This window comes from Aedes albopictus, chromosome 3, assembly GCF_035046485.1.
Source record: "Aedes albopictus strain Foshan chromosome 3, AalbF5, whole genome shotgun sequence".
Lineage (NCBI taxonomy): Eukaryota > Metazoa > Arthropoda > Insecta > Diptera > Culicidae > Aedes > Aedes albopictus.
In genome coordinates this window covers 252,054,691-252,297,199 of record NC_085138.1, presented here as the reverse complement: position 1 = coordinate 252,297,199, position 242,509 = coordinate 252,054,691, and the positions used below count along the sequence as shown (strand labels likewise).

At 40.5% G+C, this 242,509-nt stretch overlaps 12 protein-coding genes across 16 annotated transcripts; 5 read left to right on the top strand and 7 right to left on the bottom strand.

The window, feature by feature from the left end:
- Positions 1-5,571: 5,571 nt before the first annotated feature.
- Positions 5,572-36,195, bottom strand: LOC115260377 (mitochondrial 2-oxoglutarate/malate carrier protein). The gene is made up of 5 exons (XM_029861340.2): positions 35,783-36,195; positions 12,144-12,380; positions 10,795-10,988; positions 10,518-10,728; positions 5,572-6,096 (listed from the first exon to the last, which is right to left on the bottom strand). Exons 1-5 carry the CDS (start codon positions 35,836-35,838, stop codon positions 5,865-5,867), a joined length of 930 nt encoding a protein of 309 aa, XP_029717200.2. The 5' UTR covers positions 35,839-36,195; the 3' UTR covers positions 5,572-5,864.
- Positions 36,196-42,498: 6,303 nt separating this feature from the next.
- LOC109424388 (H/ACA ribonucleoprotein complex non-core subunit NAF1) lies at positions 42,499-44,878 on the top strand. The gene is made up of 3 exons (XM_062857007.1): positions 42,499-43,129; positions 43,268-43,665; positions 43,940-44,878. The coding sequence occupies exons 1-3, from the start codon at positions 42,623-42,625 to the stop codon at positions 44,763-44,765; spliced, it is 1,731 nt and encodes a 576-aa protein (XP_062712991.1). The 5' UTR covers positions 42,499-42,622; the 3' UTR covers positions 44,766-44,878.
- A 39,767-nt stretch (positions 44,879-84,645) lies between these two features.
- LOC134291861 (inositol-3-phosphate synthase) lies at positions 84,646-117,622 on the top strand. 2 transcript variants are annotated; one of them, XM_062860199.1, is made up of 7 exons: positions 84,646-84,793; positions 84,825-85,044; positions 115,136-115,834; positions 115,902-116,144; positions 116,211-116,319; positions 116,774-117,132; positions 117,196-117,622. In XM_062860199.1, exons 2-7 carry the CDS (start codon positions 84,928-84,930, stop codon positions 117,340-117,342), a joined length of 1,674 nt encoding a protein of 557 aa, XP_062716183.1. In that variant the 5' UTR covers positions 84,646-84,793; positions 84,825-84,927; the 3' UTR covers positions 117,343-117,622. The 2 variants fall into 2 exon arrangements, with proteins under 2 accessions (XP_062716183.1, XP_062716182.1); XM_062860198.1 differs by having other exon boundaries at positions 84,661-85,044.
- Positions 117,623-123,286: 5,664 nt separating this feature from the next.
- On the bottom strand, positions 123,287-167,425 carry LOC134291863 (cathepsin L). The gene is made up of 6 exons (XM_062860204.1): positions 167,262-167,425; positions 166,992-167,144; positions 137,096-137,301; positions 124,390-124,511; positions 123,841-124,277; positions 123,287-123,769 (listed from the first exon to the last, which is right to left on the bottom strand). The coding sequence occupies exons 2-6, from the start codon at positions 167,082-167,084 to the stop codon at positions 123,608-123,610; spliced, it is 1,020 nt and encodes a 339-aa protein (XP_062716188.1). The 5' UTR covers positions 167,085-167,144; positions 167,262-167,425; the 3' UTR covers positions 123,287-123,607.
- On the bottom strand, positions 152,611-156,937 carry LOC109397009 (uncharacterized protein K02A2.6-like). Of its 3 annotated transcripts, none has more exons than XM_062860196.1 (2): positions 156,216-156,937; positions 152,611-156,136 (listed from the first exon to the last, which is right to left on the bottom strand). In XM_062860196.1, exon 2 carries the CDS (start codon positions 155,590-155,592, stop codon positions 152,836-152,838), a length of 2,757 nt encoding a protein of 918 aa, XP_062716180.1. In that variant the 5' UTR covers positions 155,593-156,136; positions 156,216-156,937; the 3' UTR covers positions 152,611-152,835. The 3 variants fall into 2 exon arrangements, with proteins under 3 accessions (XP_062716181.1, XP_062716180.1, XP_029708262.2); XM_062860197.1 differs by having other exon boundaries at positions 156,198-156,937.
- Positions 167,426-168,286: 861 nt separating the features above from the next.
- LOC134291864 (trafficking protein particle complex subunit 5) lies at positions 168,287-179,157 on the top strand. The gene is made up of 4 exons (XM_062860205.1): positions 168,287-168,592; positions 168,657-168,783; positions 172,791-172,973; positions 179,035-179,157. The coding sequence occupies exons 1-4, from the start codon at positions 168,423-168,425 to the stop codon at positions 179,131-179,133; spliced, it is 579 nt and encodes a 192-aa protein (XP_062716189.1). The 5' UTR covers positions 168,287-168,422; the 3' UTR covers positions 179,134-179,157.
- LOC134291865 (uncharacterized) lies at positions 179,119-179,775 on the bottom strand. Its single transcript, XM_062860206.1, has 2 exons — positions 179,571-179,775; positions 179,119-179,454 (listed from the first exon to the last, which is right to left on the bottom strand). The coding sequence occupies exons 1-2, from the start codon at positions 179,688-179,690 to the stop codon at positions 179,242-179,244; spliced, it is 333 nt and encodes a 110-aa protein (XP_062716190.1). The 5' UTR covers positions 179,691-179,775; the 3' UTR covers positions 179,119-179,241.
- Positions 179,776-179,830: 55 nt separating this feature from the next.
- Positions 179,831-181,609, top strand: LOC134291862 (serine/threonine-protein phosphatase 2A regulatory subunit B'' subunit gamma-like). 2 transcript variants are annotated; one of them, XM_062860201.1, is made up of 2 exons: positions 179,831-179,980; positions 180,042-181,609. In XM_062860201.1, the coding sequence occupies exons 1-2, from the start codon at positions 179,929-179,931 to the stop codon at positions 181,382-181,384; spliced, it is 1,395 nt and encodes a 464-aa protein (XP_062716185.1). In that variant the 5' UTR covers positions 179,831-179,928; the 3' UTR covers positions 181,385-181,609. The 2 variants fall into 2 exon arrangements, with proteins under 2 accessions (XP_062716185.1, XP_062716184.1); XM_062860200.1 differs by having other exon boundaries at positions 179,914-179,980; positions 180,036-181,609.
- A 10,397-nt stretch (positions 181,610-192,006) lies between these two features.
- On the bottom strand, positions 192,007-193,945 carry LOC134291859 (gastrula zinc finger protein XlCGF57.1-like). The gene is made up of 2 exons (XM_062860194.1): positions 193,635-193,945; positions 192,007-193,560 (listed from the first exon to the last, which is right to left on the bottom strand). The coding sequence occupies exons 1-2, from the start codon at positions 193,761-193,763 to the stop codon at positions 192,088-192,090; spliced, it is 1,602 nt and encodes a 533-aa protein (XP_062716178.1). The 5' UTR covers positions 193,764-193,945; the 3' UTR covers positions 192,007-192,087.
- Positions 193,946-196,553: 2,608 nt separating this feature from the next.
- LOC134291858 (uncharacterized protein K02A2.6-like) lies at positions 196,554-199,566 on the bottom strand. Its single transcript, XM_062860193.1, has 2 exons — positions 199,120-199,566; positions 196,554-199,036 (listed from the first exon to the last, which is right to left on the bottom strand). Exon 2 carries the CDS (start codon positions 198,015-198,017, stop codon positions 196,899-196,901), a length of 1,119 nt encoding a protein of 372 aa, XP_062716177.1. The 5' UTR covers positions 198,018-199,036; positions 199,120-199,566; the 3' UTR covers positions 196,554-196,898.
- Positions 199,567-213,045: 13,479 nt separating this feature from the next.
- Positions 213,046-220,789, top strand: LOC134291853 (protein angel homolog 2). The gene is made up of 5 exons (XM_062860182.1): positions 213,046-213,182; positions 213,239-213,296; positions 213,434-214,046; positions 219,786-220,220; positions 220,288-220,789. The coding sequence occupies exons 3-5, from the start codon at positions 213,438-213,440 to the stop codon at positions 220,672-220,674; spliced, it is 1,431 nt and encodes a 476-aa protein (XP_062716166.1). The 5' UTR covers positions 213,046-213,182; positions 213,239-213,296; positions 213,434-213,437; the 3' UTR covers positions 220,675-220,789.
- A 1,304-nt stretch (positions 220,790-222,093) lies between these two features.
- On the bottom strand, positions 222,094-225,356 carry LOC134291851 (actin-related protein 5). The gene is made up of 2 exons (XM_062860181.1): positions 223,900-225,356; positions 222,094-222,758 (listed from the first exon to the last, which is right to left on the bottom strand). Exons 1-2 carry the CDS (start codon positions 225,254-225,256, stop codon positions 222,127-222,129), a joined length of 1,989 nt encoding a protein of 662 aa, XP_062716165.1. The 5' UTR covers positions 225,257-225,356; the 3' UTR covers positions 222,094-222,126.
- Between the last annotated feature and the right edge of the window lie 17,153 nt (positions 225,357-242,509).

Below are 242,509 nucleotides of genomic sequence, written 5' to 3'. Positions count from 1 at the left end.
TTGTCGCCGGTTTCCCGGCTTTCTGGCCGTTGTCGACTAGGGAGCCCGCCCGCGCTCTTTTGTCCCGTCTACATGACCGTTTCACTTCCTTCTCGAAAGCCGAACAGCGCTGGCGGCCTACGGCTTTGGCTCATCGTGTTTTTCCTTCGCTCCTCTATCTTCCTCCAGGTATCATCTGTGATCCGGGTGCGTAGCTCACCCAAATTGTTCTCGGCGGTGGCGATGAAGACGTTCTTGATGGCGCTCCATTGATCTTCTATGCTTCCACATCCCGGAATATCCGCAAAACGGTTCTCTAGATCCTCGACGAAGGACATTTACAACGCAGCGTCTTCCAGTCGGCGTGTGTTGAACTGGCGCCTGATTTTCTCCTGTCGATGGATCCTAGCCATGCGCAGCCGGATCTCGCCGATTGGGAGATGATGGTCGGACACTGCATCAGCGCTACGCTTGTTCCGCACATCAAGAAGCCTCCGCCTGCAATTTTCGGCTGATGCGGATGTGGTTGATTTGATATTTCGTGACGCCATCTCGGGAAAGAGTGATCCCCCAATCACCATGCCATTGTTGCCACAAAACTCTGCAAACCGCTCTCCGCTTTCGCTCATTTCTCCGAGACCATGGTGGCCCATGACGTGCTCATAGTCCGAGTTGTCGGAACCAACCTTCGCGTTGAAGTCGCCCATGAGGATCTTGATATCACCTTTCGGAATCTTGCCCACGACAGCATTCAGTCGACTGTAAAAGTTCTCTTTGTCTTGCAATTTAGCAGTATCGGTCGACGCGTAACATTGGATCATGGTAAGGTTGTGAATCTGGCTACAATTATCCTCTCATTACACTAGTTTACAAAATAAAACGAAAGTCGTGAACTTCTGTCAACGACCAAAGTTTTTGAAGTACAATTTAGCACTGATTTCGAAACCGTGCTTCAAAAAATTTTAAGTAGAGCGGTTTTTGAGTTTTAGCTCAATATCAAGTATTACAACTACCCTGGGCTTGGATTATATCTTCCAGGAAGCTTTGATTTCAGGCATGTGGTCGATGGCCTTTGCAGTAATGATTAGAATAACTGAATGTATAATCAATGGCAAACAATTCTGTAAGAATCAGATCTCCAAGTCATCTGATATAGTTATACTGATCATGACGCTGCATAGTATATCGAACATTTGTCGAAGTCATTTATGTGCCGGGAAAATATAATTCCAAGTTGGAGAGAATATTACAAACTGAGGGAGGGTAATAGGCCCAGTCAGACCCCTGAATGGGCAATGTGGGTTAGTTTATGGGAATGCCATTGAAGGTTTGTTATATTCTCCGAGGCTTTCGAAATCCAACAGGGCGCGTCCCCGGGTTGCGGATAGGGGGAAAAGGGAGATTTTTCACATTTGTACTGTAATCAGCCAATGTGGTATTATCTCCTATGGTGTTGTAGTGCAAATGAATGATCTCATTCTATGGGAATTCGAACCTTGTAATGTATTGTTTATCAACTTCAATTTTCTAAGCTTGATAAGGTTTTGAAGACAAACATGAGATGAGAGAATTGCCTAATAGGAAAGTCACATCAGCAAAGCTTTTACATATGCAAATGCTATCCATGGGGTCATGTCTAGCATTTAATATGTATGGCAATGACTGATTCTTACCTAGCAGGGGTACTACAAGACCACGCGGACAATTCGATTAAAGGCTTAATTGGGGATAATATATTTTCCAGAACTGAAGGGACATTTTTTCCGGGGTGACTGGTGAGTCGGAGAGGGTAGAAGTTTCCGTTTGTTATAATTGACAAAATAAACAATCGGGCGCTTCTTCTTTCTATGACTTGCTTGGTATTTTGTGGATTATTGTTTTTTTGGTTTTGAAAGGTATGCGATTCACTATTGAGCCTTAAAATTATTTTGCATCTGAATAGCATTGATATCGTCAAGTCTGCACCAACACCCTATTCCCACACCAAAATACCCTTTTCCTATCCCATGGCGTTTATGTGGTCAGCAAAGACTATTCAGCCATTACCCCTCCTTATCATCGGCTTTGGACTGACTTGCGCTCTCATTGCCCCACCAAATGCTGCAAAATGAAAATGAAATATCAAGTATTACAACTTCTAAAAATATGAAATTCGAATAGGGGAACTTACGTATTCTCGGCAGTTTTGTTCTCTTCGTCATGAGGGGTTTTTTTGAAATCGATTGATTTCGGATTTGACCTCAAATCCTTCCCAACCAAGCTGAGTTATATGCCAAAATTTCAGGCAATTTGGCCCACAAAAACCCCCCATGACGAAGAGAACAAACCTGCCGATAATACCCTTTGTCACCCTATCTTGCGTTTTGTCCAACCAATTACAAATCTTTTTCCATAAATAAAAGCTGAATACAATACCATTCGATCATCTGAATGCAGGTTTTGCGTCAGATTGATGAAATTCAAGATATTGGCGAGTTTTAGGGACGATCTCCTTAAATTTAAGCCAAATTTCCAAAAATATATGAAGAAATGTATTTTTTTCAATAAGAAAAAAAACTATAAAATTCTTTCTCAACGTTTATTTGACATATCATATGTAGGGGAGTTACAGTGAAAAATTCAGCTCAATCGGAGCATTGATTACGGAGAATGAGATGTGTGAAGTGAGTGACGTTGTTTAAAAATAGAACAAAAATCGATTTCAAATCATCAACGTTGTAGGGAAAGGCGAAAAAATTTCCGCTCTACTGTAATTTGTTTCCTTCGCGTTTTCGAACTCAGGGCATGATTCTACACCAAAAATGATCATCAGCTTACCGAGTTCAAAAATGCTGTAAACTACCCAGGTAACCAATAAGCAGTTAAAATGGCAATAATTCGGCACTATATGCGCCTTTACGGCAGGTCATTAAATGCTAATTTGCCCCATATGCGCCATAAGTGCTACTTAAATGCAGGTTTTGGCCCAACATACGGCTGATTTAATGCTTAAATTTCCTACCCCCCAGATTGTCAAAAATAAAAACAAAAAATTTCCCCTGCCCATTTTACGGCCTCTCTTTCTCTTCTATTTTTACAGGACAAGCGAATGATAATGGCATCTACAGCTGGGGCACGTAAATTAAAAAGTGGAAATGTGTTGTGGGTTTAGTATCACTCCTCCCACTTAGCAGTTTTATGGCACTAATGTAGCAGTTATGCTGCTTGTTAACCAAAACATACCGTGCATCTGAAATGCTACATAACTGCTGTCAGATTTTAAGTAGCATTTCAATTGCTAATATAGGGCAGTTTAGCCATCGAACTGCTATCATACGGCAGTAAGCAGGTCAAATGCAGATATAAAACAGAAATACGGCTTATTCAAATGCTTATTGGTTACCTGGGTTTTTTGATTGATTACACAAGTTTACAAAATAAAACGAAAGTCGTGAACTTCTGTCAACGACCAAAATTTTTGAAGCACAATTTAGTGCTGATTTCGAAACCGACCTTCAAAAAATTTTAAGTAGAACAGTTTTTGAGGTTTAGCTCAATATCGAGTTTTGAAACTTTTCAAAATATGTAATTTACTAAAATTGAAATACCTTGCGTTTTGTTCAACCAATTTTATATCTTTTTCCATAAATTAAAAGCTGAATACAATACCATTCGATCATATGAATACAGGTTTCGCGTCAGATTGATGAAATTCAAAATATTGACGAGATCGTCATCTTCTTAAATTTTAGCAAAATTCCTTATTTTTTTTTTGAAGAAATGTATTTTTTTTTCAATAAGAAAACACCAACTTAAAAATTCTTTCTCGACGTTTATTTGACATATCATATGTAGGCGAGTTACAGTAAAAATTTTAGCTCAATCGGAGCATTGATTACGGAGAATGAGATGTTTGAAGTGAGCGAAAAATAGAACAAAAGACGATTTCAAAGCATCAACCTTGTATGGAAAGTCGAAAAAAAAATCCGCTCTACTGTAATTTTTTTCTTTCGCGTTTTCGAACTCAGGGCATGATTCTACACCAAAAATGATCATCAGCTTGCCGAGTTCAAAAATGCTGTAAACTAGTGTTATCAATAGTTGCATTATTGAAACAGTTGGGTTTAGCTAACGAGATTACAATATTTTTTTAAAAACTATTGCCTCATATTCATCTAATTCTGTTTGTCACGAATTCGTCGAAGTAGAGAGTTAAGCATCCTATTCAACATCATATAAGACTTCGTGTTAGCTGGGTACTCAGCCGCTGGATACCAGAACAGACGCTATTTGAGCCGCACCTCCTTGGCGATCAGACGCTCGGGACGTACCCCCTCAATCTAGCTGAAGTCAGAAGTACAACACTGCCCAGTGTCCATTATGCCAAAACGACCTTTTGGCGAACCCAAAGATATGTATTGTCGAAGAAAAAGAGTAGAAGGAAACCGAATATAGTCCTATAAATATGCAGGTCGTCAACAAATCAGTTTATTTGAGTGATTATCAATACATACATACTTATAAGATACCCATCCAAAATAATTAATTCGTTACAATACTGGCCGAGAAAACTACTACAACTAGAGAAATTGCATCATATTCCATTCCCCTTCATCGTGCGGACTACCCAATGTCGCATTGCATACATTCTAACGTCTAGAACGCCGCGGTCAAGTGCAAGTGCGCTGTCTATCATGCAGCTGCGTCCCTTTGCCGTTTCTTTCTTAATCCATCAGCGCCGGGCGGGAGACGCACGCTAAGTTTATAAATAGGGTTTGTTGTCTGCAGAGTCTCGGCCGCGGCTTTTGCATCACTGCACTGAACGCAACGGTCATCGATTCCGTTGGGGATTTTGTTTGCATTTCTCGAGTACCGTAAAACGAGGTATGATTGAATAGGGTGTTAATTGTTGTTCTTCAGTGACTTCAGGCCAAACATTTCAATAGGTCCTATCTGCATTTGAGAGGCTCTCTTTGTTTACTTTCTCTTTCAATTATTGCAATATAATGGTACACTTTTCAACTATTTTTGCAGTACAAATCACAAGACGATTGTTTTTACCATCGTTCAAATCAGGGAGGCAATCAAAATACAAATAAATAGCTGAGATATTAACGAAAGAGAGAGAAACCAAAGAGAGCCTCTCTGCTGCAGATTGGACCTTTAGACATGTTTGGCCTGACTTGGTGTATTGTAGAATTAGCAGTTGTTAAAATATACATTAATAAAAACAAACCAAAAATGACTTGAAGTTATCTACCATATTTTATTGATCATTAATTAATAGTATACACGTAGTCGTTATAATCGTAAATCAAACAAAATTAGAACAATTAAATAAAAACTTAAAGTTACCTCGTTTTACGGTATTTCGATTTGGTATTGTCTACTTGTTTTTTTTTCACTGATGACGCGATTGTGTTGACTGGAGAAATGGTACCAACCTAGGCGCGCCATATGGCGAAAATTTGGCCCTATGCCAGGCACTATAGATACTTGGTGGGGAGATTAATTTTCCAAGAGAAGGGTAGAAGGATTGGATTTCGGCAGTTTATTTTAGCCCGAGTATCTGGAATTTCAGAGTGCGAAAAAAGCAAATAAAACATGTTCGAGTTTAGTTACAACATAAAATTTAATAAAGAAATAACAATCTAAGAGAAGATTTTTCTAATAAGAACATAAAAAATGTAAAGACGCTCAGAGCTAAACGCAATAGTAATGAATGCAAAGTAAAGAACAAATGGGCTGTTGAATGTGTAATGCTAGTTAGACAGTTGCAACTGTTTTGTGTGTTCTCGTTCGGCTTCTTGTGTGTGTGTGTGAAGTTCCTCCCCATGTTTTGTGTCTTCTTGTCTTGTGTGGGTGATGATGGAACATTGCGCATTGGTTCCCGTATCTCCTTTCGCTCACAGTCCGGATTTCGATCCTTTGCCACCCATGAAGTGCTGATTGTAGAGCCCATTAAGCTGCTCCAGGAGAATGAATGTCAGGACGGTGTGTGGACCCAGACGAGCATAATAGGCGGTGAAGCCCTTCCACAGGGCGAAGACTCCCTCGTGCCGCACAACTTTCACTATCACATCGATTGTGTTCTTGTATGGTGGGATCTCGCCGGCTGCAACCTTCATGTTTTGAATTCTGAAATAAATATAACATAATTAGTAGATATAACACAACATTCGTTGCGTATTCCGTGTATTTAAAAAGTCAGGCTCTCCAATCCTCTGAATTTGTTTAAGTTGGAACATCATAGAATACAAATATGGCTACCAAAATGGCCGATTTGAACCTCTACTCACAATTTCAAAAGCGCTAAACTCGATTAGGGTACGGCCAGAGAGGACGCGTCACTCGACGCGACGCGGATTTCCCATACGATTTGTCAGCTCCTTATTATTGATTGTTATTCCTTTGCGTGCAAATTTCCGCGCCGCGCCGCGTGACGCGTCCATTCTGGCTGGCACCTTATTGGTAAACAAATGCGCGTCATTAGGATTACCTGTCTCTTTTTCAAGTGAGCAAAAACAGGATAAACAAATGTGGTGTGGTTCGATACTTCGTTAGTCGAATTTATGCCTCTAAAGTTTGAATGCAAAATTTAAATAACCCAACTAACAAAAACTCCTTCTCGGGACTGTGGAACAGTGGAGGGCCCAGTAGTATATACAACCTCTTAGAGACTAGTAGCAATGATGCTCTAATAAACATTCCTTCGCTTCCCCGGTTGACTGTAAGGACGTGGCCGGTGCCGTTATTGACCCATTACAGTTTTAGTTTTCGTAACGTGTATATTGTGGATAATGTTGCTTCACAAAGCCCATCTATTGGTTGTCTTTGCAGATAAACCAGTTTTTGACGTAGGACTACGTCTCTGTTTTTTTTTTTCATATTGTCGCGCTTATCTTTTATTAGAGTCCGGCGGCGGTCGAACGCTCGCAAGGCATACAGTCGCAGTGACACTCGCAAGGCAAAACAAAAGGAAATATGTTCCCGCCCAAAACAAAACAAAATTTGTGATAAACGGCAAGAGTGGCTCAGTGAGATGAGTGTGCTTGCTGTCAAATCCCATTTAATGGAATGGAATTCTATTGAAATCTGGTGACGCTGTTATGGTTAGTAACTATCGCGCTTTGTTAGAAGCCGAAGCCAGATAATCACCATATTCTGATTTTTTCGAGAGGCATAATATATGCAGTTACAAATCACTACCAGTGCTGAAAAATTCATTTCGTCATATCAAAATTCAACTACCTACAGCTCATTTTGGAAGCTGAACCTGAGAATATGGTATATGGAAAACTTGTGCGGCTAGACCAGTTCTGCAAGAAAGTCACGGAAAACCGCTATTTTTCAAATATTTAAGGTAAATGTCACGGACTACTTTCGAAAAATATGATATTCACGGTGAATATCATTTGGCATTTTTCAAAGGTAGTCCGTGACATTTACCTTAAATATTCGAAAAATAGCGGTTTTCCGTGACTTTCTTGCAGAACTGGTCTAGCCGCACAAGTTTTCCGTATACCATATTCTCAGGTTTATGTCGAATTCGTTTTTGAACCTGGGTTGGAACTGGATTGGCGGAAAATGTGTAAACAAACAAACGTCAAACAAACTCAAACAAACTTTAGTACAAGCGAAACCGAAGTCGGGTTGGGGTTGAAACTGTGATCTCATCCAGTTCCAACCCAGGTTGGAACTGAATCAAAAACGAATTCGACATTAGTTTCTAAAATTAACTGTAGGTGGTTGAATTTAGATATGACGAAATTAATTTTTCAGCACTGTCACTAACTTCCGCTCCGACTAGTAGCTACATGATCAATTTAATCAATTTGATGAATTAAAGGGCAAAAAGAAGCTCTGTTTTCTTTAAATCTTGAGAAGCAGATATGACGTTTCTTCTGTTTCCTTAGAGGCATTTGAGTATTTCAAGCATGTTTGAAATAAAGTAGTCTTTTGTAGTTGTATTGGATATTTTCTAAGATTATATCGTGAAATTACTCTATAGGTTATTTCAAAAAGGCGCATGCGTCAACATACATATGTAAATGCATTGGCGTAGCTGAGATTTTTGTCGTGTTTCCTTCATAGAGCGAAAAAGCTTACTGGAAGCATTGAACGTGTCTGTGTTTTTCAACTCCTCCGGGGATTCCTTCAGGAACTGCTACAAGGATTCCTCTACGCACTCTTTTAAGGATTCCTTCAAGATTTCCTCAAAAATTTCAGCGATTTCTTCAATACTTCCAGAAATTTCTTCAGGATTTATTTCCAGGATTCCACTGAGGGATTCAGGGATTCGTCCAAAAATGCCTACAGAGATTCGTCAAGGAAATCCTCTAAAAATTCCGCTAGAGATTCCTTTAGGTATTCCTCCAGAGATTCCTTAAATTCCTCTAGAGATACCTCAAGGATTTTTTTTAGAGAATCCACCAGGGGTTTATCCAGGAATTCTTTCAGGGATTCCTCCAGAGATTCTTCCCAAAAGTTCTACAGTGATCCTTTAAGAAAATGCTCCAGGGATTTCTCCAAGGATTCCTTCAGGGATTCCTCATGTGATTTATGCAGAGATTCCTCCAGAAGTTTCTCTGGAGATTCCTCAAGTATTCCTCTTGAAATTCCTCTAGAGATTCCACCAGGGATTCTACCTGAAAATTCTCCAGTGATTCTTCAAAAAAATCCTCCAAGGGATTTCTCTACTAATACCTGGAGGAATTTCTCTAGAGATTCCTCCAGGAATTCTTACAGTCATGTCTCTAGGAATTTCTCCGGGGTTCCAGGCATTCCTTCAGGAGTTCGTCCAGGGGTTTCTACACTGAACGGCGGCTTGCGGTGAAAATTACTATTCTGAGGGTCAATTTAAATGCACAACGCCACTAAATTTGTGCAGACTGAGTTTCTTTTTAATTCAACAGAATTATGTTTTCAATTTTACCATGGACTCGATTTTCAATTAAAAAAAGTTTTTGTTGGCAACCGGATTCGAACCAAGAACCTTGACATCACCAGGCTCGCACGCTACCACTCAGCTATCGAACCGGTTGATGTGAGAAGAAACAAAACGCACACAAGAAGCGTTGGTGGGTCGATGATCATGTTTTGCCATGGTAAATTTAAAAACTTTTCTATGCTTGTCATTACTGCAAGGCTCTTTTCAGTGTATAGGAATTCCTCTAGAGATTCATTCAGGCATTCCTCCTGGATTTCATTTCCAGGAATACCTGAATACCTTTAACCTCCCGGCAGTCGCGCGGTTGGAAGCCACCGCTAGCACCACACTATTGCTGAGTACAAAAAGCGAGTTTTCTGCGTGTTGTAAAAAAACAACAGCGCGGTCGCTCGAGGTTTAAGAAATCCACCAGGAACTACCCTAGGAATTGATCCAGGCATTCCTTCAGAAATTTTTACGGCAATTTCTCCAGAACATCCTTCTCTCGGAGTTTATACAGACATTATTTCAAGAATTCCTCCAGCGATTTCTGCATGAATTCATCCTGAGATTCTTCTAGGAATTTCTTCAAGGACTTTTTCAGGAATCTCCCAGGAAATTCTCCCGAGATTCCTTCCGAAATTCCCTCAGGAATTGCTCTCGGAATTCATCCGAGAATTATTCCAGGCATTCCGCCAGGATTTCATCCAGGCATTTCGCCAGGGACTCTTCCAAGAATGCCACCAAGAATACCTCCAGGAATTACCCCAAGAATTTCTCCAGGAATTCCTTCGAAAATTCCTACAGCAATCCCTTCAGAAATTCTTAAAAGAATTTCCTCATTAATTACTCCGGGAATTCTTCCTGGATTTTCCCCAGGAATTTTTCTTCAAGGATTGATTCTTCCAGAGATTCCTCCAGGAATTATTTCACGGATTCCTCCCGAAATTCCACCAGAAATTCACCACGAATTTCTTCAGATTTTCTCCAGTAATTCATCCAGATATTCCTCCAAGAGTTCCTCCTGGAATTCCTCCAGAAATTCCTCTGGGAATTCCTCCAGAAATTCCTCTGGGAATTCCTCCAGAAATTCCTCTGGGAATTCCTCTGGTAATTTCTTTAGGAATTGCTTCACAAATTTCTCCAGTGACTCCTCCCAGAATTCTTCTAGAGATTCCTCCACAATTTCATTCAGGGATTCCTCTAGGAATTAAGTGTAGGCCATCCTACTCTTGAGGTTCCTCCAGGGATTTTTCCAATAATTTCCCAAGGATTCTTCCGAGAATTTCTACAGAAATTTCTCAAGAGTTTCCTTCAGAAATTTCTCCAGTGATTCTTCACAGAACACCTCTAGAGAATCCTCTAGGGATTGCTTCGAGATTTCTCCCAGGGTTTGTCCCAGGAATTCATCCAGGAATTTCTGCAAAAAGTCCTCCGGGAATTCCTCCAGGGTGTCCTCAAGGTATTGCTCCAGGAATTCCTCCAGATTTTTTTTAGGAATTCCTGCACGGATTCATCTCTAAAAAATTATTCAGGAAATACTCCAAGCATTCATCCAGAAATTTCTCAAGAGATGCCTCCAGAAATCCGTGAGACTAAATTATCGATAAACTTTGGTTGTACTACATACCTCGTTTTGGCAATGTCTACTGGCAGGGAGGCAGCCGTCGTGATCAGTCCCGAGAACATGCTAGCGGTGAAGTGCAGACCGATGCCTTCCGTAAAGTATCCGCTGTTGACGAGGTAGCTCTTGGCCTGTGAGTAGGAGGCCAGCTGTGCCGCATTAACGACCATAGCGCGGCCCATGGTGGGAATGCATCCACGCCACAAGGCAAACATTCCTAAAAATAGGGAAAAAAAAATACATACCTTTATTTTCTGAAAATCATGTTAGATCTACCAAATACCTTCTTCTCTGGCGATGCGAAGGAAAGCGTTGAAGAAGTTCGTGTAATTTCTACGTTCCGCCACCGGTAATCGTCCATCGGCGGTCATTCGGATCAGAATAAGCTCGCATGGGTTACCGACGAAGGATCCAACGGCACCGGCCGTCATGCCCATAGCCATCGATTCCAACAGGTTGGGTGCTTTGTTCATTTTTCTGTATTGTAGGAAATACATAAATAGTTATTTCAAGAATATTTATTTATTTATTACTATACAATATATACTACAGGGATATGCCAAGGATGATCCAGAGGGCTTCAGAAGCGTTCTAGGGGGTTTTCTAGAAAAGTTCCCAGATAATTCAGGGGGTCCCAGGAGCGTTCCAAGTATCTTCCAGGTCGCTCCAGGGGTTTCAGGGGTGTTCCATGGGATTTCAGGGAGTTTCAAAGGTGTGCCAGAAGTGTTGCAGGGCGTTTCAGGAGACTTAATGGGCGTTTCATGGAATTCCAGGAAGTTCCAGAGGCGTTCTATGGGGTCTTAGGGGGCTTAATGGGCGTTCCATGAGGTTTCAGATTCAGATTCAAGAAGTTTCTACGGCGTTCCATGGGAATTTAGGGGGTCACAGGGGCGTTTCAGAGGTTTTTATGGGCGTCCCATGGGGTTTCTGGGGATTTCGTGGTGTTTCATGGGTGTTCCAGGAGTGTTCTGGGGGTTTCAAGAGTGTTCCAGAAGATATATGCCTTATATCACCTGAAACCATGTAACGCCTAAATGACTTGAAACCCTCTGGAAATCTCCTGAAAAATCCCCTCCGAAACTCTCCTGAAAGCTCCTAAACAACCTTGGACCGCCTTGAACTCCTCTAAAACATCCTTGAAACAACCCCCTTAGAAGCCTCAAATCCCAGTGAACCTCACCGAAATCCTTCTGAAACTCCAATGAAACTTGAAAATGAAAATATGATATTTTTATACTACCGTGGAATTCTGGATGGAAAAACAACTGTAAACGAAATGTTTAGTGCTAACCGTTCCACAATTGGCGAATTACCCTAATTACCTATTTTAACTGAACTCGTAAAAACTAAAAATTCTATGTTCTGATCCTTATGCGGTATAGGATCCTCTAATGTCAACGGTCTGTGAAAAACCCGTGACCCGCCCATAGACACGATGTATCCCCATTTTTGCGCGTAATAAACATCAGCTGAAGTCCAAGTGATTATCCCACGACATCCAGCTTCCGCGCGAAATACGACGGTGGTCAATGTCAAAAAATATGCGTTTCCTGCCTAAAAATAAACCACCCCCATGATCGCCGTAACCCGTCGTCATCTATATCTATATCTAGGTGGTATATTTTTACTTACTGCTTGTATGCGTCATTCAGTGACGTATAGACGCCCAGCCGCGTGGTGGTGTAGGTCGCTTGACGCATGATTGCGGCGCTCAGGCCTTTGTACAGCGCCAGCGGACCCTCCCGCTTGATGATCTTGCCGATGGCATCGAATGTGTTGTTGTACTCTTTGACCGCGCCTCCGATGCCGGAGATCTGCATGCGGGTTTTGACCAGATCTAGCGGCTGCACCACGCATGTCGCTCCAATTCTGAAACAAAAATGTAAGACAAACATTGTGCATATTAGTACAAATAAACTGCGATGCCCCGCTAAATGAGTCGCTAATTAGGTATATGGGGGTGTGACGACAGGGCGATGAAGATGAGCGCGCGCACAGTGTTCGCTGGCGGTCAGATGTCTGTTTGCACGTCATCGGCATCCATGTGTGTTGCGTAAAAACACAACTGCTGTGAATTTTGCTTCCAACGAAGATACTCGACGTAATTTGATGCTTGTAGCGAAGTCTTAGGTGCTCGATTTTCAAAAAACAATTGGAGCATTAGCATTTTTAGCATTAGCGAGTCGCACAAATTCGTAGGTAGTACAATCTAGAATTGCTATCAGAGTTGCCTCTTTCCCGTTCGTTACCAAGGCACAATGATTTGGGACTAATCTCTGACTCTAAGGCAAGATCGAGGCAATCCTCCATCAGTCGAGAGCTGTCCTGCCCACGTCCTTACGACTGCTGAGGGTTGGGAAAGAATGATTAGATTGACATGATGTAGACAACTCTACGATCTCTCAGGGCTAGGTGTCACAGAAATATAGGACTGGATTTTTCAAAAATCAATTGAAGATCGGGTAACTAACCCCGGTGGGAACTTTGGTCGTAGGCTGACAGGTTTGCTTCTGCAAAGCAGAGTGTCTATTTTCCAGAAGGGGCGGCTCACAACAGCGTCTAATTCCCATGTTAGGGGCGGCTGATCAACGTCCGAGTGCCGGGGAAGAACTCTAAACTCAACTGTGTACTGTCGGAAAACCAGCAACAGAATAATACGAACCGAGACCAATGGCAACGACTCCAGCGAACAAAAACGAACTGCGATTGGAAACTCTGTACGTGAAACAGCTGATCTCTCAACTTCATTGGGAGCACCCGTATACTCGCCGATCTACTGAAGGATCGCGGGTTCGGCATCGTAGCGCTGCAGGAGGTGTGTTGGACAGGATCCATGGTGAGAACGTTTATAGGTAATCATTCCATTTACCAGAGTTGCGCAACACACGTGAGCTGGGAACAGCTTTTATAGTGATGGGCGACATGCAGAGGCGCGTGATCGGTTGGTGGCCGATCGACAAAAGAATGTGCAGGTTGAGGATCAAGGGCCGATTCTTCAACTTCAACATAATAAACGTACTGATACGATTCTCTTTGATCCAGGTCTTTTTCCTGCTCGGCCCCAGACGGGAACCTGCCAAAGCCCCAAGCGGCTGGTCTTTAGCCGACGGCTGCTTCCGGGGTGGGCACTCAAGGCCTCTTGTGGTGACCTGGATCTCAGGGTCGTTAAATTGGTGGTAGACTACTTCCCACCTTTATGGCACCAGGCGGAAAACAATTTGCAGATGGCGGAAAAGGGATTACGTGGTTAAATAAAAAAGTATCTAATTCAGAAAAATTCAATATTTAATTTTAATTCAGGTTTTAATTTAGTCTCAAAAAACAGCAAGGAGAAAATATAGGAAATAGGTTTAAATAACGAACCAATTCTGCTCGGGTAGGTCCGGCAACGCACGTGGATGGTCGTCGTGCTTCGCGCCGTTCCTCGAAGCTCGATCTTGGACGGATGATCGTCTTCGGTGCTCGCTAGCCGTCGCTGTCGTCGGCGTCGTCGGTGGCGTCGGTGGTCACTGAGGTTCACGGGTAATTCACGCTAGCGTACGTCGACCCAGTCCCACGCGGCACTTCTTCCACACTAGGCACTTGGTTGTGGTCCAGGGCACTTTTCACTCCCCGGCGGTAACGTTGTGCGGTAATACACTTGCACGGAAACTTCGAGGCCGTTAAATTTCGTGGTACAGCTCACTGGCACACCGACGTAGATTTCGTCACTGTTAAAAATATACTTATGTGGTCTACTACGGACTGTTAATACTTTAGAATTTCGTTACCGAATAAGAGAGCGATCCATCCATGCATCGGGTTTTTATTCCAGTCGATGTCCTGGTCCCGGGATCCATGATGGGATGACGTGGCATTCATACTGAGTATGGTTGGTATTAATTGAATGGTCGTTTGGTGTCAGGGGGTATTGGATCGTGTGGATTTTGATTTTTAAATTCAAATTTTTATAGGGTTGTAAAGGGCATCTGACACCAAGGAAAAGGAGTAGGAAAGATGATAGGGATAGACTAAAATTAATTCACATAATTTTTCAATTCATTTTCTTAAGTTCTATTTTTTTTTATTCAATATTATTTTAGACTTTAATTATATAAACACGAATTCATTTCCATTTACTATCTACAAAATATTTACATATTGGAACCTAGTTGACAGGTTACAATTACCCCGGGGTCTGGGTAAAAAAATTAATCAAATTAATTTTTTTTTTCCAATTTCTGTGACACAATAGTCTGTATCCTTTCTGCTCTGCGAAGTCCAGTTTGATTCGATGAAATAATTGCTTCCTCGAGGGAATCTTTTCCAGCGAATCACTTGGATTGGGAAGAGTGAGCCTGGGATTTCAAATATAGTTAATCTTACCAGCAAAAAGGGTCTAAATCATTTAAGTTTGTAACTCGCTATGTGATCACTGGTGGTTGATGGTTTAGTGCAATTTGCAAAATCATGTTTCGTCAGAATAAGTCGCATTATGTCCTTCTCACATTTTGTCCTCCTCACGTATACTAAGGCAAAGTAGAATTTAATTTATTATTCTAACAAGCGTTCAAACGCCAACTGTTGTCGACCAAACAATAATTTGAAAATTTATCTATTTTAGAAAAGATGAAAGCACTACAATTTCAACATCTTTGTCTCAACCGTTTTGGTTTAATTTAATAATATTTCCTATTTAGTGACACGTTGATTTTTCAACATAGATCCTTTTTATTTATTATGCTAGGGCGCCCTATTTCTAAAGTTGTTTCTTCAAACACCTAGACGGCTCTAATCGCGAGAGTGGCTGGGTTCGATTCATTGAAACATTTATTGCTAAATGTTCTCTACAAAGCATATTCATTCGAATAGCAGCGAGAGGACCTCTTGAAAAGTTATTCTAGACTTATGAAATACCTATGAAATTTGCCACCGAGGCTGCGCCGGTTTGTCGACCGACGTCGCCGCGGAGCCGAGTATTGACTGTCAAATCGCGATGTGAGATTTGTCAAAATTTATTATTCTAAAGTGTGAGGACGACGCTATCATTACGAAGGCACAAATATGCTAAAAATAGCTAAATTTCGAGGTCGAGGTTCATCAGGTCAAGGCCAAGGACAGCTAGTCATTCCCATTCATCAGTTGGACCATGGGAAGACTGCGTCGGCGTTAATTCAAAGGGGTAGGTAAACGACATTGTTTATTTTGGTTGGAGTTGTGTCTGGTGTTTGTTTTCTTTTATTATTTTTAGGTTTCTACGAGAACCACGAAGGATTCTACTAGGAGGAGTTTGCTGATAATATGAATCACGATGAATGAATCGAAATAAATGAATATATGAACGAAAGTGTTGATATTACTTTCATCCTGGTTTCAAGTGCGCGGCCGGCCACACACCTAGGGGTTTTCCTGACAGATCCTCCAGATCGTAGGAGGAATTACCGATCTTCGACTTTACCTTGCATGGGAGAAACTGAGCAGCATATTTGGCGTTATAGTGATCTGCCGCACTAGAAGGCTTCATATTTCTGCGATATACGAGCTGACCAGGCGTGAAGGCTTTAGCGAACCGACGGTGGCGCAGATTATAGTGATTTTGGGAGGCTTCGTGAACTTTGGATAGATTTTTCTGTACGATTTCGTAAATTTTCTCGAACTTTTGCTTACGACGTTCTACCAGTTCAGCTTTGGACATGGCCTCGCCATGGCGGTATAACTTGTGGTCTGACCCCTTTTCTGAGAGTTCCTGGCCGTGGGTTATGTAGTAGGGCGTAAAACCGGTGGACGAATGGATGGTGGTGTTAAGAATGACCTCGATTTCTGGGATTTTGAGGTCCCACGATCGTTGATCGTCTTTCGCGTATGTGCGTATTGCCGCGTTTATGGTACGGTTGACGCGTTCGACCGGGTTCGCCTGCGAGTGATACCTGGAATTCAGCCAATGTGTAACTCCATATTGATCGAGTAGGTTCTTAAACTCGTTCGAAGTAAAAGTACTTCCATTGTCGGAAATGACTACTTCGGGAACGGAGTTCCTGTAAAACCACTGATCTCTAAGGATTTTACACATTGCTGAGCTGTCCAGTTTCCTCACAGGGTGTATCATGACCCACTTCGAGAATAGATCGGCGATAACCAATATATGCTGGTTGCCTTTTCGACTTCGTGGGAGTGGTCCCACGAAATCCAACGAAATGATTTGCCACGGTCGAGTGGCCACGCGCATATTTCCCATTTCTGGAACTACCGGTACAGAAGGAGCTTTCACCTCTTTGCACGTTTGGCATGATTGAATATACTTGCGAATTTCAGGTCCCATCTTTGGCCAATAAAAACGCTTGCGAATACGGGCCAACGTTTTATCGTACCCTAAGTGGAAGCAGTCGTCGTGATTCTCCTTCAAAATCTCGGGAATTTCGTCAGACTGGGGTACACGTTTCCACTCGAAACGACTGTCGAAAGGTTCATCTCTCGCAGTCACGAACTTAAACAGTTTTCCATTCTCCACCTTGAAATCTACATATTCGTCAGGCCTGTCCATCACTTTTTGCATGAGGGACGAGTGCCACGTTGCGGTAGAAGGGCCTTGGACCATAGCAATACTACGTGATAAAGCGTCAGGAATCACGTTGTCCCGACCTTTCCGGTGCACCACAGTCATGTCGTACTGTTGTAGGTCCAAGCTCCATCTACTACAACGCGATCCTACCTTCCACTTCGTGTGTAAAATGTGGGTCAAGGCAGAGGAATCTGTAATTAGAGTAAAATGATAACCCTCTATGTAGCCCCTGAAAGCGTCAATGGCCAAAAGGGCGGCAAGGGCTTCTTTTTCGGCCGCGTGGTAATTTTTCTGAGGGGTGGTTAGTTTGTGGCTGAAGTATGAAATTACTCTCTCCCCATCTTGATGTTGCTGAGTCAGGATGCCAGCCACAGCCACATCGCTGGCATCAGTTTGGATTGTGAACTCCTTGTTGAAGTCTGGACTTCCTAAGATGGGTGCAGAAATAAGAAGCTCTTTGATCTCACAGAAAGACTTTTCTGCTTCCTCCGTCCAACGAATAACTTTCGTTTTCGTCTTGAGGAGATCTGTAAGACCAGCAGTGATGCCACTGAAATCGGGGATGAACCGACGATAATAGTTGGCCATCCCCAAGAACCTCCTAAGTTTCGTTACCGTCGTCGGCCTCTCGTACTCAACGATTGGCCGAATCTTTTCGGGGTTGGTCCGGAGGCCATCCGTGTTCAAAAGATAACCCAAGAAAGGGATCTCGGGTACTCCAAACTTGGATTTCTCGAGATTGATACTCAAATTAGCCTCAAGCAGTCTACGCGCAATCTCTCGAAGCAGCTGTACGTGTTGCTCGAATGTCTCCGTGACCACGACGATATCGTCGAGGTACACGAAGACATAAGGTTCCAATACACCATGGCCAAGTACTTTGTCCATTAGTCGGGCCAAAGTGGCCGGACTATTTACGAGGCCGAATGGCATACGGGTGTATTGGAACAACCCCTTGCCTTGCACACAGAACGCAGTATATTTTCTGGACAAAGGGTCCAGAGGAATCTGAAGAAATGCTTCCGAAAGATCGATGGTGGACAAATACCTAGCCTTCGGAAGCTGTCCGAGTATTCTGCAAGGGTGCGGCAAGGGGTATGCATCACGTACAGTGCGCTCGTTGATCTTGCGCGCATCCAGGCACAATCGGACCTTGTTGGGCTTTATGACAGGGACGCAATTGAGAGACCAATCTGAATTACTAGGTTCGATGATCCCGGTATCCAGTAGCCGTTGTAATTCTCCTGCGACCAAACCTTGGGTTTTAGGGGACATTACATAAGGGAATTGTCTCACCGGTGCTTTATGCTTCCATTCTTCTTGAATCTCAATTTTATGTACAGCGAGGGGAGTGACCGTTAAGTTTCCTGGGCGGGCAGGTAGGAAAAGTTGCTTGATTTGATCAAGAATTTGTCGCTCCTCGTCAGAGATGGAAGGGGCCGACAACGGTTGATTACTGGAAGATTCCATGTGTGAGGGTTCGATTATAGCGCATTGCTGGATGGTCGGTTGGATGTGGAATTTTCTCCAAAAATCCATTCCGCATATGCAGTCAATGGCTAATTTCGGAACGACTAATGTAGGAATTACTTTCACCACACCGTTAAATGAAAATGGTAGATATATTTGGCCCAAAACATTCAACTGCTCTCCGCTTGCCGTTCGCAACACAATCGAGCCATGAATGGGTGATAGTTTTCGTGGTTTTATTTTAGAATAAATTGTGTCACTTATCAGAGTCAAATTGCTCCCACTGTCCAATAAAGCCTTAAATTTTACACCATGTAAGCTGACTGTCGTATATGGTCGATTATCATTGGGATACGGGTATGAGACGAGACACGTGGTGGGTTTGGGAGTATAAGTGTCAATGCTAGCCGGTTCAAAGAAGGTAGAAAGGGTTTGCTTCATACCGTACGCGATTAGTGGTGCAGCGAGCCGCGGTTTTCTCTCGCTGACATCTCGTTTTTTATACAGTACGGACAGTTGTTGGTTGGGTATCCTCTAAAGCCACAATTTTCACAGAGAACACCTCGGGGAAGCCTACACGCGTTAAAACGATGACCATACGCGCCGCAATTAAAGCAATGGTTGGGTGGTGGCGGGCAATGAGAATCGATTAGAGCTGTAAGAGTAGGGAGTCGATTCGGTTGATTTTTGAACGAATTCGGTTGATGCTGCGCGCGCGACGTGTTGGGTGCGGAGGGGGCAGTTTCAGTTTGAGTAATAGGGGTTTTGTTTCGATTTCTATTGTTCGATTGAGACGGTTGGGTTTGGATATTTGGTGTTTCTGCTTTCTTAGCTTTAGGTTTGGGTTCGCTCACAGTGACAGCATTGGTCTGTTTTTCTGTCCCGAAAACTTTATTGTACGCTGAGAAATTCAACGCGTCTACTTTTTGTCCTGCAGCCACGAGTGTAGCTAAATCGTTGATAGGCAGAAATGTAAGCTGCTTTTTATAGTCGATGCGAATATTTTGCAACAATATTTGCATCTTCTCATAATCGGGAATTTGATTACTCATGGTGCGGAAGAGTCGCTCCATTTCGTAATAAAATTCATTAAATGATTCGTTACGCTGTTGCCGTCGCTGGTATATTTTCATTTTAATTAAAGGATCTAAGTCCGGATGCATGAAAGTGCGCTTAAGCTCCATTACTAGATGTTGCCAGTTTAGTAGTCGCCCTGTAGTGCGCATGGTCATATACCATTTCAGTGCATGGCCGGTAAAAAGATGGACGGCTGATTCAAAAAGCTCAGCCTCTGACACGTGTTCTGCCAAAGACAATGCTTGAACTACCTCCAGAAATTCGTTCAATTTCAGACCCTGATCTTCGCCATCATATTTTGTCAGTGTCCATCGAGAAACTGGCAAAGTTCGATGTGATGATTGGCCGGATAAAGAAGTTCTAGCTGGGTTTAATGCTGGAACAGGATTTACGGTCCAGGCCGTGGGGTTTGGTACAGCGTTATTGTTACCCACTGGCGGAATGCTTTGTGGAATTGGGTGAAACCAGCTTTGCGATGGCGGCGGTAAATTGTGGAAATAATTTGGGACGCTACTGTTGGGTTGAATTTGATTAAAGGTACTAATCTGAGAAGTGTATGCAGGATATGGGTTTGCTAAATTTGGGACGTCACTGTGAGGAACGGTATACGGTTTCGCGCTCGCGGTGTGATCTGTCACGATTCGATTTCCCCCCGCCCCCAGATGTGGTGCAAAAGTTGGATGATTATTCTGCATACTATCGCCAACGGTCACTGTCTGCTTCGAAAATTCCCTTTGTTCATCACGCAAAGCCAACTCATCTTCGAGCCGTCGAATGCGTGCTTGAAGTGATAGAATTAAATTTCGATCATATGCACCGTCGGTTGGAGCATTGTTCAAAAAATCACCTAGCTCGCTTTGCACATCATCGAGCTGAGGTTGTGCGGGTTTGATCGCAAACAGATCTCCCAGCGGTAAAGCCGTTTCATTCTCTTCCTCAACTGGTGCAGTAGACTGGGTGTAAAACCAATCTCGCAATAGGGTGACACACCTTACCAGTAAATCACGCAAACGTTGTGCAAGTTCAACAGTTGGATCACAATTTTTCACCATCTGGAATATTCTATGACTAAGATGTAGGAGCCTAGCTTTGCACTTGTCCTTTGAACTGATTACCCCTCGCCTCAAAATCTCACAAATTTGCTGATATTTATGGTCACACAACCCAATATCTTCAACCTTTTCTGCATCTAACGTAACATCTAAAACTTTCTGCTGTTCTTTCTCTGCCTTCAAGTTCAATCTAAGGCTTCTTCGCCTTTGGGAAAACGATGGATCATCGCGAATGACAATCAACCGTATTTCAATTTCAAAAAGTAGCTCATCTTCTAACAAATGATCCACGCGCATATGGTGGTACCACCCTAACATCATCTCAACGGCTTGATCGAAGGTGATTTTCGATTGCGCCATCGTACAGAGGAATCCACGCGGTCACCAAATTTATTATTCTAATTGAAACAAAGCGTTGAGAAAACGACGAAGAATTTGAAAAGTTGCCTAGGTTTGATCTATTGTATTAATTAACAAAGGATTCTAATTTGTCTTACACGTGGTTGACAAAACCAGTACGAGAATGTCTTATCATCACCCGAAAAGAAATTACTTTACACTATTGTTAACCATCAAATTCACCAGTAAATCACACTTCACTTGTCACTTCTTAATTTAAACAACTTAGAACCTAAAGAAAGGGAAATATATACAAGATAAAGAAAAATTCAGAAATTTGGTTGGAAAAACTAATTCAATTGAGATTTTTACAAAAATTCAATTCCTCCCGGAGCACATTTAAAAAAATCTAATTCAAAGTAGATTTTTTTTTCTATTTTTATCGTTGGGCGCCAATTGATACGATTCTCTTTGATCCAGGTCTTTTTCCTGCTCGGCCCCAGACGGGAACCTGCCAAAGCCCCAAGCGGCTGGTCTTTAGCCGACGGCTGCTTCCGGGGTGGGCACTCAAGGCCTCTTGTGGTGACCTGGATCTCAGGGTCGTTAAATTGGTGGTAGACTACTTCCCACCTTTATGGCACCAGGCGGAAAACAATTTGCAGATGGCGGAAAAGGGATTACGTGGTTAAATAAAAAAGTATCTAATTCAGAAAAATTCAATATTTAATTTTAATTCAGGTTTTAATTTAGTCTCAAAAAACAGCAAGGAGAAAATATAGGAAATAGGTTTAAATAACGAACCAATTCTGCTCGGGTAGGTCCGGCAACGCACGTGGATGGTCGTCGTGCTTCGCGCCGTTCCTCGAAGCTCGATCTTGGACGGATGATCGTCTTCGGTGCTCGCTAGCCGTCGCTGTCGTCGGCGTCGTCGGTGGCGTCGGTGGTCACTGAGGTTCACGGGTAATTCACGCTAGCGTACGTCGACCCAGTCCCACGCGGCACTTCTTCCACACTAGGCACTTGGTTGTGGTCCAGGGCACTTTTCACTCCCCGGCGGTAACGTTGTGCGGTAATACACTTGCACGGAAACTTCGAGGCCGTTAAATTTCGTGGTACAGCTCACTGGCACACCGACGTAGATTTCGTCACTGTTAAAAATATACTTATGTGGTCTACTACGGACTGTTAATACTTTAGAATTTCGTTACCGAATAAGAGAGCGATCCATCCATGCATCGGGTTTTTATTCCAGTCGATGTCCTGGTCCCGGGATCCATGATGGGATGACGTGGCATTCATACTGAGTATGGTTGGTATTAATTGAATGGTCGTTTGGTGTCAGGGGGTATTGGATCGTGTGGATTTTGATTTTTAAATTCAAATTTTTATAGGGTTGTAAAGGGCATCTGACACCAAGGAAAAGGAGTAGGAAAGATGATAGGGATAGACTAAAATTAATTCACATAATTTTTCAATTCATTTTCTTAAGTTCTATTTTTTTTTATTCAATATTATTTTAGACTTTAATTATATAAACACGAATTCATTTCCATTTACTATCTACAAAATATTTACATATTGGAACCTAGTTGACAGGTTACAGTACGTACACGTATGTGCACGTGCACAGTTCTCACTCCGGAAGCACTGATGATGACAAAGGCGCATTTTACGCGTAGCTACAACGCGAGTACGACCGCTGTCCAAGCCACGACGTCAAGATCATCATAGGAGACCTAAACGCTCGGGTAGGCCAGGAGGAGGAATTCAGACCGACGATTGGAAAGTTCAGCGCCCACCAGCTGACGAACGCAAACGGCCTATGACTCATTGATTTCGCCGCCTACAAAAACATGGCCATACGTAGCATCTGTTTACAACACAGCCTCTCTTATCGTTACACCTGGAGATCACCACAGCAGACGGAATAGCAAATCGAACACGTTCTGATTGACGGACCGAACTTCTACGACATTGGAATCAAGACAGACATTCAATCGAAAATTGCCATTCTCTTGGTCCACAAGTGTCGCAGCTGTTTCGCATCTAGTGCGCTATGTTGCTGACAACAACGGGAAGGATGCGCACTACTTTTGACATGATTCAAAAACGTCGCGAGTAGGGTCGCGTCGCAACTTGATTGTGCGACATCCGGTTTGGTGGCGGCCCGACAATATCGACGTTAGGACCTATCGTGGCTCTAACATCGACTCCGATCACTATCCAGTGAAGGTCAAACTGCACCCAAAACTCAACTGTGTACTGTCGGAAAATCAGCAACAGAATAATACGAACCGAGACCAATGGCAACGACTCCAGCGAACAAAAACGAACTGCGATTGGAAACTCTGTACGTGCAACAGCTGATCTCTCAACTTCATTGGGAGCACCCGTATACTCGCCGATCTACTGAAGGATCGCGGGTTCGGCATCGTAGCGCTGCAGGAGGTGTGTTGGACAGGATCCATGGTGAGAACGTTTATAGGTAATCATTCCATTTACCAGAGTTGCGCAACACACGTGAGCTGGGAACAGCTTTTATAGTGATGAGCGACATGCAGAGGCGCGTGATCGGTTGGTGGCCGATCGACAAAAGAATTTGCAGGTTGAGGATCAAGGGCCGATTCTTCAACTTCAACATAATAAACGTACGTACACGTATGTGCACGTGCACAGTTCTCACTCCGGAAGCACTGATGATGACAAAGGCGCATTTTACGCGTAGCTACAACGCGAGTACGACCGCTGTCCAAGCCACGACGTCAAGATCATCATAGGAGACCTAAACGCTCGGGTAGGCCAGGAGGAGGAATTCAGACCGACGATTGGAAAGTTCAGCGCCCACCAGCTGACGAACGCAAACGGCCTATGACTCATTGATTTCGCCGCCTACAAAAACATGGCCATACGTAGCATCTGTTTACAACACAGCCTCTCTTATCGTTACACCTGGAGATCACCACAGCAGACGGAATAGCAAATCGAACACGTTCTGATTGACGGACCGAACTTCTACGACATTGGAATCAAGACAGACATTCAATCGAAAATTGCCATTCTCTTGGTCCACAAGTGTCGCAGCTGTTTCGCATCTAGTGCGCTATGTTGCTGACAACAACGGGAAGGATGCGCACTACTTTTGACATGATTCAAAAACGTCGCGAGTAGGGTCGCGTCGCAACTTGATTGTGCGACATCCGGTTTGGTGGCGGCCCGACAATATCGACGTTAGGACCTATCGTGGCTCTAACATCGACTCCGATCACTATCCAGTGAAGGTCAAACTGCACCCAAAACTTTCCGTCATCAACAATGTACGATACCGGCGACCGCCACGGCACAACCTAGAGCGGCTGAAGCAACCGGATGTCGCCTCAGCATACACGCAGAATCTCGAGGCAGTGTTGCCTGGCGATCGCGAGCTCTATGTGGCCCCTCTAGAGGACTGCTGGAGAATAGTAAAAGCAGCCATCAACGCAACGACGCAGCCGAGAGCATCATCGGATACGTGGAAAGGAGTCGACGAAACGAATGGTTCGACGAGGAGTGCAGCGCGATTTTGGAGAATAACGCAGCACGGGCGGCAAGGAACCCAACAGAATGTGGAACGTTACAAACAGAAGTGGAAACATCCGACTCGCCTCATTCGAGGGAAAAAAGCGCCGCTTGGAAGAAGCAGAGTGTGAGGAAACGGAACTGCTGTGCCATTCCCATGACACACGGAAGTTCTACGAGAAGCTTAACGCATCCCGCAACGGTTTCGTGTCCCGAGCCGAAATATGCAGGAACAAGGACGGCCTCTTGACGGACGGACGCGCGGTGAACAAAAGGTGGAAGCAGCACTTCGACGAGCATCTGAATGGAATGGAGAACGGGAGACCACGACAGCGAAGGGAACGACTACGCCAATGCAGCAGAGGACGGAAATGAGTCAGCTCCCACGCCGAGGAAAGTTGAGGTTGCCATTCACCAGCTCAAAACCAACAAAGCAGCTGGTAAGAATGGTATCGCAGCCGAACTCACAACATGGGCCCAGAAAAGTTGGCCACCTGTTTGCATCGGTTGAATGTCAGGATCTCGTAAACCGAACAGCTACCGGAGAAGTCGAAGGAATCTACCCATTCACAAGAAAGGCGACCATTTGGAATGTGAGAACTTCACAGCGATCACTATTTTGAATGCTGCCTACAAAGTGCTATCCCAGATCATCTTCTGTCGTCTGTCTCCTAAAACGAATGAGTTCGTGGGAAGTTATCAAGCCAGCTTCATCGACGGCCGGTCGACAACGGAATAGATCTTCACCGTACGACAAATCCTCCAAAAATGCCGTGAATACCAGGTTCCAAAGCATCACCTGTTCATCGACTTCAAAGCGGCATACGACAGTATCGACCGTACAGAGCTATGGAGAATCATAGACGAAAACGGCTTCCCAGGAAGCTTAGTAGACTGATAAAAGCGATTATGGACGGTGTAAAAAAACGGCGTGTCTGTTTTGCGAATGAAAAAAAGATGAAAGAAAAGGCGTCTTGCGACTGTGGATAGGACTTTCTACGGCCGTAATCAGTTGAAGTTACGTAGATTGTAGAAGATAAAATTCGTGATGTTGTTCTATGTAGACGAGACCACGTAGATGCAACAGAGCAAATTGTAGCACACTAAATTTCTTAGTATCTCAGCATCATCCTTAATCTACAATTAGAAGACAAGAAAACTATATGAGGCACTGTCTTTAAACTACATGCTCATTATTGCTGATTTCAGACCCAGCTTCCCTTTTCGTAATCTTTTGCCCATACAAAAGTATGAAAATTTGTATGGACCGTAGGCTTTAGCCTGACCCCTTTCCCCTTCCATCTTAGAGTATGCGTAGTTCATGGACGGGCTTTGATAAAAAAAATAATTTGATTATCTTACTCCGTAACATAAAATTCGAGCTTGAGCTTGATTGACGTTACTGCACCTGCACAATGTCGTACTGTTCTTGGGACATGGTAGCAAAGTAAAGTGATAGTTTGTGTAAAGATTACTGTGAAGATGTTGCGGAACAGTTTGCTTGGTTGCATAACTTGTAGGCGTTATTACATGATAAATTGACACTGTTCTGTAAAAGTTGGAAGGAGAGAAACGGCTTTTTCCAATCCGGTTCTTATTCTAGTGCTGGCGCTGAACATACAAATATACATGAGATGTATATGTAGAGAAGAAAGAGAAAGTAGTTAGAAAGATACAAAGAAGGAAGAAAGGGATGAGCCAAGGATTGAACCCAGGATCTTTTGCATATGAGTCAGAAGCGATAGCCACTAAAACAGCAAGCCGGTCTCCGTAACGTCTGGGAGCAACGAGTTGTAAAAAGATTTTTTTAAGCAACAAGTACCCCAACGAAGCTTACCAAATTAGTCAGGAAAATTAGTGGCATTGTGATTCTTAATTCTACCATTTCGGTCACATTATGACCTATAATGCAACTCTTTGGTCAACAATCTTGAGTTTGTTTAGGGCAAGAACTCAAAAACTGTGAAGGATAGCTATCGAAATTTTGTAGGACAGAAACACACGTGGATGTTTTCAATCTACTACCTAGCAGGGCATTGAATGATCATATCCAAGAGAATATTTTTGTCATTGAAAGAACATGTGTATTAGGGTGGCCCACACTTGTGAAAAACACAAATTTCGAAAAATGTCTAGTCTTACCTCCTGAATCAGTTGTTTTGAACTCTAAGAAGCTACATTCAAAAGTTGAGCAAAATTGATCAAGCCTTAGGCTTGAAGCTCAACAAACTTGAAGTTTGTATGGGACAACGTGGCCAAATGTATGCAGAAATCTTAAGTTTTCGATTTTCGCCGCTAGGTGGAATTCTTGTAGATGACTATACTGCCCCTATTCGCATAAAAGTCCCATGTTTGCTGGGTTTCCTATTCACATGGGATTGTTGTGCGAGTGGAGGCAGTATATGCCAAACAAACTTTATCGAAGACCGCAAAGAGATCCAACGCCTATGGTAATAATGTAATAGTGAGGCGAAACTTTATTGTTGTTTTTCCGGTACATGTAAAGGAATAATATCAAAACATAATGAATTCTTGATACTCCGCCTAATGTGTATGCAACTCATTACAGAACTCTATTTATACAGCATTCGTCTTATATATTCAAATATGCTGTTAAAATCTGCGTTTTGCAACTAGTTGCAAAAATAACTAGTAACGGCCTTTTATACCCAGATCGGGTTCTGATGCGCGAAACAGAATACGTATTGAAACGAGTCTATTTGAGAATACAATTTACACTCTGAGAGCACATGATAGCAAAATCACTAACCATAACGACGGACGGCACCAATTTTATCGGCTGTCACTAATTGAAGAACTCTTGCGGTTTTCGAGTTATTGAATTCGCACTCAGTGGAAACCCATTAACAATGTGTCTGCCCGAGTGGCAATCAATTGGGTCAATTTAACACCTTATTAGAGTTAAAGGAGCGAACGATATTTTTGTTTGCCTTCACTTCGAAGATGTTGTTATCATCTGTGCAAACAGTATCATATGAAAGATTGCATAATGGTGGTTCTTCAACTAGTTCATCAAATGAGGTTTGGTTTGGAATCAGTTTGAATAGTTACAATTGGATATATTAACCCGGGAGCGGTCGCGTCGTGTACTGAGTACACGCACCATGAAAAATGCACGCTTTTGGTACATAGCGTGAGCGTGGCGTCGTTGCAGGTAGTCAAAGACGCGACTGCTCGAGGGTTAACGGTCGTCATGTTATACTGGGATGGGTGAACGTTGTATGAGAATATTAAAATTTTATCGCATCAACCCAATACACCTCGTTAATCCACCTATTCTAGAATTCAGAAGGATGTGCAGTTCACACGAATCATGTAACTACATATGTTAATAATAATTTGCATATTTGTTTGGCTTATGGAAAACCGATCAGCAAATGGTCAGCCGCAGCCATATAATTTGATAGGATTCGTATCGCTGAACTTGCTGAACTTCAACCCACTAAGACAAACAATAACGGTGGCTGATAAGAACAGCTTATTTCCATTCCATAAAGGTATTCAAGCCACACGCCGCCACCGCTGCCCAAAATAGCGAATCTAATCAACCGAAGCCTCCGGTGTTTGATTACCATTTGCAGCAGATTCACTGTGAAACAAGACATAGGTACACTGAAACGATTTTCCGTATACATATTATGTGTGAAACTACATAGATTTTTGCAATTTGTCTTCATCTATACAAAATATGTAGGGCAAACATAACAAGTATAAGTATCTCCACATATAACATCTATATACAGAATTACATACACTTTATGTAGCTCTTTCATTAAAGTTTATGTGTGCATTTTATAACGTTCATGTTTGGTGCTACATAATAATTATGTATCGAAAATGTATGAAAATCATAATAAAAACAAATAATTCAACCACGTGTTTTTATTTTGTTTCATTGTTTTATTTAGTATTCTTCTAATGAAATGTAATGAAATTGGATATTCTTAAACATTCTGTTCTATTCATGCAAGGGCTGCGAAAACTGCTGTCGGTGCTCCTCCTCCTGCCGGTGCGAGCTTGCTCGAAGTTTCTCTCTTTTGTTCCCCGAGGAAGGTATGAGAAGATACCGTTTTCTTCCGGCGCTATTTCCTTCTGAGTGAAACTTCTCCCGCTGAACATTCCTTCGCCTTCCGTGCATTTATGAAATAATAGCTGAAACGATACATACTTATTATTGTACATAAAATAGATCATGAAACTATAATAATTACCTCCAATAAACGAATATAAGTTCACCGCAAAACTCGACGAAGTTCAATGCTCATGTCTCGACACAAGATGGCCGTTGCAAGCTTGCTGATTGACTGAGTCTCCCAAACTTCATAATTATGTGTGAGATTATATAATTTTTAACTATAACAACCCATCTTTAAATTTTATGTTTGCACACACATAAATGAAAAAGGTTGCGTATATACGTTTAATAGGGCACTTCATGAAAACGAAATAGGGTGATATAATGTGTATGTTAGCACATATAGAAATAACGATGGCAATGTCTTATAAATTGTATAACCTGAACCTGTATAAACTTTAACTTTGCAATTTTGTCAGTGTATACATAATCTCGACCGGCTGATGCTCGTTACTATCATGTCGACGGCATTTATCAACATCAACCGAACCGTTCATAGTACATTCGAAGGCGCATACCGAAACCTAAACCGTATCATTGATACAAAAGACAGTGAATTGCAGTGGGCTGTTTTATCAGTTGGTTGTCCCTGGTCCGTTTTCAAAATGCCATCACGATGAAGAAGGCACCCATTGATGGGGCAATTGATTTCATATTGATACTGTGATTTGTCCAATTGGTGCAATTGTCCAGTAACAGGAATCTGAGTTTATTGCACTAACAAATCTGATTTAAACAATCTGAAGCTGACAAAACAAAATGCTTAACATGTTATTCTAACCCAAGAAATCATTGGTTCGATATTCCGCCTCATTGGGCTTACAGGGTTAACCTTCCCAAATCCATCCGTTATCTAATCGTTCTTTGGGTATAGAATCTACCGCGCTCCGGAGCTACCTTCGTCTTCATCGAATATTTTGGATAACTATGCCAAAACTGCAAAATGTTCAGTTGACAACCCAGAGCCACCAACACAGCTCTGGTCCTCACAAGTTCCTACCACATACTGTCACGGACAAATCGATGGTAAAGACCGCCAGCTAAGAGTTGTGTGCGGTAGTGCAGCTTGGACACTGTTGTTGTTCTAGCATCAGCTATATTGAAGAGGTACGTCCCGAGCGTCTGTTCACCAAGGAGGTGCGGCTCAAACAGCGTCTGTTCTGGCATCCAGTGGCTGAGTAAGAAATGCGGCATCACGCCCAGCTAAATTCAAGATGGTAGCCGCATCAGCGTGGTCGTCCCAGTGTTGGTTGGGACACTAAATAAACCTGACACGATGGCCCTCCAACGAGACAGAAGTGGTTGGCGTACTCCCAATAAGCCACCCGTCCTTAGCCAAATAGATGGCACAAATGTCCGAAATGGAGGATAACGTGCCTCTGGAGCCGGCCTTCTGATACCTCGGTTTACATATGCCGAGATTTGCACAGCCGTGTAGTCCTAGATCTAAATGTTTTCATGAGATCTCAGTTAATAAATGCCAAGAATCAGTATAACGTGCCTCGTTGCCAAGCAAGCCACCAGTTTGCTAGCTGAATCTTGGTTAAAATTCAGAAACCGAGATTCGCACAACCGATCTCGGTGAATGAAACTAAGTGTGTAGGGGGTTTTGGCATAGATTTCTTCAGAAATTCAGTAAAAATCTTGGAAAAACGTCTTTCAAAAACCACTAAATTAATCATACAGGAGTCAAAGCAGAACTTCATCGAGGTTCTCGTTAGGAATCGACCAAAAACTTATCACCAAAAAATTTAACTTCACTATGAGTCTGCTCAGGATCTGACGAACATGTCTAGCTTTGAAAAATTCAACAAATTCATTAACAATAATGACCAGGTGCATCACGTAGTTTTTTTTTCTTCCCAAAAGTGCATCACGATCCGAAACGCCTGAAACCCCCTGTCTTAAAGAGTACGAGGAGGAGTCTGTGGCAGTGTTGGTAAAATCACACTCAAAGCACACTCACGAACCGCTCCTGCGTGAGCAAACTCGCGCGCGATTCTGAATCGTTTTCTCACGCGCGAGATTTTCATGTAAAATCTCGCTCTCACGAGTCAAGCGCCGAAATCTCGTTCGCCTGTAAAACGAATCCAAGTCAATTTGAACGACATCCAATGTTGTTGTACGATAGGTTTGCTTTTGTTCTATCATACAATCCTAAAAATATCGATGTAAATAATAAGAATACCAAGAAATAAAGCAATGAGTGAAATCGCGAGTCAACTCATGCATGATTTTTTCGGCGGTGAGTTTGGCGAGTCAAGAATCGCGCGTGAAACAACTCAAGCATGAGATTTGAGAATTTGAGTTTTTACCAACACTGGTCTGTGGGTGAATTCCACGAGGAACACCTGAGATAGCAGGAGCCTAGTAGAATTCCTGGAACAATCATATGAGAAATTCCTGGGTGAATTTGTGTTATTACTTCTGAGGAAATTACAGTTAAGATTCTTGGAGAAATTCCGGAAAAAATGTCACAGTTGAGCAATTTTTGTTACCGACAATAACGGCAACAATGGGAATCCAAGTATGATCTTAAATGGTTGTTTTGTTTTTGTATTTATATTTGTTAGTTGTTTTGCTTAAAGTAAGAATAATAATAATAAAACTCGCTATAAAGATTAATGTTAGTAAAAAAAAAATAAAATAATGAAAAGTTGTTAGTATAGTTAAAAAAAAGGCTATTTGGGAACCCCTGCTCCAATAGAAAATTACTATTCAAATTAGTTAAGAATTTCTAATGTATGCCCCCCGATGGAGTACTAGATGGGGTTAGAAAGGGGAACAATATTTATATGTATAAACACGAAATCCGGGATGGAAAGACATGCCAGAGGAGGATCATCGGAGGGGGGGGGGGGGGGGTGATAGAGGAGAAGGAGGAGATCTTTGGAGGAGCAAAATGGGAAGGAGGAATCTCGGGGGAGTCGATTTCTGGACAGAAGCCGGACTGGACATTGAAGAGAGGTGCTAGAGTAAGTGGTGCGATGGTGATCTTTATGAAGAACCGCGTGAAGAAGTTTGTGATTTTTCGGAGTGACAAGTGCTCCAGAGTTCGAGTCATATTGGACCATATTCGCGGATTAGTCATTTCATCCGCGAAGTAGAGGTGGATTTAGCACCCGACCGATAGTTATCCAGCGTTACGCTGAAGATAAATTGTATGACGCGGATCACCACCAAGTATTGGATCACCCTACTCTGGTACGAGAACCTTATCCTGGGATCACGGCGCACATCTCGTGATTCACCACGGACCATCCAGCCGCCCAGCGGCGCGACGTCATCAGCCACCAGACATGCTTTCGACCGTCGGTCCCGAACCCGTCCCTTCACCCGAAGCGCCGTCGTCTCGGCGCTCGCTCCCGCTAGCATCGTTTTGACGCCGACCACGTGCTCCGGCAGGTATGTCACCGTCTCCTCTCCCTCTACCTTACCACAATGGGCCCCAACGAAGAAGATAGAAAAATATGTTTGTATTTACTAACCCACACACCCTAGATACCAATATATTAGTAGATTAAATCAACTCGGTTCCTTTTGTTACCAAAAGCGAGAGATTCATTTCCCTACCAGTCTGCTTGGCCTTTCCCTTGTTCGCTAAAATTCGTGTTGGCAGGTAAGTGTAGGGTTGCTCAAGTTTCCCCCTGGTCAATGCCGACCCTGAGGTACTTTGAAGGTGAGCTGGCCTGGGCGTACGGACGCCGATGCCACAGGACGCGTGGAGCGTCCCATCGGTAGTTACATTTTCAAAGAATTATTTTTCTGTAATAGTCTGGCGGAGCTCCTTGAGGAGCATACAAGAATTGCTGATGAAGCCCCTGGAAGAATCTATGGAAGAGATATTGGAGAAATTCTTGGATAAATCTCTGGAAGTGTTGCTGGTAATATACCTAAAAGAATTCCTACAGTAATCACTGAAGGACTTCCAGGAGGGATACTTGAAACACTTTGTACAAGAACCCTTGTTGGAATTGCTTAGTTTTTTTTTTCAAGTAATCACCGGAGGAATTCCTGGAACAATATCTGGAAGTGTTTACTGAAGATATCTTTGGAGACATTTGTGAAGGAATCCCTCGATGAATCGTTGGATGAATGTTGAAAGAAATTCCTGTAAGAATCCCTGGAGGAATTTCTGAAGCAATTACTGACTTAATTGTAGAAGTATTTCCTGAAGTAATCAGTGGGATAATCATTTTTTTAGAAATTAACCGTGGGGTGCCCTAATTTCGCGCGGGTCCAAATTTCGCTCATTGATAATATTCAGAGATAATTATCTTAAAACTAATTGTGCAATTGTCCAAATTTCACTTTAGCCATACTATCTATAGTGTTATTTGGACAATTCAACAAATAGTTCTATGATTATGATCTCTTAATATTGTGCATCCCAGCTTAATCACTCAGATGCTGATGATCTCAACCAGCCGTCGTTTATCGCGAAAAGATTGCGCCCCGTTTGATTTGTTTACGGCGGCTGATTATCCATGACAGCTTCCACTCGGCGGCTGCAAAAACAGTTTAGCCAAGGTGCACACCGTGTGTAAATCATACGTGCGCGGTCTGGCGCGATCTGATGCTGCGCGTTTCGAACGCAACTTGTTGAGAATCTAAGATAAGCGCGACAATATTATCAGTGAGCGAAATTTGGACCCGCGCGAAATTAGGGCACCCCATGGTAACAACTGTAGTTGGAGAAATTCTCAGATGGAGCCCTGTAATAATTTATTTGAGTATATTTACAGGGATCCCTGACCAGGGATGGGAAATGCCATAAAAACGTCATTTCGTTATTTGCTAATTCCACTGTACTTAGTCGGAAATGTTAATTGACTACATCATTGATTATTCATAACTAATCAGTGTTATGACCTGGTGATGCATACAAGCAGAAATTTATACCGGAAGTGGTGTAAATAGAAAAATGTCATGACATTTTTTTCATGAGAAATCCTTGTAGCAATATGTAGAAGAATCCCTGTTTAAATTGCTTAGTGAATATATGGAGAAATTCTTGGTGGATTAGCTGGAGCAAGTTTTGGAGAAGTTTAAGGGCCTATTTCTTCACCCCGGCTTAAGCGTTAAACCAGGTTTAACTACATATGGGTAAGCCTGGCTTACCGATTAAGCCGAAGTAAAGTAATCAGCCCTAAGGAACACTTTTGAGAGAATTCCTAGTGTAATTTGTAGCTAGTCTCTTTCTGATGGATCTCCAGGAGGAATATCAAGCGGAATGTCTGAAACGGTCGAGGGAGAAACCTCACAAGTAATGCCAGAAGGAACCTGTTGAGGGATTTTTGGAGGAATTTCTAAGAAAGTTCCGGAAGAATCTGTAGGCTTAGCGGCTCTGAATCACAGAAACGACACAAACGTGGACGACAGCGAATGTGAACGGCTAAAAAAACGAGAAGAATGCAGCATGGGCGAGAATGTTGCAACACAGTACGAGGGCGAATCAGGCGCGGAACAGGCAGAACTAAGTCTTCCAGAGCTTTTCGGAGGACAAACGCCAGCACTCCAGCAGGAAGAACGGGATCGCGAAGCGTTGGAAAGATGTACCTACCGCGCTAATGACACACGGAAGTTCTGCGAGAAGCTGAACCGCTGGCGCAGAAGCTTTGTGCACCTAGTCGACATATGCCGAGACTCCTATCACGAGAATCTTCTCACGAGCGAGCGTGAGGTGGTGGAGAGGTGGCGAATTACGATGAGCATTTTTAGGCAACGTTGCAAGCAGCCAAAGTGGCGTGGTAATATAACTAGGAGTAAGTGCGGATAATGAAAGACACCACCAAGAGATGTTGGGCGATTGAAAAACAACAAAGCCTCTGGAGCAGATCAACTACCAGGCGAGCTTCTAAAATACGGTGAAGAAGCATTGGTGAGAGCACTACACTAGATCAATACCAAAATTTGGAAGGAGGAAGTAATTACCGGAGGAATGAATGGAAGGTATCGTGTATCCCATCTACAAAAAGTGCGACAAGTTGGATTGCGGGAACTATCGCGCTGAGCGCTGCCTACAGGATCCTCTCTCTAATTTTATGCCGCCGTCTATCACCGATTGCAAGAGAGTTCGTGGAGCAATCAGGCTGGATTCATGGGTAAACGCGCTACAACAGATCAGATGGTCGCCATCCGCCAGGTGTAGCAGAAATGCCGCGAATATAATGTGCCCACACATCACTTGTTCATCGATTTCAAATTGGCGTATGATACAATCGATCGAGAACAGCTATGGCAGATTATGCACGAATAGGTACGGCTTCCTGGATAAATTAATATGATTGATCAAGGCGACGATCGAGTGATGTGCTTAGTTCGAGTATCAGGGACACTCTTGAGTCCCTTCGAATCTCGCAGAGGGTTATGGCAGAGTGATGGTCTTTCGTGCTTACTGTTTAACATTGCAACATTAAGTCGATGAAGAAAATGAATAATTAAAATATCATTCAATATACACAGCAAAGCACTAAGTTTAAAAAAATAGGTCACCACAGTATTTTACACAATTTCTTCGGTTTTGCTTGCAACAATGATTAAGAAGCACAAATTCTTCTACGCAAGATACAGAATTTACGAGCGGCATACAAATCGTGCCCTTGACTCTCATTGCAATCCTATACTGTTGGAGATTGTTCAACCACCAGTATCGTGACACATGACGTGAGCTTGCTCACCACTTCTGTTCGGCTTGTCTCAGTCAGTGAATGATTTGCGTGAAGTGGAAGCCTGGTGAAAAACATTGAAGAATTATTGCGTTTTTGTGGGTCAGTTATGAACTGACCTTGGTATTCAGGAAAACGCTGAAAGGTCAAAAAATACCAAAGCATTTCAATTTCTTCAGAACGCAGCAAGGGTAGGGTGCCCTCTCCACCTCTTTTTTACGCAGATACCGGACTAGGATGACGAATGATTTCGTCTCTTATCCGTTTTCGTTTGTACGCTTTCATGTGCGTTAAGTTTCACCTATCAACGCACAGTGCCGGAGCCGTAAAAATAACCCCCACCCCCTCGAACGGTTAGATAACACATTCACGCCTGATTCAGGGCGGCCAGTAATTTACGGTACCAATTAACTCACCCGGAAAGACCTCCAAACAAATACTGGATGTAGACTGGCTTCTTTCTGTCGCCCATTATTACTGCGGCTGTTGGCTGTTTCCGATAACGTACAGATTCGATGAGGTAATTAGAAGGGGTTCAACGGAAATCGAATCTCAGAAGACTGTCGATTAATTCCTACGTTCAGCACTTCACTTCAAAACGCACAGATACCCAACAAGGACGGACACTACCGGAAAATGATTGTCGAGGAGGGCGCGGGCCAAAATGCAATGAGAAATTAAATCACTGTGGTGGGATTAATGCAATTTCACGAGAATGATCATTTCATCCGACAGGAAGCTGAACGAGCACTGAACTGACTGACTGACTGAGCCGCAAGAGCTGTGGTGGCGCCGATTCGCGATCACGAACGAACGGCAACGAGTGATGATGATTCGTTTGTATATTTCTACGACACGACGAACCGCAACCAACACTCTCAGCTGTTGTTTTTTTTTGTGCGACGATGGGCGAAGGTCAAGAACAACCAGAAAGAAGAATCGGAATTTGACGTTTCTGATGTCAGTGCGCGATCACGACCAGGGTTGAAGTCAAAGTTTAGTACAATGCATATACACTGAACCAAAACATCCTCAAATAATCGACTGCACTCAGAATTAAAAGTACAGTAGACGTTCGCTCGGTGCAAACGCTTTAACTGCAATGCTTTTTAACTGCAAGTCCGCTAAGCACGCAGAAAAAAGAGGCTTGTTTAAAACAATAAAACGCATGGTTGATTTTCAAACTGAGCAATCGGCTTCTTTAACGTTGTTGAGATAATTCGATATTCTGAATCTGCATGTCAAACTGAGCTGAAATCCAAATTTTCATGAATTTTGGAGTCCGGGAACCTATTTAAAAATCAATTTGAAGTTTGTATGGGAGCGATTTGTCGAATCACCCCTCGTCGCACTTTGTACTGGGTGGAGCTGTCAAACAGTTGCCCAACTGTCAAAAGGTGATTTCAAAAAATCTCTTTGAAATTGATTTTAGGTACCAAAACAAAGTTCTAAAAATCTGAAAAAAAAACATAGTGACTCAGAAAAAGGTGCTCTTTCGTATAAAATCAAAAAATCATTACATTTTTCATAATTTAAAAACCCAATTAGGGTATCGCGCCACTTGGGCGGTGGCTTCTATATTCGTCTATTTTCCACTATACTTCAGTCAATTTTCAATCAATTGGCTTCTTTAACGGTGTTGAGATAATTCCATATTCTGAATCTGCATGCCAAACTGAGCCGAAATCCAAATTTTCATGAATTTTGGTCCACGGGAACCTATTTAAAAATTGATTTGAAGTTTGTATGGGAGTGATTTGATGAATCACCCCTCGTCGGATTTTGTACTGGGCGGAGCTGTCAAACAGTTGCCCAGCTGTCAAAAGGTGATTTGAAAAAATCTCTTTGGAATTGATTTTAGGTATCAAAAAAAAGTTCTAAAAATCTGAAAAAAAAATCATAGAGGCTCAGAAAAAGGTGCTCTTTCATTTAAAAATATAAAATCATTGATTTTTTCTTAGTTTAAAACCCCAATTGACTTGAAATGTTGTACACGGGTAGATACTATACTTATCTCACTACATTTCAAAAATTGTGTCAATTGGTTCAAATTTGACTGAGTTATAGCAGAAAACAGATGAAAATAGAAGCCACCGCCCAAGTGGCGCGATTCCCTACTTATTCCAAAGTTATATTTCTTTGTTCTAGCTTAGAGTTTATCGATCAAAACAATCAATTCCCATCATTTCATATAATGATGAAAACTTCATTTGTTTCAACAAAATAGGCACCATAAACATGGCCCGGACGCACTCACACATCTTTAAAATTCTTACCCCAACATCGCCACAACGAAGAAAGTGTAGCAAATCCGAGAGCAAATCCATCACTCCAACTTCCAAGTGCAGTTTTGGCCGTGATGGATAACGCGCAGGTACTCAAGACAGCATCCACAAAAAGTTGGTCGATTTCGCTTTTTTACCTTTTTTTATTCGTTCTCGCTTCCATCCGCTTGCCGAGTGTCTAAAAATAGATTTCCGAACTGCCGCAGGAGCTGCCGTCACCAACACAATCACATTCCGGTTTTGTTAGTACCAAAAGTGCAGTCGTTTAAAACAATCTGTCATTTTATGTTGAAACTACCAAATCTCATGCCGTTTTTCTTTTTGAACCTGGGTTGGAACTGGATTGGCGGAAAATGTGTAAACAAACAAACGTCAAACAAACTCAAACAAACTTTAGTACAAGTGAAACCGAAGTCAGGTTGGGGTTGAAACCGTGATCTCATCCAGTTCCAACCCAGGTTGGAACTGGATCAAAAAGAAAAACGGCATCAGTTTGTTCTAACAAACTGTCAAAAATTTCGTCAAATGAAAATATTTGTATTATCATAAAAAGGGAACAGTTCAGATTAAACTAGAAATCAGTTTGTCGCTATAGCAAACTGAAAAATCGGTTGATTTGAACTAGAATTTAATTGTGTTTACAATTATTTTTTCTGCGTGAGTGCAACAAGGTGTCAGGCCATTCGGCCGAAGGTCATTAGGCCGAAGGCCATTCGGCCGAAAGTCATTAGGCCGAATGGTCATTAGGCCGAATGATCATTAGGTCGAATGGTCATTGGGTCTTCTTCTTGCCGTTACATCCCCACTGAGACAAAGCCTGCTTCTCAGCTTACACTTCCACAGTTATTAACTGAGAGCTTCCTCTGCAAATGATCATTTTGCATGTGTGTATCGTGTGACAGGCACGAAGATACTTTATTGATACTAAATCTACTGATATTTTACCCATGAATTTTTCCTTCTTTTAAATATAGGCTGTTCTTTCTAGTATCATTGCTAAAATAGTTTTTGGCGCTGAAACTGCTGATATTTAATTCATAAATTTTTCCTTCTTTAAAACATAGGCTATTCTTTCTCATTTCATTGTTAAACTACCCAGGTAACCACTAAGCACTGTTCTGAGCATTACAACGGCCATTAAACAGCTTTTCAGTGCTAAGTAGCTCTATATAAGCATTCCTAATGCTTATAGGCACTATAACCAGTAAGAACTAAATTAAGCCCTGTAAGCCTATATAAAGCCTACAAGCTGTAAAGAAGTTTGTCAGTGCTGTCACAGGGCTTCGAGCACATGACGTTTATATCAATCAAAATAGATTTCGACCAAAACAGACTCGAGTCGGTCATGATCAATACATTTTAAACATCCATGTCGGACGGGATTGACGAAACGGGATTATTTTTGGCATGTTTATCGGAATAGTGTTGTTAAATAGATAATGGAATTTGGTTATCTTGATTATTCCATTTTTTTCAATCAAGACAAACTCCAGCTCGTTTCCCTCTTCTTGTGAAACGTTTCCCGACCATTCATATAAACATTGCTTCTCCTGCATCAATTCCTGCGTTCGTTACCACCAACCTTACCACTGAATCATCCTCATCCCATATCATTTTCAACCCTCGAAATGCCCAAACTATTTTGTTTTTCATGGTTTAAATACTAGTTTGATCACACCATTCCCATGGTGCATTGGTGGAGCAGATGAGAAAGGCAACGGACTTGGACTTGATCAGGAACTCGGAGGACAACAACTAGAATCTGGATGAAGTAGCAAAAAAGCAACTTCAATGGAAGCGAAGGAAGTTAGAAAAGAACAGGAGATAAACAATTTTTTTTTCTTTTTTCTTTTTCTCACTTTTGACAACTTTCGCTCCAGAGACTTGGTACGATATTTTAAAGTTGGCCGTATATCAGCCGAATAATTCGCCAAAAGTGGCTTTTGAGCAGCTCTATAAGAGGATATAGAACCAATTAGCTCTGTTAGCCAGGTTCTACATTCGACTATAGAGCCGACTTAATGCCATTTTTACGGCTTAATGGTTACTTGGGTAGTTTTTGGCAAAAAATGTTGGAAAAGGTAAAAACAACGGCTAACTCAGGGGGAATGGCACTTCCTCTTGCTAACTGGAAAAATCCGCATTTATCCGTTGCTAACCATCAGGGTTCCTGATTTCCACTTTTTATCTTCTTCCACCCCGCATAGCAAATTACAGTTTGTATTGAACTCCAAACAGTACGTCACCTCTACATGTTAATGTTACTGTATCACGATCACGTGCTGTTCTGTTGAAAACTATGATCGGATGCTTCGAGATCATAAAGAATGGTCTAATCAACCCATATCAAGATGTAACAGTACACCATATTGTGCAGAAATTGTGTAATATTATAACGACGAAAATTCCTGAGATATGGTGGCAATATGGAATGGCCATATCTCAAATGGTTTGTGATTATGTTTGCACAATTCACTTACACATGTGTATTGCACTGTATGCCACTTAAATTCAACAGTTAGCCAAATAGTTGCAAACATTGGTATTTGTAACGACAGAACTTGGCAGTCTGCACTGTTATGTAGAAAAATAAAACAAAATCTCTCGTGCGGCCATCACCTGTTGAGAGAAAAACAAATCGAAATTTCGTTACAATAAACAGTTTGAAGCACCTGGAGCGATCTAGATTAAACAGAGGTAAGTTTTGCGTGTTAATTCTATTTTGTTTTTGGTGGTATAACTATTCACATGATTTATTTTTGGCAGAATTCGCATCCTATTTCGCCTGACTGCAGAAGGATCCGTCCTGCTATAGGCAAAAATGTTATGAAAAATCCGTCTCCATCGGAGGAATATCTACCAAGAGTTTTGATCACCGTAGTTGCTACCGGATATCCGAAAAAAGTAATGGTTCTTGTGAATTAAATCGAAATAAAATGTTTATTGAATAAAAAATAAATCTTTGGTCAACGCACAACCGACTTTTTTATTTTAATGGTTTAAATACAGCATAACCATATACCATACGTTTAAAATACTATTGACGACAATAAATCAATAATAACACATATATTGTTCGTTTTTCTTCCAGCTTCATTGTTGAACTGTTCTCTAACCCTTTGCTATACAGTGAATTGTTTGAAAAACTGAATCATAAACTAACCATATCCTTCACTGTTTTGCGAAAAATTTGTTCGAGAAAACGAGCGATTTTTTATGGTAACCTATCTTAACCGCCTATTCCACATACTGTAATTTGGCGGATTACCATTTGCCAAACTGGCAAATCTGTACATGGTATGGTTATCTTACTGTTATCTCTGACAGTTTGAGAAATGGTTAAGTGACAATTGCTAATAGTCCCCTACAGTATGGAAAACGTTGCATTAACAGTTAGTGATTATGCGGGACATTCGAAGACAGTCAGCAGCGAAAAGTTGTCGCTTTAGTTCGTGTGTATGCTTGTCAGCGACGACAGCAATCTCCGGCGAACGGTGGGAAGCCACACTTGGAAATTACTCATTCGTCCACATTCGCATCGCAAGCGAATACGATTCGTGAGTGATTGATATTGATTGATATTGTGCATACGATTTTTTGATGTTTTCGAATTATTTTCTTTGCTAATCTAGCATTTCAGCAACAATACAGTAAAAATGTATGCATTACATGCAGAAATTCTCTTATACTTATGATAATAGTCGCTTCGATCGCTCGCCAGCATTCTTCACCATTCGCCTGCGATCCAAACTGCGACGAATGGCAACGAATATTCATGTCAAGCAGCTGGCTCATCGCTTCCCACTGGTGATGGGGTTGGGGGTCATTCAAAAATGACGTCCATAGTTTAGGGGGAGGGGGGGTCTTAGAAAGTGTGACACTCCATGTATAAGGTATACGAAAAAGCGTGACAGAGGGGGGAGGGGGGGTCTAAAATTCCCGAAAAATGATGGACGTCACATTTGAATCGCCCCTTGCGTGTTTGATCACGACGATCCGTTTGCTGCATCTTTCTCGATTCGCTTCAGCAAAGAGGAGTGAATAAGAATGGAGTGAGGCGAATATACCGATCCTTGCTAATCATCGTTAACCGCGTCTAACTGCTGCTCAATTAGCAGCGGTTAGCGACGGTTAGGAACGGATAAATGCTATTTTCCGGTTAGAAAATGATATGTCATTCCCCTTGGGCTAACTTTAAATTCGTCCTCATGACCATTCGGCCTAATGACCATTCGGCCTAATGGCCTTCGGCTTAATGACCTTCGGCCTAATGACCCAGCATCGTGCAACAATTTTGCAGTTATCGCACTGCTATCCGAATGTCAAGGGAAGATCCAAATATTACGTCCGTCATTTTTTGGGATTTCTAGACCCCCTCTCCCCTCTGTCACGCTATTTCCTATACCTAATACACGTACTGCCACACTTTTCTAGAAACCCCCCCCCCCCCCCTCCCCCAAATGTTGGACGTAATTTTTTAACGTTCCCCAACAACTATTTTCGTGAGACTTTTTTTGGACAACTCAATATCATTTTTTGACCCTGTGTACGTATGGATTGGGGACTACGAAGGTGATGATTTTGTTTGCGGTTTTCTGTGAGAAAGTGAAGGAGGGAAGATTTTTTGCTTTTTTTTCACTCATACTCCCATAAGAAACCCCGTAGGAAGAAAGAGTGTTTCCCGGCTCATCAACCTTCGTAGTACCCAATTATGCACCACCCCGTAATAATTTTAGTACAACGTCCGTTTTCAAATCCGGAAAAGAGAGAACTCACTGTATGCGATGACATTTCGCATGCTTGTTTTGCCTTTGTTTTGTGTTTGCTAATTTATTTACCAACAAGTTATCCACAAAGAAAACACGTGCGTACGTAGCGTGTTGTGCGTGCGAATGCTTGAATAGTGTGTTTTATTTAAAGTTTGTGTCTAATACAAGTGTTCTGTGATATTATTCATTGTTCATTGAAACAATGGAAGCACCGGTAGATAAAACAATAGACCTGGCAGATGGGACAGCAGAGGGAATCGCAGCAGACAGCAAAACCCCAGGAGAGCACAAGGTCGAGGAAGTGGCAAAACAAAAGGAATCAACTTCTGATTCATGTTCGCAAACTGAAGAAGATAGTAAAGTCATAAGTTTCGTAGAATCTACAACGGAAACTGATACTACAGTGCCCAAAGAAAGCGAAAAAACGGGCACCGATTTAACGCAAAGTAAAATCGCAGCAGTGACCATACCTTCTAGCGCAGATATGCGGATTGTAGTCAACGAAAATGCCGAACACATTGTTCTCAAAGACGGACCAACAGATGCGGCAGTGGTCCCGATGGAATCCACGGAAGTGGACATGGCATCCAATACAGTGGTAGTACCATCCGTTTTAGACCAGCAGATCGCATCCGATGGAAATGGCGAATCTCTTACTCAAACTGTTATCAAAGATGAGCCAACGGATGCGGAAATGGAATCAGCTGAGGTAGGTAACTGAAACCACCAAACGGTGGTCAAATGATGCACTTGTTCCCGTTTTAAAAAGATTGCGATTATACCTAGGTGTTAAAATAGCAATATTTCTTACATGTCTACTGTTACAACTAACTACATACATTTACAGGACTTCACCAGGAAAACTTCCGATTTCCCCACGGTGCCTCGGATCACCATAAAGCAGGAGGTGCCAATTTCCATGCACGAACAGGTGGCCGCCGAACGGGCATTGGAATCCAAGGCTGTGCTACAGATTAACAGCAGTTCGTTGTCCCTGCTGTGCCAGTACATCAGTTCCGATTCGGATTCGAACATTACGGATTCCGATGAAGAAGAAACAAGAAATGGAACCAACACAATCGTCGCCGCCTCCAGCAGCAGCAACAGCAACAACAAGCGGAAGGTATCATCTTCCAGTTCGTCGGAAGACGATGTGGAGATTATTCCCAATACCAAAGAGTATCGCATACAAGAGGGACCAATAGTCGTGAGTGACGCAGAGACGACGGCAACCGGAATGGATGAGTAAGTAATAAACATATATACGTGTGTAGATGCCCTTTTTTAATATTACTCTAACAAAGCAGACAAACCTACATAGACACCTTGATAACTAAAGCATAAGAGTTAGAGTAAAGTTTAATGTATCTTAATGTGATGTTGAGCAATAAGTTACATAAGACCATTTTCTCGATGGTTCGACACCACCACACACAACTCTATCTGTTTCAAAGACTATCACATGTGTAGTACAATGCATGTGCACAATGGACTTTTTCCAAATTATTTTTATTTGCAGATCATCGGAAGACGAGCTGTCGGCTGAGGAGGAAGAAGTTCCACCGCAAACCCGACCGCCGATCAAAAGCAAAGGAGAAATGCTCGTCAATGAACTGCCACCAATTGAGGATCTGCAAATCTCGGTCCCGGAGGCCGAATGTAAACCGATCGGTCACGTTGAGTCCATCGTGGCCCAGATCGTCTTGGTTCAGTCCTACGCCGGAGTGGAACTGCTGGACCTGGAAACCGTCCTGTTCCTGGACAAAGGCAAGCGAGCGCTGGGAAAGATTTTCGACGTTATTGGTCAGGTTACTGCTCCGATGTACTGTGTCCTGTTCAACACTCGTAACGATGTCGTGCGGAAAGGAATATCTGTCGGAATGCCGGTTTACTGTGCTCCCCAAACCGAGCATACCTCGTTTATCATATTGTCCGACCTGATGAAGCACAAGGGATCGGATGCCAGCTGGCTGGATGATAACGAGGCTCCGGATCACGCCCTGGACTATTCCGACGATGAGCAGGAGCGAAATGCACGTGGACGGCGACGACGAGGCAGTTGCTCCTCGAGCGGACGGGTTTCCCCAGATGCAATGCAATATCAGCCGTACCATCTTCCATCGATGCACCACCAGCCCAGACGAGGAGGTCGTGGCAGGGGTCACAGAGGAGGTGGGCCCTATCGTAGCCGGGGTCATAGCTGGCATACCAATCTTCCGTATCACCAACACCCGGCGGAAATACAACCGCCGCTACGGGTGCTGAATCCGTTTGCGTTCGTAGCGGGAGTTCCTCCGCCACCTCCGCCTCCGCCGCCGGCACCACCAGGAGGAAGTGGTAATTGATTAGCTTTTATCGATTCGAGGCAACGCAGAACGAATCAGCATGTGGGGGTAAGTTTTTATTTTTAGATTTTTTTAATGGATTTTATTGAACTTAATAAACGAAATGTTTATGAATTGATTGAACAGAACATGTTTTCATTATAGGTAGTATGTAATCCACATTTTCATTTAATTTCGACTCTATGATATTAAACCCGAAATCCATTATCCTGAGTGACCCTTTTTGGCACTTTTACCAAGAAAAATTGTTCGCTCATTTTTATTTGTGTATGTAGATATGCTAGTGCCCTACGTTGGGAGCTATGTTACAAAATTAAAAGGGAGCATCCATTAAGTACGTCACGCTAAAATTGGGAATTTCAGACCCCCATCCCCCCTTCGTATAGACGTGTGCGCCGAACATTGGGCGTGAACTCGGCGTGCATCGGCGTGGGACTTCTTAAACAATTATCAACAAAGTTAACTATTTTCTAATGATTGGATTACAACAAGTGGACATCTATTTATGTGCTGCTGCAGAAATTTTCTGATTTTGATGATGGTAGGCTTTCTGAGAAGAGATACGGCGATCGGCGTGCGGTTTTCACGCCGCCGCCGCCGCCGCCGATTGCGCCGCCGACACGCCGATGCTTCCTGGATCGGCTTCAAACAACATAATCATAAACTTTTTGCACCAGTGCGTAGGTATAACACCCCTTTACCAATCCCCGTTTAAAAAATATAGCATATTTGATTCACACGCCGATTCACGCTGATTTCTGACCGGCGCGGCGTGGCGCGGCGGCGCACACGTCTACCTTCGTACAGGTTTTTCCTATACCGTATACATTGCTTGTCACACTTTCACAAACTCCCCCTCCCCCCTAGGACCGTGACGTACTTAATGGATGGCCCAAAGATTTTTTTTCCGCATATCACAATACATAAAATCTTACAAATGTACAAATTAACACGCAAAACTTAAATGTGCTCTGTTTATTAGGTTAACCGTTTAACCTAATTTACAGCTCTACTGTCCACTTGAGCACAACGTGAGCGATTACAATTGAAAGCTACAATTACACTTTTTACAGAGCCTAAATGTATAGTATTTTAATTCTATTGTATAAAGTTCTATTCAAACTGGTTGCCTATATGTGCTGTTTTTACGTTCTCCTCTGTACGTGGTAGAAGGATGAGCTAGATGATGTTGATGTGTGGCCCTTGATCCTTTTCAGCTTTATTGAGGGTCCATTATTAGTTGCCGTTCGCCGATATCCAATTATCCGAGTCCGTTAGAGCTATTAACTCAGAAAAGGATCAATGCCAGCAACTCTCGGGGGGAAAAGCAGCTGACGAAAAATTGCAAGTGCCGTAGCTGGGTTCAAATCCATGACCATCCACTTATGAAGTGAACGTGGTCATGACCACGAACGTGCCCTGTTATCCTCAAGGATAACATCTTCCGATCACAGGATGGCAATTTTCCATAGGTTGGTTATGATCCTTCAGTCGATCCTGAAGCTACAACCAAAAGTGATAATATCTTGAATTAAGCTTCACGTGTTTGAAAATTTGCAATTATCATTGTATATATGATACCGTCAGTGTACCAATCAGTAGCCACTCATGACCCAATAGCCTCTTACTGTTGCAAAAATCAAGTTTTCACGCATAAATACACCTCCTTTTCCCAATCAGCCTAGATAGCTGTGTAGTGTCGGTAGCGGTTGTCTCAATTGGCTAAGAATAACACTACGGATCGCCTGATCCAGTGGTAAGAGTCCACTAAACAGGTGACCCCTAATTCATGGTGTTATGCGGCTTTATGCTTACCGTGCCAAGGAATGAATGGTTAGGGGGGTCTAATAAAAACCTAACCACAAACGGAGCCTGTGGAGAATTAGGGCGTCCTCCACAGTATTACGCCCTTACTGCGCTAACCGGAGCAATAGTGCAGCGGACCTTGCGTTTCTCCGAGATAATCAGCTGCCCTTCTTAAGTCTCAAATTTGAGGCTAAATAAGGGCGGGATTATTCAAATGTTGTAAATTAGCTTACATTACTACCTATATGGGTTCGCTTAATGCGTTTTCGTCATTGGCGTTTTTCAACTGACACCGATTTGGTTTGTCGTTGATGTTTCCTTTTTGTGCTGTGATTGTGAAGTGTGTTATCCTGTCTAGTTTGGGTAGTGGCTACGGCTAGGAAACCTCAGATCAATTTTCAGCGTAAAAAGCGTGCGTGGCCCAAGTGGCTCTACTTCAAAAAGCTCATTTTCGTAGGGTAACTTCTGTATAGGTTACCTTGTGAACCCAGTTTTGCTTCTTTCATTATAAATGAAGTGTCGTGCCACGAGCAAGCTATATCTTAGAATAACGTTAACCGTATTTTTTTAACCTTTCCTCACAGACAAACAGACATACTACTCAAATCGGAATCATCGCACGATTTAACGGTCATTTTGAAAATATAGTGTGGTTCGGACTGTGCTCGCATGTGTCATGGTGGCGCTGCTGTGCCTCAATTTTGCAGAGAAATGAACGCGACGCCGATCAATGTTTACATAAAATGACTCAATCATGAACCTTCATTCATGTTTTATGAATGGATGACGCCTCGGGGGAGTCGTCACCTGCAAAATTGTTACATCGAGCCGAGGGAAACAACACCTGCAAATGAGTGCTTCGGATTGAGCATTATAGAGGGTGCTAGTGAGATGCCAAACGATGTTTTTGAAGCAATTTTCTTCTAAGTAGTATGTCTGTTTGTCTGTGCTTTCCTTATGGATACCTTCAAGAAAGCTCTTGTATTCAGCATATTTTCGCTGATATTATGGCAGCATTGCTGTGATGATTACATCATCTGAATTAGCTCGAACATTAATTTGAGATGCTTCAGTTTGATGGATTACTTAGGTAGTCTAGTTCATGGATATCTTGATATAGAATTGCACCTAACCAATCTCTGCACGAGCAGAATTTGTCATGAGTTGACTGATTGGCATGTGTTAGATGAGGAGTTTCCACTTTTGAGTGTTCCTTCGCAAAATTTGCGTATTCAGACGTCCCTGCTCAACGAACTAGGGAACCTGTACTAATTGGTTGCGACTACGTTTTGTGGACAACTCGCTTCCATTGCTACTCCAAGAGAGTTTCATTGTGGTTTTGTACCTACAACGCCCTCCATTGTGGTATACCATAACTATTGCTTTGAAAGAAGCTTGTCCTCTGCGGTCTGTGCGGACTGCAAGAGGTATTCCTGAATGGAACTCTAATCTGTTCAAGTTCAATATATCTTCGGATAAATCATTCTTTTGTGTAGTTACAAATCTCTAGTTTCCGCTTGAGAATTATAGCTATATAATCGACTTAGTGGGCCCTAAAAAGCTCTGCCTAATTCAAATCTCCAGGAGGAAATGGGGTTTTGTCCTATTTTTCTCCAGAGGGATTTGAGTATTTCAAACATGTGTTGAACTCTTGTAGTTTTCTATGGGGTATTTTCATGGCGTGAAATTACTCCACAGTTTTATCCCGAAAGGGTGCGTGCGTTGTGTAAAGATGCAGTGAGTTTCAGATTTATCTGGTTACCTCGTTCTTTCTGAAATGCTTGAGACGCATTGTCGATTGTCACATCTGTGATGTTCGTCTGGCTGACATGCCTATTCATGTGAACTCACATGCCTCCCAATTTGGGATGTCCACAGTGACTCTTATACACAAAGCTGTATATGTTTTCAAGAAAGTACTCGCTTAAACGCAGGTATTGCTTGGATGATTTCTTGAACATTGAGGATGCTTTCGATGCCGTGCCTTTCAATGTCACATTGAAAGTCGCGTGACGTCACAAGCTACCTCCAATGAGCTATAGGCTCTCTTTACGCTTATGCGTTTTACAGTGTCCTTTTCAGGGCACTGATTAAACCCGTTGTGGTATGGGCTATGAGCTCTCGTTGCGCTTATGCGTTCATTCCCTTTTCTAGGGTACCCCTTCCTATTTCATCACCTTTCCCTTTCCTAATCCCATTCCATCCTTGATTCCATCCCTTGTCCCATTCTCCCTCAGGTAAATGATGAAATAGGCTTATATGTATGGCGACGGCACAAATGTCCCAAATGGAGGATAACGTGCCTCTGGAGCCGGCCTTCTGATACCTGATAATATCTTGAATTAAGCTTCACGTGTTTGAAAATTTGTAATTATCATTGTATATATGATACCGTCAGTGTACCAGTCAGTAGCCACTCATGACCCAATAGCCGCTTACTGTTGCAAAAATCAAGTTTTCACGCATAAATACACTCTTTTCGTCGCTGATATTCTTGGACAATATAAATCATATGAGAGCAAAGCCATTTTATGCAAAATGTACCGAATAACATAAATTTTAAAAACAAAACAGTAGAATTTTTTGAGCGGCTATTGGCCCCAAAAAAGCTGTAGGAAATTTTATGTGTTCCAATAACTGCTCACGCAGAAAAATACGTTAAAATCATAAAATCTGTCGATTTTAGTACACATTGTATTTAATCACTATTAAACACTCCCACTGAACAGGAAAAACAATGTAAAAACATAGAGTTGCAAAAATAATTCACTTTCCCGCAAAAATCTATTTAAAAGATGGCATACATTTATCCGTGAGCGGAATTAGGACTAGTTTGGTCTTACACAAATTGTAATAAAATCATACTTTTATGAAAAGTCCTACATAAGTATTGTTTTCTATCTAATTGTACTTATATTAAACTAACATAAAATGCAAAAACATTACAAATTGGCCCCAACTAACATTTTCAGCGCTATAAGCTTCAGTCATTTGCTTTCTGTTGTGTAACCATCGAGTAAAAGCAGTCAACGCTGAATAAAAAGAAAGCTTGTCAAATATAAATCATAAGCTAATACACGACTGCAAAACAAGCACCATACAGCTACCAAACTCGGTTTTCAGAAATCCATTGCTTGTCCCTGGAGCTGCCTTTACTCCGCTCTATTCCAACTCCGGGTGATTTCCCGGAAGATGTGAAAACTTGAACACATCGAATAGGAGTCCCCACTAACAAAACAGTTGCTACTATACAGTACAATTGGGTTTTTAAATTAAGAATAATGTAGTGATTTTTTCAATTTTATACGAAAGAGCACCTTTTTCTAAGCCAGTGTGATTTTTTTCAGATTTTTAGAACTTCATTTTGATACCTAAATTCAATTACAAAGAGATTTTTTGAAATCACCTTTTGACAGCTGGGCAACTGCTTGACAGCTCCGCCCAGTACAAAATGCGACGAGGGGTGATTCGACAAATCGCTCCCATACAAACTTTGAATCGATTTTTAAATTGGTTCCCGGGCACCAAAATTCATGAAAATTTGGATTTCGGCTCAGTTTGGCATGTAGATTCGGAATATGGAATTATCTCAACACCACTAAAGAAGCCAATTCGTTATACTGACAAATCCCCAAACCAGCAGCGCTTTAAAGGCCGTTATGCGATTTCATTACGGCTAGAAGCTGTAATAAAGAAACTGTTGGTTTACCAACACGGCTTGTCGGATGTAAACATTATTGTCAAAACAAACTTTAAGCGGGATATATGTATAGCTACTACACAAATTCTTTCCAGCTATCCATCTCTGTGCTGTGAAATTATTTGGGTTGCTTTTATTGCACTTTAATTCAATGCCGGAAGATTTGCTGGAAAATGTGGAAATCGAGTAAAAGAGTCCCAGCCACTACAACAGCTGCTTTTATACAGTACGTTACATATGTAATGTTGCCAAAACACAAAACAGCAGCGCTTCGTAGCCGTTTAAAAAACACTCTTTCAGCCAGAAGCTGTGAAGAAGAATCTGTTGGCGCAACCACACAGCTTGTTCAATGAAAACATTATTGCGTTTGACGTTTCACAAGCTTTTGCAGCAAGATGAAGTTGGGTAAGGTTTCTTGTGGCACAATTATGAAGCCTTGTCTGGAGAGGTCTGGAGTAAAACAAAACGGGCTATTTTCTTTGTTATTTATATATAGCAGTGTGGCAGCGAGGATGCCGAGACCAGTGGATACGGAGATCTGAAGTTCGATTCCAAGTAGCAGCAAGTACCTTAATTATTCAATTTTTAAAATAATAATTCCAGTTCCACATGTATTGCGTCACGGTATCCATAACCTAATTATATTTAATCGTTTAATTTGGGGATGCCGTAAAACTATTATTTAACAACTGCGAAAAGGCTGAAAAAGCGCCTTCTCAAGATGTTATTCAGTTAGTGGTTACATACACTCAGCGAAAAAAACTAGCGAATTTAATCGAAATACCTTATGAAAATTTGCTATAACTAATTCTTATGGATGACATAAGAAAACTTTATAAAAATTGCTCGTGCTTGCTATGACAAATTTCATAAGATAGACTTATGAAAAGAACAAAAAAATCCTAAAATGATGCAGACTGGATTCGATCCATGAACGTGGGGATCGCCGTGCCCGTGTTTTATCCACACGGCTACCGACGCTTGGGAATACCATGTTGCTAAACATGAATAAAAGCCAAGCTGTGAGACGATTTTACGTCATAGAGTGACCTTATGAAATTCATCCGAATCATTATGGATTATTTGAAGGCCGTTTCATAAGTTGGGCATTATGGAAGACTTAAGGTTATTTGGCTGAGTGTAGAAGCCGAGAAAAGAGCTATGACTAGGTGGCATATAAGCTGATCGCACAGCATGTACCAGCTTATTAAGTTCGCCAGATTCATTGGTATAGGGCTTGCATAGAAGCTTCCGTCCATATGTACAACACAGTAACTCAGCATCAAGCCGTATTGAGGACGCTTTGTTGACGTTTACATTCACAATAAATGTTAGTTGGGTTACCAGTCATTTCGACACTGATTTTTCATTTGGGCCTAACTGACATTTTCGAGTTCTCTTCATCGATCCTCTCTTTGTCTTATCACATAATGTGTATTGAGTTTTTCAAAGATTTTTTGGTTGGAATGCGAAGAAGACGACTACATGTTGCTATAGAAACAAAAAGAATCTAGATTGAGTTTAAATAAGGGCGAAAGTAACATGAGAGAGTTCTCTTCATCGACTCTCTCTTCTTCAAATTAAAGTGACAAGATGCAAGTATGGTCGAACTTTTTAGTCATAAATTGCTAGTTTGCGATGCAATCTTGCGTCTAACTGCAAAAAAGTTCGATTGATTTTGCATCTTGTCACTTTAATTTGCAGAAGAGAGAGTCGATGAAGAGAACTCTCTCATGTTACTTTGACCCTTATTTAAACTCAATCTAGGAATAACGATTTTGTTTATTTTGATCAAGTTATTAGCGAAAGAGAGAGAGCCGACGAAGAGAAATCGATCAAGTCAGTTAGGCCCTTATGAAAAATCATTGACGATTTAACAGATGATGTTTTTCTGCAAAACTGGCCTTAGATGAGCGGAATCTGGTACCCTGATGGTAGAATATATCTCCAGCAAGCTTTAGTACAAGCAGATGGAGGTGGTCCTTGCGATAAACAAACGTCAGAGTGTTTTGAGTTATCAAATAATATCAAACAATCAAATAATTTTCACAACATGTGGGGTATCGCGCTACTTGGGCGGTGGCTTCTATATTCGTCTGTTTTCCACTATAACTCAGTCAATTTTGAACCAATTGACTTGAAATGTTGTACACGGGTAGATACTATATCTATTTCACTGCATTCCAAAAATTGTGTCAATTGGTTCAAATTTGACTGAGTTATAGTGGAAAACAGACGAAAATAGAAGCCACCGCCCAAGTAGCGCGATTCCCTGCATTTCTTTGCATTACTCAACCAAAACTCATAAAAATAGTTCACTGCTGTACGTCTGCAAGCAGAATTATTGTTGTATTGAAGATTAATAGCATTCATTCTAGCTTACATATAGCTTCTGTCGTTTAGGGAAAATTTTACCTATTATATTAACCATGAAAAATAAATTCGCTCCATATCACCCTAAAATTGATAAAAATTCATGTCAAAATAAATTTCACATGTCAAAAATATCATAACAGCATAAACCAAGAAGCAAAACGCGTGAAAATTTGACGAATTAATTGCATAGTAGATCTTTTTTTCTGTCATACCCATTTTTAAAGCAACTTTCCCAATCTCATCAGAAATCATTTTATTCTCAAAAACCAAACATTTTTCAACACCGATTACCAAAACAATGTAAAATGTATGTAGTGCATCCATTGAAAGGTATATTTTATCATTTTTGCATGTATTTTTTCACTAGAAACTGTAATCACTATATGGTGGATCTTTTTTTTGTGCTGGTCACTGTAAGTAAGCTCGGGATGTTTTTATTTACCCAAACATTGGGAGTAGTAGCTTACAGAGCTGCTAGTTTCATTCAAGCAAATTATTGCCATAAGCCTTATTACCAGAACACAAATTTGGAAGACGATACTTTACTAGAACTTACCTCCCAAGCAATGAGCCTGGTACAAAAAAAAGGTGAAAAGCTACAATTAAAAAAAATAAAAAAAAGAGACAACCAGCTTAGGGCTGAAAGTCTCAAAAATAAAAGAAAACAATACATTTAAAAAATGAATCGATTCACAGTAAACAGTGACACAGTGACCATCAGTAAAATTAGTGAAAATTTCATTCACATATCAAACAGTATATATATCAATAAAGATGTCAATTAAGGAGCAAAATAAACGTCAAAAATAATAACCCTTAAAGCTACAGAATAATTTTTGGAAATCTTAATGTAAACATCACGGACGAATATAGGAAACAGCAAATATTCACTCATAGTTTGTCACAGACATCGATTCTATCTACACGTTGGCTACGAGTATGCTACGTTTTGAAAGTTAACACATTTAGGCGAATTCTATGTCTTTCAGAGTAAGCGACCCATTTTGAACGAAATTTGGAACCCGTGCACGAAATTTGGCACTTTCAAACGAATCAAAATTAATGCTGAAAATATCTTGTATAATAAAAAATTGCCTAATTTATATTTTTCTTAGGAATAGTGCCATGGTAAAATTACAATCGTTTATAAAATTTCGAGAATTCTTAAGTGCACAAAATATGGGCACCTCACGGTATTTCATATGCAAACAATAAAACAAGATCCATCCACATAGACCTCAAGTACACGGGATCAAATATTCCGAAACAATGAACTAAAAAGAAAACATCTGCTAGGTACTAATAAAAATTCGCTCGAGTGTTTAAGCATAAATGGGCAAACAAAATTTCAAACACTACTCATTTTTAGATAAGTAGGTACCGTCGTTGGGGGTGACAATGGGTCAGAGAGCCGAGATTGGGTCAAAACATTATCTGAAAAAGCTCTTCAAATATTGTGAATATCGAAAATCAAAAATTTTATGGTGGTATCCTTGTAGTTGCCAGCAGTTCCTGTCAAAAAATAGTGTCCTAAAGCAATTAGTTATTTTTTAATAAATCATCGAAAAAAGCTTGAAAATTAGTCAATTTTAAAATGCCAAATCTCAAACTCATATCCATCATATAATAAATTATTGATAAGTAGTATCAACCTTGACCATAATTTTATTGACTATTAACTTACATTTTTAGTCAAAAATATGAAGTAGAAGTTGAGATTTGCATCTTACTAGCAACAGAGCAATGGCGGACGATTCAACCGCCGTCCCATCCGGCCTTAAGGAAAATTGACGGACTCGAAATATTTTTTCATCATTTATGCATGCATTACCGAAGATCACATTATCCAGTCGAAGGACTTTTTCACGCAAAGAAGCAAAAGATTGAACAATGAATGTGGAAGTATACATTTTTGACCCATTCCCACCATTGGCGTAAATAGGGGGTGGCCAGGGGGGCCTAGCCCCTTACAGAATAATCCATTTCGGAAAAAATCACCAGATGCAGGCGATAAGTATCTTTATAGTATAAAAAATCCATATCGACATGGCCTTGCCCCCCTTAGACCTATGACCGAGTGACGCTTATGATTCTCTTCCCACCCCCAACGACGGTATGTGTTCATCTCACCGCAGAACATAATCCATAGGAACCGAGTGACTTCTTGTCATCGACTGGAATCGGGCCGTCAATACTGAACTTACTATATAGATTCTTGCTTTGTTCACTACAGAGTTACTTACCTTACCGGTCAGGCTAAGGCCGGGGTGGCCTCTGCTGTACATAGTAGCCGTCTCAATTCCACTCGGTCCATGGCTGTTTGTCTCCAGTTCCGCACTCTGCGTAGGGTCCGCAGATCGTCCTCCACTTGGTCGACCCACCTAGCTCGCTGCGCTCCACGTCTTCTTGTACCGGTCGGATGACTCTCGAGAACCATTTTAGTCGGGTTGCTATCCGACATCCTGATGACGTGACCCGCCCACCGTAGCCTTAGCCTCCCGATTTTCGCGGTATGGACGATGGTTGGTTCTCCCAGCAGCTGATGCAGCTCGTGGTTCATTCGCCTTCTCCAAGTCCCGTCTTCCATCTGCACTCCGCCGTAGATGGTACGCAACACCTTCCGTTCGAAAACTCCAAGGGCGCGTTGTCCTCTGCACGTAGGGTCCATGTTTCGTGCCCGTAGAGGACGACCGGTCTAATCAGCGTTTTGTAGATGGTTAACTTCGTGTTACGGCGAACTTTATTCGATCGTAGAGTTCTGCGGAGTCCAAAGTAGGCACGATTTCCTGCCACAATGCGCCTCTGAATTTCTCTGCTGGTGTCGTTGTCGTCGGTCACCAGTGATCCCAAGTACACGAATTCTTCAACCGCCTCGATTTCATCACCGTCGATATGAATTCGGGGTGGCGGGCGCGGTGATTCCTCCCTGGTGCCCTTTGCCATCATGTACTTTGTCTTCGACACATTAATGACTAATCCGATTCGCCTGGCTTCACTCTTTAGTCGGATGTACGTTTCCGCCATCGTCTCAAATTTACGAGCAATAATATCAATATCATCGGCGAAACCAAGCAGTTGAACGGACTTCGTGAAAATCGTCCCACTCGTGTTTATCCCCGCTCTTCGTATTACACCCTCCAAAGTGTCGTGACCGCTGCGGCTATTCTTACAGTCACAACACCGACCGCAGAGAGGAAACTCTTTAAAACCTTTCTGTGGTGGACTGCTGTGTACTGCATCGAATGTTTGCTCTAACTGCGCGTAGAACGCTTCTTTCTCGTCATCGGGTCTCCCTTCGTGTGGGCAGTGGACGTTGATGATGCTGTAGTTGAAGAAACGGCCCTTAACTCTCAACATGCACATCCTTGCGTTGATCGGCTGCCACCCGATCACACGTTGTCGCATCTTGCCCAACACTATAAATCCTGTTCCCAGTTCATTGGTGGTGCCACAGCTTTGGTAGAAGGTAGCCACTCGATGCCCGCTTTTCCACACTTTCTGTCCAGTCCAACAAAGTTCCTGCAACGCCACGATGTCGAAGTTGCGGGGATGTAGTTCGTCGTAGATTATCCTGTCACATCCTGCGAAACCTAGTGACTTGCAATTCTATGTTCCAAGTTTCCAATCGTAGTCCTTATTTCGTCGCGTGGGTCTTTGCCGATTGTATCGAGTCGTATTTTCTCCTATGTTATTCGCAATGGGGATTTTTACGGGTGGCTTATTGGGCCTACGCCAACACTCCTGTCTCGCCGGAGGGCCATCGTGCCAGTTCTGTTTAACGTCCCAACCAACACTGGGACGACCACGCTGATGGGGTTACCACCTTGGATCTAGCTGGGCGTGGTGCAGCGTTTCTTACTCAGCTGCTGGATGCCAGAACAGACGCTGTTTGAGCCGCACCTCCTTGGTGAACAGACACTCGGATCGTACCTCCTCAATCTAGCTGAAGTCAGAAGGACAACAGTGCCCAGGCTGCACTACCAGCTAAGCACACAACTCTTAGCTGGCGATCTTTATCATCGCTTGACCCGTGGAAGCATGAGGTAGGAACTTGTGAGGACCAGAGCTCTATTGGACGCTCTCCTTATCGACTCACCGTTTTGCAGCCCTCACTACAGAGTTGGTAACTATGAATTAACTTTTTAGAATTAAGGGTACACCCAGGGCCGGATCTAAGGGGGGCCGGGGGGGGCCCGGGCCCCCACATTTTAGGGGCCTCCACAAAAACCTTTTTTGGTAGCTTACATTAGCTTTATTTTTCATATTGCTTAAGTACTGTTCGAAAATAAGGAAAACCATTTTTGTTCATCTCTCCGAGGGGCCTCCACATCCGCTCGGGCCCCGGGCCCCCACAATCCTTAATCCGGGCCTGGGTATACCACTACTGTAAAGTATAGATAGTAGAGTAAACATAGATCCGCGGATACCGCTGAGAGAAATGTTTCAAGCGTGCAAGTAGTAATTTGCAAGAGTGTTATGACGTCATGCGGTCCATTCATGTTGTTGACATCGTGACGTCATGCTCGTTTGGATACAGATTTTGACAGTTCGTTTGGATACAATGGATTCATCTTAGCGGATCTATGTTTACTCTACTATCTATACTGTAAAGGCTGTTTGATTCCCGGTTAGTCTATGCACTTTTCATGAAGTTAATTTCCTTAACTTCCTTGGGCATAGAGTATCATCGTGCTTGCCACACATGCAAAATGGTCACTGGCTGAGGATGCTCTCAGTTAATAACTGGAAATGCTCATACACTACGCTGAGAAGCAGGCATTGTCCCACTGAGGTCGTTACGCCAAGAAGAAATAGAAAAATAACAAAATCTACTACCAGTGGATGCGTTTATACATACGAAACAAATCAGATTACTGACTTAAAAAACTAAAAAAAAAAATCAAACATGCAATATGTAGCGTGAACCTACCTTGGGCCATCTTAGCATATCTTTTTTACAATGCAAGTCATACACAGCAAAAGCATCATGATTCATATTGAAATCATGCACATATTTATGTGCACAGCTGTGATAGTTTGCAATACCTGTGGCATGTGGTATTGTGAAGAATCATCTGTTACTTATTTGCTGAATTCATGGTCTGCCATGCGCATGCTTTCCCATATTGCAAATTCCTTAAGGATAAACTTCAAAGAATACCAATATGTATGGCTACCACAATGGCCAACTTGGACCCCTACTCACGTTTTCAAGAGCACAAATCTTAAAAATTCGTAAACAAATGTGCTTGATTTGGAAAAGCTGCCTTTTTTTGCAAGTGAGCAAAGCCAAGATAATCAAGTGCGGTTTGGTTCGATGCTTCGTTCGTCAGATTTATGCCACTAAAGTTTGTATGCAAAATTGCAATGGAATTTCTTGAAGTTTCACCTTGAGGCACCGTCTTTAATAAATTGAACAATTATTAAATTGTACCGACTTTTCGAATCCTCTAAGCAGAATACCCTCTTCGAATGAGTGTACACTAAGGTCTTTTTTTACACGGGGGATACGTCCCGTGTAAAAAAAAACCGTGTAAAAAAAAACCGTGTTAATTCGCGAATCCGTGTAAAAAAAAACCGTGTTAATTCGCGAAACCGTGTAAAAAAATACCGTGCTAATTCGGGAATCCGTGTAAAAAAAAACTGAGGGAAATCTGAAAATATTTGAAATGTCCTCACCTTCAGATATCCGAGGTTTGTTTTAGAGAGTAATAAGAAAAGGGGGGGGGGTAGTAGTAAGGGTTGAATCTAGGGGTTAGTGGGGAAGGAGACATGGGCTATGGGGAGCAGAGTGCATACTGTTTCCAAGAAAGATCGTAGAGGATATTTTGGGGTGATAAGGACTGTATAGACGGACGAAACGAAGGATCAAGGAGACTGTCAACACTCTACAGGTCCACGGAGCTAGGTGGTGTAGAGAAAGATGTTCCAGGACACTCAGGAACTTTCGCGAGTAAAGGCTTTGATATCTACGAGCGTAATCGATTGATTGTTGTTACATCGCTGATACTGTTCTACATCCTACAGGTATACGGAGCATTGTTCTGTAAATAAATCATTTTCAAACATGACCTCCAATTTTGATCTCCAAGAACTTCCGCGAGTAAAGGCCAGAAAATCCACAAACATAGCCAATAATTTCTTGCTACATGCGTTGTAACATCCCAAAGGTCCATTGAGCGTTGTACTGAAGAGTATTCATTTCTAAAGACATACTAGGTCTTCCTTGAACTTCCGCGAGTTAAGGCCTTAAGATCTACAAGCGTACTCAATGAATTGTTGTTACATTTCTAATACGTTGTTACATGCTACAAGTCCAAGAACAATTTTTCTGTAAGGAACTAATTGTCAAAGATGTTCTAGGTCCTCCAAGAACTTCCACGAGTAAAGTCCTGAAGATCTACAAGCGTTGTCAATGGTTTGTTGTCACATTACTGATACAGTGTAGCGTCCTACAGGTCCAGGGAGCATAGTTGCGTAGAGAAATAATGTCCACAGATGATCTAGGACCTCCAAGAACTTCCGCGAGTAAAGGCCTTAAGATCTACAAGCGTTATCAATGGTTTGTTGCCACATTACTGATATAGTGTAGCGTCCTACAGGTCCAGGGAGAATAGTTCTGTAGAGAAATAATTTCCACAGATCATCTAGGACCTCCAAGAACTTCCGCGAGTGAAGGCCTTAAGATCTACAAGCGTAATCAATGGATTGTTGTTACATTTTTAATACGTTGTAACATGCTACAAGTCCATGAACCATTTTTCTGTATAGAAATAATTTCCACAGATGTTGTAGGTCCTCCAAGAACTTCCATGAGTAAAGACCTGAATATCTACAAGCGTTATTAATGGTTTGTTGTCACAATACTAATACATTGTAGCGTCCTACAGGTCCAGGGAGCCTAGTTCTGTAGAGAAATAATTTCCAATGATAATCTAGGACCTCCAAGAACTTCCGCGAGTAAAGGCCTTAAGATCTACAAACGTTATCAATGGTGTGTTGCCACATTACTGTTACAGTGTAGCGTCCTACAGGTCCAGGGAGCATAGTTCTGTAGAGAAATAAATTCCAAAGATAATCTAGAAGCTCCAAGAACTTCCGCGAGTAAAGGCCTTAAGATCTACAAGCGTAATCAATGGATTGTTGTTACATTTCTTATACGTTGTAACATGCTACAGGTCCATGAACTATTTTTCTGTATAGAAATAATTTCCACAGATGTTCTAGGTCCTCCAAGAACTTCCATGAGTAAAGACCTAAGATTTATAAGCGCAATCAATACAAGTTCCCAGGAACTTCCGCGAGTTTAGACCTGAAGATCTACAAGCGTTATCAATGGTTTGTTGTCACATTACTGATACAGTATAGCGTCCTAAAGGTCCAGGGAGCATAGTTCTGTTGAGAAATAATTGTCAAACATCTTCTAGGTACTCCAAGAACTTCCATGAGCCGCAAGAGTACTTGGGAGACATAAAGCATTCTTGGAAATCAAGACTCTACAGAACTGTCTTCCATGGACCTGTAGGATGTTGCACCGCATCAGTAATGCAACAGAAGTCCATTGATAATGCTTATTGATCTTAAGGCCTTAACTCGCGAAAGATCTTGGATTAACTAGAAAATCTTTGAAAATAACTTCTCTATAGAACCGTGATCCATAAATCTGTATAACATCATGTAAGTAATGTAAAAGCAATTGATTAATTACGCTAGTAGATTCAGGCCTTTACTTGCGGAAGTTCTGGATGACCTAGAACACGTTAACGGAATCTTGCGCCAAGGACCTGTAGTAGACGTGTGCGCCGAAGCAATTTTCACCGGCGGCGGCGTGTATAGTAATTCGAGGCAGCGGCGGCGCACGCCGTTCGTCCTATACGGCGGCGGCGGCGTAATCGGCGTGACCAAAATTTTAAATTATTTTTTTTAGTGAAGAGCAAATTGTAGTCATTAAAAAAACGTCAATACAGAACAATTTCTTTCTTGTATCTAAATTACAATTTTCATCTATTTTGTGAAACGGTTTAAACGTATGTCAATCAGAGGTTTCAATAAAAACTATCCTCATAAGAACTATGCTATAAATTTCAGAGAGTACCCTTGAGGACGTTTACCAGGAAATTTATAAAGGATTCCTCTAGATAGAAATTCACAACGTCGCACGTCTCGTCTAAGGATATTCTTTAATAAAACTCATTTTAGACCAGTATAGTCATTGTAAAATTCGAAATGTTTGTAGGTGTTCTGTTAGGGTGCTTTTCAGGAATTACTCCAGGGATTCTATCAGGAGTTTCTCCAAAAAATTCTGAATAGGGTTCCTCTAAGGGGCTTCCTAGAAGATCCTTAGATATTCCTCGACAAGTGGGATCGTAAACTTCTCTAGAGATTTTGAGAAACCTTTCTTCAAGGATTCTTTAGAATTCACTTCAGGATTTATTTCTTAACGTTTCTCCAAGAATATCTTCAGAAATTCTTTTCGGAATTATTGCACAGCATTCTCCAAATTTCAGAGACTCCTTGAAAAAAAATAACAATTTTAGAAAATTCTTTGGTGATTCCCTTACGAATACTTCACAAGCTCCTCTATTTAGAAGTATGTCCATGAGTTCTTTCAGGGTTTGTTCCAAATCACCCTTCAAAAAATCATTAGGAGATTTATTTAAGAATTCTTCTAGTATTTTTGTCTGTAATTTCTTTATGGATTTCTGAAGATTTTTTTCAAGGGTTCTTTCAGAAACTTATCAGAGGTGTCCTTTAGAAATGCCTTCAGGGATTTTTAGAAACTTCTTCAGTATTTTTTCCTTGATTTTTCCCAAAAATTTCTCATAAAATTCTACTTAAAAATCCTCTAAATCCATCTCAGGACTTTTTTTCCTACCCCTCTATTGGGGAAATTAAGCCACTTCGTCCAATTAACTGAACTTTTGTGTCGAATCTCAGGAGTTCCTCCAGGTATTCCCCAAGGACTTCTCCAGGAGCTATAAACGATTGTTTCTAAAATAGTTTCAATAAAATTTAATCTCATCAGAAATTTATTCAAATATTTCCTTCAGGTAACCCTCGAAGAGTAACTCCAACATGATTTACGCTATTTCATAAAATAATTCTGTAAAAATCTGTGGAGGAATATCTCAAACCGCTGAGAATTCTTTGAAAATTCTGAAAATGAAAATAACAAAAAATCCATGGAAAAGGTAATCTTTTACTGAAAATTATGGGAAACGCTTAAACTACTGAAGGAGTCTCAAGTAATATTTCAAAAGGAATTCCTTAGAAAGATTTAAATGGAGTTCATGGAAGAATTTCTGAAAAAAACCCTTGGAGGAATTTCAGAATAAATTGTCTTTCTAATTCTTGAAGAAATCCCAGAAAATATTCTTGAACGAAGCCCTTCAAGATTATGTGAAACTATCTTAGGGATTTTTCTGAAATGGTTCTAGAAAGAGTTGCTAAAGAAAATGCTGAAAACTCTCCCTCGGAAACCCATGATTGAACTCCTACAAGGATTTATTAAAAAATATTTAGAAACATTCCAAGAGAAATGTCTTACCAAAATTCATGGAAGATGTTCTGAAAGAATTCCAGGAGGAGTTCATGAACATATTTTTAAAGGGATTCCTAAAAGACTGTCTGAAGAAAAACTTTAACAGTAAAGGAAATTTCCAAAGAAATTACCTATGTAACAACAATTGATTGAATGCGCTAGAAAATGTAACAACAATTGATTGAATACGCTAGTAGATCTTCAGGCCTATACTCGCGGAAGTTCTTGGAGGTCCTAGAATATCTTGGAAAAGTACGTCTCTACAGAACTATGCTCTAAAGACCTGTAGGATGTTGCACCGTATCAGTAATGTAACTACAATCCATCGATTACGCTTGTAGATCTTAAGGGGCTGTCCATTAATTACGTAAGGGTTTATAGGGGGAGGGGGGGTTTGAAAAATCTTACGAGCCATATAAAAAAATTTGGGCTCTCATACAAAAAATCTTACAAGGGGGGTGGGGGTGTCGGAAAATCGTAAAAAATCATTTACGTAATTAATGGACAGCCCCTAAGGCCACTACTCGCGGAAATTCTTGGATGCCCTAAGATATCCTTGAAAATAACTTCTCTTCAGAACTATGCTCCATGGACCTGTAGGATGTTACACCGTATCAGTAATTTTACAAAAATCCATTTATTACGGTTGTAGATCTTGAATTCTTTATTCGCGGAAATTGCTTGGATGACCTAGACCATATTTGGGGAGTTTTTTTTCTACAGAATTATGCTCCATGCTCCATGGATCTGTAGGATAAAACACCGCATCAATAATATAGCAAAAATAATTGATTACGCTCGTAGATTTTCAGGCCTGTATTCTCGGAAGTTCTTGGAGGTCCTAGAATATCTTTGAAAACTACGTCTCTACAGATCTATACTCTAAGGACCTGTAGAATGTTGCACCGTATTAGTAATATGACTACAATCCATCGATTACGCTTGTAGATCTTAAGGTCTTTATTCGCGGAAGTTCTTGGATGCCCTAGAATATCCTTGAAAACAACATCTCTTCAGAACTATGCTGCATAGACATGTAGGATGTTACACCGTATCAGTAATGTAACTGCAATCCATAGATTACGCTTGTAGATCTTAAGGCCACTACTCGCGGAAGTTCTTAGATGCCCTAAGATATCCTTGGAAATAACTTCTCTTCAGAACTATGCTCCATGGACCTGTAGGATGTTACACCGTATCAGTAATTTAACAAAAATCCATTCATTACGGTTGTAGATCTTGAATTCTTTATTCGTGGAAATTCTTGGATGACCTAGAGCATATTTGGGAAGTTTCTTTTCCACAGAACTATGCTCCATGGATCAGTAGGATATTACACCGCACCAATAATATAGCAAAAATAATTGATTACGCTCGTAGATTTTCAGGCCTGAACTTTCGGAAGTTCTTGGAGGTCCTAGAATATCTTTGAAAACTACGTCTCTATAGAACTATGCTCTAAGGACCTGTAAGATGTTGCACCGTATTAGTAATGTGACTACAGTCCAACGATTACGCTTGTAGATCTTAAGGTCTTTATTCGCGGAAGTTCTTGGATGCCCAAGAATATCCTTGAAAACAACATCTCTTCAGAACTGTGCTGCATAGACATGTAGGATGTTACACCGTATCAGTAATGTAACTGCAATCCATAGATTACGCCTGTAGATCTTAAGGCCACTACTCGCGGAAGTTCTTGGATGCCCTAAGATATCCTTGAAAATAACTTCTCTTCAGAACTATACTCCATGGACCTGTAGGATGTTACACCGTATCAGTAATTTAACAAAAACCCATTTTTTTGCGGTTGTAGATCTTGAATTCTTTATTCGTGGAAATTCTTGGATAACCTAGAGCATATTTGGGAAGTTCCTTTTCCACAGAACTATGCTCCATGGATCTGTAGGATATTATACCGCATCAATAATATAGCAAAAATAATTGATTACGCTCGTAGATTTTCAGGCCTGAACTTTCGGAAGTTCTTGGAGGTCCTAGAATATCTTTGAAAACTACGTCTCTACAGAACTATGCTCTAAGGACCTGTAAGATGTTGCACCGTATTAGTAATGTGACTACAGTCCAACGATTACGCTTGTAGATCTTAAGGTATTTATTCGCGGAAGTTCTTGGATGCCCTAGAATGTCCTTGAAAACAACATCTCTTCAGAACTATGCTGCATGGACATGTAGGATGCTACACCGTATCAGTAATGTAACTACAATCCATCGATTATGCTTGTAGATCTTAAGGCCACTACTCGCGGAAGTTCTTAGATGCCCTAAGATATCCTTGGAAATAACTTCTCTTCAGAACTATGCTCCATGGACCTGTAGGATGTTACACCCCATCAATAATATAGCAAAAATAAATTGATAACGCTCGTAGATTTTCAGGCCTGAACTCTCGGAAGTTCTTGGAGGTCCTAGAATATCTTTAAAAACTACGTCTCTACAGAACTAGACTCTAAAGACCTGTATGATGTTGCACCGGATCAGTAATGTAACTAATTACGCTTGTAGATCTGAAGGCCTTTATTCGCGGAAGTTCTTGGATGCCCTAGAATATCCTTGAAAACAATATCTCTTCAGAACTATGCTCCATGGACATGTAGGATGTTGCACCGTATCAGTAATGTGACTACAATCCATCGATTACGCTTGTAGATCTTAAGGTCTGTATTCGCGGAAGTTCTTGGATGCCCTAGAATATCCTTGAAAACAACATCTCTTCAGAACTATGCTGCATGGACCTGTAGGGTGTTACACCGCATCAATAATATAGAAACAATTAATTGATTACGCTCGTAGATTTTCAGGCCTGAACTCTCGGAAGTTCTAGGAGGTCCTAGAATATCTTTGAAAACTACGTCTCTACAGAACTTTGCTCTGAGGACCTTTAGGATGTTGCACCGTTTCAGTAATGTGACTACAACCCATCCATTACGCTTATAGATCTTAAGGCCTTTATTCGCGGAAGTTCTTGGATGCCCTAGAATATCCTTGAATAAAATTACTTCTCTTCAGAACTATGCTCCATGGACCTGTAGGACGCTGAACCATACTCCAAAAATCACCTTTAGGAAACCCCCCCATTTAACCCCTCCTAGCCCCCCATATATTAACCCCCCTCCATCCTTCAAGAAACAGACCCCCCACACATCCCTTTCCTGCAGACCTCTTACATCATCATCCGCCTTCAACTCATACCACTTTTCAACTCCCTTGCAACCCTTTCCCATATATCCAATTTCTTCCTTATAGTAAAAGTTCCCTTCTAGACACTTAGCGCGAGAAAGTTGAAAAAACCGTGTTAATTCGCGAATCCGTGTAAAAAAAAACCGTGTTAATTCGCGAAACCGTGTAAAAAAAGCCGTGTAAAAAAAAACCGTGTAAAAAAAAACCGTGTAAAAAAAGACCTTAGTGTAATCAGTTTTGTACCTTTTAATTCCGCTCCATTTTACTTATCCTTTGACAGATACGCGTATTTCGACTACCACTTATAATCTTCCTCAGTATCAGTTATCCACAGTGGATAACTGACACTGAGGAAGATTACAAGTGGTAGTTGTGAGATGTATCCAGAGCCGTAGCGTGCGGTTGGCCAGGTTGGCCCCCGCCAAGGGCGCCAACCTTGGAGGGGCGCCGAAAAGACATACAGCTAGTGGCAAACAGAATGAATGTTATCAAGATTTCACTTTTCAAAGTATCTAAGATTGATCATGTGTTTTTACGTTCTTCCGATGTTGCCTGGAAATTTATCTACTATTTTATTTTGAGAAACTCAATGTGTTTCTTTCTGATAATTTCTAAACATTCTTTTGAGGCTATTGCTAACTTAGAGAAAACTTTCCGTTTTACGGTAGAACGAAAAGCTACCGCAGCTGTCAAACTACTGATTTTTACTGAGGTATCATCGATCTACCCAAGCCATGCCTTGGATAGCCTTGGATACGACGCCGATGATGATTGTTTGTTGTTGGTTTTCAAACCAGTTCACCTTGCAAGCATACTTTGATTTGGCCTTCAGTTTCAATGATAAGATGATTTTCATGGCTGCGGTAGGACTTTGACAGCTGCGGTAGGACTCGGCGGCTACCGCAGAGTGGAAATTTTTCTAAAAATCCGCAATACTTCAGAGGGCATTCGTCACATTCATTCAAATACATTAGTGTTGACAAAATATTTTGAAATGGAAAAGTTCAATTCATATAATTGTTGAATATAACTTTAAGTTTATTTGGACTCTTGTAAACCTAGCACAAAAAATCATGAATTTGGAATAATTTCAGATTGTTTTTCCAGATATTCCGTTAGAAAATCTGTCATTGCATTCCTTCAGGGATTTCTTCATAAAACCTTCTAGGGTTTGTTTTAAAAAATCCTCCAGAGACTCCTTAAGAAACTTTTTAAGGATTCCTTAAAAAATTCTCCTTTCAAAAAATTTGTAACGTAGATTGTTTGAGGATCCCTGAAAATCATCAAGTAAAAAACACAGAAATAAAAAAAAATCGAGGGAAATTTGTGTCTTAGAAACAGCAAATTCCAACTAAAGAAACCAAAAAAAAAAAAAAATCATCACATTTTTTGCAAATTGACAATGTTCAATTGTCATGGGGCGTCAATCAGGATGCTTGCCAAGGGCGCCATTGTACCACGCTACGGCTCTGGATGTATCGATTAATTTTAATGGATTTGCCTGAAATTTTGACCAGTGCCTTCTTTTTTAATGCCAATCATAATATGGGGGTGGAATTGAAAATCAGAAAACATTTATGAAGAAGTGGACAAAGCTGCTAAGCACATCTATCTATGATATGTTTTCAGGATAAATAGAAAAAAATGCCTTACTGTCACCTAAAATACCACTTATGACCACATCAAATATAATTAGCGAGTTTAATCTATCATTTATTTAATTAATACCTCCTGACTTTATCTCCGAGAAGATCGAAGTGATATGTACTGTGAATAAATATTGGTATGTACAGATATACCCAATCAACCAGTTAAAATTCTGGACGGTGTCAATATAATCCAATCATTCACATGCTGTACACTAAAGTTGCCGGTGACATTAGCATGTCTGTAGGATGAATATTTGATTTTGTCTCTGAAACGTGACGGTGTTCTGTAAATATTGTCCTATATCAGAACCACAGAATGTACATAGAAAGCGATAGCAAAAAATAAACATATGCATTGGAAGATAGAATCTCGGTATCATCGTGCCGGTTTCATTTTTCAAGTGCATTTTTTTCGGAATGATAAATAAAGCACAAAATTTAAACCATGTACTGACAAAGAGACGTCACACTCCTGTTTATTTTCCATCGTTTAATTTTTTAACAGTAAGAAGTCAAATAACACGCTCAAATCCCTAAGAACGCTGCTGGAACTCCCTGAAACCCCTGGAAGAATCATGGAACGCTCTTAAACCCCTAACACCTGAACACCCCTGAAGCCCTTTGAAAACTCTTTAAGGATCGTGAAACGCTCTAGAAACTTCTTGAAAATCCCTGGAACGTAGCTGAAACTTTTGGAACACCACTGACATCCCCAAAAAGGTCACTGAAATCATCTGGTTTCAGGGGCACCTCTTGAAAACCCCTGGAACGCTCTTGAAACTCCATGAAACACTTCTGAAGCATAATTCGTCTGGAACACCCCTGAAACTCCTTTTAAACTCCTGGAACTCCTCTGAAACCCCATGGAACACCCCCAAAACTCCGTAGAAAACCCTCGAAATCCCTTGGAACCCCTGAGATCCTCTGGAACGTCCTTGAAACCCCTCGGAACACCACTAAAACCTCTGAAACGCCAACACTTCTGGAACACTCCTGAAACCCCTTCAACACTTCCGAAAGTGCGGAAAAACACTTTTCGCTATAACTTTTTTGTTTTCCAATGTTTTTCAAAATTTTGACACAAGAAGATCATATCTTTCTAATTTAGGGATTTGCCGGGGATTTTTGGAATGACCACCTGCTTCCGGAGTTATTCCGGAATCAAAATGGGTCATTGGAATTAGCCATATTGGAAAAAAACGTGAATTTTAGATATGAGAACAGTTCAGTTTTCAGACCTACATGAACTAGAATGATAGAAAAGTATCGTTTTCGCTCCTGTTTGACGTTTGCACACTACCGCCATCTACTCAGTGGGTTTGTGTTCTACATCGTAATTAGCATTGGGCGATTATGTTTGCGTGACGATGATTTTTATCGCATTTTGTTCCAAGTGATACGTCTGTTTGTCTGTGATTACACTACCCGTCATAAGTACGGACTCACAAAAAGTATTGTAACAATATTGCATCACCCTGACTCACCTCGATATCTCCAAAACCTGAGGACTTACACAGATGCTGTCTTCAGGAAAGTTATTGAGAAGACCAAAAGCAACAACTTTTCTGATGGCGGCATTTTTGTAGGTGTTCTGGTTTTAGAGATATCGAGGTGAGTCAGGGTGATGCAATATTGTTGCAATACTCACAAAAATCCTTACTTATGACGGGTAGTGTATATGTAGCATATTATAACGATGATTGGTCTCTTAGAAAACATTTTACCATTTTGGAATCGGTATACCGATTTTCCGGAATCCAGTTCCGGGGCAAAGCATTTGAAGTTGGTTCAATTCTGTCATGCGGCCAGTGAATCAAAATTCAACCATCGCGCAACAATAATGACAATGTCGCAACCTGTATTTGTTGCGACAAACAAACCCATGCGACATAAGTTTGTCCCAACTTGAAAATAATAGGATTAACATCGTACACCACGAGTTTAGAGATTTTTAAGCCTTGCATTGCGATTTTCGAACGGTAACTTCGAGTCGGTAAACACTGCAACTCTGGTGAAGCTCTATCATCAAACAGTTTCGACTTTGGGTTAGCAATAATTCAAGACCAACAATTGAAAAGGCCACATCAACATTGCGTAAACAAACACGTTTGTTCTCACCACCAGCTTGATGTTTGCGCTATCTGTTAGTGGTGTTGAGGTGTGTGGGTGGAGTTCAAAAGGCCTCAAGTCGATAGAAACATGTTTGTTCACAAAATGTTGTTGTGGCCTTTTCAATTGTTGGTCTTGAATTGATTATTCACGAGTTGAAAAGTACGCAACAAATTCAGCTTCCGTTTTGTCTGCAACAAAAAATTTCGAGATCATGTCATTATCTGTTACCAGTAGGGATAAAGAGTAATCGTCGTATCTTCTTTGTTGCTTTTTTGTGCCTCTTTTGTCTGGCAATTCTCTTCACTGCATGCGGCATTTTAAACTTCGCTGTTTTCGAAATACACAATTCTGTGCTAGTTTTTCGTTGTCTGAAATACTTTCGGCCATTTTTGACCCGATATACGGATTTCGCGAAAATCGGTTCCAGTGGTTCCAAGATCCATTTTTTAAATGTAATCAAATATCCTCAAGCGACACCTCAAATTTCGTGATTTTTCAAGATACATCACGCTGAGCTGTTTTGCGTTTTCCGAAATATTTTCTCCTGCGATTCATTCAGGGACTCCTCCAAGAATTCCTCTAGGGATACCTCTATCGATGCTTCCAGGGCTTTCTCCAGGTATTCCTTTATGGATTCCTCGAGATATTTCTTCAATTAACCTCTGTTAGGATTTCTTCAGACAGTCCATGCAGTAGAATTTTCTGCAGAGATGCCTCCAGCAATTACAATGAATTTCTGTGAAAATTCATAGTACAGGGGATAGATAAAATGATCGGGACAGGCAAAATTTTCACTTATCAAAAAATGTTCAACTAGCTGTACTTTTTCGAAAAGTGATTCGAATATTCTCAAATTTCCACTGTGAGTTCATCAACTAGTTGTGTACCAGTGGTCCAAATTTGGGAAAGATCGGGCCATTCTCCACGAAATTATAACGATTCTTGAAAAAGGTAAAATTATCCGATAGCCAACTTTGAGCGGCTATATCTTCGGATTTAATGAACCGATTGCAATGGAGTTTTGAACATTCATGACTTATATAATGAACTCTGGAAAATATTTGACTTAACTTGAATTTTTAAACAAGAGAAAAAAGTTATAGCGATTTTATTTTTTTCACGATTTTTCAGCAAATTGGTCTATTTTTAATATATATTCCATTACTTTTACAATTTATTGGCGGCTATGTTGTCACTTTCCCTCAAAACACATTTATATATAAGTCAATTAGAGGGAACTTAAATGAACTATAATTTGCATCTTAAATTTTGAAACGATGTTGAAGTTTTAGATATTTTGGTGTTTTATTAGAAAAATAATCTAGTCGTTATAATTTTCTTCAGTGTTAAGAATTTTAAATAGCGTCAACGGTTTCTCATAGCTTGTTACATAAGTCATAAATGGTCAAAATTTCATTGCATTCGGTTCATTGAATCCGGAGATATAACAGCTCAAAGTTGGCTATCGGATAATTTTACCTTTTCCAAGAATCTTTATAACTTCGTGGAAAATGGCCCGAACTTTCCCAAATTTGGACCACTGATAAACAACTAGTTGATGAACTTATAGTAAAAATTTGAGAATATTTGATAAATTTTGCCTGTCCCGATAATTTTGTCTATCCGCTGTATGATACTTCTCGAAATTCTTCTAGGGATTCCTCCAGAAATTTCTATTGGGATTTCTCCTAGAATTCCTGGTGAGATTGATCAAGACAAGCTTTCTGGGATTCTTCCAGCAGTTCATTCGATGTTTCTCCCAGGAATTCTTTCATAGATTTTGTCCATATAGATTCCTCCAGGAACTCCTATTGGTCTTTTCCCGGGAATTCTAGCTCCTGCTGCGGTTGTTCCAACAATTTCTCCTAGAACTCCTCCAGAAGAAGAAGAACCTTCATAGGGTAAGAACCTTCATACTTTCAGGAGTTCTTCTAGGATTTTTTCTAGAGATTTCTTGCGGGATTTATTCAGGAATCTTTGCTGGGATTATTCATGGCAATATTTCGGACATTCTTCAAGAAGTTCCTCAGGTGATTCCTCTAGGGATTCCTTTGATGGTTTTATCCCGAGATTTCTCCAGTAATTTCTCATGGGATTCTTCCAGGAGTTCCTCGTGACCTTCCTACAGAAATTTCAGCTGGGATTCATCAAACAGTTCTTCCTGCGGTTCTTGCTAGGTCTCCTCAAGAAAGTATAACTGTGATGTTCAAACATGCTAGGGATTCTTCTAAAGTTTTCTCCTGGCTTTTTTGCTGGGATCCTGCCGGTTGCCTGGAAATTCTTGCAGAAATTTCTTCCAGGGATTTCTCCAAGCAATCATCCAGGAATTCCTTCAGAGATTTTATGCAAAGATTCTTGCAGAAATTCCTCATGGAATACCTGCAGAAACTCCTCTTGACCTTGTTCTGAAGATTCCTCAACCAACTTCTCCTGCAGTTCTTCCAAAAATTCCTCTTCTAGAAATTTTTACTATGGTACCTCCAGGAGTTCTTCTAGTGATCAATATAGGAATATATACTTGGCATTTTTGCTGAACTTTTTCAGGAAATCTCCATAAGTTTTTTTTCAGGAATTCCTCCTGCGATTCAGGATCTCTATCGATTCCTCCAGAATACCTCTACCGGTTCTTCCAGGGACTTCTCTCGGTATCCAGGTATTTCTTCTAGGAATTATTCTTTGGATTCCTTTCCTGATGGGGTTTTTCTAGAAAATCCTGCATAGTTTCCTCCAGCAATTGCTCCTAAAAATGTAGAAATTCTGCTGAAATTTAAACAATGATAAATTCCTCCAGATATTTTTCCTAAGATTCCTCCAGGTATTTTTATCAAGGAGATTTTATCCAAGGATTCCCCCATAAATTTTCCTGCAATAGCTCCTCTTGACCTTCCTAAAGGAGTTCCAGCTGGATTCCTCAAGCAATTCCTGCTATGGTTCTTGCAGCAATCACTCATCCAGAAATTCTTACTGTAATACCTCTCGGAATTCTTCTAATAATTTCTACTGGAGTTCCTACAAAAACTCTTGGGATGATTCAAGGCAATCTTTCTACGTTTCTTCCAGAAGTTCCTCCAGGGTTTCCTCGATAAATTCCTCCAGAAACTTTATCCTAGGATTTCTCTGAAAATTTCACATGGGATTCCTCAAGCAGCTCCAGCTGGGATTCCACAAGCGATTCCTAATGTGATTCTTTTTTGTGTCTGTTAGGGTTCCTCCAGAAATTTTCAATGTAATACCTGCAGGGATCCCTCTAGTGATTTCTCTTGAAATTCTTCCTGGGATTCTAACGAGCAGTCTTCCTTGGATACTCCCAGAAATGCCTCTGGTGATCCAGGATTTTTTTTAAATACTTTTCCTGGAATTGCTCCAGAGATCTTAGCAATGGATAACTTTAGGAGTTTATTGTGAAATGCCTCCTGGAACTCCTCTTGGCCTTCTTACAGGAGTTCCAGCTGAAGGAATCCCAATAGGAATCTCTAGAGGAATCCCAAAAAAAAAATCTGGAGATAGCATAGTTTGAATTTCTAGAGAAATCGTAGTAGGTATTTCTAGAAAAATCTCTTGTGAACATCCCATGTCTGGAGAAACTCTAAAAAGTGTTCTTTGAATATATACTAGGAGGAATGCCTAGAGAAATCCCTGGAAGAACCGGTAGAGGTATTCTGGAGAAATCCATGGAAAAGTCCCTGAAAGAATCGCAGGAGAAATTTTTGGAGGAATCCCAGGAAGATTTCCCGAAAGAATTCCAGTAAGAATGCCAGGAGGAATCCCGATGAGAAATATTTCATGGAAGTACACCAGTTAGAATTGCTGGAGGAGTCCCAGCAAGAATAGTTGGATTGCTTGAGCAATACCAGCCAGAATTCTTGGACGTGGGCCAAAACGAGTTCTTAGAGGAATCCCATGAGGAATTTATCGAAAAATCTCAGGCTAAAATCTCTGAGCGAATTCCTGGAAGAGTCGTCGGAGAAACTTCTGGAAGAATCACAAGAAGATTGTCTTGAATAATCTCACAAAGAGAAATCCCTAGAAGCATTCCGGATACCTCCCCTAGGAATTTCTAGAATAATCCTAGGAGGGGTAGCTGGAGGAATCTCTGCAAGAATTTCTACACTGTTGCAAATGCTTTGACATCCATGTGCACAACAGAACATGTGCTCGACGAACAAATTGAGATTTGAATAATGAAAAGAAATCCACGTACTCCGGTGAGACACGAACTCACGAAGAAACCACCCCCCCGTGGATTTCTTTTCATAAGTAAAATCTCAATTTGTTCGCCGAGCACATGTTCTGTTGTGCACATGGATGTCAAAGCATTTTCAGCATTGTAATTTCCGACATGGCTTGGTCAGCCAAAGCAAAATCAAGAAATTGACAAGAATTTCTAGTTTAACTTCATTAGGAATGCCTGGAAAATCCCAATACAAGTTTATTGAAGAAATATCGGGAGGAATACATAAAGGAATGCATGGAGAAATCACCAGAAGAATCGATAGAGGTATTTCTGGAAAAATCCATGGAGAAGTCTTTGAAGAAATACCAGGAGGAAGTATTTCGGATAACACAAAAACAGCTCAGCATGATGTATCTTGAAAAACCATGAAATTTGAGGTGTCACATGATGGTAATACGGTAATACGTTCACATTCGAAAAATGGAACCCGGAATCGTTAGAATCAATTCCCGATAATCAGTTCATCGATTCCAAAATGGCTGGAAGTATTTAATGTAACGCAAAACTAGCAGACGGTAATGTATTTTGAAAACCGCGATTTTTAAAATGCCGCATGACAGTATTGAAAGAATTTCAAAACTTTGCCCCGGAACTGGATTACGGAAAATCGGTAAACCGATTCCAAAATGTATTTTAAGTGACCAATCATCGTGATAATATGCTATAACTTTCAAAATCATGAAGTTTGATATGTCACATGATGGTATTTGTTCAAATTAGAAAAATGGACCCAGGGATCATCGGAACCGATTCCCGTGGAATCCGCCTATCGGGTTCAAAATGGCCAATAGTATTTCCATTACAAACATCTGAAAGAATTCCAGAAAGGTTTGCAGGAATTCCTGACGGAGCTCTTGGTAGAAACCAAAAAAAGAGTCCCTAGATGATTCCTGGAAAGAGTTCTCGAAGATATCCCGGAATCAGTTTCTGAAAGAATTCCTATAGAAGAAGCTCTAAGAGGAATCCCGGAAGAAGTTCCTGAAAAGTAATTCCCCAGAAGAAATTCCTGGAGGAATCCTGGAAGGAATTTCTGAAAGAATCCTAGAATAATCCAAGAAAGATTACCTGGTGAAATTATTGTAGGAATCTCAGAAGGAATCAGAAGTAGCTTCCGAAAAAAAACGGAAGAAGTTCCTGGAGGGAGCTCGGAGAAGCATTTACACTGAATAAAGTTCTTGTCAGGGATCTTTTAGGATTTCTGGAAGGGTTTCAGAAGGAATTCCTGAAGAATTCCCAGAAGATACTCCGGGAAGAATCTCGCATAAAATTCCAGGAATAAATCCTTACGGATTGTTGCAAGGAGTTTTTGAAGAATTCTCGGTAAGAATATCTGATACCTTTTCCGAAAGAACTCCTAGAGAAATTCTGGGTGAAGTTGCTAGAATTTCCAGGAATACCATCTGGAAGCCCAAAAAATCCAGAGACGTCCTAAAATAAACTATTCGGAGAATCCCTGATGAAATTATTGGAAGATTCCAGGGACCTTGAGAAAATGTGGAAGAAATCTCTTGAAGTCCTAAACGTAAACAAGAAGGTGACAAAACGTCAAAAACTTAGAAAAAATTCTTTAGCAATCGCGGCTTGCATTGCCATATAGGCTGTACCAATCGCTTTCTCGCATGCTTTATGAATTTCTTCAAGTTTCAAGTTTCTTTCAGTTCCGAAATTCCTCTAGGTGTTGGTTCCGAGATTTCTCCAGGAATTCTTTTTGGGATTCCTTAGGGATTGTTCCAGGAGTTTCTTCTGCGATTCCTAATGAGATTCCAGGATCTCTTTCAGAGATTTATCCAGAGATTCCTTCCGAAACTTCACCAAGAGTTTCTTATGTAATACTTTCGGGACTTCCAGGATTTCTTCAAGAATTTCTTCCTCCAGGAATTTCGTTCCGGGATTCCTCCAGAAATTCATTCCGAGATTCCTACAAGAATTCTTTCTAAGCTTCATGAAGTAATTTTCCTTGAATTTCTCCAAGAGTTCCGGGATTCCTCCAAGAGCTCCGGCATACCTCTAGAAATCCCTTCTCGTTAAAAAATTAAACTCTTGGAGGAGTCCTAGAAGGAGCAATGTTCAGAAGTTTTTGAAAATATCACGGCAATAAATTTTGCAGGAGAAAATACATCTAGAACGCTTCTATAACAAGATAAAACTGATCTAGATCGATTCAATTATATCTGGACCAGTTGGAATTGTTCTAAAAGATAACTCAAATAAAATCAATATAATTTCCCAGAGACGAGATGCCTCTACGAAGCATCCCCAGAGCACAAGAAGATTTTCCCAATAAAGATAGCATCTTATACAAGCAAAATTACGTAATTATTAAACGGACCCTTAGGCCACATATATTTTTTGGCAATCCTGACGTTCTAGAAATAACATTATTTGATTAGAAAATGAAATTTGAAATAAAAAATTGCGATTCGATAGTACGTACCTGTACGTACGTTTCGATGGTTTCGATAGTACGTACACTAAACGAAGCGGTGGTGTACGTAGGGTCTGGGAACTAGTTTGGGCACTTGCTGCTATGACTCAGTCAATATTTAACCGATTTTCATGATTTTGAGGACACGATAAGATACGCACAGTATCTAGCCTTGTTTTAAAATTCAAGTCAATCGGTTCGAAATTGACTGAGTTATAGCAGCAAGTGCCCACAATAGGTGCTCCTGCCTAAATGGTTCCAGACCCTTGTGCTCATTCTGCGAATGGAGTGACGTGAGAAAAATCGGAGTCGTATATCGAGATCAGGAATACCGTCTCGAATGAAGTGACTCGCCGTGTAAATCAAATGGAGAGTCACCTCATTCGAGTCGAGATTTCTCACCTCGATATACGACTCCGACTTTTCTCACGTCACTCCATTCGCAGAATGAGCACACACTATCGAGGTATGCCTGTAACACAAAAACAGCTCAAAATGATGCATGCAAAAATCACGAAGTTTGAGGTGTCGCATGATGGTATTGAATCATATTCAAAAATTGACCCCGGAACATCCATCAAACTGGTTCCAAGGGACTTAGTGACGAGGATGGACCTCTATATATACTTTTTTATCATTCTAGTTCATTTAGATCTGAACTCTAAACTGTTCTTATATCGAAAGTTATGGGTAATTCCAATGATCCATTTTCGATTCTGGAATAACTCCGGAACCAGGTAGCTATTCCAAAACTCCCTAGCAAATCCCTAAATTAGAAGGATATGCGCTTGTTGTGTCAAAGATTGATTGAAAAAAATTGGAAAACAAAAAAGTTAGTGAAAATACAGGGGATAGACAAAATGATCAGGACAGGCAAAATTTCCACTTTTCAAAAATTTTCAACTAGCTGTAACTTTTCGAAAAGTGCATCAAATATTCACAAATTTTCACTGTAAGTTGATCAGCTTGTTGTGTATCAGTGAACAAAATTTGGAAAAGATCGGGCTATTCTACACGAAGTTACAAAGATTCTAGAACAAGGTATAATTATCCGACAGCCAACTTTGAGCTGTTATATCTCTGGATTCAATGAACCGAATGCAATTAAAATTTGACCATTTATGACTTATATAATGAGCTCTGAAAAACGTTTGACACAACTTCTAATTATTAACAAGAGAAAAGGTTATAGCAATTTTATTTATTTTATGATTTTTTTTAGTAAATTGGTTTATTTTTACCGTCTACCCCCGTTGGTTTGAACGACACCTCATGCAAACCAACGGGGTTCATTTTTAATTTGAACTTCTAGTAACCCTGTGGGCATCGAAAAACACACTGATGGTAACCCTTTTTGCTGTTTTGTTTTGATTCTGCGTTCCGTTTCATCCCGTTTCATGAGCAGAATGACGTTTGACCATTTTAAGTTTGAACGATGTGCAGATAAGCGGGGGTCAAATTAAAAAGTGTTCAGATTAGATGCGGTCAAATCAACGGGGGTAGACGGTAATATGCATCCCAATTCATTTTCTATTAATGGAAGTCTATGGTTACTTTCCTTCAAAACATATTTATATTAAAGACAATTAGAGAGAACTTAAATAAACTATAATTAGCATCTTGAATTTTGAAACGATGTAAAGTTTGGTGTTTTATTAGAAAAATAAACTAATCGTAATAATTTTCTTCCGTATTAAGAATTTTAAGTTGTGTCAAAAGTTTTTTAAAGTTCATTATACAGGGTGTTAGGTTCCTGAGTGCAAACTTTTTAAAGGGTGATAGAGGACCATAAATGGTGAAAAAAATTGTTCTACGCATATGGTCAAATCTCAACCGTTACGTAGTTATTGAACTCCCCATGTTTTTGACTCTTATTGCCTTAACTGGCTATAACTTGAAAATGGTCAAACTTATCGAAGTTTTGTTACCCTAATTCGAAAGATTATTGAATTTTTCATCAAATGGCATCTTTGAACCGATTGGTTTAGTTAAATAACTAAGTTTTCTAGAGCAAATAGCTTGAAAGTTGTGTGTTTTAATTAGTTTTTGTCAATTATCTTTGAAAAATGCGTAATAAATTAAAATTCTTTCTTTGGCAAAGTTGTGGCCCTTGTTCCACTCAACAATTCGTTCTTTGACATCAAACTTCAATCTCTTTTCGTTTTCTTGCAATTTCGATTTTAACATCGCATTTCAGATCATAAATTAGCAACTGTCAAGGAAAGCACTTTTTTGCGCATTTTGCCGCACATTTAAATCAAAATTGCAAGAAAACGATAAGAGCTAGAAGTTTGGTGTCAAAGGACGAATTGTAGATTGTAATAGAGGCCACAACTTTGCCAAAGAAAGAATTTTAATTTATTACGCATGTTTTAAAGATAATTGACAAAAAACAATAAAAATACACTATTTTTAGCTATTTTGCGCAAGAAAACTTAGCTATTTAACTAAACCAATCGATTCAAAGATGCCATTTGATAGAAAATTCAATAATCTTTCGAATAAGGGTAAAAAAACTTCGATAAGTTTAACCATTTTCAAGTTATTGCCAGTTAAGGCAATAAGAGTCAAAAACATGGGGAGTTCAATAACTACGTAACGGTTGAGATTTGACCATATGCGTAGAACAATTTTTTTCACCATTTATGGTCCTCTATCAATCTTTAAAAAGTTTGCACTCAAGAACCTAACACCCTGTATAAGTCATAAATGGTCAAAATTTCATTGCATTCGGTTCATTGAATCCAGAGATATAACAAGTCCAAGTTGGCTATCGGTTAATTATACTTTTTCTAGAATCTTTATAACTTGGTGCAGAATAGCCCGATACACAACTAGTTGATCAACTTACAGTGAGAATTTGAGAATATTTGATGCACGTTTCGAAAAGCTACAGCTAGTTGAACATTTTTTGAAAAGTAAAAATTTTACCTGTCCCGATCATTTTGTCTATCCCCTGTAGTAATTTTTGCACTCTCGCTCCACCACAAAGGCAAGGGCGTAGCCAGCTTTTCGGCCAGGGGGGGCGAGCACCCTTACACTGGAAACCAGTTTGCAGTAACAAGGAGTTCGAATACTACATCATTAAAAAAAAGTGAAGTATGAAATATGGGTGATTAACAGGAATGGTTCAATGGAAGAATCATATAAGATTATAATCCTGAGGAATTCCTCAAGATATTGCTTCAGGAATTTCTTAACAAATGCCATCATGAGTTTGAATTTATCCAGCAGATTCTCCAGAAATTTCTTTAATATTTTTCCAGGTTATATTAATGTAGATATTCCAGCAGAAATTACCTTCGGAAAACTTGCAGTAATTCCGTTGGGAATACCTTCAGAAATTTCTTCAATAATTCCTCTAGAAGTTTTATTACGAATTTCACCATGCATTCTTTTGAGAATTTTTCCAGTAATTCTTTACAAATATCATTCTTAATTCCATCAGAAATCCGTTTGAGAACTTTCAGAAAATACTTTAAGAATTTCTCCGGGAATTCTTTCAAAAATTCCAATCAAACCAAGATTCCTTTCCTTGAGGAATACCCTAAGAAATTTTTGGAGAAATTTCTTCGAAAAATCCTTTAATGAATTCCTTCGGAATTACCGGAAAAAAATCTTTGAAAATTTCTAAAGGAATTCCTTCGGAAATTCCTGGAGGAAAATCTTTGGAAGTTACTAGAGGAATGCATTCGGAAATTTTTAAAGGAATCAATTGAAAAAATAATTTCAGGAATTTATTTCGAAAATCCTTGAGGAATTCCAGCGGAAATTCCTTGACAAATTCTTCAGAAATTTCTTGAGGAATTCCTGCATTTCAAAGCTCCTTGAGAAATTCCGTAAGACATTCCTTCGAGAGTTCTTCTATGATTTCCTTTAGAAGATTCTTCGGAAATTCCTTGTGGAATTTCTTTGAAATAGATTTAGAATATTCCTTGAGGAACTCCTTCGGAGTTTTCGTGAGAAATTCTTCCGAAAATTCCTTGAGGAATAAATTCAAAAATTCTTGGAGGAATTCATCCGGAAATTTCTGTGAGAATTCCTTCCCAAATTCCTGAAGCTCGAGGTTTTCTTAAGGAATTTCTCCAGAGATCCTTAACCGTTATGTGTCCGACAAAATTTTTGCTTTTTTCTACACCGTGTTTTTCAAATGGGCGCTGGGTACCCGGGTACCCTGTCGGCCACATAAGGGTAAATGGTATTTCTGCAGATATTCAGAGATTTCTACAGGGATTTCTCCATATATGCCTTCCAGAATTCCACTAGAGATAATTTCACCTGGAATGATTCGAAGTATTTCTTCGTCGGTGGTATTTCTGCAGGAATGTATTCCAGAAATTCTTTTAGAATATTTTACTTAGAGATTATTAAAAAATACTCCAAGAATTGCTTGAAAAATTTGTACATAAAAACATCCCTTAAGATTCCTCCAGGAACTCCTCAAGGGATTCCTTCTGAAATTCCTCACGGATTTTATTCAAGAATATTTCCAGGTATTCCTCCTGGCATTCCTCTAGAATTTCATTCAGACATTTCTCCAGGGACTCCTGCAAGCGTTCTACCAAGAATTTCTCCAGGAATTACCCCAGGTATTTCCTCAGGAATTCCACCGGGAATTTATTCAAGAATGGATCCAGGAATTTTGTTCCAAAGGACAGGAATCCGCCAAACTGTCCGGAGCTGCGCCCGGTGGAGCAGTACTGGGCAATGATGAAGCGGGAACTTCGGAAGAGCAAGAAGACTATCAAAGGAGAGAAGGAAATGTTAAGAAAACGAAAAAAAACTGAGAAACTGGTACCGGATGACACTGTAAAGACTTTGATGGAGGGCATCAAGCGAAAATGCGTTCAATTTTACACTCAAGATTCCATCGATTAACTTTTCTTTTGATTTTTGAAGTAAATATATGTATGAAACTATCCTAAAATTTTTATTTGATTCTAAACATTACAAGAAAATTGGCATGACATTTTCGGTGTCGCAATAACTTCGTGTTCGCCCTTTATACCAGCAATTCCTTCAGTGATTCCTCTAAGGATTCTTCCGTGAGATTCCTTCAGTAATTCCTCCAAGAATTGCTCCAAGAATTCCTGCTGGAATTCCTCCAGAAATTCCTCTGGGAATTCTTCTAGAAATTTATCTTAGAATTTCATCAGAAATTTCTCTAATGCTCCAGGCATTAGTCCAGAAACTGCTCCAGGGATGCCTCCTTCAGAAATTTCTCCATTACCTTCTCCAGGGATTCCGCCAAGAATTTGTCCAGGAAATTCTCCAGGATTTCCTCCAGAAATCCATCTAGGAATTGCTGAGAACATTTGCTTATGATTTCACAAAAAAAAAGTGTGTCTACGATGCTTCGTTCTTGAGTTATGATTTTTCAAAGTAGGTGGTGTCTGTGGAAAATGTTTGTATTCCATTGGAGTGTTCCGAAAAATTAGGCGAACCAGATTTTTTTTCAATTTAGTTTTTGTTCATATATATTAGACCTGTTCACTTTGAAACTTTTTTTCTCCGATTCTCCGCGACACATTAAATTATCAATCCACATGCAAAAACAAGTCTTCAGTCCAAAATTGAGTCAAATTGATTTAACCGTTATGTGGCCGGCAAACTTTTTGCTTTTTTCTACACCGTGTATTTTAAATGGGTGCTGGGTACCCGGGTACCCTGCCGGCCACATAAGGGTTAAAGGTGTATCAAATCGATTTGGTGTTTTTTTTTACCGTTTTCACAGAAATTTACTCATAAATCCAGAAAATTGCTCCGAAAGGGTGCCGAAAATACCGTTAGGATATAGATAGTACAATACTCTACAACTTTGCCGAAGATACTCCGGTGTTTAAATTGCTTATTTCGAAGCTATTCAATAATTTTAGTTGAGAAATCACGAAAAAACACGATTTTGCTACGATTTTACATATAAAAGTCATGTAATTTTACATTATTTTACCTGACTAAACTAATTAGCTATTTCTCCTTTGTGTAACGAACATTTCGTCCATACATCGTTTTTGTGTAGGAATTCGTTTTAAATGACTAATTATCAAAAGTATGTCACGTTGATACTAAAAATCGCGTAGAGTTGCCAGCACGAATTAAAACAAAGTTACCCATGATTAAGACGTCATGCCATCGTATTCTAATGTCTTTTGATTCAAGTATCAGAAATGGCGCAGATGATAGGGCTCGAGCCTGCGGGTCAGAAGGTCCCAGGTTCAAGCTCAAATACATAATATTTTTTTTTCTTTCTTTGTAGCAGTTAGGATGATGAATCTGCCATGAGCCATGGCCCATGTCTTACACGCAATCTCCCAAATAATGATGATCGGGACCTGCCAATTAAGCCCATTCCAGGACTAGCTAGATATTTAGTTTACTTGTTGACAAGAAATCGACTTATCATACAACTGTGGAGATTACTTGCATCTATCTAGCCACAAGCAACACAACTAGCAATAAATAAGCAATTTAAACACCGTAGTTTCTTCGGCAAAGTTGTAGAGTATTGTTCCAACTATATTTTAACGGTGTTTTCGGTACCTTTTCGGTGCAATTTTCTGTGAAAATGCTCGAAAAAGCACAAAATCTATTTGATACAACTCTAAACTCTTATCAATTTGGCTCATTTTTGGACTGAAGACTTAAATAAAAAGAAAATCGGGTTAAGTACGGTTCCTTTGAATTCCACTAAGAATTTGCATCCTTTGACAGATACGTATTTCGACCTCAACTGTAAGGCCGTCTTCAGTGTCTTGTACTTGACTAGTCGAGTCAAGTCTAGTCGAGTCAAGTACAAGACACTGAAGACGACCTTACAGTTGAGGTCGAAATACGTATCTGTCAAAGGATGCAAATTCTTAGTGGAATTCAAAGGAACCGTACTCAACCCGATTTTCTTTTTATTTACAGATATTCCCCTAATAAGCCCAGCTTAATCATCATCACTGAAGACTTGTTTTTGCATGTGGATTGATAATTTGATGTGACACGGGTAGGTCAAAAAAAGTGAACAGGTCTAATATATATATGATCCCTACCTAAGAAAAAAAAATCATCAGCCTTCAGAACCTTCGTACCAATTTGTACGATAATAAAAAAAAATCCCCTAATGCTCCAGGCATTAGTCCAGGAACTTCTCCAGGAATTCCACATGGAATTTGTCCAGAAGGTTCTCCAGGATTTCCTCCAGAAATACATCTAGGAATTTCTCCTGTGATTTATCGAAGAGTTTCTCCAGGGATTCCTCCAGGAATGCGTCCAGAAATTCCTCCAAGTATTGATCTAAAATTTTTCTAGTAATGTTTACAGAGATTTTTGATGTGGATTCTTCAATTTTTTTTCCTGAAATTCCTCGCATAATTGCTCTTTGGGTTCCTCCTGGAATTCATCTAGAGATTCCTCCAGGTATACTTTCAGAAATTTCTCCAGGGATTCCTGCAAGTATTGCTCCCATAATTCCTGTAATAATTTCTTCCGAAATTACTCTCGGGATTTTTTTGAAATTTTATTCAGCGGTTAGTTCAAAAATATCAGTAATCCGTTCATAATCTTTTTCAGGGATTCACCCTAGGGTTTTTTTTCTAGGATTACTTGAAGATTTATTGAATAATACCAAGGATTTCTAGAGGAACTCGATAATTTTAGAGGGACAAGAAATTCTCCAAAAAGTCATGTGACATCTATTCTCACTAGGAATTCAAAAACTTTTGCTGGAATTCCATTGCAAATTCAACCAGATTTTTTTTTTGTGAAGGCAACTTTCCACGCGGTGAATGTAAATTACATTCACGCTGTGGAGAGTTGCGTTTGCTGCCTTCTGTTGACATTATTATTGACGCTACGCTAGTACATTAATCTACAAAGTTTCAGGTAAAACAAAAATGAAAAAGTGCTCCATACATTAGTTTTTGCTACAATGTTTCTGAAGCGAGTTATTCGCAAGTGAATGTAAATGATTGCAAATGAATGATCCCATCCTTGGTTGTGGCTTTCACAACCAGAGGCGCGCACATCGTTTTTCTATGCGTTTGACGTTTCACACTAGCGCCTTCTGTTGACGATATTGCACAACATAGTGATTCGTGCAACTTTTTCACCAGGTGATGGTAGTGTGAACTGGGCGATGGATTTCCATGAAAATCGTTCAAGGTGTTACGTGTGTTTGTCTGTGGATCTATGTTTGTCACCACGAAAGTGGTTTTCAGTTTTTTTTTCTTATTTCCATATATAAAGTCATGAAAAATTTTCGGGGGGGTGTGGGTTGGTCTGGTGGATTCTGGGGGGGCCTGGCCCCCCTGGCCTCCCCTCTAGCTACGACAATGCAATGCGCAGTTTATGATCGATTGAGGGCGACTTCAAAACATCGGATGAAAATTGACGAAATGTCAGCATTTTGAAAATGAGTTGTCGGGGGTCGGGTACGTGAAGGTTAATTAGTAACGTTCGATCCGTAAGCCATTACCGAGGATCTACCAAATTACCTGGTTATTGACCGCGATGTGTTAATTAAGTTCCAATACAATTAATAGCACTATGGAAATATTATTCAAACAAATATATTATTTATAGGTTTGATATAACTGCAATTGCCAGAACTAAAATAATGCTAATTTTAACACCTCTACGAACGAGTGCGGTCTCGCCTGTTGGATCTCATCTGTTGCTATAGTATATAGTGTTGTAGAGCCTTATGGAAGAATCGGTCTGATCTGAGCAACCATCTACATGTGTGCAACCGAACAGCACCTTCTTCCAGTTTCTGTTCCCTGTATCCGATCCAGTCAGTGTGTTCTTTCATATCATCACCATACGAAGTCGGGACGTTTTATGTGCTTATATAAACTTGATTTACCGGGACCCATATAGCCAAACGGGAAAGCGACGAGTTGAGCTTTGCCGTCCACGTTGGACAGTGCTTTACCAACTCGCGTGCTTGGCAGTCGTGTTCTCCGTTCTTCTTGCAGCTGTGTGGAGCCAACTCTTGGAAGGTGCCAGTGCTCTAGCTCTATAGCTAAATAGGACCTACACCCTCCTCCAGTGCGATCCCGAAGGATAACCGAAGTGCTGCGACATTTGTTAGTGCGGTGGGAATAGTGTGCTCAAATCATCCAATCTAATAACAATGGCTTCCTCGTTGAATGTTGTGTCGCCAAATGTGCACTACAGTGACAAATATATCGAAGTGGATTACCAGTATCAAACGACATCTGTGCTCAGCGATGGACCATCAGGATACACTGTGAGTATTATCTGCTGGATTTGTTCCCAAAAGGGAACGTGAGTGATATCGTTTTCAAGCGGCTTCCGACGTTATCAATGAAGGTTCGAAAACCTTTATCCGCCGCAGTCATGGTCAAGGGCACGGGATGGGCTGGATATTGAAATCGATTGAGGGTTCGTGGGGTAATCTGCACTTTTGTGACAGGACGCGAACGAAAATTAATATATTTTTTTGGGATGAAACAGTTGAAAACTTTGTAAATTTATCGTCTGTGAATTTGTTCTGAAAATAAGTGTGTAGTGTGCAGTGATTTTATAGTGAGATAAGTAACAAACAGTATTGACCTCTGAGCATTTTGTAAATCAATTCAGCCAAAGTATTGCTAGCTTTGATTAAAACTTATTTTTTTCTAGATATTTTTCTCAAAAGTATTGATGATTACTCCAACGTACATTTTTTGACAAACGTTCAAAGTCACAATTGCTTAAAAAGATACGATCTGATGATTATAAGTTCTAGAACTAGAGTTAAAATTCAACAGATACAAAATAATTTTGCCTTCACTATGAAACAAACCTATTCCTTAAACTGGTGCATAGTTCCGCTGTAGATACAGTGAGAAATTAGAGTAAGATGTAGTTTCTGATTTTTTCCGATTTCAGTGATAAACGATCGGTTTTCTTCGATTTACTGCAATTTGGTTTGTAAAATTGAAAATTGGTTTGTAAAACGGAAATGCTACAAAATTCCATCTACCATGAGGTAGATGCCCCTTAAAATAGATACCATATAGGCATCAACAACCATGCGCCTTCATGTGCTTCCTAATCACCTTGAAATCACACGGTTGATAACTAAACCACCAGAAAACCTTACAAACTAGTAAAAATACCGGAAGTTATAGATTTAAATTGAACAATAAAAAATACCTATTTGTTTACCTGTCAAGATTCAAATTTAGGCACTGTTCAACAATAGTAATCCACAGGTCACTTTCAGCGATCATTTGGTTTGTTGTGTAAATTACCCTATGTTCCCCTTTGGGAACTCAGCTAAGTTTCCTCAACTCCCCACAACGCTATCACAGCGCCAGCGTTTGCATGGCCAAAAATAGCATCGGATTATTGATTTTCCGTTTACTGCCCGCTTGCTCACCCACGTAAAGAACACGTGTATCAATATCAATAGATATAATACTTGCAACTGAGTGAATACGGAAAATTCCAAGTAAATGCATCTCATGTGAAAAAAGCTATGTGTATGTATTGTAGGGGATTCGGGAGCAATATGCATACCCGGGAGAAAATCATCCAAAGGATTGGGTGACCATTTACGAAGTATTGCGATGCATTCTTGTGGAGTCTACTAATTTAGCAAGGCTAAGCTTACCTATAGTATATTTTACAAAATGACAACACTGTTGATATTGATATCAACACTCACACAGTACGACGCTGCATCCTGTAAAATTTTCACGCTGTCCCTGTAAAATTTTCATTCGTGAAATGAGCGATCAGCTGATCCGAAACGTCTCGTGAAATGGCTCATTGTTCCTCAGTTTTTTGTTTTCTAAAAATGGTTATTATCGGTCACATAATACAGTTGAAGCTGCACGGACAGAAAGCTATCCTCAATAAAACTGAAGTAATGCTTGTTGAAATTACACATTGAAATTCTTTTAAAATTATGTGAATTCTTATACCGTAATCCGGGGTCAAATTGATCACTTTAAAACAACTTTTGCGGATATCATTAGTGGCAACCCTGATAAAAAATTCCAATAGAATCACCATAAACTACCATTAAATAATGATAAATTTGACTGTTCAACAACAAATTATATTGTGTACTTATTTTCCTGCTGAAAATGCTCTACTGAAACTACAATACGTGAACAATAAAATCTATGGCACTGGAGATTTCAATAATAAAAACACTATAAATTGCTCCAGAAAATTTGGATTTTTTTTATGGTAAAGATACATAACAACCCCCATTTTCTATTGTAAAAGTGATATTTACAATACATGCTATGGTGTAAAGCAATAGAGTCTGTTGTTACTCTATCGTTTTAAACAATTGAATTAATGGAAACTACCATTCATTTCAGCGTATTGTAACAATACATTCTGTTGTATCTCTATGATCTTTTTTATCAGGGAATTCAAAAATTGCCAAAAGAATTTCTGGAAAATCAGTACCCAGTGGATCTCCATGAAACCATGTTGCAGAATTTTGTTCAACAAATTTAAACCTTTAGTTAAATTTCTTCAAAAATCAAAAAAAAAAGTAGATGCCACTTTGGGACGAAATTGATCAGTATACAAATAAGCATCGGTTAAAAAGAAAAAAAATCCTTATCCACTTAATTTTGCTCTTCTATACTCGAATAAACACGTCAAAACTCCTACAATAAGTGAATTTGACACTTAAAATGCAGAATTAAATTTTGAAATTTCAACCTTAAGGACATAGTTGCAAGGGTTTCAAAATGGCAGCGAGTATGGCAGCCACTCACCCCTTACACCTTTCCTCCCCTCACCACAGTCATTGAGTAGCACGGAGGTAGGCGATCAAATTATCCAAATTTTTCTAGCTTACCTTCTAGAAATGCACTCATGTTGTTACTTGATGTTGCCAAGTATAATCCCTGTCCGTCGGGAAGTACTACATTGCACTTTTCACATTATTTTCACTATTTCGTGCCAAAATGTTAGAACTCACTGAACTTTTTATCATCCTTGTCAGAGTCGCCCATTTTTTAAAATCACTTTTTATTGATCTTCCAAACAACGTAGCACTCTGAAAAGTTGATCGATTATTAAAAACTATTCACACTTTCAACTAATCAACCGTTTGTCGCGAAAAACCTACGCGTTTTCCACTTTCGTGGTCGAAAACCCGAATCAATTTAAATCGAGGTTCGTCAGAACGGGAAAGCGTACCGTGAAACTGAGTGGTGTTGTTCAACGTAGGGTAAAATTGATCAAATCACTGTACACGTTTATCGAGAAACAAGGCTGTATTTCTGCAAATCATTGTAACTATTTTAAATATCATACGATCAATGTAATTGCAATGGGAAACGGGACTATCGATTGTTGCTTATGAATTAAAATTGCATCTATTAATATCATCCCATGACACGGTAGTTTTCTACGGTCAGAGAGAAAGAATGCGAGAGTAGAGAGGAGAGAGTTGTCAAAAAACGTAAATAAAACGGCGCACAATGGGATTTACACTGACAATATTGGGTAAAGTATGAATTTGAATAAATTTTAAAATATTTTATAAGAATAAATGTGTCGGTAAGCAGATTAAATAATTCAATGGATGCAAAACAAATCAAAGATATATAACTGCTATTCTAATATGGCTCATTTTATCAGATTTGTTTTTGCTTGTTTGACCAAGTTACACTTGACTGTGCGGCATCTGATTTGTTTGTTTTGCGTGGGTGGTTGAGAAGGTGATTAGAGCGAGATCCAAGCTTATTGTTATGATCTCAAGCAACCTTCACCTTAACGCCTAAAGATACACACTTAATTTGAAATGCCGGGATCTCAGCATTTTCTCAAACTTTCGCCGAGATCCACACAGCCGAGCGCTCGGCAAACAACAACATTACCGAGATCTCAGCAACTTTGACAGTTCGGCAACTGTTTTGCTGAGAATCAGCTAACAGATGCAGTTTTAACTGAGATATCAGTTTTTGAGTTTGCTGAGTAGTCGGCTGTGCGCGGAAAGCCAAGCCCGCGAATATTTTTTAAGTGTGTAGGCAATTTCCTTTGAAATAAGTAATTTCTGTTACAATAAATGACTTCTTCGTCAAAAAAAAAGAACATTTTTTTAACTTATTCATATTAAGAATAGCTTCATAACTTTCCAATCAAGGTTTCACAAAAATGTTAAAATAAAAAAATACGGGAAGTCCTAGTGGCAATCAATTGTTTCGAAGCAATGATTTCAGCTAAGTGAGAAAATTCCAAAAAAAACAAGGCAAAACTAACTTTTTTCTAAAAAATAAAAGTTTAAACTCATCTCTAGACATCTATGAACTAGATGAGGTAAGAAGTTTGAGATCATTGCGACGCTTTGAAGTTCCTGCTGGTATGCAATTACAATGTAGTACCCAAATGATCAATTTCACCCCGCTGATCAATTTGACCCCGGTTTATGGTACATAATTTGAAACAGATTTGCTCATTCAAAAACTATGTGAAATTCTTTTTGATTTATTTTATGTTGACTCTTGTAGACATATTTCTTGTTTATTTCTAAGTCAATAAAACTGACCATTCTCTCGGCACCGAAGAGGTATGTCAAAACTAAAATATTTAACACGAAATCAGAAAATTTATAAGCAGATGTTTTACTGATGAATCTTTCAATCCCCAATGACAGGTTATGTTAAAAACAAATGTAAAAAAAATGTTTTTTTTTTGCGGCAGGTTGGCGGAAATATTTGTTTTCCCATTAAATTTAATTTTCTTCGCTGAAAAAAACACCTCCCGCGTGACATTTCCAATGCCAACACCATGTAGATAATATACACTCCGGGAAAACAACGGATTGTACGGTCATCTATACTCATGCTTATGCTCATGCTCATTTTTGAAACTAAAAGAAAACTCTTTTTGAAACTAGGTAGGTACCTCCAGTGCAATGACATTTGTAAACAAACCCTTGGTTAGAGTCATTTCATATGAAGCTTGTAGTGCCTCTGTTGGTTTCATTTTGGAAATAAAAAAAAAAGTGATCAACTAGGGTATGAGTCCCATAAGTAATCTCACGCTCCCAAGTTCATCCTATTCGAAAACAAGCGATTACGGCACCCAAGGATGGGAACACTCACTTGCAAAGAGTTACACTCACTTGCTATTTTCTCAGCTCAGAAGCGTGCAATCTAAAAACGATGTATGGATGACTTTTGCCTAGTGATTTTGTCTAAAAGTTTGCCGAATAGAGTGGGGGTCGCACACGCATACCGAAGTCGTGAGGGAGCTGCAAAGGCAACTCTCCACGAGGTGAATGTAAATTACACTCACCTCGTGGAGAGTCGCTTTCACAGCTCTGTCACGACTTTGGGATTCGTGTGCGACCCCTACTCTATTCGGCGAAGTTTTAGACAAAACCACAAGGCAAAAGTCGTCTATATACATCGTTTCTTGATTGCACGTTTCTGAGCTGAGAAAAAAGCAAGTGAGTGTTCCCATCCCTGACGGCACTGATTGATTCCGTTCTTTTTGTTTTCATGCGTGCTCACTTCCAACAAAAATACAAAAATGAAAACAAAACAAACAACGCTTCAATCCTGTGTTTCGTAGGATGAAAATGGAAGCCACATGCTTAATAAAGGAACCAATACCCTATGATCCATCATTACTCATGTAAACAAAATCCGTTTATTCTCGGGTTGCAAAGATTAGAAACGAGCCACAAGCAAATTTTTACTTTTTTCAGCGCTGTAGATTTTCAAAACCTTACGACAAACAAACGTCTTCTTATTCTTCATTATGGCTTAACGTTCTCACTGGGATTGGTCCTGCCTCGCTTCAACTTAGTGTTCTTTGCGCACTTCCACAGTTATTAATTGATGGCCTTTCTTTGCTTGCCATTGCACGAATTAGTATATTGTGATGCAAGTACAATGATACACTATGCCCAGGGAGTCGAGCAAATTTTCCCGACCGGAACGGGAATCGAACCCTCCGTCTCCGGATTGGCGATCCATAACCTTAAACACTAGGCTAACTGGAGACCCCCGAAAAACAAACGTCTACAAGAGAAAAAAAGACCCAAAATTACCTTAGTTAATGTCTTCGTAATTTATGAACAGTGCCTCATCTCCGGTCGAGGTGCTCAACGAAAAAGTTTATTATTTACTTTCATGTCAATTTCATTTATAAATTTCATAATGTCCAAAGTTCCCCTTTTTACATTCTTCCTTCTTCCCCGTAAACTTTTTTGGATGAATGCTCCTAAGTTTTAGCATGAATCGTAACACAATGAAGTAGACCAGCTCAGAGTAATTGATTTTTGAACGGATGTTTATGCCTGTTTTAAAATTTATATGTAAATATGATGGGTGCTAGATGTTTAAGATTACCAACGTTCCTTGCCCATTTTCCATTTTCCATCTTGATGCGCATGAATGATAAGTACAATATGCAATGCTTAAGTGACCGTGAAGTTGTTGCAGCAGCATACATTGTATGTAAGAACTGTTTATTTATTTACCTGTATATGCAAAATCTTACCAATAAATATAACCATCACATGCTTTGCCAACATGCATTCAGTCGTTACATAATTATGAATCGATCTACCAACCTATTTCTAAAAGAGGATAAAGTCTTTGATACAGTAAAAAATAGTGAAAGTTTGGCTCTGTTTTGGTATGATTAGATAAATAGTTGCCATACGTTGCCATGACAAAAAATTAAAAAGAAATGTGTTCATTGGATTTGATATACTGAAGCTTCAAACATTTTTTTTTGAACATTTAGAAATTTACAGTGAAAATACAGGGTGCTCATTATGCCCCGCCAACCCCTACTCTAACAGCTTTAAGGCTCAAGCATCCGTCATCATTTTTCGGAAAATAAAAAGCAGTTTTCTCGCTGCAAATCAAAACAAGGATCATGAAAATATATTCACTGCATTATATTCCTCATGTGGAGTACAGTGATTATATTTTCATATCATAAACTTTTCTTTTGAACGAAAAAACTGCTTTCAAATGTTTGATGATGACGATGATTTCAATGACGAAAAGTTCAACGTTAATTCTTTATTACACCAACCAACATAACCTCAACATGACTGACAATTCTGAGGTCATTTTGACAGATTTAACATGAGCATGAAAAGGACGGCAACATGATCGATAAAGTAGAATATATGATCCGTCTTTTTCGTGCATGTGTGTGGTCTGTCAAAATGACCTGAGAATTGTCAAACATTTTCATGGCTAACTTTGTTACTGTAATGAAGAATTAATGATCAAAACGAATAGAGTAAGATGTGGCCAAAGTTCGAGTGTGACAAGAATACTTTTAAACTTTTAAAGTGTATGAGTTTATTTCAAATTGTTTCTTTTGGATGTCAAGGTTGTTCGAAAGCAATTTAAATAAGAGTCTTTTACTCCAAAAAATATGAAAATTATGAATATTTCGAAAAAATATGACAAAAAGTTGTTTTGACCAAAAAAACATTGTAGTTTATGATGGCGCTCCAACACATGTATTAGCATCTGAGAGAGAGGAGACAGCTGGCTTCGATTGCGTGACTTAATGTCAAGGAGGACCTGTCACAAACTGTCACCGCGAACCGAGCTAAAAATCGCACATTGGTGGTGTGGAGTGGCCAAATTTAAAAAAGATCTTATTAGAATTTTGCTCCGTTTGTTGTAATTAAAAAAGATGATATATTAATGATCAGTTTTCCTCGACCAGCGCAACGAATCCATTTATTGCCCATGCTCTGGCGCAACAAACTCAATATGCAAATCATTTTTGATCAAAAATATATTTTCAAACCATTGTGCGGCGCACACAGTTGTAAGAAGAAAACATGTAAACATCGTGGCTGTCAGTGAGCTGTCTCCTCTCTCTCAGATTAGCATTGTAATGAATTTGGATTCGGGTTTCTATTATGGGGCGTTATTATGTTGATGCTTTGGCAAGGCACGTATAACTTTTTGCAAAATAGATTTGAAAATTATATTTTACACATAGTGGGGCAAGAGTTCGATTTATGTAGCAACTCCTGGTACAAACCTTAATCTATATAAATGGGTAAAATGCACATATTACATATCTCCAAATATAACGAAACAATTGGGATCGTGCGATCAAAGTTGCAATAAATAATAAACTTCGGAGTGTGAAATCTGACTTTAGTTTGGGTAAAACTCAGACCAAACTTTGAAGAATATTTTATCCATCCAATAACAATTTCTATTACTTAAGTATTGAAGTAATATGTTACAATTTGGGAAATTGGACCAAATTTATGTATTTTATACAAGATTCGAACTTTTACCCCAGCGGTGGGGCAAGAATTTGAATTTCACACATAATAATAAAAAGTTTTATAGCTAAAAATTGAAAAGATATTTTGAGTAACTTACAAACCTCATCGAGAAGCCCAATGAACTTAAAGCAATTGCAAAATTCCAAAATATTTAAAAGGCAAAAAAGAGAGCTCATCGGGACACCATAGACTAATTTCAAGACCTCGATGTACCAAAGAAAATCATTAAATTTTGTGAGTCTAGTCCGGTACTCAATAATATTCATTATCGTGTATTTTTTTCCGTGTAAATTGCCTTTTGTGTTTTTTTTTTTTTTTTTTTTCTTCTAAACCATAGGGGGATAAATCTGCTCATCAGACACCCTAACAGGAAGGTTAGGGTAGTGTGGGGATGAGGCCGTCTTCTACAATGCCGGTAGAAGCCAGGACTACTCTCTCCTCGACCCACTAAAACACATTCCTATGGTCGCCAAACCCTACGTCTCTCCGGAACCACCAAGAAGGTATTGCTTCAGAGAGGGGCTAGTGCATATCGCACCCTCAAGGTTAGCTGCCGTAGCCTAGCAGCAACGAACATCGATGACTCGCTCTGGAGAGTCCATCACGATAGCATGCTGGCGCTTAGCCAGTTTCCCGAGTGGTCCTCGCCACTCCCTTTGTCCTCGGAAGGCGGGCAGGGTCAACCCCGCTGCCATTTGACCATAGAGGCCATCCTGACAGTCTTGCGTATGCCTCTTGTGCCGCGCATTTCGAAGCACTCCATATCCTCACTGATAAGAATGCTGATGGGCACCATACCAGTAATGACACAGAGAGCGTCGTGTGACACGGTACGGTACGCGCTTGCAACCCTCAGACACATAAGCCTGTAAGTACTTTCCAGCTTCCGTCGGTAGCATTCAGTACTTAGCGCGGTACCCCACGCCGGGCCGCCATACCTAAGTATGGACGTAGCAACACTAGCCAGAAGCTTGCGCTTACTGGCGTACACCGCTGAGCTATTGGACATCATCCGGGACAGTGCCGCAATAGATGTGGAGGCTCTTTTACAGGCATAATCGACGTGGCTACCGAAGGTAAGCTTATCGTCGATCATCACGCCCAAGTGCTTGACAGAGCGCTTCGACAGGATAGTGCACTCTCCTACACTGATCTCCGTCTGCTGCGCCGACTGCATGTTGTTAACAACCGTCACCTCTGTCTTGTGGTGAGCCAGCTCCAGTTTTCTGGACCGCATCCACGCCTCCACAACCTTGATCGAGTGGTCGGTAGTCAACTTCACCTCCTCGATCGTTTCACCGTAGACTTCGAGCGTAATATCGTCGGCAAATCCGACAATCACCACTCCCACTGGGTACTCTAACCTCAACACCTCGTCGTACATGACATTCCATAACACCGGACCCAGGATGGAACCTTGCGGGACTCCTGAGGTTATGTGAAAGCACTTCCGACCCACCTCCGTGTCGTATACTAGTACGCGATTCTGGAAGTAGCTTCCGAGAATCTTGTACAAGTACTCCGGTATCCCCAGACGCAAGAGCGCATCAGCAATATCAGCCCAACTGGCGCTATTAAATGCATTCCTTACATCCAGAGTCACTACCCCGCAAAAGCGAATTCCCCTCCTCTTAGGCTCGAGTGCTTTCTCGGCGGTTTTTGTAACCGACAAGATAGCGTCTACGGTGGACCTCCCCTTCCGGAAGCCATACTGGTTGCTCGAGAGACCATTTACGCCCTCAGTGAACTTCAACATTCTATTGAGGATGATCTTTTCGAGCACCTTCCCCGCCGTGTCAATCAAGCATATTGGTCTATATGCCGACGGGTCTCCGGGTGGTTTCCCCGCCTTTGGCAATAGTACCAGGCTCTGCCTCTTCCAAGCTTCTGGGAAAACTCCCTCGTCCAGGCATTTCTGCATAGCAGACCTGAACATCTCGGGAGCTTCTGCAATAGCTACTTTTAAGGCCAGGTTCGGAACTCCGTCCGGACCTGGGGCCTTACCTACGCTAAGGGACTTAGCTATCCCCGCAAGTTCCACATCGGTGACCATTTCCTCATCGCCAGCCCCAGTCCCCGGCTGTCCTACGAAAGGAGGCCAAGGACTAGGATCATGACGCGGAAAAAGTCCTCCAATGATCCCCTCCAACATCTCTGGAGATTGCTCTGTAGGAGCCATCACACCTCTCGTCTTGGCCATAACGATCCTGTAGGCATCACCCCACGGGTTCGTATTGGCACTCTGACAGAGACCCTCAAAGCAGGCCTTTTTGCTTGCTCTTATCTCGGTCTTGAGCGCGGCTTTTGCAGCGGCGAACACCACCCGCCGTTCGTTTCGCTCTTCCTCTGATCGTGCTCGCTGCATCCGCCGCCTAGCCCGTAGGCAGGCGCGGCGCAGGTCCGCAATCGCGTCGGTCCACCAGTAAGCCGGTGGCCTCCCATTTCTAGGGTGGACTCTCCTAGGCATGGTCGCATCACACGCACGTGAGAGCACCGCTACCAGCTCGTCGCCGTCTAAACCGAGTAAGTTTCGCTCACGGCGGAGCGCTTCCCTAAATACCTCTTCGTCGAAGTATGATGTCTTCCACCTACGAGGGCTTGGCCTTGGCCTAGCCGCCTCTTCTTCTATCCGCTGTCTGCTGTTGTTGTAGTCGATACTGTAGCGAACCGCCAGGTGGTCGCTGTGAGTGTAGCCATCATCTACTCTCCAGTTCGAACTACTTGTTAGGCCAGGACTACAAAAGGTCACGTCAATAATTGACTCCGCTCCGTTTCGACTATAGGTACTCTTGGTACCGACGTTAGCCAAGTCGACATCTAAGATGGCCAGTGTTTCTAGCAGGATCTGACCCCGCTGGCTCGTGAAACGGCTTCCCCATTCCACAGCCCAGGCATTAAAGTCACCCGCTATTACCACCGGCCTTCGCCCTGTTAGCACGGTCGTTAAGCGGTCCAGCATTTGCGTGAACCGCTCGATCGGCCACCGCGGAGGCGCATAACAGCTACAGAAGAAGACCCCGTTTACTTTGGCGACCACGAAGCCCTCATAGGTAGTAGACACCAACTCCTGCACGGGGTATTTACCCGTCGTCCATATCGCCGCCATTTTCCTGGTCCCATCCGAGGCCCAGTTGCCGTTGCCGGCGGGTACTCGGTATGGGTCCGAAATGATGGCGATATCCGTCTCCCACTCAAAAACCGCCTGACAAAGCAGTTGCTGAGCCGCATCACAGTGGTTCAGGTTCAGCTGCGTTACCTGCACTGTGATTTGTTGCTCACTGCGGCTTTCTTAAAGGCCTTTTGTGTAAATTTTGTTAAGCGTGTTACACCGATCTGATAGTAAAGGACTAAACGTAAATTACGTAATTGGGTACCGAGGATTGGGGGGAATTAGCAGAGGAAACATATTTTTGTTTTTATTTATACCAATTTGAGGGTCTCCAGTTAGCCTAGTGGTTAAGGCTATGGATCGCCAATCCGGAGACGGCGGGTTCGATTCTCGTTCCGGTCGGGAAAATTTTCTCGACTCCCTGGGCATAGTGTATCATTGTACTTGCCTCACAATATACAAATTCATGCAATGGCAGGCAAAGAAAGCCCTTCAATTAATAACTGTTGAAGAGCTCAAAGAACACTACGTTGAAGCGAGGCAGGCCAAGTCCCAGTGAGGACGTCGAGCCATAAAGAAGAAGAAGAAGAAGAACCAATTTGAGAGATAGGATGAGAAGCATTAGCATGGGACAGAATAAGACATTTCACTCCTATTCCTTTTTTTGAGTTCCATCTCGGCCCCATATCAGCTGTACAAAATTTCAGCTCGATCGGAGAAACTATATTTTAGCGACAGCCATTTTAAGTTTTAATACGATTTGCTATGAGGAAGGTTGCCCCTTAACCCCTAGAAATAAATCGATGAATGATTTCTATTGGAAATTTTATGAGGAACCAACTCTCCAAAGACCGCAAAGCGATCTGAGGCATGTTGAAAAAGTTATTGACTGAAAATCGAACAGCATGGCGCTAATGAGTATCAGCCTTTTTTGAGCCAAAACCTGCATTTAAATAGCGTTTATGGCGCATATACGGCAAATTAGTATTTAACGCCCTGCTATTAAAGCGCATAAAATGCTAAATGAATGGAATTTTAACTGCTTATTGGTCACCTGGGTATATTTATAATAGAGCACAATCGGTGAAGTACTAGATTTCAATAATAAATTTTGAAAACGACGTATAATCAATGGTGTACTTAGCATTGATTATACGTCGTTTTCAAAATTTGTTACTGATTTGTTGATTTGTAGTTTTATTGGTTGATGGGTTGTCAGACGTTGTTGTTATCGAAATTTCAATGTTTAGTGAAACGTAGACATGTTGCAGTTATCGAAAGTTTACTGTACTATAAATCTAGTACCTCATCGAACACACCCTCATCAATCGCTCAAAGGTGATCAAAGTTCACGTCAAAGCTAACCATTTTGTATGGAAATCTTCCAGTTCTATCGTTATGGACACAAATGCGAAGAGGTATCTAAGAAATTTTCCATTCCATTTCCATGCTACGAAATGCCGAAATAGATTTCATGTCACAGGCACCAGCTACATGTGAACCCGCTCCAGATACCATCATCTGTACCGGCGGGCGAAATTTAGTATTCCGCTCACACGTGTTTCGATTTCTGCCATAATCAATGAATCGTCTTTACCGCAAATTTATGCAAATTATTGAAAACCGGCTCGCTTAACCCATAATTTGGTGGGATCGCCGTCTAAACTGGTTTTTTGAGACATTCCCTCCCTCAAGAGTGACTTGTAAGTTTTTGATATCCCGCGCCATGCGTTGATGTCTGTAGACATCGAGGCGTTCGATAGCTGTACTTTCAAAATCAGGTTTGGGCTTGGCGGTTATCATTCGAGTTACATTTCTCCAGAATCATAAAAATAAACTTCTTCATATGAGGCCGTGCTTCATTTCAGCGCATGCATTTATCAGGAACAACTCCAGTCAATATTTAAATGTAAACCGATAAACGATTGATCGATAACAGGTTTCCTGTCGACTAGAATAGTTATTCCTCATTTACTTCCACATATCGTTGAACTATAGTTATCCATACTAATAATCATCACACTGATAATAGAATAGTTCAATGTCAAGGAATGTGTTCTAGTCTGTCACGAGCTCGAATGTCGTCGCATCGAAGAATACGATGAACCCTCTTCATCACCCACCTTAGTGGATGTAAGGAAAAGTAATTCAAAATGCACCGAAGAAGTTTAAAGGATTTTTTTTATTATATTTGAGGACATTTCAGATTTTTACCTGTTATCATCAAATAAAATATGCCTCAAATCGCATCAACTCGTTCTTTACCATTCTCCCCTACGATTTGAAATTCAAATTAACACCTAGCGTGGCTTGGTGGGTGGTGACGGCATGGTGGAAGAGTATCAACACCAACCGGCTTCTTGGTCGCTAATTCCCGCAAATCGTATGATCCTGTTGTTGGGTCGGATCAGTTACTGTTACGATGCCGCCGACGCCCGGCTAGCCGGCATCGTACATTGGCACCGGGCGTCACAATATCGTACGATGGCAACGCCTTTGGCGGGCTTTCCAAATCTCAGCTATCAGCTGTATACCTATACCTACGCTTTTGTCGTCTCATGAATGATACAAATTTTGTTATCGTATCTGCTTTGTTCAATCAGAACATAATCTAAATCATATCAATAAACGTGAGGCATAAACCTAATGATTTTGTACTTTTTTTCGTTTGTGTACTTCAATCTTTCGTTATCGCTGTAACTTCCTGCTAAATCATGCGTATGAATCATGCATTAAGGTGAAGGCACACGTTACCCTCTTATCACCAAATTCCATTCCTCAGAAACCTACTCTCTAGAACGACATTTTATTTACTTATGTCAGTTCTGAGCGCATGGTGTAGAAGACCGAATTGACACACCTGCATCCTGGGCTATTGCATGGCATCGATTTCTTTGTTGAAGCTGCGCCACCATGAGCCTCTGGGTCTGCCTCTGCTGCGATGTCCTGCTGGTTCCGGTCTAACGCTTTCTTGCAGATTTCGTTGACGCCCCCACTTAGAGTGTAGCCGACCCACCTCCAGTACCGCTCCCAAATGTTTGTCGCTATCGGCTTTTGATGCCATCGACGATGTAGCTCAACGTTAGAGATCCAATTGTGGACGAATTATATACATGTATTGATGAAGACCTGCAGCCGTTGACTATCCTCCACTGATACACACCAGGTTTCATTGACGCAGCACAGATTTCACGTTTGAGTTAAAAATGCGAGATTTGATGCGTCAAGTCATCTGATTGTTTTTCCATACACTTCTTAAACTCGCAATAGCAACCTTCTTGATCTATGCGCTTATGTCGATCTTGGTGCCGCCATCGGCCACCATTTGGCTACCAAGATATTGGAAGCTTTCCACATTTTTCACTGTTTGCCCAGCTACTGCAAAACAGGAAAGGATGGCCGTGTTTTTATCCAACGATTTGGTCTTGTTAGCGTTGGTGATAAGACAAGCGCCGTTGATCTAAGATAGCAACGACATCAGCCAGTTCGAAGGCATTTGGCCATTTAGGTGCTCCATGATAATAGGCTGCCCCAGCAACCCACGATTTGGTTCACGACGATCAATCGCACCTACCAGGATCTCGACGATTACGATAAGGGAAAGTAGCGTTGATAGTGAACATCCTTGCCCCACTCCAGCGGCGAGCTGGATGCAATCGGGTAAGACACCGTTGCGCAGAATATGCCTCATTTTGTGCTTCAATGAGGCCGTTGATTTTCTTATGGACACTTATGGGTACCCTACCTTGCGTCATCGGCGCAGTTGGTCGTGGAGCGTGCGACCGTGCCGAGCTCTCGACGCATACTGAATTAGACACTAGCAAACAGACTGCTTGGTGGCTAGGTATGCGGAGTGCGAGAGTAAGTCTCGGCTTCAAATAAAAATAATACGCTCTCACTTGTAGTTGTTGGGCACAAACGAGGCTGTGTTGTGGATTGACATCTAAGCCGAAAGAGAGATGGTTTTTGAAAAAGTGAATGTTCATGGTGAGGGCTCGGGTTCAGTTTGGCTTTCTATTCCGCAGAATTATCACCTGTTCTGTGGCTTAGTTGGTTAAAGCACCGGTCTAGCGAATACGGGGTCGTGGGTTCGAATCCCACCAGAACGCGATTTTTTTCAAAAAATTCATCCCTCAATTTGTCAATTAGCAACATTCTGTGTCTTCTAACTACAAGTTTTACTCTGCTTAACTACGTCAACCAGACGCGCCAACTTGGTCAAATTTGTTTACAAAACGGCAGATAACTTTTGAAAGAAGAAAAATACATCTCTAATTTTTTGATATGTTATGTATAAATGTCTCAGCTTTCAATTGATGCAATTTGAAAATCGGTGGTTGCCATCATGGTGATAAAAATGTTTTGGTATAAAAATCCAAGATGGCGACCAAAATCAATATGGCCGACCCAACTTTTTATAATTGTAAATAGTAGCTCCATCTTTCCTCTTTTCAACAACAATTTATTTTGAGGTGTTTTTTTTAGAAACTGTTGAGTTATAACTGTTTAAATGAGCCACCATTTGACCAAAATCGAGGGGTCTGAAAAAATGGTTGTGATTCTAACTAACGGGGGGTCCATCAATACAAGTAACCAAATATATTTTCCTTACTTTTTAAGCGAGGACTTTCAGAAAATCACCACCTTAAACATTTTCGAAGACAAGGTGTAACTAGTGGGCCGGTTTCAGCGAGAATTACCCATGGGAAAATCGTAAAATCGTCAAATATTGGGGGGGGGGGCATTCTTGCCACCAGAAACCCCCCCCCCCCCCTAAGTTGGCGCCTATGACGTCAAAACAATTATAAACCGGCCATTAGACGAAAGAGGCCCATCCTAAGATAGTCTTGGAGAACTGATTGTAAGATTCTCTTAAAACCTGTTGTACTTCACAAGTTGTCCTCTAGGCGAATTGGTATCTCCTTGTAGAGCTCTTCGAGTGCACCATAAAACGATAATAAAATTGACTGCTTCTGACAGCTTCAGCTGTTGTTGGAGGAAAAGTAAAATCAGGAAAAACCTTCATGAAAATCAATGATACACCATTATATGGTCGGCGTTAAATCAGAGTGGACTACGCTATTTTTTGGACAGGTAAAGATAAGCGAAGGAATTCGATAATTCTGAACTTATTGACGTTTCTTTAATGCAGATGGGTCATTACATAAAAGCACTACAGTTTTTCAGAAAATAATGCGCAGGATTTTATATCCCAAGTCCTTGCAGGACATTTCCTCAAAATCATTGAAAAACAGATGGTCCGGTCTGACTTAACGCCAACCATATTTGGGATGAGTTTCTAACATGAAATGGGAATAATTCCGTAGTGTAACGAGGTTGTCAACTGCCAAGTGAAATTTACCGTATATATGGTGCAAGATAGTTCCGAAAATTGCAACGCGCTTCGATAATAATGCAATAGGAGAATCTTTAAAATTATTATTTCAAGTCACGATAGCATTATTCATGAGTTTTCTCAACATGGCTTCCGAAGAAATCCACAGAGACGTCATTAATTTTTGCTGGCTTTAATCAACATCACCATAAGATCATCTTAAATTCCTTTCAACTCCAGTAAGAGTTACTAGCGTAACTCAAGAGTACTTAGATTTATAACGTTCTCTATCAAAAAACACCAAAAAACCGTTTAACTTTACCAAGAAGAAGAAGTGTTACTCAATAGTATGTACTCCGATTTATGTTGAAAATCGAAATCTGGTGATGAAGTTTTTTTTTTAAATTTACCAAACTGTTCTCACTCGAGAACAGTTACTCTTGCTCGAGTGATTAAAAATTGAAGATAACTACGAGAGTCTCTTAAAACTGACATTAAGGTCAATAGTTCTTATTGTGTTTGTGGTTTTATGCACTGATTCGCAAGTATTCTTGAAGATAGTTTTAGAACCACATGTTGATGAAGTATAGTTGCGCTCAGAAGAAACATTGATAAGATAAATTAGACTATGCAATGCTGTGATAAAACTATAATAAAAACAAATAAAACCAAAAATAATCAAGATTGTTACTTGGGTTACCTGCCAACTGATCGAACGGCGAGAGGCCAAATTAACCGTTTGGAGGAAACTCGCTTACTTCTGATATTAAAACTTTTAAGCTGAGTTAAACTACATGTATTTTGGGTCTTTAATGGTTACTTTTACAATGTTTCTTGTTTCCGTTGGGGCCCGTTTGTTCTGATGCTGGTGGAAGGAGAGGGGAGGACGTATCTGCAGGAGCATGTGGATGACGTCGCAGAGTGTTGAGTCATGAAGACAGGTGAAGACTTCTTCACTTAGTGATGAAGAGAACGGAGAGGACAGCGCCTCGAGCGCCAGTGGGTTTTATAGCTGGGTTAAGGGTTGACGGTGGAGATGCACGCCGAGCGCAGTAGGTCCACATACATGGCGCTGCTTCCACAATTCTCGTTAACTATTCACGGTAGTTCATGTAATAAAGCACATCCGACTGACGACCCTAGGACTGGCCCGTAATGGCGATTTTTCAGAACCTTGGCTCCCAACTGCGCCGAACTTTGGCGGCAATCGTTCAAAAACTTCTGGCTTCTTCGCTATTCCTGACTCCAATCCCTTACAATCAGAGCTGCCAAATATCAGTCATGTCAGTTGACTACTGATTTTGCACCATCGTCACTATCACTGTAGGCCGATCAATATCAAAACGATAGTGACCGGCAACGACTTGATACTGACCTACACTCCAGAGCACTATCATAGCAACTATCAGGTCTATCAGTGATATCCATCCGCCATCGCAATCAGTTTAGTTGTGATGGGAAAAGAAAAGTGACGGTAACGCGGTGACTCAACAGAGCACACGCTGACTTGGATCGCAGTCAGCCTATCAATATCGGCAGTTTGCCTACCATTGATATTTAGTGACGAGAGCAACACTCTGCTTACAATATCCACTCTACATCCAACAATCCTCATCTCCCGCTCAAAATCCTTGCTCCTCCCTCTCCTCCCATTATTTTTCTTTGATCCTCCCCTTTCTGCCTTCCTCCATTGTAGTTAGGGCTCCCATCAACACAGCATAGAAAATCAGGACATTTCATGTAATTTCTTGAAAATGAGTAAAAATCATCGGATTTGTTAAGAAATTTTGGCCGAAATTAGTCGAAAATCAGAACATGTCCTGCCAAATCAGGACGGATGGTAACCCTAATTGTAGTTCATTAGGTTTAGTGTTATCGTGTTCACATTTTTCCGTTTCCAAAACAATATTAATACCAGGGGTACATTATTTGATTTTGTAGCATTCTTAGTTTAAATTACTTACAGTAGTTTTCTTATATGTCTTGCCATTTTGCTGCCAGAAAGAAAAAACGTAACAGAAATGATCAACACCAGTGTACGCAGAATATGGCACCGTAAGCAAAAAATAGGCAACAAAGAAGGCACGGCAACAACGCTTTGTTATTTCGTTAGCAGATAATGACAAAATCGCTCCTGAGTTTGTTCACAACAAAAGCGGTAGGAATATTTGTCTCGTTCTATTCACATCGTGATTTTCGCATTGTTTTACAATTGAAACTCGACTCTGAGGTTTGCAAGAGTCTTAATTCGTCCAAATGCATATGAATTCGATGATGTGGGTCAACAATTTCAGCGGAAAAGCCGGAATATCGGCACACGCACGGAAAGCGATGTTTGTTTTATTGTTCTCATCGCCTGACATGCGCTTGTTGCGGAGCGTTTTTGTTACCAACATGCACCGCTTAGGACAAAGCGTTTGTTTTTCGGCGTGATCCGTTTTTCGTACCCTGATCAACACCGCTGCTTTCCATGCAAACAGCGAGAGAACATTTCTGTCATGACACATCTGTCCAGCAAAATGGCAAGACATTTCTGTCTAGTGGAGACGTCGGGTACCAAAACCACACCAGTAACATTTCGAGCCTGCGATGCTTCGCGATAAGCTGATTGAAAAGCATCGAAAGCGATGGAAAGACAGGCTTGGCTGGACCGCAACAGCTCAACAGCGAAAAGGAGCAGCCAACAATGCTGATCAGCGTCGAGACTGTTCGTGTGTTGTTCGTACGGGATATTGATTTGATACAGCGTGGAAGGGTGAAAACGTATTCGTTGTCGAAAGCGAATCGCATCATTTCGCAAATGTTTTCACCAGATAAATAGCAAGCTTGAAATAAATTGCTGAATTTCAGCAACATTTTTGATGATTTTCAGCACAACGTTGCTGATCAACTGTCAAAATTGCTGGATGGTTCAGCAAGTTGAAAAACAATTGCTGATACTCAGTAAACTCATATTGCTAAATGCAATCAGCACAAAAAAAAATCAGCAAAGTTTGCTGAATACCAGCAAACAAAATTTGCAGTGTAGTGTTAGTGTTAAGTTTCGTTCAGTCTGTACAGCCGCTGGCTGAAGACGGTGTCAGGATTGATTGCACCAAGAATTCATGTAGAAGTTTCCCAAAAAACATATTTAAGAATTCCTTTCAAGATTCATCCGAATTTTGTTAGTGAAATATGTATCTATATAAATAAAAATGGAATGGTGTTTGTATGTCACGAATAGGCTCGGGAACGGGTCAACAGATCGACATGATTCTTTCACTGTTGCATTCCGCCAGGGCTGCGACGTGTTCGTACGAAAAAATAATTAGAAAAAGTGACCGGGAAGGCAAGAAAAACAGGAAAATCTGAAAATCCATTTTGAGGGGCAGGCAGGACGACGTTTGCCGGGACTGCTAGTTTAGAATAAATTCCGAAGTAATCTTTGTAGAATTTTTGGAGTAATTCTTAAAAAAAAAAACAATCTGCAGGAATGTATGTAGTAATCTCCGTAAGAATTATTGCAAAAAACTCCATTTAATTTCCTGAAGGTGTTTCTGCATGCGGGAGCTCTGCAGCAATTACTAGAGAAACGATTGGAAGATTCTTGGAGGAAGTTTTCAAGAAACTTCTGAAGGAAGACTTCGAAAAACTTATGGAGACATCAATGGATCAATCTATAAATTGGAATTCTATAAATTTAACGAGCTCCTGAAATAGGTACTTCCAGGCATTTTTCTACTGGCCAAACATCCACGGGTTCCCTCAACGAGGTCCTTCAGGAGTTTCACTAAAGATTCCACCAATAATTCCCCTTTAAGTTTTCCCAGAAATTGCTGAAACAATTCCTAAACTGTTCTAGAGATTGCTAGTGCAATGGTCCTCTGAAATGGCTCTGAGGGCCCATATAGCCGATGCGTTAAGCGCACGAGTATTCAGCATGACCACGCTGAGGGTGTTGGGTTCGATTTTCGGTCGATTCAGAAACTTTTCTTACAATAAATTATCCGTTGGAATCCTAGAGTAAATTCTGACCGTAGTAAATCCCTCAATTCTCCGGAGTAATTTGGGAATATGAGACGACGCTCTAGCGTTGGTTCCTAAAGGAAATGCTGTGGAGTTCTTAAAAAATCTGATTGAGTTCTTAGAGAAATTTCTGGGGGAATCCCTGGATGTATTCCTATACAAACTTTGAAAATTCTTGAAGAAATCTGTTGAGGAAATTCTGCAGGAACCTCAGAAAGAATTCCCAAATGGTTCACATAATACATTCCAGCAGGAATATTTAGAGAATTCTAGGAAGAATGTTAAGAGAAATTCTTGACGATATATAGAATGAATTTCTGGAACCTCCGGCTTGTCACAAGAGACCTATTTAAACATTTAACTGTTAGATTTTTCGCACCACGATGGCGTAGTGCATGTTCAGCGGGCCTGTCTGGGCCATGCTGACCCCAACATCTTGCTAGGGTTAATGCTTGATCGCGTATTTAGCGGAAGCAGTCCTTTCAGCGTGTCGTAGGGTGTGCGTCCCCGCTGAGATGGCTTACTAAAACTATCAAGAAAAAGTATATCAACTGGCATATCTTAAAAAATGTTTTAACCCGTATCGGCCTGAGTCAGCGCATATGAACTAAAAATATCGCCGTTCAGCGAATACACAACGGATTTGAATAATTTTTACCTCCTTCTGCTTCTGGACTAACGCTCCAGGTGGAACAGAGCCTGCATCTCACGTAAATAGATTTTCTTAATGAGTTCTTGGGGAAATCCCTGGTGGAATCATGGAACGAATATTATAGAAATACCTGGAATGATAATAGGTCTCCTTCAGAATTTATTGAAGGAATTCCCCTTGCAATAAAAACCACTAGCGTAGGCAGCCTTTTCTTGTGTGTTTACATCTGAGATTCGTACAAAAGTGCTGCTGTGAATCCTCCAGACATTTCTTTAAAATTTCTTGATTCCTTCAGAAATTTCCAGTAGTATTTCAAGCAAAATTCCTAAAGAGAGAAATCTGGAAAAATTATTGGAAATATCTATGGAAATCCTTGGAGAAATCACAGAATGGATTTGTAAATCATAACGTGGACATACTTCTGGAGCAATCTCAGCAAGAATTTCAGCATTTCAGCAGGAATTCCTTAGTCCTTATCCAAAGATTTCTTCATTTTCCCAAGAGTTCCTCTTGACATTTTCGGCGGATTTCTTCAAGAGTTCCTTCAAGAATTCCTCTAGGAAATTTTCTAGGATACCTACCGTGATTTCTGCATTGATCCATTGTGTGTTGTTTTCAAAGTTCTGTGCCTGAATTGGATACAGGAGAAAAAAGACGCGGCTCTCCGGCGGCTCCAAGAGGGTTCCGTGCCGGAAGATGTTGTGTTAATTATATTGTCACGCTCCGTATTACACTGGAGCAGGTTAATGAATTCCAAGAGTTCCTCTTTTTGGTGTTCATTGAGTACAAAAAAGCTTTCGATCGTCTGAGCTACGAAAATCTGTGGGGCGCCCTGAGACGCAAAGGAGTTCGTCAACATCATGGAAGCGCAGTACGAGGCTTTTACATGCAAAGTCCTGCATAACTGAGCTTTGTCGGACCCCATCCGGGTAGTTTGGTACTATCACCGCTACTGTTTCTCATCGTAATTGACAAGATCATGGTGGGGACGATTGACCGTGTACCAAATCGTAGGCTAGTTTGGCACTCCATTGCAATGGAGCATACTAGACCAACGACGCTCTAACATGCAGAATAAGCTCGACGACCAGACCGAACGCTCCTCTACAGTGGGTCTACCATCAATGTCAGCAAGACCAAATCGTTGGCTATCAACACGGATCAAGACGGCTAGGACTGCTTTTCCGAATCTACAAAATATATGGAGATCCAATCAGATCAGTCAACGCATCAAAACTCGAATTTTCAATTCCAACGTGAAATATATGTTGTTGTACGCCAGCGAAACGTGGTGCGTGTCAGCAGAGACCACACAAAAGCTGCAGATTTTTTCATCAACCGATGTCTGTGGTTTATGATTCGGGCCTGGTGGCTTTACAACTGGATTTCGAGTACTGAGCTCCATCGACGATGTAATTGGAAACCGATATCAACACCGCAACGGAGGAAGTCGACCACACACCACGGAAGAACGGAGACGAAATATGCAAGCAAGCGCTGGATTGGAATCCAGCAGGACATCGCGAGACAGACCCAGAGACCCGTGGCAACGAAGCCTCAACAAGGAAATCAAAGAAGGCGAACCTGGGTCGAGGTCAAGGCAGAAGCCAGCAGCAGCCCAGGATGGAGATCTTTTACGTTGGCCCTATGTACCCCCAGAGGTGCTCAGGATACATGAGTGAGTGAGTGATTCCTGTAGAAGTTCCTTCTGTGATTGCTACAGGAATGTTTAAAAGGTACCTCCAAAAATTCACCATGGAGATTACTCAAGAATGCGTGCTGAGTTTCCACCAAGATTACTTCATATGATTCCTACAGCAATTTCTTTCGAAATTATCAACTTATTTCTTCACAAACTCACCCAGGATTTTTTTTTTGCCGAATTCCTCTAGTGATTTTTCTCAGAATTTCTCTTCGTATTCTGGAAATCCTCTTCAAATTTCTTTGAGAATTTCTGTTGAAAGTGGTCCTGAAATGGTACTGTGGTTTTTCCAGGCTTTCGTGGTGGGAATCCTACAAGAAATGTTCCTGCTAGAAATACTTCAGATGGATTCCCAAAAGCAAAAACTGCAGAAATATCATCTAGTAGTGCTTGAGAATTCTCAGCAAGACTACTTGGAGAAATCTTGGTAGAAGTTCATGAATGAATCCGTGCAGGAATTTCTAAGGTTAATCCGAGAGAAATTATTGGAGGAATCATTGGGAAAATCTCTAAAAGGATGAGCGGAGCAATTTGCGGAGCAATCCTAGGAAAAATCAATGGAGAAATTCCAGAAATTTCCAGGAGAACCCATCAGACATTTCTAGAGGAATTCCAAGAGGATTTCTCAAAAGATTTGAGAAGCCTGCTGGGGTGTCTCTGAAAACTCTCCCTGGGATTCCTCAAGGGAATCACTTGTAATTCTTCCAGAAATTTGTGCTATGAATCCTTCAGAGAATTTGTGAAGGATAACTCTAAGAATTTCTTATAGTATTCCAGTCATTACTGCTGAAATTCCTTCAGGAACTCCTACTGATTTTTTTTCGAATTCTTGAGAAATTTCATGCATTTTCAGCATCTCCAATTATAACTGTTGAGAATCTTCCAGGAATTCCTGGATGATTTCCTGCAGGTGGAAAACTCAGAAAAAAAAATCCTGGAGGATTCCAGTCTGAAATTTATAGAAGAATGCCAGCAGCAGTCCAGTAGCAATCCCAGCAAATGTTCCCAAAATAATCTGAAGAGGATTTCTAGTAGGAGTACTTAGTTTCTAAAGAAATCCACACTGGTATCGCTGGAGGAATCCCAGCAAGAATTTTTAGTGAAAATGCCAGAAGAGTTTTTGGAAGTATCCTTGCAAAAATTGCAGGAGCAATCTTGAGAATAAATTATAAAGGAATCATTGGAACTAGAGGCGGAATTTATGAAGGAATTTCGAGAGCAAGTTCTGAAAGTATCTAGGCTGAGTGTACCAGTTATTGCCATAGTGGTTCCCTATTTGGCCATAGTGCCTATTTAAGATAATTCAAAATTTTGCATCATTTCAAGAGTTTTAATGACAAGATACATTTCAATCCTTGCTACTAAAACTTTCATAATAGATCAAAACTTGAAAACTTTCTAAATTTCGACTATGGCCAAATAGGAAACCACTATGGCGATAACTGGTACACTTACCCTATAGGCAGAGCCGGATTTAAGGGGGGGCCAGGGGGGCCAGGGCCCCGGGCCCCCACATTTCAGGGGCCCCCACAAAATTTCACTTCACAAAAAAAATGTGATGCAAGAAAAAACACTAGTGCAAGACACTTCTCTTTTGATTAGATTTTTGTCATTAGAACTTCAAGCAACTGTGATATGTTGTGGTTCGTTTCAGCAAGACTGCAACTATTTGTCCAGCTATTTGTGAAATTATAAATTGTTTCCTTAAAACTTTTTACATTTATTTTTATTTGTGCAATTGCTCAAGATAAATTACCAGAAATCATGTAGAAAATCTTCGACTGAATTCTAGATAAACACCAAATCTCCATTGGCGTAAATATGGGGTAGCCAGGGGGCCTGGTCCCCTCCAGAATCACGAGATTCAGGCAATAAGAATATTTGGAGCAGTTGTGGAGTATAAAAATCTATACCGACATGGCCATGGCCCTCCGCCCTAGACTTATGACGAAGTTACGCTTAAGCAAAACTCTGTAAATTGAAGAGTCAAAAAGTTCCTGCTGAATAAGTTTGTTTTTTTCTTGGTTTTTGAAAACATTTTTAAGAATTTACCACAGAGTTTTTAGAGGAATTGAAAGATTTATTTTCGAAACTTAAAAGTATTTTTGGAATACTAGAGTTTGATTTTACTCAAATCGGAGAACACCAAAACTGTTGCAACATTTCCCGGAGGTTATCTGGCTAGAATATAAGGCAGATTGTTTTGAATAGTTTTAGTCCAAATTTTATGAGTTGCGAGATTTGCTTACTGAAATTAGGATGAATCGTTGGCGAACTTCTGATAACATCAATAGATTCCTTGAGAAATTAAAGAAGAAATTTGTGGAGAAATTGGCTAATCATTTGTCCAGGTTTTCGGCAAAAGATTTTCAAGTTCAATAGTATTTTTTATCCGTAACTATACATTATGAATTTATCATGGATTCCCGGTAAAATTTCTTAAAAATTTTAAACAATCCTTTTGATTTTAAAGTTAAGTTGAAAATGCTTTTGGGAGGTCGCCAGGACTCCAGCAGTAACATTGGAACAAATTTTTGTTAAGTTTTCATACTTTATTGTTATCGACCAGCAACTTCATCAGAGATTGCAGCAGGAATTCCCGAGAAATTCTCTTTGAATTTCACAAAAGCAACACTACCGAATGCGCTACAAATTAAACTAGATTTCTCGAAAATTTCAGCTATAAATTCATCTTGCAGTTTCTATGTGAACTCTAGCATGATTTTTTACTAAATCTGGGATCTAATGCTGTGAGCACACTGGCAAAAAGCATGTTTTACTTTATGTAAATTTATTTCATCATTGTTTTTAACGTGAAAACAAAAGAAATTAAATCGGTTATGAATAAATTTAGTGAATATCAACTTCTTTTGCTCTTTGTTCAAATTGTTTCACAACTACAGTAATACCTTCATTGATACATTTTTATCAGAACTGTTGATGTTTTTTTTAGATTTTTTCTCATGTTATATATGCAAAAACATATTCTCTATATAGAGGGGCCCCCATAACACTGTGGCCCCGGGCCCCCACATTTGTAAATCCGGCCCTGCCTATAGGGAAATCACTAGAAGAACTATTGCAGGATTTTTAGAAAAATACGTGGAGGAATTCATGAAAAAAACTGGGAGAAATCACTTGACAAATCACAGGAAGAATTCCTAAAGGAACTTCAAGTGGACTCCCTGGAAGAATCCTGGATGGTATCAGCAATCCCAGTAGCAATTCCTAGAGAAACACAACAGCCATTCCGGAGACAATCCAAGAGAAATTTATGAAAACATTATCTTGGAATTCTTCAACAAATGTCTGATGGGATTATTTTAAATATTCTTGTTGGGATTGCTTCAACGGCATCTGCAATAGTTCCTTTACATATCCTTACAAGGATTCCTCCAGAGATTTATCTAAGGGGTCCTATGGAAAATTCTCTTGCTATGTCTCCAGAGATTTCATCAAGAACTACTTCAGGACTGTCTTAGAATAGCAACAGATATTACTACTAGGACTTCTCCAGAAATTACTGCTGGGGTTTCTCAAGCATTTTCAGCTGAAAAAACTCCAGGATGATCTGCAGCGAGAGATACCTGCATAATCCCAGCAAAAGTTCCTGATGGTTTCTACCAGAAATTTATGAATAAATCCCAGCAATATTCCTGAAGTAATACCAGTAAGAATGTCTAAAAGAATGTCAAGATGATTTCCAATAGGAATTACTGGGAACATTCTAAGAACATATTTGTAGTAATCCTCGTAGAAATCCTTTAAGGAATCACAGCAGTAAATTTCGAAGGAGTCTCAGCTGTAAATACTAGCGTTGGCATGCTTCTTACTCTCCTAAATAAGCACAAGACAGAGACAGATGGAAGTGGGGGATTAGCCCTCTCTTTCATCCCGCTTTTCTTAGTATTTATCAAAAAGAATTAAAGAAGAAAGAAAAGGCTGCCTACGCTAGTGGTTATTGCAAGGGGAATTCCTTCAATAAATTCTGGAGGAGACCTATTATCATTCCAGGTATTTCTATAATATTCGTTCCATGATTCCACCAGGGTTTTCTCCAAGGACTCATTAAGAAAATCTATTTACGTGAGATGCAGGCTCTGTTCCACCTGGAGCGTTAGTCCAGAAGCAGAAGGAGGTGTACACTCAGAAATAAAAGTATACACGGAATTACTATTATTTATGCATTTTGTATCCGCATCTCTCTCACTCTCTTTCTGTTTTCATGTTATCTGCCGCACGCTATGTCTGAACCAGCAGATTTTAAAAATGGAATGTACATCGAGTTTCTTTCCATAAAACATCAGTATTCAAGCTATATTTTCATTTGCACAAGGTTTCAAAATATTCTATCGGGGAAATTTTGATTTTTCCATCTTTTTGACTGTTTTTCATACAAATTTGCTTGAAATCCTCATTTTCGGTCAATTTCTCTCCCATACAAAATGTATGGAAAAATTTTCACCGATAGAATATTTTGAAACCTTCTGCAAATGAAAACATAGCTTGAATACTGATGTTTTATGGAAAGAAACCCGATGTACATTCAATTTTTATAATCTCCTGGTTCAGACATAGCGTGTGCCGTTTAGCCTGGGTTGAAGCGAAGTGATTTGTCAACCCAGACGAAGGAGCGGATAGCATGAAAACAGAAAGAGAGTGAGAGAGATGCGGATACAAAATGCATAAATAATACAGTTTCTTACCGATTTTGGCAACACCCGTTTTTGTCTACTCCCGATTTTGGCAACACCCGTTTTTGGCAACATTTCCTTCCCGATTTTGGCAACACCCGTTTTTGGCAACAATTTCTTACCGATTTTGGCAACACCCGATTTTGGCAACAATTTTTTACCGATTTTGGCAACAAAAAATTTTGACCTAAAATTTTTACCGAAAAGTCGTTTGTATTTGTAAATGTTTTTATATTTAAGCCTTACTCTTCTTCAAAATATCAAAATTTATTAAATTTTCCAAAATCAACAATTTTACAAATTATGACGTAATTTATGGACGTCACTTACAGGGATCGTTTTATAACTTGTGAATAGTCCATATTTAAAATATAAGCCAAATTGACGTATAAAAGTTAAAAATAATCCACAAAAAAATTTACCGATTTTGGCAACACCCCAATTTGGCAACATAAAATTCACCTCGTGTTGCCAAAATCGGTAAGAAACTGTAGTAATTCCGTGTATACTTTTATTTCTGAGTGTATTTCATAACAAAGAACAACTTTGTGGAACATACGAAAATTACCAAAAATCCCCAGAAAAAGATATAACGAAAAAACTATTTTGAGGGGTCGTTCACAAAAAACGACACATATCTCTTATAATTAAGCAAATAACGTAATAGTTTGTTCGGCAAACTTTCCAACAATTCATTTTTCTACAACTTTGCAGAAGACTCCAACACTCTATCTTCATTTTTGAAAAAAAGTGAATTTATGTCGCACTATTAGGTGGATTAATCACAAAAGTGAAAATCCTAAAATAAAGAGTTCAGTATATAGAACAAATTCTTCTAAGACACTATACCGCTAAAGTCAATACATAGAGCTGCAAAAAATGGGTTATGGTTGTGTACCCCAGTATACACCCAAGTAACCACAAGCATTATATCATTACATTAATTCAGTCGTATTATAGATTAGCTAATGCAAAATAACTTTTATTCTACATCTGTCAAGTAATGAAGCGTTTAATCTACATTATGAATGCATTGAAGCATTATGGATTTTTGACAGATCGATATAGTTCTATAGGGCCGTTGTTTAATGCATCATTGCATTACCATGTTAAAAGCTTTATGGTATTCAATAATGTAAGCACTTATAACTTCATATATGCATTTACTAAAGCGTTGCATCAAGGCAGAACCATTCAAAACAAAAGAAAACCAAACCCAAGCTTTCATGGATTGCTGCGTCGCACTCAGATGATTATGCTCAGAAATTGCTGTATGAAAATTTATGTTATGTATGGTTTTTGGTTTTTTGGTTTCTGATTGGGACATGAAGCAAACCAGGTATTGAGGGATCGAAAATGTTATGGGGTATTGGATTCCACATTAAGCATAGTGCTCCTGATTTTATTATACCTAAAATAAAGGATTGAAGAGCGGTTTGTATTGTTCCTTATTATTGCTTTTTTGTTAGAAGTGAGCACGTATGAAAACATCAAGAATAGAATCAATCGGTTCCGTAATCACTTGTTTTCGAATGGAATAGATTTGGGTGGGTAAGATAACTAATGGCATTCTAGCACAACTTTTTAGAGCTGCTGGAAACACAACTCAACAAGGCACGAGCTGAGTATACCTTACTTTATATTGCACATTTTTCCATGTGTAAATACATGGTAATCGTAGTACACAGCGTTAGCGCGTCCGGGTTTCATCGTGGTCCAGTCTCAGCAGTCTAGGTTCAATTCCCGAAATAGAAAAAAAACTCAACAGAATAAGAGAGCTGGAAGGAAATGGTACAGGAAGATTGTTTTCCTTTTTTTTTCTTTAGTTGCCTTAAATATACTTTCTATATGATTTCATCACATTAGCTATAGTTGATTAACAGCTTATATATGGCACAAGCATTTTATATACTTTAGCAATGTCTACAGTAAAGCATGCTTTATATCAACAATAGTAGCGCCACTTTCGACTATAAACCTACTTTAATGGTGTCTTTACGACGAAACAACTTTATATTGCATACCATATAATACACTATAAAGTGAATTTAATGTTCCATATACAGCTCCATGGTTACTTGGGCAGTATGTGGCAGGTTCCTTCGGATATTATGTCCGGTGGCCACATCCGGTAGTTCCTAAACGGTCAAAAACTGCGTGGAAACAATGTCTGGTTGCAGAGGTATAAGTTTTAGTGAAAATAGAGTGAGTTTAATAGCGAATCATAATGGAAAACACTCTGTGTACCGAAAAACAGCCCTTTTTATACGAATCTGACCCAGTGACCCACCGGAATAACTCCGGCCATAGGGACCATTCCGACGTTCTCTGCCCACTTTTACAAACCAGACATATGTACGAGTGTACTGTCAAAAAAATATTCAAATCCGTTGTGTATTCGCTGAACGGCGATATTTTTAGTTCATATGCGCTGACTCAGGCCGATACGGGTTAAAGATCGTTGACCTAACCTCCTGAGAAATTGAAGAAATTTTCTCGATTATACGATTAATCCGTGATTGAAACTCTTAGATTGAAACTAACTAAGCTCTCGAATTCTTCTATTCATTTCCAGGTACGCCCAGAAACCACAGAACTGAGCATCCGAACGGAACGCCAGGTACCCCGTTTGGGTCTGATGCTCGTTGGGTGGGGCGGAAACAATGGATCCACCATCACAGCTGCTCTGGAAGCGAACAAGCGAGCCTTGGAATGGAGAACCCGCACCGGAGTGCAGAAAGCCAACTGGTTCGGTTCAATCACTCAGGCATCCACCGTCCTGCTGGGAACGGACGCCAACGGACAGGATGTGCACATTCCGATGAACAAGTTGGTACCAATGGTCAACCCGGACGACATCGTCGTTGATGGGTGGGATATCAGCTCGATGAACATTGGTGAGGCCATGATACGGGCCGGCGTATTGGAGGTCGGTTTACAGGATCAGGTGCACAAGAAGTTGTCGCTTATGAAACCAAGGCCGTCGATATACGATCCGGACTTCATAGCAGCCAATCAAGCCGATCGGGCCGACAACACCATCCCCGGAACCCGCTACGAACAGTACCAGCAGATCGTGAAGGATATTCGCGAGTTCAAGCGAACATCTGGCGTCGATAAGGTGGTGGTGCTATGGACGGCCAACACGGAGCGATTTGCCGATGTCAAGAAGGGATTGAACACCACCATGGCCGAGTTGGAGAAGTCACTGAAGGATAATGAATCGGAAATCTCGCCGTCGACCATTTTCGCAATGGCCGCCATAACTGAGGGTGTAAGTTGGATCATTGGATTGGACTGTTCAAATTGCTTTAATCATTGTTCTATTCCTTATTCTACAGTGCATCTACATCAACGGATCACCCCAGAACACGTTTGTACCTGGCGTTGTTGAGCTAGCTGAACATCATGGTGCATTCATCGCTGGCGATGATTTCAAGTCCGGTCAGACCAAATTGAAGTCCGTGCTGGTCGATTTCCTGGTTTCGGCCGGTATCAAGCCTGTTTCGATTGTGAGTTACAACCATCTGGGAAACAACGATGGAAAAAATCTTTCCGCCCCACAACAGTTCCGTTCGAAGGAGGTAGACATTTCAATCCTTACTGGTATCTTGAGCTAAACGTATTAATCGTGTTATTTTTATTTTCAGATATCGAAGAGTAACGTGGTTGACGACATGGTTGCTTCCAACAACATCCTCTACAAGCCTGATGAACACCCAGATCACTGTGTCGTCATCAAGTACGTGCCCTATGTCGGTAAGTACGAACTAAACTTCTAGGAACTTGAAAGTTCCAATCAAGTTCTGAGGGGCATCTTAAGTAGCTTTCAAGCTTATTATGAGACTAACAATAACCCAAGAAAGAACTTCTGTGTGAAGTTTTGATAAAGTTCAGTGCGCGATTCTCAAACAGCTGACAACTCGGAATGTTGTAATCTGTAAGCATATTTTGACGCCGTCTATCAACCATATGGTCATTGAGGAGAGTGGGGTAAGGTCGCAGAACATGTTCTATTCAAATTTATAATTTGTGAATGAACAAAAGACTATGGGAGGGGTAGGAATATCCAGAAAAATGAACACGTGGTTTATGGACAGCCCTTTAAAATCTTAAACCTTCGGAACTTGAATGTTTTGTCATGGGAAGCAGAGCTTTTAATAACTTGTGTTAAGAAAATATCTCAGGTGATTGTCATTCATGTTTCCTCCAGGTGACAGTAAGCGCGCCATGGACGAATACACCAGCCAGATCATGCTCGGAGGACACAACACCTTGATCATCCACAACACCTGCGAAGATTCCCTGCTGGCGTCGCCGTTAATACTGGATCTGGCCATCTTGGGTGAGCTCTGTTCGCGAATTCAGATCAAGAGGAAGGACGAAACCAATGCCGAATACGTTCCCTTCCGGTCGGTCCTATCGCTGCTTAGTTACCTGTGCAAGGCACCGCTCGTCCCCGAAGGAACCCCTGTGGTCAACTCACTGTTCCGACAGCGCACTGCCATCGAGAACATCCTGCGAGCTTGCGTTGGACTGCCTCCGCTGAGCCACATGTCGTTGGAGCATCGGGTAAGTTAGATGAGCGCAAGGTTTCAGCAGTACCAAAAATTAACTATCGTCTTTTCCAAACAGTTTAAAGTTGGAGTCTCCTCCACGGAGCCACCAATGAAGAAAGGTAAAATTTCCAACGAAGCCGTGACCAAGAACGTCGCCAACGGCGTTCACACAAATGGAACCTGTACCAACGGAAACGGTGTTCATGACATTGCCGACTATTAGAACTTACGAGCTCCAACGAACGGCGTATGGGTCAAGTTTAATTTGATCTGAGTGCAGCAATTGTTTCGGACGTAGGTTACTCGTAATTCGGATAGTATATTCCCAACCAAAACAGCAACACATGTATGTAATTCTAAACCCGTCCGTTCCAACACTTGGTGGTGCCCCAAATAATCTCGAATCGTACAATCGTGATGAACATTCATGGAAACGCTTATCTATTCTCTTCAATTGCAAGAAATAGTTGTAGGTTTCGATATTCCGCCAAAGGAACGGAAAACCCCCAAATTGGACTGATAAAAATGAACATTAACGAAGTGTCAAGGTATATAAATTGATAGTTGTTACCTTAATAAATGTTTATAGAAATCATCCCACAACAAGCAGTATAATAGAAAGCGACAACAAAACTTGACGCGTAATTTAGTGAACATTATCATTTCTATACAGGTTTGTAAGTATATGAGGAAATATAAACTGATAAATGTAAACGTAGATTTCTCGTGAATCATAAGATATCACAGATCCAAACATTCAAACGATTAATTGGCATAAAACTTAACATGATATATTGAAAGGCAATCCCAACTAACAGAACTGGCTTTATTAGAGTTTATGTAGCCAAGTCTTGTCCAAGGGTGTTCATGAAATTATTGTACAGAAGAACTTTTTGTTAAGATGATAAATAATTTTCACTGATTCTGTCCGACCGGAATAGATGGAAAATGACTATTCTCATTCATTATACCGGAATATTCTCCCGGAAGTTCTCACATTCCAAATGACCGCCTTTCTTGTGTTGTGAAATGAACAACTTGCTCCTTTGGCTGTTTGGTTTATCAGATCGTGACTATTAAGCTGCCGATTTTTTTTTTGTTTAGAGAGACTTTACCGTGTAGAATTTGGTCCATTACCATCATATGCTTCACTGACGTAGTCGTTCCCTCCGTAGTCATGGTCCTCCATGCCTCCGTTCTGTAACCGTCGGTCGATTCCAAATTATGCTTGTAACTCCACCAGAAGTGTAGTATTTTTCAATTTAGCATTTTCCAATTCCTTTCTCAAATTTCCTGCTTCACATTAATACGCCCTTTATAAAGAAAGAATCAACTAACACTATGATGGGACAGTGGCTGCTCTCAGTGGCTTGGTGGGAGTAAGAGCGTTGTTCCACTCTCGCAATTCACACCGTTTGAGTGGCGGTCTACTGTGTAACAGTTGAGCTGTTCATGGCAAAAGAGTATTGACTTCCAGATGGAGCCAGTAAAAATACAGTGGATGATCAAATTTCATTAAAAGAGCAAATCATGCATACTAAATGTTTCTATGTTTGTATGTATGTTTGATCGAGTCCCATTTCCTAAACTGACGATGATTATAAAAGCGAAACCTGTAATCTCCATGTTATTTCTGATCGTGATCTCTGGATAGAGTAGTAGTGCGCGCGTGATATTGTAAATTGTTCTGTAAGGTTTATTGTAATACCTTCTGTGTGGTGAATTTGTAACAATTTAATGTTGTTTTCTTCGTAGCAAATATCAAAAGCTTAATGAAACAAAAGTGTAAGTAAAATTGTTAGTAATGTGTTAACATGCAAAATTAGTATGGTTTAGTGATCAAAATCATGCAACATAGACCTAAAACTAATGTGTTATTTCTTCTATTAGTATTTAAAACATAAATTAAATTGATTGATTGATTGATCTGTCTTTATTAAAGAGACTTTCAGCCCTTGGCTGGCTTACATCAAACTGAAAACGACAAGAGCACGACAAGTTAAAACGAAAGGTAAAAAGGTAATTCTATTGTTTGTTTGTGTAAGATGTGGCAAATTCTAAGAGGCTTTTGTGTATAATGATGTCGGGTATTAATTGTGTGATTAGGTCCGACGAATGGGCCTTTTTGTTCCCATCTTTAAACTACTCTCCAGATGAATGCCCGGAAGGGGACTTTCCCGGACGAATCCGATTACCAACGATCAGAAATCCCGACTGGGAATAATCGCCGTTATCGTTCGAGGCCTGCTCCCATCGACAGCGGCCATTCTACGACGGCCATTGCTGTTTAGCATTTCGCCGATTCCGTTGGTGTCCCTCATCGGCATCTGTCGACCGCTACCACTATCGATCCACCACGAACTGTCCCCGAGGAATATAAGACCGGTCCACCGGCCCCGGTAAACTAGTTCTGATCAGTGAAACGTTAATTCCGGATCCGGACCCCGGCCATAAACAAACCAAAAAAACTATGTAAATTGTAAATAGTCTCTGCAGTGAAAGCCATTTATTTAGAGCGCAGCCCTGGCTATTATAGTTTCACCATCTTTGCCTTCGTTATCCGCTTTGTCCGGACTCGTCAAGCCTCACTATTCGTGGAATCCGTCAGACCTTGGAATTTATGGTTTCCACGTCACTGGGAATGTTTATTTGACCGTTCATCTACTATTTCGTATTCGTGTTTTGTTTGTGAATTCCATGTCCAGTTTTCTGTTTCAGGATAGCACTTAAATCAGAGTGTAAGTGTGAGAGTTCAAGCCATCCTATAAGCACGACCCTGAGAATCCCCAAATCCCTTAATTCCTGAGCTAGAGAGTTACAGTTCTCCACGTTGTTCAGGTGCTTATCGAAGTGCCGCATCCACCTATCAATCACCTCAAGTTCATCCGTATCCGTCCGGGATCGAAGGGAGCAGCGAATTGCGACAATTTGTAGGTCCTCAGTCACCACAGGTTAATGCGGGTCAGGGGAAGGACGCTCCTGGAACCTAATGGACAGGAAGAAAAAGAAAGAGGAACAGCAGCGCAGGGACACCAAGCTTAGGAAAGATAACAGGGCAAGTGCCAAGCGCGAGAAAAATGACGCCATCGTCATCAAGACGGACGGCCGAGAAAGAACGCGGAAGTCTTGAAGGCATAGTGCGGAGCAATGCCAAGCTCGTGGATCTTGAACGCACGCAGTATTCGACATACTCGTACAGGCAAAATTATCCTTTTGCTAAAACGTGATAAAACCAATAAGGGCACCGCCCACAAATGTTTGGCGGAAGAGATCCTTGCTGATGGTAACGAGGTGAGGGCTCTAATCACGAAAGCGACTCTAACGGTCAAAAACCTGGTTGAGAGTAAATCTATGGTTCAGCTATCTGTGGTGGACACTAACAAATCCGTTAAGATAGGGAAGCTCAAGGTGGGCTGGTCGGTAATGTTCGCTAGGCATACACGAGCCACCAGAGATTTGTTACAAGTGTCTTGAACCGGAACATAAGTCATTGGTCTGTAAAACCCTGACAGGAGCAAGTTTTGTTTGCGATGTTGAAGTGAAGGCAAGACTGCACAATCTCTCCCAAGTGTTTGATTTGTTTCGGGAAATCCACGAAAAGCAAGCACTCGACGAAAGACTCAAGGTGCTCGGCCTGCAAAACACCCTCAGCTGACAAGTCACAGTGAGGTAACTCACTGGCTAATGTTAACGGAACGGAGTCGTTCATCGACTTACTTTTTGCAGTCGTGGCCCAACATGTAGTTCAAAGTGGAGGGTAGATGATGCCTACACTAACAGTGACCACCTGGTGGTTCGATACAGGTCTACAATAACAGTAGGCAGTGCCGCGGAGGAAAGGGCGACTAGGCAAGGCCACGCTAGAAATGGGAGACCACCGGCTTACTGAAGGAATCAAGCGATTGCCGATTTGCGCCGCGTTTGTCTACAATAGGCGGCGGATGCAGCGAGCACGAACTGAGGAAGAGTGAAACGAATAGCTTGGATAAGTGTAAGAAGGGTTCTGTTCACCATAGCTTGAGCTTGAGCTTGAACTTGATTGACCTCCCGTGGATGCTACACCAGTATCGCCAGACCAGCTTCACTCACACAAATAACCAATGAGATATTTGCTGGGGACTAGCAGGCATCTTCAGTGTGTGAGTGTTGGTGATCTTCTATTTTTAGGCGACGAAGTGATGTGTTACCGTTGGGAAACGCTAACTTTGTTTATTACGTTGTTTTTGAGAATAAATTTGTTAATTGTTTAGTATTTGTTAGTAGAATTTAGATAAAATTGTTATTTTGTTATTTGTTATAAGTTAGTAAATTGTTAGAGATAATTAATAAAAATCAGACCAAAATTGGTTAACACACATGCACCCAACACTGAACAGATCTAAGACAACACATACACAAAATGAGACAAAAAGGGGAGAAGTGGACGACATGACACATCCACGTCAGAAAGAGAAAGAAAAAGGGAAATTGGGAAAAGGCAAAGGGGACAGGCTACTGGGTCGAAGATAGCCAATAGCAAAGTCTTTCGATTCTGACCTCTCGAGGAAACTAGTACGTTATCGAAGAAATCCAAACCACCAAAGTCAATTTAACTGTTGATCCGTTGATTAAAATAATGAGAAGTTAAAGTTAGAAACAAAGTTAGTTCGTGAATCGTGAATTATAGAATCAGGTATGGTTCTTCAGACCAAAAAGTGATTCAGCAGTTGGTGAGACGCCCAGTAGCCCTGTGTCTAACCCCACTTTCTTTAGGACCCATTATCATAGGCCTATTCAGCCTGTTAGTGGCCAAGCGAGGCCCGTGAACACCGGTAAGGCATCCCGACCACCACCTAGGAGGCCCGAACAACGTTTTCCGTTCGGCTAGTGGCCTGCCTGGACAGCCTGGAGTCCCGTCCGGCATTGAGGACCCTCCGACGCCCAGAACGATCCGTGATCACCCGCAGCCCTCGGCATTCCCCGCTGAGCCCGTTGGTCATCGTCCACCATCCCACCCAGGTGGCAATATCAAGCGCGAAGGTTGTGTCGCATACTCCGTCATCCCGTTCAAGCCCGTCGGTCCCCCAAACGCCCAGGTCACCCACAGGCAACCCCCCCCCCCCTCCACACACACACAGTAAGTTTGAAAAAAATAATAAAAAATAAAAAGCTAAAAGTGTGTTTTACTTGGGTTCTTGACCAGCGAAACGTGCCGACCCTAAGAGTCTCGCTCGCTAGGCGTGGTCCTTCCGACCCGCCAAGTAACAGATGATTGCAATCACTTGTGTCCACATCAGACCGCATATTCCTATGCGTCTGCACAAGTTCATGCGGATGTCGGAGTATTGGTGGGATATGGTAGGCAGAGAGTTCACACATTGGTGCGTGGATGCCACGCGTAAGGTGATATAGTTGTGTGTTTTGTTATTCTGAAGTTGTGCGGCACAGAGCTTTTTCAACCCGTTTTTTTATATTATAAGTGTAGGCCACTCTAGTGCATAAGTTGCATATGTATAGAAGAGAATATTACGAAGAAAGAAAATAAAATATAGAAAATAGAAGGAAAAGGACGGACTAGTAATTGAACCCAGGACCTTATGCATTACCCGAGCAAAGTCCAACAACAAAATTACAGCTAATCGAAAACATTATTTGTATTCAGCAACAAATTGATATCACATTTTGATATCATTTTATCTTTACTAAATTTGATTTCAAATTTTGCTTTCGGTTTGCTGTCATTTTGAATTAATGTAAATATTTAGTGTTACAATAGTTTTTAAATCCTTTAATAAACTATGTGAACTAATTGTAGGCATATATCATTAGTGCAATTGTATTATTGCATTTAGGATTTGATATCAACCGAAAAACTCTACATTTAACGATTTTTCATTTTTCTTGCGCTGATAACAAAAACAGTTATCTATTTGCTATCATCGATAGCAGGAATGGTTTTCAATTTGCTGTCACAGGAATATTTTTCTGCTCTCATTTTTGATGTTTTAACCGTTAAAACGACCAAAACGACAATAACCTGAGTTATCAAAATTTGCAATATCACAACATCAAAATTAGTTTTCACTTTGCTATCAGACTTTGCTCGGGATACACCACTAAACCCGTATACAGTTCTAATCCTAATGACTAAAAGGAATGTCATCCAGGAATGAGTAGCATCAACAGTGATGTTACAAAACTTCGTACATTTTCTACGCTTAAATTGTGATACACTCACATTCGATCAACAACTTCACATATGCATGTCATCTCACACAGGAGATAGATCAACCTTCTACTACGGAACTAACTATATCATATTCTTACAAACTAACCGCATTTTGTGAACTCGTTCGCACTTCTCAGTAAGATACAGAGAAATAGTTGAATAACCATACAAGTATTCATGATCAGTAACTAAAAGAAAACGAAGATAAAACTTACAAATGCAAGACGATGCGGCTCCATTCTCACTGATTCAGCAGATCACACAAAAACGACATCCGTCCTCACACCAACGGATAACTGGCACAGGTGGCAACACCGCAATGGTTGTCACGGTTACGCGCCATCTTAACGTAGCCCTGGTCGCCCCAGGTGGTTCCCCACGAGTTCTTCACCAGCCAGTAGTCTTCACCGTCCTCGGTTGTTCCGTATCCAACAGCAAGAACCTGTTGGGTGGAAGGCGATTCAATTAGTAGCGACACTTCCGAATGTAAAAATAGTATATAGCAACACTTACACCATGGTCCAGATTTTCCGAGTCACACTGCGGTTCATAGTACACGCCCTCCGAGTAGAACTGGAACGACTGATGCGAAGCGTCGATGGCAATAGACACAGGACCAACGGTAGCGAGAGCCTTCTTCAGCGCTTCCTCGTCTCCCTGGGGAATGTCGACGAAGCCCTTGTCGGTTGCGCCGACGGCCTTCGGGTTGTAGTGGCACGTGTCGTCGATGGCCTCGTACGGGTAGGCCTTCTCCGTGTCGATACCGCCGTTATCCTTGATGTACTGGAAGGCGTAGTCCATCATGCCACCGTTGCAGCCATTGTTGCCGTACTTGCCGGAACAGTCGACCAGATTTTGCTCCGAGAGGGAAACCAGCTTGCCCGTTTTGCGGAAATGTTGCCCCTCGAGGGCACCGGTGGCGGAGAACGACCAGCACGAGCCGCAGTGACCTGTGAATGGTTTAAATTTATCAGGTCACGGTAGACCCAGAGGCTTTGGATCATATTTGTCCAGTTTCGATGAACAAATACAAGAAACTAGTTATCATCAACAAACACTTACCTTGATCCTTAACTGGAGTTACGGCACCCTTCTTTCTCCAATCGACCGTAGTCGGGAAATCTACATTCGCTGGCTCAATGAATGAAATTGGTTCTTCGATTTTAACACCCTTGAGCATTTTCCTGAAAGTGTGGTAAACAATAGTTAGATTTAATTATTATTTTCATGAAAATTTGTGTTTATTAATATTTAAATTTGATCACGGGGCTTTTTGAACCGAGAGTGACATCCCGGCTAACACAAAGTCTTATATGATGCTTCATAGAATGCTAAAATGGAGGCCATATGCGTACATGCGTGTAAAGTGTGCGTATATCGCCTCCACTTTTGCATCCTATATAACATCATATGCGATCGTGTGTTGACTGGGACAATACGAACTGATTAAACGGCAACAACTTTTAGCGCGAAACAACGGACAAGAATTTGAACTTGGATTGTACTAGGGTCTGGGACCATTTGGGCAGGAGCACCTATTTTGGGCACTTGCTGCTGTAGCTCAGTCAGTTTTCAGCCAATTGACTTGAATTTTGGAATAGGGTAAGATACGCACAGTATTTAGCCATGAACAAAATTTCATATCAATTGGTTTGAAACTGACTTAGTTATAGCAGCAAGTGCCCAAAATAGGCGCTCCTACCCAAATGGTCCCAGACCCTAACCCTAGCCCAGTAGGATAAACTGGCACAGCTTGTCAATGAGGCATGTTGTATAAAGCTTGATGTCCTAGGACTGAGCGAAGTCCGTTGGCCGAACTTATGAGGAAACAGATTCTCATCGGGTCAAATTTTGCTATACCGACTAGAAGATCCAGCTGTGAAGAAATCGTTTGTTGGAAAACTTGAAATTCGGGCCGCGGATGCTCCGTAAGGTGTTAGCGTAGACGGCCATCAAGAATGCCTTTAGGTATTGGACAAGCGAGAAAAACCTGGGTGAGAATCCGAAGATGTCGTTTCTGGACAGTTAGTTACCGACCGAACTGACCAGAAAAACGTTGGTTGGTTTAAACCCTTCGAACAACTTCTTCAAGTTTCAGCGTCCGACCAACCATTAACATCTCAGCATGAACCGAGATGACTCCATGTCATCCGCACAAATGTTACATAAACTATTATGTAACTGTAACGTCTGAAACACTGCAACTTTTCCGACAGACTGGATGCAGGGCGTCCTAGTGAAGAATGTCAATAAAAGGGATCTTTCTGTGTTCGACAAGTGGCGTGACATCATGTTACTGTGCGTTTATCTCAAAGTTCGCCGAATGGTTAAGGCTATGGATCGCCAATCCGAAGACGGCAAGTTGGATACCCGTTCCGATCGGCAACATTTGCTCAACTCCCTGGGCCTAGATACAAATACAAATTCATGCAATGGTAGGCAAACAAAGCCCTTCAATTGATAACTGTGGAATGAATATACATATATATATAATTTTTTTTTTTTTTTTTTTTTTTTTTTTTTTTTTTTTTTTTTTTTTTTTTTTTTTTTTTTTTTTTTTTTTTTTTTTTTTTTTTTTTTTTTTTTTTTTTTTTTTTAAGAGTGACCAGATGGAGCTGCAGGACAGCTGATAGCAAAGCCTGGACCCTTTCCCAACTTTCCCCCTACTAGGACTAATACTCACGATGGACTAGACGATGTCGTCAACTTACCTAATTAGCATTAGGTCGTAGTAGTTTTTAAAAATACTGTTTTTAACTTTTCCCATCGCACTAGTGTTTTGATCGAATGGAAGCTCCAAAGATGATTTGATAATTGAACAATATTTCAAAAATCGAAAATCTCCGAGGTCACTGGACAACATTCAGAGATAAAAAGGGTGTCTATGTCTATGTTAACCACGTATATGGCATCCCTATTCCCACCCAATAGGATTGTTTGCAGCCAACATCAATTGTGTTCCCCCATTGACAATGCATTTGGGTTCCCCAAACATCAGTACAAGATGCGGGAATCGAAAACGTGACGTCATCGCACCCTGGTGATGTTAACGCCTTCAGAGTACTATTCTTAAGAAATATACAAAGAGCAAAGAGAAAAAAACATGTGTCGTAGCTAATTTTTAAAGATTTGATATTTCTGAAAATTATTCAAAGACAGCTACCAGAACTAGCGTTTTTAGCCGATATGGGCAACTAGTTTCTCTGACAGCTTCCCCAAACAATAATCAGATAATATCCTCAGTTATTTTATAATACATTCTGAAAATTATTTCAAGCTGATTACCAATAGTGTCAATAACCGATGTTAGTCATTGACAGCACCAGCATCATTTCCAAATAACTCTCATATTAGTGTTAGATAACACTTTTTGAGCTTCCATTCGATATTGTAAAGAAATTTGTCAAACCCTATTTGTCAAAATATAGTCAATAATGTATCAAATTGTGTTTCTAATTTCGCTAGTCGTCTTCTGCATATCTGTGATCATCTCAGTCCAAAGTAATATTATATCCATCGTAACCCTTTACAATGTCAACCGTCCTAAGTCCTAACTAAATTCCTGCTTTTTTTAAACAGTGAAATAATACCGTCTAAGATATAAAAACAAAAAAAGTTCAGTCAACTGATTTTTGTCAAAAATAAAAATGATAATGATTATTTGTCAACTTTTATAAATTCACAAAACCCATAAAAATAAGAAATACAAATACAAACTCCTATAATCAACAGTTTTATCTTTACCTAATCAGTCCATAATTTTCTAATTGTAATGAATCTAATCTGTAAGGCTGTAAGTCAACTTATCCTAGCGTCCCCTGTCCTGTGTACTAAAGAATTCAAGTAACGAATGATGAGTGTAACGCAGAGACCTCCTCTACCTACTCTTGCGTTACGTTAAATTTAACAATTATTGTTAAATTTGAGAAAATTCAAAGAATGCAAATATTAGGTTATTATAATTTGTTTTTGACTTGTGATAAATGCACGACGGATACTCCTTTGGTTCCCATTAGCACTTACGGCGATTCCTTCACTTGCGCTCAACTCGTAAACTAGATATCGACACTGATTTTTCATTTGGGCCTAACTAACATTTTCGAGTTCTCTTCATCGATCCTCTCTTTGTGTTATCACAGAATGTGTATTGAGTTTTTCAAAGATTTTTTGGTTGAAATGCGAAGAAGACGACTACTTGTTGCTATAGAAACAAGAAGAATAATGATTTTGTTTGTTTTGATCAAGTTATTAGCGAAAGAGAGAGTCGACGAAGAGAAATCGATCAAGTCAGTTAGGCCCTTATGAAAAATCATTGTCGATATATCTAGCTCAAAGTCCAAGCGGTGGTGAAGGAACTGGCGCTAAAGTGCTAATGGGTTAAGCCCTCCCATCGCGTCAAGATCGAATATCCAGGGGGAGGGATCTCAAAGTTCTGCGCAATGTTATCCTAAATTGGATATAGGAGGAGATAGCCCTGCTATTCGACGGCAATAAGCAGGATGATCATGTGTCTGTAATATTGTCTCCCTTCGTATCATCCTAGAACAGGTCAACGAATTTCAAAAGTTTTGATAATTTGATATTTGATTTTGATATTTGATAATTCATTGATTACGAAAAAGCTTTCGATCGTCTGAAACTGTTCGGGGTGCCCTGAGGCGCAAGGAAGTTGCGGATAAAATCGTCAGTCCCATCAAATCGAAGTACGAGGATTTTACATGCAGTGCCCTGCATAACTGAGCTTTGCACGACCTCATCCGGGTGGGGGTGGCTTTTCGGGCCCGTATGAAGTTGATCACCAATATTAACCTCTTTTCCTGATCAGCATAGATAGCTGTGAAGTGTCGGTAGCGGTTGGTTCAACTGGCTAAGAATAGCACTACGGACCACTTGTTCCAGTGGTAGGAGTCCAATAATCAGGTGACCCCTAATTCAAGATGTTATGGAGGAATTCCACGGAGTCATGTCAGTCGATCCTGAGCGACCATTTCAAAAATATCTGAAACTTTGCACAGTTTTTCAATTTCATATAAATCGCCATTTTTCGATATTAAACCTTCATATTCACTCACGATTAACTTTTCAAAAGGGAGTATGCGAAAATAGTTCAAAAATATTCTAAAAGCTGTACAGCAAAAACGGATTGTTCGATTGTTATGAATTTTTCAGCAAAGTTAGATAACTAAATGATGATTTCTTAGAAAATATACACTGTAAAAAATTTATTTTTTTTACTTTAAAAAATATGATCTTTGTCACAAAAACTCAAATATCTCAAAACCCTATCTTTTTACCAACGTTAATTTTTTAGGGGAAATGGCCCATTATATCAGCTATCTACCATAAAATTTTGGTGATGGTAAACTGATAAACAAAAAAGTTATGACATTTCAAACATTTCACAATTTTTACATTTAGTAACAAAAAAAAATTTTTTTTCTGTGTAAATTATTTCGAGAATTATATTTTGATGCTGATTTTATTGTAAAGGCTACCGCCTAAATTAAACAAGTTGTTTTCATGATATTTTAGTTTGATTATTCATAACTTCTATAGTATCTATTTGAAACTTAGACGCGATCCAGTGTTGTGATCAAAAATATTGAGAGTGTCATACTTTTTATTGTACGTGACTGGTGAAAAAATCCCTTGATAGTGTTGAAAAGCTGTTGACTATAAGAAAAATGGAATTAAACTTATTTTTAAGACAAAAGCTGTATAATAAAAGTTTTATAAACGCTGTACAGTCATAGCACAATTATGGGTCACCCACAATTATGGGTCAATTGCATTTGAATTACATGGCGAACGGACTGACTAATGATTGTGACAAAGTGATCCATAATTGTGCAATGACTGTACGTCTAGTTTATCTGCAAAAAAAAACTTCTTAGAGAACAGACTTTATGATCGGAAGAATGCGAGTAACTTCAACAACAACAAATGCATGAGAGGTACATACCACAGACAAACAGACGAAACGCCTAGAACAATTTTAGTGAAAATCCATCGCCCAGTTCACACTACCACCACCTGGTGGAAATGTTTCACGAAACACTGCGTTGTGCAATATCGTCGTCAGAAGGCGCTAGTGTGAAACGTCAAACGCAAAGAAAACGATGGGCGCTCTTCTGGTTATGAAAGCCACAACCAAGATTCAAAATGATCGTTAAAGGCGTGGTCAATGAAAATTTCGTCAGTGTTACGTTTGTTTGTCTGTATACATACCATGACAATGCTCACGAAAAAGCAAAAAAAAATACTACCGCTATGGATATTAAAATTTGTATAGTAATTTTTTTCTTCAGCCACCAACACCAAACTAGTCAGTTAAAACTAATTAGTGATTTTGTTTATTATAATCTAACGAACAACATGAACAGTCGCTTTCTCAAAGGTCTTCAACTCAACGCTCTCTTGTAGACCGTTTGATGAAAAAAAAATGTTCAAAAGAGTTACGAAATCTCACCGAAAGCACCAATGATAAACTGAAAGAGACTGGTTATGCCCAAATGTCCACATTGTATACAAATTTACGCATTTGCACGTCCTGCCGTCTAGAATTTGACAAACGAGCCATCTGTATATCATCGGTAAAGCAGGGCGCAGGAAGTTCGAAAACGACAACAACTGAGAAATTGCCAGAAGTGCTAAGTGCAGAGAGTCATGCCACCGTACCATCAGCGACATCTGTTCAAACAATTTAATTACGCCCCTTTTCAAAAATGCTTTGAAATATTCTTCAACATCTATACCCATTTCAATATTTTTGACGTTGCAAAACACGCTTTCAACATTCATCTTGAAGAAGAGGGAAAACACTTGTCCTCAAATGTAACAACAAATTAATGAATAAACGACTAATGCGCGGAGGGCGTGATAAAATCGGAACATTACTGTACATAGTATATTATATGTATATATAATATATAATAAAACAACTTGTTTTACTCACGCAAGGCCATTAACAATAAAATCAGCATTAAACTGCGATTTCCGGTCGAAATGATTTACACCAAAAAAATTTATTACTAAATGTGAAAATTGTGAAATGTTTGAATTGTCATAACTTTTTATTAATTTATCATCACCAAATTTTTATGGTAGATTGCTAATACAATGGACCGTTTTCTCTAAAAAAATACGTTGGTAAAAAGATAGGGTTTTGAGATATTTGAGTTTTTGTGACAAAAATGATATTTTTTAACGTTAAAAAAAGATTTTTTTTCACAGTGTATATTTTCTTAGGAATCACCATTTAGTTATCTAACTTTGCTGAACAATAAAATCAGCATCAAATCGCGATTCCCGGCTGAAATAATTTACGCAGAAAATTTTTTTTTACTAAATGTAAAAATTGTGAAATTTTTGAAATGTTATAACTTTTTTGTTTATTAGTTTACCATCACCAAATTTTTATGGTAGATTGCTAATACAATGGACCGTTTTCCCTAAAAAAAATTAAGTTGGTAAAAAGATAGGGTTTTGAGATATTTGAGTTTTTGTGACAAAAATGATATTTTTCAATGATAAAAAAGATTTTTTTTCACAGTGTATATTTTCTTAGAAATCACCATTTAGTTATCTAACTTTGCTGAAAAATTCATAACAATCGAACAATCCGTTTTTGCTGTGCATATTTTTGAATATCTTGAACCATTTTCACATACACCCTTTTGAAAAGTTAGTCGTGGCTCTAAATAAAAATTTGATATCGAAAAATGGCGATTTAGATGGAACTGAAAAACTGTGCAAAGTTTCAGTTCAATTGAAAATCATGAATTAAAAAATTTCCTTAATTTTGATGCTGTTGCTTGGAATCGCTCTATGCGGCTTTACGCTTACCGTGCCTAGGAATTAATGGTTAGGGGGGTCTTAAGAGTTTAATCCTTCCTAGTTTGGGTAGTGGCTACGGTAAGGATAGCTCAGATCAATCTTTAGTACAAAAGAACAGCAACGTTCAATCTTTGTAGACTTATGCAAAATGGTACAGCCCAAGTGGCGTTAGTCCAAGAACCTCACTTTCGTAAGGGGAATTTCTATCTAGGAAACCTTGTGAATTCGGTGTTTACTACTTTCAGTAAAAATGAAATGGCAAACTCACGTGTCATGCCTCGAGCATGTGTGCTTGTCAACAACGCAATCGTTGCTACACTCATCTCTGAACTAACTACTATAGATGTATGACCTATCACAATCGATGTACAGGGGATGGCCAAAATGTTTGGGATAGGCACCTTTTTTTATCTCACAAAAATGTTCAGCATGCTGTAACTTTTCATAGAGTGCATCAAAACGTTCTACTGGATCGGAGGTTTTCAGGTCGGCTCGCAAGGCCTTCCAAAAAAAGCTCTTCGGTCCGCTAAACGATCCGACTGGAAAAACCTTTGTACAAATGTTTCCATTCTGAGTGAAGCCAGTCGGTCGAACAAAATCCTTGCAAAATCTAAGGATTTTCAAGTGAACGAACTTCGTTTGCCAAATGGTGATTTCACTTCCTCTGATGAGGAAGTTTTGAGTTGTTTATTCAGTACACACTTCCCCGGATGTGTGGATATTACATCTTCGGATGAAACTGAGGTTTTTTCAGGTGGGCACTTAAAAGCTTTGCTCCTATCAAATCTTCTGGGGCAGATGGGATTTATCCTATTTTGCTTCAGAAGGGATTTGATCATTTCAAACTTTTTTGAAACAACTACTTGCTTGCAGTTTTGCTACGGGGTATATTCCCAAATCCTGGCGGGTTATTACTGTAAAGTTTATTCCGAAAGTGGGTCGTGCGTCGTATGAAGAAGCAAAGAGCTTCAGACCTATCAGTTTGACCTCTTTTCTTCTGAAATGCTTAGAACGCATTGTCGATTATCACATCCGCGATGTTCGTCTGGCCAATGTGCCTCTTCATGTGAACCAATGTGCTTACCAATCTGGAAAGTCCACTGTGACTCTTTTACACAAAATTGTTTACGATATCGAGAAGGCATTCGCTCTAAAGCAATCCTGCTTGGGTGTTTCCTTGGATGTCGATGGTGCCTTTGACAACGTGCCTTTCAATGCCATATTGGAAGCCGCACGGGTCATGGTATATTACCAATGATTTCCAAATAGATTCACCAAATGCTCAAAAACCGACATCTCTTCGCGACATTGCGTCAAGCGGCAATTAGCTAATTAAGTGTTTGTGGATGCCCCCAAGAGGGAGTCTTATCACCATTTTTGTGGAATCTTGTAGCAGATACGCTATTAGCGGTTTTCCTACTTATGGTTTTGCCGACGACTACCTTACATTGTCAGTCGGTATGTGCATCAGCACCCTTTTCGACCTGATGCAAAATGCTCTTCAGGTAGTTGAGGGTTGGTGTCGCCAATATGGCCTTTCGGTAAATCCGAGTAAAACATCTATTCTTCGACCTTTACGTCTCTTTGATTCTGAAATCAATGTGACTGAACAGGTAAACTACGTTGGAGTCATTCTTGATTCCAAGATTTCCTGGACACCCCATATTGAGTTCAGAATCAAGTAAGCTTATATGGCCTTCGGGTAATGCCGGCGAACCTTTGGTACAACTTGGGGTCTAAAACCCAAGTATATCAAATGGATTTACACAACTGTTGTTCGTCCAATATTGGCCTATGGATGTCTCGTGTGGTGGCAAAAGGGCGCAGTGAGAACGGTCCAATCAATATTAGGCCATCTCCAAAGGATGTGCTTAATGGCGATGTCTGGAGCGTTCTCCTCAACTCCTACGACAGCGTTGCCCCACTACACATTCATCTCAAACAAGAAGCATTTTCTTGCACTTACCGCCTATGGGTACTCGGTTTACTAGAGAAAACTCCTGTGAACCGTATTTCAACACACACCTCGTAACTGTCCAGTTTTTGCGCAACTGCGTTTCCGAGTACTCGGAAAACACTTATTAGGTGAAACTGACTTCAGAAACCTGAATCTTCGGGACGTTCTGTTGTTCTTGACCCGCTGTGGAGAGCTATAGGCTCTCTTTACGCTTTATGCGTTATCACAGTGCTTTTCTCAGGGCGCTGTTTGAACCCATTGTGGTACGCTTATGCGTTATTACAGTGTCCTTTTCAGGACGCTATGTGATACCTGATACTCTCACCGCTACTATTCCTCATCGTAATCGACGAGACTCTAGCCGAACGTTTCTCTGCAAGACCAAACCTTTGATAACAGAACTGTTATACCCTAACGAAACGTGGTGTAAATCAACAGAGACCACACAGAAACTGCTGATCTTTACAGATGCCTGCGGTTTAAAATTCGAGACTGATGGTTTGGATCTCGCATACTGAGCTTCAACGACAATGAAATCAAAAAGCACCATCAACAGAAATTTGAGAACATAAATGGGGGCGAGTCGGCCATACACTACGAAAGGGCGGAGACGAAATCTTCAAGAAAACGCAGGATTGGAATCCGGCAGGACATCACAGAAGATGCAAACCCAGGAGTTTGGCGACGAATACTCAACAAGGAAATAAATAAAATCAAAAGGCCCTATGCACCCCAGGATAGATAGAGAGAATACACGAGTAAATGAGTAAGATTGGTAATACTAGCATCAGCACTAGGCTCAGTGGTTTGGAATGAACCAAGTTATAGGTTGCCGCGGAATAGGCAGAACTCAAATTTTCCAGAGGAAGAATCACCAGCAGGGCGAACGAAATGACGAAGCGATGGAAGAGTTAAGCACATGAAAGTTCCGCGAGAAGCGCTCGCGCACAGGTTTGGTTGGTGCCACAAACCGACCTGTGCCGAGACAGCCACGAGAATCTTCTCATGAGCGAGCGTGAGTTGCGACGTAGCATGCAAGCACAGAAGGTGAGGCGGTAACGGACCTCCTCCTCTTCTCTCCTCTTCTTGGCGTAACGTCCTCACTGGCACAAAGCCTGCTTCTCAGCTTAGTGTTCTATGAGCACTTCCACAGTGCTCAAGGAAGTCAAGGAAATTTCCTTTACGAAAAGATCCTGGACCGACCGGGAATCGAACCCGTCACCCTCAGCATGGTCATGCTGAATACCCGTGCGTTTACCGCCTCGGCTATATGGGCGGTAACGGACCTGGGAGGATAAAAGACTTTCGGCTCCTGGCCAGTCGGTTGAAAACCTACATAGCCGCTGAACCAGATCAACTACCAAGTGAGCTCCTAGAATACGATAGAGCACACTATTTAGCGCTGCCCACATGGTACTTCTTGGAGCAATATCAGGCTAAATTCAATGGTGTACGTACTACAGCGAACCAGACAGAAATACCGCGAATACAACGTGCCCGCACAGCACCTGTTCATCGATTTTAAATCGGCATACGATACAATCGATCAAGATCAGCTATGGCAGATTATGCACGAATACGGAATCGCGGATAAACTGTGTGAGTGATAGTGATCGTAGTGCTAGTATCAGGGACACTCTCGAGTCCCTTCGGATCTCGCAGAGAGTTACGTTCGTTAGTTAGTATGATCTTTCGTGCTTGCTGTTCTACAACGCCTTAGAGGTGACCGCGGACAACGACACAAACCAGAGAAATTCAGAGACGCATTGCGGCAGGAAATTGAGAGCTTACTTTGGACTCCGCAGAACTCTACGATCGAACAAAGTTCGCCGTCACAAGAAGTAAACTATCTACAAAACGCTGATTAGACCGGTAGTCCACTATGGATACGAAACAAGGAGTTTACGTGCAGAGCATCAACGCGCCCTTAAAGTTTTTCGAACAGAAGGTGTTGCGTACCATCTACGGCGGAGTGCAGATGGAAGGCGGGACTTGGAGAAAGCGAATGAACCACGAGCTGCATCAGCTACTGAGAGGACCAACCATCGTCCATACTGCGAAAATCGAGAGGCTACGTTGGGCGGGTCTCGTCATCAGGATGCCGGATAGCAACCCGATTAAAATGGTTCTCGAGAACAATTCGACCGGCGCAAGAAGACGTGGTGCGCAGCGAGCTAGGTGGGTCGATCAAGTGGAGGATGAGCTGCGGACCCATCGCATAGTGCAGAGCTGGATACGCACAGCCATGGACGAATGAAGACGACTCCTACGTACAGCAGAGGACACTAAGGCCTTACCGATAAGTAAAGTAAGCATTGAACGTGCAAGGGCCGTAGATTCAATGAAGCGAATTGTGGCTCATCAAGTATCCAAGTAAGTAAGATCCAAAGTAAGAAGGGTTGAATAACATTTTGGAAGCAATGTCGAGTAAAAACAGGAAGATTGAAAAGCAGACAAGCCAGAGGGGTCTTCCCTCATAAGCCGAAAAAATGGACGACTGCTCGTTGATAGGAGACGATAATTAGAACTACATAAGCTTGCTGCCCGTACGAGCTATTATTGCTCGTCGAACTTGAGAGAGGTAAAGGAACATCGTCTGTTTGCAGGAAATTACTTGAAACTGCCACCAATGGTTTGGAACTGATTTCAAACAATCAATTCACTGTCTGTAGGATACTTCAACTGAATTCTGTCGTCTCTGTCGTCCACCGCAATTAATAACTAGTTGATCTTAATAACAGTGATGAGTAAGTCGTCAGATGTAAGGAATGCAATTAATGCTTAGGGTGATTAGCTGTTGCTTTCATGCAAACTGTTTGTCTTCTAGATTTTCTGACCTCTGTTTGTATCCCATGTCTTCACTTTTAAAGCTTCCAGGAAAAGGGAACGCTATACGCAAATCATTAACACATTTTTAAAACATAACTGTGAATACCGTATTACCCCGTTAATACGACACCGACTGTTGTCGAATAACCGGGGTAAACTTTTAATTCGGCAAACTGGTCACCCTACACCATCATGCGCATTGAAATTTGGAAACTCTATTTTTGTTTTTGTTTTGATTTCCGGATTTGTTGTGAAACATAATTTCAACAGATACTGCGGTGGTGCGAATGAAAAGCTCATTCTTTCTACGATTGTTGCCATCCTTAGTTCATTCCGATTGGACTCCAGTCGGTTTGGGTGTCGAATAGCACCAAAACAGAACTTCCGGGATTGGCGGCCACAAGAGGAGCCGCTGTGGGTGCGAGTATAAGCGCAATATCAAACTGTTTTGCATTTACAGTGTACATCGCTGTGACATTTGAACACTTTTTAATTCGACACGTGTCGAATAAGCGGGGTACGAATTAAAAAGTGTCGTATTAAAACGTGTCGAACCAACGGGGTAAGACGGTATGTCGTTATGTAAAAAAACAACACAACCATTGCCAGGATTAGCGACTAGTCCCAGTAATGGCCAGTCCAACTAATCAGATTATGCTTCCATAAATGATTCATTGCAGTTCGCTCGTTACAACCAATTACTGGGAAACATGTGTTTGTTAAGAACGGAAGCAAACTGAACTGTAAGCAACAATAAGAAACTTCAATGTCACTGAGAACAGTGTGAGAGTTGTTTCGCAACTTTACTCATAGTAGTGTCGTATGTACTTGTTGTTGTCACTTATCACCTATGCTTCTCGGCCGACCTCCGCCGAACAAAGGGGACAAAGCATCTGGAGTCAGTTCGTCACCATTAACGCGGTAACTGTCTAGGGAACGTCCATAAATTACGTCACGCTTTGAGGGGGGTGGGGGGGTTCAGCAAAGTGTGACGACCCATACAAAAATTTCAGAGGTCCAATACAAAAAGTGTGACATAGGGGGGAGGGGGGGTTGAAAATGGTCGATTTTTGCGTGACGTAATTTATGGACGATCCCCTAACTGTTTCTATGGTTTCTATATTAGGTAGACTTGTATGTACTCACTTGGAATCGGTTCGGTTGAATCCGTTCACCGTCTGGACGAACTCCTCGTGCAGCAGATCGGCGTACTTGTTGACGCGCAGGCGGTACTTCTCCTGGCCGAGATCGAAGCGCTGGTTGTGCTTGGCGATTGTGTGCTTGTTCTGGACGTAGATCTTCAGGCGGATGCGCTCCTCGGTTTCGCTGTCGTATTTCTTGCGATGCTGAAGCTGTGGGAGGGGTGAAAGAGAAAAATAGGGGGTTGTTATTGATAAGCACTTAATACATGGAGGAAGGTCTAAGTTTTTTCTCCGTGTTTGGTAGGAAAAGTGTATCTTTATTCTTAATCAAATTTCTTGTTTTCGGTGTACATTGTGCATTTTTGACACAAATTCTTCTTTTTGGCGTAACATCCCTAGTTGGATAAAGTCGAGGATCGTAGCATACTATGCGCGCGAGCGGCTGCGTTTTCGAAACTGTCTCGTGTCACGTGTTTTCTTTGCTCCGCGTTGTGCGTCTCGAGAGTACTGGAATTTGTATAATTTTATGAGTCTGTTCCTGTACATTGTTATGGTGCCTAAACGTTGACCAAATGTATCCTTTGGACATAGCCCTTCCACTAACAATACCCAAATTCTGCATACCTTTCATAGGTGTCCAACTAATCTGCTTTTCCCATCCCTCAGCTGTCGCAAGGACGTGGCCAGGACAGCTCTCAGTCGTTTTGCGCCAGGATTGCGCCAATCTTGTCATAAGGTCAGTGATTAGCCCAAAACATCTGTGCTTTGGTAACGGACGGGAAGGAGGCAATTCTCTTAACAGCGGTCTGGGACTGTACCAGCTACGAATTACACTAGTTTACAAAATAAAACAAAAGTCGTGAACTTCTGTCAACGACCAAAATTTTTTAAGTACAATTTAGCACTGATTTCGAAACCGTGCTTCAAAAAATTTTAAGTAGAGCAGTTTTTGAGTTTTGACTCAATATCGAGTTTTATAACTTTTAAAAATATGGAATTTACTGAAATTCAAATATCTTGCGTTTTGTTCAACCAATTTCAAATCTTTTTCCATAAATTAAAAGTTGAATACAATACCATTCGATCATCCGAATAGAGGTTTTGCGTCAGATTGATGAAATTTAAGATATTGGAGAGTTTTAGGGACGATCTCCTTAAATTTTAGCCAAATTTCCAAAAATATATGAAGAAATGTATTTTTTTCAATAAGAAAAAAACAATCTAAAAATTCTTTCTCAACGTTTATTTGACATATTATATGTCTGCGAGTTACAGTAAAAAATTCAGCTCAATCGGAGCATTGATTACGAAGAATGAGATGTGTGAAGTGAGCGACGTTGCTTAAAAATAGAACAAAAATCGATTTCAAATCATCAGCCTTGTATGGAAAGTCGAAAAATTTTCCGTCCTACTGTAATTTTTTTCCTTCACGTTTTCGAACTCAGGGCATGATTCTACACCAAAAATGATCATCAGCTTACCGAGTTCAAAAATGCTGTAAACTAGTGTTATAGACACTATAGATTCCATAGACTCGCGAAGGCGAAGACAACTGTAGCCAAACGAACTGTCAGTTCGTGTAGCCAAACGAGCATGACGTCACGATTTCAATAGCGACAATGGATTGCGTGACGTCATATTCGCTCGGTACACTCTAAATTCACGGAAAAACACACTAAAATCGTATTGCTCAACCATGTCTCCGCGAGTCTATGGAATCTATAGTGTCTATACTATGAATTTGTGCGACTTGCTTAAGGACAGACTTGTTAGAATCCCAACATGGCCGCCACAATGACCGACTTTGGGACCTACTCACGATTTCGAGGGCACAAATCTCTTCGTAAACAAAACCAGCGCACCTGAGCTTCTCATTTTAAGCTAATTACAAGTGAGCAAAATCAGAATAATAAAATGCATTGTTGTTTAAAGCTTGCGTCTTGAGATTTGTGCGTCTGAAGTTCTGATGCACTATTGAAGCGGGATTCCAAGACGTTTGTCCTTAATGCTAATAGTAACATCCCTATTGGAATAGTCTGCCTTTTAAGCTTGTTCTTTGAACACTTCCACACTTATTAACTGAGAGCTTTCTCTGTCAATTATCGTGCATATCGTATGACAGGCACAAAGTTACTCTTGATGTTACTCTATGCCCAAGAAAGTCAAGAAAATCTCCTTCACGAAAAGTTTGTGGACCGACCGGGAATCGAACCAATCACTCTCAGCATAAATATAGTCGCATTGTAGCTAACTTTAATTTGGCTTTATTTGGACCCCTTCCCACTTTAATTCGGCTTTAAATATCCATACAGTGTAATGCTTGTTTTATATGCAACGTATTTCTACATGCATTACGGCCGGCTTGAGCAGTGTGGTTATTTAGCATTGGATGAATCGATACTAACGTCAAATATACTATTCAATACAATACAAAATTAGCGATATTTAGCAAGAGTTAACAAATATTAGTCGTGCGTAATCAAAAATTGTTTCGCTTTGTGTAAGGCTCACACTGTTCTCAGTGAATCGAGAGATTCAAACCTCGATACAAACCAGTTTAGCGAAAATCGTGCCAGTATGTAGTCGGCATGTGAATAATAGCCAACCATTATCATCGCTTCAGCTGTCTCGTGTCCACACCACACGAGCATTTTTTTTTTGGGATGTGATGCCACTATTGCGTTTCAATGTATATTTATCAATAAAGGGCAATGAGATTTACAAACGCCCTTTCCTGCTGGCTGTATACATAATACAGGCAGACGCAGACGCGGACCGCTAATGTAAACTACAAACAGGAACATGACGCAACATTAGCTGATAATTTCTTATCACTGGTGATGACCGCAAGAAGCCTTTGGCTCCGTATTTTGCACAATGCACACGTTTGTGTTGATTTTTGGAAAAATGGGTCTCGAAAACCAAATATAAAAGGACAATAAACTGAATTCAAGTATTTTATTGCGCAAATATTTGGAAAACTTGAAATTATAAGAAACAAAATGTCGATTTATTTGCAATTTCAGATAATTTTGTGATGAAATCTGGCTCTAGTGGTATTCGACCCCATTATAGCGAATTTCGGCTGGGTCAGCACATTAATGAAGTACCTCATAGTACAGGTTGACATTCTGCGGGATAGAAAGCCAGTCTCACCCGAGCCCATACCATGAAAACCCCTTTTTCACAAAATTTCAGCTTCGTACAGCATGCAGTTCGTCAGATATCGTCGGTTTCCTGCAATAGGGGCACAACTCAAAATTTGTCATTTTTGAGATTTTGATGGCAAATGTTAAAAAACTATGTAAAATGTCATCTCACAAAGACCCGTTCCAAAATTCGATGTGAAACGCGAGATTTGGGCATTTTCACCAATTTTCCGCAGTAAAGGCACAACTCAAAATCAGTCAACTTTTTCAATAGTCGTTGAAAAATAGTTGTCAAAAATTCATGAAACAGATAGTCCTTCAGCCCCTTTCAATGATACAACAATCAAAATTTGTTTACTTTTGTCAAATGATGAGAGAAATAAGTGAACTTGCAGGAGGTGCTTTATGATTGCCAATTTTCAAACGCTTATTCTGAAAATTCACATTTTTTGAGTTGTGCCCCTATTGCAGGAAACCGACGATATGTATATGTTTGAGAAGCTTCAAAATGCTACTGCAGATAATCGAGTCCTATCCATACGAACAAATCTGGTAGGGTAAAACTTTACTTCGTCATATGCGCTAATTCCCGTCACATCAAACGGAAAATAGCTAATAATTACAGACATTTCGACTTATCTTGACCAACGACTCATTAGAAGGAAGCAAAAAGATGTAGGCTATCGATAACCGACGAAGGTAACCACATTAAAGCAACAGCTAGCCGAATTATTCTTCATCAGCGTTCAATTTTCATTTCACCAGATTCACTTGTTGAACCAACTTCCAATTCACACCCCATAAAAGCTCTGTGGCACGTCTAGGTTCGATTTCGATGCTGCAGAATACAGCAAATCTGTTCATTTAGTCAAATCAATCTCTTGCGTCGGTAAAATGTTTGTTTATAGTTGTCTTCGCTTAAGGAGGATGCAAGCAAATATATGTGTGAATTTTCTGCATACAAAACGTTATATTTCACAACCACGGAGAAATATTTCTTCCTTGCACTGTGATGGCCATAATACTATGTTGGGGCAAAAATATTAAATAATTGAAATACTTCGGTCGATATTTTAAAACTTTCTGCTAAATCGTACTTTGATTGAATACATGATTTGATTTGGATTGCGAATAATTTGACCGACTTTTTGAATACACACCTACGGTCGGTCAAATAATGATTTTTGACCATCCTGACCATACCATAGTGTCACGTAGAAGGTGTGCCAAGAATTGAATTCAGGTTGTGCCCGAAATAGACGTGCACTATACAACACTTGAGGGACAATTATTCAATCTTATTATTTTAAGGAAATTATAGTTCTTTCGCAATGTATTTTTACATGATATGGAAGCTTAAGATGAAGAACTGATCTATTATAAAAACTTTAACCTGTTGTTCAATCGAAGAGTGATAATCAAACAAATTAATCATAAATCCGTTAATATGGCTTACTGTTAAACCATTATTGAACTTATTTATTGAACTTATTGACAATAGCTGAAGTATTCAACATCAAAAGCATTTGTTTGACTTATGTAAACCACAATAATCAGCTTTCGGAAACTGTGGAACATAAGTTTTTTAACGTGTAGAAAAAAGTTCTTCTTTAGCTTATATTAAAGTTAGTAAGAGCAAATCGAACAAACAAAAGTTGCTAACGTTTGTTAAGCTTGTAATTAAATCGTTGTTCACATACGTGCCAAATGTGCCACTTTGGCTTACTTACAATGTAAATACCGTCTTACCCCGTTGGTTCGACACGTTTTAATACGACACTTTTTAATTCGTACCCCGCTTATTCGACACGTGTCGAATTAAAAAGTGTTCAAATGTCACAGCGATGTACACTGTAAATGCAAAACAGTTTGATATTGCGCTTATACTCGCACCCACAGCGGCTCCTCTTGTGGCCGCCAATTCTGGAAGTTCTGTTTTGGTGCTATTCGACACCCAAACCGACTGGAGTCCAATCGGAATGAACTAAGGATGGCAACAATCGTAGAAAGAATGAGCTTTTCATTCGCACCACCGCAGTATCTGTTGAAATTATGTTTCACAACAAATCCGGAAATCAAAACAAAAACAAAAATAGAGTTTCCAAATTTCAATGCGCATGATGGTGTAGGGTGACCAGTTTGCCGAATTAAAAGTTTACCCCGGTTATTCGACAACAGTCGGTGTCGTATTAACGGGGTAATACGGTAGCATCATTTCAGCTTATCATTCAGTATTTGGTATTGTTCAGCTGAGAATGCTATAAACCAGCAATAATTCGATATGCATGCTTATTTGTGACTTGGAATTGTTCCTTGGGTTATTTATAAATTATTAATTGATACCAAATTGGCCAGTAGACATTAGGCGGGGTGCAAGAATAAACTCGATCTTTATTAGTCGGTGCTTAGTAAGACGGGAATTACTGCCCAACTAACATTTATTGTGAATGTAAACGTCAACAAAGCGTCCTCAATACGGCTTGATGTTGAGTTACTATGTTGTACATATGGACGGAAGCTTCTATGCAAGCCCTATACCAATCTCTGAAGCAATACCTTCTTGGTGGTTCCGGAGAGACGTAGGGTTTGGCGACCATAGGAATGGTTTAGTGGGTACGAGGAGAGAGTTGTCCTGGATTTTACTTTTGTTGTAGAAGACGGCCTGTCAGACCTACACTACCCTAACCTTCTGTTAGGGTGTCTGTTGAGCAGATTATCCCCCTATGGTTTAGAAGAAAAAAAAAAGCCCTATACCAATGAATCTGGCGAACTTAATCCACGCTGTGCGAACAACTTCTATGCCACCAAGTCATAGCTCTTTTCTCGGCTCCTATGTAACCACTAACTGAATAACATCTTGAGAAGGCGCTCACTGTTGTTAAATAATAGTTATACGGCATCCCCAAATTAATCGATTAAATATAATTTCGACAATGATTTTTCATTAGGGCCTAACGATTTCTCTTCGTCGACTCTCTCTTTCGCTAATAACTAGGTCAAGAGAAACAAAATCATTATTCTTTTTGTTTCTATAACAACATGTAGTCCTGTTCTTCGCATTTCAACCAAAAAATCTTTGGAAAACTCAATACACATTCAGTGATAACACAAAGAGAGGATCGATGAAGAGAACTCGAAAATGTCAGTTAGGCCAAAATGAAAAATCAGTGTCGATTTGATTATGGATACCGTGACGCAATACATGTGGAACTGGAATTATCGCTTTTAAAATTGACTAATTAAGGTACTGTGCCGCTACCGTATCCACTGGTCTCGATGATGTCCTCGCGGCCACACTGCCCGTTTTATTTTACTCTAGACAAGGCTTTATAATTGTGCCATAAGAAACCTTACCCAACTTCATCTTGCTGCAAAAGCTTGTGAAACGTCAAACGCAAACATGTTAACATTGAACAAGCTGTGTGGTTGCGCCAACAGGTTCTTCGTCACAGCTTCTAGCTGCTGTTTTGTGTATTTGGCAACATTACAAAACGCACTGTATAAAAGTAGCTGTTTTATTGGCTGGGACTCTTATTCGATGTGCACATCTCCCGGAGTTGGATTAAAGTGCAATGAAAGCAACCCAAATAATTTCACAACACAACGATGGATAGCTGTAAAGTATTTTTGTAGCAGCTATATATCCCGCTTAAAGTTTGTTTTGACAATAATAGTCACATCCGACAAGCCGTGTTGATACAGTAATGTTCCGATTTTATCACGCCCTCCACACATCAGTCCTTTATTTTTCATTAATTTGATGTTACATTTGAGAACAAGTGTTTCCCCTCTTCTTGAAGATGAATGTTGAAGGTGTGTTTTGCAACGTTAAAAATAGTGAAAATGCGTATAGATTTTGAAGAATATTTCAAAACATTTTTGAAAAGGGGCGTGATAAAATCGGAACATTACTGTATACCAAAAGTTTCTTTATTACAGCTTCTAGCTGTAATGATATCGCATAACGACCTTCAAAGCGCTGCTGGTTTGTGGATTTGTCAATGTTAAGAATTGTACTGTATAGTAGCAGCTGTTTTGTTGGTGGGGACTCCTATTCGATTTGTTCAAGTTTTCTCATCTTCCAGGAAATCTCCCGGAGTTGGAATAGAGTGCAGTAACGGCAGCCCCAGTGACAAGTGATTGAGTTCTGAAAACCGAGTTTGGTAGCTGTATGGTGCTTGTTTTACAGCCGTGTATTAGCTTAAGGTTTACATTTGACTAGCTTTTCTTTTATACAGCGTTGGCTGCTTCAATTCGGCTGTTACACAACAGAAAGCAAATGACTGAAGCTTATAGCGCTGAAAATGTTAGTTGGGCGGGACCCTACTGTTAGCACAACCTTCGCTAGCACGAAATTTTGCTACTAGTCGTCCATTTTGGCTGCCGTGTTTGGATGCCAAGAACTGTATTTGTCTACCGTCACAGCATTGAGGCATGCTCTCTGTCATTCAATAATGTCAGCTTCCAGTAGCTTATTGTTTTTTTGCGAACCATGCAAAATAAAGTCGTTATGATTTCCTTTTTATTTGTAAACAATTCTCGTCCGTCTGAGCGTGAGTCAACACTCTTCGATGGGAAGTTCAACTTTCACAGCGTCATTTTGCTATCAAGTTTATATTTCGACTTGGGTAGGGCCCTACGTAATAGGTGGTCCAGTCAAATCTTGTTGCACTTTCATTCTTCGCATGCTGTGCTGATACCAGCAAAAACAAGCTGATAGCAAGAGGGGAATTGACCGTCATCGGTTTACCCGCATTTGTACATACGATAATGGTCACTTTTCGAGATGTAATGCAGGTCAGAAGAATAAATAATTATGGCAATATAATTAAGGCCTTTTATCAATTTTTATGGGTGTGGTGGAGGTTATTGATCTGTGGAGTTTACGAACAATATGGTCATTACAGTGGCACAGGTTTTGTCAGAAATGGTCAATACCATGAAATAATGCATTTCAGGATCTTTTTAGAAGGTGCTTTATTGATATTAATCGTATTTATTTCACGTTAATCAGATGATAAATGGTATTTTACGAAAAATGATAGGTTACTGTTAGCATTATGCGAAACCCCTAAAGATTCAACACATACCTAATCAAATTTCCAAAGGGGTATATGCTGTCCTGTGCAGCACAATTGTCCCATGTTAGAAGGGGATTAAGTAGAACATGGGACGATTATGCTGAACACGGCAGTATAGTACTTAACATTAAACATGTAAAGTAATAACATGAATAATAAAATCCTACCCAAGTAACCATGACGCTGGATATAGAGTATTAATTTCGCTTTATAGTGCATTATATGACATGCAGTATAAAGTTGTTTTGTCATATAGGTTCCATTAAAGTAGGTTTAAAGTCGAAAGTGGCGCTACTATTGTTGATTTAAAGCAAGCTTTACTGTGGTGATTGCTAAAGCATATAAAATGCTTGTACCATATAGCTAATGCAATGAAATCGTATGGAATGCATATTTAAGACATCATGTCAACAAAACAAAAAGGTTTTTTTTTCCTTTTTGCATCTATTTTTATCTTCTCATAGCTGTTCCGATACTCTCACTCTGATGTTTTTTATTCTATTTCGGGAATTGAACCTAGACTGCTGCAGCTGGACCACGATGAGACTCGGACGCGCTCGCTGTGTGCTACGATTACCATGTACAGTATGGCCCATAAAAAATGCGAAAGTTTTCTAAGACATTGCTCACGTGCTTCCAATCGATAAACTTTGCATTTTTCTATTGGATAATATAGTCAAGACACTAATTTATCAACGGCATAGGAACATTTACTGATTTGAATCATAAACCTTTGAAAAAAGTGATGTTGAAGATAAGGATCTCAAAAACGTCCTCGCGCCAGAGGTTTTTTTTAAGGTTGTATTTTTTGTCAAATTGCCAGGGCCGGATCTAAGGGGGGGCCGGGAGGGCCCGGGCCCCCAAATTTTAGGGGCCCCCACAAAAACCTTTTTTGGTTGCTAACACTAGTTTTATTTTTCATATTACTCAAATACTGTACTGAAAATAAGGAAAAACATTTTTGGTCATCTCTCCGAGGGGCCTCCACATCCCCTCGGGCCCCGGGCCCCCACAATCCTTAATCCGGGCCTGCAAATTGCTCTCAATCACATTCAATTAAATTTTATTTCAAGAACAGCACTTACTTATTAGCTAGACAAGGTCCTCAGGCGATCGTTGGTGATTAAGACAGGTGAAAAAAATATTATCTTATAAGTTATGTGACATTTACTGAAAACTAGAGTGTGCGACAAATGGACATTTTCAGAAAAACCAATGTATGAAGTATCAAACTCTTTTTAAGTACTACGTATTTGTGTCTATTATAAACGTAGGTTTATGAGCCTTCATTAGCAAAAAATTATTTTGCATTTTTTTCAAACAGGGTGAAGTTATTTATGGATCTATCTTATCTAAGGGTTTTGAAATATGCCACATTTTTTAGTTTTTGGTTCCTAAGCATCTGATATTGTTTTCAAAAAGTTTTTCAAAGGGCCGCGTTTTTAAAAATACATATTTCTGCATGATTTACATATATTTAAAGTTTTTATTTTAATTCGTAAAGCTCCAAAAATTTGAGGAAACATTTATTTTTTTCAGAAATTGATGGCAACTATTAGGTATCCCATATACGTAACCAATGAATATTTTGACACTTATTTGAGATATCCTGTATGACAAACACCTCCTTATTGTAGCCCTATCTAAAAAAAAAACTGAATTGAATTCACAAGAAATATTGCAACACAAATTACCAAAGAAAGAAAAAATGGATTTTCGCATTTTTTTATGGGTCATACTGTATTTTGCACCTGGAAAAATGTACAACATAAAGTAACGTATACTCAGCTCGTGTCTTATTGAGTTGTGTTTTTAGCAGATCTTAAAAGTTGTGCTGGGGTCTGATTGCCATAAGTTATCTTACTCTTCCATATTCATTGGAAAGCAAGTGATTACAGAACCGATTGATTCCACAAACGAAGATAATTTAAAGATATAAATTCGTCTGCTGATTCTGTGTTTTTTTTTTTGTTTTCATACGGGCTCACTTCTACTAAAAATACGATAAATCAAGCATAACTTTTCAATCCGACGTAACTCGAGAATGTAAACAAATCCGGGTTAACTGCTGCATGCATGATTCATAAAGCAAATTGAAGAATCTATATCACTGTTTGATGATTTATTGCTTAATTTGTTTAACTAAGCATATTATTCGAAACGACGTATCTAACTATTTTGATGTTTACAACTTTACTGATAGATACACCGTTTTGATATATGAGAAAGCCAAACGACGTATCTAGCCAAAATCAAAAGTAACAGATACACCAAACTGGCACCATACAAAAGCGACGTATCTGGCATGACGTATCTCTAACCAACCCGGTGTAGGGTATGTGTGCCATCAGTAATCTCACGCTCCCATATTCATCTTATGAGAAAACAAGCGATTACGGCACCGATTGATTCTGTTCTTTTTGTTTTGATGGTTGCTCACTTCTAACAAAAAATACAAAAATAAGAAACAAACCAAACAGCGCATCAATCCTTTGTTTTTCGTAGGATGAAAATGGGAGCCACATGCTTAATAAGGGAACCAATACCCTATGTGTATTATTATCAAAATTCATTGTGAAAATGATATGGAATGAGTAGGTTTTGTTTTTCACCTAGTGCGTGCTATATCCCTGGTGATGTTAAGCACGAAAAAACTTATGAAAAGTCTTTTTATAAAAAAACTATTTTAGTGAAATGGTCGTCAACATTGACCATGAATTTACTCAGATCAGAGAAAAAGTTAGATACATCTATTTGAAAAATTATGCTTGAAATAAGAAACAATACAAACAGCACTTCTAAGGAAAGCAATATCCCATATATATATTTTTTTCCCTCAGCATCTGTTTGTTTTCATGACCCAATCAGAAACCATACATAATATCAATTTTCAAACAGCAACATCTTAGCATGATAATCTATCTGAGTTTTTTTCTGTTTACAACGATGGAAGCTTTAGTAAAAGCATATGTAAAGTAATAAATGCTTGCATTATTGATTGTCATAAAGCTTTTAACATGGTAATGCAATGAAGCATTAAATAACGGCTCTATAGAACTATACCGAGCTGTCAAAATCCCATAATGCTTCAATGCTTTCAAAATGTAGATTAAACGCTTCATTACTTGACAGATGTAGAACAAAAGTTATTTTGCATTAGCTAAACTATAATACGATTGAATTAATGTTATGATATAATGCTTGTGGTTACTTGGGTAATTTTTGACTGAAATTACTCAGCGAATAACTTTTTTCACAAACATCGCATCAATTTGCGATCTTCGACAAACAGACACACTCTACTGTTCTCAGTCAAATTTTGAGCCATTTTGGATGAGCACTTTCAAAGTTAGAACACATTGAACGTCACAATAAAGAAAACATGTTTGATTATTGCGACATTTGTCCACGTATACGATCACAACTTTTTATAGGTCAGATCAAAAAGAATAAAATTACCTCATAATGTTTCCACAGACAAACAGACGTAACACTTCGAACATTTTCCGATTCAAATTATAGTTACGTAAACATGTTCACCCGATGCTAAAAAGACTGAGTTTAGCCAACCACCAACTAGGTGGCGGTAGTGAACAATCGCCAAATTCAAACAAAAACGATACGAGCGCCATGGGTAGGCAGGCAGTTGGCCTATTATATATTTTTTAAATAGACCGTTAAATCGGTGTACGATGGGAATTCAGGCCGAACATTTCTATAGGTCCTAAGCGCAGATGAGAGGCTCTTTTTAAATATCCTCTCTTTCGATTATAGCGTGCTTGTATTTCTAAATTTTGATTTACTTCGTGCATCGGAAGGTAGATTAAACAATCCTTTTGCGATCACAAGTTGTCGAAATGTCCACTGTAACATCGTAATAATTTAAAGAGAATCAGAAGAAAAAGAGCCTCTCTTTTGCAGATTGGACCTTTAGATGTTTGTTGCCAATTATCAGAGTATTACGTCTGTTTGTCATTTCCATGTACATACTTTACCTACAGAAAAAAAAATCATCGAAAACGGTTGAGTATTTCTGGCTCTAGAGCTAAAAGAGTAAAAAGGAATTATTTTTTTTTAATTTTTAATCTTCGTTTGCACAGAATTAAAAAAAATCACATTTTTTCGTCTGCGATATCCTTGCCAATACTTTACCGATTTTTATGAAATTTTCATGACATCATATACATACAGCAACTGTTTAAATAATCGGCTGTTTGGATGCGTTCAATCAAAAGTTATACACTATTTTCAGCAGTGCATTTTTTTCGAGTACAGACCTTATTCGAGTTCAACAGGTTTAAAAAAAACCCCATGACGAAGAGAACAAAACTGACTAAAATACGTATATACTGACAATTAAGTACGTAAGTCTTTTGTCAGAAACGAGTTGCATCCCAGCTGAGCTCAGCGAATTAAACCGGATAGGAAAACCAGTCGTGTGAAATCGGATGATAGCGATTCGGTTAACGTCTCTACACTATAAAACAATACGTTAGCAGATATCAGCTGAGTCAGATTTGTCTTGTATGTCTGGTTGATAGTGAATGTCATGGCGAGGCGACGACGGCATCGAATACACCCCCTGAAAGATATTCGTGCGATCAGGTTGCAGTAGGTGTATGCAAACAATCGCAGAGGTTGCCAAAGAAATTGATTTTACCGTAACCTATTTAGGCCCAGCGATTTATTTAGATATCAGATGCTTCAAACGCCAAGTGATCTATTTAAAGACCAGTAGCTTTAGCGCAAGAAATGAAACATGTTGGCAGACTTTTGTCTTCCGCAAAGTTTTTGAGGAGGTCAGGGACTCTCCGATAGTACGTAATATAGTACATATTTGTCCTATTAAGGCATCGAGTACACGGAGTCAAATATTTGACATGGACTGAACTAAACATTAACCACCTGTTTGACACTAATGACAATTCGATCGAGTCAAACTAGATGTTTGAGCATTAGTTTGTTTATGGTAAAATATTTGACCATGTGTACTAGCGTCTTAAGGGATGGTAGTGATCATGTTTTTATAGGTGTTGTGTCAACACTCCCATATGTTCATTAATCATTACAATAGTACAAAACTAGAGTCCTGTTAAATTTTCAGCCTTTTCTGTAGTGATTTAATGGTTCATACAGTTTCATACCTATGGGAATTACTATGGGGAATTTTCAAAAAAAGGTTCTCAAGGCTGTAGAACATTGATACATGGACGAAGTCATAGGGTCAAAGTCAAATTGAATTTTTCAGATCTCAAGGATGAATGTTGCCGAAGACCGCAACTCGTTTCGAATATTTGAGACGGAAGTTATTAACTAATATTCATCCATGCATACATGCTTGATCAGAAAACCACAGATCGACACGCTTGACACGCAATCATAGTATGCGTGTTACCAATAGAGGTAATAAACTATAGAGGAAGAATGTCGCTGGCGTCGCTGCCGAAACATCTCTTGCTGGCGGAGATAGGCCGGGCTATAAGTGTCAAAGCGAAAAAGTATGCAGTTTGACAGATAGATACCCGACATGTTTGCGAGCGAGAACAAAGGGAACAGCAGCGACATTCGTCCTCTATAGTTTATTAACTCTATTGTGTTACCTTTTTGCACACCTTGCAGGACCAGTGCTGCAAATTTCATTTCGTAATATCCAAATTCAACCACCTACAGCTCATTTTAGAAGCAGAACCTGAGATTATGGTATACGAAATTTTTTTCGGCTAGACCAGTTCTGAAAGAAAGTCACGGAAAAACTGCTATTTTTCGAATATTTAAGGTAAATGTCACGGACTACCTGTGAAAAATGCCAAATGATATTCACCGTGAATATCATTTGGCATTTTCCGAAGGTAGTCCGTGACATTTACCTTAAATATTCGAAAAATAGCAGTTTTTCCGTGACTTTCTTGTAGAACTGGTCTAGCCGCACAAGTTTTTCATATACCATATTCTCAGGTTCAGCTTCTAAAGTGAGCTGTAGGTGATTGAATTTAGATTTGACGAAATGAATTTTTCAGGACTGTGCAGGACATCGTGAATGAAGATGCGCGAGTGATTTTGTTCAATACAATTTTACCCGATTGACGAAATAAGTTCCGGTTTTCGGCAAAATTCATCAATTTTGAAGAATTGAAGAATTCAATATGACTTTGACCATATCTAGATTGAATTTAAATAAGGGCGAAAGTAACATGAGAGAGTTCTCTTCGTCGACTCTCTCTTCTTCAAATTAAAGTGACAAGATGCAAGTATGGTTGCACTTAATGGTCATAAATCGCTAAGTTGCGATGCAATCTAGCGTCTAAGTGTAAAAAAGTTCGATTGAATTTGCATCTTGTCACTTTAATTTGCAGAAGAGAGAGTCGATGAAGAGAACTCTCTCATGTTACTTTCGCCCTTATTTAAACTCAATCTAGATATGACTTCATCCATGTGTGAATGCTCTAAAACGCGGGAAACTTGTTAGAAATTTCTCTATATCAATTTCCATATGAACCTGTTTTGCTTTTGGGCCACCATTAAATTATCACCGAAATAGCTGAAAATTTGTCAGGACTCTAGTTGTGAACCAAGAATTGTAATAAACATATGGGAGCTTTGAATTTTTAATATGTTTGCCAGGTCCGTCGGTCGCGCTCGTATTGTGAAAATAAGCGTGGTTTTGCAATGCACAGAGTACCTAGCATAAACTAAATTTTAAATCTATTCTTGGAATAAGTGCGAAATCTTTTGCAAAGTTCTCGCGCTTAGTATCATACGGGCGTATCTACAATGATCGATTTCTCTTCATCGATTTTCTCTTTGGTTAATAACTTGGCCGGCAAATCATTTTCGGTTGTTTTTGTTGTTTTAGTTGCTAGTCCTAGTCGTCCTTTATCAAAACACACCGAGAGATCATCCGAATATTGGTCGTATATCCCAGAATAATCCAAAGAGAAAATCGATGAAGAGAAATCGATCATTGGAGTTACGCCCGTATGATACTAAACGCGAGAGTTGATTTTGTTATCAACAACACTAGTTGATTTTAGGTTTATCCACCAGGTGGCGCTAGTGAGTCTTAGAAATTATAAAGTGCTGTACCTCGAGAATCAGATCACAGAGAAGAATTTCGTATTCGCAGTTACAGTACATGAAGCTATCCGATAGTGAACTCTCGCGTTTAGTATCATACAGGCGTATCTACAATGATCGATTTCTCTTCATCGATTTTCTCTTCAGATTATCCCGGGAAATACGGCCAATATTCTGATGATCTCTCGGTGTGTTTCGGTGAAGGACGACTAGGACTGTTTAAAAGATCGCAGACTAGTTTTACGAAGTACGTTTATTCAGTCTAACGGTACAAGCTCAACTGAGGAAAATGTTGAAGGAGTGACGCGGTCCTGCACTAGCTATAAATGTATAGGTTAGTTCATCCTACGGCAGTGCACATTGGTGTTAGTAACGCGAATAGAATGTGGTGACCATAGATATAAAGACAGATGAATATCTTTACACGCTTTCCTTTCAAATCAATAGAGCCATTCTCCGTAACGTTGTGGAGTTTTGACCGGACGACCACTACGGCTGGTGCGACATTCAACTTGAGAGTCTTGAACAGAAACATCCTGCAAAGGGGAGGGAGGCTGGGACAACTCAGGGGCAATGATTGTTTCGTGATTAGGAATAGATGCCATAGTTGGAGACAACGCTCTAGAAAAGGTTTCACTAGTTCCGTTAGAATTCGTTGCCGTCAACTGAGGCCGAACAATGGAAGAGGATGGTCGATCGACAGCATCGTGCCGAGGCGCAGGGGGTAGATTGAAAGGATCATTCTGATTTTGTTCATGATTATGAGAATACTCGATGTGATGATCTTCAACTGGCACATCTCGAAGTTCGGAACCACCATTCGTAGTTCGCTTGATGAACCTTCGGTTACGTCTGAAGTGGTTTCCAAATCCATCTCTGATTATATAGGAACGACCGTTAACATCACGAGTAACTGTACCATGCTGCCATTCTTTTGAACATTTCTTGAAAATAACCCTGTCACCAACACTAAGCGGCATCAACGGCTTTGCTGTTTTATCATAGTTTTCCTTCTGTACAGCCCGCTTACGATCAAACTTATCGCGAATAACATCCTCTGATATGCTTTTCCGAACCAAAAGAGACTCATCTACAGGTAAACGCGTTTTTACCTGCCTTCCGAAGAACATTTGACTTGGCGTTAAATGCATTCCGGCAATGGGGGTTGTATTATACTCAAGGAGACGATACTGGAATTGGTCAACTTCACCGAGTTCATAACATCGTTTCAAAATGTTCTTCGCTATTGCAACAGCCTTCTCCGCCAAGCCATTGCTCTGGGGATAGCGCGGACTAGAGAATGTAAACCTCATATTGTTCTTATTTGCATATTGTTCACATTCCATCGAGTTGAATGGGTTGTTGTCACAACGAACTTGAGTAGGATACCCGTACGAATTGAAAAACTTATCGAACAATAAGCAGACGTTGCGCATTGATTTATCTGGGAGTGAATCGGAACAAATGAATCCTGAGTAGGCGTCAATGATTACCAACCAATTCCGACCACCATACTCGTAAATATCCGTTGACACACTCTGAAATGGGTACTCCGGAGAATCGTCCTGTTTAAGTGGCTCCTTTTGATTATTCCGCTGAAATTGTTCGCAAGTCACACACATTTTGACCATCTCCGTGATGTCGTTGGTCATTCCGGGCCAGAAGAACTGCATTCTTGCTCTAGCCAACGTTTTTTCTATTCCAAGATGCGGTCCGTGAAGCCACTTACAAATCAAACTTTGCAATTTTGTCGGAATAACAAGCCGATGGTCCTTGAACAACAAACCATTTTCGTAATGAAGTTCATGGCGATACCTATATAACATCTGACTGAGATCATCTAGCTTGTGGTATGACGGCCAACCCTGTTCAACGTATTGAACGATACGCAAATATCGTTCATCATTTTTGAGTACATTAAGGTAAAGATTCAGATTATCTTCGGACATACATGCTCGTTTGACTAGAGAATGAACTACACCTTCCATTTGAACATCATTTCCTCCAGTTTCGGGCAAAGGAGCTCGCGATAGACAGTCTGCAACCAACATATATTTTCCTGCTGTGTATACAATAGACATCCCTGGGTATCTAAGAAGCTTCAAGAACATCCGCTGCAGGCGTGAGGAGACTTCATCTATGTCCTTGTTGATGAGTACCTCAAGAGGTTTGTGATCGGACTGAACTTCAAAATCACGGCCGTACAAAAAATAGTGAAAACGTGAACAAGCAAAAACCACAGCAAGGAGCTCTTTTTCGATTTGTGCCCATTTTTGCTCACTACGGGACAAGGTGCGTGAGGCAAAAGCTACTGGCCCATGATCTTGAAGTAGAACACAGCCTAATCCATCCTTGGAACTGTCAGTTTGTATCGTACATGGCTTTGTTGGGTCAAAAATAGCTAGAACTGGTGCTTTGGTTATTGACGAGAGAATATCATCCAACTCTTTGTCATGCTCAGAAGTCCACAACCATTCCGCACCATGATGAGTAAGCTTACGAAGATTCGCAGTACGCCGTGACAGATTTGGAATGTACTTCGCTAGATATTTCAACAAACCTAGAAGTCGAGTGACATCAGCAACACATTGCGGTTTAGGCATTTCAGTGATTGCTCGAACGTCTTTGTCCAACGGTTGTACTTTCCCTTCACCGATTATGCTACCCATAAACTGAATTTCAGATGACCGAAACTGAAGCTTGTTGGGATTGAACTTTACATTATACTGACGAGCGCGATCAAGAACTATTGCAAGAATCCTGTCATGGTCCGCCTCATCCACACCTGCGATTGCCAGGTCATCAAAGTAAATTTCAACCCCATCTATGTCACCGAATATTTGCACCATTCTGCGCTGGAACATTTCAGGAGCATTATTCAGCCCGAACGGAACTCGGTTCCAGCGGAAACGACCAAAGGGTGTCATAAAAGTAGTCAAATCAGAGCTTTTCTTGTCGAGTTCCATCTGCCAAAACCCGTTGCTCAGATCAAGAACAGAAAATACACGCTTGCCTGATAAACGACTAAACAGATCTTCCTGGGTCGGAATCAAAAAGTGTTCACGCTTGATGCATCTATTTAATGGCTTAGGGTCAAGGCAGATGCGTAACTTCCCGTTAGGTTTTTCAACTATTTGCATATTACTTACCCAGTCGGTAGGGTAATCAACCGGTGAGATTATCCCTTGCGCCTCCATTTCTTGCAGTTCAGATCTTAAAGGATCATGGAGCGCCTGCGGTATCCGCTTTTTGTAGTGAACAGTTGGAACTGAGCCCTCTTTGAGTACGATACTGCACTTCCCTGGAATCTTGCCCAATCCTTCGAAGACATCGTGAAATTGTTTGATAAACTCGTCTTTGCAGTTTGGAAAGTCGTATATGGTATGCAGACGCGTAACCAACCCAAAGGCAACACAAGAAGACAGCCCTAGCAGTGGCTCAAAACTATCACCAACAACCAGAAAATCAGCAACCCTTTCACATTTATCAGACGCATCAACACAAGAAAGTTTCACCTTCCCGTAAATTCGAATTTTGTTTCCACTGTAGTCAAGTACAGGAGTATTCTCAAAATCATGAACTTTAATATTAAGCTTTCGAACGACGTTGATTGGGATACAATTCACATCCGATCCGGTATCTAATTTGAATTCGACCCGACTTCCGCAAACGAGATAACCTTTCGTCCACCTGTCTACTCGACTGTTATGGGATGATGGTCCACGTACGTTAGCACTTACTCTATAGGGAACAATTTGAGAATCAACACAAAAGTCATTATATCGTGCACTGCCGACCTGACCTGAACATAGAACATTACCTGCGTCACTCCAGTTTACAGAATACGCCGCTTTTCCGGATGTCGATCTCGGTTCCGTCCTCGATGCCTTGGCGTACTGCTCATCCTTTGATGCCCGCTTCCGACAGCACTTCCTGAAGTGACCCACGTCACCACACGCAAAGCATTCTACTCGAATCGCCGGGCAGCTGCGGTGATGATTGCGCACGTAGGGGTGTCCACAATTGAAGCACTTTTTACGACTGATAGCAGCAACTTCCTGAATTCCGTTTTTCGATTTGGTATCGTCTGTCATCTCGATGGCCTTGATTTCCATGCCCGCATCCTTTCTATCGAGCAGCAGTCGATTTTCCGTCGCAGCTTCAAAAATTTTGCACGTCTCCACCACTTTGGAAAGTGGCTCATCTTTTCCGTCGAGAAGTTTGAGTTGCAGTTTTTTGTCGTGCACTCCGATAATAATTTTATCCCGCAGCATGCGGTCTGCGTATGAAGCTTGGCAAGAAGAACACTTGAATTCGCAGAATTGACTTTGGGTGCGCAGCTCCGTTTCAAATTCACCGAAAGGTTGTTTTTCCTTTTGCGTTATCAAATTAAATTTGAACGCCTCCATCGTTACGTTTCTGCGCGGCAAGCAGTATTCGTCGAATGCCTGAATGACTGCTGCAAGTGTGCGTGAAACGTTCTCCTGTGCATCAGCCGTCGCATCGGCAAACCTTTCTTCATCGTTATCCTCTTGCTCGTCGTCTTGTCCGAACATATTCTCGATGTTTCCACTGTTGGGGTAGAGCGTATTGAAAATTTCCACACCTCTCGGTCCAATCAGCCAAAGGAACGTTGCGATTTTATTGGCCTCACTCTCCTTGATTTTATTAGTGGCTCGTAGGAAAATTCCAAACGCTTGCTTCCACGTTGGCCACTCTTTCGCCAGGTTGGACCCGTCGAGCGGCTGGGGCAGCCGCAGATCATATCCAGAAGCCATAATCAATCCTCAGACACCACTTTCTCACTTATTTCACTGCCTGTCCTACAAACTACGCACCGAATAAGTTATTCGGGTCCGTTACGGCCTCGCTATAGTAAAGAGAGGCGTCAAGCAACGCGTTTAGCTCACTTGAGCAGAAACTCTTGGATGCGTCAAAAGACGCGTGCTATGATATAGTGAAGAGTTTTTGCAAGCTACTCTTGCATTCTTTGCCAGCTACAATTTACTGCAAAACATTTGAAAAGAGTTTATTTTTAAATCGTTAGTCCGGAATAAATATTAATTTCATCTTTTGTCACAGCGCTCTTGGATTGGTCAAGGGAGGGTGGGGGAGGGGAGGGGGGGGGGGGGGTTGACAAATAAATGTAAAAATTAAAAACTCCAATTCCGTCGAAATCTGCCGCCACAGTTTATCCGCGATCACTTTGTTTTTATACAGCTTCATTTGTTGGTCCCATAGCGGTTTTCTCGAAAACACGAGCGAAATCAGAGCTTCCACATCAATAGCCATTTTGATGAAAATCAAACACAAGCGGCAAAAGCGTCCACACGCGCGTGAAAGCACTTGACCGAGTGATTGGACGCCTGAAAAGACGCTTTGCAACGCACTCACTATGACAGGTATGTGCGTCTTGTCAAATGTTTTCTAGGTAGGCTCAGCAAAACAGCTCAGACGCGCACACACACTCTCTCGCACACTCCTCTCTTTACTCTTAACTATAGCATCGTCCTTACAGTTCAAAATACGCGCTTTGGTTCACTTTCTGACACCATGTTTAAAAGATCGCAGACTAGTTTTACGAAGTACGTTTATTCAGTCTAACGGTACAAGCTCAACTGAGGAAAATGTTGAAGGAGTGACGCGGTCCTGCACTAGCTATAAATGTATAGGTTAGTTCATCCTACGGCAGTGCACATTGGTGTTAGTAACGCGAATAGAATGTTGTGACCATAGATATAAAGACAGATGAATATCTTTACAAGGACTAGCATCCAAAACAATAAAAACAACCGCACATGATTTGCCGTCTAAGTTATTAACCAAAGAGAAAATCGATGAAGGGAAATCGATCATTGTAGATACGCCCGTATGATACTAAGCGCTAGAACTATTTGATTCTAGATTTACACCCTTATTCTTGTTTTCGATCGAATTCACATTCGAAAGTAAATCGTTTACATTCCCGTTTACGCCAGCAAAATCAAGTGGCCTACTGATTAGATCGTACCAAAAACGTTCGAAAGTGGATACGCCCGTAAACAAGAATGAGGGAGTTAATCGCTAGGTGGCGCTAGTGAGTTTTAGAAATTCCAAACTTCTGTATCTCGACCAGAGTTTAAATTTTCATTTTCAATGAGTGAAATTCAACGTGAATTTTGAAAATTCTCAACTGAGGAATCAAAATAAAATTCATTTTGGTGAATGAATTTTTTCACATATTCATTCATTTTTCTGTCGCTGACAATTTTCACTGAGAAATATAACTGGACCGTAACTCCCGATTATACTTCCAATCACCTCAAAACTTGTGTATAGTGATTGATTAGAATATTATTTGTGTTTTCTATTTGTCCATTAAGCCGGATTGTGCGTCTGTTAACAGAAATTGGACATTTTACGACGTGCGAAAAACTATTCGTGACAGAGAATTGAATGAAAAAAGAAAGGCATTCGGCTGACAATGAATGTGTCTAAACACGAATGAAAAAATGAAAATGTCAATCTTTACTTTTAATCTTCGAATTTTTTACTCTCTGATCTCGACAATCAGGCCACAGAAAAACTTCGTCTGCGGCAAAGTAGATCAGAATATCAAGAGCTATCCGATAATGAGCTAGTTGACTGTAGGTTTATTCGCTAGGTGGCGCTAGTGACCCAACCAACAAATTGATTCACATAACTCTGCTACAACTATGCTAAGTGAACTCTTATCCGTTCAAAACACATTGTATAAGATGCACCAAATACGCTCTATTCGCACAAATTCGGAGGCCATATACTTGAGTTATACAATTTCAGGTGAATTCATTTGGCATGTAATATAACTTCGTTTTAAAACTTTGCTTGGCAATATATATAATTTCATTTTGGCATGATCAACTAAAAAAAAATTTCAGGCCTCAATTTTTCTGCAGCTCATTAATCAGATACCCTACCACTGTGTCAATCACCGACTGTTGTAGGATGTGAAATTTAAGCAATTGTTAATAATTAGAAGGCTGGTCTGATTGGCTACAAGTACCAGTATTGGGTGATAAAATTGTGCACTCAAACCCAGCCAACAAATTGGTTGATGTTACTCTGTAACTCAGTAATATGGATATTTATTCGTTCAAAAAAAAAAAAATGCAAATGCAAAGATTTGCTCTATCCGTAGAAATTCAGGAAGCCATACGTACATATTAACAATGTCATTTTGATATATATTATGCGTTGCGCGAAAATTTTTGAGCGCGAGTGCCCGTATACCTCCGCCAGTACGGTAAATCGTGTTGATGTTTTCGGCGCAGTATTCTTTGGCCCATTCGCGCACTTATTGTAAAAGACACCATAACGATTAAACGTACGAGCGGAGGTCTATTAGCGATGTTGCACCATTTTCGCTCTCTATTTTCTTGCAACGGATAATATAATTCTAGGTGAATTCATTCGGCGTATTATATAATTTCAAATATAACTTGGTTTGAGCCTTTATATGATTTTGTTTTCACAAACAATGAAATAACAACAAGTCTTGTTTGACTCTTGATTAAAAGTGTGAATATTAGATAGCAAAAATAGTGATAAAAAAAACAAGCAAAGTGTTAAGTATATGTTGGTGTTTTCGTAAATTTCTTTAATCATGCTGACATCAAGTAGTGCAGCAGAAGCTGATTGCAAAAATCGTTCACGGAACGTGAGAAAAATCCCCTAGAACAGCGCAGCTGCTGATCCGCGATACGGCTGGACTGGTATTTGCACCGGCTGCCTTGGAGCTGCCAGTAGGATATTCAGGTAGGTGAATGTAATGAACTCGCCTGCATCTGTACTTATGTGGTTTAAACGATGCGCCTAGCGAAATAGTCTCCAAAACACTATATTTTCATCATCTACAGGCTTTCCAATTACATACCCTCGCAGTATAATTTCATTTTTACAAATATGAACCCATATATAATCTTGCATTTGAGATTACAATAGAGTCGCAACAAGTGCATTTGAAGTTGTTGAAGAATGTCAACTTGAAGTCATACGCGCCAACTTGTGACGTAGTTGGGTGGGGGGGGGGGGGGAGGTGCGAGGCCTCTCAAAATCAACCAAATTCGTAAAATTTCGACGCAGTTCATCTAGTATAGGCATATTGACGTGAAAACTAGTGCATTGAGCTAAAAAAAGTTGAATTTTGTCCAATTTTGGCGAGCTTTGCCCCCCCCCCCAACTACGTCACAAGTTGGCGCCTATGCTTGAAGTTGTATAAATGTTAACGCAAAGTTGAAGTTACTAATGTTGCGAAATAAAATCGGATAAAATTGTGGGGTTCTTATAGGATTTCAACTACAGTAGACGTTCGATAACTGCAACATGTTTACGTTTCAGTTAGCGAAAAAAATTCGATAACTGCAACGTCAGATAGGCGTCAACAACCCATCAATTGACGTTAAATGAACGAAAAATTCATTCGATTGTTCATTTGGGCTAACTTGGCGCACCGTTTTGACGGATAGCGGTGCGATAACTGCAAATTTATTGCACTTACCGGACTTGCAGTTAAAAAGCATTACAGTTAAACCGTTTGCACCGACCGAACGTCTACTGTAATTTGATATTGCTCCTTATATAATTCTAACTCAATTTGTTCATTAATATAACTTTAGACTAACCTCCTTATATGACTACTGGTTTGCTGGGCGAGTTTTCAGAAATTGTAAACTACAAGTTTTAGAAATTGTAAGTTGATGCGGATATCAAGAGCTATCCGACAGCCTTTGGTATGCGTGTGCGACCCCTACTATATTCCGAGAACTTTTAGACAAAACCGCAAGGCAAAGTCGTCCATACATCGTTTCTTGATTGCACGCGTCTGAGCTGAGAAAATAACAAGTGAGTGTAACTCTTTGCAAGTGAGTGTTCCCATCCCTGCCTGATGGTTTGTTGTAGCAGGGTAAGCTAAATTTACTGGAGACCTTCGGAAGACAACGCGATGGTTGTTATCCCGTGACAAAGTCTGGCCACCCTACGAACATTTGTCCAGAAACCAGTTCATTTAGCTTCCTTAGGCTTACTTACCTTACCGGTCAGGCTAAGGCCGGGGTGGCCTCTGCTGTACATAGTAGCCGCCTCCATTCCACTCGGTCCATGGCTGTTTGTCTCCAGTTCCGCACTCTGCGTAGGGTCCGCAGATCGTCCTCCACTTGGTCGACCCACCTAGCTCGCTGCGCTCCACGTCTTCTTGTACCGGTCGGATGACTTTCGAGAACCATTTTAGTCGGGTTGCTATCCGACATCCTGATGACGTGACCCGCCCACCGTAGCCTCCCGATTTTCGCGGTATGGACGATGGTTGGTTCTCTTAGCAGCTGATGCAGCTCGTGGTTCATTCGCCTTCTCCAAGTCCCGTCTTCCATCTGCACTTCGCCGTAGATGGTACGCAACACCTTCCGTTCGAAAACTCCAAGGGCGCGTTGGTCCTCTGCACGTAGGGTCCATGTTTCGTGCCCATAGAGGACGACCGGTCTAATCAGCGTTTTGTAGATGGTTAACTTCGTGTTACGGCGAACTTTGTTCGATCGTAGAGTTCTGCGGAGTCCAAAGTAAGCACGATTTCCTGCCACAATGCGCCTCTGAATTTCTCTGCTGGTGTCGTTGTCGTCGGTCACCAGTGAGCCCAAGTACACGAATTCTTCAACCGCCTCGATTTCATCACCGTCGATATGAATTCGGGGTGGCGGGCGCGGTGATTCCTCCCTGGAGCCCTTTGCCATCATGTACTTTGTCTTCGACACATTAATGACTAATCCGAATCGCTTGGCTTCACTCTTTAGTCGGATGTACGTTTCCGCCATCGTCTCAAATTTACGAGCAATAATATCAATATCATCGGCGAAACCAAGCAGCTGAACGGACTTCGTGAAAATCGTCCCACTCGTGTTTATCCCCGCTCTTCTTATTACACCCTCCAAAGCAATGTTGAACAGCAAGCACGAAAGACCATCACCTTGCCGTAACCCTCTGTGAGATTCGAAGGGACTCGAGAGTGTCCCTGATACTCGAACTACGCACATCACTCGATCCATCGTCGCCTTGATCAACCGTATCAGTTTATCCGGGAATCCGTATTCGTGCATAATCTGCCATAGCTGTTCTCGATCGATTGTATCATACGCCGATTTGAAATCGATGAACAAGTGATGTGTGGGCACGTTGTATTCGCGGCATTTCTGCAACATCTGGCGGATGGCGAACATCTGGTCCGTTGTAGCGCGTTCACCCATAAATCCAGCCTGATATTGCCCCACGAACTCTCTTGCAATCGGTGATAGACGGCGGCATAAAATTTGAGAGAGTATCTTGTAGGCAGCGCTCAGTAGTGTGATCGCGCGGTAGTTCCCGCAATCCAACTTGTCGCCCTTTTTGTAGATGGGACACACGATACCTTCCATCCATTCCTCCGGTAATACTTCCTCCTCCCAAATCTTGGTAATGACCCAGTGTAGTGCTCTCACCAGTGCTTCTCCACCGTATTTTAGAAGCTCGCTCGGTAGTTGATCTGCTCCAGCGGCCTTGTTGTTTTTCAACCGGCCAACCTCCTCCTCAATCTCTTGAAGGTCAGGGGCCGGAAGTCTTTCGTCCTGTGCACATACTCCTAGATCTGTTACCACGCCACCTTCGGTACTTGCAACGTCGCCATTGAGGTGCTCATCGTAATGCTGCCGCCACCTCTCGACCACCTCACGCTCGCTCGTGAGAATATTCCCGTGATTATCTCGGCACATGTCGGCTTGTGGCACAAAGCCTCTGCGCGAGCGGTTCAGCTTCTCGTAGAACTTTCGTGTGTCCTTAGCGCGGTACAGCTCTTCCATCGCTTCGCGATCTCGTTCTTCCTGCTGGCGCTTCTTCATCCGGAAGACTGAGTTCTGCCTGTTCCGCGCCTGTTTGTAACGTGCCTCATTCGCTCTCGTACGGTGTTGCAGCATTCTCGCCCATGCTGCATTCTTCTCGTTTTTTAACTGTTCACATTCGCCGTCGTACCAGTCGTTTCTGTGATTCGGAGTCGCGAAGCCTAGTGCTGTAGCCGAGGTACTACCTATGGCGGATCGGATGTCCTTCCAGCCATCTTCAAGTGTAGCTGCGCCAAGCTGCTCTTCCGTTGGTAGGGCCACTGCTAACTGCTGCGCGTAGTCTTGAGCCACTTCTACGTTACGAAGTTGCTCGATGTTGAGCCGTGGCGTTCGACTTCGACGTGTGGTGATAACTGTCGAAAGTTTTGAGCGCATGCATACAGCGACTAAGTAGTGATCCGAATCTATATTCGCACTGCGGTATGTGCGGACGTTGGTTATATCTGAGAAGAATTTACCGTCGATTAGAACGTGGTCGATTTGGTTTTCTGTTTGTTGGTCGGGTGATCTCCAGGTGGCTTTGTGGATATCTTTGCGGGGGAAGAAGGTGCTTCGGACTACCATACCACGGGAGGCTGCAAAGTTTACGCATCGCTGGCCGTTATCATTCGATACGGCGTGCAGGCTGTTTCGCCCGATTACCGGTCTGTACATTTCCTCCCTTCCTACCTGCGCGTTCATGTCGCCGACAACGATTTTCACGTCACGCGGCGAGCAACCATCGTATGTTTGCTCTAACTGCGCGTAGAACGCTTCTTTCTCGTCATCGGGTCTCCCTTCGTGTGGGCAGTGGACGTTAATGATGCTGTAGTTGAAGAAACGGCCCTTAACTCTCAACATGCACATCCTTGCGTTGATCGGCTGCCACCCGATCACACGTTGTCGCATCTTGCCCAACACTATAAATCCTGTTCCCAGTTCATTGGTGGTGCCACAGCTTTGGTAGAAGGTAGCCGCTCGATGCCCGCTTTTCCACACTTTCTGTCCAGTCCAACAAAGTTCCTGCAACGCCACGATGTCGAAGTTGCGGGGATGTAGTTCGTCGTAGATTATCCTGTCACATCCTGCGAAACCTAGTGACTTGCAATTCCATGTTCCAAGTTTCCAATCGTAGTCCTTATTTCGTCGCGTGGGTCTTTGCCGATTGTATCGAGTCGTATTTTCTCCTATGTTATTTGCAATGGGGTTTTTTACGGGTGGCTTATTGGGCCTACGCCAACACTCCTGTCTCGCCGGAGGGCCATCGTGCCAGTTCTGTTTAACGTCCCAACCAACACTGGGACGACCACGCTGATGGGGCTACCACCTTGGATCTAGCTGGGCGTGGTGCAGCGTTTCTTACTCAGCCGCTGGATGCCAGAACAGACGCTGTTTGAGCCGCACCTCCTTGGTGAACAGACACTCGGATCGTACCTCCTCAATCTAGCTGAAGTCAGAAGGACAACAGTGCCCAGGCTGCACTACCAGCTAAGCACACAACTCTTAGCTGGCGGTCTTTGTCATCGCTTGACCCGTGGAAGCATGAGGTAGGAACTTGTGAGGACCAGAGCTATATTGGACGCTCTCCTTATCGACTCACCGTTTTGCAGCTTCCTTAGGCTACCCCTCCCAATATCCCAAGTATCATGTAATTTTAATATATTTAATTATTTAGTTGACCAATTACCTGATTTTACCTGAACAGTTTTCATAAGTTCATAAGTTTTAAATTTCATAAGTGCAGTGTCCACCTTCAAATCAAATCAGTTTTTTCGCACTACCTTTTCCGTGAAGTGAGATTTTGTGGGTGCATCTGAAAAGCGGTGGCCCGGAGCAATGGCCCCTCTGACCCTTCTCATATCCGGCCCTGTCTGTAGATGTAATGTATTCACATTATAATGTACTGACATGACTTGTCGTACATATGTATTAGTAGTTAAGCTTCAGAACTTTTTTGAGAATCTCCAAATGTGTGGTAATTTTAATAAATAGACTATCAACAACTTTTGGTTCATTTTAAATTAAAGAGAGAGTTTAAAAAACGAAAAACGGTGGAGCAAATAATTTAAAAATCATTAATTAAGCAAAACACAGCTAGAACTATTAAACTATCTGAAAAAATAAACAATAAAGAAAATATGTAAGAAATACAACCAATCGTAAATAATATAATTCCGAAACTGAACCCGTAGATTGCGAACCTCTGGCCCGCATCACGATCATAACGCAACGGTTCGTGAGGAAGGTGATTCGCCTGCTGTTTGTCAGCTGTGGGTTTTTGTTATTTTGCTATTTTACACCCGTTCCGTCTGAGGGTCATTTTTATTTTGTTTTCGCCGCCGCCGCGCACGGTTGTGTGTGCTGGGCTGACTGAGGACAAAATCGACAGACTGGACTGGTTTACGAGACGGTAGTGTGTGAATCGATTCATGAAACGCAGAAACCAGGAAAGCAAACATGGCAAAAAAATGCTATAGGTACTATGGCGTTCTACGAGTAACACAAACACAGCCTGTGAAGTGCTGATTCTGATGGGCTGATATTGCGAACCATCGTCGTATATAATTATACAGATTTTGTGAGTCACAATAAACAACAAACTCTACCAACTCGTACATACAATACACATCGAAAGAAAGAGTTTAGCGTGTGTTGATGTTGCTTTCTCAAGCGATAAGGTTCTTTTGTGGGTTCAATTCACACAGAAATCGCGACAGAAAGATGATACGGTGACCCAGAATCTGTCGGTTCTGGTGATTGAAACTGCGTCATTGGACTTGTTGGCTTAGCTTCAAAATTATCATTCGTATTCCTTTCTGACATTTTTTAAAACATTAACACACTTCTTACAAATTTTGTAGAAATTTGTCAACCTTGATTAATTTTACTTATCGTTCGTATTGATCAACACATTCAGATGACTTTTTTTAAGCGACGAGTAGCAAAAAAAATGTTGTTTTCAGTGCGAATCGTACATTTATCCAACGAGGCTTTATTTGTTTATAAAATTAGTTTATATAACTCCTACTTGTAAGTGTAAAATATTTTAATTTCCAAAGGTCTTTCTTTAACTATACATATAGAAATATTTTTATTAATTTACGTAGATATTTTGAAGAAAAATTTACAAGATTCTGACATTCTGCCAGAACTGTTTATAATGCAATTTTTTTTTCAAAATCCCTACGAAGATTTGCTTTAAAAAATCCTCACGATTTGTCACATTTATTGCGATTAAAACTTGTCTACAGTTAGTTAGGCTAGTTACTCTACTAAAAAACCTATAGAAGTCAATTAAAATTTTTACTCAGTTTTGCATACAGAGCCACAATATAATATCGCTAAAACCCCCAATTATATAATTCTAGATAATAGTGAACGAAACTATTGAAAATAAGTTTGAAGACCACTGGTACAACCCGCAATGTTGACTGTTACTTTTCCCTTGTCTTCTTTCCCTTCAGTTTCACTTATGGAACAAGATTTTCGGTCGTATACGTACTGTATTTCCTCGTACTTCCTCTATGCTTATTGGAACATACGCATTACCCAGTCAAATCACGTACAGCTATAGTCAATCGCGCCTAGCCTACTAATGCGTCGTACATGTTTACGCCTGCTTCGATATTTTGGCAAACCCGAAGTCAAGCTGATGCAATCAATAAATCAGGAAATGGACGATATTATGTTGATCAGGTAGATAGGTAGATCAACTTCATTAGAAGAAGCACACTTACCTTGAATGCGTTCCATTCTTCCTTGACCAGTTCGTACAACGAGACGGCATTAGCTGCGGCCACGAAGGCCACCAACAGGATGAGAATCTTCATTTTGTTTCGGATATTCCTTTACCGGGGGGCACTTTACACTTTTTATTGTCCACTTAATTCCTGCGGGATGTAACAAAGAAAAAATAAGAGATCAGAGGGATGATGATGCGGGTACTTGTGTGTGTTGGTTTGATCTGAGTTATGAATAATAATTTCATTTCACATCACGGTACTTACCACTTTAATCAGTCTATGAGTACTTTTGAAACAACACTTAAAAACTGACTAAAACTAATAGGTATGTATGTAACAAAACTTCAACACTTTGTTGTCCAAAATCGGAGCACTGCCCTACCCTACCTCTTACCGAAGTCACTGTTTGGCGTAGAATGAGTTGGATCCGCGAGAGAGTGACGCATTTTAAAGGGTTCCTCTCCTCAGTTTTCCACGACGCGCTACGGACGCCGCGTCGAGAGAGTGACGGCGGCGTCGGCTTCAAAATATTTTCTCTCTTTGTTTATGATTTTTCCGGCACTCTTAGAAATGTTCACACAAAGACTGAATGCAAAGATAAGTTTAGCGTAAGTAAAATTAATATATTTAAAAATATTAAACTAATGAGAAGATAAATTGGAAATAATAACAATTAGCGTACAGGTATTACCGTGTAGCTGCCCAGTTAGAATAGCACTATGACCATCCAACAGGGAATCCCAATCCAAGGTGACATAGGACCCTTGCTGAGAAATAAATGGTTGAGAAGGTTTGAAAGAATAATTGATGCTCGATTTTTAACAGGACCCGTAACGCGCGTAGATCACCCTTTTCCGTGATGCATCAGATAGGGTCTTGTACTATTTAAACAGGTGTACATATTTTGGGCACTTTTTGCTATAACTAAGTCAATTTCAAACCGAATGATTTGAATTTTTGTATTTACAGAGGTAGATACTGTACGTGCCTAACTCTATACAAAATTGCAAATCAATCGGTTTGAAATTGACATAGTTATAGCAGCAAGTGCTCAAAACAGGTACACCTGCCGAAATGGTACAATACCCTATATTTCTACTATAGTTATAACGTTATAACGAACTCTGGCGACATCCGGTTTGTTAAGCATTATCCGTCATATGCTTCAGAAGTGCACTTTTGTGTGAAACAACTCGTGCGTGATTGGGATGGAGATTTGAGCAACTGGCGCTCATTGCGACGTCGACAGCTCAAAGAAAACTTCCCACCACCACCCACTGTGGTGACGCTGCTGTCAAAATCCAGCTGATACAAAGTTTTGTGATGTTGTTGTAAACAATCAGTGCTTTACCGTAAAATCCTAAGAAATTTGAAGCATTATCATTAGTTAATTCATTACCGCTATCAGTGATTGAACCTCGTGCAATGGAGAAAATTAATTTGAATCTTTCGACGCGGACGAAAGTCAGCATCCTCGATAAACCGCTGAGCCGTGGAAAGGGGGAAGTTTCACTGAGCTGCTATGCGCTGCTCTTCTCCGAGGTGGTTCAGTATTCGCAAAGTCGAGTAAACACCATTCCAGATCTGCAGATTAAGTATGTTTTTGCTATATTTTGAAAACTATATTTGGAAGTGAATAAAACTTTTTTTTTGTTTCAGATTACACGATCTTGGGAAAGATGTTGGATGTAGAATAATCGATTTGTATTTTGTTAGGGAGCGTAACTCTAAGCGAGAAACTAAACTAATTAATATGCTGTTATTCATAAAGACGACGCTCTGGAAGGTAAATTTACTAAATTACACGTCATACAAAACAACATTGAAATTTTGACTATAATTATTGAGCTTATTGCAGCACTGCACTCCAAATTGGTATGTTGCAATCGTATTCAATGTTCAACTTCTCTCTGAGCTCATTTCTGTATCATTTGTATGGGAGCTCCTCTTTTGACGGACTTGGTGGTCTACTAGTAGGTGCCGCTTTAGATTCATATGCAAAGATCCTGAATTCCATCCTTGGCTCGTCCCTTTCCTCCTACTTTGTATCTTTCTGTATATTTACTTCCTACCTACATATACAACTCATGTATATTCTCATGTTCATAGCCATCGCTAGAACAGAAACGAGTTGAAAACTCCGTTAACCTGCCTTCCAACTTTCACAGCACCGTGTCAATCTATCATATGCAATCAAGCAAACTGTGCCGCATTATCATCAGAGTATTAAACACAAATCTTTCACCTTACGTCTGGCATCCACGCACCAATGTGTGAACCTCCTGTTTATCACATCCCACCCGCAATCCGACATCCGCATGAATTTGTACAGACGCAGAGGTATAATCGGTCTACTGTGGATACAAACGATTGCAAACATCACTTCCTTCCCCTTCCCCACATTGATGTATAAACCTGGCGTGGCAGACGCCATTGTCGCCTAAAAATAGAAGATCATCAACACTCACACACTGTAGATACCTGCTAGTCCCCGGCAGATATATTTCATTGGTTCCTTGTGTGAGTGTTGCTGTTCAGGCGATACTGGAGTAACATCTACGAGCGGTCAATCAAGCTCAAGCTCATTTGTATGGAAGCCCCTTTTTCCAGAAAGAGGAGGGGTCGCAAATTATCTTAAGAACCTTCCCCGGCCTTAAAAACTGCTACATGCAAATGTTTATAGGATCGTTACCCTAGAACTAACGCATAATAATGTGTGTAAACAGCTCCCTGAAAAGGGCACGCATTAAGCGTAAAGAAAGCCTTTAGCTCTTTACCACAGCGGGTCAAGTACAACAGAACGTCCTGAAGATTCAGGTTTCTGAAGGCAGTTTCACTTAATAAGTGTTTACCGAGTACTCCCAAGAGCCACCCCTAGAGATGGTTGAGTACAATACAATTTTGTTTGTCGACATGACCTCAGTTGGTGCTGAGTGGTCCAAGTTTCAATCTGAAGCTTCACCCAAGTCTTCGATACCGGAACAACTGGCTCAGGGTCAATGAAGTCATGTGCGAGCTAACTTATCAGTCATTTCATTTCCAGCGATGGAAGAATGACCAGTTACCCATACATAGTGAACAATGTTTGCTGAATTCAGCTCCTCGATTTGAGTTCGACATGCGATAACAAACTTCGGCCTAGAGTTGGCTGGAGCATGTGCTTCAATAGCAGCCTGGCTACTTTGGTCATTACTTGTTGCTGAAGTGCTGATTGCACTCCGCACACAAGATCCAAAATCTCGGTCGGAAAATGGAACAGTGTCTACCAAGTGTAGCCTTAGCTCGCGAGAGTAGACACCAGCACCTTCGAGAAGGGAGCCATCAGTGTAAGATTCAATGACGTCTGAAATACTTCTCTCCAGATAATCATGTGTCTTCCACTCCCGGGAAGGGAATTTCGTGGAAAATGCCCTGTATGGAAAATTATAAGCATCACTTGGAGCAAGAACAACTTTGTCCCAATTTACCGATAGTGGGAACATCGACATATGTGTTCACAAAAGCTTCTTCTAGTAAACCGAGTACCCACTTCAAGCGCTGCCGTGGGAGTTGGAGAGAACGATCCAGACATTGTCATTCAGCATATCCTTTGGAGATGGCCTAATTTTGATTTAATGATTTTCATACAAAATAGCGTTATGAAGGGGGGAAGGGGGGTCAAAAAATCTCGATTTTAGCGTTACGTAATAAATGGATGCTGCCAAAGGCCATATTGGCAACACCAACCCTCAGCTACCTGAAGGGGACTGTGCATCTGGTCGAAAAGGGTGCTGGCTGATGCACATATACATACCAGCTAACAATGTAACAATGTTAGGTAGTCGTCAGCAAAATCATAAGTAGGAAAACCGCTATTATTGAGTTGCCTCAATAAAGTATCTGCTACGAGATTCCAAAAAAGCAGTGACAAGACTCCCTCTTGGGGACATCCACAAACACTCAATTTCCTAATCGCTGATTGACGCAATGTCGAGAAGAGATGTCGATTTTTGAGCATTTGGTGAATCTAATTGGGAATCATTGGAGATATACCATGACTTCGTGCGGCTTCCAATATCGTATCCAAAGGCGCGTTGTCAAAGGCACGCTCGATATCTAAGAAAACATCCAAGCAACAAGTTCTGCTGAACGAATGCCTCTTCAATATTGTAAACTACCGTGTGTGAAAGAGTCACAGTGGACTTACAAGATTGGTAGGCATGTTGGTTCGCATGAAGCGGCACGTTGGCCAGATGAGCATCACGGATGTGATGATCTACAATGCGTTCTAATCATTTCAGAAGAAAAGAAGTCAAACTGATAGGCCTGAAACTCTTCGCTTCTTCATTCGACGCACGACCCACTTTTGGAATGAACTTTACAGTAATATCCCGCCAGGGGGAATATACCCTGTAGCAAAACTGTAAACAAGTTGTTTTTTTTTTCAAAACATGTTTGAAATACACAAATTCCTTCTGAAGCAAAATAGGATATATTTTCTATCTGTCCCAGGAGATTACAAAGGAGCAAAGCTATTAAGTGCCCATTCAATCGATTCTAAAGTTATGATACTCCGAGCCGAAGCTTAAGAATCATAACTACAAGAAAAGACATCAGGTTTATCCGAAGATGTAATATCCACACATTCGGGGAAGTGTGTACTGAATAAACATTCCAAAACTTCCTCATTAGAGGAAGTGAAATCACCATTTGGCAAACGAAGTTCGTTCACTTGAAAATCCTTTTGCAAGGATTTTGTTCAATCGACTGGCTTCACTCAGACTTGAAACATTTGTACAAAGGTTTTTCCAGCCGGATCGTTCAGCAGACCGAAGAGCTTTCTGGTAAGCCTTGCGAGCCGTTGGGTGTTGGACGGTTGCCTATATTAAGCAATGAGTATTCCAAAATAGTACAGATCTTGACTATTTAGGAATACTCACAGCCAACAATTAGCGGAAGGCCTTTTGAAGTGCAGTATTCGATAACCTGCTTGAAAGCATCCGTAGGGGATGGTCCATCATACAATAAATAAACCGAACAATAGACGTATTTCCTGTTAATATTGTCGTCGCGGTTGAAACCCCAAGATACCCCACACCCGACAATCGAATTTCCTCAAAATCCATACGTGAAACCGAACGTCGGACGTAGTGCGCTGGACAGCGGACGTGGCCCTCTATCCAGCGCACTGTGCCCGACGTACGTCCGACACACGGTTTAGAAGAAAAATCGAATTTCGCGTGTCGTAAATTCCGATTTTCAACTACACGAACAATAATTACAACGGATACATCAGTTGTGACAACACATAACATCTCTGGTGATTAATTCAGAGATGAGTGTAGCAACCAACGATTGCGTTGTTGACAAGCACACAGGCTCGAGGCATGACACGCGGGTTCGCCATTTCATTCTTAATGAAAGTAGCAAACACCGGGTTCGCAAGGTTTCCTAGACTGAAATTCCCCTCACGAAAGCAATGTTCTTGGACTGAGGGCACTTGGGCAGTACTATTTTGCATAAGTCTGCAAAGATTGATCGTTGCTGTTCTTTTATGCTGAAGATTGATCTGAGCTATCCTAACCGTAGCCACAACTCAAAGTAGGCGGAATCACTGTAATGCGAAACCATACAGGTGAAAACGTTAACTAATTAACATTATCTTCATAATCCCGCCCTTATTTAGCCTCAAGTTTGAGACTATCATATTTGTAAAAAAAATCCTAATTAAACTCGTATACATTACATGTCAAAGAACCCGACCATAAAAGTATTGCTTATTGATTCCAATTGCGTCATTTTCTCTCTTTGCAGACTTTGTTCGGAAAGGATGCGGACAAACTGGAGCATGCAACCGATGACGAGTGCACGTACTATATCATCGAGAAGGAGCCACTGGTTAATAAATTTATCAGCGTTCCGAAAGATAAGGGTTCGCTGAATTGTGCCGTCTTCGTGGCCGGCATCATTCAGGCGGTACTATCAAACTGTGGCTTTGTAAGTAGCGCTGCTTTCCCCACTATTTTATTCGTTTCCTTTTTATTGTGGCATTATTAATGGGTAACCTATGAGTAACGTATACTACAAGATGAAGGGATGAAAGTTGAACGGACAGTGTCAGCTACAACACGTGCAATCCGGTTGTAGCTTGATATGGAAGGTTCCGACGAATTGTTGAATGCGCCATCGTTAAAATATGCCAGACACCATTGCATTGAGTGCGCCATCGTCCAGTGGAATCTACGCTTCAGTAGAATCTAGGCGTTAAAGTTCACGTCACTGACAGTGCGATCAACCGTACGTGAGATTCAGGTTAATTGCAATTTTAACTGGAGTATCATGTGAACTGTTTGGAATACTTTTTTGTATCAGAAATTCTTCCATCACTTTTACTTATGCAAATGCAGAACTTGAGGGTAATTATTGTCGGGCCGCCACCAAACCGGACTTCGCATAATCAAGTCGCGACGCGACCCAACTCGCGACGTTTTTTAGTCATGTCAAAAGTAGTGCGCATCCTTCCCGTTATTGTCAGCAACACAGCGCACTAGTTGCGAAACAGTTGCGACACTTGTGGACCAAGAAAATGGCAATTTTTGATTGAATGTCGGTCTTGATTCCAACCGGATAGACAATACATAGACTAATTTACCAATAATTATTATCTATTAAGTTTGCATGTAGGTAAAATTGCAAGATTCCTGGAATAGTGTTGACAGGTCCTTCCCACGACTTTGAACGACTATTTCTATGTCAAGAAAACGTTTCCAAAAAAAAAGCTTGAACAAAAAAAACTGGCCAAATTTTTCGAAATCAGCGAAATAAAAAACTGAGTTGTAAATCAACAGTATTTTGATTGTTTATCAATAGTTTCACTATTGAAACAAGTAGTTGGGTGTTGGATTTACCAAATAAGATTGCAAATATATTCTAAAAACTATTGTATACAGTGTACGCAGAATATGACACCGCAAGCGAAAAATAGGCAACAAAGAAGGCACGGCAACAACGCTTTGTTTTTTCGTTAACAGATAATGACAAAATCGCTCCCGAGTTTGTTCACAACAAAAACGGTACCTAGTAATATTTGTCTCGTTCTATGCACATCATGATTTTCACATTGTTTTACAACTGAAACTCTACTCTGAGGTTTTCAAGCGTCTTAATTGCTCCAAATGATTATGAATTCGATGATGTGGGTCGAAAATTTCAGCAGAAAATCCGGAATATCGGCACACACTCGGCAAGCGATGTTTGTTTTATTTCTCTCGTCGCCTGACATGCGTTTGTTACGGAGCGCCTTTGTTACCAACATGCACCGCTTAGGACAAAGCGTTTGTTTTTTTTTTGCGTGATCCGTTTTTCGTACCCTGATTGTATATCATATTCATCTAATTGCGTTTGCCGAGAGTTCGTCGAAAATCGATTGTGCTCTAGAGCAACCATGAGAAGTAGAGGGTTAAAAATCATGCTTGCTCGTACCCTGATTTTTAAAATGTCTATTCAAATATAGATATTGTAGGGATTGAGAGGGATACCGAGAAAAGGATAAATAGGGCATATAGCATTAGCAGTGCATCTTTGCTGCTAATTATGAATTCCTCCGAGAGGGTTAGCCATAATAAAAAAAAGCGAATTTCCCCGAGAGGGAAAGCTGACGGTTACCACCAGTGGTAAATTCCCCTGAGAGGGTAAACCATAGTAAAAAATGAATTACTCCGAGAGGGTAGGCTGATGATCATAAAAATAATGATGAGATATGATGAGAGATAAGAGGAGAGGTGAGAGATTATAAAGGAGAGATGATAGATGAGAGATTATAGATGAGAGGTATCTTATCCCATATGAGATGATGATGAAAGATAAGAGATGAGAGATGATGATCAAAGATTAGAGAAGAGAGATAAGAGAAAAAATGAGACACGATGGTGATGAAAGAAGAGAGGTGAAGGATGCGAGATGTGAGATGAGAGATTAGAGATGACAAAAACGAGAGGTAAGAGATGAGAGACGATGATGACGAGAGATGAGAGATGAGATCGGCATTACTGTGCTAAAGGTTAAAAACAGATGTGAAAATGTATTGGAAAATGTAATAAGTGGCAATGACGGTGGTTGGAAATGAGGATGATTACGATGGTGATGATTGATAATGATAGATGAGAGATGAAGGATAAGAGATGAAAAATGAGAGATAAAGGATGGGAGATTAGAGATGAGAGGTGACAGATGAGAAACGAAAGATGAAAAAAATGGTAAATGAGAGTTGATGATGATAAAAGATGCCGATGATGATGAGAGATGAGAAATGAGATATTACAAATGAAAGATGATAAATAAGAGATGAAAGATGAAATATGATAGATGAAAGATGGTAGATGGGAGATGAGAAATGAAAGATGATATTGATGAGAGATGAAAGTTGAGAGATAAGCTAGGAGATAAGAGACAAGAAATGATGCTGATGAGCGATGCTGATGATGAAAGATGAGAGATGGTCATGAGCGATGAGAGGAAGGAGATAAAAGACAAGAAAAAAGAGATGATAGACGATAATAATGAGAGATCAGAGATTGTCATGACTACCACAGTTAAAAAATAAGGTAGTAAGTGACAAAGGAGGTGTTTGAAAATGAGGATGATTGTGATGGTGATGATTTATATCGTCTGTAAATCGAAGGCAATTATAAGTTGCAGTACAATACAGTGAATGAAAGATAAGAGATGATGATCAAATATTAGAGAAAAGAGATAAGAAAAAAATGAGACACGATGATGATAAAAGAAGTGAAATGTAGGATGAGAAATGAAAGATGAGAGATATAAGATGGAAGATAAGAGATGATGATGAAAAGAGACGATGATGATAGTGACGAGAGATGTAAGATTAAAGGTGACAGATGATAGATAAGTCGTGAGAGATGAGAGATATTTGTGATGAGAGATGAGAAATGAAATATGAGGGACGAAATATGAGATGAAAGATGGTAGATGAGAGATGAGAAATGAAAGATGATGTAGATGAGAGATAAGAGATGCGAGATAAGTTAAGAGATGATGCTGATGATGAAAGACGAGAGATGGTGATGAGCGATGAGAGTTAAGAAAGAAGAGATGATAGGCGATGAGATATGAAAGATTGGCATGACTGTGGTAAAGGTAAAAAAAACGTAGTCAATTGACAAAGAAGGTGGTTGAAAATGAGGATGATGGTGATGGTGGTGATTGATAATATGTATTGTTTTTAGAACGAAGGCAATTATAAGTTGTGACAACGAAACAGTAACGCATAATACCGTAACTTTGTGCCATTGCATTGTTTTTTTATTTTATTTTATTTTATTGATGCACAAGGGGGTCATAGGGCCAAGTCTCCAATGCAAGTCCGAGAACTTGCATTGTCCATAATACACCTTTGAATTTGGGAGTAGGCATAGCAACCTCTTTAGCTCTGCGGCTTTTAAGTTTTGCGTGGCCTTAAGGATTGGGAAAGGTGGGAAATTGATGTGATGTATTGAGCTGTAAGAGAATGTGTTGTTAGTTAAATGGTCAACGTAATTTACCTTTGGGTCGCTTGTTTGGGGTAAGCGTTTTGAACATACATACTGGTTTTGCTGGGTTGCTCTTTCCTATTTTCGTTCGATCGTGTTGTTTTTGTGGTAGGTAGTTGTGATTAAATTTTGGTTATGTTCTTGGAATGCTGCTTCGTCCTCATCGCCATCTCCATCGAAATACGATAAGCCTATGTCATTTGCTGCCTGCGGTCTCTAGCAAATCGTCTTCGTAGTCCAACTTCACCATCTCCTGCTACAATCGCTTCGTCGCTTTCTTAAATTCGGCTGTTATTACCAATGTCCTTCCAATTCCAACGAACATCCGTCCATATCTACCTCTTGTCTACCGCTGGATTTCCACGTGAAATAAGGTCTTTCAACTTTTTCCCGGGATTTTGTAGATTAGTGCTTTATGCATGCTTCCTTTCCTGAGACTTCGGAGCACGTCCTAGACATGGCTGAGTACAAACAATGCTCATCTTCAGCGATATTTTTAACCAGCATCTCACCACCGTCGTACTGCATTACTTCCATTTTTCACTGCTATCCCTGCTTACTGCTATCACTCATGATACTCAGATACATGAAAATATAAAAGAAATGTTAGTAGCGCTTTTAGTGATACTTTCACGACGGCCATTCAGAATGGTTCAACGGATGCAGATGCGAAGATCATCCCTGCTGACTAGCAGCGTTCATGAAACTCAGTTGAAGATGAAACTTAAAATATACGAACACGAAGAGCAACAAATAGACGAACGCGAATATTCTAAAAAAAAGAATGATCTTCCATCCGATCTTCAAGTGATCCTCACAAGCAGCATCTTTCGTTCAGGCACTTTTGAATGTCCGTATGCAACTTGTTCTCACATGAAATCTGCCTCGACCAAGTTGGCAGAACGCGCCCATACCCCTTTCTGAACCGAAGGGCAGGGACTTAGTGCCATTGCATTGTTTTTGCATTGAAAAACTCCTCAAAAGTTGCCAACTTACCAGAAAAGTATTATTGGAAATGATTCATGTATTATTTAATTTATGGTCATCGCAAGTGTTATGATACTCTAATAGTATTGAATAATGTCAATTTTTCAATTTCAATCATCGAATCATAGAACTATTATTGCTTTTGTAGTAATCATTCCACGGATGGACGTCTTATAATATGAACGATAGCAGTTATTGTAAATTTCTATGCGGGGGATAAGGACGGAGGCTTCTTGACGGACGGACCTGAGGTGATCGAAAGGTGGAAGCAGCACTTCGATCAGCACCTGAATGGCGTGGAGAATGTAGGCACGAGAGACCACGGCAACGGAGGAAACGACGACGCCAGTGAAGCGGAGGATGGAAATGAACCAATTCCCACGCTGAGGGAAGTTAAGGATGCCATTCATCAGCTCAAAACCAACAAAGAAGCTGGTGAGGATGCTATCGCAGCTGATCTCATCAAGATGGGCCCAGAAAAGTTGGCCACCTGTCTGCACCGGTTAATACATAGTCAGGATCTGAAAAACCGAACAGCTACCGGGGGAGTGGACGGAAGGGGTAATCTGCCCTATTCACGAGAGAGGCGACCATTCAGAATGAGAGAACTTCAGAGCAATCACTATTTTAAATGATGCCTACAAAGTGCTAACCCAGATCATCTTCCGTCGCCCATCACCTAAAACGAATGAGTTATTGGGAAGTTATCAAGCCGCCTTCATCGATGGCCGGTCGACAGCGGACCTAATCTTTACCGTACGGCAAATCCTCCAGAAATGCCATGAATACCAGGTCCTTACGCTTCACCTGTTCATGGACTTCAAAGCGACATACGACAGTATCGACCGCACAGAGCTATGGAGAATCATGGACGAAAACGGCTTTTTTGGGAAGCTGACTAGACTGATTAAAGCAACGATGGACGGTGTGCAAAACTGCGTAAGGGTTCCGAGTGAACTATCCAGTTCATTCGAATCTCGCCGGGGACTGCTACAAGCTGACGGACTGTCATGCCTATACTCCTCAACATCGCTCAGGAAGGTGTGTGAAGTCATTTGGCATAAGGTCACTTGGCATAACGGTCATATTTGGCAAAACGGACACTTGGCATAATAAAGAAGGGTGCATTTCTGTTATCCCAATGTTATGTTTTCCATATACCGTATTGATTTCATTTGATATTTCCGAAGAAAAATTTCAACGGAAAATCCAATAACAGTTATATTGCCAAACTAATGGAAATTTACCATTGGATATGTGATTTATTTTTTCAGTGTAGGAATCACAGCAAACATTCGACCTATTTAAATCGAACGCCAGAGTTTTAACTTAGGTATGCACATTTTTTTCGAAGACAGTTTACTTAAAAATTTGAATTCTTATGATATTCACTTCAAAAGTACTTTATTGTTGGGCCAAGCTGAGAAACAAGCTCATGGCGACGCTTGATAAACGAACTTTGAATTTCCTCAGTTTTGTTTATTTTTTGGTTACTAAATATGTATTCTCATTCGTTACAGACCTGTCAAGTATCGGCTCACTGGCACAAAGGAACCACCTACATGGTCAAATTCGAAGATCACGTTATCAGCCGAGACAAACAGTTGGAGGAAAAATAAACAATTTATTACATTACCATTTAATCGGATTGCGTTTTTTCGTACTTATTCCCTCCGGCAGCCGAAATTCACTCTCTGTCTAACGAAAGAAACATATGTTGTCTCCATTTAGATAAACTTGAACCGACGATCCTTGTAGGCCACCTGTCCGGTGCGGTACTCCTTTTCCCGAGCATCGCGTTCCCTCTTCATCATTATAGCGTAAGCCACGATCGGGATAACGGTGGTCAGCATGCCAATCTTCAGCGTGCGTCCCGTGGGCTTGAAGTGCTCGAAGTGATTGACTCGCATGGCTTGGAAGCGCGCCAACCCGGTATCAAACTATGGCGGTAACAGGATAAAAATCATCAAGTAAGTTTTGTTTTGAAGGGAAGCCTCCTCGACTCGATGACATAACACACCATCGGAGGCATAAAAAGTAGGAACCACAAACTTACCACACCACCGCTTTCGCCGTGCAAATGGGCGTGCGGGTTGGTAATCGTTCGCCAGTACTCGGTGCGAATGGCTGCCCGGCGGGCCGCCTTTTCCTGCTGGATCTGCTCCGGTGTGGCCATCACGGAATAAAACTGTTCCTCCGATTCCGATCGAGTCAGACGTGCGTTGCTTTTTGCTGTGCGGCTGCTGTTCGAGGAATACTTTTTTGACAGTTCTCGCGCGAGTTGCTCAAAATGTTTCTGACATCTTTTTGACATTACGCGACCGAGAGCTGGGGGTACTTTTGTTTTTATTATTATTCGGTCTGGTTCATTAAACAAAGAAAAAACGTAAAAAATTCCGTACAACATAAACAAAATGAGTTTTCGGGACAAACTTCTCAAAAATTTAGAAAAAGTCAATGAAAATGGTAAATTTTAGTACATAAGCGTAGAACAAGTGTAATACCAAATAGTTCCCGTTAGTTTCAGGTGTTCGTCAACAGCATCCATCTAAAACGGATGATGAAATCGAAGACATCTTATTCCAACAACACCAGAAGGCAATCAATTCCAGCGAAAAGTTGAAAAGGATGATAGAGCAGTCCAAAAACTCCGAGTCGTATCGCTTCATTCCGCAGTTTCATTTCGAGCTGCCGAAGAACACCGATGGGCTGGCCCAGAAGCTCCGAGAAGAGGCCAGGACCCTGTTCCTGCAGAAGCGCAGCAAAGAGTTGCTGGACAACAACGAGCTAAAGCTGCTGTGGAGTCTGCTGGAGAAGCACCATTCTCCGCCGCTGATGGGCGAAGAGCAGTACATCAACTACGACAACTACTGCAAAGTGGCCGCGATTGCGGGGGATAAGTTCCGGAAGTATTTGACGGCTTCGACCTTCGCCCGACTGCTGGTGTCCAGTACCTATCCAGGGAAAATCAGCGTGATGTCACTTTTCAATTATGCCATGCGGAAGGTGTGGCTGCAGCAAACAAGGATCGGATTATCGCTGTACGACTACACCGGCCAAGGCTATCTGAACGAGTCGGATTTGGAGTCGTACATTCTGGAGCTGATACCGACCTTCCCGCAGCTGGAAGGGCTGGAGAAATCCTTCCACAGCTTCTACGTTTGCACGACGGTGAGGAAGTTCTTTTTCTTTCTGGATCCACTGCGGACGGGACGAATTCGGATACGGGACATACTGACGTGTAGCTTCCTGGACGATTTGCTGGAACTGCGAGACGAGGAGATTCCCAAGGATGCCCAGGAGATGAACTGGTTCTCTGCACCGTCGGCCCTGAGCGTCTACGGTCACTATCTGAACCTGGACAAGGACCACAACGGAATGCTCAGCAAGAAGGAACTGATCGGCTACGGGTCGGGAACGCTGACTCCCATCTTTCTGGACCGCGTATTCGCCGAGTGTTTGACCTACGACGGCGAGATGGACTACAAGACCTATCTGGACTTTGTGCTTGCACTGGAAAATCGTTCCGAGCCGCAAAGTTTACACTATCTGTTCCGCATCCTGGACGTGGAGCACAAAGGCTACCTCACCGCATTCACCCTCAACTACTTTTTCAAAGGTATCCAAGACGAGATATCTGCCCACCGTGCGGAACCGGTCAACTTTGCCGACGTGAAGGACGAAATTTTCGACATGGTCAAACCGGCGGATCCCAGCCGTATGACCCTGAAGGATCTGATTAACAGCGGCCACGGAGAAACGGTCGTCTCCATACTGATCGAGTTCCACAAATTTTGGGCCTACGAGAACCGGGAAGTGATGGTGACCGACTCACAAACACCGAACACCGATGAAACTCACAACTTATGATATCAGGGGCAACAGCCGACGGCAGCTGTTGCTGCTGCTGTGGACGAAATCGTGACGGCGTTTTGAATTATTCAGTTTCGACTGGAAACTTTTTCACCTAAGCGCTTAGAGAATGCTACATTCCGCGTATTTTAAACTGTATCTTTCTACTATTTGCACTTGACTGAATAAACTACCTATGAGATTTCTTTTCTATTAAAGAAAAACTAAAATTCCATTTTGCAACAGATGGTACTTTTTTTCATAGTGATTACGGCGGTAGCACACTGTGCTTATGTTCTAACACCGCACCCTTTCCCTACGTTTGCTTCTATGAGCCTCTATTTTTGTTTCAACACACAGAAGTACGTAGGCATATCGTTGGCCTGCGTTGAACAAAAATAGTTTTAATAAAAGTTTCCCCTTTTTCTTTTTGTCAATTGTTTTTTTTTTTGTGTGGTCCATGTATTTAGTTAGGTTCTTGTCAATTTGTCAGTTATTCGAAGTAGATCTCTAATATGTAGTCAATAAGTCAATTAAGTCATTCTGATCTGTTCTAATATAGCAGCTTTAATCTTTGCTTTATTGAAGTGCAGTTTTATTGGAAATATGCTGAATATCGTTATTAAAAAGAGACGTCTGGAACTGTGTCCTGCTAGTTGTTCCGTCATGCACATACGTCATGTCTTAATAATGCCTAGGAGATTAACGAAAACACGTGTGTTCGGTCAGATGTCCATTGCGTAGAAAGTCAAGGAAAATAGGTTTCTTTATTGTCAGTTGTTAGGGTATGTGGATCATTCCTTGGCCTAATTTGCAAACTGCCTTGACAATTTTGACCATAACTCATGAATTAGTAGCTCTAGAAATAATATGTTGACCCTATTACGCACTCTAGGCAATGCATGTTTCACCAATTGGAAGTAAACTAACGTAAATATTCAAGAATTTACTTAACTATGTTGAAAAGATTCAATGTGATGGTATGCAACGTTGGTCTATGGTACAAAAATTGGCCTATTAGTGGATACAACGTTGGCCTATTGCTTTCCATGCACTAGAACCACTTATTATCTCATTTTTTCAATATTTCTGCTAAGGTATTATCTCTGTTTGTTCACCAATCATACTTTCAAATTACATTTTCGGAGCCAAATTTTCAAAAAACTATAAATAAATCACTTATACTAAAGTTCTTTCTTTTTTAGTAACGAAAACAATGCAACCCGATAATTGTGTTATATTTTTACAGTCACCGCACACAAAATCTATTTTTCTGTTCGTTCTTTCTGGTTCTTACGCAAGCAATGTTGTTGGCGTCACTTTATCGGTGTTTTTGATGTCACTTTACTGATGGGCCAAGATTTGGGTACATAGTGAAAAAAATGTCCTCAATGTTTGGCCCACATGTAATTTGTAAAATAGTTATTATTCGTTAAAAACAAACATACAAATTCAAACTAGCATCTTTGACCGTCGCATCAAATGTTCAGTTATTTAAAAGGCAATTCGAAATATTCCAGAATCATGCCATTTATGATCATGTGTATAGACTACCCACTAAGCCGAAGAATCATGGCGTCTACAAAAGCTAAACAAAGTGACATTTTCATACAATTTTAATACTCCATAGTGCTAAAATTGAAACGAAATGTTACAGTTGTTTGGCGCAAAGCTTTTCCGATATCCAGTTCGGCATGTTTGTTTGAGTTTTTAATTAACGCTAAGATAGGCCGAACGAGGGGACTATGCCAACGAAGCATCCCGATACCCTATGTAAGCCTCGCTTAAAGCTCTTCCCGTGAGAACCCTGCCATCTGTACACCAACTAATCCGTATCTTCGTACACAGCTAAATACTATCCTGTCAACCGGCGAAAAGCCTATGGATGGGTAAATATTAAAAAAAAAGAATAATAATGCTTTAGCGCGTTGTTTTCTATCGACCACTATTTTAGTCTAGTCCCAACTGCAAGCTTTTTTCCAATCTTATCGTCAATTGTCTCAGATACCCCACGCAATTGATGAGTAGTGAGTTCAATGCAGAGATCCCCCCCCCCCCTCACACTCCCAAATTGTGGTAGGCCCCCGCTAAACCTGCAAACCAGACCCACCCCCAGCCAAAAGCTTTAGCAGATGTGGACAAACCGGTGCTCAACGTGCTCTCCCATCGTGGAAACATCAAATATGTGGACTGTACAACAATAGTAGTTTTAATGAAATGAATACTAAGGCCGACACTCGAAGTGACGAACTTTACATTGCTAGTTGAGTAAATACACGAAAGATGGGTAACAACAAATGTGCACAAACAGATGCATAACAATATGCATGTAAAAAAAGGCCGCAACTATCCATGGTGAATTTAAAATAATGACAACGTAAATATAATGGAACAGACTCACCGAATTTAGCTCCAAAATGCCCTCTAGCCGATGGTATTGTTCACTCTATGCAGCCACGCATTGTACAAAATGAACCTGAAATGACAAGAAGATAGTGGGCCGCCAAACTCCACAAAATGACGGCCCGCAAATTTTAGTATTCTGTTTATAGCATTGTTGAGCATCATAGAGAGCATAATTTATATTCAGTTTTAAATATAGTTTCTTGTTACTATGCTAAGAAATAGAGAGATTCAAAAGTTTTTTTTTCTACCTGCACCAGCGAACTTCTTGAGTGAACAGCATTCAACATCTAAAATTTAGATTCTAAATAGGCTCCTAAAGGCCTATCTAAATTTCTGCATAATTCGATCAAGCATTGATTAAAACGACATGTTTACTCATTTTTTAAGTATTCCTATTAGGTAAAGCCCATAAAATATATTTTCAAAAAATTTAATAATTTTTGCAACACTCCTTGTTTAGCACTCAATTTTGGGTAAATTTTGTTTACCGTGTATGCCAAACAGGAACATTTGTTGTCAAAAGTGAGCCAATGTGGTGTCTTTTGCAACCCGCCGTTTCACTTTTGTTATGTCAAGGTTGACCTCGAATGTCAAACAAGACCTGCACGGAACCGCCAAACTACCCAAAATTGAGTTCTTTTGACGCAACCCCATAGTTCGGCCCAATAAGCCAAATTTGAGTAAATCGATTAAACTCACACTAGGTAAATCGCCTTCACCTCCAGCAAAAACATTTACTTAAGAGTAGGTAAATTCAACCCAAGACCCCCCCTCATTCAACCCAAATTTGAGTAAACCTGCATTTACCCAAAATTGGCTTATTGGGCTCAAGGACCCCCGTTAGGTAGATGCATCTCTGTTTGTTTTTGACAACATCGGTGAGGGAAAGAGGGAAAACAACCTAATTTTGGGTAACTAGTTTATTCGATATACTCAGCTTTGAGTAAAATCGACCCAAAAATTAGGTAGTTTGATTTCTCCGTGTGCTCATCATTATTTTATTTTCGAGTTTATCAACTATTCTGTTACTGTTTAAGTTCGGAAAAATTACCATTGAGATCAGAAAACCATGCTCTTTCGTGTTATGCACCAAAAGCGGGAAAATATTTTTCATTTTAGGACCCTATTGTTCATTCACTAATGCGATTTTCTTATCACCCTGCCCTGTCTTAACTAGAAGATATAAGTAATGCAGAGACATCCCACATGCACTCTTGCATTACATAATAAGGTTGGACCCTGCTGCAATCAATGTCGTTATGCTATCCACTCCTGAGTTTATAGTTGCTATAAAAATAATTTCGAAGAAGTGAAAAAGAATAGTACGATTGTACTTGTTAATAAAATGCTGCTACTATTACTATTACTACTACTCCTACTACTACTACTAACTACTACTATCAAAAGTGCAATGAGTGATCGTTGGCTTCCCAGTCTTGTTAGTAGTTAGAGGATTAGTATAGACTGGTAATAAGCACTGTCGGTCCCCCCAGCACTGCGCGTAATCAACTGTTGTTAGATCATGCGACAGCGATTAAGCGTATGCTGGAGGCATGACAAATCAAGCGTTTAAATTAAAGTCAATAAAGCAATGGTATGATTATTCAGATTCTATTTTAGTTTAATTTTGTAAAGAAATGCTTTAATTCAAAACCTAGTTACTTTCAAATACTATTCCATTTACTATTTCACTAATTTTCGTTACTATATTTAATTTAGTTAATCTATAATTATAAAAGACTAAAATTGAAATTATTTAAACACATTTTCACTATATGACGACGCTTGATAAGCCATCGTCAAACCCATCACTCTTGGACAGGGCATTTTGCAACAGATGGTACTACTATCAAAAGAGACGAACCAGCCAAGGGCTGAAAGTCTCTTAAATAAAGACAAATCAATCAATCAATTACTATCAAAAGCTAGGTATGAACTTCAAGCGAAATATTTAGGTTCGTTCCACGGATTTCCACGGTTCCAATTTCCCACGCATTGAGATAGGCCACAAATGTCTTGCGTTATGCCATTGCCATAACTCCAGGATGCATCATGTGGAAAGGTCGGGTCCTAAGAGTGCCTCCAACGACACAGATAACCGAAAAGAAGCGGTTCTTTGCGTCCTTGGAAGGATTACCCGCTATCCAGCTAAATGAAGCATTGAAAGTCTCGGGTTTTCGTCATCTCAGAGGTCTGCTCGCAAGAGCGTGAAATTGCAGCTACAACGAATGGTTGGAGAGGAAAGAATCTACGAAGAGCAACAAGCAAAACGACGATGGATAGCAGAGCAGCTAGAAGTGGAGCAAGGTTTGGTCAGGCCAGAATTTGCTTTGATAAGTAGTATGATCTTAAGAATGCTCCTTTGAAAACCTTTTGATGCCGTGATGCCGCGAAAAGCAAGCCCCAACGGGAAGCCCAAGATGCCCGATCTTCAACAGAACCACAGCTGACAAGTCACAGTTCACTGTGACGTAGCCCAGCACTCGCTACTGGGTCGCAGATGAGTCCAAAATGACGGCGATATGACGAATACCCAGTCCAGCAGTTGGTGTTACACCCTACGAAAGTTTCGTGGTCGTTAAGAAGCTCTTCTTTGGTAGCAGCTATACGCCTTCGCGATGGCCGATCGAACAATTCACGCATATGTTGGACTGTATGACGACAGAGCCGACAGGACGAACGCCAGTAGTAATAGCGGGTGACTTTAATATGGTCATGTAATATGGACGTTACATGCTGTAATTTTAACCCTTAACAAGTAGTAGAACTGGAGGGTAGTGTAAGGAGATGAAGAAGGACTACAGGTAACGGTTCCAGAGCATCTAAATCGCATCTTCGTCGAAGTTCATCAAGAGTATGGAGTGGATGCAACTGAAGCGGCAGCTGACTTGCTATCATACGGACGATTCCTGACCAGCGAAAGGACCAACCGATTGCAGCACCTACGCGAGAGTGCCAACAAATTTTACTCTCCCGTCCCACATTTTCGGAAATAACGACGCCTTCTTTGGAAGCAGAAATTCATAACGAACCATCAACGGGTAATTCTCAATCTGACTGTATTTTAAATATTTCACAATCCGACACACTTCCAACTACTTCTTCGACAAAAAACAACTCGACCGAAATTTTGATTTATTGTCAAAATTTCAATCGAATGAAAAGTCCAGCCAAAATACAAGAAATCCAAAAAAAATTATTAGGCTCATCCTTCTCAGTAGTCTTGGCAACTGAGACAATCTGGGATGAAAGTGTTCGAAGCGAAGAAATTTTTGGAAGTGCTTTTAATGTATTCCGAAACGACCGAAATTTTCATGAGTCCCAAAGGAAATCAGGAGGAGGAGTTCTCGTGGCTATTTCGGCCAATTTTGATTCAGAAATCATGAACACATATAAATTTAAAGAATTTGAGCATGTCTGGGTGAAATCTCACATAGCAGGTGAAACACATATTTTCGCCTCAGTGTATTTTCCACCAGACCATGCGAACAAAACTACATACGAAAACTTTTTTCAATGTGCTGAACAAATCATGTCTGAACTTCCTCCCGAGATTAAGGTCCACATATACGGGGACTTTAATCAACGTAATGCTGATTTCATTTTGGACTCTGAAAATGAAAGTATTTTACTCCCAGTCGTTGGGGAGAATGAAACCTTGGAATTTATTTTTGACAAAACTGCAAATTTAGGTCTAAACCAAATCAATCACATAAAAAACCGCCAAAATTGCTACCTAGACTTTTTATTAATGAATATCTTTGACGACTTCTGTGTCAGCGAATCATTGTCTCCATTATGGAAAAATGAAGCTTTCCACACAGCAATCGAATATTCTTTGTTCATACATGAGCACAAAATCCCCAACGACTGCGAATATGAGGAAGTGTTTGAATACAAATTAGCGAAGTACGAAAACATAAAATGTAAATTAAGTAGTGTAGATTGGCAAGCTATTCTTAAGAATGAAGGAAATGCCGAATCTGCCGTAGAAGAATTCTACAGAATTTTAAATGAAATTATTGGGCAAGAAACTCCAATAAAAACGAAACGTCGTCATATAAATTCAAAATATCCAATATGGTATAATCAACAAATCAAAAATCTGAAAAATCGCAAACAAAAAGCACACAAAATTTACAAAAAATATGAAACTGATGAAAATTGAGCTAAATATTTGAACATATGCGACCAATTAAATTTTGAAATTAATAATGCATTTGAAGAATATAATACGAGAACTGAACTCGAAATAAAGTCCTGCCCAAAGAACTTCTTTAATTACGTAAAAAGCAAATTAAAATCTGACAATTTTCCATCCGTTATGCATCTTGACGAAAAAGTTGGAGACAACCCGGAAAAGAATTGCAATCTATTTGCGGATTTTTTCCAGGAAATCTATACAACTTTTTCTGAAGAAGATCGTGACCGCGATTACTTTGCTTTCTACCCAGATTTTATTAGGAATGTTGGTGTGAATCAAATTCAACTAAATGAAATTTTTGAAGCACTTTTAAACTTGGACGCCTCTAAAGGACATGGTCCTGACAAAATTCCTCCAATATTTCTGAAAAATTTAGCTAAGGAGCTCACTGCTCCTTTATTTTGGCTTTTTAAAATATCACTCGATACTGCAAACTTTCCAAAAGTATGGAAAACCTCTTTTTAGTGCCTATTTTTAAATCTGGTCGTAAATCAGACGTACGTAATTATCGCGGCATAGCCATTATCTCTTGCATTCCAAAACTATTTGAGGCAATTGTCAACAAAAAGTTATTTCTACAAATCAAAAACAGAATAACTAACATGCAGCACGGCTTTTTTAAAGGCCGATCAACTTCAACAAATTTGCTTGAATTTGTTGACTATGTACTGAATGCAATGGATAATGGAAATCACGTGGAAGCTCTTTATACAGACTTTAGTAAGGCATTTGATCGCATCGACATACCAATGCTGCTTTTCAAATTGCAGAAAATTGGAATTGAACCAGGTCACCTGAAATGGCTTGAATCATACCTGATCATTTTTTGGTTGCTTGTTATCGACTAACTTAATAAAGACTTGGTTATAACACTAGATGTTTTACAATTCGTTTATAATACAGTTATATAACATCTTTTTGGATTATTATTTTTCAAGATGTTTTCTGTGTTACTTGGGGAGTGACCGCCAACAAATAATTAAATTTGATGGATACAAATCAAAACCAATTCAAGTGACTTCCAGTGTACCACAAGGTTCTCATTTGGGACCTCTTCTTTTTATCATTTATGTAAACGATATTTCCTTCATTCTCAAGAAATTAAAAGTGTTAATTTATGCCGACGACATGAAGCTCTTTTTGGAAATAAGAAATGATGAAGACATCAATGTATTCCGCAATGAAATAGACATATTCTACACATGGTGCAACAAAAGCCTATTAGAACTGAATGTTAAAAAATGCAATCTAATATCATTTAGCAGAAAAAGAACAACACCGAACGTCTCTATCGCATTAGGAAATAAGAATGTGGAAAAATGTGAAAGGGTTAGGGACTTAAGAGTAATCTTAAACTCTAAACTTACATTCGTTGACCACTACAACACAATCATTCACAGGGCTAATAATATGCTAGGGTTCATTAAGCGCTTCTGCTATAACTTTCATGACCCATATACAATTAAAACACTTTATATTCCCTATGTTAGATCTATTTTAGAATACTGCAGCACTGTATGGTCTCCTTTTTCAACCACGCACGAAGAAAGATTAGAATCAGTGCAAAAACAATTTCTACTGTTTGCTCTTCGTAAATTAGGCTGGACATCATTTCCACTTCCGTCTTACAAAGCACGCTGCATGCTTATTGACATACAAACTCTGCAAGAGCGGCGTGAAATCGCAATGATTTCATTCGTAAACGATATCGTTTCGCATCGTATAGACTCGCCAGAAATCTTATCAAAACTAAATTTTTATATACCCTCTCGGCAATTAAGAAATCGGAATATTTTCGCAAGTAACCACCACCGAACAAACTACGCCAAATTTGGGCCTATAAATCGCATGATGGTTGCTTATAATAAACATTGCGAAACGATTGACTTTACCATGTCCAGGCAAAATTTAAAAACATATTTTCGTACCATTAGAAATAGGAACACTTAAAAAAAAAATACAAAACACTACATAATTTAATTCATTTTTTTTTATATATTTTTCAATGTGTTTCATAATTATAATATTAGGAAATAAGAAAAAAATATGTATATGTATAATGTACTAGTCTACGTCGGTTGACGAAATGAAATAAATAAATAAATAATAATACATGATACCAGCATGATGAAGGCTGGCGGTGAAGTTCATTTGAAGATAAAATGTCAATCAATGGTTTAATTTTGTTACGCACAGACCTTGGCACAGACGCTTGCTGGAAGGCGTCGTAAGTTATAAAAGTAGCATTTGCTTCTGTAATGTATTCACTTTAGTTTTTAAGACCTCTTCACTATTTCTTAGAACTACTTTTAAAAGAGGTTTCTTTCTTGGGGTTTTAGACGTAAGTTGAAACGAACGCATACGTGTTGCTGTTACCAGATCACAGAATGTTCTGCTGCTGGGTTTATTTTAGAATCCTTTCTAACATACAATTAATCGATCGGCCATTTGCCCGTATAATGAAAAGGAAACGCGTTACGCTACAGCTTCATCAGATAACGACATCAGGTAGATGATGCCTACGCGGTTCGCTACTACAGTATCCTATAATAAACAGCAGGCAGCGAGTGGAGGCAGGGGCGACTAGTCCATGTCCTTGTGGGCGGAAGACGACATATTAATTCAACGACGAGGTAGTTAAGCAGATGCCCTCAGCCGTGAGTGGCAACCTTGCTATTTTGTGAAAACATAGGCGAGTAGCCTTGAGTCGTTGCGTTGTCAACAGCGAGCGAAAAGTCTCTTTCCATCGCAGCATCTGTGCAACCGCCCATACGAATAGCACACGATTGAGTTCGACACCGATCAGCGATATAGGGTATGTGTGCCATCAGTAATCTCAAGCTCCCATTTTCACCCTATTCGAAAACAAGCGATTACGGCACCAATTGACTCCGTTCTTTTTGTTTTCATGGGTGCTCACTTCTAACAAAAAATATAAAAATAAGAAACAAAACAAACAGCGCTTCAATCCTTTGTTTTTCGTGGGATGAAAATAGGAGCCACATGCTTAATAAGGGAAACAATACCCTAGGTAATTATCTTTTGCCGCTGAGCGGACGCCTTGCCGTCAAGCCGTGCTTTTCATCGCAAAATATTCTCATCACGAGACATACCTAGTTGGCTTGGTATGCGTGCACGTTTGTGTCGGTATATTCGAATACTTTATCTGTGTTCACCGCAAGCGTTCGGGCCGAACTGTGTCTATCCAATCCATTCGGTATGGCCGAGCCGAACAAAGTCTCACACAGTCATTTGCGCTCTTCATTATGTTTTTCTTTCCACATCTTTGCTCCTGCTCATCGTTGATCAGAGCACGGCATAATCGAGCGTGAATAAAATACAAATGATGAGCTTTGATGAGCAAGTAATCGGTGAAAAATAGCAACATTGGTGAGTGGAGCTTATTCGACCTAAGTGGTGACCAATTCGTAGCGATATTCTGGTACTGATAACGGCCTGTCCATAAACTACGTAGACTCTTAGGGGGGGACGGGGGGGTTTGGTCAAAGTCTACGCTCCATACAAATTTCGAAAATTTTGTATGAAAAAAAGTCTACGAGGGGGGAGGGGGGGTTCTGAGATGGCCAAAAATAAGTCTACGTAGTTTATGGACAGCGCCTAAGTTGTGAAATGGCTGACGGGTGGCATTTGCGGCTACCTACTAAAATCACGAGGTGTAATGGCTCTCACCAAGCACTGCAACAGCCTTCAGAGATGCTGGAGATAATCATCGAGGGGCTCTTCCCGCGACCAGACCCGAGACTAGCCTTCTTTTGTAGGACCGCTAAGGATAGAGGCGGGTGACAAGGGGAGGGTCACCACCGATGAGGAAGTTGTGTGGATCTTTTAGAGTAAGTGGACGACGATACGTGACGAATACGGCAACATTGTACATGAAGAGCGCAACCTTAATAAGGTTATAGACGGTGCTCTTGTTTTACATAAAGAACAAGGTTGGATAATGCCTATCAACAAAATCTATTGAGCTCATTAAAGGATTTCTTTCGAAATGATCCTCGCTAAATTGTGGTTTGGATTCAACTACCTTTAATGGCTAATCCTAACCTCTTTGGTTGTATTTAGCATAAAAAGGACTTACCCCAAACTGGAACTAATTCTCCATCTCGCCGGCATGTTCCGTTGCCGTGTGCTGTTCCAGCCGCGTACTATGCCTGAACTGGCTGTCACAATCCCGACCGTAGTACGGGCGCCTCCGGTGGGTTTTCATGTGCGCCATCAGGTTGCTCTTCACGTGAAACCGATGCCGACAAATCGGGCACTGGTGCTCTTTGCGGCCGGTGTGAATCAGCTCGTGATCCTTGAGGTGCGTCGCCTGGGCGAACGACTTTCGGCATACTGCGCAAACGTGGCGCTTCTGATGCTGGTGCTTTACCCGGATGTGGATGTTGAGACTGGATTTCTGCGCAAAGTAAAGGTTGCATTCGGCGCAGTGGTGCGGTCGGATTCCGGCGTGAGAGTTGGTGTGTGTTTCCAGGTGCTTCATACGGCGGAAGCTTTTACCACACTCGGTGCACAGGAATTTTCGGGAATGGTTTTCCGGGGGAGGTTTAAGGTTCTGGTGGACGGCTTGGATGTGACGGAACATTCCCTGTTTGGAAACGAACCTTAGCGGGCATAGATGGCAGCGAAATGCTTTCACTTGGTCCTTTGGGACGCCATGCTCTTGCGACATGTGGTAGATGAAGCCAGCCAGCGAAGTGGTTTCCATTTCACATGCTTCGCATTGCATCCGGTAGGAATTGGAATCGCTAGGAGACTTGTGAATTTTGAGATGATTGTACAATTGAGTTCCCTTTTCGAATTTTCCCGGGCACTTGGGACAACACAATCCTCCCTCTGGAGGTTTGTGTGAGTTGAGGTGCCTTTTCAGATTGCTAGTGTGGCTAAAACTTCTTGAGCAGATGGGACAATCCGATTTTTTGTTGCTGTGATACTGGACATGTCTCTGAAGTAAACGTGCATTCCGAAAAGTTTTGCCACAAATAGGACAATCCTGTGCTTCCTCCTCTTCGGCCTTAACCTGGCTACTATCTATCTCATCCGATTCCTCTTCAGAGGTTTCACTGCTCTCCGAAAACAGTGGAAGGGTTTCTACTTCAGGGCACTCATCTTTGAACGATGTGTTCGATCCTTCATCCTCTCCGCTCTTCCCAACTGGTTCCACGAGTGGAAAACTGAAACCTCCCTTCTCCAGGTTCTCACACTTCTCAATTACCAGCTCATCCAGAGAATCTTCAATGTCCCCCGCCAATTCCCCGCTGCCGTCCTGTAGCTGCTCAATGTGCTCATTGATCTCGTTGTCCCACGTCAGTATGTCATCGCTCAACGGGTTGCTTCCACTGCTTTCATCCGCCACGGTCGCGTCCCCCTGCTCCTCATCCTTGACCACCGTGCAGTAATTCAACTCAGTTAGGATTTCCTGCTCCGATTGCCGCAACCTGTTCAGCTGTTCCCTCAATTGACCATTGGAGCGCAGGAACAGGCGACGAGTTTCGTAGGCTGCCACCAGTTTCGCGAGACACGACTCGCAAACCACTTCCGGAAGTCCGTCCGATTGTTGAATCTGAGATGTAATGCAAAGTAACCAAAAATTAAGAAAAAAATTCCAAAGAAAATTCAAGTTCCTCTGTAACTTACGGCCAATCCGGTGCAGGCGTGTATCACTTTCGGCAGGTAGTAGTCGTTGTAAATTTCGAAAATCGATGAGAAAGTACCCGCACTGGCTAAGCAACATCGACAAACGGTTCCCAAGCTAATTAGCTCCATTTTTGAGTCTAATTTTCAATATAAAAATTTGATTCTCTATTTTCACTGTTTTTGGAAAATCAAAAATCGCGGCGGAAAACTCGGAAAACTCGCGGAAAAACGAAAACTGATCGAGTGTGTAAACAATAAGCTATTTTACGAGATGTTCTACCGGTGGGCCGCTCAATGTTATTGTTTACATTTTATGTTTTTGTTTTCGCAAAAAGTAGCATAACATGTGGTGAGCGCCAATCAGATTTTTGCTGGGAGAGATGTTTCGGTTTCTAATGCGGCATGTATCAATCCCCCGAGCTGTATGATGTCACTAGCAGATGAAAAAAACATTCCCACGGTCTACGGATATTAATTATAGTGGGCGGATTGACGCATTTTTGCAGATAAATGAACTCCGTTTATTGGATGGGCCCGTATCACATGTTATGCTAACGAAAATGTAAATAAATGGGCCCACCGGTTGGACTTCAAAGCTGGTAAACATTAAAAAAACAGCTGATTTGAAACGTCTCATAAAATGCCTTTCACGAGGGGTCTAGCAATGGTAAAATTTAATTACAAAATGAGCGGTGCGTTAAGTACATGACTATCAGTGCTGTCACTCGAATTGGGCTCTAGGGGTATCCGGATTATTCCATTGGATTCTCCACCAAAAAAAAAAAAACGAAATCTATGGTCCGCTGCACGAATTTATTCTGGCCTGCTTACTCTCACACGAAATTTGACGTTTGAGAGGTGCCGACACCGCTCAAACGTCAAATTTCGTGTGAGAGTAAGCAGGCCAGAATAAATTCGTGCAGTGGACCAGAGGGCACTGCACTGTTTTGATTTTGTATGGGACTTTGACGTTTCGTGGCCTTGTTGTTTACAAAATTTCTGTAAGAGTGAAAGAGAAGGAGAGAATTTCATGCAGTGCCCTATTGCAGACTTCAGTGCCCCACACAATGCATACGTTTGCGTGTGCGTGACAGTAGTTTGACACATTTCCCATGGTAAAACTGTCAAAAAAACGCAAACCTCGACGGAACGGACGCTATGTGTTCCAGGCTTTCATCTCAAATTGGACTATCACACTGTTTTTGGCACGCCTAAAAAGTGTGATAAAAGCAACGATAACGATATACAACTAGCATTTTTTTTGGTGACCACGGCATCATTTGTGACCGGCATATGGGGCTTTTCGTTTGTTGGCCTAGTTTATAGACGACCCCCTAGTTTAACAGAAGTCAACGTCAAAGTGACAGTCGTTTTTTTTTGTATTGTTTTGGACGGCGAGAGTGATTTCAAAAATATTAATCAATTTAATCAGATCTTATTGATTATTAGATGATGAGAATTAAAATTATTATTATTAATTGATATAGTGGTTTCGCAGCCCGGCGTCACGAACACTAATGCAAATCTACTGGTTGAAAATATGCCCATTTGATTTTGCCGGGAACAGCTGATTTTTGTTTACTATTTTCCACCAGTAACTCAAGTAGTGTTCGTGTATTGCAACGTGTACGTACACGCAACACCACTAAAAGCAGAAACCACTATAATCGAGAATGTGAAGGAATCGACAAATCGGATGCCGCTATCGACGGTGCTGACGAAGATGTATTCAAACGGGTCCCAGTGGAGCCGATAAGGACAACCGTTCGTGAATGATAATTCTGCTCCAGAGGATTTACATGGAGAACTACGTGGACATGGAATTCAACGGCAAGATACGATCGAGATGTGTGTGCTGTGCCAAAACGGATGCAACATCGGATGTCCTCCAAGTGAGATTCCGACGACTACCTAACCGTCATCGATAATCTACACCGGGAGAAGCACACCTAGTCCAACATGAAGTCTCCCGGCAGCTGACGACAAAGCAAAACGGCGACCGATTAGTTTACGGAACGACGACAGGGCCAGGTCTTTGGAAAGATATGGGGATTTTTGGGACTAATTTGTTGAAATCCAAAAGACTCAGATGCTTAACTGCAGTGCGACGACGAAACGGGTAGATGGGACATTGTGAGCACATTTACTCTGAAAATTTTTAAAACGTATAAATATATACAATTAAAAAATGAATTGGTGTTGTACTTCACAATTTGATTCGAAAACCAATGAAAAATATGTGCAAAATTTTCACTGTTGTATTCGTCCAGGGTTCCACAATATTTTTTTGTGTTTGAGAAAATTGCACTGTGCTTCGTGGCCATGCGGCGTTAGTCAATTTGGTTCATTGTGAGTGATGGTTTGATTTCCGCTCCAGTCGGGTTTCGTCAAACGAGAAATCTATGCACTGGTCCATTGGGTATTTCGTGTTATCCTGTATACCTAGTGTTGGTTCAGTCTGTACAAACCCTGGTTGAATGAGTCTTTTCTTACTAAAATTGAAAAAAATCCTCAAATTGCATTTCACAAGGTATTTGTCTACTGCAATTCAGTAACAAATTTTGAAAACGACGTATGATCAATGGTGTAGCATTGATTATACGTCGTTTTCAAAATTTGTTACTGAATTCAAAAAAGCTAGAAGTAATTCTAAATTTATAGAACCTGGTAGATGGCATCGACTTTAAAAGTCGACTATACTTGCTTCACCTTGCAGTAAGAGAGGACTTGGTGAACCTACAAAGCAATAGTAAATTTCTGGAATAACTCCAGAAGTTCTTGGATAATACCGAATAACTCCAGATGTTCTTGGAGGATGGGACCGACTTCAAAAGCCAACACCGCTTGCTTCACCCTTCAGAGGTGTACAATTTGCGTGTTTCGGATAGGGACAGAGAACGCGTTGGTCTTCGTTGCCGGTCTAAAAAGAACTAGTTTATTCTCGAGTCATGCTCGCGCACGGGTTATGGTTGGCCAGTGTTGCCAGATAGTTTAGTGTACCTTAGTGTTTATATATATATGGAATACTAGAATACTACATTCCTCCCTTACTTTAATATTAACAAATGTGATTGATCTTGAAGTCGCTTCACCGCTCGGCGTGGTCGTAGTTCCACGTTTTCGCTCAGGACCTCGGCAAAGCCTTCAGTTGGTTGTATCGATCCGTCATCCTTCGAACTCGGGTCTGTGCTCGCCTCGGTGTTGACTGCTTCTTCATTTCCTGTAAAATAAATTGATTAAGCTTTCTGTGTTTACATTAAACCATTATGTTATTTCGAGTTCACCTGCACGTAGCTTTTTCAAATGCGAAATGTTCCGATGGAATACCCGCCCAGAATCATGTGACTTTAATGTCACATTCGATCCCGTCTTACCGATCACTGTTAGCTCATCAGGATGAAAGTTCGTAGACAGTTTATTGTCCTTTTGAATGCGTTTGGCCACAACTGTGTTCCCGACGTCAATACCGCTATCATTTGCTGAACGTTTTGCATCTGCATATTCTGCTCCTTTAAGCTTTTTCTCGGCGTCTCGATCTCGGATTTCTTCTAGGATTTTGTTTCCTTTAATGATCATTCCAGGAATTTTGTCCTTCAGAACTCGTCCGAACATAAGGATTGAAGGTGCTACTCCCGTTGTCGAATGTGGTGTCGAATTTTGCATAAGAGCAAACATCCTGAGATCCCATTGCCAATCAGATCCATCCGTCTCTTGACTAATTTTCAAGCGTTTGACTATGGTACGGTTCATACGTTCTACTTCCCCGTTTGCTTGGGGCCAATATGGGGTGGTTTTCCTGTGTTCGATTCCAAATTGACTGCAAAACTGTTGGAATTCTGAACTGATGAACTGTGGTCCATTGTCAGTTTTTAGAGATTCCGGAAAACCGAACCGACAAAATGTTTCGTGTAATGCTCGAACCGTCAGGCTGGCCGTTGTCTGCTTCATCACAATGATCTCAGTGAATCTGCTAAAATAGTCAACGATTACTAGGAGACTATGACCAGATGGAAGTGGACCAAGGAAATCTGCAGCTAAATCCACCCACGCACGATCTGGTAATATTGTAGAATGAATCGGCATAGGCGGGTCAAGCGCTGATACTAGTGTACAGGCCTTACACTGCTTGACATATTTTTCTACTTCCTTGTCTAAGTGTGGCCACCAGACTTTCAGTCGCAACCGACGTTTCATAATTTCGATTCCTGGATGTGACTCATGTGCAACTTTCAAAATTTTCGATCTGAGGCTGTGAGGTATAACCAGTTTATCGCCCCTCAGCAACATGTTTCCGACTTTGCAAAGCTCCGTATTGAATGGTTTGAAATCCCTCAAACTGTCTGGCCATATTCCGGCATCCATGCTCTGAAAAACGTTTTGCATCTCGTCATCTTTAGCAGATTCGCTTTCCACTTCTTGCAGAGTGATTGCATCGGGCACGTTGGCCAAGGCTATTTGGTATATACAGGCTTCGGTTGCTACATCGAATTCCTTCGGAGGCGAGGTGGATAGCCTTGAGATTGCATCGGCTAAGTTTTCAGATCCTGGTCTGTATTCTACTTCGTACCGATAACACTGGAGCCGCAACACCCACCTCTCAATTCTTGCACAAGGTTTAGCGCGTTCTTTGAACAAAAACAATAGAGGTTTGCAGTCAGTAACTAGCTTGAAACGAACGCCCAATAGGTATAAGTGGAATTTGTCCACTGCCCAAACGAGACCAAGAGCTTCACGTTCAGTTTGGCAATATGTACTTCCTTTCTAAATCCGTCAACGTCTTGCTTGCGAACGCAATTACCCGTGTCTGTTTGTACTCATCTTGTTGCAGAAGCACTGCTCCTAGGCCCGTCGGACTCGCATCTGCGATCACTATACAGAGATCCTTTGGATTATAATAACCCAAACAGCATGAATCAGATACTGCTTTTTTGACCTCCTCAAAACATCGTTGATGGTTCTCCTTCCAGACAAATCTTTCGCCTGTACGCAGTAAACTTCTGATAGTGTCTGTCTTTTCAGCCAGATTAGGTATGAACCGACCCACGTAGGTCACTAGTCCCAAAAAACTGCGCAGTTCTGATGTGTTTCGAGGTTCACGGAGAGATTTTATGGTTGCTATTCTGCTTTCTTTTGGGCGTATGCCTTCGGGTGATAATTCATATCCCAGGAAATCTAGGCGAGTAGCGTTGAAAATACACTTCTCTTTGTTCAGCCTGATCCCATAAGATGCGAGTCGATCAAGTAAACGTTTAAGTCTCTCGTCGTGCTCTTCCTGACTGTTTCCTGTAACCAACAAATCATCCAAGTATACAACTACTCCCGGTAATCCTGCCACAATGGATTCCATGACTTTTTGGAAAAGTTCAGGAGCGCATGAAATCCCAAACATTAATCTCTTGTATCTGGTAAGGAAAAAAATGATCATTTACAGTCGGTTTTATTATTTATTCCTTATTTAACCAAAAGTACATCAAAATCAATTTACCGAAATAGTCCCTGCTTCGTGATAAACGTTGTAATTTCTCTGGAACGTTCAGATATTTCAACCTGATGGTAGGCCTCTTTGATGTTTAGTTTAGAAAATCGTTGTGCACCTTTTATACCTGCGAACAGCTCCTCTACGAGAGGCAATGGATGAGTCTCCCGAAGAACCGCTTGATTTGCCCGCCTCATGTCCACGCACAGCCTAATTTCTCCTGAATCCTTTAAGATTGGTACTACTGGAGAAACCCACGCAGACGGCTGCCGTACTCGCTCGATGATGTCTTGATCAAGTAGACTTCCTAGCTTTTGTGCGATCTTATCTTCCAAAGCGAAAGGGACGCGTCGGTAAGGTTGTTGAACTGGGGGTATGTTGCTGTTGATTGGGATTTCGACAATCACGCCTTTAATTTTGGGGAATGTAGTTGTCTGTTCCCTGACCGCATCGATGTTGTAGCCATTTTTTTTTTTTTTTTTTTTTTTTTTTTTTTTTTTTTTTTTTTTTTTTCGTTGCCGGTCTAAAAAGAACTAGTTTATTCTCGAGTCATGCTCGCGCACGGGTTATGGTTGGCCAGTGTTGCCAGATAGTTTAGTGTACCTTAGTGTTTATATATATATGGAATACTAGAATACTACAAGAGGGAGGACTTGGTGAACCTACAAAGCAACAGCGAATTTAAACGATGAACAAATATCACCCAAAAATTTCTGGAATAGCTCCAAAAGTTCTTGGATGATAGGACTGACTTCAAAAGCCAACAACGCTTGCTTCACCCTGCAGTGGGAAGACTTGGTGAACTTACAAAGCAATAGTAAACTCTGACCATGAACAAATATCACCCAAGAATTTCTGGAATAACTCCAGAAGTTCTTGGATAAGACCGACTTCAAAAGCCAACTACATTTGCTTCACCCTGCAGTGGGAGGACTTGATGAACCTACAAAGCAATAGTAAACTCTGACCATGAACAAATATCACCCAAGAATTTATGGAATAACTCCAGAAGTTCTTGGATAAGCCAACTACATTTGCTTCACCCTGCCGTGGGAGGACTTGGTGAACCTACAAAGCAACAGCAAATTAAAACAATGAACAAATATCACCCAAGAATTTCTGGAATAACTCCAAAAGTTCTTGGATGATAGGACCGACTTCAAAAGCCAACAACGCTTGCTTCACCCTGCAGTGAGAAGACTTGGTGAACCTACAAAGCAATAGTAAACTCTGACCATGAACAAATATCACCCAAGAATTTCTGGAATAACTCCAGAAGTTCTTGGATAAGACCAACTTCAAAAGCCAACAACATTTGCTTCACCCTGCAGAGGGAAAACTTGGTGAACCTGCAAAGCAATATTAAATTCTGACCATGAACAAATATTACCCAAGAATTTTTGGAATAACTTGGTGAACCTACAAAGCAACAGCGAATTTAAACGATAAAGAATATATCCCATGAATTTCTGGAATAACTCCAAAAGTTTTTGGATGATAGGACCGACTTCAGAAGCCAACAACGCTTGCTTCACCCTGCAGTAGGAAGACTTGGTGAACATGCAAATCAATAGTAAATTCTGACCATGAACAAATATCACCCAAGAATTTCTAGAACTACTCCAGAAGTTCTTGAATAAAACGGACTTTAAAAGCCAACTACATTTGCTTCACCCTGCAGTGGGAGAACTTGGTGAACCTGCAAAGCAATAGTAAATTCTGACCATGAACAAATATCACCCAAGAATTTCTAGAACAACTCCAGAAGTTCTTGGATAAGACCGACTTCAAAAGCCAAACAACATTTGCTTCACCCTGCAGAGGGAGGACTTGATGAACCTACAAAGCAATAGTAAACTCGGACCATGAACAAATATCACCCAAGAATTTCTGGAATAACTTGGTGAACCTACAAAGCAACAGCGAATTTAAACTTTATTATTATTATTAGCTTTATTAGGGAGATTTTCAGCCCGAGGCTGGTTCATCTCCAACGAATTTAAACGATAAAGAATATATGCCATGAATTTCTGGAATAACTCCAAAAGTTTTCGGATGATAGGACCGACTTCAGAAGCCAACAACGCTTGCTTCACCCTGCAGTGGGAAGACTTGGTGAACCTGCAAAGCAATAGTAAATTCTGACCATGAACAAATATCACCCAAGAATTTCTAGAACAACTCCAGAAGTTCTTGAATAAAACGGACTTTAAAAGCCAACTACATTTGCTTCACCCTGCAGTGGGAGGACTTGGTGCACCTGCAAAGCAACAGCTAATTTTGACAATAATCAAATAGGTACCGCAAAGGTTTTCTGGATCAAATCCATAATTACCTGGAAAGTGCGATTGAGTTCGAAGGAGAAGAGATTTGTTTTTGTATAACCATGCAATTGGAGGACATGATGAACTTGTAAAATTACTGCTAAATCTGATTATTATAAAACATCTGCTAAGGATAGTGGGAGAACGTTTATGAAACAATTAGTGGTAACAAGCGCTATCACTTTAGATGGCGTTCCGTAAGAATGGTCATGTAGTTTTGGATATTTTCTTCACTCTTTGTGGTGTCCACCCACAATCACCTCCTTTACCAAACCCTCCCCCCCCCCCCCGCCTCCCCTCCTTCATGCCCCTATTTACTTGTTTAATAATATTTTTAAAAATACAAAAAAAAGAAAGCTAAAATAACGGAATAGAATACGTATCTAACAGAATAATGCATAGGTTAAATTTGCTAAGCAGCAAAGTGTTTCCTCCAGAGATGATTGCTTGTCATGAAACTGATTAGCCAACCTGATTGATGTCCTATTTATGATCGGCAGGAATAACTGAAAAGGATAAAAACGAATCTTTAATATTTAGGTGTGTTTATGAAACATTCGGATACTATAATGCCTACCAAGAACAGGCTGCTCTCCCGCCATGACAATGAGACAATTACAACGCTACGCTCCAGTAGACTCAAGCATAGGGTGGGTTTGATATGTGTACCAGTTCCGGTGCCGCAAGTGCTGGTAGACACGGTTCGGGAAACGTGGAACATGCCACCGAACATCGGATCGACTGGATCGGCTTATATGTACTCGAGGCCACAGTCAAGTCCAGCGGCTGGCTCGGCAGGTTCGCCTGGCGGCACCTTAGGTGGCACAATGGCAGATCTTCTTTTTCTTCTTCTTATTTATGGATCTACATCCTTACTGGGAGTTGGCCTGTCTCACTTCAACTCAGTGTTCCTTGAGCGCTTCCACAGTTATTAATTGAAGGGCTTTCTTTGATTGCCATTGCATGAATTTGTATATTGTGTGGCAAGTACAATGATACACTATGCCCAGTCGAGAAAACTTTCCCGACCGGAGCGGAAATCGAACCCGCCGTCTCCGGATTGGCGATGCATTGCCTTCAGAAGGCCGGCTCCAGAGGCACGTTATCCTCCATTTGGGACATTTGTGCCATCATCCGAATACAGCGGTGGATCGGCGTGCGGTTCCTGTGCTGCTAGCGGCTACGGTGGCTACTATCAGAACGAAAAGAACACAGCCGCCACATGCCACGGTCCGCCTACGGTGGGGGCAACGATGTTTCCTCGCAACCACCTTATCCAGCATTTTGAGGATTTTGAGAGATTATGACGCCGACGACGACGAGCAGGATGCAACCAGCCACCTGTCACGCGGCCATGTTTTCGAGGTCAGCATCAAAATCCAGGAACGATAATTGACTGTGGCTGAATCATATCAATAACAATTCTAAATTTTATGAAAACTTTCTCCCCGTGAAGAAAACGAGCTGGTACCATAACGACTTCATTATGAAATAAATAATTAAGAAATTAAAAGTCATGTTTTGCCTTAACTAACTGTTTTAAAAGGTGAATAAACAAATCTGTTGTGTAAAATGTTTCGCCGTTTTCAATTATTGCTCCTTCTCTTCTTCTTCTTCTTGGTTCTGTTGGCCCTGGCTGTTGCTGACAGAGACCGGGGGATGGCAGCAGCTTATATGCTATATCGCCAGCGATGTTTTGTTTATAGTCTGATAGACTTTTTTTCTCACAAGCTGTCAATGCAGGTAACCGTTTTCGCTGATTGGTGTTTCTACGTTGCTAGCTATATATGGCTTTTGATATCTTTCAAGAAGCGTACTACATTTTGTAGAAGGGTTACATCTTTCTTTTCGAAGACTTGGTATATGTTGCAGTATTCGTCTAACTGGTATTTCTCCCTTTCTTTGGCGTATTTAACGCAAAAGAACATGACATGGTCCGAGTTATCAAGAACATCACATACGTCACAAATGCAATCTTCCTCTATCTTCATTTTATGTAGCCAATATCGTGAGAAGTCATGACCGGATAATAAGCGATTGAGAGTACGTACCTCGGTGTTGTTTAGTTGTAACTTATGGTGCCAGGGTTTCGCGGGTATTGTGTTTTGTATTTGGAAGTATTTCCTGCCCTTGCCAAGCTCGGCTGCGTACTGTAGGTACCATTGTTGGGAGCTTTGTTCGCTGATGGTGTGGATGTGGTTGATGGCATCGTGTAGAAGGATCTTATTGCTGCAAACTGTTTCCTGTTCGAGTCCCGCCTTGGCTAGTTGATCAGCTACTTCATTTCCGTTTAGTCCAGTGTGTCCTGGGATCCACTGAATCGACGTGTTGTACTCCGTGGCCATCCTCAGGATATTATCTATCACTTCATCTCTTTCATATGAACGTTTGTTCCGCCTGATGTATTCACATCCAGATTTGGAGTCGGTCATAATAACCGCGTTTTGAAGATTTTGTGTGCGTATGTATTGTAGGGCCACGTAGATCGCTTCTAATTCAGCAGACATTATGCAGACGGTGTTCGCCAATCTTAGACTCAACCTGAAGTTCCTAGCCTCGTGGTACACGCCAATCCCGCATGTCACGCCGTCCGAAGATGCATCCGTGAATATCAGCTGCCGACCACTATATTTTCCATGGATTAAAGATAGAGATAACTGCTTCAGAACTTTCGTGCAGGTTTCCTTCTTGACCCACGTTCCTTCTTTTAAGGTGGTGCAGATTTGCACGTCGCCCCACCTGTAAGGTTCCTTAACCATCGTCGACAACTGTTCAAGAATGTCATGGTGGAGAAATGCTGATTTTTCCATTGCTGTATACCGTTGGTTCTCGCAGAATTCCTCTACGAGGGTATCTTGGCACATTTGATCCCAAACCGGTGATTTCGAATAACAGTGTTTAACAACTTGTCTCCCTATCATTTTCATTCGCCTAAACTGCAGCGGCGGTTGCGCAGCTATAGCTTGCAGTGTGTTTCTGGGTGTAGTTTTCGTGCATCCTGTCACTCTTCTCAGGCACTGGTTGTTGATAGTATCTAGTTTTTTAAGATTCGTATTACAGGCAGAGCTATAAACGCTTGTTCCATACTCTATGAAACTTCTGATTAGAGCATTGTACGCCACATTCAGTGTTCCCGGATGTGCTCCATATTTTGTGCCACTGATCACCTTTAACATATTCAAGCGATCCGCCATCTTTTGCGTCAATTCCCGAATATGGGAACCAAAACGCAACGATTTGTCGATCAGAACCCCTAGATATCTGTGCCATCTGACTGATTCAATGTCTTCGTCGTTAACCGCTATCTTCATTTCCCGTGGACTATTCAGGAACAATACTGCTTTAGTTTTCTGTGCATTTATAGTGAAATTCAGAGATTCTGCCAACTGTGCAAATCGTTCCATGTACGCATTTCCTCTTTCATTCAGCTCTTCGATTGATCTTCCCATCACTATAATGGAGAAGTCATCTGCGTATTGGACCAATATAACGCCCTCGACCTGAATTTCATGTAATTTCGCCGTGTACACATTGAATAATGTAGGTGAAAGTACATCACCCTGTGGAAGTCCCTGGTGCACATACCTCACTGCTTTTTGGTCGCCTACTTGAAGCTCTATTCTTCTGTTGGTTAGAAAGGCCATTATCCAGCTGCTGAGTTCTGGAGGAACCGCATACGATTGTAGGACAGCTTCCAGAGTTTCCGGCTTCACCGCGTTGAAAGCGTTCGATAGGTCGACGAAGATGGTGCCGACGATCAGTCCTTTCCGCTTTCCAGCCTGGATTCTGTTAACCACGTACTCGAGACAGCTCATTGTTGAGGTTCCTTTCCGAAATCCAAATGAAAGGTCAGGTAAGATGTGATTTTGTTGAAGATGTAGTTCGAGTTTTTCCAAAACAGCTGCGTTGAGTATTTTTAAACAACAGTTGATCATCGAAATTGGCCTAGTACCCTCAACGGTTTCTGGATTCTTTCCCGGTTTAGGGATGGCAACCACTTTAATGGATTTCAGTTCGAAAGGTATACTAGTGGACTTCCATATATTGTTCAGGTCCTGAATTATGACTTCCCTAACATCGCTATTCAACAGGCGCAGCATGCTGTAAGAAATTCCGTCTGGTCCAGGTGATGTTGATACTGTTTTCTTCGCTAGGAATCTGTTCCAAAAGTTGATATCCATTACGTCGTAATTGGGGAGATATCTAGGAAATTCTTCCACCAAATCTTCAACCGGAAAGAACTTATCTAGAAACTCCTGAGCCATTTCCATGTTTTCATGTACTAACACGTTAGCAGTTGAGCGCTTTCTCCCAGTTAACCTCCGTAGCTTTTCCCAGATGATCTTGGATGGTGTACGAGGATCAATACTCTCGACGAACTCCTTAAACCGCTGCTTTTGGGATTCCTTCTTGATTCGGTTGAATACAGCTTCACTCCGTTTGAACTCGATCAATTCCTGCATGCCACCTGTGCGATTGAAACGAACTCTAGCTTCGCGTTTTTCCTGCCACGCCTTTTCTACCTCCGTAGACCACCAAAATTTAGGTACATACTTATCCTTTTGTCGAGCTCTCTTTACGATTCGCCTTGTTTCCGTTTGCAGATCTTTGACGCCACTGACACTGTCACTACTCATTTCATTAATCGCGGCTTTTACTTTGGCGCCATTGATGAAATAGCGTTCTGGTTTCTCCTCACAAAGCTGAATAGTGGTTTCCAATGCAAGATGCCGACTACCGATGCCGAAGTCCAGTGTCCGCATTGTTGTACAATCGATTAGTGATGGCGTTACCATGACCAAATCGATAGCTGATTGTGATTTTCCAAGTTCCACAGGTACAAATGTTGCTTCCCCAGTGTTGAGAAGAATAAGGTTTTCATCGTTGATCAGCTCGAACAATGTTGCGCCCTTATTGTCGGAATGATTCGGGTCCCACGACACATGATGCGAATTGAAGTCCCCGGCGATTACTGCTTTCCTGTACTTTTGAACTTCCTTAAAAATGGCACCGATGTTGTCCCTCAGTTCGAAGTGTGATATTTTTGGAGCTACATACACTGATACCAAACAGATATCAGACGAAACGATGTGTCTAGCAATCACCTGTATCTTGTTAAAGCTTGGCATGAAAACTTCCCGGGTTTTAATTCTCTTGCTGATAATTAATCCTGCGCCACCGTATCCATCGTCCCTGGAATCAAGGAACGAAAAATACCCTGGCACCTTATATTTTGTACTCTCAAGTTCTAATTTGCTCCATGTCTCGCTTATAAATGCTACATTGTATTGGTCCTGAATTAGCAACCTCGATAACTCCTCTTTATTTTTTTCTAAGCTTTGTATGTTTATTTGTACTATACGTATGTTCTTTTCTGTCATGTTCTACTTACGTTTCCATTCCGTGTTCATTCTCTGCTTGTGACCAGTCCACCGTGCTGGAACGGAGCCGGCGTCCACTGGTATCTCCTACCTTACTTTTGCTGCTTCCCGCTACTGCATCCGATGGTTTGCCACTAACTGCGCCGCTGGTCGCCGCGCCATCCCCATTAAGGTCCTTTCCGCTGAGTTGTTCTGTGATGCTTTGCGTTCTCTGGTCTTGGAACCGCTGTGCCCATCGCTCGAAATCAGACACCTTGAATTTGTTGAACAGGGCTACTCCTGTACTTTCCTTTTCCGTCTTCTTCTTCTTGTCAGCCATGACCTGGACCTGATCAGCAATATTGACCTCTTGAATCGGACGTTTCGGCTTCTGTGGTTTGTATTGTCGTTCGTTCCTTGTTCGGTACTGCCCCGCCGCCATAGTCGCGAAGCTTTCCGGCAAATCTGGGAATTCAGCAGCATTTTCCAGAGCGTCGTAGCGATTTTGGGTGAGTATCGGATACTGTTCTTTTGCCTCCATGTACGTCATTGTCGACTTCGCCATAAGCACCTTAATGTTGCGTTGTCTCACTCGTTCCGCACAACCTTCATCCGATGTTCGATGAACCGCATTGGTTTTGCAATACAGGCATTTGCGTTGGTTCGGGCAGGCACCCATCTCCATATCTTCATGTTGTTGTGCACAGTTACCACATCGTTGCTTTGAACGGCAGTTTTCCGCCTTATGATTATACCTCAAGCAATTGAGGCATAGCACCGGTTTGTTGATGAAGGGTCGCACTGAATTAACGCAGCAGAACAGACGGACTTCCCTGGGTAGTGTGCTGGCGCGGAAAGCGATGCTGATGCGTGTGGTCTCAATTTTGTTGGCTCCTTCATACCTGTGGAGACGGTTGATGCCGAGGATCGGGTAGTCGCTCCGTATGTTTTGCTTGATTTCGTCAATTGTCATGTCCACAGGTACTCCTGACACCACTCCTGAAACTGCAACGAAGCTTCGTGGAATAAACGCTCTGTATCCCTTCGGCTTGAGCTGCTGATCTGCCTGGAGTCGATTTGCTGTCTGATGGCATTTCATGAACACCAAGACCTTGTTTCGGCCTAGTGCGCGCAGGTTGATAATGTTGTTTTTGTAGTCATTGCTTTGCGACAACATTCGTCCTACGGAGAGCTTGTTGATTGGCGCCTTGTTTTCCGGATCGTCCAACTGCACAATGACTCTGTATGGGTAGGTGTCGTTCGGGTTGTATTCGTAGACTTGATACTGCCTTTGCGCTCGCTCTAGTCTACCACCGTCGGGCGGCTTCATGTTTTCCGGCGGATCCGCCATTTTGCAGGATTCGGTTTTCAGCAGAACTTATATTCTTTCACTCTTTTTCAGTCTTTTCACTCGTAAAACTACACAGAAATAATGTTCACTTCGCAAAATCGAAAGAAAATGTGGTTTTCCCTTTTCTTTCTCGAAAATTCGTTCGTCAAACAGAACACGTGGGAATTTTCCTTCCGTCCGCCTCTATAACTCACACGCGAATGAATTATTGCTCCTGGAATTGTGTTTGTTTGGTTTGTTTACAAACTTTGCGCTGTCATGGGGAATCAACCGCCCGAGCCGCCGCTATTGTGTTCAACGGGGCGGCTGAAAGTGGGAACCAAAGATGTTGGCTCGTTATTTTCCTGTGGGGCAGTATTGCGGTGACAAGAGGCTGGATGCAACCGCCGCCGCCGCTCCAGCTGATTTCCGGTGGGGTGAATCCATCCGCCGCTCTCGACCGCAGCCTGATTGAAACAAAATTGTAAAATATGAAGTAAAGCTCAGAAGTGGATGGCATTTGTGTTTCGGTGTCTACTTCCTTGTTTGTCAGCTAGTTATTGTGGAAGCGCGTGAAGAAAACTGCTTTGCAAATTTGAGAACCATGCTCCCAAGAAAGTACCACAAAAATAATGGAAGCTTACCTTGGTACACATTCCTGTTTTGCAGCATGCGTAGAACAATTTGCGGATTTCTGTTCCAGGGGAATTCGTTTTCTGTGGCTCTTACTGGCTGATCATTTCTCTCACGATCCGCACTGGTCCATAATCATCTATAATGAACTTCAAAACACCATTTATTAGCAGATAATGCTTCACTCTACTTAGTATAAAGTGACCAGACGTCCCGGATTGTGCAGGACAGTCCCGGATTCAAGCAGCCTGTCCCGCATTTACAAGCGTCCCGGAAACGTCCCGGATTTAAACAATTAGGCAATTCATTTTTAAAATAAACTTCTATCTTTCAGCTGATTGAAAAAAGAAGTTGATTTATAGAATTCTGCTTAAGATAATATACAATTATGCTTTTTTGATTTTCCATGTAAAAAATCATTCCCATTGCAATTTGCTTAATATATTTTATAAAGTTTTCGTTATTTCAAAGTCCTTCCTGCCTGATCATAAGCATTGTTATGGGAATTTTGAAAAATCTGAAACTTATGATATTTTTGGGATATTTTTTTATAAATTGGTGCAATGTTGTTGGGATCCCGCGTAATGTTGCAACATTTACTCCTGAGAAGACATCAAAAGGCTGTGCAAAAGGTGTACTGGAATTATTGGAAATACACAACTGCTACGATATTTATGAATAGTATTTGTAAAAAAATATTTTAAATATTCTGAGTCTCAATAAATATGGAACAGGTACTCCAATTGTTGGTTTTGTACAGTGTCTTTTTTCATTATTTCTTTGTAGCCAGAGGGAGGGAATTTCGGGCTATGTCTCTCTAAGAACCCAAATTTGTGGAACAAATTTTAAGATTAAAACCCTTTCCGACTAAAAAAATTTTCGGCTGCGCCGCTTTCTCGCGATAGCACTGTTGTATATGGCTGCATTCTTCGTTGCTGTTTACGAAATGTAAATATTAAATTTAAAAAAAATGTTATATTAGACATCGAAAACCAGCCCCAAATTTAGTCCTTACTGGAAAAAACTTACGTAAGTTTTAATGATCAACATGTTGTCCCGCATGTGAGAAAAATATATCTGGTCACTTTATAAGACTTAGTAGGTTGTTTACTTACCTCGACGGGAAACTTATCGGGGTCCTCGGTGTAACGGAATCGGTTCCGGTAATGCGATTCCAGCTGCGTTTTTATTTCCTTCACATTATCTCCTATTCGCGAACATCTTCCGATCAAAACAAAAACATAAACACGCTGAAAAAAAATCAAAATAAAACCGAGGGGGCCGTTCACGTATTTTAAAGTAGATGTCAAACCAAGGGGCTCGCGGATGAAAAGACCCCGTATCAATTAAAATGAAAAGACCCCGAAATTAAATCGATTTTTTTTCCTACTGTTTGATCTTAGTATTTATCTTTGATAAAAGTGCACATTTGCCCTGATCGCTTAAGAAATTGTTTTTCTTTGATCACAGTATTATGTTTTCAGTTCAAAACCGAATTAGCGACATTTTTTCTTTGACTTCCGCTGCTTTTGCCTTGCGTTAAACACAATGTCGGAAGTGGGGCGCTGTATTGTACACCTGGTGCTCTATACAGCGCCCCACTTCCGACATTGTGTTTAACGCAAGGCAAAAGCAGCGGAAGTCAAAGAAAAAATGTCGCTAATTCGGTTTTGAACTGGAAACATAATACAAAGTTGCGAAGAAATGAGAGTTCAAATGGCAGTCACCGTGGAAAGTTTCTGCCAGGAATCGGTCAAGAAGTTTCTTGAGCGATTCCTTTCGAACACCAAACTAGGCTTTTACAAGGAATAAGTGCACCGAAGACCTCAACTCGATCCGACGTAACCCTGCGCTGTAATCACACTTTGAAGGTGTGTGCATACTATTGTGTCAGTCCTGGGTGAGGAGGAGAACGAAACTGTTTTGACTTTCCCCCAAGAAACGTCAAATTCCGAACCGGTTGGATATGCCCGCCGCCGCCATTACCGATCGCGGATAAGTGGATTAGTTGCGCGTGGAACAGGGTGTGGAATAATGTGGATCTGAGTATCGCGGACTGACTCAATATGCTCTCTCAGCGGGAGCCAAACATTGAAGTTGGAGGTTATGTTAAACCTTGTTGAACCTGTGTGATTGATTGAAGAGTATTGTTATCTAGGCGCTGCGGATATAATCAAAACTGTTGCCACGATATCTCCATTTGCCGCTGTCAAGCCGTTGGAAAGCGAGGAGAGGGATAAACATTGTTTTGAGCCTATTTTAGCAAATTTTGTAACAACTATCCATCAAAATTTCCATCGCGAATGGAAAATAATAAACTTTGAACACGAGAACAGAATTGGAATAATGGTGGATTCACAGACAAACAGACGTCTCACTCTACTCACTTCCCATCGTTTCACTTTTTAACGGATTATTCAAATATTCCGTAGTTCGCAAATCGCTCGCTCATGGCGCTCGCATCGTTTTTGCTCCTGTTTGACGTTTGCTCACTACCGCCATCTACTCAATAGATTTGCGTACCACAGCATAATTAGCATTGGGCGATTATGTTTTCGTGACGATGATTTTTATCGCATTTTCTTCCAAGTGACACGTCTGTTTGTCTGTGGTGGATTGATCATGTTTACCATTTCCGAACAGCGTCGCGACGGCGTGTTTGACAACCGCGCTGAGAGAGGTGGTTGCAAGAAAATTGAACGCTCGTGCGTGTTTACAAGGGTCCATTCAAATATTACGTAACGCGAAATTTAGTAATTCTAGACCCCCTCCCTCCCCCACGTAACAACTTTTGTATGGAGAATTTTGAAATTTTGTATGAAGCGTAACACAGTGCTAGACCCCCTCCCTCCCCTCTTAGCGTTACGTAATATTTGAACGAACCCCAAGCTGTGTGCCGGGAGTGTGTAGGTGTGTGTTGGCTAGCTTGAAAAATAAAACCGCTTCTATCCGCAGCACCTACACTCCCGTTCAAAAGTTTGGGGTCACCCCCTCAAAAACATGTGATTTTTTTAGGCCCATATCTCCGCCAATTTGCGTCCGATTTCAAAACCCTAGGTTTCATTCAAAAGATAATAAGTCAAAGAAACTTTGAACATGATTTAAAAGAAACTTTTTCAAAAAATTTTGTATGTAAACTTAACCCAAAGTAGCCAAATTTTCTAAAAAATGAATATAAACTTACGGCAGTGTCGCTGGAAGTTTGGACGACCAAATTTTAAGATGAGAGCGGTAATATGACCCATTTTCTATTAGCTTTCAACTGCTTTTTACAGAACTTAGCTAAAAAATCTAGAAAAAAAGTTATTAAATAAATTATTCCTTGATGTCATCGACCAAAAGTTTGGGGTCACCCCTCAATATGATGTATCGGCCAAAAGTTTGGGGTCACTTTCGTAAAACATGGAAAAGTGATTTTGTGATATCTTCGTCATCTATAGTTCAATTTTAATTTTTTTTTTGGCTCATTTCAAAGATAATTAACTAAATTTACGTTTGATGTCTTTAACTTAACGAATTTAACGATTTTTGTATATAAAAATGTTATGTAAAGTTAGCACATTTTACCACGCTTCAAAAAATGAGGCAACTTTACGTTAAGTTTAAGTATGTAAATTTCAACAAATATGTGTGGTTCAATGTCTATGCAGTAAGTATCATTCATTTTGTTTCAAATAAGCCAAGAAGAATTAAAATTGAATGAAAGATGACAAAGATATCAACAAATCACTTTTCCATGTTTTACGATAGTGACCCCAAACTTTTGGCCGATACATCATATTGAGGGGTGACCCCAAACTTTTGGTCGATGACATCAAGGATTAATTTACTTAATAACTTTTTTTCTAGATTTTTTAGCTAAGTTCTGTAAAAAGCAGTTGAAAGCTAATAGAAAATGGGTCATATTACCGCTCTCATCTTAAAATTTGGTCGACCCAACTTCCAGCGACACTGCCGTAAGTTTATATTCATTTTTTAGAAAATTTGGCAACTTTGGGTTAAGTTTACATACAAAATTTTTTGAAAAAGTTTCTTTCAAATCATGTTCAAAGTTTCTTTGACTTATTATCCTTTGAATGAAACCTAGGGTTTTGAAATCGGACGCAAATTGGCGGAGATATGGGCCTAAAAAAATGACATGTTTTTGAGGGGGTGACCCCAAACTTTTGAACGGGAGTGTAGATGTGGATACCTTTTTTGGAGAACCCAGTTCAGCGTTGGATTCAGCCTTTTGTAATTCAGCCTTTCCTAGGCACGCCCATGATGTTTTGCGCGCGCGCTCGCAAACTGACAGCATCTTCAGCTGATTGTGACATTTTGTACTGGCAGTATTTTGTTGTGGTCAGGTTTTCGAAAGTTTTTGTAAACTTTAGTAATAATCCCAAATTAAAACTAAAATATCGTCGTGATTTTTGTGTTGAAAATGTTCGGCTTGATGTGATTAGTCTTCTGTAGGAAACTATAATAAAAATATTTTACAGGAAGTTTACGAAGCCACGTTAATCATCGAAGATTGTGCTGCGCTCTTGATTGAATAAGGTAACTGAGGAGAACAAACATCTTTTGTTTTTATTCCATTTGTCTTATCGTTTGAAAACAATCTCTTACACTGGCTATTATATAACGAGTTTGAATGATTTATAGTTAGTATCAAAATAATCTTTATCTTATTGCAGTTTCATGACACGTCTTCTCAAATATCCCTTCACTTATTCTGCACTTCTACAACCACTGCCGTTTCCACCTACTTTGGCTCGAGCAGCGGCTAGCTTCAAGCGTATGTCCCGCTCGACCACAGGATCATCGCAGCATTCGTCCAGCCCGGATTCATCAGGCAGTAGTCCCGTGAACAAAATTTTCCAACGTTACGCCCGGCAGAAGAGAATGTCCGAAACGTGCCGCAAGTGGAAGACGATCCCCTCGGCGGTACGTCGCGACCCGGACGATGTGCAGTTCACCCTGATGAGCTACAACATACTGGCGCAGGATCTGCTGGAGATGCACGAAGATCTGTACGAACAGCACGACCAGGTTACCCTGTCGTGGCCACATCGGTACGATCGGCTGCTGGCCGAGATCAATCTGGTGCGGCCGGACATCCTGTGTCTGCAGGAGATGCAAGATGACCACAAGGCGCAGTTCAGCAGTGGGCTATCCAACTTCAAGTACGAGATGATCTTCAAAAAGCGAACCGGCGATAAGCCCGACGGTTGTGCAATCTTCTACCGGCGGGACCTGTTTGAGCTGGTGGACTATCACGATGTCGAGTACTACCAACCGGGCGTGAAGGTACGTACAAGGTTTCAGTATATCTTATCGTTCATTACCCAATAGCCAGCGAACATCAATTTAAATGAAAAAGTATGTTTAAATTGAGTTGAAACACTTTCAAAAACATCCCGAGCAAAGTCCAACAACAAAATTACAGCTAATCGAAAACATTATTTGTATTCAGCAACAAATTGATATCACATTTTGATATCATTTTATCTTTACTAAATTTGATTTCAAATTTTGCTTTCGGTTTGCTGTCATTTTGAATTAATGTAAATATTTAGTGTTACAATAGTTTTTAAATCCTTTAATAAACTATGTGAACTAATTGTAGGCATATATCATTAGTGCAATTGTATTATTGCATTTAGGATTTGATATCAACCGAAAAACTCTACATTTAACGATTTTTCATTTTTCTTGCGCTGATAACAAAAACAGTTATCTATTTGCTATCATCGATAGCAGGAATGGTTTTCAATTTGCTGTCACAGGAATATTTTTCTGCTCTCATTTTTGATGTTTTAACCGTTAAAACGACCAAAACGACAATAACCTGAGTTATCAAAATTTGCAATATCACAACATCAAAATTAGTTTTCACTTTGCTATCAGACTTTGCTCGGGATTGCCTTCACTTTAAAAATCATTACATATGTAGGTACTAGGTACGTCTCTAGTCACACTGATTTTGTCTTTCTGACATAACGTTCCAACTTGGATAAAGCCTGCTGCTCAGAGTGTTCTATATACGAGCACTTTCACAGGTACCTTAGGGGCTGTTCATAAACCACATAGACCAACATTTGGCAATCTCAGACCTCACGTGACGATAAGTTCTGACGTCGTTAACCCTAAAAGGGATACCTGGGGTCCATTTGGACCCCAGGCGCCTTTCAGAGCTCGTCTTTGATGGAACACACTCAGCGAGGTGACGAAACTGAGGCCATGAAGGTATCCCTTTTAGGGTTAATGTCGGTGAAGTGTCGTCCATCAATCAAAGCGTTGTGAAATTGGGATTCCGTGATGCCCATATTCTTCGAGGCAGCGAAATCGATGGGTCACAGGCTGTTTCCATTCGTAATCTGGTGGGCGCTGAATCTTTCAATCGACGTTGTAAAAATCGTCTCCTTGCCTACCTGAGCGTTGAGCTCTTCTATGATGATCTTCACGTCGAGGCATGGCTTATCAACCAACACATTTTTTCGAACAACTCAAGTGAAAGCCTGATTGATTCGGCTGTCCAAGCTAAACTTACTTTCGGTCCTGGGTACCCACGATGGTGCAGAGGGTCGAATTGAAAGATCTCCAACCTGGGCGATTGCCATCCATCGCCTTGACCTGTGGCCAGCTCAAATTCTGTCGACTTGCTTTATTTCCTTGTTTAAGCTGCGCCGCCAATCTAACGCTTGTTTGCAGATTTTGTTCCCGCTAATGCGTAGAGTGTGGCTGAGGCTGACCGACCTCCACATCGACGGTGGAGCTCCACGTTGGAGTTCCAATTGTGAGGCCACCATCAGGTATCAGAACATTGGCTCAGGCGGCACATTCCCCTTCAATTTGGGGGATTTGTGCCTCGCAAAAATAGAAGCCTTTTTCATCATTTACCTGATGCGAAAAGTATCGATTGACACCTCAAGGGCATAGTAGATTACTAGCTCATTGCTTTCAGTTTCACATAATATATGACTCTTGTCTTTCATTTTCAAACTTTAGGATACACTTTTACATAGAGTTGAGTGAATGAATAGAAGATACGGTTCCTTTGTTGTGCAAGCAAATTAACCGAATTCTCATCAATCATCATAACAATGGTATGCTTTCCATTTACGGGTGGACAAATGCGAGATACCTTCCAGAATTTGATATCCAAATTGGACTTTAATTTGGCGATCATGTTTAGCACAACTTTGTGAGCATTTCTATCAAGCCTTGGTACCAAAGGTGCTGAAATAGTAGTTTACGCAACAAGGTGCAGAATGACGATTTTTACAGCACGAGTCGCACATTTATCCAACGAGGCTTGCCGAGTTGGATAATTACGACGAGTGCTGGAAAAATCGAGTTCTGCACCGAGTTGCGTACAACGTTTTTTGCAATTTCATAATTTACCCTTAAGGATAGATTCCAACAAAACTTTTTCATCAAACTGCACACTGATGTTCATAGCCAATGCTTAAGAAAATCTGATCATAATAGGTTAAACTGTGCAGTTGTCACAATTTTTCAAAACTGCGTCCAGAAAGCATCAGAAAGTTGACCAAAACTAAAAATAGTGCTGTAATGGTTCATTACGCAACGCAAATCAGTGCTGTAATGAACCATTACAGCACTGTTAATTTGGTGTGGGAAAGTAGGCCTTTTCCTGTCAGATTTGAGTGAGGTAAAACAGCCTATTACGATGAGAAATTGCAAAAAAAATATTTTTTCTCAGCGGCTGAATTGGCACAAAAGATTGGATATCAAATTCTGGAAGAATATTTTTGTCAGCTATATGCTGGAGAGAATTCACTAGCCACTCTTTGCTATGGACATTGCTCGCCGTAAACCAGGCCGTTCCTTGGGAATATCCTGAACCGGTGAAAGTTGGCAGAATTGCACCACCCGCATGTTTTTTGTTGAATAGTGAAAAGCTGACTCATCAGGTCATTGAAAAAATTGTTCATCGACGAAACCCTCAGAAAGCCTAACCAACAGTTTTAAGGGGGTTGACGATTCGGTTTGTTTCATGCGAGGCTTCTTATCGTCATTAGTAGCTGGCGAATTGGCGGCACGCTTGCTGGACTGCCCAGGGTCCGCCGCACTGGTTTGGGTGGCCTTTTCACTTGCGGTGAACATCAGAAGATCATTGTTGCGATGGGATAGCGCTTGGACACCCCTGGTGAAAAGCATAACTGCAACATGACACATCGAACGCAGATCGGCTGTGGGAAGTAAAAGAAAAACAACAACAAATGAGAAGTGCAGTCGTAGAAACGGTAGAAACAGATTTGTGAAGAGTTTATAACCTTCAGAAAATACCTTTAATTGTGCAAAGTAGGAAGGCAATATCTAGTGTATCTTATAGTGTATACTGTGATATTAATCCGTAAGTATAGAAGCTCGGAAAACGTTGAATTACTCCAAAATTATGCTGAGCTCATCCGTGATACTTACGTGATTATTTTCCCTCCACAGCTGCGGTGAATCGGTTCTCAAAACGAGTGAAATGCCCATCGGCTTAATGCTTGATTGTAAGTAGGAAATCTGTGAGAAAATAGTTAGTTTGATTGTATGATTGTATGATACGCGCACTTGTAGGCTTTCCTTGAATAGGGCAGAGGTTCCCAAACACGTCACACAAGGAACATTTGTGAATGGCGCAGAAGTAAATTGTGGGAAGGAAACCACTTTCTTGTAAGTTACTAATATTAAGAATATGATGGAATTTGTTATTAATTGTTAATAAAATTTGCAGTTGAGCATCGCTGAAAACAAGTCGGCTGCTACAAAAAATCTGGTTTCCCTTCGGGAACAATCATCTTCCGAATCCATCTTTCAAAGATTTATACAATCACAAGCAAATGTTCACGTTCAAAAGAACTGCAAAAATGCAAGTTAAACCGCTGACTGAAACTAAACCTGATCACTTGTAAGACAATAGAAAAATGAAGGCACAAATGGCAACTACAAAGCACGTACAAACAATGCTACGTTTCTATCAGAGACGATAGGGAATTGCTCAATGCATCTGTGTTGTACACATCTGTTTCAGATTTTATAGCAGAGGATCCCATCTCTACTTGAAGCCAGTAAGCTCTCCGTTACCGGTAACTCACTTTATGATTGAGTTGTCAACTTGCGTTGGGACTCATACACAGTTGTTATAGGTAAAATGCAATGGCTTACCTTTATTGGATTGCTATACAAACCAAAATTTGCTGTGTAGATAGCACTATACTAATAAATCATGCAAGTCGTATACTTTTTCGAACAATTGATCTGTTAGTCTTCACGTAGGATGGTCACTTATATTAAACTAAGCGAATTACACATGAAATTTCACAATGTTATTGAGACAAACAAAACTCCCATTCCACTTGGGTTCTCACCACTGATCTCACTATGGCCAGCTCAAATTCTGTCGACTTGCTTTATTTCCTTGTTGAAGCTGCGCCGCCAATCTAACGCTTGTTTGCAGATTTCGTTCCCGCTAATGCGTAGAGTGTGGCTGACCGACCTCCACATCGACGATGGAGCTCCATGTTGGAGATCCAATTGTGAGGCCACCATGCACGAATTATATACCGCAGGCATCTATTAATGAAGACCTGCAGCCGTTGAGTGTTCTCCGCTGATACACACCAAGTTTCACTGGCGTACAGCAGCACAGACTTTACGTTCGAGTTAAAAATTCGGATTTTGGTGCGTCGATTAATCTGAATGTTTTTGTAGGTACGTTTTTCCATACTTTTCTTAAACTTGCAAAGGCAGCCATCGCCTTCTTGATCCGTGCACTTATGCCGATCTTGGTGCCGCCATTTGGCTGCCAAGATATTAGAAGCATTCTACATTCTCCACTGAAGCTACCGTGAAGCTGGAAGTGTTGATCATGTTTAAATCTAACGATTCGGTCTTGTGGACGTTGATGTAAGACTTGCCACCGAGGATCGATTGCTTGCTCTGCATATCTGAGCGCTGCTGTTGAGCTAAGAGAGTAACGTCATCAGCCAATTCCAAGTCATTTAGGTGCCCTAAGGTAATGGGCTGCCACAGCAACCCACGATTTGGTTCACGATCAATCGCATCTACCAGGATCTTGTCGATTACAATGAAGAACAGTAGCGGTGATTGGGTGACATTGGGTATTATCGGCAGGTTTCTCTTCGTCATGGGGGGTTTTTGTCAACCGAATTGCCTGAAACTTGGCCATATTATTCAGCTTATTTGGGAAGGATTTGAGGCCAACTTTGAGTTCAATAGGGTTCAAAAAACCCCCCAAGACGAAGAGAACAAAACGGCCGAGAATAGGTAATTTCCCCTAGTATACATTAGCGTGGTTCAAAAATTCGTTTTTGCTCCACACCGCTTATTCGATTCCTAACCAGATTACATGCCTTCTCCCAAAATTTAAGCTCATTTAGTTTAAAAATGAGACTGCACAAGCCCTTCAAAGTTTGTATGGGAATTACTATGGGAAAACGAAGTTTTTCATTCAATTGACTATAGCATTTCCCTAAGTGCACTAGAGGGTTAGTTGACCCTTAATACTCCTAGGCTACTCTCATTCCAAGTTCCAAATTGTCCGTTGTTTTGCGCTAAAAATTGTTGCCGCTGAATCAGTTCGTAATCTTTGATTTTCGGTTTCTGTAACGATTTTTGAGTTTCGGAAACAGTAGGTTGTTAGCTTAAGGTCCTCTATCTACCGTGGTGGGGCTGCGCCCTTGGTGAACAGACGCTCGAGACGTACCTCCTCAATCTAACTAAAATCAGAAACTCAACAGTGCTCAGGCTGCTCTACCAGCTAAGCACACATCTCTTATAGCTGGCGGTCTTTGTCATCGCTTGTCCCGTGGAAGCATGAGGTAGGAACTTGTGAGGACCACAGCTATGTTGGACGCTCTCCTTATCGACTCACCGTTTTGCAGCCCAATGACTTCAATGGGGGGTATCATTTACGCGATGCCCAGTCGTCACCGTGCCATTAGCTAACTTAATATTGTTTAAACATTTAATATAACAAGGTACATATTGTCTGTTTCTTTGAAATTTTAGCGTTTGGATCGAGAAAATGTGGCCATTATCGCGAAATTCAGAGTGAAATCCAATCCGAGCCAATCTCTGGTAGTGGCCACCACACATCTGCTGTACAATCCCCGTCGGCAGGATATCCGTCTGGCGCAGGTGCAGGTACTTCTGGCCGAGCTGGATCGGTTGGCATTTCTCGGTCGGATGGAAAGCGGAACGCCCAAGTATGCACCCACCATTCTATGCGGGGATTTCAACCTTCAACCGTACACCGCTCCTTACGTACTGCTGACAACGGGATTTCTCCAGTACGAAAACCTCTCAACTAATACGCTGGAACCCATACCAGGGGGATCGTCCTTTGGGAAGGTCTTACTTCCGAAGAAATTGGGAATCATGGATGATTGCCGTCACGAGAGCCACTTGGACAGAACGGAGGAAGAAGAGGAAAAGTGTACTCGGGTTAGTGATCCGTGACTTCGGTCGTGTTCAAAACAATACATAAGATCTAATAGAATTCTTCTTGCAGTTACATCATTCCAGCAAAGAGGCTCGGGTTGCCCGGACGCCAAGCCCCGAAGAGGAGCAGGACAACCCCTTCTTCAATCAGGGTGCCTTGAAGCATCGGTTCAAATTCACATCCGCCTACAGACACAACATTGGAGACGAAACTCAGGAGGCGACTACCTTCCAAGGGCAGTGGGCCACGGTGGACTATCTGTTCTACACCAAGTACCAGTGTGCGGGCGAGAAACGGCTTAGCGAAAACAATCTGAAGCTAGTGGCCACGTACGCACTGCCCACGGTCAAGCAGGCCCGGGAGATTTATACGATTCCCAACATGTACTTCGGGTCGGACCACTTTGCCCTCGCCGGTCGGTTTCTGCTCAAAGCACAAAGGGAACCGAATCTGTAGCATCGCAGCAGAAGGGCTGGAGACGAACGTGGTGCTTTCTGAACGACAATTTTCTACGAAATTGGTATGTTTTTAGTTTGTTATGATCGATTATACATGTTTTATCGAATCGGAAGTCAGTAGGTAGGCCCGGTTTCATGCGATGACCTTTCCTTGTGGTAGAAAAAAAACGATAAAAAAAAGACCGTTGGGCTTTGTCAAGATCTACAGATAGATTCAGCGTTTTATACAGTTTTTGCAAAACCTTAGTTGTTCTATGTTCTCTACTGATACAAACAAGGTTTCACTGGTGTACACCCATCAGAATTTCCTCAATTATGATGCGGAACAGTACCTGTCTGTGGTAGTATACATCCCTGTCTCACTCTAATGAAGTGGTTGGATAAAACACCGGTCTTCATTAATCTGCACGGGGATGCCTTCTACTGTGCTTCAATGAGGCTGACGATTTTCTAAGGGACACCTTTGTGCCTCAGAACTCCCCACATGTTTTCGTGATTGATACGGTCCAAAGCTTTTTCGTTGCATTTAAACACCAGGTAAAGAGATTATTAAAAATGATGGATCCCCAGATGCAAGCATGTACCTATTAACTATTGGAACTCTATGCGAAACATTTCGAGCTAGCGTGAAATACCATGTCATCGGTGTTTGCGACTTTCTCACTTCAGTCGGCAAAGGGATGCTGATCCCATGTTATGCCATATCTACATGAGCGTTTTACTTTGTTCTCAAGATCCTCAAGTTCTCAAGAGCGCCGACTGGCTGCATTTTTGGCTCCTCGCTTTTTTGCTCGCCCAATATCAGCTTAGGCTTTCTTCCTCAATGTATGTTTTGTCCAATCTCGATACAGGGAGTGCTGAAAATTTCATTTCGTCATATCTAAGTTCAATCACCTTCAGCTCATATTAGAAGCTGAACCTGAGAATATGGTATATGAAACACTTGTGCAGCTAGACCAGTTCTGCAAGAAAGTCACGGAAAAAACACTATTTTTCGAATATTTAAGGTAAATGTCACGGACTGCCTACGAAAAATGCCAATGATATTCACGGTGAATATCATTTGGCATTTTTCAAATGTAGTCCGTGACATTTACCTTAAACATTCGAAAAATAGCGTTTTTTTTCGTGACTTTCTAGCAGAACTGGTCTAGCCGCACAAGTTTTTCATATATCATATACTCAGGTTCAGCTTCTAAAATGAGCTGTAAGTGGTTGAATTTACATATTACGAAATGAAATTTTCAGCACAGGATACAGGTCAATTTCAGGTGAGAAATTTTTCAAGAAATGAGCATGTACGGCCTTTTTCTTGACCGCAGTACGGCGCTGAGCAGATACGTCCAATCAAACGGAGAATTCGACCGATTTCGTAATACCCAATGGATTTCTTTTCTAACCAATTAAACTATATTACTAGTTGTTTGTTATATTTAATTTAGCTGATTCATCAATTGAAAGTATCATTCAGAGTGGAACTGGCTTGACTAGGTGTTGGATAGTAAAAGTTACTGGCCACGTGTTCCTTAAAGTACTCACCGCCGCACTCATCGTACAACTGTCGTGTGATCATAGACTTCCGGAACTCTTCACTGGCAGCAAATTGGCTGGCTCCTTTCCACGCGTCCAGACTGGGATTCGCTGCCACCCTCAAATTGTACACCGACTGAAACGGTAGAATGGCCTGCAGCTCTCGCGATAACCGTTCCTTAAATCCTCGAATGTTGGCACATCCTCCGCTGAGCACCACGTTGCCAACCAGCTTGACTTGTTCCTCCTTCGGGAACAGTTTGAGCACGTAATCTATGGCTCCGGTCAGTCCGGCTTCCTGGATTCCAACCATACTCGGCTGGAAAAGTATTTCCGGAACTCGGATCCGCTCCACTCCTATGTGCAGCTGGTGGAACTCAGCTATGTTGCCCGGTGCCACTACCGGTTCCACGAAGGTACTGTCGTGCTGTTTGAGGATTTCCTCGCACTCGATGAGCTTCTCGTTCTCCGCTTCACTGTCGCTGTCGCCCTCGCGACTAATAGACTTGTACACGTCCCAATCTTCGTCGCGCATGCCGAAATCATCCACACCTGAAAAATGTCGTAAAATGATGATTTAAATTGTTTGCCTTTCTCGTACAGCAAAGTGTAGTGAAAAAAGCTGAAAACTAGCTAGATGTTAATGCGAGGTATGCTCTTCAGACGGAATCGCTCAAGTAATTTTCGTTCAGTGCATTATTTTTCCGTGACCGGAATGGTCAAGAAATTTAACACAGCAAGCCCCATTTGATTTGACATTTCGTTTCAGCTCCGTACTAAGATCCGGAATAAAGCAACGCTTTATTATTTCTTGAGCGATTCCTTGCCTGAATTTTCCACGCATCGAGATAGGCCAAGAAATTTCTTGCGATCTCCGTACTACCCATAACATAAAAAAATATTCACTGATTCACTCAATTAAAGAATTGAGAGTTTAGAGTCAAAATTGTACAGCATTCTTTGCTAAATATTTGAAAAGGTTCAGATTGGTTCCAGATGAGACAATGCTGATCTGAAAATCCGAGATGGCTAACTGAATTTCAAAGCTAACTGTTTATGGATTTTAAAACATGCAACTGGCGGGTATATTTGATTTGAGGAAGATGTCCAGATGATCAGTCATTTCAGTTGACTATTGTGCCACCATCATCTATCATCTATCTATATATCTATATATATAAAAATAAGTTGAAATCCCTTTGAGGCAACAAAACTCACAAACGGCTGAACCGATTAGGATGGCTCTTGCACGGTTCGATTCGTTTTCATGGTGGCTGTGTTTATATGTACAAAAAGTTACGAAAATCAACTAGAAAAGTAACAAAATTGATAATGTACTTAAATTAAAAAAGAACTGATTTTCTATGAGCTGAGAAGGAAATCAACACGACCGAAATGAAATCAATCTAGAGTGCGGTGCTATTTTGAGCTCAACAGTTGTCAAACCACCAAAAGACGGCAAGACAAAGTTTGCCGGGACAGCTAGTTCTATATAGTGATTTAAGAGCATGTTGAAGATATTGAAGGTTGAAAAGAGCAGTAGGCGTTGCCGCGAGCAGACGTGTTTTGAACCGCTTGTCACATTTGTTTTGCATTCGCCAATTCTGCTGACGATTTGGCCGGGGCTACGCCATCCGGATAGTTCTTCCACGTGTGAAAGAGTGTTTGCTCTCTGTGTGTGAAACCCACTCACCTTTCTCCTTTTTGGCCAGATGCGAAATGATACGCATTCGCTCCTGTGCTGCGGCTGTCCGGCGCTTGGCCAGGTCCTGCTTTCGCTGTTTGCGCACCTGCTTCCTATCGAGTATCTCGTCACGCTTCTTGCGCGTTTCCACCACCCATTCCGACACGGTCATGCTTCCAGGTGGTTGCAACAAGGGAAGAGGTTTTTCCTCCGCTTGACTGCTGCTCGAAGCAGCATGCTGGGAATTGTTCATCTTTTGAGTCGTTTTGGCGATTCGCTCTCTTAGAGTGACGATCGTCTTCCGGTACTCATCGGCGCTCTTGGCGCCGAATTCGTGCAACGTAAAGCCGACGTTGTCCTCGTCTTCCAAGGTGTCCTCGGCGGCAAGCATCCGGGTCAGAAGTACCTTATCTTCTGCTAGTTTTTCTTCGCGTTTCCTAAGGTTGATCTCGGCGAGGCGTCGGGAGAGCTCCTTGCGCTTTTCCAACCGCTGCTCGGCCGTCAGCGTCGGGGCGGACACGTTCTGATTGTAGGGCAGCTGGATTTTGATGACATTCTGCTCGTAAAACTCCAACAAAGCCCAGTTTCGCAACGATTCTGTGTAGTCGTAGGCAAACGAGCAGTAATTGTGAATCATCGTTTCCGCTCGGCTCAGAGTGATGGCATTTACGTGAACCGGGTACTTCAACTGCAGCAGCCGGAACATGAAATTTATCATGTTGAATCCTCCCAGATTGATCCGTCGAACCTTGCCCTCCACCATCCACCCGTTCAAAATGGGAATGATGTGCGTTGCTTGATACCCACAGGATACAATCAAGCCACTGTCCTGTCCTCCATTCAACCGGTAGCTCAACAAACCATCCACCGCATAGACAAGTCCCGGAATTCCGTAGCATTCGAACATCAGTTCCGACATCAGCATGCGGCTGTAGTTTGGATTGGCAACGCACTCGGTCAGCAGCACCGGATGTGGCACGCATCCGTCCCCCTCAATCCCAAGCCGACCGAACAAATAGTCGAAAATCTGCTCCTGCACGTGCAAATGCGTCACAACGTTCCGATCGAACTGGGTGCGCAGCTGGAACCGGACCGCTTCGATGTTGGTGATGTCGTTTCCAATCTGCACCGTGGGCACCAGTGCTCCCTCGCCGTTGTTGGTGTCCTTTTTGCTTCGGTCTTTGCGCGGTTTGGCCAGAACATTTTTGAACACCAGCGACGGGGCCGACTTGGTGGCCCAACCGGCCCGACAGTGGTAGGAACCGTTATCGATTACAATCGCAGCTCCGGGGGGCACGGACGGTTCCGGGTAAGGACACACGATATCCGGCTTCACCTTGATGTCCTCGATGTCGAAAAGGCTCATAATTATACACTTTTTCACTTATTTCTGCTGGCACAAAACTGAACGCTCGCGAAATTTGGCCGGTTTTTTGTAACACAAACGGCTGTTGTTTACAAACAAATTAAAACCTTTGACAGCTGCTCGGGGGGTTGCTGTTAAACGAGCAGGAAAGAAAATTCGAGCAGGTAAATTTTTTCGAGCAGTCTTGTGGCGCCATCTGTGTGTGAAACAATGAACTGAGGAGCTTTTGGGAGCTTATATATCGAGCAGCACCATTAAAAAACTCCACTCAGAGTACATTAATTTTCTACTAAAAAACAATAAATTAGCATTTGATAGTTCCCACTAAACCATTACAAACCTGAACTGCTAAGTTAAACTAAATTATTAATTAAGTGATGTAAATAACTAAGAATATATACACGAAATTATAACACGAACTAACTTAAAAATTTTAAGGTGTATATTTGGCGGCCCCACAGAACATTTTTTTCCTACTCAAATCACATTCGCGCGAGGCAATGAAACGCGCACGCCGCTTGTAATCTGAAATTTAAAATGAATTCATTAAAACTGAATATAAAGCTTATTTGTTCTAAGTATCATTTTTGAAGAAGTGTTTCACTTCTGAATATGAATTTAAACGAAGCTTTTAGTGTTTCTATCAGTTACAAAGGTGCGAAATCAAAATGTTGCTCTACAAGGCACTCGTAAAGAAGATTTTTTCTACTGAATTTTCAGTTAATTTTGTTACATGAATGTTTAAATAAAGCGTTTAGTGGTTCCATTAGTTGCAATGATTAAAGCTCCAAACTTACAAAGCGATTTGACTATTTTGAGTGAGGCGCACACCTTGCAGCCGTCCAGAACATTTTTTTCCTGCTCAAATCACATTCGCGCGAGGCAATAAAACGCGCACGCCGCTTGTAATCTGAAATTTAAAATGAATTCATTAAAACTGAATATAAAGCTTATTTGTTCTAAGTATCATTTTTGAAGAAGTGTTTCACTACTGAATATGAATTTAAACGAAGCTTTTAGTGTTTCTATCAGTTACAAAGGTGCGAAATCAAAATGTTGCTCTACAAGGCACTCGTAAAGAAGATTTTTTCTACTGAATTTTCAGTTAATTTTGTTACATGAATGTTTAAATAAAGCGTTTAGTGGTTCCATTAGTTGCAATGATTAAAGCTCCAAACTTACAAAACGATTTGACTATTTTGAGTGAGGCGCACACCTTGCAGCCGTCCAGAACATTTTTTTCCTGCTCAAATCACATTCGCGCGAGGCAATAAAACGCGCACGCCGCTTGTAATCTGAAATTTAAAATGAATTCATTAAAACTGAATATAAAGCTTATTTGTTCTAAGTATCATTTTTGAAGAAGTGTTTCACTACTGAATATGAATTTAAACGAAGCTTTTAGTGTTTCTATCAGTTACAAAGGTGCGAAATCAAAATGTTGCTCTACAAGGCACTCGTAAAGAAGATTTTTTCTACTGAATTTTCAGTTAATTTTGTTACATGAATGTTTAAATAAAGCGTTTAGTGGTTCCATTAGTTGCAATGATTAAAGCTCCAAACTTACAAAACGATTTGACTATTTTGAGTGAGGCGCACACCTTGCAGCCGTCCAGAACATTTTTTTCCTGCTCAAATCACATTCGCGCGAGGCAATAAAACGCGCACGCCGCTTGTAATCTGAAATTTAAAATGAATTCATTAAAACTGAATATAAAGCTTATTTGTTCTAAGTATCATTTTTGAAGAAGTGTTTCACTACTGAATATGAATTTAAACGAAGCTTTTAGTGTTTCTATCAGTTACAAAGGTGCGAAATCAAAATGTTGCTCTACAAGGCACTCGTAAAGAAGATTTTTTCTACTGAATTTTCAGTTAATTTTGTTACATGAATGTTTAAATAAAGCGTTTAGTGGTTCCATTAGTTGCAATGATTAAAGCTCCAAACTTACAAAACGATTTGACTATTTTGAGTGAGGCGCACACCTTGCAGCCGTCCAGAACATTTTTTTCCTGCTCAAATCACATTCGCGCGAGGCAATAAAACGCGCACGCCGCTTGTAATCTGAAATTTAAAATGAATTCATTAAAACTGAATATAAAGCTTATTTGTTCTAAGTATCATTTTTGAAGAAGTGTTTCACTACTGAATATGAATTTAAACGAAGCTTTTAGTGTTTCTATCAGTTACAAAGGTGCGAAATCAAAATGGTGCTCTAAGAGGCACTCGTAAAGAAAATTTTTCTGCTGAATTTTCAGTTAATTTTGTTTCATGAAGGTTTAAATACAGCGTTTAGTGGTTCCATTAGTTGCAATGAATAAAGCTCCAAACTTACAAAGCGATTTGACTATTTTGAGTGAGGCGCACACCTTGCAGCCGTCCAGAACATTTTTTTCCTGCTCAAATCACATTCGCGCGAGGCAATAAAACGCGCACGCCGCTTGTAATCTGAAATTTAAAATGAATTCATTAAAACTGAATATAAAGCTTATTTGTTATAAGTATCATTTTTGAAGAAGTGTTTCACTACTGAATATGAATTTAAACGAAGCTTTTAGTGTTTCTATCAGTTACAAAGGTGCGAAATCAAAATGTTGCTCTACAAGGCACTCGTAAAGAAGATTTTTTCTACTGAATTTTCAGTTAATTTTGTTACATGAATGTTTAAATAAAGCGTTTAGTGGTTCCATTAGTTGCAATGATTAAAGCTCCAAACTTATAAAGCGATTTGACTATTTTGAGTGAGGCGCACACCTTGCAGCCGTCCAGAACATTTTTTTCCTGCTCAAATCACATTCGCGCGAGGCAATGAAACGCGCACGCCGCTTGTAATCTGAAATTTAAAATGAATTCATTAAAACTGAATATAAAGCTTATTTGTTCTAAGTATCATTTTTGAAGAAGTGTTTCACTACTGAATATGAATTTAAACGAAGCTTTTAGTGTTTCTATCAGTTACAAAGGTGCGAAATCAAAATGGTGCTCTAAGAGGCACTCGTAAAGAAAATTTTTCTGCTGAATTTTCAGTTAATTTTGTTTCATGAAGGTTTAAATACAGCGTTTAGTGGTTCCATTAGTTGCAATGAATAAAGCTCCAAACTTACAAAGCGATTTGACTATTTTGAGTGAGGCGCACACCTTGCAGCCGTCCAGAACATTTTTTTCCTGCTCAAATCACATTCGCGCGAGGCAATAAAACGCGCACGCCGCTTGTAATCTGAAATTTAAAATGAATTCATTAAAACTGAATATAAAGCTTATTTGTTCTAAGTATCATTTTTGAAGAAGTGTTTCACTACTGAATATGAATTTAAACGAAGCTTTTAGTGTTTCTATCAGTTACAAAGGTGCGAAATCAAAATGTTGCTCTACAAGGCACTCGTAAAGAAGATTTTTTCTACTGAATTTTCAGTTAATTTTGTTACATGAATGTTTAAATAAAGCGTTTAGTGGTTCCATTAGTTGCAATGATTAAAGCTCCAAACTTATAAAGCGATTTGACTATTTTGAGTGAGGCGCACACCTTGCAGCCGTCCAGAACATTTTTTTCCTGCTCAAATCACATTCGCGCGAGGCAATGAAACGCGCACGCCGCTTGTAATCTGAAATTTAAAATGAATTCATTAAAACTGAATATAAAGCTTATTTGTTCTAAGTATCATTTTTGAAGAAGTGTTTCACTACTGAATATGAATTTAAACGAAGCTTTTAGTGTTTCTATCAGTTACAAAGGTGCGAAATCAAAATGGTGCTCTAAGAGGCACTCGTAAAGAAAATTTTTCTGCTGAATTTTCAGTTAATTTTGTTTCATGAAGGTTTAAATAAAGCGTTTAGTGGTTCCATTAGTTGCAATGATTAAAGCTCCAAACTTATAAAGCGATTTGACTATTTTGAGTGAGGCGCACACATTGCAGCCGTCCAGAACATTTTTTTCCTGCTCAAATCACATTCGCGTGAGGCAATAAAACGCGCACGCCGCTTGTAATCTGAAATTTAAAATGAATTCATTAAAACTGAATATAAAGCTTATTTGTTCTAAGTATCATTTTTGAAGAAGTGTTTCACTACTGAATATGAATTTAAACGAAGCTTTTAGTGTTTCTATCAGTTACAAAGGTGCGAAATCAAAATGGTGCTCTAAGAGGCACTCGTAAAGAAGATTTTTTCTACTGAATTTTCAGTTAATTTTGTTACATGAATGTTTAAATAAAGCGTTTAGTGGTTCCATTAGTTGCAATGATTAAAGCTCCAAACTTATAAAGCGATTTGACTATTTTGAGTGAGGCGCACACATTGCAGCCGTCCAGAACATTTTTTTCCTGCTCAAATCACATTCGCGCGAGGCAATAAAACGCGCACGCCGCTTGTAATCTGAAATTTAAAATGAATTCATTAAAACTGAATATAAAGCTTATTTGTTCTAAGTATCATTTTTGAAGAAGTGTTTCACTACTAAATATGAATTTAAACGAAGCTTTTAGTGTTTCTATCAGTTACAAAGGTGCGAAATCAAAATGTTGCTCTACAAGGCACTCGTAAAGAAGATTTTTTCTACTGAATTTTCAGTTAATTTTGTTACATGAATGTTTAAATAAAGCGTTTAGTGGTTCCATTAGTTGCAATGATTAAAGCTCCAAACTTACAAAGCGATTTGACTATTTTGAGTGAGGCGCACACCTTGCAGCCGTCCAGAACATTTTTTTCCTGCTCAAATCACATTCGCGCGAGGCAATGAAACGCGCACGCCGCTTGTAATCTGAAATTTAAAATGAATTCATTAAAACTGAATATAAAGCTTATTTGTTCTAAGTATCATTTTTGAAGAAGTGTTTCACTACTGAATATGAATTTAAACGAGGCTTCTAGTGTTTCTATCAGTTACAAAGGTGCGAAATCAAAATGTTGCTCTACGAGGCACTCGTAAAGAAGATTTTTCTACTGATTTTCAAATAATTTTGTTTAGTGAATGTTTAAATGAAGCGTTTAGTGGTTCCATTAGTTGCAATGATTAAAGCTCCAAACTTACAAAGCGATTTGACTATTTTGAGTGAGGCGCACACATTGCAGCCGTCCAGAACATTTTTTTCCTGCTCAAATCACATTCGCGCGAGGCAATGAAACGCGCACGCCGCTTGTAATCTGAAATTTAAAATGAATTCATTAAAACTGAATATAAAGCTTATTTGTTCTAAGTATCATTTTTGAAGAAGTGTTTCACTACTGAATATGAATTTAAACGAAGCTTTTAGTGTTTCTATCAGTTACAAAGGTGCGAAATCAAAATGTTGCTCTTTAAGGCACTCGTAAAGAAGATTTTTTCTACTGAATTTTCAGTTAATTTTGTTACATGAATGTTTAAATAAAGCGTTTAGTGGTTCCATTAGTTGCAATGATTAAAGCTCCAAACTTATAAAGCGATTTGACTATTTTGAGTGAGGCGCACACATTGCAGCCGTCCAGAACATTTTTTTCCTGCTCAAATCACATTCGCGCGAGGCAATAAAACGCGCACGCCGCTTGTAATCTGAAATTTAAAATGAATTCATTAAAACTGAATATAAAGCTTATTTGTTCTAAGTATCATTTTTGAAGAAGTGTTTCACTACTGAATATGAATTTAAACGAAGCTTTTAGTGTTTCTATCAGTTACAAAGGTGCGAAATCAAAATGTTGCTCTACAAGGCACTCGTAAAGAAGATTTTTTCTACTGAATTTTCAGTTAATTTTGTTACATGAATGTTTAAATAAAGCTTTTAGTGGTTCCATTAGTTGCAATGATTAAAGCTCCAAACTTATAAAGCGATTTGACTATTTTGAGTGAGGCGCACACCTTGCAGCCGTCCAGAACATTTTTTTCCTGCTCAAATCACATTCGCGCGAGGCAATAAAACGCGCACGCCGCTTGTAATCTGAAATTTAAAATGAATTCATTAAAACTGAATATAAAGCTTATTTGTTCTAAGTATCATTATTGAAGAAGTGTTTCACTACTGAATATGAATTTAAACGAAGCTTTTAGTGTTTCTATCAGTTACAAAGGTGCGAAATCAAAATGTTGCTCTACAAGGCACTCGTAAAGAAGATTTTTTCTACTGAATTTTCAGTTAATTTTGTTACATGAATGTTTAAATAAAGCGTTTAGTGGTTCCATTAGTTGCAATGATTATAGCTCCAAACTTACAAAGCGATTTGACTATTTTGAGTGAGGCGCACACCTTGCAGCCGTCCAGAACATTTTTTTCCTGCTCAAATCACATTCGCGCGAGGCAATGAAACGCGCACGCCGCTTGTAATCTGAAATTTAAAATGAATTCATTAAAACTGAATATAAAGCTTATTTGTTCTAAGTATCATTTTTGAAGAAGTGTTTCACTACTGAATATGAATTTAAACGAGGCTTCTAGTGTTTCTATCAGTTACAAAGGTGCGAAATCAAAATGTTGCTCTACGAGGCACTCGTAAAGAAGATTTTTCTACTGATTTTCAAATAATTTTGTTTAGTGAATGTTTAAATGAAGCGTTTAGTGGTTCCATTAGTTGCAATGATTAAAGCTCCAAACTTATAAAGCGATTTGACTATTTTGAGTGAGGCGCACACATTGCAGCCGTCCAGAACATTTTTTTCCTGCTCAAATCACATTCGCGCGAGGCAATAAAACGCGCACGCCGCTTGTAATCTGAAATTTAAAATGAATTCATTAAAACTGAATATAAAGCTTATTTGTTCTAAGTATCATTTTTGAAGAAGTGTTTCACTACTGAATATGAATTTAAACGAAGCTTTTAGTGTTTCTATCAGTTACAAAGGTGCGAAATCAAAATGTTGCTCTACAAGGCACTCGTAAAGAAGATTTTTTCTACTGAATTTTCAGTTAATTTTGTTACATGAATGTTTAAATAAAGCGTTTAGTGGTTCCATTAGTTGCAATGATTAAAGCTCCAAACTTACAAAGCGATTTGACTATTTTGAGTGAGGCGCACACCTTGCAGCCGTCCAGAACATTTTTTCCCTGCTCAAATCACATTCGCGCGAGGCAATGAAACGCGCACGCCGCTTGTAATCTGAAATTTAAAATGAATTCATTAAAACTGAATATAAAGCTTATTTGTTCTAAGTATCATTTTTGAAGAAGTGTTTCACTACTGAATATGAATTTAAACGAGGCTTCTAGTGTTTCTATCAGTTACAAAGGTGCGAAATCAAAATGTTGCTCTACGAGGCACTCGTAAAGAAGATTTTTCTACTGATTTTCAAATAATTTTGTTTAGTGAATGTTTAAATGAAGCGTTTAGTGGTTCCATTAGTTGCAATGATTAAAGCTCCAAACTTATAAAGCGATTTGACTATTTTGAGTGAGGCGCACACCTTGCAGCCGTCCAGAACATTTTTTTCCTGCTCAAATCACATTCGCGCGAGGCAATGAAACGCGCACGCCGCTTGTAATCTGAAATTTAAAATGAATTCATTAAAACTGAATATAAAGCTTATTTGTTCTAAGTATCATTTTTGAAGAAGTGTTTCACTACTGAATATGAATTTAAACGAGGCTTCTAGTGTTTCTATCAGTTACAAAGATGCGAAATCAAAATGGTGCTCTAAGAGGCACTCGTAAAGAAAATTTTTCTGCTGAATTTTCAGTTAATTTTGTTTCATGAAGGTTTAAATACAGCGTTTAGTGGTTCCATTAGTTGCAATGATTAAAGCTCCAAACTTACAAAGCGATTTGACTATTTTGAGTGAGGTGCACACCTTGCAGCCGTCCAGAACATTTTTTTCCTGCTCAAATCACATTCGCGCGAGGCAATGAAACGCGCACGCCGCTTGTAATCTGAAATTTAAAATGAATTCATTAAAACTGAATATAAAGCTTATTTGTTCTAAGTATCATTTTTGAAGAAGTGTTTCACTACTGAATATGAATTTAAACGAGGCTTCTAGTGTTTCTATCAGTTACAAAGGTGCGAAATCAAAATGTTGCTCTACGAGGCACTCGTAAAGAAGATTTTTCTACTGATTTTCAAATAATTTTGTTTAGTGAATGTTTAAATGAAGCGTTTAGTGGTTCCATTAGTTGCAATGATTAAAGCTCCAAACTTATAAAGCGATTTGACTATTTTGAGTGAGGCGCACACCTTGCAGCCGTCCAGAACATTTTTTTCCTGCTCAAATCACATTCGCGCGAGGCAATGAAACGCGCACGCCGCTTGTAATCTGAAATTTAAAATGAATTCATTAAAACTGAATATAAAGCTTATTTGTTCTAAGTATCATTTTTGAAGAAGTGTTTCACTACTGAATATGAATTTAAACGAGGCTTCTAGTGTTTCTATCAGTTACAAAGGTGCGAAATCAAAATGTTGCTCTACGAGGCACTCGTAAAGAAGATTTTTCTACTGATTTTCAGTTAATTTTGTTACATGAATGTTTAAATAAAGCGTTTAGTGGTTCCATTAGTTGCAATGATTAAAGCTCCAAACTTACAAAGCGATTTGACTATTTTGAGTGAGGCGCACACCTTGCAGCCGTCCAGAACATTTTTTTCCTGCTCAAATCACATTCGCGCGAGGCAATAAAACGCGCACGCCGCTTGTAATCTGAAATTTAAAATGAATTCATTAAAACTGAATATAAAGCTTATTTGTTCTAAGTATCATTTTTGAAGAAGTGTTTCACTACTGAATATGAATTTAAACGAAGCTTTTAGTGTTTCTATCAGTTACAAAGGTGCGAAATCAAAATGTTGCTCTACAAGGCACTCGTAAAGAAGATTTTTTCTACTGAATTTTCAGTTAATTTTGTTACATGAATGTTTAAATAAAGCGTTTAGTGGTTCCATTAGTTGCAATGATTAAAGCTCCAAACTTACAAAGCGATTTGACTATTTTGAGTGAGGCGCACACCTTGCAGCCGTCCAGAACATTTTTTTCCTGCTCAAATCACATTCGCGCGAGGCAATGAAACGCGCACGCCGCTTGTAATCTGAAATTTAAAATGAATTCATTAAAACTGAATATAAAGCTTATTTGTTCTAAGTATCATTTTTGAAGAAGTGTTTCACTACTGAATATGAATTTAAACGAGGCTTCTAGTGTTTCTATCAGTTACAAAGGTGCGAAATCAAAATGTTGCTCTACGAGGCACTCGTAAAGAAGATTTTTCTACTGATTTTCAAATAATTTTGTTTAGTGAATGTTTAAATGAAGCGTTTAGTGGTTCCATTAGTTGCAATGATTAAAGCTCCAAACTTATAAAGCGATTTGACTATTTTGAGTGAGGCGCACACCTTGCAGCCGTCCAGAACATTTTTTTCCTGCTCAAATCACATTCGCGCGAGGCAATGAAACGCGCACGCCGCTTGTAATCTGAAATTTAAAATGAATTCATTAAAACTGAATATAAAGCTTATTTGTTCTAAGTATCATTTTTGAAGAAGTGTTTCACTACTGAATATGAATTTAAACGAGGCTTCTAGTGTTTCTATCAGTTACAAAGGTGCGAAATCAAAATGTTGCTCTACGAGGCACTCGTAAAGAAGATTTTTCTACTGATTTTCAGTTAATTTTGTTACATGAATGTTTAAATAAAGCGTTTAGTGGTTCCATTAGTTGCAATGATTAAAGCTCCAAACTTACAAAGCGATTTGACTATTTTGAGTGAGGCGCACACCTTGCAGCCGTCCAGAACATTTTTTTCCTGCTCAAATCACATTCGCGCGAGGCAATAAAACGCGCACGCCGCTTGTAATCTGAAATTTAAAATGAATTCATTAAAACTGAATATAAAGCTTATTTGTTCTAAGTATCATTTTTGAAGAAGTGTTTCACTACTGAATATGAATTTAAACGAAGCTTTTAGTGTTTCTATCAGTTACAAAGGTGCGAAATCAAAATGTTGCTCTACAAGGCACTCGTAAAGAAGATTTTTTCTACTGAATTTTCAGTTAATTTTGTTACATGAATGTTTAAATAAAGCGTTTAGTGGTTCCATTAGTTGCAATGATTAAAGCTCCAAACTTACAAAGCGATTTGACTATTTTGAGTGAGGCGCACACCTTGCAGCCGTCCAGAACATTTTTTTCCTGCTCAAATCACATTCGCGCGAGGCAATGAAACGCGCACGCCGCTTGTAATCTGAAATTTAAAATGAATTCATTAAAACTGAATATAAAGCTTATTTGTTCTAAGTATCATTTTTGAAGAAGTGTTTCACTACTGAATATGAATTTAAACGAAGCTTTTAGTGTTTCTATCAGTTACAAAGGTGCGAAATCAAAATGTTGCTCTACAAGGCACTCGTAAAGAAGATTTTTTCTACTGAATTTTCAGTTAATTTTGTTACATGAATGTTTAAATAAAGCGTTTAGTGGTTCCATTAGTTGCAATGATTAAAGCTCCAAACTTACAAAGCGATTTGACTATTTTGAGTGAGGCGCACACCTTGCAGCCGTCCAGAACATTTTTTTCCTGCTCAAATCACATTCGCGCGAGGCAATAAAACGCGCACGCCGCTTGTAATCTGAAATTTAAAATGAATTCATTAAAACTGAATATAAAGCTTATTTGTTCTAAGTATCATTTTTGAAGAAGTGTTTCACTACTGAATATGAATTTAAACGAAGCTTTTAGTGTTTCTATCAGTTACAAAGGTGCGAAATCAAAATGTTGCTCTACAAGGCACTCGTAAAGAAGATTTTTTCTACTGAATTTTCAGTTAATTTTGTTACATGAATGTTTAAATAAAGCGTTTAGTGGTTCCATTAGTTGCAATGATTAAAGCTCCAAACTTACAAAACGATTTGACTATTTTGAGTGAGGCGCACACATTGCAGCCGTCCAGAACATTTTTTTCCTGCTCAAATCACATTCGCGCGAGGCAATAAAACGCGCACGCCGCTTGTAATCTGAAATTTAAAATGAATTCATTAAAACTGAATATAAAGCTTATTTGTTCTAAGTATCATTTTTGAAGAAGTGTTTCACTACTGAATATGAATTTAAACGAAGCTTTTAGTGTTTCTATCAGTTACAAAGGTGCGAAATCAAAATGGTGCTCTAAGAGGCACTCGTAAAGAAGATTTTTTCTACTGAATTTTCAGTTAATTTTGTTACATGAATGTTTAAATAAAGCGTTTAGTGGTTCCATTAGTTGCAATGATTAAAGCTCCAAACTTACAAAGCGATTTGACTATTTTGAGTGAGGCGCACACATTGCAGCCGTCCAGAACATTTTTTTCCTGCTCAAATCACATTCGCGCGAGGCAATAAAACGCGCACGCCGCTTGTAATCTGAAATTTAAAATGAATTCATTAAAACTGAATATAAAGCTTATTTGTTCTAAGTATCATTTTTGAAGAAGTGTTTCACTACTAAATATGAATTTAAACGAAGCTTTTAGTGTTTCTATCAGTTACAAAGGTGCGAAATCAAAATGTTGCTCTACAAGGCACTCGTAAAGAAGATTTTTTCTACTGAATTTTCAGTTAATTTTGTTACATGAATGTTTAAATAAAGCGTTTAGTGGTTCCATTAGTTGCAATGATTAAAGCTCCAAACTTACAAAGCGATTTGACTATTTTGAGTGAGGCGCACACCTTGCAGCCGTCCAGAACATTTTTTTCCTGCTCAAATCACATTCGCGCGAGGCAATGAAACGCGCACGCCGCTTGTAATCTGAAATTTAAAATGAATTCATTAAAACTGAATATAAAGCTTATTTGTTCTAAGTATCATTTTTGAAGAAGTGTTTCACTACTGAATATGAATTTAAACGAGGCTTCTAGTGTTTCTATCAGTTACAAAGGTGCGAAATCAAAATGTTGCTCTACGAGGCACTCGTAAAGAAGATTTTTCTACTGATTTTCAAATAATTTTGTTTAGTGAATGTTTAAATGAAGCGTTTAGTGGTTCCATTAGTTGCAATGATTAAAGCTCCAAACTTACAAAGCGATTTGACTATTTTGAGTGAGGCGCACACATTGCAGCCGTCCAGAACATTTTTTTCCTGCTCAAATCACATTCGCGCGAGGCAATGAAACGCGCACGCCGCTTGTAATCTGAAATTTAAAATGAATTCATTAAAACTGAATATAAAGCTTATTTGTTCTAAGTATCATTTTTGAAGAAGTGTTTCACTACTGAATATGAATTTAAACGAAGCTTTTAGTGTTTCTATCAGTTACAAAGGTGCGAAATCAAAATGTTGCTCTTTAAGGCACTCGTAAAGAAGATTTTTTCTACTGAATTTTCAGTTAATTTTGTTACATGAATGTTTAAATAAAGCGTTTAGTGGTTCCATTAGTTGCAATGATTAAAGCTCCAAACTTATAAAGCGATTTGACTATTTTGAGTGAGGCGCACACATTGCAGCCGTCCAGAACATTTTTTTCCTGCTCAAATCACATTCGCGCGAGGCAATAAAACGCGCACGCCGCTTGTAATCTGAAATTTAAAATGAATTCATTAAAACTGAATATAAAGCTTATTTGTTCTAAGTATCATTTTTGAAGAAGTGTTTCACTACTGAATATGAATTTAAACGAAGCTTTTAGTGTTTCTATCAGTTACAAAGGTGCGAAATCAAAATGTTGCTCTACAAGGCACTCGTAAAGAAGATTTTTTCTACTGAATTTTCAGTTAATTTTGTTACATGAATGTTTAAATAAAGCTTTTAGTGGTTCCATTAGTTGCAATGATTAAAGCTCCAAACTTATAAAGCGATTTGACTATTTTGAGTGAGGCGCACACCTTGCAGCCGTCCAGAACATTTTTTTCCTGCTCAAATCACATTCGCGCGAGGCAATAAAACGCGCACGCCGCTTGTAATCTGAAATTTAAAATGAATTCATTAAAACTGAATATAAAGCTTATTTGTTCTAAGTATCATTATTGAAGAAGTGTTTCACTACTGAATATGAATTTAAACGAAGCTTTTAGTGTTTCTATCAGTTACAAAGGTGCGAAATCAAAATGTTGCTCTACAAGGCACTCGTAAAGAAGATTTTTTCTACTGAATTTTCAGTTAATTTTGTTACATGAATGTTTAAATAAAGCGTTTAGTGGTTCCATTAGTTGCAATGATTAAAGCTCCAAACTTACAAAGCGATTTGACTATTTTGAGTGAGGCGCACACCTTGCAGCCGTCCAGAACATTTTTTTCCTGCTCAAATCACATTCGCGCGAGGCAATAAAACGCGCACGCCGCTTGTAATCTGAAATTTAAAATGAATTCATTAAAACTGAATATAAAGCTTATTTGTTCTAAGTATCATTTTTGAAGAAGTGTTTCACTACTGAATATGAATTTAAACGAAGCTTTTAGTGTTTCTATCAGTTACAAAGGTGCGAAATCAAAATGTTGCTCTACAAGGCACTCGTAAAGAAGATTTTTTCTACTGAATTTTCAGTTAATTTTGTTACATGAATGTTTAAATAAAGCTTTTAGTGGTTCCATTAGTTGCAATGATTAAAGCTCCAAACTTATAAAGCGATTTGACTATTTTGAGTGAGGCGCACACCTTGCAGCCGTCCAGAACATTTTTTTCCTGCTCAAATCACATTCGCGCGAGGCAATAAAACGCGCACGCCGCTTGTAATCTGAAATTTAAAATGAATTCATTAAAACTGAATATAAAGCTTATTTGTTCTAAGTATCATTATTGAAGAAGTGTTTCACTACTGAATATGAATTTAAACGAAGCTTTTAGTGTTTCTATCAGTTACAAAGGTGCGAAATCAAAATGTTGCTCTACAAGGCACTCGTAAAGAAGATTTTTTCTACTGAATTTTCAGTTAATTTTGTTACATGAATGTTTAAATAAAGCGTTTAGTGGTTCCATTAGTTGCAATGATTAAAGCTCCAAACTTACAAAGCGATTTGACTATTTTGAGTGAGGCGCACACCTTGCAGCCGTCCAGAACATTTTTTTCCTGCTCAAATCACATTCGCGCGAGGCAATGAAACGCGCACGCCGCTTGTAATCTGAAATTTAAAATGAATTCATTAAAACTGAATATAAAGCTTATTTGTTCTAAGTATCATTTTTGAAGAAGTGTTTCACTACTGAATATGAATTTAAACGAGGCTTCTAGTGTTTCTATCAGTTACAAAGGTGCGAAATCAAAATGTTGCTCTACGAGGCACTCGTAAAGAAGATTTTTCTACTGATTTTCAAATAATTTTGTTTAGTGAATGTTTAAATGAAGCGTTTAGTGGTTCCATTAGTTGCAATGATTAAAGCTCCAAACTTATAAAGCGATTTGACTATTTTGAGTGAGGCGCACACATTGCAGCCGTCCAGAACATTTTTTTCCTGCTCAAATCACATTCGCGCGAGGCAATAAAACGCGCACGCCGCTTGTAATCTGAAATTTAAAATGAATTCATTAAAACTGAATATAAAGCTTATTTGTTCTAAGTATCATTTTTGAAGAAGTGTTTCACTACTGAATATGAATTTAAACGAAGCTTTTAGTGTTTCTATCAGTTACAAAGGTGCGAAATCAAAATGTTGCTCTACAAGGCACTCGTAAAGAAGATTTTTTCTACTGAATTTTCAGTTAATTTTGTTACATGAATGTTTAAATAAAGCGTTTAGTGGTTCCATTAGTTGCAATGATTAAAGCTCCAAACTTACAAAGCGATTTGACTATTTTGAGTGAGGCGCACACCTTGCAGCCGTCCAGAACATTTTTTCCCTGCTCAAATCACATTCGCGCGAGGCAATGAAACGCGCACGCCGCTTGTAATCTGAAATTTAAAATGAATTCATTAAAACTGAATATAAAGCTTATTTGTTCTAAGTATCATTTTTGAAGAAGTGTTTCACTACTGAATATGAATTTAAACGAGGCTTCTAGTGTTTCTATCAGTTACAAAGGTGCGAAATCAAAATGTTGCTCTACGAGGCACTCGTAAAGAAGATTTTTCTACTGATTTTCAAATAATTTTGTTTAGTGAATGTTTAAATGAAGCGTTTAGTGGTTCCATTAGTTGCAATGATTAAAGCTCCAAACTTATAAAGCGATTTGACTATTTTGAGTGAGGCGCACACCTTGCAGCCGTCCAGAACATTTTTTTCCTGCTCAAATCACATTCGCGCGAGGCAATGAAACGCGCACGCCGCTTGTAATCTGAAATTTAAAATGAATTCATTAAAACTGAATATAAAGCTTATTTGTTCTAAGTATCATTTTTGAAGAAGTGTTTCACTACTGAATATGAATTTAAACGAGGCTTCTAGTGTTTCTATCAGTTACAAAGATGCGAAATCAAAATGGTGCTCTAAGAGGCACTCGTAAAGAAAATTTTTCTGCTGAATTTTCAGTTAATTTTGTTTCATGAAGGTTTAAATACAGCGTTTAGTGGTTCCATTAGTTGCAATGATTAAAGCTCCAAACTTACAAAGCGATTTGACTATTTTGAGTGAGGTGCACACCTTGCAGCCGTCCAGAACATTTTTTTCCTGCTCAAATCACATTCGCGCGAGGCAATGAAACGCGCACGCCGCTTGTAATCTGAAATTTAAAATGAATTCATTAAAACTGAATATAAAGCTTATTTGTTCTAAGTATCATTTTTGAAGAAGTGTTTCACTACTGAATATGAATTTAAACGAGGCTTCTAGTGTTTCTATCAGTTACAAAGGTGCGAAATCAAAATGTTGCTCTACGAGGCACTCGTAAAGAAGATTTTTCTACTGATTTTCAAATAATTTTGTTTAGTGAATGTTTAAATGAAGCGTTTAGTGGTTCCATTAGTTGCAATGATTAAAGCTCCAAACTTATAAAGCGATTTGACTATTTTGAGTGAGGCGCACACCTTGCAGCCGTCCAGAACATTTTTTTCCTGCTCAAATCACATTCGCGCGAGGCAATGAAACGCGCACGCCGCTTGTAATCTGAAATTTAAAATGAATTCATTAAAACTGAATATAAAGCTTATTTGTTCTAAGTATCATTTTTGAAGAAGTGTTTCACTACTGAATATGAATTTAAACGAGGCTTCTAGTGTTTCTATCAGTTACAAAGGTGCGAAATCAAAATGTTGCTCTACGAGGCACTCGTAAAGAAGATTTTTCTACTGATTTTCAGTTAATTTTGTTACATGAATGTTTAAATAAAGCGTTTAGTGGTTCCATTAGTTGCAATGATTAAAGCTCCAAACTTACAAAACGATTTGACTATTTTGAGTGAGGCGCACACCTTGCAGCCGTCCAGAACATTTTTTTCCTGCTCAAATCACATTCGCGCGAGGCAATAAAACGCGCACGCCGCTTGTAATCTGAAATTTAAAATGAATTCATTAAAACTGAATATAAAGCTTATTTGTTCTAAGTATCATTTTTGAAGAAGTGTTTCACTACTGAATATGAATTTAAACGAAGCTTTTAGTGTTTCTATCAGTTACAAAGGTGCGAAATCAAAATGTTGCTCTACAAGGCACTCGTAAAGAAGATTTTTTCTACTGAATTTTCAGTTAATTTTGTTACATGAATGTTTAAATAAAGCGTTTAGTGGTTCCATTAGTTGCAATGATTAAAGCTCCAAACTTACAAAGCGATTTGACTATTTTGAGTGAGGCGCACACCTTGCAGCCGTCCAGAACATTTTTTTCCTGCTCAAATCACATTCGCGCGAGGCAATAAAACGCGCACGCCGCTTGTAATCTGAAATTTAAAATGAATTCATTAAAACTGAATATAAAGCTTATTTGTTCTAAGTATCATTTTTGAAGAAGTGTTTCACTACTGAATATGAATTTAAACGAAGCTTTTAGTGTTTCTATCAGTTACAAAGGTGCGAAATCAAAATGGTGCTCTAAGAGGCACTCGTAAAGAAAATTTTTCTGCTGAATTTTCAGTTAATTTTGTTTCATGAAGGTTTAAATACAGCGTTTAGTGGTTCCATTAGTTGCAATGAATAAAGCTCCAAACTTACAAAGCGATTTGACTATTTTGAGTGAGGCGCACACCTTGCAGCCGTCCAGAACATTTTTTTCCTGCTCAAATCACATTCGCGCGAGGCAATAAAACGCGCACGCCGCTTGTAATCTGAAATTTAAAATGAATTCATTAAAACTGAATATAAAGCTTATTTGTTATAAGTATCATTTTTGAAGAAGTGTTTCACTACTGAATATGAATTTAAACGAAGCTTTTAGTGTTTCTATCAGTTACAAAGGTGCGAAATCAAAATGTTGCTCTACAAGGCACTCGTAAAGAAGATTTTTTCTACTGAATTTTCAGTTAATTTT

What these genes read in the sequence shown, in the direction of transcription:
- LOC134291865 (XM_062860206.1), bottom strand. Translation starts at nt 179,690, where the DNA reads ATGGCCACACCGGAGCAGATCCAGCAGGAAAAGGCGGCCCGCCGGGCA. An exon ending in ACGGCGAAAGCGGTGGTGTG is followed by an intron (nt 179,455 to 179,570) that starts GTAAGTTTGTGG and finishes TTACCGCCATAG; the next exon opens with TTTGATACCGGGTTGGCGCG.
- LOC134291853 (XM_062860182.1), top strand. Translation starts at nt 213,438, where the DNA reads ATGACACGTCTTCTCAAATATCCCTTCACTTATTCTGCACTTCTACAA. An exon ending in ACTACCAACCGGGCGTGAAG is followed by an intron (nt 214,047 to 219,785) that starts GTACGTACAAGG and finishes TTGAAATTTTAG; the next exon opens with CGTTTGGATCGAGAAAATGT. An exon ending in AAGAGGAAAAGTGTACTCGG is followed by an intron (nt 220,221 to 220,287) that starts GTTAGTGATCCG and finishes TTCTTCTTGCAG; the next exon opens with TTACATCATTCCAGCAAAGA.
- LOC134291864 (XM_062860205.1), top strand. Translation starts at nt 168,423, where the DNA reads ATGGAGAAAATTAATTTGAATCTTTCGACGCGGACGAAAGTCAGCATC. An exon ending in TAAAGACGACGCTCTGGAAG is followed by an intron (nt 168,784 to 172,790) that starts GTAAATTTACTA and finishes CTCTCTTTGCAG; the next exon opens with ACTTTGTTCGGAAAGGATGC. An exon ending in TACTATCAAACTGTGGCTTT is followed by an intron (nt 172,974 to 179,034) that starts GTAAGTAGCGCT and finishes CATTCGTTACAG; the next exon opens with ACCTGTCAAGTATCGGCTCA.
- LOC134291862 (XM_062860200.1), top strand. Translation starts at nt 179,929, where the DNA reads ATGAGTTTTCGGGACAAACTTCTCAAAAATTTAGAAAAAGTCAATGAA. An exon ending in AGAAAAAGTCAATGAAAATG is followed by an intron (nt 179,981 to 180,035) that starts GTAAATTTTAGT and finishes AGTTCCCGTTAG; the next exon opens with TTTCAGGTGTTCGTCAACAG.
- LOC134291851 (XM_062860181.1), bottom strand. Translation starts at nt 225,256, where the DNA reads ATGAGCCTTTTCGACATCGAGGACATCAAGGTGAAGCCGGATATCGTG. An exon ending in TCTGGCCAAAAAGGAGAAAG is followed by an intron (nt 222,759 to 223,899) that starts GTGAGTGGGTTT and finishes GACATTTTTCAG; the next exon opens with GTGTGGATGATTTCGGCATG.
- LOC134291859 (XM_062860194.1), bottom strand. Translation starts at nt 193,763, where the DNA reads ATGGAGCTAATTAGCTTGGGAACCGTTTGTCGATGTTGCTTAGCCAGT. An exon ending in ACGCCTGCACCGGATTGGCC is followed by an intron (nt 193,561 to 193,634) that starts GTAAGTTACAGA and finishes ATTACATCTCAG; the next exon opens with ATTCAACAATCGGACGGACT.
- LOC134291858 (XM_062860193.1), bottom strand. Translation starts at nt 198,017, where the DNA reads ATGCAAAACGTTTTTCAGAGCATGGATGCCGGAATATGGCCAGACAGT.
- LOC109397009 (XM_062860196.1), bottom strand. Translation starts at nt 155,592, where the DNA reads ATGGAGGCGCAAGGGATAATCTCACCGGTTGATTACCCTACCGACTGG.
- LOC134291861 (XM_062860199.1), top strand. Translation starts at nt 84,928, where the DNA reads ATGGCTTCCTCGTTGAATGTTGTGTCGCCAAATGTGCACTACAGTGAC. An exon ending in AACAGTTCCGTTCGAAGGAG is followed by an intron (nt 116,145 to 116,210) that starts GTAGACATTTCA and finishes TTTTATTTTCAG; the next exon opens with ATATCGAAGAGTAACGTGGT. An exon ending in ACATGTCGTTGGAGCATCGG is followed by an intron (nt 117,133 to 117,195) that starts GTAAGTTAGATG and finishes TTTTCCAAACAG; the next exon opens with TTTAAAGTTGGAGTCTCCTC.
- LOC115260377 (XM_029861340.2), bottom strand. Translation starts at nt 35,838, where the DNA reads ATGGGCGACAGAAAGAAGCCAGTCTACATCCAGTATTTGTTTGGAGGT. An exon ending in TTGTTTGGAGGTCTTTCCGG is followed by an intron (nt 12,381 to 35,782) that starts GTGAGTTAATTG and finishes TTTTTGTTTCAG; the next exon opens with AATTGGAGCGACATGCGTGG. An exon ending in GTAGACATTGCCAAAACGAG is followed by an intron (nt 6,097 to 10,517) that starts GTATGTAGTACA and finishes TATTTATTTCAG; the next exon opens with AATTCAAAACATGAAGGTTG.
- LOC134291863 (XM_062860204.1), bottom strand. Translation starts at nt 167,084, where the DNA reads ATGAAGATTCTCATCCTGTTGGTGGCCTTCGTGGCCGCAGCTAATGCC. An exon ending in AAGAATGGAACGCATTCAAG is followed by an intron (nt 137,302 to 166,991) that starts GTAAGTGTGCTT and finishes CCCCTCCCACAG; the next exon opens with CTTCAGCATCGCAAGAAATA. An exon ending in CGGAAAATCTGGACCATGGT is followed by an intron (nt 123,770 to 123,840) that starts GTAAGTGTTGCT and finishes TCCACCCAACAG; the next exon opens with GTTCTTGCTGTTGGATACGG.
- LOC109424388 (XM_062857007.1), top strand. Translation starts at nt 42,623, where the DNA reads ATGGAAGCACCGGTAGATAAAACAATAGACCTGGCAGATGGGACAGCA. An exon ending in CGGAAATGGAATCAGCTGAG is followed by an intron (nt 43,130 to 43,267) that starts GTAGGTAACTGA and finishes ATACATTTACAG; the next exon opens with GACTTCACCAGGAAAACTTC. An exon ending in ACGGCAACCGGAATGGATGA is followed by an intron (nt 43,666 to 43,939) that starts GTAAGTAATAAA and finishes TTTTATTTGCAG; the next exon opens with ATCATCGGAAGACGAGCTGT.